The sequence below is a fragment of the Mobula hypostoma genome, chromosome 2 (genome assembly GCF_963921235.1).
Source record: "Mobula hypostoma chromosome 2, sMobHyp1.1, whole genome shotgun sequence".
Classification (NCBI taxonomy): domain Eukaryota; kingdom Metazoa; phylum Chordata; class Chondrichthyes; order Myliobatiformes; family Myliobatidae; genus Mobula; species Mobula hypostoma.
In genome coordinates this window covers 168,600,972-168,889,329 of record NC_086098.1, presented here as the reverse complement: position 1 = coordinate 168,889,329, position 288,358 = coordinate 168,600,972, and the positions used below count along the sequence as shown (strand labels likewise).

At 42.2% G+C, this 288,358-nt stretch overlaps 1 protein-coding gene across 2 annotated transcripts; it reads left to right on the top strand.

Annotated features, from left to right (window-relative positions):
• The first annotated feature begins 96,500 nt into the window (after nt 1–96,500).
• Nucleotides 96,501–284,560, top strand: unm_sa1614 (un-named sa1614). Of its 2 annotated transcripts, XM_063041043.1 has the most exons (28): nt 96,501–96,782; nt 150,274–150,346; nt 154,643–154,788; nt 166,209–166,280; nt 171,585–171,634; nt 179,589–179,718; nt 182,984–183,069; nt 193,107–193,182; nt 201,608–201,694; nt 210,835–210,935; nt 218,295–218,364; nt 228,864–228,951; nt 233,632–233,680; nt 238,471–238,634; nt 239,759–239,892; nt 241,405–241,496; nt 244,255–244,441; nt 245,257–245,342; nt 247,503–247,618; nt 252,921–252,988; nt 255,207–255,314; nt 256,013–256,229; nt 257,391–257,576; nt 260,457–260,517; nt 260,848–260,906; nt 264,677–264,858; nt 272,244–272,366; nt 280,933–284,560. In XM_063041043.1, exons 1-28 carry the CDS (start codon nt 96,657–96,659, stop codon nt 281,005–281,007), a joined length of 3,012 nt encoding a protein of 1,003 aa, XP_062897113.1. In that variant the 5' UTR covers nt 96,501–96,656; the 3' UTR covers nt 281,008–284,560. The 2 variants fall into 2 exon arrangements, with proteins under 2 accessions (XP_062897113.1, XP_062897114.1); XM_063041044.1 differs by lacking the exons at nt 150,274–150,346; nt 154,643–154,788.
• Nucleotides 284,561–288,358: the final 3,798 nt, after the last annotated feature.

Here is a 288,358-nt window from a genome sequence, read left to right as displayed (position 1 = left end):
GTCACATACCACATACAACCCTGAGATTCATTTTCCTGCAGGCATAATCAGCAAATCTATAGGACAATAACTATTACAGGATCAGTGAAAGATCAGCTGGAGTGCCGAAGACAACAAACTGTGCAAATACAAATATAAATGAATAGCACTAAATAATGAGAGGATGAAATAACAAGATAAAGAGTCCTTAAATGAAAACCATCAGTTGTAGGAATGCCAGAAATAGAAATAAGTGTAGTTATCCCCTTTTATTCGAGAGCCTGATGGTTGAGGGATAGTAACTGTTCTTGAACCTGGTGGTGCGAGTCCTGAGGCTCCTGTACTTTCTACCTAATGGTAACAGTGAGAAAAGTGCATGGCCTGGATGCTGGGGATCTTTGATGATGGATCCTCCTTTCCTACAACAGTGTTTCATGTATTTTTGCTCGATGTTTGGGAGGGCTTTACCCTGATATACTGGGCCAAATCCACCACCTTTTGTAAGATTTTCCATTCAAAGGCATTGGTGTTCCCAGACCAGGCTATGTTGCATCTACAGAAGTTTGTCAAAGTTTTTGAGGTCATGTCAACTCTCTGCAGACTCCGAAGGAAGTAGAGGTGCTGCCGTGCTTTCTTTGCAATTACACTTATATGAAACTCATCGAATATTGAAAGGACTAGATAGAAGTGGACGTGGAGATGATGCTTCCAATAGTGGGGAAATCTAAGGCCAGAGGGCACAGCCTCAGATCAGCCACTCGCAACCTTTTTAAACCAATGGACCCCTACCATTAACCCAAGGGATCTGTGGAGCCAGGTTGGGAACCCCTGGAATAGAGGGACATCCACTTAGATCTGGGATAAGGAGAAATTCCAAAAGCCAGAGGGTGGTGAACATCCCCTAAGCCGTAAGATTGCTGAACCCCCGCACCCCCGCCCCCCCCCCCGCCACCATCCAGGTCTCACCATGCATGAAGTGCCAATGATGTTATACAGTTTACTTTTTAACATGTGTCATAAATGCATCTTATTACAGTATTTGTTAAATTACTAGTGGTAATATTTCTGTATGTGTTTTGAGTGAGTTATATGTATTGTGTTGTGCACCTTGGTCTGGAGGAATATTGTTTCATTTGGCCATATACATGTGTACAGTTGAATAACTATAAACTGAACTTAAACTTGAACTTGATCAGTGGAATTCATTGCCACAAACAGCTGTGGAGGAGTGGTCTTTGGGTATATTTAAGGCAGAAGTTGATAGATTCTTGTTTAGCAAAATGTCAAAGGTTATGAGGAGAATTGGATTGAGAGGAATAGAAAATCAGCCATGCTAGCACAATGGTTAGCACGCACAATTACAGCTTGGGGTCTTCTGGAGTTGGGAGTTCATTTCCAGCGTCATCTGTAAGGAGTTTGTACATCCTCCCCGTGACCATGTGGGTTTCCTCCGGGTGCTCCGGTTTCTTTCCACATCCTAAGATGTACCGGTTAATGGGTTAATTGGTCATTAGAAAATGTTCAGTGATTAGGCTAGTGTTAAGTAGGTGAGTTGCTGGGAGGTGTGGCTCATTGGGCCAGAATGGCCTGCTCCACAATGTGTCTCTAAATAAAGTAAATAAATAAACACAAGGTATTCTACAGATGCTGGAAATCCAAAGCAACACACACAAAATGCTGGACGAACAACAGGTCAGGTGGCATCCTTGGAAATGAACAAAGAGTTGATGTTTTGGGCCAAGACCCTTTATCAGGACTGGAAAGGAAGGAGGCAGATGCCAAAATAAAAAAGTGGGGAGGGGAGAAAGAACACCATAAATAAAGAAATAATTGAATGGCAGGAACAGACTCGATGGGCTAATTCTACTCCAGTGTGTTACAGTTTTATGTTTTAAATTGTGGATAAGGAGGTGACAGATTATTGGAAAATACACGGAGGAAAGTTCTGTGATCGGGGGAGTCGAGGAAAGTGTGAATAATGCAAGGTGGTAACATTCACTGCGAGAGGCTGATGAGGGGTTTATATTATCTGAAATAATGAACCTGAGCATTATACTTTTCAAAATTATGAAGAGCTTTGTTAGGAGAAATAAGATGTTACCTCCATTGGCAGGAATATTGAATTCCACATGAAGGTATTATTTGAAATATGACGTAACATCCAACAGAAATGGTAAATGGGATATAATTTTGTAATATAAATGAATACATACAGAACAGTTCTTTCCATATGTGAATGATAGGGAAATTACTAATCATCTCCATTCTGGACAAAATGACACCCAGTGAGCATTATATTAGATATACCTGTACACCTGCTCGTTAATGCTGATCTAATCAGCCAATCACGAGGCAGCACTCAATGCATAAAAGCATGCAGACATAGTCAAGATGTTCAGTTGTTGTTCATACCAAACTCCAGAACTGGGGAGAAATGTGATCTAAGTGTCTTTGACTGTGGAATGGTTGTTGGTACCAGGCAGTGTGGTTTGTGTATCGCAGAAACTGCTGATCTCCTGGGATTTTCACACACAACAGTCTCTAGAGTTTACAGCGAACAGTACGAAAAACAAATAAACATCCAGTGGGCAGCAGTTTTGTGGGTGAAAACACCTTGTTAATGAGAGAGATCAGAGGAGGATGGCCAGAATGGTTCAAGCTGATGGGAAGGTGACAGTAACTAAATAACTACACTTTACAGGAGTGGTGTGCAGAAGAGCATCTTTGAACACACAAGTCCAAACTTGAAGTGGCTGGGTTACAGCAGCAGAAGACCACGAATATACACTAGGTGTACCTAATAAAGTGGTTACTGAGTGTAATTTTATTTATTTGTTTGTTTGTTTGTTTAGCGATACAATGCAGAGCAGGCCCTTCTAGCCCAATGATTCACGCCGCCCAGCAACCCACCTATTTAACCCTAGCTTAATCGCAAGACAATTTACAATGACCAATTAATCTACTAACTGGCTAACTGGTATGCCTTTGGACTGCAGGACGAAACCAGAAGGAAATCCCACACACTCACAGGGAGGAACGCGTAGACTCTTTACAGATGAATTGAACTCCAAAATCCAACACCCCGAACTGTAGTGCGTTCAGATCCTTGCTGAGGTAGGAGTTCATGTTAGTCATGACCAACCTCTCAAAGCATTTCATCACTGTAGATATGAATGCTACCAGGTGATAGTCATTAAGGCAGATCACATTATTCTTCTAGACACTGGTATAATTGTTGCCTTTTAGAAGCAAGTGGAAACTTCCGCCCGTAGCAGTGAGAAGTTGAAAATGTCCTAGAATACTTCCTCCAGTTGGTTAGCACAGGTTTTCAGAGCCTTACCAGGTATTCCAACAGGACCTTCCCCCTTGAGAAGGTTCACTGTCTTTAATGACAGTCTAACATCGGCCTCTGAGACAGAGGTCACAGGGTCATGAGGTGCTGCAGGGATCTTCACAACTGTAGTTGTGTTCTCCCTTTCAAAACGGGCATAGAAGACGTTGAGTTCATCTGGTAGTGAAGTATCGCTGCCATTCATGCTGTTTGATTTTGCTTTGTAGGAAGTAATGTCCACAAACCCTGCCAGAGTTTTCTTGCATCCGATGTCACCTCCAATCTCATTCGAAATTGTCTCTTCGCCCTTGAAATAGCCCTCCGCAAATCATACCTGGTTTTCTGGTACAGATCTAGCCTTCAGTAGATGACGTTCCTCCTGGTTCATCCACAACTTTTGGTTTGGGAATGTCCATTTTGGGCAAAAGAATATTCTTTCCATTTTTTATCTATCAGCAATGCCTTGGTGACTCAACAGGATATGACTTGGATGAGCAAGATTCACTGGGTTACCAGAACACAACCTCCGTCCACACAGGTGCACCACAGGGCTGTGTGCTTAGCCCCCTGCTCTTTAACTTTACACCAATGACTGTGTGGCTAAGTACAGCTCCAACACCATACTCAAGTTTGCTGATAGCACCACTGTTGTGGGCCATATCAAAGGTGGTGATGAATCAGCATACAGGAGGGAGATGGAAAATTTAATACCAGCAAGACCAAGGAAATGATTGTAAACTTCAGGGGAGGGAAACCAGAGGTCCATGAGCCAGTCCTCATTGGAGAATCAGAGGGGGAGAGAGTCTGTAACTTTAAATTTCTGGGTGTCACTATCTCAGAGGATCTGTCCTGGACCCACCATATAAATATAATTGCAAATAAAGCATGACGGCACCTCTACTTCCTCAGGAGTCTGCAGAGATTCAGCATGTCATCAAAAATCTTGGCAGACTTCTATAGCTGTGTGTTGGAAAGTATATTGACTGGCTGCATTACAGCCTGGTATGGAAAATCCTACAAAAGGTAGTGGATTTGGCTTAGTACATCACAGGTAAGCCTCCCAACCATTGAGCACATCGCCATGAAACATTGCCGTAGAAAAGCAGCATCCATCGTCAAAGATTCTCACCACCCAGGCCATGCTCTTTTCTGCTACTATCAGGTAGAAGGTACAGGAGCCTCAGGACTCAAACCACCAGGTTCAAGAACAGTTACTAGCCCTCAACCATCAGGCTCTTGAACAAAAGGGGATAACTACACTTATTCTATTTCGGGTGTTCCTGCAACTGATGGTCTCACTTTAAGGAGTCTTTATCTTGGGGAAGTGGGTCATCACTGGACTAGATCTAGGTCCATGGCGACCTGCAGATCCAGAGGGAAACTAGCTTCTTCCACACCCAGTGCCAGGGTGATGATAACAATGATGGTGCTGCCCTAGGCTAATGCCCAGACAGTGGGCAGTGAATCAGGCCGTGGAATCCCAGGGTTTGATCGGGTCTCGTTATTTATTGCTATTTATTTATATTTGAAATTGCAGTTTGTTGTTCATTGATCCTGTTTACAGTTACTATGCTATAGATTTGCTCAGCATGCCCACAGGAAAACGAATCTTAGGATTGTATTTCATGACATGTATATACTCTGATAATAAATTTTACTTTGAACTTTAGGTGAAATAATTAAGCTCATAGTAGTTTAGGCAGGTTGGTCCTTGCTGTGTCTTTAGAAGAACAGCAGCCTTTTCAAATGTTGTCCCTTGATTGTTGTCATCCCACCGAGCACAGCCGCAAGTCTCCAGCCAACTGTTGTAATGACTGACTTCAGACAGCTGGCTCAACTGCAAGACTGAACTCACTGGCCAATTAGCCTGGAACTTGTGTATGCGATAATCAAACAACCAGATGTTCGAGAAATCAGCAGGAACTTCCTTTACTCTTACGGAGCCTGAGAGAAGGAAAACACACATTTACAATGTATTACTTGGTAAAATGAAAGTTTGGTCAAAATAGGGATCTGAGTGGTGGACAAGCACTAATACACAGACAGAAAAGATTTGCAGATGCTGGAAACCCAGAGTAAATGCTGGAGGAACTCAACAGGTGAGGCAGCATCAATGGAGAGGAATAAACAGTTGACATTTCAGACTGTGACCCTTCATCAAGACTGGAAAGGAAGGGGGCAGAGGAGGGGGGAGGTGAAGGAGTACAGACTAGAAGGTGATAGCCGAATTCAGGTGGGTTGGGGAGGAGAGTGGGGATGAAGTAAGAAGCTGGTAGGTAACAGGTGAAAAAAGCAAAGGGCTTAATCTCACTATTTTGCCCTCTTTTAGCACAATTTACTTATTCATTCATTATATTTCTTATTGCAATTTTAAGAATTTATTTAGAGATACAGCACAGTAATGGGTTCTCCTGACCCAATGAGCCTGCGCCACCCAATTACACCCATGTAACCAATTAATATACTCACTCATAATTCCTTGGAAAGTAGGAGGAAACTGAAGCAACTGGAGGAAACCCACATGGGGAGAAACTCATTACAACGGCAGTGGGAAATGAATCTAGGTTGTTGGTGCTAGAATAACATTCCACATTTTAGATCTACCGTGTGGCCCCATTTTTTTTTTATATATTGCTACTGCAAACCAGCAAATTTCAGGGGAATATGTCAGTGATAATAGAGTTCAAAGTAAGTTTATTATCAAAGTTCATATATATCACCATATACTATGGTGAGTTTCATTTTCTTGTGGGCATTCACAGTATATAGAAAGAAACACAACAGGGTCTTCTGTTGGTTGGGGTTGGCCATGAATATGACCATTGTTGTCTATGTGATATGCAAGCCGGGGCAGTGTGATATGGAGAGCAAGCTGCTGCCTTTGCAGCAGGCTTTCCCTCCCCACGCAGCTGGTGAACCCAAAGAAATGGCAGAGACCGATACAGTTTGGTACCAGCAGTGTCACAGGAGTTGCCAGTCAGTGTTGAACTCAACACAGGACTGCAGAGGGCCTCCAGCTCTGGATGATTCCCTCAGGGTTAACTCCTGAAGCTTCCCCGTGAGTGGGTATAGCTGCAAGGCAGTGGAGTTTGAGATCAGAGTTTTCCATCTCCTGGATGAGCTGCCAACAACAGCTGATGAGCCCCATCTGCCAGAAAGAAAAAAAAACACGATAGAGTTAATGAAAACACACACACAACAGGGACAACAAGTAACCTGATTCCGAATCTGATTTGGCTTACTATAAAGCATTTTGTTGGAAGAAATAACATGTTATTTCTATCAGCAAAAACATAGAATTCCACATGAAAGCTATTATTTTATTTTATTTACATGAAAGCACATGAAAGCTGGAGCACATGACTTTTCTATGCAAAAATAGTCATTGTGCATAGTGATCTCTGCCTAGCCAAATGTTGCATAGATTAAAAGAAAGAATCATTTGTTTAATCACATGAAAATTCCCACCTTATCTGCAGCTGAAGATCAGGTAACAACGGGAAACAAGTAAATGCAATTACGAAGAAGGCAGGGCAGCACCTCTACTTCCTTCGAAGTTTGCGAAGATTTGGCATGACACCTAAAACTTCGACAAAGTTCTATAGATGTGTGGTAGAGAGTATATTGACTGGCTGCATCACAGGCTAGTATGGAAACACCAATACTCTTGAACATAAAATCATACAAAAAGTAGTGGATACAACCCTGTCCATCACAGATAAAGCCCTCCCCATCATTGAGCACATCTACATGGTGTGCTGTTGCAGGAAAGCATCAAGGACCCCCTCCACCTAAGACATCCTCCCTTCTCACTGCTCCCATTAGGAAAAAGGTATGGGAGCCTCAGGACTCAGGTCACCAGGTTCAGGAACAGTTATTACCCCTCAACCATCAGGCTCCTGAACCAGTGGGGATAACTTCACTTAAATTCTTTCACCCCAACACTGAACTGATTCCATAAGACCAAAAGATATAGGAGCAGAATTACGCCATTTGGCCCACTGAGTCTGCCCCGCCATTTCATCACGGCTGATCCAATTTTCCTCTCAGTCCCACAACATATGGATTCAGTTTCTGTCCTGATGCAGATTCAGATTCATTTACTGTCACACGTACATCAAAACATGCAGTGAAATGCATCATTTGTATTAACACCCAGCACAATCTAGTGATGAGCTGGGGGCAGCCGGCGAGGGTTGCCACACATTCCAGCTCCAACATAGCCTGCCCGCCAGTCTCAGCAGAACAACACAAGCAACAACAGCAAAATCTACCTCACCATTTTGATCTCCTTTTACCTGGGGGGATTGGTGCTTGCTGCCGCTTGCGCATGGGAAGGAGGGAGCTGGGGGCGACTTTGGGGTCTAACATTTAACTGCTGTTCATTCTTCGGGGCACTCCTCTGTTTTCATGGATGGTTGCAAAGAAAAAGCATTTTAGGATGCATATTGTATACATTTCTCTGACATTAAATGTACCTTTGAAACCTTCCTCCCACCCAGCCACCCACCTACCACCCCCCACACACACAGACAGTCCTCTAACCCCAGGATAGGCCACCTATAGACCTCCAATGACTCACAGTCATTGGGCCTTTGATTTCCCCAGTAGACTCGTATTGATTCGCTTCAGCCATGACTTTGAACCAAAGAAGTATCTCAGACACTTTATTGGCTTGGATGCTGCTAGACCCATTGAGTTCTTGAAGTGTTCTGCTTTTCTTCTAGATTCTCAGAATCTCAGTCTCTTTTGCCTTTACTTGCTCTATTTATTGTTGTGGGCCTGATGTCTGACTCCCTTTTGAAAGGAGACCACGAGGAAATACAAAATAACCTGCAAATGCTGGGGTCAAAGCAACACTCACAACACGCTGGAGGAACTCAGCAGGTTGGGCAGCATCCGTGGAAACGATCAGTCGACATTTCGGGCCGAAACCCTTCGTCAGGACTGCAGGGGGAAGGGGCAGAGGCCCTATAAAGAAGGTGGGGGGAGGGTGGGAAGGAGAAGGCTAGTAGGTTCCAGGTGAAAAACCAGTAAGGGGAAAGATAAAGGGGTGGGGGAAGGGAGGCAGGGAGGTGATAGGCAGGAAAGGTGAAGAATGAATAGGGGAAAACACAATGGGTAGTAGAAGGAGGCGGAACCATGAGGGAGGTGGTAGGCAGCTGAGGGAGGGGGCAGAGTGAAATAGGGATAGGGGAAGGGAGGGGGAGGGAATTACCGGAAGTTGGAGAAATCTATGTTCATACCAAGGGGCTGGAGACTACCTAGACTGTCTATGAGGTGTTGCTCCTCCAACCTGAGTTTAGCCTCATCATGGCAGTAGAGGAGGCCATGTATGGACATATCTGAATGGGAGTGGGAAGCAGAGTTGAAGTGGGTGGCTACTGGGAGATCCTGTCTGTTTTGGCGGACGGAGCGGAGGTGCTCGACGAAGCGGTCCCCCAATCTGCGTCGGGTTTCACCGATGTAGAGGAGGCTGCACCGGGAACACCGGATGCAATAGATGACCCCAACAGACTCACAAGTGAAGTGTTGCCTCACTTGGAAATACTGTTTGGGGCCCTGAATGGTGGCAAGAGAGGAGGTGTAGGGATAGGTGTAGCACTTGCGCTTATAGGGGTAAGTGCCAGGTGGGAGATCCGTGGGGAGGGACGTGTGGACCAGGGAGTCGCGGAGGGACTGATCCCTGAAGAAGGTGGAAGGGGGTGGAGAGGGAAAGATGTGCTTAGTGGTGGGGTCCTGTTGAAGGTGGCGGAAGTTGCGGAGGATAATGTGTTGGATCCGGAGGCTAGTGGGGTTGTAGGTGAGGACAAGGGGAACTCTGTCCCTGTTGTGGTGGTGGGAGGATGGGGTGAGAGCCAAAGTGCGGGAAATGGAGGAGATGCGGGTGAGGGCATCATTGATGACAGCAGAAGGGAAACCATGATCCTTAAAGAAAGAGGACATTTGAGATGTCCTGGAACGGAAAACCTCATCCTGGGAGCAGATGCGGTGGAGACGGAGGAACTGGGAATAGGGAATGGCATTTTTGCATGTGGCGGGGTGGGAAGAGGTACAGTTGAGGTAGTTATGAGAGTCAGTGGGCTTGTAGAAGATGTCAGTGGGCAGTCTGTCTCCAGAGATGGAGACCGAAAGATCGAGAAAGGGGAGAGAAGTGTCTGAGATAGACCAAGTGAATTTGAGGGCTGGTTGGAAGTTAGCGGTAAAGTCGATGAAATTAACGAGCTCAGCATGGGTGCAGGAAGCAGCACCAATGTAGTTGTCAATGTACCGAAGGAAAAGTTGGGGAGCGGACAGACCTCTAACTCACTGAGGCCAAATGGCAGCTCTCTGACACCTCCTCTTACTTACCCCTGGAATAGGACCCCAACAAAAAACATCAAACCATTGTCTCCCGCACCATCACCGCCCTTATCAACTCCGGAGACCTTCCATCCTCAGCCACCAAACTCATAATTCCCACACCCAGTACCGCTCGGTTTTACCTCCTCTCCAAGATTCACAAGTCTGACTGTCCCGGTAGACCCATAGTTTCCGCCTTTTCCTGTCCCACCGAACTCGTATCTGCCTACCTGGACTCCATTTTGTCACCCATAGTTCAATCTCTCCCCACCTACATCCGGGATACATCCCATGCCCTCCACCTCTTCAATAACTTCCAGTTCCCCGTCCCAAACGCTTCATTTTCACTATGGATGTCCAATCCCTATACATCTCCATTCCCCATGAAGAAGACCTCAAAACCCTTCACTACTTTCTGGATAATAGACCTCACCAGTTCCCCACCACCACTACCCTCGTCTGGTTGGCGGAACTGGTTCTCACACTCAATAATTTCTCTTTTGGCTCTTCCCACTTTTTTCAGACCAAGGGTGTAGCTATGGGAACTTGCATGGGCCCTAGCTATGCCTGCCTCTTTGTTGGTTATGTGGAACAGTCTGTGCTCCAAACCTATTCTGGTACTGCTCCCCAACTTTTCCTTCGGTACATTGACGACTACATTGGTGCTGCTTCCTGCACCCATGCTCAGCTCGTCAATTTCATCGACTTCACTTCTAACTTCCACCCAGCCCTCAAATTCACTTGGTCTATCTCGGACACTTCTCTCCCCTGTCTCGATCTCTCGGTCTCCATCTCTGGAGACAGACTGTCCACTGACATCTTCTACAAGCCCACTGACTCTCATAACTACCTCAACTATACCTCTTCCCACCCCACCACATGCAAAAATGCCATTCCCTATTCCCAGTTCCTCCGTCTCCGCCGCATCTGCTCCGAGGATGAGGTTTTCCGTTCCAGGACATCTCAAATGTCCTCTTTCTTTAAGGATCGTGGTTTCCCTTCTGCTGTCATCTATGATGCCCTCATCTGCATCTCCTCCACTTCCCGCACTTTGGCTCTCCCCATCCTCCCGCCAGCACAACAGGGACAGAGTTCCCCTTGTCCTCACCTACCACCCCACCAGCCTCCGGATCCAACACTTAATCCTCTGCAACTTCCGCCACCTTCAACAGGACCCCACCACTAAGCACATCTTTCCCTCTCCACCCCTCTCTGCCTTCCACAGGGATCGGTCCCTCCGCGACTCCCTGGCCCGCACGTCCCTCCCCACGGATCTCCCACCTGGCACTTATCCCTGTAAGCCAAGTGCTACACCTGTCCCTACACCTCCTCTCTTGCCACCATTCAGGACCCCAAACAGTACTTCCAAGTGAGGCAACACTTCACTTGTGAGTCTGTTGGGGTCATCTATTGCATCCGGTGCTCCCGGTGTGGCCTCCTCTACATCGGTGAAACCCGACGCAGATTGGGGGACCGCTTCGTTGAGCACCTCTGCTCCGTCCGCCAAAACAGACAGGATCTCCCAGTAGCCACCCACTTCAACTCTGCTTCCCACTCCCATTCAGATATGTCCATACATGGCCTCCTCTACTGCCATGATGAGGCTAAACTCAGGTTGGAGGAGCAACACCTCATATACCATCTAGGTAGTCTCCAGCCCCTTGGTATGAACATAGATTTCTCCAACTTCCGGTAATTCCCTCCCCCTCCCTTCCCCTTTCCCTATGTCACTATGCCCCCTCCCCCAGCTGCCTACCACCTCCTTCATGGTTCCGCCTCCTTCTACTACCCATTGTGTTTTCCCCTGTTCCTTCTTCATCTTTCCAGCCTATCCCCTCCCTGCTTCCCCTCCCCCACCCCTTTATCTTTCCCCTTACTGGTTTTTCACCTGGAACCTACCAGCCTTCTCCTTCCCACCCTCCCCCCACCTTCTTTATAGGGCCTCCGCCCCTTCCCCCTACAGTCCTGACGAAGGGTTCCGGCCCGAAACGTCAACTGATCATTTCCACGGATGCCGCCCGACCTGTTGAGTTCCTCCAGCGTGTTGTGACCAAGAGGAAATGGCTGATATTTAAAGGTCAAGTTCAACTTCAAGTTTATTGTCACCTGACTGTATATTTACCCAAACCAATGAAACAAAGTTCCTCAGGAACACAGGCAGCCACAAAACATATATCACACAAAGCACATAAAATAAAATATTACCATAAATAAATTAATAATATATAGTTAAACGTGCACATCACAGGTAAACAGTAAACTGCTCTCTGCGTTGGTATCGAAACTTTGGTGGCGGCAGAGCATCCATTCATTAGCTTCACAGTTTAAGAAGCTACGGTAGCATAACAGTTAGCATGGCTAACCATACGCCGCTACTACAACTCGGACACTCCAGAGTTCAGTTCTGGCGCTGAGGAGCCTCCACGTGGAATGCATGTGTTTTCTCGGGGTCCTCCAGTTTCTTCCCACAGTCCAAAGATGTATCGGGTAGGTTAAACGGTCGTTGTAAATTGTCCTGTGATTAAGTTAGGGTTAATCAGGGTTGTGGAGGGGGCAGCATGGCTCGAACAGCCCGAAGGGCCTACTTCACGCTGCATCACTAAATAAATAAATAGAAGTAAGTATTAGGGACGAAGCTGTCACCTAATCTGGCAATGCTAGTCCTGATGCTCCTGTACCTCCTTCCTGATGGTGGTGGGTCAAAGAGATTGTGGGATAGGTCCTTTCCTGATGCTTCTGTACCTTCTCCCTGACGGCCACGGGTCAAAGAGATTGTGGGATGGGTAGTAGGAACCCCAACAATACTTCGGGCCTTTTGTCTACCACGTTCCAGTTAAATGTCACAAATAGGAGGGAGGGAGACACCAGTGATCCTCTTAGCGGTTTTTACTAACTTTAATATCTATTTATGAGAAGGGAAACCTCTAATTTTAAACCTCCACTGTCTTGCGGCCATACCCATCCATGGGAAAGGCTTCCGGAATAAACCCTGAGGAAGAAATCCGGAGCCAGGGTCCCTGAGGCAGTTTGATGTTGTTCACAACTTCACTCTGGCAACCTCTGCTAGCACTTTATCCTAAAGATGGACCCTCCAACAGTTCATACTCCACCAGGAGAGTGTTAATATACTCTGAATCCACAGGTTTCAGATTCAAAGATATACACCTCTGACCCTGAGCTGGTGTGGATCACTTCCACTGCAGTCGAACGAGGGAGGCACATGCCTGAGACAAAATAATGCAGCTGATTTTGGACTGGTTGTTCTATGCCTTGGGTGGCAGGGTGGAAATAGAAGGTGTAGGGCATTCCTTCCCTCAGTTAGCCTGCAGATCACCCTTGAACAAGGTGTAGCAGCTGCTCAGCCCCCAATCAGGGTCACGGGAAGCCATGGGAGAAGTGGTGGATGGTCGGATGAGCAGCTGGTGCATATCACAAGTCCTGGTTATGTGACCAATGACGCCAGGCAGACAATCTCTGAAGAGTATTGATAATGGCTGGGGTCACCTGTCTTGTAAGGACACTGCCCAGAAGAAGGCAATGGCAAACCACTTCTGTAGAAAAAATTGCCAAGAACAATCATGGTCTTGGAAAGACTGTGATCTCCCACATCATAGGACAGGGCACATAACGATGACGATGATGATGATGATTTTCTATCCTGATATATTTCATGCCCTATATATGTACTCTGATATTAAACAGAATTTAACCCAATTGTAAGGGTCTGACTGCAGAACTAGCTTTCTCAATTACCATTGAGAGCTAGAGCTAGTGGGAGATCATTTTGCTGAACACCTACGCCCTGTCCGCCAGAGAAAGCAGGATCTCCCAGTGGCCACACATTTTAATTCCACATCCCATTCCCATTCTGATATGTCTATCCACGGCCTCATCTACTGTAAAGATGAAGCCACACTCAAGTTGGAGGAACAACACCTTATATTCCGTCTGGGTAGCCTCCAACCTGATGGCATGAACATCGACTTCTCTAACTTCCGCTAATGCCCCACCTCCCCCTTGTACCCCATCCGTTATTTATTTATATACACACATTCTTTCTCCCTCTCTCCTTTTTCTCCCTCTGCTCCTCTGACTTATACCCCTTGCCCATCCTCTGGGCTTTTTTCCCCCTCCCCCTTTTCCTTCTCCCTGGGCCTCCTGTCCCATGATCCTCCCATATCCCTTTCACCAATCACCTGTCCAGCTCTTGGCTCCATCCCTCCCCCTCCTGTCTTCTATCATTTTGGATCTCCCCCTCCCCCTCCCACTTTCACATTTCTTACTAGCTCTTCCTTCAGTTAGTCCTGACGAAGGGTCTCAGCCCGAAACGTCGACTGTACCTCTTCCCAGAGATGCTGCCTGGCCTTCTGCGTTCACCAGCAACTTTAATGTGCATTGCTTGACAGCACTCAAGGTGTTGTATCTAAATGCATGTAGTATAAGAAATAAGGTGGACGATCTTGTTGCAATATTACAGATTGCCAGGTACAATGTTGTGGCCATCACTGAATTATGGCTGAAGGACGATTGTAGTTGGGAGCTGAATGTCCAAGGTTATACGTTATATTCGAGGGATAGGAAGATAAGCAGAGGGGGTGGTGTGGCTCTACTGGTAAGGAATGGCATGAAATCAGCAGAAAGATGTGACATAGGATTGGAAGATGTTGAATCCTTGTGGGTTGAGTTAAGAAACTGCAAGGGTAAAAGGATGTTGATGGCAGTTATGTACAGGCCTCCCAACAGTGACTGGGAGGTGGACCACAGGTTACAACAGGAAATAGAAAAGACAAGTCAAAAGGGCAATGGTATTGTAGTCATGGGAGGTTTTAACATGCAGGTCGATTGGGGAAATCAGGTTGGTAATGGATCTCAAGAGAGTAAGTTTGTTGAACACCTAAGTGATAGATTTTTAGAGCAGTTTGTCGTTGAGCCTACTAGTGAATCAACTATACTGAATTGGGTATTATATAATGAATCGGAGACGATTAGGGAGCTTAAGGTAAAAGAAACCTTAGGAACCAGTGATCACAATATGATTGTGTTCAACTTGAAATTTGATAGAGAGAAGGTAAAGTCTGATGTAGCAGTATTTCAGTGGAGTAAGGGAAATTACAGTGGTATGAGAGAGGAGTTGGCCAAAGTAAATTGGAAGGAACTGCTGGCAGGGATATCAGCAGAGCAGCAATGGCGTGTATTTCTGGGAAAAATGAGGAAGGTGCAGGACATATGTATTCCTAAAATGAAGAAATACTCAAATGGTAAAATAGTACAACCACGGCTGACAAGGGAAGTCAAAGCTATTGTAAAAGCAAAAGAAAGGGCGTACAACAAAGCAAAGATTAGTGGGAAGATAGAGGATTGGGAAGTTTTTAAAAACCTACAGATCAACAAAAAAAGTCATTAGAAGGGAAAAGATGAAATACGAAAGCAAGCTAGCAATTAATAACACAGTGGATAGTAAAAGTTTTTTCAAGTATGTTAAAAATAAAAGAGAACTGAGAATGGATATGGGACCGCTGGAAAATGAGGCAGGAGAAATAATAACGGGGGACATGGAGATGGCTGATGAACTAAGTTAGTATTTTGCATCAGTCATCACTGTGGAAAATGCTAGCAGTATGCCTGATGTTGTAGTGTGTGAAGGAAGAGAAGTGGGTGCAGTTACTATTACAAGAGAGAAGGCGCTCAAAAAGCTGAAAGACCTAAGGGTACATAAGTCACCTGGACCAGAGGAACTGCACCCTAGGGTTCTGAAAGAGGTAGCGTTAGAGATTGTGTGACATTGGAAATGATTGGACTCTGGCATGGTGCCAGAGGACTGGAAAATTACAAATGTCACTCCACTCTTTAAGAAAAGAGGAAGGCAGCAGAAAGGAATTTATAGACCAGTTAGCCTGACCTCAGTGGTTGGGAAGATGTTGTAGTCAATTGTTAAGGATGAGGTGATGGAGTACTTGGTGACACAGGACAAGATAGTACAAAGTCAGCATGGATTCCTTCAGGGAAAATCCTGCCTGACGAACCTATTGGAATTCTTTGAGAAGATTACAAGTAGGATAGATAAAGGGATGCAGTGGATGTTGTATATTTGGACTTTCAGAAGGCCTTTGACAAAGTGCCACACATGAGGCTGCTTATCAAGTTAAGAGACCATTGTATTACAGGAAAGTTACTAACATGGTTATATCATTGGCTGATGGGTCCGAGGCAGCGAGTGGGAATAAAAGGATCCTTTTCTGGTTGACAGCCAGTGATTAGTGGTGTTCCGCAGGGGTTGGTGTTGGGACCACTTCTTTTTATGCTGTACATAAATGATTTAGATGATGGAATAGATGGCTTTGTTATCAAATTTGCAGATGATACGAAGATTGGTGGAGGGGCAGATAGTGTTGAGGAAACAGGTAGGAAGCAAAAGGACTTAGGCAGATTAGGAGAATGGGCAAGAGAGTGGCAAATGAAATACAATGTTGGCAAATGCACGGCCATGCACTTTGGAAATGGAAATGAATGTGTGGACTATTTTCTAAATGAGGAGAAAATCTGGGAATCTGAGAAGCAAAGGGACTTGGAAGTTCTTGTGCAGAACACCCCAAAGATTAACTTGCAAGTTAAGCTGGTGGTGAGGAAGGCAAATGCCATGTTAGCATTCATTTCAAAAGGTCTAGTTTTGGGCCCCTCATCTTAGAAAAGATGTAAACAACAGGAATTCTGCAGATGCTGGAAATTCAAGCAACACACATCAAAGTTGCTGGTGAACGCAGCAGGCCAGGCAGCATCTATAGGAAGAGGCGCAGTCGACGTTTCAGGCCGAGACCCTTCGTCAGGACTAACTGAAGGAAGAGTGAGTAAGGGATTTGAAAGCTGGAGGAGGAGGGGGATTTGCATCTCCCCCTCCCCCTCCAGCTTTCAAATCCCTTACTCACTCTTCCTTCAGTTAGTCCTGACGAAGGGTCTCGGCCTGAAACGTCGACTGCGCCTCTTCCTATAGATGCTGCCTGGCCTGCTGCGTTCACCAGCAACTTTGATGTGTGTTGTTAGAAAAGATGTGTTGGCATTGAAGAGGGTTCAGAGGAGATTCACAAGGATGATTCCAGGAATGAACGGGTTATCATACGAGAAATATTTGATGGCTCTGGGTTTGTACTCGCCGGAATTCAGAAGGAAGAGGGGTGATCTCTTTGAAACCTTTCGAATGTTGAAAGCCTAGACATAGTAGCTGTGGAAAGGATGTTTCCCATGGTGTGAAAGCCTAGAACAAGAGGACATAGCCTCAGGATAGAGGGGCACCCTTTCAAAACAGAGATGCGGAGAAATTTCTTTAGCCAAAGAGTGGTGAATTTGTGGAATTTGTTGCCACATGCAGCTGTGGAGTCCAGGTCATTGGGCATATTTAAGGCAGAGACTGATAGGTTCTTGATTGGACATAGCATCAAAGGTTATGGGGAGAAGGCCGGGATCTGGGGTTGAGGAGGAAATAGAAAAAAAGTATCAGCCATGATTGAATGGCTGAGCAGACTTGATGGACCAGATGGCCTAATTCTGCTCGTGTGTCTTATAGTCTTGTTATATTGTTTTGTTTTGTTGTTTGTGTTATTCTGCTGAATAATGTTGGCATGCCAAGTTGGCACCAGAATGTGTGGCGACACTTGCAGGTTGCCCCCGGCACATCTTTGAATGACATGGTTCTAAACACAAAGACCACATTTCACAGTGTTTTGATAAATATATCTGAATCTGAATGGTTTTCATTTCCACTGATTCATACGGTAATACGTTCCACTTTCTCACTGTTCTCTGAATGATTGCACTTCTGCTCAATTACTTATTTTATTGCTGACTGTTTTAATTGAACCTTCATTTATAAATGTGTCCCTGCTGTGCCTCCAGTGAAGTGCATGGCTTTATTCGGAATAAAGGTTATTCAAAATATAGTATAAAGTTCATTGTGGATGAACTGACATGTTTAAAGATTTTGTGGAGCCTGTGTTGATATTATTCTCAAAATCAGTTGTTGTATGCGCTGTGGCTCCCATCTCAGCCACTGAAGCTTGTAACTCCTCCAGAGTTGTCATAGCTCTCTGTGGCCTCCCTCACTCCTCCCCTCCTTGTACGCTCACTGTTTTTGAAGACTGCCTGCTCTAGGCAGATTTACAGCTGTGCCATAGTCTTTCCATATCTTGATGATTGACTTAACTGTACTCCAAGGGATACTCAGTGACTTGGAAATTTTCTTGTATCCATCTCCTGACTTGTGCTTTACAATAACCTTTTCACTGAGTTGCTTGAAGTGTTCTTTTGTCTTCATGGTGTAGTTTTTGCCAGGATACTGACTCACCAGTAGTTGGACCTTCCAGATACAGGTGTATTTTTACTATAATCAATTGAAACACCCTGACTGCACATGGTGATCTACATTTAACTAATTATGCAACTTCTAAAACCAATTGGCTGCCCCAATGATGATTTGGTGTGTCATATTAAGGGGGCTGAATACTTATGCAATTATTTTGTATTTTATATTTGTAATTAATTTAGATTCCTTAGTAGAGATCTGTTTTCACTTTGACATAATAGAGTCATTTTCTGTTGATCAGTATCAAAAAAAGCCAAATTAAGTCCACTGTGATTCAATGTTGTAAAACAATAAAACATGAAAACTTTCAAGGGGGTGAATACTTTTTATAGGCACTGTATATGGGTTCATTGCCTATTCAGAAATCTGTTGGTGGAAGGGAAGATGTTCCTAAATCATCGTGTGCATGCCTTCAGGCGCTTGTACTCATCCTTGGTGGTAGCAATGAGTAGAGGGCATGCCCTGCATGTTGGGGGCCTAAGGAAACTCTTATGAATGTATTAGGGTCCTTAGGGTTCTCATAGCCAGTGGAGTGGGGTAGGGGGAAGTAGTGAAGATAAAGCGCCCACTACATATTAAATGCTCCCAATGGCCAGTGTCTCAAATAACCTCTGACCACCAAGTCCAGCTTCTTGCCTTCATGTGTAGCTTAGCTACTAAGCCCAGTGGAACCGCTTCTACTGACAGGAGAAGGGATAAAAGTGTGTTACCTGCACCTTAAAACCAGTTGCTTTGGACAGATGGGGCTCGTCAGCCATAGTTGGCAGCTCATCTAGGTGAAGGAAAACTCTGATCTCAAACTTCAAACCTTGTGGCTCTACCCACTAATGGAGAAGGCTTCAGGAGTAAACCCCAAGGAAAAATCTAGAGCTGGAGTGCCTAAGGCAATCCTATGTTGAGTTCAAGCTGACTGGCAACCCCTGTGACATTGCTGGTGCCAAACTGTATCGGTGTCTGCCGTTCCTTTGGATTCATCAGCTGCGTGGAGAGTTCAGAGTAAATGTTGTTGTCAGAGTACAGATACGTTGCCACATTCAATCCTGAGATTCTTTTTCTTGCAGGCATGCTTAGCAAATCTATAGAATATTAACTATAACAGGATCAGTGAAAGATCAAGCAGAGCGCAGAAGACAACAAACTGTGGAAATGCAAATATAAATAAAATAGCAATAAATAATGAGATTAAGAAACAACAGGATAAAGAGTCCTTAAAGTGAGACCATTGGTTGTGGGAACATTTCAATAGATGAGTGTAGTTATCTCTTTTTGTTCAAGAGCCTGATGGTTGAGGGTATTAACCGTTCTTGAACCTGGTGGTACGAGTCCTGAGGCACTTGTACCTTCTACCTGATGGTGGCAGTGAGAATCGAGCATGGCCTGGGTGATGAGGATGTTTGACACTGGATGATGCTTTCCTACAACTACACTTCATATAGATGTGCAAATGGTTGGGAGGGCTTTACCTGTGAAGTACCGGGCTGAATCCGCCACCTTTGGTAGGATTTTTCACTCAAAGGCATTAGTGTTCCCATACCAGGCCATGTTTCAGCCAGTCAGCACACTTTCCACCACACATCTATAGGAGTCTGCCAAGGTTTTTGATGACATGCTGAATCTCTGTAGACTCCTAAGGAAGTGAAGACACTGTCGGGCTTTCTTTGCAATTACATTTATATGATGGGTCCAGGACAGGTCCTCTGAGATGGTGGCACTCAAGAATTTAAAGTTACTGACCCTCTCCACCTCAAATGAGGACTGACTCATTGACCTCTGGTTTCCCTCTCCTGGTCTACAATCAGTTCCTTGGTCTTGTTGACATTGAGTGAGAGGTTATTGTTATTACACCACTCAGCCAAATTTTCAATCCCTCTCCTGTATGCTGCTTCATCACCACCTTTGGGATGGCCCACAACAATGGTGTCACCGGCAAACTTGAACACGGTGTTGGAGCTGTAGTTAGTCACACAGTCATAGATGCAAACCGAGTAGAGCAGAGGGATAAGTACTCAGCCCTGTGGTGCACCTGTGCTGATGGAGATTGTGGAGGAGATATTCTTGCCAATTCAAACTGACTAGGGTCTGCAAGTGAGATAATTCAGGATCCAATTGCACAAGGAGTTGTTGAGGCCCAGATCTTGCAGTTTACTGATCAGTTTTGAGGGAATGATGGTGCTAAATGCGGAGCTGTAATTGATAAAGAGCATCCTGATGCTCTCTAGGTGTTCCAGGGTTGTGTGAAGAGCCAATGAGATGGCATCTGCTGTGGACCTGTTGCTTCAGTAGGCAAATTGGAGCAGATCCAACCGCCCCTCAGATAGGAGCAGATATGCTTCAACACCAGCCTCTGAAAACACTTCATCACTGTGGATGTAAGTGGATGTAAGTGCCACTGGGCGGCTGTCATTGAGGCAGGTTACCAGGCTCTTCTTAGGCACCAGCAGGAGGGTACCGACATGAGAGGCTGAAGATATCAATAGACTGCTAGGATGCAACACACACAGTTGACCCTGACCAGCTGAGGCCCTCTCTGAATTTACACAGCATCCGAATCTATATAATTTCCCCTCATTCCAATCTAGTATATTATATTTACTTCAAACAATTAGTGTTCAATATCTAGATAGTGACTTTTGGATGTTAGCCTGGTATAGGGTTATATAACATTCAAGATCAAAGATTCAAGTTTGTTTATCATCATTCTTCAGTATAGGAGTGTAAAGGAGAACAAAATGATTGTTACTCCGGATCTGATGCAGCATAAAAAAAACACAGTAACATAAAGAACACAATATAAAAACACACAATAAATATAAATATAAAAACAATTCTATAAAACACAATATACAAGTAACAGTTACATACATATTCTGATTCTTTGTACATGAAGTGACACTAGGTTATGTGTATGTGGTAGTGGTGGGTTGGGTTAATGGGCGGAGGTGTTGATCAGTCTAAGAGCTTGGCGAAGAAAGTTCAAAATAAATATATTGTCAAAGTACATATATGTCACCATATACAACCCTGAGATTCATTGTCTTGTGAACATTCATAATAAATTCAAAGAAAGGGTATGGAATCAATGAAAGTGTGCACTCAACAGGATGGACAAACAATTAATGTGCAAGAGACAATAAACTGTGCACATACAAAGAAAACAAAAGAAAAAAGAAATAATAATAATAAAAAATAAGCAATAAATATTGAGAAGATGAGATGAAGAGACTTTGAAACTGAGTTCATAGCTTGTGGGAATGATGGGGCAAGTGAAATTGTGTGAAGTTATCCAAGTTGGTTCAAGAGCTTGATGGTTGAGGGGATAATAACTGTTCCTGAACCTGGTGGTGTGGGTCCTGAGGCTTCTGTTTTTAGGCATCTGTTAGTCTCGTGAGACCATGGATTTGCGCCTTGGAAGGTTTCCAGTGCGCAAGCCTGGGCAAGGTTGTATGGAAGACCAGCAGTTGCCCATGCTGCAAGTCTCCCCTCTCCACGCCACAGATGTTGTCCAAGGGAAGGGCACTAGGCCGATACAGCTTGGCACCGGTGTCATCACAGAGCAATGTGTGGTTAAGTGCCTTTCTCAAGGACACAACACGTTGCCTCAGCTGAGGCTCAAACTAGCGACCTTCAGATCACTAGACCGACGCCTTAACCACTTGGTCACGCGCCAACACACATGGGTCCTGAGGCTTCTGTACCTTCCTCCTGATAGCAGCGGTGAGGACCTGGGTGGTAGGGGTCCTTAATGATGGATGCTGCTTTCCTGCGACAATGCTCCCTGTCAATGTGGTCAAAGGTGAGTAGTGCTTTACCTGTGATAGAATGGGCCTTATCCATTACTTTTTGTTGGACTTTCCATTCAAAGGCTTTGGTGTATCCACGACAGGTTGTGATGCAACCAGTCACTATGCTCTCCACCACAATTCTATAGAAGTTTGTTGAAGTATCAGATGACATAAGACTATAAGACCATAAGACATAGGAGAATGGCTGATTTATTATCCCTCTCAACCCCATTCTCCTGCTTTCTCCTGTAACCTTTGACACCTTGACTAATCAAAACCCTATCAACCTCCACTTTAAATATAAACTATGACTTGGTCTCCACAGATGTCTATATCAATGAATTACACTGATTCACCACCCTCTGGCTAAAGAAATTTCTCCTCATCTCTCTTATAAATGGACATCTCTCTAGTTTGAGGCTGTATCCTCTGGTCCTAGACTCCCTCACTATAGGAAACATCCTCTCCACATCCACTTTATTTAAGGTCATTCAATATTTGATAGGTTTCAGTGAGATTAACCCTCACTCTTCTAAACTCCAGCGAGTATAGGCCCAGAGCCATAAAACGCTCCTTATATGTTAACCCTTTCATTCCAAAATCATATACGGTCTGACTCATACCTTATAAACTCAGCATTACATCTTTACTCCTCTAACCTAGTCCACTCAACATGAATGCTAATGTTGCATTTGCCTTCCTTACCACTGACTCGATCTGCAAGTTAGCTTTTAGGGAATTCTGCACAAGGACTCCCAAGTCCCTTTGCACCTCAGAATTTTGAACTTCCTCTCAGTTTAGAAAATAGTACACGCCTTTAATACTTCTACAAAAGTGCATGACCAAATGTTGCCTGCACCTTATTCCATCTGCCACTTCCTTGCCCATTCTCCCAATCTATCTAAGTCCTCCTGCAGATTCCCTGCTTCCTTAACACTACCTGTTCCTCCACCTACCTTTGTATCGTCTGCAAACTTAGTCACAAAGCCATCCAAATCACTGACATATAGTGGTCCCAACACTGATCCCTGCGGAACACCACCAGTCGCCGGCAGAATATGCCAGACAGCCAGCCAGACATGCCAAATCTTCACAAACTTCAAAGGAAGTAGAGGTGCTGCTGTACTTACTCTGTAATGGCACATCCACAGGACAAATCCTCTGGAATGATGAGACTGAGGAATTTAAAGTTGTTGACTTACTCCATCTCTGATCTTCCGACGAGGACTGGCTCATGGATCTCCAGTTTCCTCCTGCTGAACTCCTTGGTTTTTCTGACACAGAGGGGGAGGTTATTGTTGTGACTCCACTCAGTCTAGCAAAGGGTGTTTTTGATTCTGATGCTCCTGGTGTAGCCTCCTCCCTGGTGGGAGTGGGAAAACAGCCCATTAGCAGGGTGGGTGCGATACTTCATGATTTTTTGGGCCTATTTCTGGCACCTTTCTGTATACACACAAGAAACTTCCGCAGATGCTGGAAAATCAGAGTAACACACACACAAAATGCTGGAGGAACTCAGCAGGTCGGGCAGCATCTGTGGAAATGAACAAACATTCGAGGTTTCAGGCTGAGACCTTTCTTCAGGACTGGAAAGGAAGGGGGAAGATACCAGAATAAGATAGGGGAAGACGAAGGAAGTTAGCTAGAAGGTGATTGTTGAAGCCAGGTGGGTGGGAAAGGTAAAGGGCTAGAGATGGCTGGAGCACCCTCCTGCTCCTGATATACTTATAGAATGGCTTGGGATTCTTCTGAGGAAATTCGTACACTCATAGGGATTAATAAAGACAAGAGAGCTTAAAATGAATCGATGTTTAGCTGATTTAAGCACTGAGCCAAATTAAAAACATTAAGGTGTTGAGGCTGAGGGCAAAGGACAAATGAGTGTTTGGCTCACTACTCTGTGAGGCTTTGCTTGCCTCAATGCTGAACTGCCTCTGTGGCTGTTGCCTGCATCATCGGGTTCCTGAACTGGTTGCGTGCCGAACTGGATATGTAGCTGTGGCCTGCATGATTGGGCTCCCGGACTGGCTGCAGTGTGGAACTGGATATGTGGCTGTGGCCTGCATCATTGGGTTCCTGGACTGGCTCTGTGGCTGTGGACTCACTCTCTGCAGTTCATGTACGGTGTGTTATTTGCTTACTTTTTTATTGTTCACACAATTTGTTCTTTCTTTTTACGCACATTGAATATTTGACTGTGTTTGTGGTGTGAAGCTTTTCGTGAATTCTAATTACGCTTATTTTCTGTCTGCCTGCAAGAAGGTAAGTTTCAAGGTTCTGTATTGTATACATACTTTGATAATAAATGTACTTTGAATTTTGAGATTCTGCAGATGCTGGAAATCCAGAGCAACAACACAAAATGCTGGAGGTGCTCAGCAGGCCAGACAGCACTTATAGACAGAAATAAACAATCAATGTTTCAGGCTGAGACACTTTATCATGATCCTGATGAATGCGCTCAGCCTAAACGTCAATTGTTTACTCCTCTCCATAGACGCTGCCTGAGCTGCTGAGCTCCTCCAGTAGATTGTATGTTAGGTGTAGGGAGAATGTGCAAATTCCATACAGACAACATTCAAAGTGAGTATTCAACCCAGTTCTCTGATGCTCAAGTCAGCATCTCAACTGACTACAGATTAGAACTTATTTTATTTGCTGTAATGTTTTTAAAAACTGTTCTGCATCTTCAATTGTATTATGTTTCGTTCAAGCCTGGAGTAGTGTTGATTGCCCAGAAATGGACAATCAAATTACAGAGCCAAATTCAGGATAATACCATCCTGAAGGCATTTAAAGTCTTATTTTGACAAATAGGTTGCAATGCTAACAGATCCTGAGTTTTAGTGCACTAAGTTATGCCTTTTAGAATCTTCATGCTCATCAACAAGGTGAGAAAGTGCATTGCAAGAGAACAAAATGTGTCTGGACTTGAGTAGGGAGTTAGTGTTCAGTACACCACGCCCAGCTGACAATGTCATCACCACCAGTGTTTCAACAGCATTCTATATTGTGCTCTACTGTGACATTTACAGCCAGTCGCATCATTTCTCTATGGGGCGTAATTCTCTTAATGGCACGTAATCCTCTTAATGGCAATCTCACTCCAATATACTGTCTATTTTATAATAAGACTAATAGCAGTACAAACTAAGCTACAGAAAATTACTTCAGCCAGAAGAAATTCAGAAACACACGAGATACTGCAGATGCTGGAAATCCAGAGCAACACACACAAAATGCTGGAGGAACTCAGTAGTTCAGACAGTATCTTCTTCTTCTTAAGCCAATCACACCTATTGGGACATAGACTGCCAACAGCAGTTTGGCAGAGTCCTCATTCCTGAGCCAGTCTTTCAAATTGTCTCCAGGCCTAGCCTATCTGCGATTTTCCTAAGCATATCCCTCCTACAGGGGCATAGGCAACCAGCAGTAGCTCACAAGAGATCTCAGACCTGAGTCAGTCTTTCAAGTTGTCCCCAGGTGTAGCCGATCTTTGAAGTTCCTTCCTCACCCAGGGATGAGGTCCTTGAAGCTTCTGTTGGTGTTCCTGTAGCTCTGGGTTTTTATGGAATGGGGTTGCTAGCCCCCATCCCCAATCCTTCTCCTTTTGCAACCATGCTTGTGACCATCCAAGGCAGATTTAGGCTGCATCTGAGGAGGGGAACAGTCAATGTTTCAGGCCAAGACCATAAGATATACATAGGAGTATGGGCTCCCAAACTTCTTTATGCCATGGACCCCTACTATTAACTAAGGGGTCCATGAACCCCAGGTTGGGTATGCTGCATAGAAGGAAATTAGGCTATTTGGCCCATTGAGTCTGATCTGGCATTCCATCATTCCTGATTTATTATCTCTTTTAACCCTATTCCCCTATCTTCTCACCATAACCTTTGATTCCCTTATTAATCAAGAATCTATCAGCCTTCATTTTCATCAATCCCAGCTATGGCTCAGTAGGTGACTCTCTGGCGGGTTCACGTTCCAGTACCGAGTTCCAACAGAAATATTGCCCGTCGCTGTAATAAGGGGTAGTTGCTCTGTTGGAGATGTCTTTGTGCAGCTGGAACAACCACACTCCCATGTAAAACTAAAGCTCCATGCTAAAGTGAAAATCAAGTGCTCTCCATTCCAGACAGATAGAAAATAAGTAAATACTGCAGTTGTATAATTTGACAAAATAAGAAGAATTATGCTCAAGTCAATAGTCCAGCACCTGGCTGCCTGGTGTGCCAACAACAATCTGGCCCTTAACACCCAGAAGACCAAGGAGATCATTGTGGACTTCAGGCATGTCAGGAGTCACACTCACGTCCCCATCTACATCAACGGAGCTGTAGTGGAGCGTGTATCAAGCTTCAAATTCCTTGGTGTCCACATTTCCGAGGATCTCACCTGATCCCTGAACTCCTCCATCCTGATCAAAAAGGCGCAACAGCACCTTTATTTCCTGCGGAGCATCAAGAAAACTCACCTCTGTCCCAGGATACTGACGGACTTTTACCACTGTACCATTGAAAGCATACTCACCAACTGCATCTCAGTGTGGTATGGCAATTATCCCGTATCGGACCGCAAAGCACTCCAGCGTGTAGTGAAAACTGCCCAGTGGATTATCCGCACCCAATTGCCCACCATTGAGAACATCTACCATAAACGCTGCCTGGACAGGGCGAAAAGCATTATCAGGGATGCATCTCACCCTAACCATGGACTTTTTACTCTCCTCCCATCCAGTAGGCGCTACAGGAGCCTCCGCTCCCACACCAGCAGGCACAGGAAGAGCTTCTTCCCTGAGGCTGTGACACTGCTGAACCTCTCATCACAGCACTAAGCAGTATTGCATCCATATTGTACTGTCTCAGTACTTTTATATTTGTGTGCTGTAGCACTATTTTTATTCACAGTTATTTTGTAAATAACACTATTCTTTGCATTTCCGGTCAGATGCTAAATGCATTTCATTGGCTTTGTATCTGTACTTAGCACAATGACAATAAAGTTGAATCTAATCTAATCTAAATCTAATAGTCCATCAGAGGAAATGCCCTCCCCATCATTGAGTACATCTACATGAAGCACCACTACAAGAAAGCAGCATTCATCATCGAGGACCCCAGTCGCCCAGGCCATGCTCTCTTCTCACTGGTGCCATCAGGAAGAGGGTACAGGGGCCTTAGGACCAGTTCAAGAACAGTTATTATGCTTCAACCAACAGGCTTCTGAACCAGTGTGAATAACTTCACTCACTTCAACACTGAACTGATTCCACAAACTACAGACCCACTTTCAAGGACTCTGCAATTCATGTTTGAGGTATTAGTTATTCAATGTATTTGCACAGTTTGTCTTTTTTGACACATTGGTTGTTTGTCAATTTTTATTTTTGTGCAGTTTTTCATTGAGTCTGTTATATTTCTTTATTCTATTGTGAACACCTGCAAGAAAATGAATCTCAGGATAGCATATGGTGACAATATGTACTTTGACAATAAATTTACATTGAACTTTGTACTGGACTAGCATTCATAAACCTCTAATAATATCTGGAAACCTGAGGTGGAATCTCACCAGAGAAACCTTTAAATCCTTCAAAAAATCTGTCTGGTCACTGATTGCCTCCAGGGAAAGAAATCTGCTAGCTTTACCTAATCTGACCTATATGTTTCTTCAGACCCACATGCAAAGTGGCTGACACAATACATGCCTCAGAAATGGTCTGGCAAACTCCACTGTTCATAGGATAATCAGGGATTGACTATAAATGCTGTCCTTGTCCATAAACAACATCCTTGTCCTGAGAAAACAACCCATTTAATTATAAATGTGGAAGCAGGGAGAAAGATTTCACTTAGAAATTTGATTAACTTTCCCCTGGTTTTAACTTTTAAAATGCTATAGAGAATTCTTTGAACATAATAACCTTTAGAAGAAAATCAATTTGAAGAATAATTTTTACCTTATCTTTGGAGTTATTTTTTCAAAAACACAGCGTTACATTCCCAAAAATATTTTCTCTTGTGGTTTATATTCCAAGTAGATTTGAAAGATGTGGGATTTACAAAACAAGTCTCATCCTGCATTGTCAAACAGAGACTGTCATTGAAACCGCACAGAGTGAACTATGTTGTTAATGCTGTTGAAGCTACTTAAACCTATTCATAATTTTAAAGATGTATATCCGGTGCCTTATTCATTTTGTTTAGAAAAGCCCCAGCTTACTCAAAGCTTCCTGACAGATGTTTCTTCTGAATTCTGTCAACATACTGGCAATGCATTTCTGAATCTTTTCTTGTGACGTGATCACCATTCAGACAGCGCGGTAACATACTAATACTACGTTGACTCAGGCCTAGGGGGCCGGCGTCAGGCAAGGCGGTAACGTAACTATTAGTGCAAAGCTTTGCAGCTTCAGCTGTGACATCAAAGTTCAATTTCCGCTACTGTCTGTAGAGTTTTATGTTCTCCTCATGACAACATAGGTTTCCTCCGGGTGCTCTAGTTTCCTCCCAATGATGTACAGTTTGGGTTACTAAGTAGTGGGCATGCTATGTTGGCACAGGAGGCGTAGCCACACTTGTAGGTTGCCCCCAGCACATCCGCGTTGCTTTGATTTGACGAAAACAATGTATTTCATTGTATGTTTTGATGTACATGTGACAAATAAAGGCAATCTTTAACCTCGTTCTCAGACAATACTCCCGCTTGAGAGGTCTCATCAAGATTCCATGCATAGTCCCCTCTGTTTGTTACCATAATGATAATCTTGAATACTTTTCGGCAAATATTGTGATGGCTTCTTCACAGGTATTGATTATTGGCATCAGCTTTCAAACTATGGTATGATACTTGTTCCAAAATGTATATTTGCTTTAAGGTAACACACAAGATGCTGAAAGAACTCAAACACTCTGCAGATGCTGGAAATCCTGAGTAACGCACACAAAATTCTGGAGGAACTCAGCAGGTCAGGCAGCATCAACGGAGGGGAATAAATCATTGACATTTCGGTCTGTTTATTCCCCCTCCATAGATGCTGCCTGACTTGTGTGGTTCCTCCAGCATTTTCTGCATGGTGCTGAAGAAATTCGGTAGGTCAGGTAACATTCTTGGTGCAAATGAACAGTCAGCATTTTGGGCTGAGACCCTTCATCTGCATTGAAAGATAGAGGAGGAGGTAGTATAGAAGAATGAAGTGAAGGGATTGAGGGAGAGTTGGCAAGTGAAATAAAGAGGAGAAAGACAATACAGGTATCCCCACTTTTCAAAAGTTCCCTTTATGCCACTTCATTTTTACAAAAGACCTACATTAGCACAGTACCCGTTTTTGCTAACCAAAAGAAATCCGAAGAGAATTTTCGCTTTTACGAAAAAGAGTGAAAAGCGAAAATAGCGTTCAGCGTTTGTTTTACAGCGAGCCGTTATAGAGGCAGCGCGCACCCTGAGCAGCGAGAGTGGTACCACCAAGCTCCTTCCCCGGGAACTACACTCAGCATCTCAGCATCAAGCTGCCATAGCATTGAACTGTGCCTGTGAGCATCTGTGCTTTATCTCGATTTATTTTGTGCATCCGTTAGCAAGATGTGTCCTAAGGTATCAGAAAAGCCTAAGAGAGCTCGTAAGGGTGTTACGCTTAGCGTAAAACTGGACGTAATTAAGCGCTTCAATCGTGGTGAACGAAATAAAGACATTGTGCATGCGTTGAACTTGCCTGAGTCCACCATTCGTACTATTTATATAGGCTGTGTATTTATCATATCATTCCTGCTTTTACTATATGTTAGTGTTATTTTAGGTTTTATGTGTTATTTGGTATGATTGGGTAGGTTAATTTTTGAGTCTGGGAACACTCAAAAATTTTTCCCATATAAGTTAATGGTAATTGCTTCTTCACTTTAAGCCATTTCAGCTAACGAAAGGTTTCATAGAAACACTCTACTTCGGATAGCGGGGGAAACCTATATAAAGAGATGGCAGGTGATAGGTGGATCCAAGTGAAGGGGAGGGGGTAGATAGGCATATAAGGGAGGGGGAGAAGGAGGGAGAGAAGGGTAAGAGAAGGGAGAGAGGGGATGGGAGTTAGAAGTTTGGACTTCTGAGTAGGAATGGAGGGGAGGGGGAGGATGGAGGGAGGAGGGATGTAGAAGAGGAAGAGGAGGAAGGAGGGAGGAGAGAGGGGATGAGAATGGGAATGGCATCAGAAGTTGGGAGCTAATAAGTAGAAAGGACAAATGTCATTAACACCCCTTCTGAGTAAGTGTACAGTGCGATAGTCTTTCTGTCAATAATATTATACTATCTGTTTAATATATAAAAATGACCTGAGGAAAGGTGTGTTGGGTGTTAATAGGAGTAATATCCAATAATATATAAAAATGACCTGAGGAAAGGTGTGTTGGGTGTTAATAGGAGTAATATCCAATGGTCCAGAAAATTTGCAAAACCGACAACACCACAGATGACAGATGCCAGATACCACAATAGTACACTGGACAACAGAGATTTTACTTCCTGAGTACTTTTGGATGTATCTTATGGATTTTGAGATGCTGATCATGACAATCACCACGAATTTTCCCTATCACACACCATTTGTTTAAAGTCAGCTATATTTGTTATTTCAATACATAGTTCAAGTCAGAATAACTGATGGCAAGATTAAGGAAGGTATTTTTGTTGGTCCACAAATCAAACAGGTCATCAATGACAGGCAATTCAAATAACTTCTAGTGGAACCAGAGAAAATGGCATGGAAGGCATTCAATGATGTTGTCGCAAATTTTCTTGGCAACTATAGAGCACCAAACTATGTGCAGCTGGTTAACAAGATAAAACCATGAAGTGCACCATGTCACTGAAGATTCATTTTCTGCATTCCCATTTAGACTTCTTGACTACAAATCTTGGTGCTATCAGTGACGAGCATGGGGAAAGATTCCCCAGGACATTTCGGTCATGGACAAAACGGTATGAGGGCAGCTGGAATCCATTAATGCTGGCTGATATTGTTGGACACTGAAGTGAGAAGCTTCAGACACTGAGTACAAATAAAAATCATCAACAAAACACTTTTAGCTTAGTTGAACTATTGCAAAACATTAGCAGCTTTATGCAATTTAAGGCTTTATATTCAATAAAAGTTAATTTCTTGTTTCTCCAAATTCTCACATGATACAAGTAGTCTGAAATTATATTTGTGTTCGGTCTCAAGCGGTCTATCATAAACAAAAAGAAAAATTCCGAGGAAGCAACACTTTCAAAAATATTTGTTGTCCAACATTATCAGAGTTCTATAGGATTTATTTATTTAGCGATAAAGTGTGGATTAGGCCCTTCGAGCCACACTGTCACAGCAACCCCCAACAACCCTAATCAACCCGAGCCTAATCACAGGACAACTTACAATGACCAATCAATCTACTGACCGGTACACCTTTGGACTGTGGGAGAAAATCAGAGCACCCGGAGGAAAACTCATGTGGTCACAGGGAGAATGTATAACCTCCTTGCAGAACAGAATCAGATTTAAACTCCAAACTCTGGAATGCCAAGAGCAGTAATCACCTCATGCTAACCAAGATGTTACTGTGTGGTCAATTTTAGGAATTATACTCAGGTGATTTATTTTATTCAGACACATCTTTTGCATCTTTTCCAAATCCTTACTTGAATTCATGTTTTTTGAGACTTTAAGCTTCCAGATTGACAATATAATGTTATATAACTGGTATACCTCATGCTTTTGCTGTCTAATAGAACCACAATATAAATACTATGGAATACAGGGAGAGTAGCATGTATGTGCTTAAAGTATAGTGGGGCCGCCTGCAGAAGGACAGGACAGAGGTGGCCTGTGGATAAGGCAGGGCACAGTAATAATGCAAATGACAGAATAGAGTGGCAGAGCAATATACGGCACATACGGGAGGGGTGAGGGGGGAGGGTAGGGCTGAGAAGGGGAAAGGAGACGGGGTGGTAGGGTTTCCTTTGCTTTTTGCTTGTTTACTACACATACATTCATTTGATGTTCATTATGTTGTTATAAGAAAGAATAGAAAAAAGAAGCATTGTACTTTAGGACATTGTCGCTTGTAGTTAAGCTGATGTTGCTTCACAATAAGAACATTTGAAACAGAAAACACAGAGGAAACTTCATGAACTTCAACAGCCCCTGATGACCCTGTGATTTCAGTCTCTGAGGCCGATGTGAGAGCATCCTTCAGGATGGTGAACCTATGGAGATCATCTGGCCAGATGGGTTGCCTGGTCAAGTACTAAAGACCAGTGCTGATCAACTAGCTGGGATGTTCACTGACATCTTTCACTCCAGCAGTCTGAGGTACTGACCTGCTTCAAGCAAGCTTCAATTATACTGGCGCCTAAGAACAACATGGTAACTTGCCTTAGCCGCACTTACATCTGAAACACCCTGGTTTCCTCAGCTGCATAAGACAATCTCTGGCCCTGACAAACATGTGAGATTGAGGTGTGAGCCCACCCCAAACTCCTTGTTCGTGTGGTTGCTGTGTAATTCAGTACCCTGTTACAAATGACTGCCAGAAATAACAGACAGTACACCGCATGCAATTAAATGACTTAGCTTTATAATTCTTAATTTGACTAAAGAAAAGAACAAAAAAAGAAAAGGAAATTTTAATGTAACAGTCTAATGTGCACAAGTTGGAGCTCACGGTTTCCCCAAGTCACTGATCCTCAATTGATCTCACCCCGGACTTTGTCAAATCATGGTTTCACTCCAGGTTGAATCCAAGACCGCTTCTCTCCAGCATCTTCTCTCTTCATCTCTTTCGAACCACACAAAAAAATCCCAACCTTAGTGTCCATCACGAGAAACCTCCCCTTCAATTTGACCATCCTAATTGGATGCCAGATATTTCTCCTCATCTCTTATCTTCAATGATAACCCAAACATAAGCTGAAAGCAAGCAGCTCACACAGAACAGCACACAATGAAATACATACTGCATAACAGTAAAAAAAAATGAACCAGAGCATTACATATCTAATGTGATGATGTGCTTGAGAGGTTAGTGATGAAACATATTAACTCCTGCCTGAATCTTCTTCAAAAAGTCCACACCAGATGACATTTCACTGTCTCTTCACTTAACCCTGGAACATCTGGACAGCAAAAATGCATACATCAGGATGCCCTTTATCGACTACAGCTCGGCTTTCAATACCATCATCTCCTCTAAAATAATCAATACGCTCCAAGACTTTGGCCTCAATACCTCTTTGTTCAATTGGATCCTCAATTTCCTCACTTCCAGACCTCAGTCAGTTTAGGATTGGCAACAATATCTCCACCACAATCTCCATCAGTGCAGGTGAACCACAAGGCTGTGTGCTTAGCCTCCTGCTCTACTCACATTATACTTATGTCTGTGAGGCTAAGCACAGCTCCAGTCCCATACTTAACTTTGCTGATGGCACTGCTGTCATCGGCCAAATCGAAGGTGATGATGAATCAGCATTTAGGAGGGAGATTGCAAACCTGGCCAAATGGTGCCACTACAACAACCTCACAATGTTGGCAACACCAGTGAGCAGATTATTGACTCCAGGAGGAAGAAACCGGAGGTCCATGAGCCAGTCCTCATCAGGACTCAAGAGATTGAGAGTGTCAGCAACTTTAAATTCTTTGGTGTTACAATTTCAGAGGCTACGTCCTGGGCCCAGCATGTAAGTGCAATTATGAAGAAAACACAGCAGCACCTCTGCTACTTGAGAAATTTGTGAAGATTTGGCATTATATCCAAAACTTTGATGAGCATCTATAGTTACGCGGTGGAGAGTATATTGATTGGTTGTATCACAGCCTGGAATAGAAGCACCAATGCCCTTAAATGGAAAATCTTGCAAAGAAGTAGTGGATATGGCCCAGTCCATCATGGGTAAAACCCTCCCCACCGTTGAGCACAGCTGCAAGGAGCATCCATCATCAAGGACCCCCACCACACAGGCTATGCTCTCTTCTTGCTGCTGTCATCAGGAAGGAGGTACAGGAGCATCAGGACCCACTTCTCCAGGTTCAGGAACAGTTATTACCCCTCAACCATTAGACTTTTGAACCAGAGGAGATAACTTCACTCACCCCAACACTAAACTGTTCCCACAACCTATGGACTCACTTTCAAGAACTCTTCATCTCATGTTCTCAATATTTATTGCTTGTTTATTTATTATGAATTTTTTCTCTCTTTTGTGTTTGCAGTTTGTTGTCTTTTGCACATTGGTTGTTTGTCCATCTTGTTGGATGTGGTTTTTCATTGATTCTATGGTGTCTCTTGGATTTACTGTGTATGCCTGCAAGGAAATGAATCTCAGTGTTGTATATGGAAACATAAACATACCTTAATAATAAATGTACTTTGAACTTTGAACCCAGCTCATCCCAATTTCCTGTGTTCAGCCAATGTCCCTCTAAGCCAGGGGTTCCCAGCCTGGGGTCCACTGGACCTCTGAGGGATACACAGCATAAAAAAAGGTCAGGAACTGCTGCTCTAAGACCTGCCTCTTCACAGACCTTTCCAAGTCCTTCTAAAATAATGCTATAGTACCCGCCCCAACCTCAGTCACTGCCACACCCCTCAATCAGCCATGGGTGTCTCGCCAGGTTACGCAACCACCTCCATTTTGTTTTAGCTGTGACTATTAATGAACTTCTTGTTTTTCTTTCAGATGTGAAAGGTTTAGGAACTCTGAGGGACTTGTTAAAATTAACACTGCACCAGTAATATTTACTTCCAAAACAAAAATACTTTTTCATCTATAACAAATGTTTTCTTTTTACTAATTACTTTTGGTTCTCTTTTAGGTAAAAGATGGCTGTATGCTGCAATGGCCATTTTTATCTTGCTGTGGTGAAGGTGGGGAAAGCACAAACTTCCCTTCTTGGATATTATTTTTGAATGACAACATTGATCAATCATCTCCATATAACAACCATATATCAATTATAGCATGGAAACAGGCCATCTCAGCCCTTCTAGTCCGTGCCGAACTCTTACTCTCACCTAGTCCCACCGACCTGCACTTAGCCCATAACCCTCCATTCCTTTCCTCCCATATAGCTATCCAATTTAACTTTAATGACAGCATCAAACCTGCCTCAACCACTTCTGCTGGAAGCTCATTCCACACAGCTACCACTCTCTGAATAAAGAAGTTCCCCCTCATGTAACCCCTAAACTTTTGCCCTTTAACTCTCAACTCATGTCCTCTTGTTTGAATCTCCCCCACTCTCAATGGAAAAACCCTATCCACGTCAACTCTATCTATCCCCCTCATAATTTTAAATACCTCTATCAAGTCCCCCCTCAACCTTCTACGCTCCAAAGAATAAAGACCCAACTTGTTCAACCTTTCTCTGTAACTTAGGAGATGAAACCCAGGCAGCATTTTAGTAAATCTCCTCTGTACTCTCTCAATTTTATTGAGATCTTTCCTATAACTCGGTGACCAAAACTGTACACAATACTCCAAATTTGGCCTCACCAATGCCTTATACAATTTCAACATTACATCCCAACTTCTATACTCAATGCTCTGATTTATAAAGCCAGCATATCAAAAGCTTTCTTTACCACCCTATCCACATGAGATTCCACCTTCAGGGAACTATGCACCATTATTCCCAGATCCCTCTGTTCTACTGCATTCTTCAATGCCCTACCACTTATCATGTATGTCCTATTTTGATTAGTCCTACCAAAATGTAGCACCTCACATTTATCAGCATTAAATTCCATCTGCCATCTTTCAGCCCACTCTTCTAACTGGCCTAAATCTCTCTGCAAGCTTTGAAAACCCACTATCCACAACGCCACCTATCTTAGTATCATCTGCATACTTACTCATTCAATTTACCACCCCATCATCCAGATCATTAATATATATGACAAACAACATTGGATCCAGTACAGATCCCTGAGGCACACCACTAGTCACCGGCCTCCAATCTGACAAACAGTTATCCACCACTACTCTCTGGCATCTCCCATCCAGACACTGCTGAATCCATTTTATCCTTCTCCCATCCTTTTGGCTCTTTACTGGCAAAAAATAATAGTTCCCAATCAGTGAAAGCCTTTTAAATAGAATTAAAACACCTGTGGCATATTATACACTCAATATCAGATAATACACTCAGTGGCCACTTTATTAGGTACACCTGTACACCTGTTTGTTAATGCAAATATCTAATCAACCAATCACATGGCAGCAACTCAATGCATAAAAACATGCAGACGTAGTCAAGAGATTCAGTTGTTGTTCAGACCAAATATCAGAATGGGGAAGAAATATGATCTAAGTGACTTTGACTGTGGAATGATTGTTGGTGTCAGACTGGGTAGTTTGAGTATCACAGAAACTGCTGATCTCCTGGGATTTTCAACCATTTTTATGCCATGGACCAATAACATTAAGCAAGGAGTCCGTGGACCCCAGGTTAGGAAATACCACTCTGTAGTTTACAGAAAATGGTGTGAGAAACAAAAAAATTCAGTAATCAGCAGTTCTGTGAGCAAAAAGACCTTGTTCATGAGAGAGGTCAGAGGAGACTGGCCAAATGTTTCAAACTGACAGAAAGGTGACAGTAATTCAAATAACCACATGTTACAACAGTGGTGTGCAGAAGAACATCTCTGAATACACAACACATCAAACCTTAAAGTGGGGAGGCTACAGCAACAGAAATCACGAGCGTATTCTCCATAAGACCATAAGACATAGGAGCAGAATTAGGCCAGCTGGCCCATCAAGTCTGCTCCACCTTTCAATCCTTTTTTTTAAATCTCCTCCTCAACCCCAGTTCCCAGCCTTCTCTCATGGTAACTTTTGATGCCACGTCCATTCAAGACCCTATCAATCTCTGCCTTAAATACACCCAACGACCTGGCCTCCACAGCTGCATATGGCAACAAATTCACCACCCTTTGGCTAAAAAAAATCCTCCGCATCTCTGTTTTGAAAGGGCGCCCCTCTATTCTGAGGCTGTGCCCTCTTGTCCTAGACTCTCCCACCATGGGAAACATCCTTTCCACATCTACTATGTCTAGGCCTTTCAACATTCAAAAGGTTTCAATGAGATCCCCTCTCATCCTTCCGAATTCCACCGAGTATAGACCCAGAGGCATCAAATATTCCTCGTATGATAACCCTTTCATTCCTGGAATCATCCTTGTGAACCTCCTCTGGACCCTCTCCAATGCCAGCACATCTTTTCGAAGATGAGAGGCCCAAAACTGTTCACAATTCTCAAGATGAGGCCTCACCAGTGCCTTATAAAGCCTCAGCATCGCATCCTTTTCAGTGAGTACCTCTAACATATCCTCTCAGTGAGTATATTTTTCAATTATATCTATTAATAATAATAATAAGCACAGTCTGTAGGAGCTGAATAATTCCCCTCTTGAAACAATTCTATGACTGCCAATGAATGAAAAAGCACAAAGACAGGGCGTTTATACCAGCAAATCCCTGCAGATTAGCAAACTCAGATTTCCACTGATCCCATTCCATTCTCACTGCACTTGCGTCCTCCCGGGGCAATTAGCCTACCAATCTGCACACATTTGGGATGTGGGAAGGAAAAGGAGCACCCAGAGGAAACCACTGTAGTCACAGGGGGAACGTGCAGGCATCTTATAGAAGACACATGATCTCACAATTGAATGAGAGTTACTGAAGCTCTAAGACAGCAGCTCCATGATGCCGTTCAAAAACACAAGAGATTCTGCTGAAGCTGGAAATTCAGATCTACACACATAAAATGTTGGAGGAACTCAGCAGGTCAGGCAGCATCTATGTAGAGGTGTAAAAAGCTAACTTTCTTGATGAAGAGTCTCAGCCTGAAACAGTCTCAGACTGTTAATCCTCTCATAGATGCTGCCTGAACTGCTGGGTTCCCCCAACATTTCGTGTGTGTTGCTCTCAGTTCATTATTAAAGAGACAGATTGTGTTAAAATCAAAGTTTCTGTCAATAACCATGTTTTCAAATGTAACAACAGCTTGCATCTTTAATAGAACAAAAATATCCCACTCAACTGACAAGAAAGTAGAAAATAAAAATCAAATTTATTATGCAGGATCTCAGCCCAAGATGTCGACTGTCTACTTTTTTCCACAGATGCTACCTAGCCTGTTGAGTTCCTCCAACATTTTGTGTGTGTTGCTTTTATTGTGATATGCACAAGTCTGTGTATGCACAGGTGCAATGAAAAACTTACTTGCAGCAGCATTACAGATGCATAGTATCAGATACAAAACATTCACACCCAATGCAATCTGCTTACTGCCAAAACTTATCTAAATCAAACGCCGTCTCCCAGGCCTTACACTCCTCTCTGAAGCATCTGGTCCGTCAGACTATTGCTTATGACTACAGCCAGACGATAAACTGAGTGAAATGTTAAGCCAAGAACCCAAAAATTGTGAGGCGAATATCAAGAGCACAAATGATTCTGCAGATGCTGAAAATCCAGAGCTACGCACACAACACATTAGAGGAACTCACCAGGTCAAGCAGCATTTATGAAGAGGTATAAAGAGCTGACATTCTTGATGAAGCATCTCAGCCCAAAATGTCAGCTTTTTATTTCTTTTCATAGATGCTGCCTAATCTGCTGAGTTCCTCCAACATCTTGTGTGTGTGTATTGCTCTGTGCTGCAACTGCAGTAATCTTATTTCTGATTAGTCGACAAAATTTAAAATATTTTCAACAATCAGCAGTTAAACCTGAAAACCCTGCACACCGAAAAGTCTCAATCAACTGAATTAAACTGAAACAGAGAGCACTGGATACTGTTAATCAGCAATTAAACTCAGGTGTACAGATTGTCAGTACAATTATAATGAAGAAAGTTTGCTAACTAAGGAAAATCATTATCCAATGCACTAAGTTAGAACATAGAAAAAAGTACAAAGTAAATTTATTATCAAACTTCATAGATGTCACCAAATACTACCCTGAGATTTATTTTCTTGCAGGCATTTGCAGTAAAGCAAATAAATACAATAGAATTAATGAAAAATTACACACAAAGACTGACAAGTGACCAATGTGCAACAATACAGCATGGTCTGGGCCCATCAGCCCACAATGTTGCACCTGTCATGTTTTGTAACTCCAAAAGATATAAAACTAATTGAAAAGAAAAAATGGAGCCGGTAGTAGTTCATGTACATTCTTAGTTTTACTTTTTAGTGAGACATGACATAGTGGTGTGGTAACATTTGCATTTACAGGTAACCTGCAATGCATTATGTAAACAACAAAGAATTGTTAATCAAACAATATATTTACAATATTACTCAAATATTAGTGAAATATTAAACACACAACAGTGCTGACCTTGTAATCTACTCTGAGATCAATCTAACCTTTCCCTCCCACATAGCCCTCCGTCCATTTTTATTTCACAGAATTGGGGTTTTGGATGGTATCTAGGCCTCAGTATAGCAGAAGCTGAGGACACCCCACAACACAACTGGCTGGCAAAGTTTGATAGCTCACTGCTAACAAAGGCATTTTCACTATTATCACATTGCCTGATAACTAAAACAGAAACTGAAACAGTTGTTCTTTATTTTACTTCATTTTCCATTTTGTTTGTCTCAATGTCTAGGGCCTTCGCTGCTGGGCAAATTTCTTTCCTTGCAAGACCCAACCCACCACTTGGGGTGCTATTCCACTGTGGTCTATCGCCGGAAGGGTTGTGACATCAAACCCAGCTTTGCAATAGCACCGACTGAAATTTTAAAAAAACATCTGTTTAATAACTCCATAATACTATGTACATCTACAATATCGGGCAGTGGGGTGGAGATACATCTCTACCAAAGGCGGTGTAAGGTGCTCCTTCCCTTTGCTACCATGCAGGTCACCCTTGGGCGAGGTGTAGCACCCACCCATGCCCCCCCCCACCCTGATCAGAGTCACGTGAAGCCATGGAAGCAGGAGGTGGATAATCGTACGAGCAGCTGGTGCATATCACAAGTCCTGGTTATGTGACCACTGATGCCAGGCTGACAGTCTCTGAAGAGTATTGACAATGGCTGGGGTCACCCATCTTGTAAGTACACTGCCCAGAAGAAGGCAATGGCAAACCCCTTCTGTAGAAAAATTTGCCAAGAACAACCCTGAGGTTCATTTTCTTGCAGGCATTTATAGGAAAATAAAGAAAGACAATAGAATTTATCGAAAAATGTATATAGAAACTGACAAACAACCAAAGTGCAAAACAAGACAAATTGTGCAAATAATAACTAAATAATACTGAGAACACAAGCTGTAGCGTCCTTGAAGCTGAGTCTGTAGGGCTGTGGAATCTGTTCAGAGGTTGTGGTGAGAGAAGTTATCCATGCTGGTTCAGGAGTTTGCTGGTTCTAGGATAATAATATTCATCATAAATTGGCAAACTGCTTTGTCAAGCACCTCTGCTCCATCTTCCAAAAGTGGAACTTCCTGGTGGCCAAACATTTTAATTCACATTCCCATCCCTGTTCTGACATGTTGATCTATGGCCTCCTCTTGTGCCAAGATGAGGCCACCTTCAAGGTGGAAGTGCAACACTTTTTTTTTCCATTTGGGTAACCTCCAACCTGATGGCATGAATATTGATTTCTCCTTCTGGTTAAAAAAAAATTCCCTCCCCCCATTTTCTTCTATTCCCCACTTTTACCTCTTCTTACCTGCCTATCACTTCCCCCAGATCCCCTTCCCCTTCCCTCTCTCCCATGGTCCATTCTCCTCTCCAACCATATTCCTTCTTCTCTAGCTCTTGACCTTTCCCACCTACTTAACTTCACCTATCATCTTTTAGCTAGCCTCCTTCTCCTCTCCACACCTTTTGATTCCATCACCTTCCAGTCTCAGCCAGAAACATCGACTTTTGTTCATTTCTATAGATATTACCCAACTTTCTGAGTTCCTCCAGCATTTTGTGTGTTGTCACTGGATTACCAGCATATGCAGAATTTCTTGTGTTCATTAAATTCTTGAACTTGGTGGTGTGGGTCCTAAAGCTCCTGTACCTCGTTCCTTATGGCAGTAGTGAGAAGACAGCATGGTCAGGATGCTGCTTTCCCCTCTGATCCTGTCCTCTCTATTTTGATGATGCCAGATATCCAGGTACCTCCTGCATTTTCTGTTCTTGTTCATGCAACAAGAATACACCTATGTTTCTTGTAAATGTTCTCAGTAGTGGGGAGGGCTTTGCATGGGACGGGGGGCGGGGGGGGGGGGTGTATCCACCACTTTCTGTAGACTTTTCTATTCCTGGGCATTGGTGTTTTCATACCAGCCTACGATGCAGCCAGTTAGGATACTTTCTAGTGTGCATCTATAGAAGTTCATCTACGGAGGTTATTCAAATAAAGATCAATGGATTTCAGGATATTAAGGGAATCAAAAGATATCTGGATAGTACAGGAAAATAGTGCTGAGGTCAACGTCACTGCTCAGGCCTACTTCTGTTCCTACTACTTGAGTTCTTCAAATAACCTGCTGGATTAAATGTGTCTCAAATGCAACTAGTTAGAAAATTAAATGTGAACCTTGTTTGGAATTGTAGGCCATTCAAGAATATTCAAGTGCTCAGAGATGCCCTTAAGTGTTGGGTAAGTCTTTTCATGGCAAAATCTTCTCTGGCAACTGCAGGCTTAGTACTGTGCTACAGGAAACCGTTTCTTGCTAAAGAGATGCTTCCTTTATAGTGTACTTAGAAAATACAAGATCTAACTTGCGCAATATCCTGCTTAAAGAAGTTTTGTTTTTAGGCTTATCAACTCCAAAATAGGACTCTTGTAGACCATTAACATTATCTTGCTTTAAATCTATCAATGCTCAATTCAGCTTTGTGTGTGTTCAACATTTTTCTTTTAAAGATCTTAACTCAGCCTGATGCAAAAAAAAATCACTTAACAGAGCATTAAGAACATAAGACATAACACATAGGAACAGAATTAGGCCATTCAGCCCAAGTATACATCACCATTCCACCATGGCTGATTTATTATCCATCTCGACCCTATTCCCCGTAACCTTTGACGCAATGATTAAACAAGAATCTATCAACATCCACCTTAAATATATTCAATGAGTTGGCCTGCACAGCCATCTATGGCAATGAATTTCACAGACTCTTCAACCTCTGGCTAAAGAAATTCTTCTTCATCTCTGTTCTAAATGGATGTCCCTCTATTCTGAGTTTTGTTCCGCTTACAAGGATAAGTGCCAGGAGGGAGATCAGTGGGGAGGGATGGGAGGGACGAATGGACAAGGGAGTCGTGTAGGAGACTAGATTCCCCACTAGGAATAGGGTTCCCCTGGTCCTCACCTACCACCCCACCAGCCTCCGGGTCCAACATATTATTCTCCGTAACTTCCGCCACCTCCAACAGGATCCCACCACTAAGCACATCTTTCCCTCCGCCCGCCCCCCCGCTTTCCGCAGGGATCCTTGTAAGTGGAACAAGTGCTACACATGCCCTTACACTTACTCCCTTACCACCATTCAGGGCCCCAAACAGTCCTTCCAGGTGAGGCGACACTTCACCTGTGAGTCGGCTGGGGTGATATACTGCGTCCGGTGCTCCCGATGTGGCCTTCTATATATTGGCGAGACCCGACGCAGACTGGGAGACCACTTTGCTGAACACCTACGCTCTGTCCGCCAGAGAAAGCAGGATCTCCCAGTGGCCACACATTTTAATTCCACATCTCATTCCCATTCTGACATGTCTATCCATGGCCTCCTCTACTGTAAGGATGAAGCCACACTCAGGTTGGAGGAACAACACCTTATATTCCGTCTGGGTAGCCTCCAACCTGATGGCATGAACATCGACTTCTCTAACTTCCGCTAATGCTCCACCTCCCCCTCGTACCCCATCTGTTATTTATTTTTATACACACATTCTTTCTCTCACTCTCCTTTTTCTCCCTCTGTCCCTCTGACTATACCCCTTGCCCATCCTCTGGGTTCCCCCCCGCCCTGTCTTTCTCCCCGGACCTCCTGTTCCATGATCCTCTCGTATCCCCTTTGCCAATCAACTGTGCAGGACTTGGCTCCATCCCTCCCCGTCCTGTCTTCTCCTATCATTTTGGATCTCCCCCTCCCCCTCCCACTTTCAAATCTCTTACTAACTCTTCCTTCAGTTAGTCCTGACGAAGGGTCTCGGCCTGAAACGTCGACTGTACCTCTTCCTAGAGATGCTGCCTGGCCTGCTGCGTTCACCAGCAACTTTGATGTGTGTTGGGTAGAAAAAGTCATTTTTTTTTTAAACACTGCTCGGGGAGAAGGATCTGCACTGCGCAGGCGCGTGACGTAGCGCGCCAAGGTTTAAAAAGCAGAACACCATATACAGCGGCCATCGTTGTAGCAGCCATCGTCGGAGTGGACTGAGTCAGAGTGGGACGGCTTTGACTCAAACAGGCTTCGGCGAGAACAGGCAGAGGCCAGGGTAGGTTCCGGTAAGTTTATTTGTTCAGATTGTTTAGTGCAGAGAGAATGCCAGGCAGGATGTTGGAATGCTCCTCTTGCAGGATGTGGGAAGTCAGGGAGCCCTCCGGTCCCTTACAACGACACCTGCAAGAAGTGCATCCAGTTGCAGCTCCTAACAAACCATATTAGGGAACTGGAGCAGGAGCTGGATGACCTGCGGATCATTCGGGAGAATGAGGAGATTATAGATAGTAGCTACAGGGAGGTAGTTACGCCAAAGGAGCAGAGCACAGGAAATTGGGTCACTGTCAGGCGAGGGAAGAGGAAAGGGCAGTTAGAGCAGGGTTCCCCTGTGGCCATTCCCCTCAACAATAAGTATACCGCATTGGATACTGTTGGGGGGGATGACTTACCTGGGACTAGCTGCAGTAGCCGGATCTCTGGCACTGGGTCTGGCTCTGCAGTGCAGAAGGGATGGTGGAAAAAGAGGAGAGCAGTAGTGATAGGGGACTCGATAGTTAGAGGTGCAGATAGGAGATTCTGTGGTGGTGACAGAGAATCCAGGATAGTTTGTTGCCTCCCGGGTGCCAGGGTCAAGGATGTCTCTGATCGCTTGCATGACATTCTGAAGTTGGAGGGTGACCAGCCAGATGTTGTGGTGCACATCGGTACCAATGACATAGCAAGGAAGAGTGAGAAGGTCCTGGAGAGTGAGTATAGAGAGCTTGGTAGGAAGTTGAAAAGCAGGACCTCAAGGGTGGTAATCTCAGGATTGCTACCTGTGCTACGTGCCAGTGAAGGTCGGAATAGGATGCTCTGGAGGATGAACAAGTGGCTGAGGAACTGGTGTAGGGGGCAGGTTTTCAGATTTCAGGATCATTGGGACTTCTGGGGCAGGTGGGACCTGTACAAGAGAGACGGGTTACACTTGAACCACAGGGGGACCAATATCCTTTCAGGGAGGTTTGTTAGTGCTATTGGGGGGGCTTTAAACTAGATTTGCAGGGGGATGGGAACCAGAGTGCCAGAGCTGACAGTGTGGCTGGGGTGAAAATAAGTGATGTTAAAAGTTCAAGCAAATCCGCTAATGGAAAGGTTGTGACTGGTGGTAAAAATCTTCTGAGGTGTATATATTTCAATGCTAGGAGTGTTGCGGGGAAGGCGGATGAGTTGAGGGTGTGGATTGACATGTGGAATTATGATGTTATAGCAATTAGTGAAACTTGGTTACAGGACGGGCAGGACTGGCAGCTTAATATTCCAGGGTTCCGATGTTTTAGATGTGATCGAGGCAGAGGAATGAAAGGTGGGGGAGTAGGATTGCTTGTTAGGGAAAATATTACAGTAGTGCTCAGGCAGGACAGACTAGAGGGCTTGTCTACTGAGTCCTTATGGGTGGAGCTGAGAAACAGGAAAGGTATGGCCACATTAGTGGGATTGTATTACAGACCACCCAATAGTCAACGAGACTTGGAAGAGCAAATCTGCAGAGAGATAGTAGGCAACTGCAGGAAACATAAATTTGTGGTGGTCGGGGATTTTAATTTTCCATATATTGATTGGGACTCCCATACTGTTAGGGGTCTAGGTGGTTTAGAGTTTGTAAAATGTGTTCAGGAAAGTTTTCTAAATCAATATATAGAGGGACCAACTAGAGGGGATGCAATATTGGATCTCCTGTTAGGAAACGAATTAGGACAAGTGACGGAAGTCTGTGTAGGGGAGCACTCTGGTTCCAGTGATCATAACACCATTAGTTTCAACTTGATCATGGACAAGGATAGATCTGGTCCTAGGGTTGAGGTTCTGAACTGGAAGAAGGCCAAATTTGAAGAAATGAGAAAGGATCTAAAAAGCGTGGATTGGGACAGGTTGTTCTCTGGCAAAGATGTGATTGGTAGGTGGGAAGCCTTCAAAGGAGAAATTTTGAGAGTGCAGAGTTTGTATGTTCTTGTCAGGATTAAAGGCAAAGTGAATAGGAATAAGGAACCTTGGTTCTCAAGGGATATTGCAACTCTGAAAAAGAAGAAGAGGGAGTTGTATGAAATGTATAGGAAACAGGGAGTAAATCAGGTGCTTGAGGAGTATAAGAAATGCAAGAAAATACTTAAGAAAGAAATCAGGAGGGCTAAAAGAAGACATGACAGTCAAAGTGAAGGATAATCCAAAGAGTTCTTACAGGTATATTAAGAGCAAAAGGATTGTAAGGGATAAAATTGGTCCTCTTGAAGATCAGAGTGGTCGGCTATGTGCGGAACCAAAGGAAATGGAGGAGATCTTAAATAGGTTTTTTGCGCCTGCATTTACTAAGGAAACTGGCATGAAGTCTATGGAATTAAGGGAATCAAGTCGTGAGATCATGGAAACTGTACAGAATGAAAAGGAGGAGGTGCTTGCTGTCTTGAGGAAAATTAAAGTGGATAAATCCCCGGGACCTGACAGGGTGTTCCCTCGGACCTTGAAGGAGACTAGTGTTGAAATTGTGGGGGCCCTGGTAGAAATATTTAAAATGTCGCTGTCTACGGGTGAGGTGCCGGAGGATTGGAGAGTGGCTCATGTTGTTCCGTTGTTTAAAAAAGGATCGAAAAGTAATCCGGGAAATTATAGGCCGGTAAATTTAATGTCGGTAGTAGGTAAGTTATTGGAGGGAGTACTAAGAGACAGAATCTACAAGCATTTGGATAGACAGGGACTTATTAGAGAGAGTCAACATGGCTTTGTGCGTGGTAGGTCATGTTTGACCAATCTATTGGAGTTTTTCGAGGAGGTTACCAGGAAAGTGGATGAAGGGAAGGCAGTGGATATTGTCTACATGGATTTCAGTAAGGCCTTTGACAAGGTTCCGCATGGGAAGTTAGTTAGGAAAATTCAGTCGCTAGGTATACATGGAGAGGTGGTAAATTGGATTAGACATTGGCTCAATGGAAGAAGCCAAAGAGTGGTGGTAGAGAATTGCTTCTCTGAGTGGAGGCCTGTGACTAGTGGTGTGCCACAGGGATCAGTGCTGGGTCCATTGTTATTTGTTATCTATATCAATGATCTGGATGATAATGTGGTAAATTGGATCAGCAAATTTGCTGATGATACAAAGATTGGAGGTGTAGTAGACAGTGAGGAAGGTTTTCAGAGCCTGCAGAGGGACTTGGACCAGCTGGAAAAATGGGCTGAAAAATGGCAGATGGAGTTTAATACTGCCAAGTGTGAGGTATTGCACGTTGGAAGGACAAACCAAGGTAGAACATACAGGGTTAATGGTAAGGCACTGAGAAGTGCAGTAGAACAGAGGGATCTGGGAATACAGATACAAATTTCCCTAAAAGTGGAGTCACAGGTAGATAGGGTCGTAAAGAGAGCTTTTGGTACATTGGCCTTTATTAATCAAAGTATTGAGTATAAGAGCTGGAGTGTTATGATGAGGTTGTATAAGGCATTGGTGAGGCCGAATCTGGAGTATTGTGTTCAGTTTTGGTCACCAAATTACAGGAAGGATATAAATAAGGTTGAAAGAGTGCAGAGAAGGTTTACAAGGATGTTGCCAGGATTTGAGAAACTCAGTTACAGAGAAAGGTTGAATAGGTTAGGACTTTATTCCCTGGAGCGTAGAAGAATGAGGGGAGATTTGATAGAGGTATATAAAATTATGATGGGTATAGATAGAGTGAATGCAAGCAGGCTTTTTCCACTGAGGCAAGGGGAGAAAAAAACCAGAGGACATAGGTTAAGGGTGAGGGGGGAAAAGTTTAAAGGGAACATTAGGGGAGGCTTCCTCACACGGAGAGTGGTGGGAGTATGGAATGAGCAGCCAGATGAGGTGGTAAATGCGGGTTCTTTTTTAACATTTAAGAATGAGTTGGACAGATATATGGATGGGAGGTGTATGGAGGGATATGGTCCGTGTGCAGGTCAGTGGGACTAGGCAGAAAATGGTTCGGCACAGCCAAGAAGGGCCAAAAGGCCTGTTTCTGTGTTGTAGTTTCTATGGTTCTATGGTTCTATCTGCAATTTTCCAATCCTCCGGAACCATTCCAGAATCTAATGATTCTTGAAAGATCATTACTAATGACTCCACAACCTTATCAGCTACCTCTTTCAGAACTCAGTGGTGTGGTCCATCTGGTCCAGATGACTTACTTACCTTCAGACTTTTCAGCTTCTCAAGCACGTTCTCCTTAATGATAGCAATGACACTCGCTTCTGCTCCCTGACACGCTCACATTTCTGGCATTCTGCTGGTGTCTTCCACAGAGAAGACTGACACAAAATATTCATTAAGTTTGTCCACCATTTCTTTGTCCCCCATTATTATCAGAATCAGAATCAGGTTTATTATCACCGGCATGTGATGTGAAATTTGTAAACTTAGCAGCAGCAGTTCAATGCAATACATAATCTCGCAGAGAGAAAAAATAATAATGATAAATAAAGTAAAAATAATAATAATAAATAAACAAGTAAATCAATTACGGTATACATATATGGAATAGATTTTAAAATGTGCAATAACTGAAATACTGTATATTAAAAAAAAATTAGGTAGTGCCAAAGATTCAATGTCCATTTAGGAATCAGATGGCAGAGGGGAAGAGGCTGTTCCTGAAATGTTGAGTGTGTGCCTTCAGGCTTCTGTACCTCCTACCTGATGGTAGCAGTGAGAAAAGGGCATGCTCTGAGTGCTGGAGGTCCTTAATAATGGACATTGCCTTTCTGAGACACCTCTCTTTGGAGATGTCCTGGGTACTTTGTAGGGTAGTACCCGAGATGGAGCTGACTAGATTTACAACCTTGTGCAGCTTCTTTCGGTCCTGTGCAGTAGCTCCTCCATACCTGATAGTGATGCAGCCTGTCAGAATGCTGTCCATGGTACAACTATAGAAGTTTTTGAGTGCCAGGTTGTTGCTGCGGCACCACTTCACTAGTTGGTATATTTCATCATCACCTGAGATTCTACCAACAACGGTTGTGTCATCAGCAAATTCACAGATGGTATTTGAGATATGCCTAGCCACACAGTCATGTGTATATAGAGATAGTAGAGCAGTGGGCTAAGCACACACCCCTGAGGTGCGCCAGTGTTGATCGTCAGTGAGGAGGATATGTTATCACCAATCCACACAGGTTGTGGTCTTCCGGTTAGGAGGTCGAGGATCCAATTGCAGAGGGAGGTACAGAGGCCCAGGTTCTGCAACTTCTTAATTTGGATTGTGGGAATGATGGTATTAAATGCTGAGCTATAGTCGATGAACAGCTTGCTGACGTAGGTGCTTGTGTTGTCCAGGTGGTATAAAGCCGTGTGGAGAGCCATTGAGGCTGTGTCTGCCATTGACCTTTTGTGGCAATAGGCAAATTGCAATGGGTCGGGACCATTTCAGAAAGCACAGAAAAGATACATCTGAAAGATGAAGAAGTACTCTGGAGGGAGGATGAAACAACCCTAGCTGACGAGGGAAGTCAAAGGCAGCATAAAAGCAAAGAATGGGCAAATAATAAAGCAACAATTAGTGGGAAGGTAGAGGACTGGGAAGCTTTTTAAAAGCAACAGAGGCAACTAAAAAAGCTGTAAGGAGGGAAAAAATGAAATATGAAGATAAGCTAGCCGATAATATCAAAGAAGATACAAAAAGATTTTTCAGATATATAAAGACAAAAAGAGAGACGTGAGTGGTTATCTGGAAATTGACACTGAAGAGGTAGCATTGTTGTTCTGCTGTCATCCCTGCTAGTGTCCCCTTCCAATCAACTTTGGCCATCTCCTGCAATTTCCTCTGTAATTCCTTTTACTCCACTGCAACAGTGATACATCCAATTTTAGCTTCTCCTTCTCAGGGTAAATTCTATCATATTATGATCACTGTCTCCTAAGGGTTCCTTTACCTTAAGCTCCCTAATCAAATCTAGGACATTACATATCACCCAATCCAGAATTATCATTCTCTTAGTGAGCTCAACCACAAGCTGCTCCAAAAAGCTATCTCATGGGCAATCTACAAATTCTCTCTCTTGGGATCAAGCACCAACCTGAGTTTCCAAATCTACCTGCATCAGTACAAAGAGAGAATCTGCAGATGCTGGAAATCCAAACAACACACACAAAATGCTGGAGGAACTCAGCAGGACAGGCAGCATCTATGGCAAAAAGTATAGTCAACATTTTGGAGCGAAAACCTTCTACTAGTATCAGAGGTGCAAACTTTCAAATGAATGAAACTAAGGTGTCAGTTGACTAAGTTCTAAATTTAGTCAGCTCCATCATTGGCACTGGCCTCCATATCATCCAGGACATCTTCAAAGAGTGATGCCTCAAAAAGACAGCATCCATCATTAAGTACCCCTATTACCTAGATCATGCCTTGTTCTCATTGCTACCATAAGGAAGGAGGTACGATAGCCTGAAGGCACACACTCAATGATTCAGGAACAGCTTCTTCCCCTCTGCCATCGGATTTCTGAATACACAATGAACCCATAAACACTCAGTAATTCTTCCCTTCTCTATTGTATTGTTTATTTGTTTTATTATATATATTTCTTATTATAATTTATAGTTTTTATTACTATATATTACAATCTATCACTGCCGTAAAACAACAAATTTCATGATGTAAGCCTGAGATATTAAACCTAATTCTGATTCCAACTGTGATAAGACTGCTGAACAGATCCTGACCCAGATCTGGGCCATACCCTCCAAATATCCGGACCTGCCTCTCGGTTTTTTTGCACTACCTTACTTCCCGTTTTTCTATTTTCTATTTATGATTTATAATTTAAATTTTTAATATTTACAAATTTTAACTATTTTAATATCTTTAATATTTAATATTTGTAATCCAGGGAGTGTGAAGCGCAGAATCAAATATCGTTGTGATGATTGTACATTCTAGTACCAATTGTTTGGCGACAATAAAGTATAAAGTATAAAGTATTTTATTATATAAATTGGTCACTGTCATAACACTGTCTATGGAAGCATACTGCTTGCAAATAGACTGTGACATAATTAACTTTAAACCAGTAGGAACTGTTCAAAAATTGGCCAGCAAGCAAGAATTGCAGAAGCCCATGCAGGTGGATTCTTTAGTAAGATTGACAAGGAACTTTGTGGAAAGAAATCACAGGCTATAATCTTATAGATATATAATAATAGTGTAGCAAAATACAGGCTCGAGAGACATTGTCCTTCATGGGCCCTTGTCATCCTTTGTGAATATATATCATTGCATAGGAGAGAACAAAGCTCAGTAGCACCATGATACTAAGCTTGACATTTTTGATTTCACATTTCCTTTTTTTTTGCTTTATTTGCTGGCATGAAAGTGAGTGAGAAGAAGACAAGTGTAGTCATGAGTAGCCGTACTATTAGACCTAAGCTTGAGGAATGTTTTTCAACTCGTCTTCCTCATTTCTCAAAAAAATCAGCTTTGTATTTAAGAATGTTTGATAAAGTCTTCAAAATAAGTTAAAAGCATGTAGTTTATAGGTCCGATTTCAGTCAGATCTCTTTTATTAGATACTATTTGTCATGTGTGACGTGATATAGTAGCTTAAATCAGCAATTACATTGACGGGTATGTGTTACAACTTCTACGTGTGTCAACTTATGTGTTGACAGATCAATGTGCATTATGTAGTCAAGGAAAAATTTGGTTCTAATCTGATGAAGGGTCTCAGCCCAAAATGTCAAGAAGGCAGGTCGCGCACCACGAAATGCGGTGAGTTCTTTCTCCTTGCGTGGGGGTTTTTCTTAAAAACAGAGGCCAGCGCGCAGGCACGGGAAGCGTTAGAGCCATCAGTGGCTTTGGAAGGCAGGAGAAGCACCAGCAGACGTGGTGAATTCTTCCTCCTTGCGTGGAGGTTTTTCTTATTTTTTAAACCATAAAAGAGAGATAGGGTCTAGCGGAGCAGCCATTGTTGGAGCGGCCATCGTCGGAGTGGGGACTAAAGTCACAGTGCGAACTTAGAGGCTTTGACAAAAAGAGGCTGAAGCCATAGAGACAGGTAAGAAGGGTAAGTTTTTCCTTTTGTTATTGCTGATTTGGTCTTGGTTGCCCATTGCACAGTACAGGCAGGATGGCAGGATGGCAGTGGAATGCTCCTCCTATAGGATGTAGGAATTCATGGAGCCTGATGGTCTCCCTGATGAATACACCTGCGGGTAGTGCAGGCAACTCCAGCTCCTGAAAGACTGCATTAAAGAGCTGGAGCCGGAGTTGGATGAACTAAGGATCATCCAGAAGGCAGTGCAATTGATAGATAAGACCGGTTACACCCAGAGTGCAGAATTCAGGGAGTAGATGGGTGAATTCCGAGAGAGGTTAAGGGAGAAGGAAGTCAGTGCAGGGTCCCCCTGTGGCCATTCCCCTCAACAACAGGTGTACCCCTTTGGACACTGGTGACCTATCTGGGCAAGGCAGCAGCAGCCAGACCAATAGCACTGTGGTCGGCTCTGAGTCTGAGAAGGGTAGGGTAAAGTCAGGCAGAGCAATACTCGATAGTTAGGGGAGGACAGATAGGAGATTCTACGGCAGCAAAAGAAACGCCAGGATAGTGTGTGTTTCTTCCTGGTGCTAAGGTCCAGGATGTCTCTGAGCTGTTGCATAATATTCTTGAAGGGGATGGTGAGCAGCCAGAGGTCATGTTTCATGCTGGTACCAATGATAATGATATAGACAGGAGAGGGGTAGAGGTCCTGTGCAGTATGTTTAGGGATTTAGGAAGGAGGCTGAAGACCAGGACCCCCAAGGAGGTAATCTCTGGATTACTCTCAGTGCAATGAGTTAGGGAAGGTCAGAACAGGAAGATAGCAGAGAAGAATGAGTGGCTGCAGAGATGGTGCAGGGGGCAGGCTTTCAAGTTCTTGGATCATTGGAACCTTTTCTGTGGAAGGTGTGACCTGTTCAAGTGGGACGGGTTACACCTGAACTGGAGGGGAACCAATATCATGGGAGGGGGGGGTTTGCTAATGCTATTGGGGAGGGTTTAAACTAGATTTGAACGTGGTGAGAACCAAAGTGAAGAGGCAGAGGATGGAGCAGTTGATGCACAAGTAGAGACAGCTTGTAGGGAGTTTGTGAGGAAGGATAGGCAGATGATAGAACAAAGATGCACTCAGCCAGATGATTTGAGATGTGTCTATTTTAATGCAAGGAGTATCATAAAAAAAGGCAGATGAACTTAGAGCGTGGATCAATACACGGAATTATGACATTGTGACCATTACAGGGACTTGGATGTCTCAGGGCAGGAATGGCTGCTGAGTGTGTCAGGCTTCAGATGTTTCAAAGAGGACAGAGAGGGAGGCAAAAAAGATCGGGGTGTGTCATTGCTAATCAGGGATAGTACCACAGCTGTAGAAAAGGAGGAAGTCATGGAGGCATTGTCTACTGAGTCAGTGTAGGTGGAAGTCAGAAACAGGACGGGGGCAATAACTCTACTAGATGTTTCTTATAGATCTCCTCAATAGTAACAGAGACATTGAGGAGCAGATAGGAAGGAGATTCTGAAATGGTGCATTAGCAATAGGGTTGTTGTGATGGGTGATTTTAACTTTCCTAATATTGACTGGCATCTCCTTAGAGCAAGGGCTTTGGTTAGAGTGGAGTTTGTTAGGTATGTTTAGGAAGGTTTCCTGATGCAATATGTAGATAAGCCAACTAGAGGAGAGGCTGTACTTGATTTGGTATTGGGAAATAAACCTGGTCAGGTATCAGATGGTGAGAGAGCATTTTGGAGGTAGTGATCACAAATCTGTCTCCTTTACCATAGCGCTGGAGAGGGATAGGAGCAGATAGTTTGGGAAAACTTTTAATTGGGTAGGGGGAAATATGATGCTATTAGGCGGAAAATTGGGAGCATTGACTGGGAGTAGATGTTCTCAGGGAAATTCACAACAGAAATGTGGTAAATGTTCAGGGAACATTTGCATAGCATGCAGCATAGATATCTTCCATTGAGGCAGGGAAAGGATGGTAGGGTAAAAGAACCATGGTGTACAAAGGATGTGGAAAATCTATTTAAGAAGAAAAGAAAGACTTACAAAAGTTTCAAGAAACTAGGTACTGTTAGAGCTCTAGAAAATTACAAGGTTGCCAGGAAGGAGCATAACAATAAAATTACGAGAGCTACCAGGGGCCATGCGAAGGCCTTGGTGAGCAAGATTAAGGAAAGCTTCAAAGCATTCTACAAGTATGTGAAGAGCAAGAGAATGAGTTGTGTGAGAATAGGACCAATCAGGTGTGATAGTGGAAATGGCGTGCATGGAGTTGGAGGAGGTAGCGGAGGTACTTAATGAATACTTTGCTTCAGTATTCACCAGGGAAAAGGTCAATTGTGAGAACTACTTACAGCGGACTGAAACGCTTGAGCATATAGACAATAAGAAAGAGGATGGGCTGGAGCATTTGAAAAGCATTACGAGGGGTGATTGATAAGTTCGTGGCCTAAAGCTGAAGGAGTCAATTTTTGAAAACCTAGCACATTTATTTTTCCTACATTTACACACATGGTCCAGCGGTCATGGAGCATATAGATTCCTTCTTGGTAGTAGTCGGCGTCTTGGACCTCCAGAAGAGGTCCACAGCAGGGATGATTGATAAGTTCATGGCCTAAAGTAGAAGGCGATGAGTTATTAACTTCAAACTTTCTGCATTTTCACTCAAAGAGTTGAACTGCATGTGCATGTAATGAGAGCTGTATAACTCATCTCCTTCTACCTTAGGCCACGAACTTATCAATCACGCCTGCTGTGGACCACTTCTACAAAGAAGGGATCCGTATGCTCCACGAATGCTGGACTAAGTGTGTACATGTAGGAGGGGACTACGTTGAAAAATAAATGTGCTAGATTTTCTAAAGTTGACTCCTTCTACCTTATAGGCATCCGTTAGTCTCATGAGACCATGGATTTGTGCCTTGGAAGGTTTCCAGGGCGCAGGCCTGGGCAAGGTTATATGGAAGACCGGCAGTTGCCCATGCTGCAAGTCTCCCCTCTTCACACCACCGATGTTGTCCAAGGGAAGGGCACTAGGGCCGATACAGCTTGACACTGGTGTCGACGCAGAGCAATGTGTGGTTAAGTGCCTTTGGCCACGAACTTATCAATCACCCCTCGTATGTTAGATAAGTCGCTGGATCCAGATGAGATATACTCCAGGCTGCCGTGGGAAGCAAGGGAGGAGATTACTGAGCCTCTGGTGATGATCTTTGCATCATCAATAGTGATGGGAGAAGTACCAGAGGATTGGAGGGTTGCAAATGTTGTTCCCTTTTTCAAGAAAGGGAGTAGGGATAACCCAAGAAGTTATAGACCAGTGAGTTTTACTTCAGTAGTTGGCAAGTTGTTGGAAAAGATTCTGAGAGGCAGGATTTATGAGCATTGGGAGAGACATAATCTGATTAGGGATAGTCAGCATGGCTTTGTCAACTGCAGGTTGTGCCTTACAAGCCAGATTGAATTCACTGAGGATGTAACAAAACACATTGTTGAAGGTAGAGCAGTGGATGTAGTGTATATGGATTTCAGTAAGGCATTTGATAAGGCTCCCCATGCAAGGCTGATTCAGAAAGTAAGGAGGCATGGGATCCGTGGAGACCTTGCTTTGTTGATCCAGAACTGGCTTGCCCACAGAAGGCAAATGATGGTTGTAGATGATTCGTATTCTGAATGGAGGTCAGTGACAATGGTGTTCTACAGAGATAAGTTTTGGGACCCCTCCTCTTTGTGATTTTTATAAATGATCTGGATGAAGGGTGAGTTGGTAAGTTTGCTGATGACACAAAAGTTGGGGGTGTTGTGGATAGTCTGGAGGGTGGTCAGAGGTTACAGCGGGACATTGATAGGATGAAGAACTGGACTGAGAAATGGCAGATGGAGTTCATCCCAGATAAGTGTGAAGTGGTTCATTTTGATAGATCAAATTCGAAGAAAGAATATAGTATTAATGGTAAGTCTCTTGGCAGAGTGAAGGATCAGAGAGATCTTGGGATCCATGTCCATAGGACTCTCAAAGCTGCTGCACAGGTTGACGATGTTGTAAAGAAGGCATTTGGTGTGTTGGCCTTCATGAACCATGGGACTGAGTTCAAGAGCCGTGAGGTAATTTTACAGCTATACAAGACCTTGGTTAAACTCCACTTGGAGTACTGTGTTCAGTTCTGGTCACCTCACTACAGGAAGGATGTGGATACTATAGAGAGAGTGCAGAGGAGTTTACAAGGATGTTGCTTGGATCGGAGAGCGTTCCTTATGAGAATAGGTTGAATGTACTTGGCCTTTTCTCCTTCGAGTGACAGAGGATGAGAGGTGACCGGATCAAGGTGTATAAGATGATGAGGGGCATTGATCATGTGGATAGCCAGAGGTTTTTTCTCAGGGCTGAAATGGCTAATACGAGGGGACACAGTTTTAAGGGGTGATGTCAGAAGTAAGTTTTCACAGAGAGTGGTGAGTGTGTGGAATGCACTGCCAGTGACTGTGGTAGAGCTGGATACAATAGGGTCTTTTTCGATAGGTTCATGGAGCTCAGAAAAACAGAGGTCTATGCAGTAGAGAAATTCGAGGCAGTTTCTAGAGTAGGTTACATGGTTGGCACAACATTGTGGGCCTAAGGCCAGTGATGTTGTGGGGATGGAACTGGACTTTCTGACAGTGGTGTCTGAAAAGAGGATGCTGTCCAAGTTGCATGCCATCTTGGACAATGTCTCCCATCCACTACATAATGGACTGGTTGGGCACAGGAGTACATTCAGCCAGAAACTCATTCCACCGAGATGCAACACAGAGTGTCAAAGGAAGTCATTCCTGTCTTTGGCCATCAAACTTTACAACTCCTCCCTTGGAGGGTCAGACACCCTGCGCCAATACGCTGGTCCTGGACTTATTTCCTGGCATTTACATATTACTATTTAATTATTTATGGTTTTATTACTATTTAACTATTTATGGTGCAACTGTAACGAAAACCAATTTCCCTTGGGATCAATAAAGTATGACTATGACTACAATGTACTGTAGATTTCCACGTTCTATACTCTATGTTCTACAGTATGTCAGCTCTTAATACATTTCCATAGATGCTGCCTGACCTTCTAAGTTCCTCCAGCATTTTGCATGTGCTTTGAAGAATTTTATTTGCGCAGCCATCTCAATATTTCCAAATTAACCTTAGCTGAAATGAATACATACATTAATCTCAAACAATAGGAATTCTGCAGATGCTGGAAATTCAAGCAACACACATAAACATTGCTGGTGAACACAGCAGGCCAGGCAGCATCTCTAGGAAGAGGTGCAGTCAACGTTTCAGGCCGAGACCCTTCGTCAGGACTCCTGACGAAGGGTCTCGGCCTGAAACATCGACTGCACCTCTTCCTAGAGATGCTGCCTGGCCTGCTGCGTTCACCAGCAACTTTTATGTGTGTTACATATATTAATCTACTGTCAGGCCATGCACTATTGAAAGAATGTATGACAATTTTGCCTCTCAAAGTCTAACCTTACGTCCCCATAGTGAGAGGTGGAAATGGGTAAGGCTGGCCAACAGGGATCTGGTGAAACTGTATAGTTCAAATACCCTGTACAGTGGATGCAATGGATTGCAGAAGCGTTGATGATCTCCAGCCATACCATTGACTTCAGAGGACAATGGGGACGGGGTAGGGTGGTGGGAGGGGGTCATCGATGGCTTATGCCACACTCAGTAGCTAAGGGCCATGTAAGTAAGTGTGACAACTTTGAAATGACAAGCAGTAAGAATGAATAACAGATTCTGAGAAAATATTTTGGCATGAATACTTGTGGCCAGTACTTCCTACAGTAAACTGATGGGTCGTATTTCCATGGCACCTTGCTCCAAGACTGTCATCCTGGGGCCACGGGGCAATGATCCTTTCAGTTATCATCTGTTGTATGTCGGGATAAGTATTTTCTAAGGACAAAATAATCCATTTTGAGGACACAGTTTCAACTGAAGAAATAAAGAGGAAATGTAGAAAAGACAAATGGAAGTAGGTAGAGCTGCACACATGGCATTAGGAAATAGTCATGATTTTAATGTTCGATGGAATATACTCAAGGCAATGAATGGCCAATTCCTGTCCCTATGAATGCTAACTGGAACAATCTTCCCGAGCATTATAAGCACCTGCATCTTACGATTACTGTCTTGGTAGATTTTCTCAATAAAATATTGTGAATTCTTAACCTCACTTAACATGAATAAAAAAGGAAGTGGTTACACTTACAAAGTCAGAAAGCACCTATGAAGAGGAATAAACAGTCAACATTTCAGGCCAGGACCCTTCATTAATCCCAGCTTTGGCTCAGTAGGTGACTCTCCGGTTTCTAAGTCAGCAAGTGATGGGTACAAGTTCCAGACCTGAGTTCCGACAAAAATAAGGCCATAAGACCATAAGACATAGGAGCAGAATTAGGTCATTCAGCCATCGAGTCTACTCCACTAGTCCATCACGGCTGATCCCGGATCCCACTCAACCCCATACACCTGCCTTCTCGCCATATCCTTTGATGCCCTGACCAATCAGGAAACTATCTACTTCTGCCTTAAATATACCCACGGACTTAGCCTCCACCACAGTGTACGGCAGAGTATTCCACGGATTTTCTACTCTCTCGCTAAAAAAATTTGTCCTTACCTCTGTTCTAAAGGGTCGCCCCTTAATTTTGAGGCTGTGCCCTAGTTCTGGATACCCCCACCACAGGAAACATCTTCTCGACATCCACCTTATCTAGTCCTTTCAACATTCGGTAGCTTTCAATGACATCCCCACGCATTCTTCTAAATTCCAGTGAGTACAGGCCCAAAGTGCCAAAAGCTCCTCATATGTTAACCCTTTTGTTCTTGGAATCATCCTCATGAACCACTCTGGACTCTCTCCAATGACAACATATCCTTTCTGAGAAATGCGTGCCCAAAACTGTTGAAAATACTCCAAGTGTGGCTTGACTCATGTCTTATAAAGGCTCAGCATTATCTCCTTGCTTTTATATTCTATTCCTTTTGAAATAAAAGCCAACATTGCATTTGCCTTCTTTACCACAGACTCAACCTGTAAATTAACCTCAGGGAGTCTTGCATGAGGACTCCTAAGTCCCTCTGCACCTCTGATGTTTGAACCTTCTCCCCACTTAAAAAATAGTCTGCACTATTGTTCCTTTTACCAAAATGCATTATCATACATTTCCCAGCAGTGTATTCCATTTGCAATTTTTTTTGCCCTTTCTTCCAATTTGTCTAAGTCCTGCTGCAATCACCTTGCTTCCTCAACACTACTTACCCCTTCACCTATCTTTGTATCATCCAAAAACTTTGCCACAAAGCCATCAATTCCATTATCTAAGTCACTGACAAACAATGTGAAAAGTAGTGGTCCCAATACTGACCCCTGAGGAACACCACTAGTCACTGGCAGCCAACCAGAAAAGGCCCCTTTTATTCCAACTCGCTGCCTCCTGGTTGTCAGCCATTCCTCTATCCATGCCAATATCTTTCCTGTAACGCCACAGGATTTTATCTTGTTAAGCAGCCTCTTGTGTGGCACCTTATCAAACGTCTTCTGAAAATCCAAGTAAATGACATCCACTGCCTCTCCTTTGTTACTTCCTCAAAGAATTATAACAGATTATAACAGATTTGTCAGGCAAGATTTCCCTTCACAAAAACTATTTTATCATTAGTCTCCAAACCTCATCCTTAATAATAGACTCCAACACTTTCCCAACCACTGAGGTTAGACTAAATGGCCTATAATTTCCTTCCCTTCTTGAAGAGTGGAGTGACATTTGCAAACTTCCAGTCCTCCGGGATCATGTCAGAATCAAGTGATTCTTGAAAGATCATGACTCATACACCTGTATACCTGCTTGCTAATGCAAATATCTAATTGGCCAATAAAGTCAATGCATAAACATGCAGACATGGTCAAGAGATTCAGGCCAATCATCAGAATAGGGAAGAAAATTGATCTAAGTGACTTTGATTGTGGAATTATTGTTGGTGCCAGAAGGGCTAGTTTGAGTATTTCAGAAACTGCTGATCTCCTGGAATTTTCATGCACAATAGTCTCTAGAGCTTAGAGAAAATGGTGCGAAAAACAAAAACATCCAGTGAGTGGCAGTTCAGTGTGTGAAAACGCCTTATTAATGACAGAGGTCAGACTGGTTCAAGTTGACAAGAAGGTGACAGCAGCTCAGATAACCTTGCTTTACAACAGCAGTGTACAGAAGAGCATCTCTGAACGTACATGTTGAACCCTGAACTGGATGAACTACAGCACCAGAAGACCACAAACACACACTCAGTGGCCACTTTATTAGGTACAGGAAGTATAGTAAAGTGCAGGATTCAAGCAGTATCTGTAATGGAGAAAGACAATTAATATTTCATGTCCATGATCTTTCATTGAAACCAACAACTGACAACCATGGTTAGATGTGTTTACTGAATGTAAAAGATGTGAAAATAAATGAGACAAATGAGACAAATTCCTCAAATTTCCACCAGGTTTCGTTCAAACAGTATAGGTGGATAAAGGCAGAGAAATCAGAGTGGGATTTGGGTGGACAATGACAATGATGCAATTATTGTACATAAATTCCCTTAGCATCTTATCTAATCTCTCCAGAGTTCCCTTTGTCCATTATCAGTTCAAATGTCTTTCCAATCTAAATTAAAATGCTGGGGAAGATATTCGTCAATGTCATAAAATATGGAATATAGATACAGTACAATGTTGTGCCAAACTAAATAAATGAGTAATTAGACATAATTATAGAAAGGTGCCTGAAAAAGGCCAGCAATATCATGAAGGACTCCACCACCCTGCTCATGCATTGTTTGTCCAACTCACGTCAGGGAAGAGGCTGCGCAGCATTTACTCTAGGAACACTATAGTTAATACAGTTGCTTCCCCCAAGCTGTCAAGCTGATTGACACCTCCACCCATTTACCCACACCACCATCACATTATGTAGTGTCACTTAACTTACATACAATCAATCTACATATATAACAGCAGGATTGTTTTTATATTAATGTTTATCGTGTTCTCTTTGCTTATTATGTTTCTTTATGCTGCACTGGATCTGGAGTAACACTAGTACAAGTATCATCAAACCAGTAGGGACCAAGCACAGCATTAGACACAAGAGATTCTGCAGATGCCAGAAATCCAGAGTAGCACACACAGAGTGCTGGAGGAACTCAGAACTCAGCTGGTCAGGCAGCACCTATGGAGACGAATAAATAGTCAATGTTTTGGGCCGAAACCCTTCATCAGGACTGAAGAGGAAGCACAGCTTACCCCTTACTCTGGGAGAACAGACTGCTGGCCATAACAAAATCACTGAAGACAAAACAAATGCTTTAATCCTCCTTTTCACACCCCACAACCATTCAAACCACAATGTCTTCTTGTGCACCAGCAGCAAACAGTGTAAGCAAACACATCTTATTATCCTTGCACCAAACTGTGCTGATGTACCAGAAGCTTTTAACCTGCCTCCTGTAGCTCCAGTGGCCATTCATGCCAGCCATGCATGCATTGCATACAAGCAATTCCAGTCAAACTGATATTCATGGAGTCTGGCCTACAGGCACTTTGAAGCTCAATTTCCAAACTTATTATTTTACTGTTTCAAACAGTTCCCCTTTTTGCTTATTAGTTCACTGCTAAAGTTGTTCCCTTTTCTTGTGGTTGCGATCTTTCAGTTCCTTTGCCATTATTCTGTTTTAACATCAAGTCAAAAAGGAAGCTGTATACAATATCCAAACCAGAGTAGGACTGACTTCCCAACTGGCAAGATGTATTGTTTGGAAAAATATCTTCACATTTCTAACCACTGTCATGCATTGATTTGATTTTATTGTTGTAATCCTTGTGAGAATGATTGCTCTAGTGGATTTGTATCTTCTGTGGACAAGAATCAATATAAAGTATCGACAAAGACTAACATTTGGAACTATTTATGGCAATGAAATTGATAGGGTGTAATGAGCACATACTGGATACTTAGGGGCCACAGTTTTAAACACAGGTGATTCCTCAGAGGCTGGAAATCCAGAATAACACACACAAAACGCTGGAGCAACAAAGCAGGTCAGGTCAGGCAGCATTTATGGAGGGGAATTCAGGGCCTTCACCATATTTGTGGATGCAGAAAAAAAACTTGAGCTGTCCTGGGATTGTTGCCCAAATGAAGTCTGATGAAGGGTTTGGACCCAAAACTGTTTACTCACAGATATTTTTGGGACATTGTCATTTCTACATATCTGTTCCCAGCTTCTTATACCATTGTCATTGCAATTCCCCCTCTCCCCTCCCCCCTCCTCTCCAGGCCTATCTACACGCCCGCTTCACTTTTATTCCATCTCTTTACTGTATATTGACTATCTCCCCTCTATTTCACCTGCCAGCTCTTCCTCCATCCCTACACTTCATCTTTCTATATGATCTCCTCCTCTATTTCTCAATACAGATGAAGGGTCTCAACCCAAAATGCTGACTGTTTATTTGTCCCCAAGGAGGTTACCTGGACCGCTGAGTTCTTTCAGCAACACGCATAAAGTGCTAGAGGAACTGTGCAAGTCAGGCAGCATCTATGGAGGATTGACATTTCAGGCTGAATCATCAACTCTGTATTCCTTTCTATAGATGCTGCTTGACCTGCTGAGTTCCTCCAGCATTTTATCCTTGTTGCTTTATTTAATATTATTCTGAACTCTTCAAAAGAAGCAAGGGAGGAATGCGTCCCCAGGCTGATTTCAAAATCAATCTGTTTCCGTCGAAATTTTTCCCGTTTTATTTGACACAACAAAAAAAAACAACCTCTCAGTGTTCTTGCATTCAATATAAAACTGCAGAGTTTGAGCATCATTTTCCAAACTTCTTCTTTGACTTTGGTGATGGAAGATAGGAAGACTGCTACTGTAGAGGGAAAGGACATTGAGCACCTACAAATCAGTCCTGACATCCGTGATATGCAACTTATTGGGGAAAAATGTGACATAATTAATTCAGCAATTTGAGGACAGTCAGCATGAATTTGTTCAACGGACTTGATCTCACCTTTTTGAAGCCTTCACAAGAGATGATGAGATTGGTATATTTGATGTATGCTGCATGGATCTGAGGAAGGTGCTTAACATGGCAAATATTACATAAGTAATAGATGAAATGTCAAGGCAGTAATAGCTTAAGGTGACAGAATGGATAAAAGTGTAAAATGCAAAGGGCAGCATTCAGAGACAGCTTTAATGGTTGGAGCAATATGTGTATAGTATTCTTTAGTTATGTTCCCTTGCTTTCCTGTGGTGGGGGAATCTAAGACCAGAGATCACAGCCTCAGAATAGAGAGACATCCATATACATACATAGAACATAGAAATTTACAACACATTGCAGGCCCTTCAGCCCACAATGTTGTGCCGACCATGTAACCTACTCTACAGACTGCCTAGGATTTCCCTAGCCCATAGCCCTCTATTTTTCTAAGCTCCATGTACCTACCTATGAGTCTCTAAAATGACCCTATTGTATCTGCATATAGAACAGAGATTAGGAGGAATTTCCTTTGCCAGAGAGTGGAGAATCTGTGGAATTTGTTGCAACAAGCAGCTGTGAAGACCAAGTCATTGGGTATATTTAAAGCAGAGGTTGATAAATTCTTGATTAGTCAGGGCATGAAGGCAGGAGATTGGGGCTGAGAGGGAAATGGACCAGCCACGATGAAATGGTGGAGCAGACTTGATGGACCAAATGGCCTCATTCTGCTCCTATATCTTATGGTCTTTTTGGGATAGATATTAATGCTTTGGAATCATACAGTCATAGAGCCAAATAACATGGTAATGGCTTTTCAGCCCAACTCATCCATACTGACCCAGATGTTCCATCTAAGCTAGACCCATTTGCCAGCCTTTGGCCCATAAAACTCCACTCTCCACGGAGCATACAGGTGCAATTCTACACCTCCATCATAGAAAGCACCCTCACATCAGCCATCACTGTCTGGTTTGGTGCAGCATCCTCTCACAGCACACAGCAAACTCTCAGGTCAGCAGAAAAAATCTACCATCACTGCAGGACTTTCTCTGGCAGCTCATTTACATATTTCAGAGATTGTGTATAAGAAACACCTAACCCTCAAGTTCATACTAAATTTTTCCCCCTTAGACTTGAAACCAGAAGTGGAGAGATGATGGAAAAAGTTGGTATGCAACAAGAAAATATCAGTGGATGGATGAGATAGGCACAGAAATTATTCAAATTTATCCAACACTGAGAAGTGTCAGGTAATGGGAGGAGCTATCAAGGCAAAAGAATATATAAAAGCTGTTTGGATGCTAAAAGGTATGGAGTAGTAGAGAGATCTCAGAGTACTGGTGCACTAATCTCTGAAGAAAGCAGGACAGGTATGGAACTAGTATTGCCTTTATCTAAAAGGCTCAGAACATATAGCATGCTAAGAGTGAATGAACATACTGAAAATATATTAATAAAACACAGTGGCTGATACACAACTGATCCATAAGAGATTGCAGATGCTGGACATGCAGGAGGAACTCAGGAGGTCTGGCAGTATTTATGGAGGAAAATGATGGTCATTCTCAGGCCAAGACCTTCCAGGACTAGAAAAGAAGAAGAATTAACCATAGCTAAACATAGGTGTATAATTTTAGTCTCAACAGTAGGACAAGTGTGTGGTGAACTGGAAAGGGCTCTGAGAAAATCTGAGGCTGAGATAATGAAAAGGAAAGACTAATTAGACTGTGATTGTTTTATTTCGAGCAATGGAGACATTAACTGAGATGTATAAAAGAAGCTGGAGAAGGTGAGCAAGTATTTCCTTTGGCACCAAGTTCATTTACGAGGATTCATAGATTTAAATTAATATGTAGAAGAACTTGGCAGACAATGACAAATTGTTTTTTCTTCTTGAACTGCTGAGTTCCTCCAGCATTTTATCTGTTAGTCAGCCATTAGGAAAAGGGTACTCTTAATTGGCTTCCACTAATCTTCTTCTTCTTCTTAGCCCATCATCACTACTGGGTCAAGGGCTGCCGACAGCAATTCGCCAGAGCCCTCTGTCCTAGGCCAAGCATTGATCAGCCCTGTGGCTTCCACTTTCACTGCACACTTTCACTGTACAATCTCATAAGTCTTCTAGGAAAGAGGTCCTTGAAGGTTCTGTTGGCGTTTCTGTAGCTCTGGGTTTTTACAGTATGGGGTTGCAAATCCCATGACTAGCTCTCCTCCTTTTGCAGCCAGGCTAAGGGATACACATGGCAGAGTTTTCTTCCAAGCAGCCATCCTCCAATAAGTGCTTTTGAGGGGTCAATAAATGAGCTATAAATATTACCATGGAAAATCGTTGTGATATTTCCATTAAATAAATTTGAAGAAAATTATTTCAGGAGATAACTGACCAACCTTAACGCTGAATATAATTTAGCTACTGTAACACCAAATCTCACTAGTTATATATCTCAGTGTCATTTTTGGGATATCCCTATCATATCTGCCTTCCTATTAATGGTGACTATATTTCAAAAATTAATCAGCTCTGAAGTACTTTGGAATATTCTGCAGGTTTGAAAAAATTATATAAATCAGAATTCCGTTTGTCTTCTGATAACTCCACCTTCTTGTAGGAACATATTTGTAATATTAACTGGTATTTAAATTATGATTGGATGGTAATTTGCCTCATCTCTGAATGCTTGGGGTTACCTTTGTAATATGCTAAAGAAGAATTGCTTAAACTGTTCGGCAATTCCCTTATCACAATGAATTACTTTGCTCTGTACAATATTAAGTTAATATATCTATTCATCTACTTCCATTTATGGGGTCTATTGTAAAGCAGAACAAATATTACATTCAGATTATATTTAAGTTATAGTTGAAATACTGTAGTTCAGTTTTTTTACACATATTGATTGACATATGCCAGAGATACTTATATTTTTTTAAAGATAAAGCGTAGTGCTATAGGCCTTTCCAGCCCTTTGGGCCCTGCTGCCCAGCAATCCCCCAATTTAACCTATTCACAGGACAATTTACAATGACCAATTAACCTACCGACCTACCAACTTTGGACTGTGGGAGGGAACTAGAGCACCCCGAGGAAACCCAAGTGGTCAAGGGAGAATGTAGAAACTCCATACAGGCAGTGATGGGAATTGAACCCAGGACACTGGTACTGTAAGCGTTGTGCTAACCTCTACACTACCATGCTGCCCTATTAAACCTGATTCTGATTCTGATTCCGAAAATTGTGCTATTTTCATTTCTTTAACCCTAATGCATTTCCAGGATTCACATCAAAATCTTAGAGGATAGGTTGAATGACTTAGAGCTTTTCTTGTTGGAGCGAAAGAGGATGAGAGTTGACTTGATACGGGTGTACAAGATAATAAGAGGCATAGGTCAAGTGGATAACTTTTTCCATGGCGGAAATGGCTAATACAAGGGGGCATCATTTCATGGTGACCGGTGTCGCTCGCTGCTGCTGGAGCAAGGTGCTTGCATTTAACTGGTCTCTTGCTTGCTCTTGCTCACTACTCCCGAAGGAAGGTGCCTGCGTTTGACCTGTCTCTGTCTCTCCCTCTTGCTTGATGCTGCCGGACGATGGTGCCAGAGTTTTGGGTCTCAGGCAAGGTATAATCAATGCAGTTTGTGGATTGGACTCTGTAGTTCATTCTATGATGTGTTTCTGGTTTCTGGTTACTCTTTATTTTATTGCTATTTGTGTGATTTTGATTGGGCAGACTGGCTCTGCAGCCTGCAGTCAAGAAACGACACAGCGCTGGATTGAACTGAACTGAACTGAACTAAACTGAGCACTCCTAGTCTGTTTCAATGACTTTGTGGTTTGATGTTTTATATTCTGTTTCTCTCGCCCACTTTTTGCCATTTGCATGATTTGTTCTTTTTTTGAGTGTTGGGTATTTGATGTTTTCTTTGAATGGGTTCTATAGCGTTGCATTGTTTCATGGCTGTTGGAAGCCGAATCTCATGGTTGTATATTGCATACATACTTTGATCATAAATATACTTTGAACCTTATGAATCATTGGAAAGTATAGGAGGATGCCAGAGGTAGATTTTTCTTTTGCAGAGAGTGGTTGGTGCATGGAACATGTAGCCAGGCATGGTGTAGAAGCAAATACATTCAGGTCTTTAAAAAAAACTCTTAGATAGCCAAATGAGTGATAGAAAAAATGAAGGGAAGGGTTAGATTGATCTCATAGTAGGGTAAAAGGTCGGCATGATATTGTGGGCTGAAGGGCCTGTACTGTGCTGTAGTGTTCTATGTTCATTAAGTGGTGGTGTAAGTGAACAAAAGACTTACTAAGGTTACATTTAATCAGGTCTTGTGTGAAAATGTACCACTGACAAGAAGTCAGCAATCCCTATGATTAATTAATGCCAAGTGCCACTTAAGAAATATGGTCACTTCCAAAAAGTGCCAGTAGCTTGAATGAATGTGTGCATTAAGGGCATAGCAGGTCCCTGGATGAGGAAAATAGCATTTGAATACAGATAAGGTTGTCTTTGCATCAATCAATGACATCTACATCCGCAGTACAAAACAAGTCATGGAAAGAATGATAAATGAAAGCCCAAACAAAGCATCGAAACTGAACACCATCTTCAATAAACAGGATTTTCTGGTGTCCAAACATTTTAATTCCAATCCTCTCTCCCATTCCAACATGTCAATTCACAGCTTCCTCTCCTTCCATGGCGAGGACGCTTTCAGGTTGGAGAAGCAACTCTCCATCTGGGTAGCTTCTAACCTGATGGCATCAACATTGATTTCTTTAGCCTCTGGTAATTTTTCCCCTCCATCTTCCCTCCTCTTCCATTCCCACTCCGGTTCCCATCTTAACTCTTCTCTTTTCCTTAGCTACCTATCCCCTCCCCCTGATGCCCCTCCTCCTTCCCACTCTCCTCTCCTAATAGATTCCTCCTTCCCCAGCCCTTTACCTGTTCCACCTATCACCTCCCAGCTTCTCACTTCATCCCTGCTCCGCCACTCACCTGGCTTCACTTATCACCTTCCAGCTTGTACTCCTTCCTTTCTCCTCTTCTTAATCTGGTATTTTCCCCCTTCCTTTCCAGTCCCAATGAGGTATTCACTCTTTATTCCTCTCCATAGAGGCTGCCTGACCTGACCTGCTGAGTTAAAAGATCCAAAGTACATTTGTTATCAAAGTATGTATACATTCTACTCTGAGATTTGTCCTCCCACAGGCAGCCACGAAATAAAGAACCCATTCAAAAAAACATCAACTACCCAACACGCGAGAAAAGAACGATTTGCGCAAACAGCAAAAAGCAAGCAGACAACACATAGAATATCAACCATCAAACCAGGAGTCCAGTAGTATTCAGTGTAATTTAGTTCAGCATCATACCACTAGCCTACTGCAGGCTGCAGGGCAAAGCATCCTTCGCAGAAGTGCCCCAGACCGTCCCAATCGAACCGCTCAAAAACAGCGAAAAAAGAAACCAGAATCCCCAACGTCCCACAAAATGAGTCCACAGCCTCTCTGATAAATCCTTGTAATGTGGATCTCAAGACTCCCGCACTTTCCTCCAACAGCAGATAGCGAGAGGGTGAGGAAGACTGGTTAAACACCAGCATTTTGTATGTGTTAAAAAAAATTCAGGTTCCAGATTCTAAAATTCCCCCACTATACCAAGTCTTAAGTCATCTGTCATAATATCTCCTGATGTGGCTCAGAAATAAATGTTGTTTGATAATGTTCCTGACAAATGCCTTTGGTAAATTGGTTTATTATTTTCACGTGTATTGAAGTCCAGTGAAAAACTTGTGTTGCATGCTATCCATACAGATCATTTCACTACAATAGTTCATTGAGGTAGTACAAAGGAAAACAATAATTTTTTATATTCTCCTTTATATTCTGTGTTTTCGCTCATTTTTTGTTGTAATTTGCATGATTTTTTTGCACGGGGGGGAGTTGATGTCTGATATTTTTCTTTGAACACGTTTGTTTCCATGGTTCTACTTTATTTCGTGACTGTCTGGGGAAGACAAATCTCAGGGTTGTATGCTGCAAACATATATTGATAGTAAATGTGCTTTGAACTTTTGATACAAACTGTCCTTTGGCCTGGTGGTACCCGCTTTTAGGCGTTTGTATTTTCAGCTGATGGCGGTGGGGGGGGGGGTGAGAAGAGAGAATGTGTATTGCTCTCTGACAAAAAAAAACAACTATTAACCATGGAAATGAATTGAAAGTATGAAATTTGGTTCTATTTTTCAATATCTTATATAAAAAGTAGTTGAATTGAGTAATAAACAAATAACCAGACAGTCTGGATAGGTTGTAAGGCTGGTTTGGTCTAAAATCTCTCATAAAATAAACCAGAATGACTACAATTGTACATACAGCTTTATCAGCACTTAGTCAATTTAAATATTGCTGTAGGTTAGTGTATACATAGAGGAAATGAAATCAAGTCCCTTCCAACAACTGCCACTCCCTGCTGAGCTCTGAGTAAAAAATTACCAAAATTGAACACATGCTAAGCTGCCTTCAGACTTGATTTAACAGAAAAAAAGTATTGAAAATCAGTTTGTGTTTTAAAGGCTAATATCTCATGTTCTTAAATCTTATTTGGCTATCATTTGAACTGGAAAATATTTTATTACTTTATTTGGGAATTAAAGCACTAGTTTAGAGTAGACTCCTAACTTCCTGCAATATGCAAGAGATGAGGAACTCTTCAGAAATGGATGACGTTTTACTTAAGGGTTATGCTCTACACATTCAGTTGTGGAATCACACATGCTACGTTGTTCAAAGCACTAATTAAGACAGTTTGCAGAAATATAAGGAGTAATTTTTTTTAATTCAACAAAACAATCGAGTTAAGTTTTACTGTTTTGACACTTAAAAAGTACATGGACCCTATACACCCTTTGTTTCGAGAAAATAGTTAAACTTAAAGTGTTTGGGAGAAAAAAACCTATTTTCTTGTGACAGCTGTAACAATGCTTTGTGGAAAAACAAAGTCATAAAGACTTAGACTTGTATAGCACAGAAACAGGCCCTTCAGCCCAATGTCTGCATGCTGCCCAATGTCCCATTTAGCTGCATTTCAGATTAATTTATGTATCACATGTGCAACAAAGCATACAGTGAAATACATGGCCCACGTCAACAACCAACACAACCTACGGATGCACTGGGGGGGCAACCTGTTAAGTGTTGTCGCACATTCTAGTGCCAACATAACATGCCTACAATGTTCACAGGTAACACAAGCAACAACCAAACAACGGCAACTACACAAAAGCAAAACAAGACCTGTTTTTTTCTCTCACCCACACACACACACACAGATAGTGGACTTGTGGTTTTGCAGACGTGAGGCCTTTCACTTCCCCAGTGGATTTGCAGGGCTTGAAGATGATCCATATTCTCTATACCAGGGGTTCCCAATCTGGGGTCAACGGACCCTCAGTTAATTATAGAGGCTCATGGCATAAAAAAGGGTTAGGAACGCCTGCTCTAATCCTTTCCTATCCATGAACCTATCCAAATGAGTTTTCAATTCTGTTGACATGATGTATTTAGATCTTGTAAGAACCTATAGAAAAATTAATAACCATTTTACATCATTGATGTTATGACAAAAAATGTTTCCAATACAATTATTTAACAGTAATCCTCCAAGGCACAAAATATATTTATATTACCTTAGTTACCCTTTTAATTTATATTAAAAACTAGTTTTAATATTATAGAAATAGTTTCTAATATAAATTAAAGGACTATTACAGCTCCCACCTAACTTGTATCTGCCGCCTGCTCCTGTCCCACCGAACTTGTATCTGCCTACCTGGACTCCATTTTCTCACCCATAGTTCAGTCTCTCCCCACCTACATCCGGGATACTTCCCATGCCCTCCACCTCTTCAATAACTTCCAGTTCCCCGGTCCCAACCACTTCATTTTCACTATGGATGTCCAATCCCTATACACCTCCATTCCCCATGAAGAAGGCCTCAAAGCCCTCCGCTACTTTCTGGATAATAGACCTCACCAGTTCCCCACCACCACTACCCTCCTCCGGTTGGCGGAACTGGTTCTCACACTCAATAATTTCTCTTTTGGCTCTTCTACACCAAGGGTGTAGCTATGGGAACTTGCATGGGCCCTAGCTATGCCTGCCTCTTCGTTGGTTATGTGGAACAGTCTGTGCTCCAAACCTATTCTGGTACTACTCCCCAACTTTTCCTTCAGTACATTGACAACTACATTGGTGCTGCTTCCTGCACCCATGCTCAGCTCGTCAATTTCGACTTTACTTTTAACTTCCACCCAGCCCTCAAATTCACTTGTTCTATCTCGGACACTTCTCTCCCCTTTCTCGATCTTTCGGTCTCCATCTCTGGAGACAGACTGTCCACTGATATCTTCTACAAGCCCAATGACTCTCATAACTACCTCAACTATACCTCTTCCCACCCCGCCACATGCAAAAATGCTATTCCCTATTCCCAGTTCCTCCGTCTCTGCCGCATCTGCTCCGAGGATGAGGTTTTCCGTTCCAGGACATCTCAAATGTCCTTTTTCTTTAAGAATCGTGGTTTCCCTTCTGCTGTCATCAATGATGCCCTCACCCGCATCTCCTCCATTTCCCGCACTTCGGTTTTCACCCCATCCTCCCACCAGCACAACAGGGACAGAGTTCCCCTTGTCCTCACCTACCACCCCACCAGTCTCCGGATCCAACACATTATCCTCCGCAACTTCCGCCACCTTCAACAGGACCCCACCACTAAGCACACCTTTCCCTCTCTACCCCTCTTCGCCTTCCGCAGGGATCGGTCCCTCCGCAACTCTCTGGTCCACACGTCCCTCCCCACGGATCTCCCACCTGGCACTTATCCCTGTAAGCGCAAGTGCTACACCTGTCCCTACACCTCCTCTCTTGCCACCATTCAGGGCCCCAAACAGTACTACCAAGTGAGGTAACACTTCACTTTTGAGTCTGTTGGGGTCATCTATTGCATCCGTTGCTCCCTGTGTGGCCTCCTCTACATCGGTGAAACCCGACGCAGATTGGGGGACCGCTTCGTCGAGCACCTCCGCTCCATCTGCCAAAACAGACAGGATCTCCCAGTAGCTACCCACTTCAACTCTGCTTCCCACTCCCATTCAGATATGTCCATACATGGCCTCCTCTACTGCCATGACGAGGCTAAACTCAGGTTGGAGGAGCAACACCTCATATACCGTCTAGGTAGTCTCCAGCCCCTTGGTATGAACATAGAATTCTCCAACTTCCGGTAATTCCCTCCCCCTCCCTTCCCCTATCCCTATATCACTCTGCCCCCTCCCCCAGCTGCCTACCACCTCCCTCATGGTTCTGCCTCCTTCTACTACCCATTGTGTTTTCCCCTATTCTTTCTTCACCTTTCCTGCCTATCACCTCCCAGCCTCCCTTCCCCCACCCTTTTATCTTTCCCCTTACTGGTTTTTCACCTGGAACCTACCAGCTTTCTCCTTCCCAACCTCACCCCACCTTCTTTATAGGGCCTCTGCCCCTTCCCCCTACAGTCCTGGCGAAGGGTTCCGGCCCGAAACGTCGACTGATCATTTCCACGGATGCTGCCTGACCTGCTAAGTTCCTCCAGCATGTTGTAAGTGTTACTATTACAGCTAGGGTGTCAGAGTTCGGCATTCAATCTCGGTGTCCTTTATAAAGAGTCCGTATGTCCTCCCCGCAGAACGTGTAGATTTTATTCATTGAGCCACGCCATCCAGCAATCCCTCTATTTAATCCTACCCTAATTACAGGACAATTTACAATGACCAATTAACCTACCAATTGGTATGTCTTTCGGCTGTGGGAGGTACTAGATCACCCTGGTCAGAGGGAGAGCATACACACTCCTGACAGGCAGCATCAGGAACTGAACCTGGGTCACCAGTGCCTGTAATGTGTTGTGCTAACTACCACACTACTGTTACACCCCAGTATTCTCCAGGTGCTCCAATTCCCTTCCACAGTCCAAAGACATACCAACTGGTCATTGTAAATTGTCACTTGATTAGGTTAGAGTTACTCAGGTTTGTCAGAGGTTGCTGGGGCACCATTGTTTGAAAGGCCAGAAGGGTCTATTCTGCACCATGTCGCTAAATAAATAAATAGATAAACAAAATCAGGAATTAGGTTTGAGAGCAGGTTTGGTTTTAACTTGGGGCACAGACTATATCTGTAGGATCATGAAATCTTGTGGACTTTTATAAGACCATAAGACATAGGAACAGAATTAGACCATTCAGCCCATCGAGTCTGCTCTGTCATTCCATCATGGCCGATCCTGGATCCCACTCAAGCGCATTCACCTGCCTTCTTGCCTTATTCTTTGATGCCCTGACTGATCAGGAATCTATCAACTCTGCCCTAAATATACCCACGGGCCTGGCCTCCACCACAGTCTGTGGCAGAGCATTCCACAGATTCACTACTCTTTGGCTAAAAACATTCCTTCTTACACCTGTTCTAAAAGGTGTCTGCTCAATTTTGAGGTTGTGCCCTCTAGTTCTGGATACCCTCACTATAGGAAACGTCCTCTGCACATCCACCCTATCTAGTCCTTTCAACAATCGGTAGGTTTCAATGAGATCCCCACGCATTTTTCTAAATTCCACTGAGTACAGGCCCAAAGCTGCCAAATGCTCCTCATATGTTCCCCCCTTCATTCCTGGAATCATCCTTGTGAACCTCCTCTGGACTCTCTCCAATGACAATGAATCTTTTCTGAAATACAGGGCCTAAAACTGTTGACAATACTCTAAGGGCGGCCTGACTAGTGTCTTATAAAAACTCAGCATGATCTCCTTGCTTTTATATTCTGTTCCCCATGAAATAAATGCCAACATTGCATTTACCATCTTTACCACAGACTCAACCTGTAAATGAACTTTCTGGGAGACTTGCACAGGGACTCCAGGTCCCTCTGCACCTCTGATGTTTGAACTTTCTCCCCATTTAGATAATAGTCTGCACTATTGTTCCTTTTACCAAAATGCATTATCATATATTTCCCAACACTGTATTCCATCTGCCACATTTTGCCGATACTTCCAATTTGTCTAAGTTCTGTTACAATCACATTGCTTCCTCAGAACTACCTACCCCTCCACCTATCTTTGTATCATCCACAAACTTTGCCACAAAGCCATCAATTCCATTATTCAAATCATTGACAAACAATGTGAAAAGTTGCAGTCTCAATACTGAACCCCGAGGAACACAGCTAGTCACTGGTAGCCAACCAGAGAAGGCCCCCTTTATTCCTACTCACTGATTCCTGCTTGTCAGCCATTCCTTTATCCATGCCGGTAACTTTCCTGTAATGCCATTGGATTTTATCTTGTTAAGCAGCTTCATGTGTGGCACCTTATCAAATGCCTTCTGAAAATCCAAGTAAATGACATCCACTGCCTCTTCTTTGTCCACCCTGTTTGTTACTTCCTCAAAGAACTCTTAACAAATTTGTCAAGCAAGATTTCCCTTTACAAAAACCATGCTGACTTTGACTTGCTTTACCATTAGTCTCCAAGTATCCCAAAACCTCATCCTTAATAATAGACTCCAACACTTTCAGATCCACTGAGTTTAGGGTAACTGACCTATAATTTCTTTTGCTTTCTTCCCTTCTTAAAGAGCAGAGTGGCATTTGCAATCTTCCAGTCATCTGGAACCAAGCCAGAATCAAGTGAGCTTGAAAGATCGTGACCAATGCATCCGATATCTCTTCAGCAACCTTCGTCAGGACTCTGGGCTATAGTCCATCTGGTCCAGGTGACTTTCTTAAGACCTTTGACTTTGCCTAGCACTTCTTCCTTTGTCATAGCAATGGCACTCACTTCTGCTCCCTGACACTCACAGACCTCTGGCACATTGTTTGTGTCTTTCACAGTGAAGACAGATGCAAAGTACCCATTAAGTTCATCTGCCATTTCTTTGTCCCCCATTACTACCTCACCAGCATCATTTTCCAGTAGTCCAATACCAATTCTCATCTCCCTTTTACTCTTTATATAACTGAAAAATCTTCTAATATCCTTCAAAACTATTGGCTAGTTTGCCCTATTTCATCTTTTCCCTTCTTACAGCTTCTTTTAGTTGCCCTTTGATGGATTTTAAAAGCTTCCCAATCATACAACTTCCCACTCACTTTTGCTACTTTTTATGCCCTTTCCTTGTCTTTTATGTGACCTTGTCATCCGCGGTTGCCCACCACTGCCATTTGGGAACTTTTTCTGTGGGGCATATTTGCCCTGCGCCTTGTGAACTATTCCCAGAAACTTCAGCCACCTCTGTTCCACCATCATCCCTGCCAATATCCTCCTCCTATCCACCTGGGCAAGCTCCTCTCTCATGCCTCTGTAATTCCCTTTATTCCATTGTGATACTGATACATATGACTTATGCTTCCCCCTCTCAAATTGCAGTATGAATTCAATCACATTATGATCACTGCTTCCTAAGGGTTCCTTTACATTAAGTTCCCTAATAAGATCTGGGTTATTGCACAACACTCAATCTAAGATAGCCTTTCCCCAAGCAGGCTCAAGCACAAGCTGCCCTAAAAAGCCATCTCATAGGCATTCAACAAATTCCCTCTTTTGCGATCCGACACCAACCTAATTTTCCCAATCCCATTGCATATTGAAATCCCCCATTACAACAGTGTCATTACCCTTATTACATGTCATTACCGTCATTACATGTCTTTTCCGGCTCCCTTTGAAATCTCAACCCCACATCTTGGCTTCAATTTGGAGGCCTATATATGACTCCCATAATAGAAACATAGAAACATGGAAAATAGGTGCAGGAGTAGGCCATTCAGCCCTTTGAGCCTGCACCGCCATTCAGTATGATCATGGCTGATCATCCAACTCAGAACCCTGTACCTGCCTTCTCTCCATACCCCCTGATCCCTTTAGCCACAAGGGCCATATCTAACTCCCTCTGAAATATAGCCAATGAACTGGCCTCAACTGTTTCCTGTGGCAGAGAATTCCACAGATTCACCACTTTCTGTGTGAAGAAGTTTTTCCTCATCTCGGTCCTAAAAGGCTTCCCCTTTATCCTTAAACTGTGACCCCTTGTTCTGGACTTCCCCAACATCAGGAACAATCTGCCTGCATCTGGCCTGTCCAATCCCTTTAGAATTTTATACGTTTCAATAAGATCCCCCCTCAATCTTCTAAATTCCAGCGAGTATAAGCTTAGTCGATCCAATCTTTCATCATATGAAAGTACTGCCATCCCAGGAATCAATCTGGTGAACCTTCTTTGTACTCCCTCTATGGCAAGAATGTCTTTCCTCAGATTAGGGGACCAAAACTGCACACAATACTCCAGGTGTGGTCTCACCAAGGCCTTGTACAACTGCAGTAGAACCTCCCTGCTCCTGTACTCGAATCCTCTTGCTATGAATGCCAGCATACCATTCGCCTTTTTCACCCCCTGCTGTACCTGCATGCCCACTTTCAACGACTGGTGTACAATGACACCCAGGTCTCATTGCACCTCCCATTTTCCTAACCGGCCACCATTCAGATAATAATCTGTTTTCCTGTTCTTGCCACCAAAGTGGATAACCTCACATTTATCCACATTAAATTGCATCTGCCATGAATTTGCCCACTCACTTAACCTAACCAAGTCACCCTGCATCCTCTTAGCGTCCTCCTCATAGCTAACACTGCCGCCCTGCTTCGTGCCATCTGCAACTTGGAGATGCTGCATTGAATTCCCTCGTCCAAGTCATTAATAAATATTGTAAACAACTGGGGTCCCAGCACTGAGCCTTGCGGTACCCCACTAGTCACTGCCTGCCATTCTGAAAAGGTCCTGTTTATTCCCACTCTTTGCTTCCTGTCAGCCAACCAATTCTCTATCCACATCAATACCATACCCCCAATACCATGTGCTTTATGTTTGCACACTAATCTCCTGTGTGGGACCTTGTCAAAAGCCTTTTGAAAATCCAAATATACCACATCCACTGGTTCTCCCCTATCCACTCTACTAGTTACATCCTCAAAAAATTCTATGAGATTCATCAGACATGATTTTCCTTTCACAAATCCATGCTGACTTTGTCCGATGATTTCACCGCTTTCCAAATGTGCTGTTGTCACATCTTTGATAACTGACTCTAGCATTTTCCCCACCACCGACGTTTTTTTACCCTTGCAGTTTCTTAACTTCACCCACAAAGATTCAACATTCTCTGACTCGATATCACCTCTTTTGAAACATGCAATTCCATCTACTAGCTACAGTGCCACCCCACTGTCTATGCCTTCCTGCCTGTCCTTTCAATGTAAAGCATATCCTTTGATGTTGAATTCCCAATTATGGCCTTCTTGCAGCCACGACTCTTACTGACCAGTATTTAATTGCGCCATGAGTTTGTCCACTTTATTCCGAATGCTACACACATTTAAATACAGCACCTTCAGTCCTGCATTCTTCGCCCTTATGAATTTTGCCCCTATGGTACAGTTTAACTCTTTGCTCTGTCTGAATTTGTAACCAATCATTGGCTTGTCCTTCCTTACATTCATGTTACATCTATCATCTACTTGTAAACCTGCTGCTCATTCTCAGCTCTATCATCCTGGTTCCCACCCCCCTGCATATTAGATTAAACCACTCCCAACAGCTCTAAAAAATCTGCCTGCAAGAATATTGGTCCCCCTCAGATTCAAGTGCAATTAGTTCCTTTCGTACAGGTCCAACCTGCCCCAGAAGATGTCCCATTATGCAAAAATCTGAATACCTGCCCCCCCTGCTCCTATTCTTCAGCCCAAAGCAGTAGGTTTGATCAGGAATTAAGGACAGAGTGTGGAAACCATTGAGAATGCTAGGAAATGGCCCTTGATTTTATTGACCATGGACATCACTTCAGAACAAAGATAAGGAGCAATTTCTTTAACCGGAGGGTGGTGAATATGTGAAATCCATCGCCACAGTTGGCTGTGGAGGCCAAGTCATTGGGTATACTTGAATTGGAGATTAATAGATCCTTGATTAGTAAAGGTGTCAAAGGTAATAGGGAAAAGGAAGGAGAAAGGGTTTGAGAGGGAAAATAAATTAGCCATGTTGGAATGCTGGCACAGACTTGCTGGGCCAAATGGCCTAATTCTGTTCCTATGTGTTATGATGTGTCTTTTTATTGTTTAGAAGTGAGGGAGGAGGTTCTAAATGGTAGGGGAGTCTGACAATTCTTTCTGTGATCTGAAGGAGAAGTTATATCCTCTTTGCTCCCAGGGAAACTTCTTTTACTTACCCTGGCCTCTTTTAGCCCTCTACTTCATGGTGCACTTGTCTGTAATTGTTATTCTGATGGATACAATTAATTGGACCATTGTCAACAATAGCAAGAAATGACTGCCACTTGCTTTTCACAGAATATCATCTGCTTTTGCTTGACCTGCTGAAATCCTTCAGCATTTTGTGTGTGTTGCTCTGGATTTCCAGCATCTGCAGAATCTCTTGTGTTTATGCTTTTCCATAGTTCTGTGAAAACTGAAATGTTTGAACCAATGTGTTTCCAGCTTTCAGAACTGCAAAATGTGTACAATGAGGTTACTAAATTTATATCAAAGGCAAATTATTACATTTTTACCATTGAAAGCAGACAGTGGTGTAACATAAACAACAGGAATTCTGCAGATGCTGGAATTCAAGCAACACACATCAAAGTTGCTGGTGAATGCAGCAGGCCAGGCAGCATCTGTAGGAAGAGGTGCAGTCGACGTTTCAGGCCGAGACCCTTCGTCAGGACTAACTGAAGGAAGAGTGAGTAAGGGATTTGAAAGTTGGAGCGGGAGGGGGAGATCCAAAATGATATGAGAAGACAGGAGGGGGAGGGATAGAGCCAAGAGCTGGACAGGTGATAGGCAAAAGGGGATACGAGAGGATCATGGGACAGGAGGTCCGGAAAGAAAGACAAGGGGTGGGGGGACCCAAAGGATGGGCAAGAGGTATATTCAGAGGGACAGAGGGAGAAAAAGGAGAGTGAGAGAAAGAACGTGTGCATAAAAATAAGTAACAGATGGGGTACGAGGGGGAGGTGGGGCCTTAGCGGAAGTTAGAGAAGTCGATGTTCATGCCATCAGGTTGGAGGCTACCCAGACGGAATATAAGGTGTTGTTCCTCCAACCTGAGTGTGACTTCATCTTTACAGTAGAGGAGGCCGTGGATAGACATGTCAGAATGGGAATGGGATGTGGAATTAAAATGTGTGGCCACTGGGAGATCCTGCTTTCTCTGGCGGACAGAGCGTAGATGTTCAGCAAAGCGGTCTCCCAGTCTGCGTCGGGTCTCGCCAATATATAGAAGGCCACATCGGGAGCACCGGACGCAGTATACTCGCCAGTATACTGCGTCCGGTGCTCCCGATGTGGCCTTTTATATATTGGCGAGTATACTGCGTCCGGTTCTCCCGATGTGGCCTTTTATATATTGGCGAGTATACTGCGTCCGGTGCTCCCGATGTGGCCTTCTATATATTGGCGAGACCCGACGCAGACTGGGAGACCACTTTGCTGAACATCTACGCTCTGTCCGCCAGAGAAAGCAGGATCTCCCAGTGGCCACACATTTTAATTCCATATCCCATTCCCATTCTGACATGTCTATCCACGGCCTCCTCTACTGTAAAGATGAAGCCACACTCAGGTTGGAGGAACAACACCTTATATTCCGTCTGGGTAGCCTCCAACCTGATGGTATGAACATCGACTTCTCTAACTTCCGCTAAGGCCCCACCTCCCCCTTGTACCCCATCTGTTACTTATTTTTATGCACACATTCTTTCTCTCACTCTCCTTTTTCTCCCTCTGTCCCTCTGAATATACCTCTTGCCCATCCTTTGGGTCCCCCCCCCCCGTCTTTCTTTCCGGACCTCCTGTCCCATGATCCTCTCGTATCCCCTTTTGCCTATCACCTGTCCAGCTCTTGGCTCTATCCCTCCCCCTCCTGTCTTTTCCTATCATTTTGGATCTCCCCTTCCCCCTCCAACTTTCAAATCCCTTACTCACTCTTCCTTCAGTTAGTCCTGACGAAGGGTCTCAGCCTGAAACGTCGACTGCACCTCCTCCTACAGCTGCTGCCTGGCCTGCTGCGTTCACCAGCAACTTTGAGTGGTGTAACATTGAGTGATTTTGCACTTGTATTGAACTTGGTGCCTCTGAATAAAAGGGAAAATAATAATATTTTTTCCCACTTTTTCTGCTTAGTAGGGTTTTTTTTTCACCAAAATTTTTCAATCTTTAAAATAATGTTTTTTTTTCTTGAGACATTGTAAGTGTTGCTTACTTTGATGTACTCATGTTATTTTTGAATTATATAATAATAAAAAGATTTGAAAAGAAAAGAAAATGATATGTAAAATATAATTCTCATGGAATAATTTTAAAAGTTCTTCAATTAAAAAATGACTTATCGTAATTCACAAAATTATGAGGGGTATAGATAAGGTAAATGCAAGCAGACTTTTTCCATTGATGACTGGAGGGACTGCAACCAGAGGTCATGGGTTAAGGATGAAAGGTGAAAAGTTTAAGGAGAATATGAGGGGAGACTTGTTCATTCAAAGGGTCATGAGAGTTGGGAATGAGCTGGCAGCGCAAGTGGTGCATGTAACCTCGATTTCAATGTTTAAAAGAAGTTTGGATAGGTCCATGGATGGTAGGAGTAAGAGCTATGGTCCCGGTGCAGGTAAATGGGAAAATGCAGATTAAATGGTTTGGCATGGACTAGAGTGTACATTTCTGTGCTGTACTTTTCTATGACTCTATAAATAATCACTATGATATATGATAGAGATTGCAGAAATATTATGCTACTGCTAAAATACAAATTTGTACTTCATATTCTGTGTTGGCGCATGGCCAAGTGGTTAAGGTGTTGGTCTACTGATCTGAAGGTCGCTAGTTCGAGCCTTGGCTGAGGCAGCGTGTTATGTCCTTGAGCAAGGCACTTAATCACACATTGCTCTGCGATGACACCGGTATCAAGCAGTGGCGTGGAGAGGAGAGACTTGCAGCAACTGCCGGTCTTCCATACAACCTGGAAACCTTCCAAGGCGCAAATCCATGGACTCACGAGACTAACGGATGCCTTAAAAACTTTAGATTCTTCTGGATTAACCAAAATATAGTCAACGATCTTTGAGGCCTATTTTTAATCTTCGGGAACTAATTATTGGAGTATTTGCCAGAAGGGTAAGTAATTTCAAATGTGAACTCTTTTCCAAGTCACTTCAAATGGTCTCTTATTTTAGCTCACTGTCTACAGGCAAAAAGGACAACACAGATATAGGGAAGCCCAGAGTTAGACCCTGGATTAAGAGGCAAAGTGGAACTGGATTACCACATGGCTATCTTCCTGGCTCAAAAACATAAACCTTTTGGTTTATCCCTTAAAATTGCAATAATTATATTTTTCATCTACAATGTTAAGTCATACTGTAAATTCAAGTTTGTCATTTGACTGTACATATATACAACCAAATGAAACAATGTTCCTCCAGACAATGATGCACAACAATGCATATATCACATACAGCACATAAAACAAAATATCACCACAAATAAGTTACATAATTCATAGAATTAAAAATGCACATAAAGAATGCAGACCAGGTAAAGAGTAAACAGCTCTCTCTCCTTGTGACAAGACCTCAGTGGTGGCAGGGTATTCATTAGTCTCACAGCCTCGGGGTAGTCCTAGTCCTGATACTTCTGTACCTTCCTTCTGATGGTAGTGGGTCAAAGAAATTGGTGTATGCGTGTAGGGATCCTCAACAAAGCTTTGGGCCTTTTGTCTTCAATGCTCCCGGTAAATGACACAAATAGGGGAGAAGAAGAGCCTGTGATCTTCTCGGCGATTAACAGCACAGGTAAACAGTAAACAGTACAGTAAACAGCTCGCTTTCCTAGTAACAAGACCTTGGTGGTAGCAGGGTATTCATCAGCCTGGCAGTCCTAATCCTGATGCTCCTGTACCTCCGCTCTGATGGTAGTAGGTCAAAAGGGATTGTGGGATGGGTGGTGGGGATTCTCAACAATGTTTTGGGCCCTTTGTATACAACAATAGCCTTGTGTGAGACATGGGGAAGATGATCAATCTAACCATGACCATAAGACCATAAAATATGAGCGGAATTAGGCCATTTGCCCCATTGAGGCTGCTCTGCCATTTCATCATGGCTGATCCAATTTTCCTCTCAGCCCCAATCTCCTGCCTTCTTCCCATATCGCTTCATGCCCAGACCAGTCAAGAATTTATCAACCTCTGCTTTAAAGACCTAGCCCCAGAGCTGGCTGTGGCAAAGAATGCCACGGATTCACCACTCTCTGTCTAAAGAAATTCCTCCTTATCTTTGTTCTAAAAGGATGCCTCTCTATTCCGAGACTGTGTCCTCTGGTCTTAGACTTTCCCACCATGGGAAACATCCTCTCCACATCCACTGTATCAAGGCCTTTCACCATTTGATAGGTTTCAATTAGGTCAACCCACATTCTTCTGAAATTCCAGTGAGTACAGGCCCAGAGCCATCAAACACTCTTCATATGACAAGCCTTTCAATCCTGGAATCATTTTTGTGAACTTCCTTTGAATTCTCTCTAGTTTCAGCACATCCTTTCTAAGATAAAGGGCCCAAAACTGTTCACAATACTCAAAGTGAGGCTTCACCAATGCTTTATAAAATCTCAACATTACATCCCTACTTTTATATTCTAGTTCTCTTGAACTGAAAGTGAACATTGCATTTGCTTTCCTCACCACAGACTCAACCTCCAAATTAACCTTTAGGGAATCCTGCACAAGAACTCCCAAGTCCTCTCGCACCTCAGTTTTTTGTACTTCCTCTCCATTTTGAAAATAGCTAACCCTTTTATTTCTTCTACCAAAGTGCACAACCATACACTTCGTGATTGTATTTCATCTGCCATTTCTTTGCCCATTCTCCTCATATGTCAGGAGGACTGTCTAAGTCCTTCTGTAACCTCTCTATTTCCTCACTTTGCAACAAAGCCATCAATTCCATCATCCAAATCATTGACACATAATGTAAAAAGAATTAGTCCCAACACAGACCCCTGTGGAACACCAGTATTCGCCAGCAGCAAGCTAGTAAAGGCTGCTTTTATTTCCACTCTTTGCCTCCTGCCAATCAGCCACTGCTTTATCCCTGCTAGAATCTTTCCTATAATACCACGGGCTCATAGCTTGTTAAGCAGCCTCATGTGTGGCACCTTGTCAAAGACCTTCCTAAAATCCAAATACACAACATCAACCGATTCTCCGTTGTCTATCCTGCTTGTTACTACTTCAAAGAATTCCAACAGATTTGTCAGGGAAGATTTTCCCTTGAGAAAACCATGCTGACTATGGCCTACTTTATCATGTACCTCCAAGTACCCTGAGATCTCATCCTTAATAATCAACTCCAACCTCTTCCCGACTACTGAGGTCAAACTAACTGGCCTATAGTTTCCTTTCTTCTGCCTCTCCCCCTTCTTGAAGAGTGGAGTGACATTTGCATTTTCCAGTCTTCCAGAACCATTCGAGAATCTAGTGATTCTTGAAAGATAATTACTAATTCCTCCATAATCTCTTCAACCATCTCTTTCAAAACTCTAGGGTGTGTACCATCTGTTCCAGGTGACTTATCCACCTTTAGACCTTTCATTTTCCCAAGAACCTTCTCTCTAGTTATGGTAACTTCACACACTTCATGCCCCCTGACACCGGGAACTTCCATCATACTGCTAGTGTCTTCCACAGTGAATAACAAATTATTAAGTCTACAAACTGCATTTCAACTATTCCTGACTTGCCAATGACAGCTTCAAATTGTTAAAATTGACCTTCAGTTTCTGCTACTGTCTAATGAATGTTTAGACAGATTCTTTACTACATTTGGCCCAGGACAAACAACTTTTCCAATTTTAATTCTCCTCATTGTGTTTGAATCATGGCAAAGTCTTGCCCCGCACTCTCTTTAATTTTCTACAACCTGTAACTCGCCAAGGTATTTGGATTTCTCCAAAGATTACCTCTTGTGCAATTACTGTATTTACTGCAAATACTGTATTTTACAGTATTTCATTATTTGTTGTTGTACCTTCAATTATCTCAGTTCTAAATTTTGTAACACAGACAAAATGCTGGAAAAACCTAGTAAGTCAGACAGCATTTATGGATAGGAATAAACAATTGACGTTTCAGGCCTAGATCCTTCATCAGGACTCATAAAAGGTCTTGGCCTGAAACGTTGTCTGTTTATTCTTCCTCACAGATGCTGCTTGACCTGCTGAGTTGCTCTTGCAACTTGTGTGTGTTCCTCTGGATTTTCAGCATCTGCAGAATCTCTTGTATCCTAAATTTTGTGACTTGTTGCTTTAACCTCTCCTTCTCTCTATTATCCTTTAAGATATAATTTTAACCAATACTGCTGACCAAGTAAGATATACCTTGAATAATATTCCTTTGTGGTTTGGCAACCAATTTTGTTTAATATTGCTTCTGTGTCAGAAGTTTTACTGTGTTAAGGTGCAATATAAATACAATTTGCTTTTGTTTAAGACTTGCGTGGGAATCAGACTTTATGCTCACTGCATAGTTTAGAACCCAGTGTTCAGTTAAAGGAACAGCAGTTCACAGCTGATGCAAGGAGGGTGTTTTGAATCTGTGGAATAGCTGTACTAATGGGTTCTGATTGCACAGTCACTGAACAAATCCAAATCAAAGATGCATGCTTCAAGGATAAACAGGGGTCATCAGAATAGGAAAGTTCAAAGTTCAAAGCCAATTTATTATCAAAGTACATTTTCATCAGCATATGCTCCCCTGAGATTCATTTTTCTTGTGGGCATTTGTGGTAGATACAAAGAAACACAATGGAATCAATGAAAAACTAGACCAAGAAAGTGGAGTTGAGGTAGAAAATTTTCAATGATCATTTTGAATATGGTGCAGGCAAAGGGGAAATGCGTTATTACTCTTGACTTTTTTTTATGAAGATAATAACACACTATTTTCTAGCGTCCTTTCATATTATTTTGTAATTAAAGCCAAATTATCAATCAATTAATGCATCTTTGTCTGCTAGTAGTTCAGCAAATGTAATATCATTGTTTCCAAAGGGCATAGAACATCGAACAATACAACACAGGAACAGTCCCTTCAGCCCCAATGAAATTAGTAGTCAAATGGCTAACTGAGCTAATCCTTTCTACCTACACAATGTTTTGATATCCCTCCATTTTGCTCACATTCAAGTGCCTATCTAAACGACTCTTAAAAGTCCCAAATGTACCTGCGTCTACCATCACCCCCAACAGCATATTCCCCCTCTCAACTTAAATGTATGCCCTCTGCATCATTGATCACATCTACATGGAGTGTTGTCACAAGAAAGCAGCATCCATCATCAAGAAACCCCCATCACCCAGCTCCCTTCTCGCTGCTGGCATCAGGAAGAACATATAGGAGCTTCAGGATTTACACCACCAGGTTCAGGAACAGTTATTACCCTTCAACCATCAGGCTCTTGGCCAGAGGGGATAACCTCACTCAACTGAACTGTCCCCTCAATCTTGGACTTACTTTCAAGGACGTTTCATCTCATGTTCTAGATATTTATTGCTTACTTATTTGTTATTATTATTTCTATTTTTTTCTATTATATTTGTACAGTTTCTTGCCTTTTACATACTGATTGTCTGCCCAGTTGGTGCAGTCTTTCATTGATTCAATTATGCTCATCGAATTTATTGCTTATGCCCACAACAAAATGAATCTTAATGTTCTATATGGTGACATATATGTACTGTACTTTGATAATAAATTTACTCTGGGCTTTGACCTTCCATGTTTTTCTTTTGTAGTTGCAGTTTGTTGTCTTTTGCACATGGGTTCTTCGTCCACCCTGTAGGGCGGGGTCTTTCATTGATTCTATTATGGTTATTGGATTTATTAAGTGTGCCCACAACAAAATGAATCTTAATTTTCTATATGGTGACATGTATATACTTTGATAATGAATTTCCTAACGGCATCTCTTTTATTTTCATCTTCAGAAACGGCTTTATTTCTATCTTTAACATCTCTTTTTTTCCCTTTCAAGGTTGTTTGGAAGACCTTGACCTGGAGTTATACACTGACACTGGTTCTTTGCGGAAATGGGACCCGCTTTTGGGGCCTCACAACTGGTCATTTTTCGATATGCCAAGGATGCGGCTTGGAAGACTAACACACCTTCAGGGTGCCGTATTTTCATTGCTCTGGAGGCAGGCAGATTCAAGGCCAGTGCTGCCGTCTGATGTGTCGTGGGAGATGGAAGATCATAAGCAGCAAGCTGGCTGCTGGCTGTGTGCCCAGAGACCCGAGTTCTTTGGGCACAGAGCTCAGAAAAAGCGATGCAACAGACTTTTAACGCCATAAATCAGTGAGTTGCTTTGTTATGTCTCCCCTCTCACTGTGAAATGGGGACATCTCTTTTTCTCTTATTAGGGAGAGAGAGAGAGAGCCTGTGGTTTGTCGAATTACTGGGTGAACGAGTAGTCTTTGGGGTACTGCAAGTCTGTCTTTATTGATGCTTTGCTGCATGTTTGAGTGCTCGGTTGGGGGTGCCGATGCTTTTTTGCTGGTGGGGGAGGGGAGGGTCATTGCCTTGCTGTTGCTTATGCATTGGGGGGGAGTGCGGGGGGCTTTGGGGTTCTAACATTTAGCTGTCATTCATCCTTTGAGGCACTCCTTTTTCGTGGATGCAAAGAAAAAGAATTTCAAGATGTATATTGTATATACTTATCTGACGTTAAATGTACCTATTGAACTTCAAACTTAAAACTCTATCAGATCTCCCCTCAGCCTCCGCCACTCCAGAGAAAACAACACAAGTTTGGACATCATAACAGAAAAAATAGTCATGTCCTAAAATATATTTGTAAGCTGGTGTATTGACGATCATACTATAGGGTGGGTTGTATTTACTTAATTTCACAGTTACTGCTATCAGAACCACTGGAAATATGTGTGGTCTGGAAGGATGCTGAATGGAGACGGAGTTCAAGGGATGTGAACACAAGGATTAGTATTTGGAATTTGAGATGCTAGGAATCTGGAACCAGTTTAGGTCAATAAACACAGGAATAACCGGTAAGTTGAATGTGGCAGAGAATTAAATTTTGAATGAGTTTAATTTTTTTTGGAGCACTGAGGAAACTTGGAGATTCTAATAAGTGACTACAAGGCACAATGCCTCATGGACAATACTACATATGTAAAACAGCAAATGCCTGCTTTGGACATAATCTTTTTCAGTATAATCGATAACACATTTCCAATTGGAAGCACTTTCAGGACCCTTTGTGTCATTCTGGTGCTTAGGGTGTCTATTTGCACCAGAAAAATGGTGCAGATGGGCTTAAGTTACAGACCAATAGAATCTGAGATGAGTTATTCATTAATAACTTTTCAGATAGAATTTTTGAAAAATTTTCAATATTTGGGAATTTTCTTTATTTAAGAACAACTAGTAGCATGGATCCTGGATCTGGTTAAGCACACTGATGTTGATTTTTGTTTACTAGAAGATTACTGTGTCGCCACAGTGCCTTTCAATATGTTCTGAATACAAATGTGTCACAAAGTCATGCAGTGATTTGGCATAGTGTTACCCTAAACAGTGCAGGCTTAATAAAAGCTGTGATAAATGACAGCAAATAGGAGATTCTTCACATGCTGGAAATCCAGAGCAACACACACTAAATACTGAAGGAACTCAGCAGGTCAGGCAGCAGCTATAGTGAGGAATAAACAGTCAACATTTTGGACCCTTCTCAGCCTGAAATGTGGACTGTTTATTTCTTTCCATGGATAAATGACAGAAATGTATGAATAGTAAGTAAGTAATCAAAGGAAGGATGGGGCTAATTAGGGAGCAAAAAGGTTTTTTTTATGGAGGCTGAGGTACCAAATGAATACTGTGTGTTGGACTTTACCAGAGAAGGCAATCCTATGCATTCACAGAGATAGTATGGGTTAAATATGAAAACAATACACTTAATGCAGTCAGTTCTCCAGCTTTGGATAACTTGTTATTTCTGTTTTTTTTTAAATTTGCTTTTGCTCTCTTCCCTTTTTTTCTTTTATTTGTTTATCCTGACTTGCTAAGCATGTCACAGTAGGCCAGATCACACAACATCAGCTAGATTTCTCAACGTTATTAAAATATTGCACAGACAAAGAAATTTACCCACCCATTTAATTGCTACATTATCTCACCCTACAGTAGGTATTCTTTTGTTCCATCCAATGCCAATCGCCATCTCCTCTGCCAGCTAAACTAATTTCTCTCTTCTTCAGTTCCAATGAAAAATTAACTCTTTCTCCTTCCACAGATATTTCCTGATCTGCTGAGGTTTCCCAACATTTTCTCTTTTTATTTCAGATTTCTAGCATTTGCAGGTTCATTTTAAGTGCTGATGAAGGATCTGGGCCCGAAATGTTGACTGTTTACTCTCTTCCATAGACGCTGCCTGACCTACTGAGTTCCTCCAGCATTTTGTGTGTGTTGCTTTGGATTTCCAGCATCTGCAGATTTTGTGATGTTTGAGTTTATTTTTATTTTCATTTACTTAAAACAGTTGACAGTCCTCAAAGTAAAGTCACTTGGTCCTAACGAGGTTACTGAGAGGACAGAAATTGTGGAGGCTCCAGTCACATTTTCAATTCTCTAAAGAATGTAGATGATTGCAAATATCACTTTTCTTGTTTTTATTTTAAAGAGAAGATTATGTCCAAAATCATCAACTAATCAGAACACCTTCAATGCGGGGAATTTTTGGGGAGAAAAATCAGACTAAAGAAAGGGATAAATTTGTTTAATAACATGTCTGATTAACTTTTTTCTTGACAACATAGGCGGAGGGGTTGCTGGTACAGGATTTTACAATAGTAAATAGTAATTAAAATAAAAAGGGTTGCAGGGCCTTCAATCTAAAACATTAAATTTGTCACTTATTTGGATGTGTGAATGTTTTGTGTTTGTTTGGAATGTTATAAAATTCTGGTAGTTTCCAAATCTGTACTTGTAACTGCATTATTTTTGATTCCAGAGAACATAGTCAGTGAAACTTGAATTCTCCGTTTGTTGAATGTCTAGACCTGCAGCAGGCCTTTGGATTATGAATCTAGTAACATCTACTTTCTACATTAAGATGCCATTTTATAGTGATTGGCGTTGTGGTTGTGGGTTTACAAACTGCATGAGGCAACGTGTTATGAGAGGGCTGATTAGAAAAAATAAAGCCCAGAGATTTAAAAGCACAATGGCAGCATGGCTACAGAAATGCATAAGGGATGGAAAGCATAGTGTTGAATGGCTAATTTTTAGGTCAAAATACAGTGATCTCCTGTAGGAATCAGTACAAGGAAAACAGCTCTTCCTCGCATATTAATGTCCTAGCAGAGACAAAGTTCAAAGTAAATTTTATTATCAAAGTACATATTTGTCACCATATACAACCCTGAGATTCATTTTCTTGTGGGCATACTCAGCAAATCTATAGAATAGTAACTATAACAGGCTCAGTGAAAGGTCGACCAGAGTGCAGAAGGCAACAAACTATGCAAATGCAAATATAAATAAATAGTAATAAATAACGACAGTGTGAGATAATGAGATAAAGAGCCCTTAAAGCGAGATATCAATGATGGGGCAAGTAAGTGTAGTTATTCCCTTTTTATACCCTGATGGTTGAAGGTATTAACTGTCCTTGAAACTGGTGGTATGAGTCCTGAGGGTTTTGTACATTCTTCCTGATGGCAGCAGTAAGAAGAGAGCATGGCCTGGGTGGTGGGGATCTCTGATGAAGGATGCAGCTTTCCTATGACAGAGTGACAGAGAAACTCGTGCCTCTAAGGAAGAAGGTTACAAGTTCAATCCCCACTTGAAAGGTGATCACAAACCCCAGACAGTTGCTCCAGTCTGGAGATGTCTTCCTTTGGTATTGGTTTATTACTGTCACATGTGAAAAGCCTTTGTGTGCCATCAGGTAGATTGTGCCATACTAAGTGCATTAGAATGATAAAAAGAAAAGGTAATATAAAATATAGTGTTGCAACTACAGAGAAAGCCCTGTAAAGGTAAACAAATAAGGTCAATGGCTACCTTGAGGTACATTAGGAGATCAAGAATTCACCTTTAGCATATGAGAAGTCCTTTCAGGATTCTGACAACATGATAAAGATGAACTCCTGATCTCTTAGGACAACGTTAGAACATCTCTCAAGAGGCTGAACTCTCACAAGGTGTCAGGCTCTGATGGTGTAGCTGGTAGGGCTCTGAAAACCTGTGCTAACCAACTGACAGGAGTATTGAAGGACATCTTCAATCTCTCATTGCTGCAGTCTGAGGATCCCACCTGCTTCAAAAGGGTGGCAATCATACCAGTGCCTAAGAAGAGCAGGGTGAGCTGCCTTAGGAACCATCACTCAGTGGCACTCCTGCCTACTGTGATGAAGTGCTTTGAGAGGTTCGGTCGTGGGCAGAATCAACTCCTGCCTACGCCCCTTTTTGCCTAACCCCACAATAGGTCTACAGCGGATGCAATCTCACTGACTCTCCACTTGGCCTTGGATCAGCTGGACAATAGTAATACTTACATATGTCAGGCTGCTGATTTTTTTTTATCTACAGCTCAGCATTCAACACAATCATACCCCCAGCTCTAATCAACAAGCTCCAAAACCTGAACTTCTAAACCTTCTTCTGTAACTGGATCCTGGACTTCCACACTGGTAGACTACAGTCTGTGTGGATTAGAATTAACAGCTTCTCACCAACATCAAAACTGGCGCACCTCAAGGATGTGTACTTAGTCCACTGCTCTACTCTCTCTAGACACATGATTGTGTGGCTTAGATACAGCTCAAATGCCATTTATAAAGTTGTTGGCGACACAACTATTGTTGGCGACACAACTATTGTTGGCAGAATTTCAGACGGCGACGAGGAGGTGAACAGAAGTGAGATAGATATGGTTGAGTGGTGTCGCAACAACAACATTGCACTCAATGTCCGTAAAACCAAGGAATTTAGTGTGGACTTCAGGAAGGGGAAGTCAAGGGGACACACACCAGTTCTCACCACAGTATCAAAAGTGGAAAGGGTGAGCAGTTTCAAGTTCCTGGGTGTTACCATCTCTGAGGATCTATTCTGGGCCCAACATACTGATGCAATTACCAAGAAGGCATGATAGTGGCTATATTTCATAAGGAATTTGAGGAGAATTGGTATGTCACCAAAGACACTCACAAACTTCTACAGCTGTACTGAGGAGAGTATTCTAACTGGATCAATCGCCATCTGGTATGGAGGGGCCACTGCACAGATCAAAATAAGCTGCATATTGGGCACTAACCTCCCCAGCACTGAGGACACTTTCAAAAGGTGATCCCTCAAAAAGATGGCATCCATTAGCAAGAACTCCCACAATACAGAACTTTCCCTCCTCTCATTGCTACTATCAAGGAGTTGTTCCAGGAGCCTGAAGACACAAACTCAATGTTTCAGGAACAGCTTTTTCCCCTCCACTATCAGATTTCTTAATGGACAATGAACCCATGAACGCTACCTCATTTTCCCCCTCTCTTTTTGCACTATTTGTTTAATTTTGTATATACAAATATACAGTACAGTGCAAAAGTCTTGGGCACATATATATAGCTAGGATGCCTAAGACTTTTGTACAGTACTGTATTTGTCAATGTGGAGTGGAGAGCGAATTTGTAAATCTGGAGGGAGCAAAGGATGTTGGGAATGATGAGGGTGGAGTGCCGTGGAAGGGTTGTGGGACAGGTGGCAGAGGAGTGCCAGGGATCGGGAGGGAGTGACGCAGATGCAGACACACCCAGCCCTGAGACACCAGGCAAAGTAATTTAATTTCAAATAATTTGTTTCATTAATCATTACAGAATGTCTCTCTGGTGTTTCCTGCTCCCTCCCCTCTCCTGCCCCCTTCCCACTCTCAGTTCACAATAGAGACCCATATCAGAATCAGGTTTATCATCACTCATACTTTATGACATGAAATCTGTTCTTTCGTGGCAACAGTACAGTGCAATACATAAAGTTACTACGTACTGTGCAAAAGTCTTAGGTACCCTAGCTATATACATGTGCCTAAAACATTTGCACAGGACTGTATGTATACACTTCTTATTGTAATTCATTATTTTTATTATTATGTATTGCAATGTACTGCTACATTGTTTTGTTTTGTTTTCATAGAAACAAAGGAACATAGAAACCTACAGCACAATACAGGCCCTTCGGCCCATAAAGCTGTGCCGAACATGTCCCTACCTTAGAACTACCTGGGCTTTACCCATAGCCCTCTATTTTTCTAAGCTCCATGTACCTGTCCAGGAGTCTCTTAAAAGACCCTTTTGTTTCCGCCTCCACCACTGCCGCCGGCAGCCCATTCCACGCACTCACCACTCTTTACGTAAAAAACTTACCCCTGACATCTCCTTTTGTGTTACCTCAGTGTAATTTATGGAATGATCTGTCTGGATGGTATACAATTTTTTTCACTGTAGCTTGGTACATATGACGATGATACGCTACTTACCAATTACCAACAGTGGAATATAAGCTGTCTTTGAGCCTGCTGATACACGCGTTCAGGGGTGGAGAAGAGAGAATGTCCATGGTGGATGGGGTCTTTGATTATTTTGGCTGCTTTCCCAGGCAGCAAGAAGTGTTGACTGAACAGTGGAGGGTAGGCTGGTTTCCATGCAGGACTGAGCTGTGTCCATATCTCTCTGTGGCTTTTTGTGGTCTTGGGCAGAGCAGTTGCTGTACCAAGCTGTGATGTATCTTGTTAGGATATTTTCTATGGTGCACCAATTTTTAAAAAATGGTGATGGTCATCAGGGATATTTCAAATTTCCTTAGCCTTCTGAGGAGGTAGAGGTGCTATTACGCCTGCTTATAATAACTGTATTTTTTCACAAAGTCCTGAGTGCTCACAACTTTATGCGAAAGTGGTCAGAGCAGTTGTCATACCAAGTTGTTATTAAAGATATCAAAATTGAAATCAAAAATCACAGGATAAGATGTTAATATCCCTCGTGCCAATGGGTCACGAGCACTTGCTTGATACTGTTCTGATTTTGGGAGTGGCATAGGGCTGACACGCAGGGGTTTTCAAATTGGCACCCTCCTTCCTCGATTAGCCCACTACATCTCCGGAGGGCTTGACGATGATTTCTGATATCCCAGGGTCACACCTCCCCCACCCCGTTGTGTCCTCCCACTCTTTTGATGATACCTTGGAGCCCAGGAGAAGTCTTTCTGCTGATCCAAAGCTATTGACTGCTTACTTCCGCTGCCTCTGATGTGGTTCTGATGGTTTGCTGTAGAGTCTGACCATGAATCCCTAGCTCCTTCAGTAACTTGATGGTGGATGTGGCTATAAATACCCTACAACCTGCTTCCACAGGTCAAACATTGGTTTTCCAGCCCCGTCGCTGAGCTTCAGCTGTTAGATCTGCATAGTGTAACCTCTTGCGCTCATATGCTTCACCCACTGAATCCTCCCACCAGACTGTGAGTTCCACAATGTAGATGATCTGTAATGAATTGGACCAGAGAACCAAGACTGCCCTAGGGTTGGTGGTAGCAATGTCCGGTGGAAAAGTGAGTTGTTTATTGACATCCACCAGCATTTTCCAATCACGGGCCATGTTCATCTGTCCTGTTTCTTCTTAGGAGGGAGATTAGTTGGTCTCTTCCCTCCCTCCCAGACAAATGCTGGTAGCATTAGAGTGTTAGTCGCTGTGGGGGTGGGGGGGGGGGAGGAGTTGGTTGCTATCCTCTTGATTTTGATTGCTGCTGCCAGACTCTTCAGGACCTGGTTAGGGCACCACATGCACCTGCCTTGTATGAGGCTGGTTTTGCAGCTTGCCAGGATATGCTTGAGGGTTGCCGGAATTGGGAATCGGGCACAGGGCACAAGTTGGGTTCTGGTGGAGGTTTTTTGTGAGAGAAGCACATAATATGTAGTTCTGATGAGAAAGCTAAATCTGTTTGCTTTCATCTCCCATATGTCCTTCCAGCTGATTTTCCTCCTCGTAGTGCTTTCTCACCACATCCATTGCCCCTGCTTAGCCAGGGAGATACTTCTGTCTGACTCTTTGTGTCACTGTACTTCCTCAACAACCATCTTCCTTCGCTCTGGAATTGTGGCCTTGTACCAGACCAAAGCCACCTCTGCCCTGTTAGACTTGTCCCACAATGTCTCTAAGCCTAAGGGCTGCTGTCGCTTGCTGCATTAGCGGGGTTCCATTTCCACCCAGTTGATAAGCGTTATTGATGGTCTTGTCACAAGAGTCTTTGAGTGTCATCTGTAGATGCACCCTAGAAGACTTGAATTCCTCTGAAAGGCCAAGGATTCCTTTACCATACAGACTGATGTTACTGATAAACCTTAGGACCCCGAGCTACTTCTTTACAAACGACATGATGGTTCACTTGAGCTTCTTCATGGTTGTTAGTAGGAGCTCATAGATAGTGAGTGGCTGCATCACCCGGCGTAGGAGTCCAAACTGTAAGCACCAGAACTTCAGTTTTCCAGGCAGCATGGTCTTGTCAATGAAATCCAGGCCATTGGCGATGTGTTGCTTTAGTTGCTACACCTGCTCTTTGTCCGTGAAGCTGACGTTGTACCATCTACCCAGGCTTTTGACAGGCTGTTCAAACTCTGTTGGAATTGGGTCATCACCAATGAAGAACTTCCTCTTTCAGCATTCCCTTGACTATGGAGATGCTTTGTGACTTGCTGGGTCTGATTTTCATTCTGGCCCACTTGATGTTTTCCTGCAGCTTTCCAAGTAGCCGCTTGGTGCATGCTACAGTAGTGGTCAGTGTTGTTATATCATCCATGTACAGCCTAATAGGGAGAAGTCGTCCAGCACTTGTCCTTTCACCACTACCACCCATCTTGAACCCCTGATAATGACCTCCATGGCCATTGTGAAGGCTAGGGGTGATATAGTGCAACCTGCCATAATGCCTACTTCCAGTCTCTGCCATGTTGTGGGAAAATCTGCTGTTGTGAAGCACAGTTGCAGGTCTTGAAAGTACAACTTCACCAGTGTTGTGATGGGCTCTGGTATCTGGAAGAAGTCAAATGCTTCCCAGAGGAGTGCACGGGGAATTGAGCTGAATGCATTGGTGAGGTGCAGGAAGCTCACATAAAAATTTCTGTTGTCCTTCCGAGCTGCTTGGATCTAGGACCATATCATGCTTGTATGTTCCAAACACCCGGGGAATCCTGGAATTTCTGCTTTCTGTACAGATGTATCAATGTACTTACTTTTTTTACAAGTAGCTGGCCAGCCTCTGCCATTACAGTGAAGAAAAATTTCCCCTTGATGTTCAGAAGGCAGATTGGTCGAAACTGACTGACGTTTTCTACATCCTTTTCTTTTGGAATCGGGTCACTGACAGCCCTTCACCACGCTTTGGATATTATTTGCCTCTGCCACACTACCCTCATGAGCCTCCAGAAAAACCGCAAGACGTTTGGTGCGTTCTTATAAAGCCTATATGGTGCCTCATTAGGCCTGGGAGCAGATGCCGCCCTTGCCCGTTTGACTGCCTTCTCTATTTCTCTCCATTTTGGAGAAATTGAAAATCAAAGTCTAGAATTCAAGGCTTGATAGCCAAAGGCCTGGGTCTGTAAATTCACTGGGGGAGTTGGAGGCTGAGCTCCATGAATCCAATGGAGGAAGCCTAGTTTGTTCTGGGGTTGGAAGTGTGTGTGTGTGTGTGTGTGTGTGTGTGTGTGTGTGGTATGTATGTGTATACACATGTGCATGGGTGGACGAAAAGGGGCTTGTTTTATTGCTGAGCATTGTAGGCATGCTATGTTAATAGAAGAATGTGTGGCAACACTTGTGGGCTGTCCCCAGCACATCCTTAGATTGAGTTGCTTGTTAACCCAAATGACATATTTCACTGTATGTTTCCAGGTGCACATGACAGATAAATGAATCTGTATCTGAAGCAATGATGTACCAGATATAGTGCATCTGTAAAAATGGTGAGGGTCTTTTGGACAGTGAGCTCCTTGTTTCTCCATTGGATGGACAACCAAGACACACACACACACACAGCAGGCCAGGCAGCATCTAGGAAAAGAGTACAGTCAACATTTCAGGCCAAGACCCTTAAGCAGGAATAGCATCGACTATTTTCTTTCCAGGTTAAAAAAAAACGTTTTTTCTCCAGTCCTGTCAAAGGGGTTCAGCCCAAAACATCAACTGTTTACTCGTTTCCTAGATGCTGCCTGGCCTGCTGAGTTCCTTCAGCATTTTGTGTGTGTTGCTCCGATTTCCAGCATCTGCAGATTTTCCCGTTTGCGATTGGACAACCAAAAGTTCTTGAAACTACAGGTTAACACAGTTTCCTCAAGAATAGAAAGCAACCCAACATCAGTGAAACTGTTGATGGGAAATGCGTGCAAGAAAATAAACCTCAGGGCGGTAATGTATATGGCGACATAAATATACTTTAATAGTACATTTACTTCGACTTTGATGAGGTCAATATTAGATGGCCGTTTCTGACAGCTAGTTAGTTTCTGCACTGCACGGAAGCAAAGTGATTTTAACAACAGAACTGCTCAGAAATGTCCCATTTTAAAGTTTGTAAAATATAATAAATACCGGATTACTGGTGGTCGAGTTACCGGTGAGACGGTCCACCTGGGTCCCGCCGATGAGGATGGGGAATATAGAGTGAGGGGGGCGCGCGGGCGGCGGGACGGTCACTCGCGAGGAGCGGGCGCGCGCTCCCTCCGTCGGGGATGGGGATATAGGGAGGGCGCGCGGACGGTCGGTGAGTCGCGAGGAGCGAGGCGCGCGGGTGGTGGGACGGCCTGTTAGTCACGAGGAGCGAGGCGCGCGGGCGGCGAGACGGCCCGTCCGTCGCCGGGAGCGCATTCCCGCCGTCGGGATAGCGATTATGGGGAGGGCGCGCGGGCGGCGGGACGCTCGGTCGCGAGGAGCGCGCTCCCGCCAGTATTTCCTTCCCTGTTGTCGGACCGCGCGCCCGCGTGTGAGGGCGGCAGTCTGCCAGTGCTCCTGCCTCGGGGAGGCTCCCTCTCTCTCCTCCTCTTCACGTTGTTACTATTATTTTAAAGTCAGCATCGCCCTATTGCAAAGGGGATACTTGATCCGGAAAGGGGGAAATAATAAAAATAGGAAGACATGCCGGAGGTCATCACGGTGCAGGAATTTATCAGCGAGACCTTGGAGGACCACAGCTCGCCGACGACCTCCTCGTTTACCACCAAAATGGGGAACTGCAGGAACGCGGTGACTGCCTTGGAGGAGGTAAAAGCCCGGGACACCCCGCTCTGCCCGTCAGCCACCTTCTGTCCCTCCCTGGTATCTCGCCTCTCCTCGTCACCTTGTCCATCTCCCCTCCCCAGGGTTCAGGAAGCACCAACTCCCCCTTTCTGCCTTCGTGGAGCTCAGCTACGACCCCAGAGACGGGATGGGGGGGGGTCGGAGGTGAGGTGTCGTCTGTCAGGGGCAGAGGACGCGGCTGCCCCTCGGTTGTACTTCAGAGGTGCAAAGCGCTCTCCAGAAACCCGATCTGTTGCGTTAAAAGTACAAATGCAGAAGTCCTGAAGATGGATTTTCTCCCGTTATACAGTAGGGAAGCATGCCCTTCGGTCCGTCTTCTCCATGCCGACCAAACATGACTAATATCTTCTAAAATCCCAACTATACCGTGAACCTGTCAAAATGTCTTAAATGTCCTAACTGTGCCTGACCCTACCACTTCCTCTGGTAGTTAGTTCCATAAATCTAGTATCCCCGTTGTGAAAATGTGGCCCGACAGGGCTCCTCTCTCAGTTTAAATCTATGCACTTTAGTTCCATACCTCCTCCTCCTCCCCCCCCCCCCCACTTACGCTGGGGAAAAGAAAGTGGCTGTTCACCTTATCTTTGCCCCTCATGGTTTAACATACCTCTTACAAGGTCATCCCTTCAGCCTCATCTGCGCCAGGGAAAACAGCCTCTCCTATTAACTCAAGCTACCCAGTCCTGTTAATGGTCTTGACAATCTTTCTGAAACCTTTCCAGTTTAATGACATCCTTCCTCTAGCCGGGTGACCAGACCAGGACACAATACTCTGACTAGCTACTTGTACAGTTGCAACATGATGTCATAACTTGTGTACTCAATGCCCTAACCAATGAAAGCAAGGGTCATTGTTGTCACCACTTTCAGGAAACTATGTACCTGAAAATGGCCACTTTATTTGGTACAAGAGTGGAACCCAATTCAACTTGTTGTGCATTCAGAATCGGGTTTATTATCATCACTAGCACGTGACGTGAAATTTATTAACTTAGCAGCAGCAGTTCAATGCAGTACGTAATCTAGCAGAGAGGAAAAAATAATAATAAATAAAATAATAAACAAGTAAATCAATTACATATATTGGACAGATTTTAAAACATGCAAAAACAGAAATACTGTATATTTTTTAAAAAGTGAGGTACTGTTCAAAGATTCAATGTCCATTTAGGAATTGGATGGCAGAGTGGAAGAAACTGTTCCTGAATTGCTGAGTGTGTGCCTTCAGGCTTCTGTACCTCCTACCTGATGGTAGCAGTGAGAAAAGGACATGCCCTGGGTGCTGGAGATTCTTAATAATGGATGCTGTCTTTCTGAGACACCACTTCCTAAAGATGTCCTGGGTACTTTGTAGGCTAGTGCCCAGGATGGAGTTGACTAGATTTACAAACTTCTGCAGCTTCTTTTGGTCCTGTGCAGTAGCCCCTCCATACCAGACAGTGATGCAGCCTGTCAGAATGCTCTCCACGGTACAACAAAAGAAGTTTTTGAGTGTATTTGTTGATGTGCCAAATCTCTTCAAACTCCTAATGAAGTATAGTCGCTGTCTTGCCTTCTTTATAACATCATCGATATGATGGGACCAGGTTAGATCCTCAGAGGTCTTGACACCCAGGAACTTGAAGCTGCTCACTCTCTCCACTTCTGATCCCACTATGAGGATTGGTATGCATTCCTTCGTCTTACCCTTCCTGAAGTCCACAATCAGCTCTTTTGTCTTACTGATGTTGAGTGCCAGGTTGTTGCTGTGGTACCACTCCACGAGTTGGCATATCTCACTCCTGCATGCCCTCTTGTCATCACCTGAGATTCTGCCAACAATGGTTGTATCAGCAGCAAATTTATAGATGGCATGTGAGCTATGCCTAGCCACACAGTCAGGTGTATATAGAGAGTAGAGCAGTGGGCTAAGCACACACCCCTGAGGTGCGCCAGTGTTGATCATCAGCGAGGAGGATATGTTATCACTAATCCGCACAGACTGTGGTCTTCAGGTTAGGAGGTCAAGGATCCACTTGCAGAGGGAGGTACAGAGGCCCAGGTTCTGCAACTTCTCAATCAGGTGAGAATGATGGTATTAAATGCTAAGCTATAGTCAATGAACAGCATCTTGACATAGGTGTTTGTGTTGTCCAGGTGGTCTAAAGTTGTGTGGAGAGCCATTGAGATTTCATCTGCCGTTGACCTATTGTGGCGATAGGCAAATTGCAATGGGTCCAGGACCCATTGCTGAGGCAGGAGTTCAGACTAGTCATGACCAACCTCTCAAAGCATTTCATTGTTGATGTGAGTACTACCGGCCGATGGGTCATTAAGGCAGCCCACATTATTCTTCTTAGGCACTGGTATAATTGTTGCCTTTTTGAAGCAAGTTGGAACTTCTGCCCATAGCAGTGAGAGTTTGAAAATGTCCTTGAATACTCCCGCCAGTTGGCTGGCACAGGTTTTCAGAGCCCTACCAGTTACTCCATCAGGACCTTCTGCCTTGTGAGGGTTCATTCTCTTTAAAGACAGCCTAACATCGGCCTCTGAGATGGACATCACAAGGTCATCAAATGCAGCAGGGATCTTCACAGCTGTAGTTGTGTTCTCCCTTTCAAAGCGGGCATAGAAGGCGTTGAGTTCATCTGGTAGTGAAGCATTGCTGTCAATTGTGCTATTGGGTTTCGCTTTGTAGGAAGTAATGTCTTGCAGACCCTGCCAGAGTTGCCATACATCCGATGTCGCCTCCAACCTCATTCGAAATTGTCTCTTCGCCCTTGAAATAGCCTCCTGCAAATCATACCTGATTTTCTGGTACAGTCCTAGGTCGCCAAACTTGAATGCCACAGATCTAGTCTTCAGCAGATGACATCCTCCTGGTTCATTCTCGGCTTTTGGTTTGGCAATGTACAGTAAGTATTTGTGGGCACACATTCATCTACACAGGTTTAAATAAAATGGGTAACAACTGCAGCATACTCATTCAGGTTCGAAGATGAACCCCTGAATACAGTCCAGTCCACTGATTCAAAGCAGTCCTGCAGGTGCGCCTCTGCTTCCCTTGTCCGTACCTTCTTGGTCCTCACTGCTGGTGCTGCAGTCTTCAGTCTCTGCCTATACTCAGGGAGTAGAAGTACAGCTAGGTGATCAGACTTCCCGAAGTGAGGGCGTGGAATAGCACGGTAGGCATTCTTGATGATGGTGTAGCAATGGTCCAGTGTGTTGTTTCCTCTGGTATTGCAAGTGATCTGTTGATGGTAGTTGCTTCGTGATTTTTTCCAGACATGCTCTTCTGCACATCACTGTTATAATGTGTGGTTATTTGAGTTACTGTTGCCTTCCTGTGCGCTTGAACCAACTTGGCCTTTCTCCTCTGATCTCTCATTAACCAGGCAATTTTGCCCACGGAACTGCTACATACTGAACATGTATTTTAGCAGTTTCTGAGGTGTTCAAACATCTTCTCTGGCACTAGCAATCATTCCAAGGTCAAAATCACTTTGATAACATTTCTTCCTCATTCAGATGTTTGGTCTGAACAACAAATGAACTTCTTGACCATGTCTCGCATGCTTTTATGGATTGAATTGCTGCCACATTGATTGGCTGACTAGATATTTGCATTAACGAGCAGATGTACAGTTGTACCTAATAAAGTGGCCACTGAACCAACTCTCCTGGACCCTACCATTTACCATGCAAGTCCTACCCTGGTTTAGCTGGTCAAAATGCACCACCTCACACTTTCCCAAGTTAAATTCCACGTGCCATTCCATTGTTCACTTCCCCAGTTGATCATGATGCTGTTCTGATGTTAGATAGCCTTCTTCGCTGTCCTGTGGGACATTACCCTTTGCAGCGTTTGCCATTACTAACAGGGTGAATTTTTGAACACCTATGGCATTTTAATGGAGAAGAGCATGGGTTTTGTTATATACTGCATATAGTAGCCATTGTGTTTAACTTATAATCCAGAAGCTTGTACAATTCATCTGGAAATGAAGTCTTACCACACTGGCTGGAGAATTAAAATACTGTAAATTTTAGCCGAATAGATGAAACCTATTATTGGTAGTCGTGAAATCGCTTGGTTGTAAAACCCCATCTGGTTCACTGATTAGCTTGAAAGCAAACATGTATCTGTTGCCCAGTCTGGTAGATTTGTAACTCCAGATGTACTGATATGATTGGCTCTGTAATGGGCCAGCTTAGGAGCAATTAGGTTTGGACAACAAATGCCAACCTTGCCATTAAAGTCAAGATCTCGGATTTATGACATTTCATGTTAATGATCTGTGATACTTAATATTTCTAGCATCTGCTGTATTTTGCTTTTTAGACACCAAAGGTGTCAAAGAAAATATGGGGATTGTGAGGAGATTGGAACTGGGTTTCCTAAGGTACAGAAGCAGGTGGAGGCTGTTAAGCTGTTTCTTGCTTGCAGTCACTTTCCTGCACTTTCCCCATATCCAAAGGCTTTTTAAGGCACTAGTTAGACTGTACGGAGTACTGTGAGCCGTTTTGGGCCCCTTATCTAAGAAATGATGTGCTGGCATTGGGGATGCATAGAGACTTGGGAGTTGTTGTGCTGGATTCCCTAAAGTTTAACTTGTAAATGGAGTCATTGGTGAGGCCCCTTGTCTCAGAAAGAATGTGCTGACATTAGAGAGGATTCAGAGGAGGTTCACAAGAATGATTCTAGGAATGAAAGGGTTAGCGTATGAAGTGTATTTAATGGCTCTGGGCCTGTACTTGCTGGATTTTAGAAGAAAGGGGGGAAGGATCTCATTAAAACCTATTGAATGCTGAAAGGGGCCTAGATGAAGTGGATGTGAATAGGATGTTTTCTATAATGGGGGGGGGGGTCTAGGACCAAAGAATTGAGCACAACCTCAGAATTGAGGGGTGACCCTTTAGAACAGTGATGAAAATGAATTTTTTTTTTAGCCAGAGGGTGGTGAATCTGTGGAATTCATTGCCGCAGGTATCTGGGGAGGCCAAGTCATTGGGTATATTTAAAGCAGAGGTTGATAAGTTCTTGGTTAGTAAGGATGTCAAAGATTACAGGGAGAAGGCGGGAGAATGGAGTTGAGAAGGATAATACATCAGCCATGATGGAATGGCAGAGCAGACTCAGTGGGCCAAATGGCCTAATTCTCATTTGTCTTATGGTCTGATATCCCTCAGTGCCCGTAATCAAAATAATACAAAACAGAAATAGGTCCTTTAGCAGACTGAGTCTGCACTGATCATTGAACACACATTTATATCCATTTCCCCAGACACTACCACTCATCTATGCTCCAGAGCAGGGGTTCCCAACCTGATGTACACAGACCCCTTAGTTAACGGTAAGGCTCCATGGCATAAAAAAGGCTGGGAATCCCTTCTCTAGAGGTAGTTTACAGTGGTCAATTAACTTGCTAACCTGAATATCTTTGGGATACAGGAGGAAGTCACAAGTCAATTGTGCAAGCTTCATGCAGACACTCTGGAATTCAGGATTGAACCCAGAGCATTAGAGCATAGAGGCAGCAGCTCCACAAACTGTAATTAATAATTAATGGCTTCATCTGTCTAAGTACACAATGGACACTCCCGCTTGGGGCGCAGACCTGGGCGATGAATATGGAGATCCTGGGCTGCCCAGACATCAAGATCTGCCCTCGGCCTCGCGGATGTGGTCCAAAGGAATGCGAAGTAGTACATTTGGCATCAGCTTGGCTGCAGGAGCTGCCGGGAGGTGACGTGATACGTCATCCAACGGCCTTTTGGGGGCTCCACTCCGGATTTGTGTAGGGTTTACTCCTTAGCTTTCTCTTCTCCCGAAGATACCCGCAAGGCAGTGGGATCCGTAACCCTGGGTAGGGGCCCATACTGGGTGCTGTCAGCTGGAGCCAGCTGAGCCTGGGACTCTGTAAGGCAGGGTCGTCACGCCCTGTAGTAGTAACATATGGAGCCACTACCCACCACCCAAACTGTAGCACCCTTATAATATCTACAAATCTTTGCCTGGATATATTCAGTTCCTGAGCCTTGTTGCATAGAGAAGGCACAGTTCGGTCTTCAACACCATACTTTCCAACAAGTTAACCATTAAACTACACAATCCGGAACTCAATACATCAATCTGCAACTGGATTCTGGGCTTTCGTACCAATCGCGCCCAGACAGTTATACTAGGCAAGTACATAACAACCTCTCAGACCCTGAACACCAGTTCACCCATGAGTATGCCCCTGCCAGTGCCACCAACTCCATCATCGTATTTGCAGGTGACATCACAGTATTTGGATTAATCACAAATAACAACAAAATAGAGAGCAGGTGCAGAAACTGAATAGTGCAATAATCGTAACCTTTCACTCAACATCAAAAATACAAAGAAATGATTATCAATTTCAGGGAATCAAGAAGGTATGGACAAGCTTCACTACTTATAAACAGTGAAACAATGGAAAGGGTTTCCAGCTCTAAGTTCTTTGGAGTGAACATCGCAGAGGAGCTTTCTTGGACCACCATCACCTCTTTGATATCCCTGGGAAGGCTCGGCAGCGCCTATACAATCTTAAGAGTTTATAAAGAGAAAATCTGCCCCAAAATCTGCTGGTAAACTTTTACTAATGTGGAATTGAGAGCATATTAACCTACTGCATCATAGTATTGTATATTAGCTGCAACAACATCGACCGGAAAGCACTTCAATGAATGATCAGGACTGCACAGAACAACATTATTGGGACACAACTACCTGATATGGAAACTATCAACAATTCACGCTGCCTACGATGGGCTCGCAGCAACGTGATGGACTCACCTCACCCCAGTATTCACCTGTTCAGCCTTCTACCATCTGGCAGGAGATACAGAAACATCTCTGCACAGACCCATAGTCCATAGGTAATACATAGACGTGCAATATTTGGGTTTAAATAGGGCAGCTACCTTCCTTTGATTTCAGAGCTTTTTTAAAAATCTCAGTTTTAATTCTTGAAGCTATTTTATATTTACCCATTGTAGTTTATAACTTGGGCATATGCAGTACTTGAATGGGGCAGCCACTGTTCCTTTTAATTTAAGAGTTGTTTGTTTTTAATTCAGTTGTAGCTGAGCTGTCATTCTAAATAACTCAGACATTATTTTAAACTTAGTCACTGTGTTTTTAGTAATTGAATTGTTAGAATGCTGTTTTGCACTAAATGGAGTAGCACTGCAATCTCATTTTCCTCACCAATGGTAATAAAGATCAAATAACTAAGTAAAGGTCAAAAATAAAAGTAAAAACTAAAATGTAAGCTGATTTTTGCTTTTTTAACTTTTTTTACTTTAACAAATTTAACATCACATACCAGTGATAATAAACCTGATTCTGATTCTTTTGTCTTTGCTCTTTGACTCCCATAAACCTGTTGCATAGAGAATTCCAATGTCTTACTCCTAATTCCATCTTCTAAGTGAAGAACTTTACTGTCATCAGTCCTGAATGCTTGACCCTTATTTTGTGTCTGTTGCTATAAGAATTTTCTATCAGAATTAGAATCAAGTTTAATATCACTGGCATACAGAATGTCATGAAATCTGTTGTTTTGCGACAGCTATGCAATGGAATGCATAATAAAAACTATAAATTACAATAAGAAATATAGATAAAAAATAAATAAGTAATACAAAAAGAGATAAAAATATATAGTGGGGTAGTGTTCATGGGTAAATTATCCATTCAGAAATCTGTTAAATTATCCATTCAGAAATTAGGCTGTTCCTAAAATGTCAGTGTGTATCTTCAGGCTTCTGTACTTCCTCGTTGATGGGAGCAATGAGAAGAGGCTATGTCCTGTGTGATGGGGGTCATTAGTGATGGATGTTGCCCTTTTGAAGATGTCCTTGAGGGTGGGGAGGCTATTGTCCATGGTGGAGCTGGCTGAGTTTGCAATGTTCTGCAGCTTTTTCCCAGTCCTGTGCAGTAGCTCCTGCATACCAGACAATGATGCAACCAGTTAGAAAGCTCTCCATGGTTCTGTGGAAAATTGCTAGAGTCTTTGGTGACATATCAAATCTCCTCAAACTGCTCATGAAATTTATTTCCATGAGGTTATAGGTCCAGTCTGCTTACTCTGTCCACATAGAGCAACTCTAGCTCCTGCCCGTCCCACCATCTCAGGCATCTGATAAGCTTCTGTTACTTTTCTACCTTATACATTATTCCAGGTGTGGTCCGAACAGAATTCAATTTAGTTGCATTGAGAAGTCTTTGCTCTTGAACACAAATCCTTTTGCTTTAAAGGCAAACATATTTGATGCTTAAGCCTGTCATCTCTATTGGAGCATTGGCTGCTGACAGCAGCTCGTCAGAATCCTCTATTCTGGGCCAGTCTTTCAAGTTGTCCCATGGTGTAGCCTATCTTCAGAGACCATTCCTCACCCAGGGATGAGGCCTTTGGAGATTCTGTTGACATCTTTGTAGCTCTGGGTTTTTATGGGGTGTGGTTGCGAGCACCATGCCCAAATCCTTCCTTTCACAGCTGGGCTTGGGACCATCCATGGCAGTTATATTTTATGTATCTGCACATTAGCTTTCATTAATCTATGTATAAGACCATCTAGGTCCCTCTGAATGGCAATGCATTTCAATCCCTTACCATTTATATACTCTGTGTGTGTGTGTGTGTGTGTATGTATATATATACTGCCTTTCTATTTTTTTACTGATGGATAACATCTGCTATGTCCTTTTTATTCATTTGACTTATTTATACCCCCTTTGCATCTTCATAGCTAAGACTACTACTTAGGTTTGTATTGTATTAGGTTTGTAAACTGGATGTGTCACACTGATCAGATTGTGAACAGCTGGGGCTTCAACACCAGTTCCTGTGGCACCCATAAATCATGGCCTCTGAAACCCAACAGTGACCTACTTCTTCCTGCTCTCTGTTTTCACTTCATTGCTCAACCCCTGCCCATCCATACCAGTTTGTTGTTCTCGGTTTCAGCACCTGTACTTCCTTCTTGATGATAGCAATGAGAAGAGGCCATGTCCTGGGTGATGGGTCGTCAGTGATAGATGCCACTTTTTTGAAGCACTGCCTTTTGAAATTGTCCTCAATGGTGGGGAAGTACAGATCACCTCTAATGCTCTGCCACAGACTGCAGTGGAAGCCAAGTCCGTGGGTATGTTTAAAGTGGAAGTTGATAGTTTCCTTGATTGGTCAGGGCATTAAAAAAACATGACGAGAAGGGAGATGTATGGGTTGAAGTGGGATCCGGGATCAGCCATGATGGAATAGTGTAGCAGACTCGATGGGCTGAATGACCTAATTCTTCTATGTCTAATGGGTTTAATGTATCTTAATGTCACTTATTGAAAACACAAATGCACAATATCTATTGGTTTCTCCTTATTTATTTTGTTAGAAATAAAAAAATATGAAATTTGTGAATCACCATTTTCCCTTTCATGGTCAATGTTGGCTCTGACCAATCCTATTATTTTCTTTAAGTGGCCTTCTACCATTTCCTTAGTAATAAATTTTTAGTATTTTCCTTGCTATTGATCTCAAGCTAACTGATGTGTAGTTTCCTATATTTTATTTCTTAGATAGCGTGATTATATTTGCTTCCTTTCAATTTGTGGAAGTTATTTTAGAATCTGGAATATAGAAGCCAGTGCCATTATCTTCCTCTTCATTGTTCAAATCCTTAGGAAGTCATCAGGTCCTAGAAGTTTATCTGCTTTTGATTGTGTTAATATCTCTATTATTTTTTCACTACTGCTGGTTTCTTTCTACTCTTCATTCAGTCTTGATCTGTTGCTCTCTGCCATATCCAGGAGTTTTACTTTGTTCTCTCCACGAATACAGTTGCTAGTTATTTGTTCTAATTCAAAGTACAAGGTAAATTTATTATCAAACTACGAATATGTCACTATGTACGGCCCTGAGATTCATTTTCTGGGGTAATTTTCTGCCACTTCCTTATTCCCCAAAATAGTTTCTTGTCACTGTAAGGAACGCGCATTTAGTTTTACTAACATTTTCTGTATCTATAGAAACTTTTGCAGTCTGTTGTTTCTCACTGGAGCACCTGTCTTCTGCTTCACTAGTCTTTATCAAATTCTTGGTTCTTTTGTTCAGTTTTGAAAATTTTCAAATTCTTATACTTAGGCTCTGTTTGGCAATATTGTTTAAACTTTTCCTTTGATCTATTACTATCTTTCAATTCTCTAGTTAAGCCATAACTATACCACTATTCCTGCTGGATATTTGAGGCTTAAAGGGATATATTTTCTTTAAGCTATGAATTATACTCAGTGGCCATGTTATTAGGTACACCTTTCCCACCCACCTGGCTTCAACTATCACATTCTAGCTTGTTCTTCTTCCCCTCCCCCACCTTCCTCCTTTTTCCTCCTCCTTTCTAGTCCTGATGGAGCGTTTGGCCTGAAACATCGACTGTTTATTCATTTTCATAGATGCTGCTTGAGTTCCTCCAGCATTTTGTGTATGTTCACCTGTACATCTGTTTGTTAATGCAAATATCTAATCAACCAGTCGTGTGGCCACAGCTCAATGCATCAAAGCATGCAGGCATGGTCAAGAGGTTCAGTTGTTGATCAGCTCAAACATCAGAATGGGAAAGAAATATGATCTAAGTAACTTGACCTTGGAATGATTGTTGGTGCCAGATGGGCGGGTATCTCAGAAACTGCTGATCTGGGATTTTCATGCACAACAGTCTCTAGAATTTATAGAGAATGGTGCTAAAAACAAAAAACATCCAGTGAGCGGCAGTTCTGTGGGTGAAAATGACGTCAGAGGGGAATGGCCAGACTGGTTCAAGCTGGTAGAGAGGCCACAGCAACTCAAATAACCACGTGTTACAACAGTGGTGGGCAAAAGAGCATCTCTGAACGCAGAACTCTCCGAACATTAAAGTGCATCAGCTATAATAGCAGTAGACCACAAACATGCACTCAGTGGCACTCTATTAAGTACTTATTGCCTGTTATGCTGCTGGCATTTAGGGCAATAATGAAGGTCTTCCATCTCTGGCTATACCATCACACACAGATATAGATGGATTCTTCATTGCTGTTTCCATAACACTTGTTAGGTCTAGGAAGTGCCTAATGAAGTGGCCACTGAGTGTATGTTGCCACAGTCTTTACAGTAATAGATAAATCTCATTAATACCAAACACTGCTGGAGGAGAACCAAATCGATCATGAGAAAATCACTATTGGGTAAAGTAATAGGACTAAAGGCTGATAAGTATCTTGTACTGGATGGCTTGTGTCCTAGGTTCCTAGAAAAAAATGACTACAGAGGGAGTGGCTGCATTGGTTATAATCTTTGAAAGATCTTTAACTTCTAGAGTGGAACGTGACATACATTTTCAAAAAAGGGTGGAGGCAACAAGCAAGCAAGTATGGGCTGATTAGCCTGACATCCATTGTCAGAAATACTGCATGTGAGAATCAATTATTAAGGAAGTAACAGCAGTACATTTGGGAAATCCTAATCTAATCAGAGTCACAAGGCTTCATGAAGGGACAAATCATGTCGGTCAAATTTATGACAACCTCAACATTGTAGATAATAGATGTATTATATTCAGAAGGCATTTGAAAAGATGTTTCACAAAAGGCATTGTGTCAAAGTTAATATCTAATATAATATTGGCTGCGGCACGGCAGCATAGTGGTTAGCGTAATGCTATTACAACACCACGGTTGAATTCCTCTCTGTAAGGAGTGTCTGCGTTCTCCCTGTGAAAATGTGTTTTCTCTGGGTGCTCCGCTTTCCTCCCACATTCCAAAGATGTGGGTTAGGTTAGGAGGTTAATTGGTCACATGGATGTAGTTGAGTGGCATTGGGTTTGAAGGGCCTGTTACTGTGTTGTAACTCTAAATACAATAAATAAATAAATAAATAAGATGTGGAGAGTAGGCATAAGGAGACAGTTTCAGGGTGGGAAATTGTCCAGTGAGATATCATAGTGATCAATGCATAGACCCTAAGTGTTCCTGACATGTGTTAATGACTCAGAAGAAGAAAGCAAATGTGCAATAGCCAAATTTTCAAATGATACAAAAATAATTTGGGAGACAAGTGCAAGGAGTTAACAAACAGCTTAGAGAGGGATATTGGTAGATGAGTGAGTGGCCATAAATTTGGCAAACAGAGTATAAAGTGAGAGGTTGTGCTGTTCATTTTGGAAAAGCACTATTTAAGTAGAGAGAATGTGCAGAAAGGAATTAGGGGTCTTTATGTATGAAAAATAAAATTAAAAAAAAAGAAAACTTACGTAAATGCAGCATTAAATAGGAAAGACTCAATGCTGGGCCTTTTTTAAAGTGGCTAGAATGTAAATGCAGGAAGGTTTTACTTCAATTAAAAATACACCAGTTCAAAATAAATTTATTTTCAAAGTACATTTATGTCACCATATACAACCTGTTTCTTGTGGGCATGATCAATAAATCCATTATAGAATAATAACCATAATAGAATTGATGAAAGACCACACCAACTGGGCATTCAACCAGTGTGCAAAAGAAAAACTGTGCAAATACAAAAAGAAAGAATGGATAATGATAGGTAAATAAGAAATAAATATTGAGAACATGTGATGCAGAGTTCTTGAAAGTGAGTCCATAGGTGGTAGGGACATTACAATGATGGAGCAAGTGGAGTTGAGTGAAGTTATCCCCTTTGATTCAAGAGCCTGATTGTTGAGGGGTAATAACTGTTCCTGAACTTGCTGGTGTGAGTCCTGAGGCTCCTGTATCACCTTCTTGATGGCAGCAGTGAGAAGAGAGCATGATCTGCGTGATGGGGGTCACTGATGATGGATGCTGCTTTCTTGTGACACACCTCACATGTATGTGCTCAATGTTGGGAAGGGCATTACCTGTGATGGACTGGGCTGTATCCACTACGTTTTGTTGGATTTTCCATTCAAGCGCACGGGTGTTTCTGTAGTAGGCTGTGATGCAGCCTGTCGATATACTTTCCTTTATATATCTATAGAAGTTTGTCAAATTTTTAGATATCCTTTGCAAACCACGTTTAGAGCACTTGAACAATTTTGTTCCTCTTATTTAAGGAATATTTTATTCCATTAGAGGTGATTCAGAGAAAGTTCCCTAGGACGATCAATGCTATAGAAGGGTTGTCCGATTAGGAAAGCTTACAGAAGTTGGGACTCTACTCATTGGCGTTTAAAAGATTAATAGGTGATCTTATTGAAATATAAGATTCTTAAGGGTCTTGACAGGGTAAATGCTGGTGTAGATGTTTCTTCTCATAGAAGAGTCCAGAACTAGAATCATGGTCTCACAATAAGGGGCCACTCACTCGGTACTGAGATGACAAAGAATTTCTCTCGGGTGGTTAAGAATCTTTGGAACTCCTTGCCATACAGAGCTGAGGGCAGAGTCCTTGAGTGCCTATCTTTAAGGCTAAGATAGGTAGATTTCTAATCAGTAAGAGGTTCAGTGGGAAGAGCACATGAGTTAACTTGGGGAATGACAGGTCACCCATGGCTTATTGAGTGATAGAGTGGCCACAGGGATCGGAATGACTTATACTTATTGCTACTTATGGCATTAATTCTTTAAAAGTTAGCCATTGCTTTATTTAACATCAAAACTTTTTAACATATCTCAATGTACTATAGCCAATTCATGTATGAATTGTAGTTTCTTTCAGTTTCAACTATATTATCAAGTTGCTTAATCCTCGTAACTACCAGGTTGTGAATTAATCTTTTCTATTTTTTTAGCAGTACTAAATCTATAATGACATGCTGATTGGACAGTCATTTATTTTGCACTCCATTAGATTTTTCTCAAGACTATTACAATTCATATGATTGGTCAGTCAGAGTCTAACAGCACAGAAACAGAAACAGACCCTCCGGCACAACTGGTCCATGGTAACCAGGATTCTCATCTAAAGATTGTCTCATTTGCCTGTGTTTTGCCCATATCCATCGAAGCCAGGAGTTCCCAACCCTTTTTTTCTGCCTTGGTGCCCTACTATTAGCCCAGGGATCAGTGGACCACAGGTTGGGGACCCCTGCTCTAAACCTTACCTTTTAATGTACAGTACCTGTCTATCCTGCTTGTTATTTCTTCAAATAATTTTAACAGATTTGTCAGGCAGGATTTTCCCTTGAGGAAACCATGCTGACTACGGCTTATTTTATCATGTGCCTCCAAGTATCCCAAAACCACATCCTTAACAATCATCTCCAACATCTTCACAACCACTGAGGTCAGACTAACTGGCCTATGATTTCCTTCTGCCTCTCCTTTCTTGGAGTGACATTTGTAATTTTTTGGTCTTCCAGAACCATTCCAGAATTTTGTGATTCTTGAAAGATCGTTACTAATGCCACCACAATCTCTTCAGTCACCTCTTTCAGAAGACACCATCTGGTCCAGGTCACTTACCTTTCAGTTTCTCAAGGATCTTCTTTCTAGTAGTGGACACTTCACACACTTCATGACTCCTGACACCTGGAACTTCCACCATACTGCTGGTGTCTTGTACAGTGAAAACTGGTGCAAAATACTTATTCAGTTTGTCCCTCATTACAAGCTCTCCAGCATCTTTTTCTAGTGGTCCGATAGCCACTCTTGCCTCTCTTTTACACTTTATGTATTTGAAGAACTTTCTGGTATTCTCATTATTGGCTGGCTTACATTCGTATTCCATCTTTACCTTCTTAATGACTTCTTAAGTTGCCTTCTGTTGATATTTAAAAGCTTCCATTCCTCTAACTTCCTGCTAATTTTTGCTCCATTATATGACCTCTCTTTGGCTTTTATGTTGGCTTTGACTTCCCTTGTTAGCCATGGTTGTGTCATCTTGCCTTAAGAATACTTCTTACTCTTTGGGATGTACATATCCTGTGCCTTCCGAATTGCTTCCAGAAATTCCACCTATTACTGCTCTGCCGTCATCCCTGCCAATCTTTTCCAATCAATTCTGGCCAGCTCCCTCTCATGACTCTGTAATTCCCTTCATTCCACTGTAATACTGATACATCTGACTTTAGCTTCTCCTTCTCAATTTTCAGGGTGAATTTGATAATATTGTGATCACTTTCCTCTAAGGGTTCCATTACCTTAAGGTCTCTAATCAATTCCGGTTCATTGCACGACACACAATCCAGAATAGTTTATCCCCTAGTGGGGTGAACCAGGAGTTGCTCTAAAAAGTCATCATCTAGGCATTCTAGAAACTCGCCCTCTTCAAATCCCACACCATTCTGATATTCCTAATGTACCTGCATATTGAAATCCCTATGACTATTGTAACATTGCTTTTTTGGCTTGCATTTGCTGTCTCCTATTGTATCTTGTAGACCCGACCACCAGAATGCACCCAGCACATCTTTAAGAAAAAAGTCGAAATAAACCACCTAATTAATTAGGTGCCACTTGGCACGTAAATGTTGGCCCAGATCAGAGGCGACACAATCCCTAGATTAGTTCCAATGGTTTAGACGGGGCAGAGCTTGTTAAGTGTGTCCAGGACAGATTCCTGTCACAGTATGTAGACAGGCCGACCAGGCGGAATGCCATACTAGATCTAGTATTAGGTAACGAACCAGGTCAGGTCACAGATCTCTCTGGCATGGGATCCAGGGAAGTTTGGCCAGGTGAATTCAGAATTGTCTTGCCTGCAGAAAGCAAAGTGTCGTGGTGGAGGGAATACATTCGGATTGGAGGGTTGTGACTAGTGTTGTCCCACAAGGATCTGTTCTGGGACCTCTAGTTTTCGTGATTTTTATTAATGACCTGGATGTTGGGGTAGAAGGGTGGGATAGCAAGTTTGCAGATGACACAAAGGCTGGTGGTGTTGTAGATAGTGTAGAGGATTGTTGAAGATTGCAGAGAGACATTGATAAGATGCAGAAGTGGGCTGAGAAGTGGCAGATGGATTTCAACCCGGAGAAGTGTGAGGTGGTACACTTTGGAAGGACAAACTCCAAGGCAGAGTACAAAGTAAATGGCAGGATACTTGGAAGTGTGGAGGAGCGGAGGGATGGGGGTACATGTCCACAGATCCCTGAAAGTTGCCTCACAGGTAGATAGGGTAGTTAAGAAAGCTTATGGAGTGTTAGCTTTCATAATAGAGTTTAGGAGTCGTGGGGTAATGATGCAGCTCTATAAAACTCTGGTTAGGCCACACTTGGAGTACTGTGTCCAGTTCTGGTCGCCTCACTATAGGAAGGATGTGGAAGCATTGGAAAGGGTACGGAGAAGATTTACCAGAATGCTGCCTGGTTTAGAGAGTATGGATTATGATCAGAGATTAAGGGAGCTAGGGTTTTACTCTTTGGAGAGAAGGGGGATGAGAGGAGACATGATAGAGGTGTACAAGATATTAAGAGGAATAGATAGAGTGGATAACCAGCGCCTCTTCCCCAGGGCACCACTGCTCAATACAAGAGGAGGTGGCTTTAAGATAAGGGATGGGAAATTCAAGGGGGATATTAGAGGAAGGTTTTTTTTACTCAGAGAGTGGTTGGTGCCTGGAATGCACTGCCTGAGTCAGTGGTGGAGGCAGATACACTAGTGAAATTTAAGAGACTACTGGACAGGTATATGGAGGAATTTAAGGTGGGGGGTTATATGGGAGGCAGGGTTTAAGGGTCGTCACAACATTGTGGGCGGAAGGGCCTGTACTGTGCTGTACTGTTCTATGTTCTATGATTATTTCAGTTTTTTTCTCAAAGATGTGCTGGGTGCGTTCCGGCTACTGCTGCACCGCTGCATGCTTCGCGGCAATGTATCGGTCCGTGGCCCGGAGGTTGGGGACCACTATTGTAGACCACATCATTACTACCACTTGGGAGTGTAAATCACATCACGGTCTTTTTACCCTTGCAGTTCCTTAGCTCTATCCACAACAATTCAACACCTTCTGACCTATTTCACTTCTATCTAATAATTTCATTTCATTTTTTACCAGCTGAGGCATGCCACCCCCTCTGCCTTCCTACCTATCCTTTTGATACAATGTGTATCCTTGGACATTAAGCTCCCAGCTATAATCTTTCAGCCATGATTCAGCAACATCCTTACCCCACTAAGGAGCACCAGGCCATTGTCTCCCACACCATCACCGACTTTAGCCGCTCAGGGGATCTCCCATCCACTGCTACCAACCTTATAGTTCCCACACCTCGCACTTCCCGTTTCTACCTCCTACCCAAGATCCACAAACCTGCCTGTCCTGGCAGACCTATTGTCTCAGCTTGCTCCTGCCCCACCGAACTCGTTTCTGCATACCTGGACACGGTTTTATCCCCCCTTGTTCAATCCCTTCCTACCTATGTTCGGGACACTTAACACGCTCTTAAACTTTTCGATGATTTTAAGTTCCCTAGCTCCCACCGCTTTATTTTCACCATGGATGTCCAGTCCCTATATACTTCCATCCCCCATCAGGAAGGTCTCAAAGCTCTCCGCTTCTTTTTGGATTCCAGACCTAACCAGTTCCCCTCTACCACCACTCTGCTCCGGCTAGCGGAATTAGTCCTTACTCTTAATAATTTCTCCCTTGGCTCCTCCCACTTCCTCCAAACTAAAGGTGTAGCTATGGGCACCCGCATGGGTCCGAGCTATGCCTGCCTTTTTGTTGGCTTTGTGGAACAATCTATGTTCCGTACCTATTCTGGTATCTGTCCCCCACTTTTCCTTCGCTACATCGACGACTGCATTGGCGCTGCTTCCTGCTCGCATGCTGAGCTCGTTGGCTTTATTAACTTTGCCTCCAACTTTCACCCTGCCCTCAAGTTTACCTGGTCCATTTCCGACACCTCCCTCCCCTTTCTAGATCTTTATGTCTCTGTCTCTGGAGACAGCTTATCCACTGATGTCTACTATAAGCCTACTGACTCTCACAGCTATCTGGACTATTCCTCTTCTCACCCTGCCTCTTGCAAAAATGCCATCCCCTTCTCGCAATTCCTCCTTCTCTGCCGCATCTGCTCTCAGGATGAGGCTTTTTATTCCAGGACGAGGGAGATGTCCTCCTTTTTTAAAGAAAGGGGCTTCCCTTCCTCCACTATCAACTCTGCTCTCAAACGCATCTCCCCTATTTCACGTACATCTGCTCTCACTCCATCCTCCACCACCCCACTAGGAATAGGGTTCCCCTAGTCCTCACCTACCACCCCATCAGCCTCCGGGTCCAACATATTATTCTCCGTAACTTCCGCCACCTCCAACGGGATCCCACCACTAAGCACACCTTTCCCTCCCCGACTCTCTGCTTTCCGCAGAGATCGCTCCCTACGCGACACCCTTGTCCATTCGTCCCCCCCATCCCTCCCCACTGATCTCCTTCCTCTCACGTATCCTTGTAAGTGGAACAAGTGCTACACATGCCCTTACACTTCCTCCCTTACCACCATTCAGGGCCCCAAACAGTCCTTCCAGGTGAGGCGACACTTCACTTGTGAGCCGGCTGGGGTGATATACTGTGTCCGGTGCTCCCGATGTGGCCTTTTATATATTGGCGAGACCCGACGCAGACTGGGAGACCGCTTTGCTGAACACCTACTCTCTGTCCGCCAGCGAAAGCAGGATCTCCCAGTGGTCACACATTTTAATTCCACATCCCATTCCCATTCTGACATGTCTATCCACGGCCTCCTCTACTGTAAAGATGAAGCCACACTGAGGTTGGAGGAACAACACCTTATATTCCGTCTGGGTAGCCTCCAACCTGATGGCATGAACATTGACTTCTCTAACTTCCGCTAATGCCCCACCTCCCCCTCGTACCCCATCCATTATTTATTTTTATACACACATTCTTTCTCTCACTCTCCTTTTTCTCCCTCTGTCCCTCTCACTATACCCCTTGCCCATCCCCTGGGTCCCCCCCCGCCCTTTTCCTTCTCCCTAGGCCTCCTGTCCCATGATCCTCTCGTATCCCCTTTGCCTATCACCTGTCCAGCTCTTGGCTCCATCCCTCCCCCTCCTGTCTTCTCCTATCATTTTGGATCTCTCCCTCCCCCTCCAACTTTCAAATCTCTTACTAACTCTTCCTTCAGTTAGTCCTGACGAAGGGTCTCGGCCTGAAACGTCGACTGCACCTCTTCCCAGAGATGCTGCCTGGCCTGCTGCGTTCACCAGCAACTTTGATGTGTGTTGTCAGCAACATCATACTTGCCAGTCTGTAACTGTGTTACAAGTTCATTGACCTTATTCTGTGTACTATGCGCTTTCAAATAAAAAACCGTCAGTCCTGTATTCACTCTTTTCAATTTTGATTGTATTAATCTTATGCCAATTGGCATATGCCTTGGGTTATAATCCAGAGTATATAAATATTTTAAAATTCAAAACTAAAACTGTAAATCTGAAATAAAAACAGAAATGCCAAGAAAGTCACAGGTACAGTGGACTCCCTGGAAAGATCAATATTTCACATATGGGGACCTTCGGGAAACTGTTAAATTTTCAGGTCTGGGACCCTTCATCAGAACTGAGTGGAAAGAGAAACAGTTGCCATTTCAAACTAGTTAACATTTTCCCAGTTCTGAAGAAGAGTCCCAGTAGTTTTGAATATGTTCAGCATATCGACAGCAAACAAGTAGAATTGGGGCTGTGTGAGAAGGGAGGCTGTTCAGCCATTACAATTATTGTCTTCTCAGCACACTTAAATTTGAAAGCTGAAATGTCAGCAGGATAGTAAGTAAAGTTTTTGTTGTGGTGCAGCTGAGATGGAAATGATGGATGTCCTTTAAAATTATAAGCTGTTGAATCCTTCTGAAGCTTCCGGAAGGAATAATGTGTTCTTTTTTTTATTTAGGGATACAACACAGTTACAGGGCCTTCTGGCCCAACAGTTTCTGTGCTGCCCAATTACATCCATGTGCACAATTAACTTACCAACACTTCTATTTTTGGATCTTGGGAGGAAACTGGAGCACTCAGAGGAAACCCATGTAGTCATGCAGAGATCGTACAAGCTCTGTACAGGCAGTGGCGGGTAGTGAACCCAGACTGCTAGCTCTGTAAAGCAATGTGCTAACCACTATGCTACTGTACCGCTCCCTAGGTAGGGTAGAAATGTAGGGTAGCACACACAAAATGCTGGAGGAACTCAGTAGGTCATGCAGCATCTGTGGAAGGGAGTAAAGAGTTGACATTTCAGGCTGAGTCCCTTCATCAGTACTCAATGGACCCAGAATCTCAGCCCAGAATGTCAACTCTTTATTTCTGTCAATAGGAGAGCTTATGAAAGATTCAAAAAATGAGGTAATGATAGAGATCTCGAAGATGATAAGGCTAGCAGGAAGGAGCTTAAGAATGAAATTAAGAGAGCCAGAAGGGGCCATGAGAGGGCCTTGGCGGACAGGATTAAGGAAGACCCCAAGACATTTTACAAATATGTGAAGAGCAAGAGGATAAGATGCAAGAGAATAGGACCAATCAAGTGTGACAGTGGAAAAGTGTGTATGGATCCGGAGGAGATACCAGAGGTACTTAATGAATACTTTGCTTCAGTATTCACTACGGAAAAGGATCTTGGTGATTATAGGGATGACTTGCAGCAGACTGAAATGCTTGAGCATGTGATATTAAGGAAGAGGATATGCTGGAGCTTTTGGAAAGCATCAAGTTGGATAAGTCACCGGGACTGGATGGGATGTACCCCAGGCTACTATGGGAGGTAAGGGAGGAGATTGATGAGCCTCTGGTGATGATCTTTGCATCATCAATGAGGATGGGAGAGGTTCCGGAGGATTGGAGGGTTGCGGATGTTGTTCCCTTATTCAAGAAGGGAAGTAGAGATAGCCTAGGAAATTATAGGCCAGTGAGTCTTACTTCAGTGGTTGGTAAGTTGATGGAGAAGATCCTGAGAGGCAAGATTTATGAATATTTGGAGAAGCATAATATGATCAGGAATAGTCAGCATGGCTTTGTCAAAGGCAGGTCGTGCCTTATGAGCCTGATTGAATTTTTTGAGGATGTGACTAAACACATTGATGAAGGTAGAACCATAGATGTAGGGTTTATGGATTTCAACAAGGCATTTGATAAGATACCCCGTTGCAAGGCTTATTGAGAAAGTAAGGAGGCATGGGATACAAGGGGACATCGCTTTATGGATCCAGAACTGGCTTGCCCACAGAAGACAAAGAGTGGTTATAGATGGGTCATATCCTGCATGGAGGTCAGTGACCAGTGGTGTGCCTCAGGGATCTGTTCTGGGATCCCTACTCTTCGTGATTTTTATAAATGACCTTGATGAGGAAGTGGAGGGATGGGTTAATAAATTTGTGATGACACAAAGTTTGGGGGTGTTGTTGAGAGTGTGGAGGGCTGTCAGAGGTTACAGCGGGACATTAATAGGATGCAAAACTGGGCTGAGAAGTAGCAGATGGAGTTCAACCCAGATAAGTGTGAGGTGGTTCATTTTGGTAGGTCAAATATGATGGCAGAATATAGCATTAATGGTAAGACTCTTGGCAGTGTGAAGGATCAGAGGGATCTTGGGGTCTGGGTCCATAGGACACTCAAAGCTGCTACGCAGGTTGACTCTGTGGTTAAGAAGGCATATGGTGCATGGCCTTCATCAATTGTGGGATTGAGTTTAAGAGCCGAGAGGTAATGTTGCAGCTATAAAGGACCCTGGTCAGACTCCACTTGAAGTACTGAGCTCAATTCTGGTCGCCTTATTATAGGAAGGACATGGAAACCATAGAAAGGGTGCAGAGATTTATAAGGATGTTGCCCAGATTGGGGAGCATGCCTTATGAGAATAGATTGGGTGAACTTGGCCTTTTCTCCTTTGAGCGATGGAGGATGAGAGGTGACCTGATAGAGGTGTACAAGATAATGAGAGGCATTGATCGTGTGGATACTCAGAGGCTTTTTTCCAGGGCTGAAATAGCTAGCATGAGAGAGCATCGTTTTAAGGTGCTTGGAAGTAGGTACAGAGGAGATGTCAGGGGTGAGTTTTTTATGCAGAGAGTGGTGAGTGCATGGAATGAGCTGCCGGAGGCAGAAACGATAGGGTCTTTTAGGAGGATCTTGGATAGGTACGTGGAGCTTAGAAAAATAGAGGGCTATGGGTAAGCCTAGGTAGTTCTAGGGTAAGGGCATATTTAGCACAGCTTTGTGGGCCAAAGGGCCTGTATTGTGCTGTAGGTTTTTTATGTTTCTATACTGTCTGACTTGCTGAGTTCCTCCAGTGTTTTGTATCTGTGTTTCTCAGCATTTCCAGTATCTGCAGAATCTTTTGTGTTCTAAAATGTAGGGTTGCTTTGCCCAATGGAATATGGTGGTAAGCAAGATAACTGTGTCAAGAACTATAGATATTTTGTTATAAATGATGCCACTTTTTCCTATTTTTTGATTATAACTTTGAAGAACTCTTTCTCTAAGACATTGCAGCGAAATTCAGTTTTGTGGCTTTTGAATTTCTCAGATGGCTGTGTTGGATATAATACTTGATGGGAACATCAGTGAGAACATCCTCTCATTATCTTCCTACAACCTCTCTCACTGCCCCCTTATTTTCGGAGTGGTTATATGACTACTATCATTGTATATCCATAGCAGCTCTGGTGAGAATTTAGATTTGACGTTACTGTATATGACTGGTGATTTCAGAAACATAAAAATAGTTTAAAATTTGGATCAGAATCTGTATTATATAGTTATTATTGGTATGTAAATAACTTATTTTGTTAAAAAAGTACTTTCTTAATTACAATATTCCTGAAATATCACTATTTATTGCTGAATTATGGACATAATGTCTCTACCAAAGAAAGTGTAAGATTCTGCTTCTCTCTGCTAGCCTGCAGGTCACCCTTGGGCAAGGTGTAGCACCTGCTTAGCCGTCCCCCCATCAATCAGGGCCACGTGAAGCCATGGGAACAGGTGGTAGATGGTCGGTTGGGCAGCTAGTGCAATTCACAAGTTCTGGTTATGCGACCACTGACATCAGGCAGACGATCTCTGAAGAGTACTGACAATGGCTGGGGTCACCTGCTTTGTAAAGACACCGCCCAGAAGTAGGCAAAGGCAAACCATTTCCATAAAAAAAAATTGCCAAGAACAGTCATGGTCATGGAAAGACTATGATCACCTATGTCATATGACGTGGCACATAATGATGAAAAGGGTAAATGGGAACAGTTAATGTCATGGAGAGATATAGCAGAGAAAAAAAACCTGGTGTCCACCATGTATCACACATAAAAGTTGTTGGTGAACACAGGCAGGCCAGGCAGCACCTCTTCCTGGAGATGCTGCCTGGCCTGCTGCATTCACCAGCAACTTTTATGTGTGTTGCTTGAATTTCCAGCATCCGCAGAATTCCTGTTGTCCACCATGTATGTTGGCCATCAAACTCTCACTTACATAAATCCTATTCATGTTCCACTCCATTCTCCCATTCATCGCCTCAAATCTCCTCATATTGTTTCTTACCTCCACACGAGAAGCAATTTGCAGCAACCAATTGACCGATCATACCATGCATATTTGGAATGCCATTTGAAACAGGAGAACTCGCGGAAACTCATCCTGTCACAGGGCAAAAGTGCAAATTGCATAGAAATAGCAGGATCGAACCTATGAGCTGTGCTACTTTGCTGAAAGTTTAAAATTAAACACAAAATTCTGAAATTTTGGCTTAGCGAAATTTTGGACCCTTTGGGCTCAGTGGCTTGTTTCTATATTGTATGACTATGAGTTGCACAATGAACTCATCAGAACTAGAAAATCTAAAGATTGCATAGAAATTTCATTGATTCTATTATGGTTTTTACTTATTATAGATTTATTGAGTGTATTCACAAGGATAGGGTTGTATCTGGTGATATGTATGTACTTTGATAACAAATTCATTTTGAACTTTGAAACGGAACGTAATATTAATAAAAATTGTGAAGTGTGTAGCTCTAGCATAGGTATTAAATCTGGAAGCACTTTTAATGTCATGTGATCTGCAGCTCCCAAAGTTTCTTTGTGTTGACCAGAGTGCTCTAGGCTGTTTCTCAGTTCCTGCTGGTGGCAATGCCCCTTTGATGTCTTTCTACCTTGCACAAAGTCCAGGTAGAAAGATTTCAAATCATTGAACTAAATACTATAATTACATAACAGTCCTATTTTGTTGTCATTGTTTGGTTTGTAATGTGAGCATCAATGCACGTACTAGTCCATTAGCCAGAAGGTGGTGAATCTGGAATTCATTGCCACAGGTAGCTGTGGAAACCAAGTCATTGGGTATGTTTAAATCTGAGGTTGATAGGCTCTTGATTAGTAACAGTGATGAAGGTTATGGGGAGAAGGCAGGAGAATGGTGTTGAAGGGCATAATAAATCAAGTCATGATGGCCTGACAGAGTAAATTCAATGGGCTGAATACCCTAATTCTGCTCTTACATCTTAATAGTCATACTGACATTGATAGCATAGTTCTATAGTTTTCCCTTCAATGATCAGATACTTCCTATCTTCTCATTCCCTCTTCTTTTGAAATATCTTGCATACTTGGAGAGTGGATTGTGGTAGAGAGGAAGGTTTAGCAAGTAAAGCCCTCACCACCATTGAGCACATCGACGTGAAATGCTGAAATAGGAAAGCAGCATCCATCATCAGGGACCCACACCACTCAGGACAAGCTCTCTTCTCGCTGCTGCCATCTGGAAGAAGGTACAGGAGCCTCAGGACTCACATCACCAGGTTCAGAAACAGTTATTACCCCTCAACCATCAGGCTCCTGAAGCAATGGGGATAACTTCACACCGTCACTGAACTGTTCCCACAATTTATGCTGTCACTTTCAAGGATTCTTCATCTTATGTTCTTGATATTTATTGCTTATTTATTATTATTATTATTTCTTCTTTTTTCTTTTGTCTTTGCACAGTTTGCTGTCTTGTTCACATTAATTGCTTGTCTGTCCTGTTGAATGTGTTCTTTCATTGATTCTATTGTGGTTCTTGGATTTACTGAATATGCCCACAAGAAAATGAATCTCAGGGTTGTATACAGTGACATATATGTACTTTGTTATTATATTTACTTTGCACTTTGTTCAGAAATATCTTTTCCCCATACTGACTCTGCTCTTTTACTAAGGAATGCCATATAAGCAGTAAGTACAAGTACTGTTTACATATCCTATCTTCTATGTGTGCTGTTAAGATGTAATTCAATGCAGTAGAATGAACGTTGTTTGCTTCAGTTGTGATTGCAGGTTGCTGTACCCTTTTAGCTACTGTTTCTTTTGTAATTAAATGTTATTGCTGCAGCCAAAACACAGTATTATCAGATCAGATATCTCAGTTTGGGCAGATTTGAATACTCTCTGCTTCCAGCAACTCCGCAGGGAGTCTACTCCATTGATTCATCAATTGCCTGGTAAAATTGTGTCCCCAATGACACACAATGAGGGCAAGGGTAAGTATGGATGTGAGGAAAATCCTCAGACTGTGGTACTCCTGTTGAATTTAGCATCAGGACTTCATCAAATACTGTATGTTGTGTTATTTCCTTCCCCCTCAATGATCAGATGGGCAGGCAGCCAGGAGGTAAAAACAGTGGTTAAAGATCATAAATGTAGGCAACTGGGGATGCTTCTCTGCAGATAAAAAATATAGCAGCTCAGTGTGTGTGTGTGTGTGTGTGTTGGGGGGGTGGTGGGTGGTGGAGTTTGCTTGTCACATGGAATTCAAGTAAGTTATGAAGCACAGAAGTAGTTTTGAAAACAGCACAGAGATCTGGATGTCAAACGTTACTGGAAAATTTGTGGCCAGCATCTTTATTACAATGTGTTACGATCACATATTGCATATTTTAATATTCTGTTGACTTTTTAATATGCACGTTGAAATCCAATGGTTTATTTTTATTTCAAGATGTAGTTAAGACCGTAACACATAGGAGCAGAATTAGGCCATTTGGCCCATAGAGTCTGCTCTGCCATTCAGTCTTAGCTGATCCTTTTTTCTCTTCTCAGCCCCACTCCCCCACTTTTTCTCCTTAACCTTTGATGTCATGTCCTATAAAGCTCTGCCTGAAATACACCCAATATCTTGGCCTTCACAGCTGCCTGTAGTAATAAATTTCAGAAATTCAGTACCCTCTGGCTAAAGAAATTTTTCCACATTTCTGTTTTAAATGGACACCTCTCTACCCTGAGGCTGTGCCTTCTTGTCCTTGACTCCCCCACCATGGGAAACTTCCTTCCATATCCACTCTATCCAGGCGTTCCAACACTCGAAAGGTTTCAATGAGATCCCCCCCCATCCTTCTAAATTCCAGCGAGTACAGACCCAGAGCTATCAAACATTCCTTGTATGATAACCTTTTCATTCCCAGAATCATCCTTGTGAACCTCCTCTAAACCCTCTCTAATGCCAGCACATCTTTTCTTAAATGAGGAGCCCAAAACCGTTCACAATACTCAAGGTGAGGCCTCACCAGTGCCTTTTAAAACCTCAGCATCACATCCCTGCTTTTGTATTCTAGACCTCTTGAAACGACTGCTAACATTGCATTTGCCTTCCTCACCACTGGTTCTACCTGCAAGTTAACCTTTAGGGTGTTCTGCACAAGGACTCCCAAGTCCCTTTGCATTTCAGATTTTTGGATTTTCTTCCCATTCAGAAAATAGTCTGCATGCACATTTATTTCTATTTCCAAAGTGCACGACCATGCATTTTCCAACATTATATTTCATTTGCCACTTTCTTGCCCATTCTCCCAATCTGTCAAAATCCTTCCGCATCCTACCTGTTTCCTCAACACTACCTGCCCCTCCACCAATCTTCATATTGGCTGATGTATCCTTAGCTGGGTGAATGGCTGAAAATCACAGTTTACACCAATAATGCAGACTCTTTTACACACTAATTGCCTTTTGCATGCCTATATTTATTGTAGTCCGTAAATTCTGCACTTTAAATAGCCTGTTCTTTATTCATCCAATAAGCAGTGCTTTTAAAAATATTGTAGGTACTGAAATATATAACCAATAACTGCCCTGAAAGCAAGTTGGGGATTGCAAAATATGTTAAATTTTTTAAAAAGCATTTCATTTTAAATGATTATCATTAGCATGTGGGAAGCTGGTCAAGTGAACAGGTAAAGTTGCCTTTTGGGACCAGGTGTTTGATTCCACAAGGCAAATAGCAACTAGAAGAATGTCAGCATTACTCTAATAGTGGCAAAAGTGGAAAACAGTAACATTTTCCATTTCATCACTGAAAAGCTGAAACATTAGGAGAAAGAAGACTTATATTTATGTCAGAATCAGGTTTAATATCACCAGCATATGTTATGAAGTTTGTTAACTTAGCGGCAGTAGTACAATGCAATTCATGATAATATAGGAAAACATAAATAAGTAAATCAATTGAGTATATATGTATATTAAATAGTTAAATTTAAAATAGTCCAAAAACAAAAATAAAAAAGTGAGTTAGTGTTCATGGATTCAATGTCCATTTAGGAATCGGATGGCAGAGGGGAAGAAACTGTTCCTGAATCACATGTTCGTATATATGTTGAAGTTTTTTAAAAGGAATTTTACTACACAAATATAGTCTCTTTTAACACCTTTCAAAAGCAATTTGTTATTTTTGATTAATTCTGATGTTTTTTCTGATGGTGATTCTACAAAACAATAGTTTCTTCTTGTAGGTGCTTCAAAATATCACAAAGCCATTCAGTACTTGTTCAAAGTCTATTCTGGCAGAGTCCATGTCTCTTTCTGTGTTGCATCAATGAGCACAATGACATTGCCTCCACAGCATGCATTTCCTTCATTTCTGGCAGATATGATCTGACTCCCGTACTGTACTGTACCCAGCCAGAACAACAATTGAGTTTCCTTGGTCCTCGTCTTTCAGCCACCATCCATCACATCCTTGCCATTACTACCAACTCCAATATGATCCCACTATCTGTTACATCTTCCCTTCCTCCTCTTCCTATTCCCCACTTGCTCACCTCAATCTTTTGGCTTTCCATTCTCTTTGGGACTTCTTGGTCAGATTATCTTTTCACCAGCAGTTTTACCTGAAACCAAAGGACATGTTCTTTCATCGCCGCCGTCACCATTCAGGTGAAGCAGAAGTCCATCTGCAACTCTTCCAAACTGTTCTATTGCTCAGTGCTCATAATGTCGCCTCCTGTATGTTGGTGAAATGAAGTGTACACTAAGCAGTGTTTTTTAAGAGGACCTTGAGCTTCCATTCATATGTCACTTTTAACTCTCCTTCCCACTCCCATGTTGATCTGACTGTCTTTATCCTTCTCCATTGTTATGGAGAAGCCAAACACAAAATCTCATATACCGCTTGGATAGCATGTATGAAGCCTAAACTTTCAAATTTCAGGTAACCCACACCCTCAGTACCCTTGTGCCATAAACACTCATCTATTTATCTACATTTCTTCTCCTTTGTTTACCTTTCCTATCCCCTGCCTCCACCCGGTTCCGTCTGCCCATTATCCCCTCCTTTTCTTGTTCCACTTACCATCTACCACTCTCTCTCCCAAACCCCTGTGTACTGCTGTAAACTGACAGTTTCCTGTTTCTTCTCAGCTCTGAAGCAAGGTCTCAACTGAAACATCATCTTACACCTTTTGCTCCACAGATACTGCCTGACCCACTGAGTTCTTCCAATATCTTATTTGTTGTTCCATAAAATATACAGACTGGATTTTTGAAGTGTGTGCTTTGTTGATTTTAATAGTGTTTTGGTGACAATATCCAAAGTCTGCAAAAGTCAGTCTTTCATTCCTAAGTGAAAGTATTGAGGCCCTCCGTTGGTCTGGGTCAACCATAGATGTTGCATCCCAGCTGTCTACATGATGCACAAGCCAGGGCAGTATGATATAAAGAGCAAGCTGTTGCCCATGGCTGGCAATTATCTCCAAAGTAGGAAAAAATGCAGTTGATTATTATTTCTGTTTTTGCATTTGCTGATGTTTAAAAAGGAAATTAAAAATAGTTTCTCCAGCTTCTCAATGACATATTTAAAACAAAAAGGAGAAGTACTTTCTGCTTTTGGTATATTTGCACCTCGCCCTTTATACAATATTATTTTGTTTCTAGTAATATATGTTGCATGATATCACTGTATTTGGTTATCAGAAATCAATATGAAATTTATATTTAAAATTGATGTAACATCATGCTTGTGTGCAGTTTTGGGCTTCTTATTTTAGAAAGGATATTCTGACATTGGAGAGGATTCAGAGAAGATTCACGAGAATGAATCCAGGCATGAAAAGGTTACTGTATGAGGCATGTCTGGCAGCTCTTGGGCTGTATTCCCTGGAGTTCAGGAGAATGAGCGGGGATCTTATAGAAACATTCAGAATGTTAAAAGGCCTGAACAGATTAGATATGGCAAAGTTATTTCCCATGGTAGGGGATTCTAGGACAAGAGGGCATGAAGGATGTCCTTTTAGAACTGAGATGCGAAGAAATTATTTTAGTCAGAGGGTGTTAAATCTGTGGAATTTGTTGCCGTTAGCGGCTGTGGAGGCCAAGGCCTTGAGCGCATTTAAGGCAGAGATAGATAGGTTCTTGATTAGCCAGGGCATCAGAGGGTATGGGGTGAAAGCAGGGGAGTGAGGATGACTGGATGAATTGGATCAGCCCATGATTGAATGGCCTACTTCTGTTCCTATATCTTATGGTCTAATGGTCTTGTGATCATTTGCTAAATTGGAATTTAGTTTAATGTATTTTTCTGTCCATTCTCTGAAGAAATGTTTGCTAATTCCACTCCAAAAAAGAAGGGAATTTTGTTTTTAGTTGGTGTAAAGTTTAGATATGTATATTAAATAGTTAAATTAAAAATAGTGCAGAACAGGTGGGTTTGCTAGAGAGGCTCCAGTGGATTTAAACTAGATACAAGGGGGGAGGGAAACCAGAGTGTAGGAACAGATGTAGGGGAGAAGGAAGAAAATGAAAATAGTAAAGTTGTTTGCACCGTTAATGATAAACAGAGAGTAAGAGGTGGAAAATTTCTTAAATGCATTTATTTTAACGCTAGGAGCATTATAAGGAAGGTGGATGCGCTTAAAGCATGAATTGATACCTGGAAGTATGCAGGAGGGGTGTGATTGGCAACTAAATAGTCCTGGATTTCGTTGCTTCAGGTGTGATAGAATCGGAGGGACAAGAGGTGGAGGTGTTGCATTGCTTGTTAGAGAAAATATTACAGCAGTGCTCTGGCAGGATAGATTAAGAGGGCTCATCTAGGGAGGCTATTTGGATGGAATTGAGGAATGGGAAAGGTGTAGTAACACTTATAGGGGTGTATTATAGATCATCTAATGGGGAACGAGAATTGGAGGAGCAAATTTGTACGGAGATAGCAGATATTTGTAGTAAGCACAAGGTTGTCATTGTGGAAGATTTTAATTTTCCACACATAGACTGGGAAGCCCATACTGTAAAAGGGCTGGATGGTTTGGAGTTTGTTAAATGAGTGCAGGATAGTTTTTTGCAGCAATATGTAGAGGTACCAACTAGAGAAGGGGCAGTGTTGGATCTCCTGTTAGGGAATGAGACGGGTCAGGTGACGGAGGTATGTGTTGGGGAGCACTTCAGGTCCAGTGATCACAATGCCATTAGTTACAATATAATTATGGAGAAGGATAGGTCTGGACCCAGGGTTGAAATTTTTGATTGGAGAAAGGCTAATTTTGAGGAGATGCAAAAGGATTTAGAAGGAGATGTAATAGAGAAATGGAGGTCATTTAAAGGTGAAATTTTGAGGGTACAGAATCTTTATGTTCCTGTTAGGTTGAAAGGAAAGGTTAAAAGTTTGAGAGAGCCATGGTTTTCAAGGGATATTGGAAACTTGGTTTGGAAAAAGAGATATCTACAATAAATATAGGCAGCATGGAGTAAATGAGGTGCTCGAGGAATATAAAGAATGTAAAAAGAATCTTAAGAAAGAAATTAGAAAAGCTAAAAGAAGATATGAGTTTGCTTTGGCAAGTAAGGTGAAAATAAATCCAAAGGGTTTCTACAGTTATATTAATAGCAAAAGGCTAGTGAGGGATAAAATTGGTCCCTTAGAGGATCAGAGTGGACAGCTATGTGTGGAACCAAAGGAGATGGGGGAGATTTTGACCGATTTCGTTTCTTCAGTATTCACTAAGGAGAAGGATATTGAATTGTGTAAGGTAAGGGAAACAGGTAGGGAACTTATGGAAACTATGATGATTAAAGAAGAGGAAGTACTGGTGCTTTTATGGAATATAAAAGTGGATAAGTCTCCGGGTCCTGACAGGATATTCCCTAGGACCTTGAGGGAAGTTAGTGTGGAAATAGCAGGGGCCCTGACAGAAATATTTCAAATGTCATTAGAAACGGGGATGGTGCCAGAGGATTGGCGTATAGCTCATGTTGTTCCATTGTTTAAAGAGGGTTCTAAGAGTAAACCTAGCAATTATCGGCCTGTGAATTTGACGTCAGTGGTGGAGAATTTGATGGAAAGTATTCTTAGAGATGGTATATATAATTATCTGGATAGACAGGGTCTGATTAGGAACAGTCAACATGGACTTGTGTGTGGAAGGTCATGTTTGACAAATCTTATTGAATTTTTTGAAGAGGTTACTGAGAAAGTTGATGAGGGTAAAGCGGTGGATGTTGTCTATATGGACTTCAGTAAGGCCTTTGACAAGGTTCCACACGGAAGGTTGGTTAGGAAGGTTCAGTCGTTAGGTATTAATATTGAGGTAGTAAAATGGATTCAGCAGTGGCTGCATGGGAGACGCCAGAGAGTGGTGGTGGACAACTGTTTGTCAGATTGGAGGCCGGTGACTAGTGGTGTGCCTCAGGGATCTGTACTGGGTCCAATGTTGTTTGTCATATACATTAATGATCTGGATGATGGGGTGGTAAATTGGATTAGTAAGTATGCAGATGATACTAAGGTAGGTGGCGGTGTGGATAATGAAGTAGGTTTTCAAAGGTTGCAGAGAGATTTAGGCCAGTTAGAATAGTGAGCTGAAAGATGGCAGATGGAGTTTAATGCTGATAAATGTGAGGTGCTACATTTTGATAGGACTAATCAAAATAGGACATACATGGTAAATGGTAGGGCATTGAAGAATGCAGTAGAACAGAGGGATCTAGGAATAATGGTGCATAGTTCCCTGAAGGTGGAATCTCATGTGGATAGGGTGGTGAAGAAAGCTTTTGGTGTGCTGGCCTTTATAAATCAGAGCATTGAGTATAGGAGTTGGGATGTAATGTTAAAATTGTACAAGGCATTTGTCAGCCCAAATTTGGAGTATTGTATCCAGTTCTGGTCTCCGAATTATAGGAAAGATGTCAACAAAATAGAGAGAGTACAGAGAGTGTACTAGAATGTTACCTGGGTTTCATCACCTAAGTTACAGAGAAAGGTTGAACAAGTTGGGTCTTTATTCTTTGGAGCATAGAAGGTTGAGGGGGGACTTGATAATTGTATTTAAAATTATGAGGGGGATAGATAGAGTTGACATGGATAGGCTTTTTCCACTGAGAGTAGGGGAGATTCAAACAAGAGGACATGAGTTGAGAGTTAGGGGGAAAAAGTTTCGGGGTAACATGAGGGGGAACATCTTTACTCAGAGAGTGGTAGCTGTGTGGAACAAGCTTCCAGCAGAAGTGGTTGAGGCAGGTTCGATAGTGTCATTTAAAGTAAAATTGGATAGCTATATGGACAGGAAGGGAATGGAGGGTTATGGGCTGAGTGCAGGTCGGTGGGACTAGGTGAGAGTAAGCGTTTGGTACGGACTAGAAGGGCCGAGATGGCCTGTTTCCGTGCTGTAATTGTTATGTGTTTATATAATAAAACTAAGGTAGTGTTCATGGGTTCAATGTCTATTTAGGATTTGGATGGCAGAGGGAAAGAAACTCTGCAAGGATGACTTGCAGCGGACTGAAAAGCTTCAGCATGTAGATATTATAGAAGAGGATGTACAAGATGCTTTTGGAAAGCATCAAGTTGGATAAGTCATCAGGACCACATGGGATGTACCCCAGGCTACTCTTGGAAGTGAGGGAGGAGATTGCTGAGCCTCTGGCGATGATCTTTGCATCATCAATGAGGATGGGAAAGGTTCTGGAGGATTGGAGGGTTGTAAATGTTGCTCCCATATTCAAGAAAGGGAATAGAAATAGCCCAGGAAATTATAGACCAGGGAGTCTTACTTCAGTGGTTGGTATGTTGATGGAGAAGATCCTGAGAGGCAAGATTTATGAACATTTGGAGAGGCATAATATGATCAGGAATAGTTAGCATGGCTTTGTCAAAGGCAGGTCCTGCCTTACAAGCCTGATTGAAGTTTTTGAGGATGTGAATAAACGCATTGATGAAGGTAGAGCCATAGATGGATTCCAGCAAGGCACTTGATAAGGTACCCCATGCAAGGCTTATTGAGAAAGTAAGAAGGCATGGGAATCAAGGGGAAATTGCTTTGTGGATCCAGAACTGGCTTGCCCACAGAAGGCAAAGAGCAGTTGTAGACAGGTCTTATTCTGCATGGAGGTCGGTGACCAGTGGAGTGTCTCAGGGATCTGTTCTGGGAGCCTTACTCTTCATGATTTTTATAAATGACCTTGATGAGGAAGTGGAGGGATGCGTTCGTAAATTTGCTGATGACACAAATTTTGGGGGTGTTGTGGATAGTGTGGAGGGCTGTCAGAGGTTACAGCGGGATATTGATAGGATGCAAAAGTGGACGAGATGTGGCAGATGGAATTCAACCCAGGTAAGTGTGAGGTGGTTTATTTTGGTCGGTCAAATATGATGGCAGAATATAGTATTAATGGTAAGACTCTTGGCAGTGTGGAGGATCAGAGGGATCTTAGGGTCCGAGTTCATAGGACACTCAAAGCTGCTGTGCAGGTTGACTCTGTGGTTAGGAAGGCATACGGTGCATTGGCCTTCATCAATTGTGGGATTGAGCTTAAGAGCCAAGAGGTAATGTTGCAGCTATACAGGACCATGGTCAGACCCCACTTGGAGCACTGTGCTCAGTTCTGGTCACCTCATTACAGGAAAGACGTGGAAATCATAGAAAGGGTACAGAGGAAATTTACAAGGATGTTGCCTGGATTGCAGAGCATGCCTTATGAGAATAGGTTGAGAGAACTCGGCCTTTTCTCCTTGGAGTGACGGGGGATGAGAGGTGCCCTGATAGAGGTGTATAAAATGATGAGCGGCACTGATCGTGTGGATAGTCAGAGGCTTTTCCCCAGGGCTGTAATGGCTAGCATGAGAGGGCATAGTTTTAAGGTGCTAGGGAGTAGATATAGAGGAGATGTCATGGGTAAGTTTTTTTACACAGAGAGTGGTGAGTGTGTGGAATGGGCTGCCGGCGGCAGAGGCGGAAACAATAGGGTCTTTTAAGAGATTCCTGGATAGGTACATGGAGCTTAGAAAAATAGAGGGTTGTGGGTAAGCCTAGATCATTTCTAAAGTCAGGACATGTTCTGCACAGCTTTGTGGGCCGAAAGGCCTGTATTGTGCTGTAGGTTTTCTATGTTTCTGTGTTTCTAAACTGTTCCTGAATCACATGTTCATATATATGTGGCATATTTCATAATCATAGTATATTTAGATATACTTTACAGCCCCTGAGACTGTTTGGAAATATAGCAAATAAAACGGGGCCTTACCTCACAGTTGAAGTTTTGAAATGGAATTTTTACTGCTCAAATACAATCTCTTTTAGCACCTTCCATCCTTTGCACAAATGTAACAAGGAAGAAGCAGAGTTTAATTAATGATAAAGATGACAGTGTTAACTGAGTAGGTTGTTTTATAGGACCTGCCGTCATTATGCAATGAGGTCAAGTCCTTCTAAAGTGTTTCCCCTCAGGTTAAAGTTCATTAGCACATTGGAGGAATGCTGTATATCACATCTTAATATACAAACCATTAATCGTAAGAGTTTTATTCTAAAAGAGTTTGCTATTGCAAGTGGTGCATGTGATTTTGATTTCAATGTTTAAGAGAAGGTTGGATAGGTACATGGATGGTAGGGATATGGAGGGCTTTGGTCTGGGTGCAGGTCGATGGGACTAGGCAGTTAGGAATGGACTAGATGGGCCAAAGGGCTTGTTTCCGTGCTGTAGTTTTCTATGACTCTAAATGTTTGGCCATTCATTTCTAATTTGTAAGATCCTTATCATTTTTTTCCCAATTTTAAGATGGCTGTCCTGCCTTCTGTTTGTTTTGTTGTCACTGTCACCTCTGCTCATCAATGTTTCTCCATTATTGACTGTTCTTCCTCATTATAGTGTTACTGATTGCACAACCAATGATTTCATATTGCTTTAGCCCTAACTGCTTGCTTAAACAGCACGAGGAAATCTGCAGATGCTGGAATTTCAAGCAACACACATAAAAGTTGTTGGTGAACGCAGCAGGCTAGGCAGCATCTCTAGGAAGAGGTACCGTCGACGTTTCGGTCCTGATGAAGGGTCTCGGTCCGAAACGTCGACTGTACCCCTTCCTAGCGATGCTGCGTGGCCTGCTGCGTTCACCAGCAACTTTTATGTGTGTTGCTTAAACAGCACCATCAATTCCCCCAGTCATGTGACCTGTTGAAGTAAGGGTTTATTGAAATTTACTCAGATCTGTTTGGTGTAATCATACCTATTGAATAGAAGTGAGATGCAACACGTGGGTCTTAAAGTGTAGTCCTGATGTTAATGAAGTTGGTAACTAAAATTAGGAGAAGATTGTCTGCTCATTTACATTTACAGTGCAAGGTAGTGCTTTGTAATCCTGATTATAAAGTAATCTGCCACAAATGGTCTTGCTTTTTAAGAGAATACAGTACTATGAAAAGCAGAGACAAAACAGTGTAACACACACAATATGTTGGAGGACCTCAGCAGGTCAGGCAACATCGATAGAAAGGAATAAAAAGTTGATGTTCTGGGCCAAGACCCTTCATTAATACTTAATCTTGGCCCGAAATAGCAACTTTTTATTCCTTTCCATAGATGCTGCCTGACCTGCTGAGTTCCTCCAGTATTTTGTATGTGTAACTCTGGATTTTATTTATTTATTGAGATACAATGTGAAATAGGCCCTTCTGGCTGAAAAAGCCTCACTGCCCAGCAACCCCAGTTTAACCCTAGCTTAATCACAGGGCAATTTACAATGACCAATTAACCTACTAACTAGTACATCTTTGGAAGCAGGAGGACTCTGAGGAAACCCATACAGTCACTGGGAAAATGTACAAACGTCTTATAGGCAGCGGCAAGAATTGAACCCATGTCCCTGGTACTGTAAAGCATTGTGCTAATCACTGCACAATCATGCTGCCCTGCATTTCTAGCATCTGCAGAGTCTCTTGTGTTCAAGAGAATAAGCAATCCCAGGGATGGGCAGAGGGTTTTGCACACAGTTTTAAGGTTGTAATTTAGGCTGAACTGAAGTCAGTGTCAGAGTTAAGAAATCTAATTTTGCTGAAGAATGGAGATCAGGAGAGAGAGGACGATGGATAACCAAACCTCATCCCTGAAGGGAGCTTGTTTTTCTTATTAGATACTTGATGCCAGAAAATTGCTGTGGACAATATTTGCTCGCTTTCAAAATTCTGTGTTGCATTTTACAAGAAAGATATATTTAAAAGGTGCTCTACTATTCCATGAGGGAATAAAGGTAAATGCCCAGATTGAGAATGAAACACCATCTAAGACCAGAGGTTCCCAACCTGGGGTCCACTGACCCCTTGGTTAATGGTATTGGTCCTTGGCATAAAAAAGGTTGGGAACCCCTGAACTAAGATCAATATCAGTATTTTATATAAAGATAGTCTGCTGTTTTGTGTCAACTGTTTTTGGAATTTTCTCTATTATCTCATGTTTGTTTTTAACAACAATAAATCTGCATACGGTAGAATTGAAGATGGACAACTTGTTCAAAATTATAACATTACGGAACAACAAAAGAGGCATCATCTTTGTGCGCTCTAATCTTTATGGATGATGCTACATTCATAGTTAACACACTTGATTAACTGCAGTGTATGATGGACAGATTCTCCTATCCATAGGTAATACTAGGATTGGCAATCAGTATAAGAAAAAATAATTGTCATTGTTAGATAGCATCATATCACATAAAATTTGTGTTGATAACAAAGTGGTCTACAAGATGACTTCTAATATCTCAGCTCATTTCTTATCTGGTCTCTTAGCCTGAATAACCATGTCGATGAGAAAGCCAGTGAAATCTTTAACACGATTACAGTAGAATAGCAGTTGGCGTAACATTTTACAGCACTCCAGATTTAAAATCAGGAATCAATTCTTGCCAATGTCTGTACGTTCTCCCTGTGACTCTGGCTCTCTTCTGGATGCTCTGGTTTTCACCCGCATTCCAAATGCATACAAGCAAGGTTTAGTAAGTTGTGAGCATGCTATATTGGTACTGGAAGCATGGCAACACTTGCAGGTTACTCCTAACACATCCCCAACATGTGACAAATAAAGCTCATGTTTTGAAAGTCTTTTTTTAAAAAGATTTGTGGTAAACTTGTCCTGCGCGTCTGGAAGAACACTCAGTTGACTTCAATACAGTATGATCTATCTATCAGGTTCATGTCCTCAATAATCTACTACATGAGTGTGTATTCTCAAACATTAGAGGAGAGAGTTGTATGTAGTCAATGCAGGCCATGGTAGATTTTCTAAGGCTCAATATGTGAAGTTATTATGTAGTTTTAGTTCATTTCTAGGTTGGAATTCTGGAATCTGAATGTGAGTCTGAGGCAGCATTTTCTGCATTCGGAGCTTCGAGTATTCTTACATATGCTATTAAATGTTTTGAAGGACTTGAAGTAAAATTTTATTTGATTAATAAACCTATTTGGTTAAGTTTTTAACTCTTCTATCCTTAAGGCATTAATTTAATGCTCTGATTCCACAGGGCGTTTATTGCAGATGGATTGTGAACTAAGTTTCTTTTGTTGGATGAAGAAATGGGAATGCTCCTTTCATATTTACATAGAAGTCTTTGGCTTGGCTTTAGGTGCACACCTAATCCACACCTAACCTAACCTAGATTGTGCGCTGATCCTAACTTGGCCCTAGATTCCTTACTGAGTGCTTATCATTGAATTTCAATTCCCAGTTACTGAGTGTTTTTAATAAAAAATGTACGCTAAGGAAATATGGGATGGAGATTGGGTGGATTTGATATCCAAGCGTTTGTTGCCAATTTTGAGATTCATACAGACCTTCAAGATTATGTCTCTCCTCTAATATCAGAACCATTGTATTTTTAATATAAAAGAAAGAGGGAATGAAAATGCAGAGGTCATTAGTTCCCCATGAAGAATATTCTACATTTAAGTTTCAATACTAGAACTTGTAACCAGCTTGTAAGCTAGCACTTAATTGTAGTTAGGAATACTGAAATTAATTTCCTTTCATTGTTATTGTGACTATTTAGAAAATTGTAGATCTGCAAGGGAAGTATTTTATTTCACTTTTATTATTTCCCTTAATATATCTTTGCACTTTCACCAGTTATTGCAGCTCAAGTGCGTAAATGCTGTTTATTACTGAATAATTTTTACCTGGCAATAAATAGAAATCTACACATCATGTGTTGAATTACAGACTCCCCCCCCCCACCCGTCCCACTTTACTTATCACACGTACATCAAAACATAGAGTGAAATGTGTCATTTGCATCAGATCAAATCGTGAGGTTTGTACTGATCAGCCTGCAAGTGTCATCATGCTTCTGAGACCAACGTAGCATGCTCACAACTTAAAGATTCAAGATTCAAAAAACTTTATTGTCATTCTAACCATACATCAGCTCTGCAGGGCAGAATGAGACAGCATTTCTCAGGGGCAGTGCAATCATAACATAACAAATGCAACACTAAATAATAAACATAACAATAAATAGTAAAACACAACAGCCACATGTCAGTTAAAATCACTTATAAGTGTCCAGTGCAAGTTAAAAGTGTCCAAGCAGAGTCAAGTGCAGCAGCTATTTAGCAGTCTGACTGCCTGTGGGAGGAAGCTGTTTAGTAGCCTTGTGGTTTTAGTTTTGATGCTCCTGTAACGTTTGCCTGATGGCAGAAGAACAAACAGTTCATGGAGAGGGTGTGAGGGGTCTTTAATGATGTACCGTGTCTTCTGGAGGCATCGACTCTGAAAGTGGTCTTGGACAGAAAGTAGGGAGACCCCAATAACCTTCTCTTCTCCCCTAACCACCCTCTGCAAGGCTTTTTTGTTGACAGCACTGCAGCTGGAGTACCAGGTTGTGATGTAAAAGGTCAGCACACTCTTAACCACGCCTCTGTAGAATGTAGTTAAGATGTTAGTGGGGAGTGATGCTTGTTTAAGCTTCCTCAGAAAGTGCAGTCTCTGCTGGGCCCATTTCACAATCCCAGTGATGTTCCTGGACCAGGTGAGATTGTTCGAGATCTGCACCCCGAGGAAATTGATGTTTTCTACTCTTTCCACTTACTAACTCTAACTGTATGTCTTTAGAATGTGAAGGAAACTGGAGCTCCCGGAAAAAATTCACACAGTCATGGGGAGAACATACAAACTTCTTACAGACAGAAGCAGGATTTGAACCCTGATTGGTGAATTGCTAGTGCTGTAAAGCGTTATGCTAAGCCCTATGCTACTTTGCTGATTCAACACACCTCATTAAACCTAACAAATAGAAGCTGGGATGAGTTAATATGCAATCCTTCAGTAATGTTTAACTCTTCTAACATTTAGTGTCAACTGCTCTACCTCCTGACCTTTGATCCCTTTACAGTCCAATATTCTATCCATTTGCTTCTTCAATATATCTACTTATCAGTATCCACACCTGTCTGGTGTAGCAAATTCCAAAGATTTACAAACTTCCAAGAAGAAATTTCTCCTTTAATTTTAGAATCCCTCAATTCCCACCAGACGAAACATTCATCTTGCCAAGCCCCCTGAGCATTGTGTATGTTTCAATAAGATAAATTTTCATTTTTCTAAACTCAAGTGCCCATGATGGAGCTGGCTGAGTTTGCAACTTTCTGCAGCTTTTTCCAATCTTGTGCAGTGGCCCCTTTGTACCACACAGTGATGCAACCAGTTAGAATGCTCTGCACGATACATCAGTAGAAATTTGCGAGTGTCTTTGGTGATATACCGAGTCTCCTTAAGCATCTAATGAAATATAGCCATTGTCATACTTCTTTGTAAATGCATCAATATGCTAGGCCCGGGAAAGGTTTTTGAAGATATTGCCACCCAGGAACTTGAAATTGCTCACCCTTCCCACTGCTGATCCCTTAATGAGGATTGATGTGTGTTCTCTTGACTTCCCCTTCCTGAAGTTCACACTCAGTTCCTTGGTCTTACTGAGGTTGAATGCAAGGTTGTTGTTGCAACACCACTCAACCAGCTGATCTGTCTTGCTCCTGTATGCCTCCTTGTCACCATCTGAAATTAGTCAGCAAATTTACAGATGGCGTTTGAACTATGCGTAGTCACACAGTTATGGGTGTAGAGAGAGAAGAACAGTGGGCTAAGCACACATCCTTGAGAGGTGCCAGTGTTGATTGTCAATGAGGAGGAGATGTTATTTCCAATCCACATGGACTATGGTCTCCTGGTGAGGAAGTCAAGGACCTAGTTACAGACGGATGTACAGAAGCCCAGGTTTTGGAGCTTTTTTTTAGTATTGAGGGTGTGAAGGTGTTGAATGTTGAGCTGTCATCAATAAACAGTAGCCTAACCAGGCATGACGTGTTTTGAATCCACCTTGTCAGTTAACCATTGTTCTTTATTAACTTCAATAAATTGAAACATTTATTTCCTCTATTATGTGGAATTAATAAATAATAATAATTATAATAATTACTTCATTGATCCCAAGTGGGAAATTCTTTCGTTAAACAGCAAGATTTAAAAACACACTTAGTGTGCAGACTTAACTCATAATACAGAATGGTAATATACACAATAATATATTTACCAATGTACAAATAATGTGCAATAATAATGTATGAAATAATACTTGTTAAACAGAAACTATTGTGTTATGATGTGTGTTCTCCTGTCGCACAGAGATGAACTATTAGAACATAGACATAGAATATAGAAATCTACAACATATTACAGGCCCTTGGGCCCACAATGTTGTGCCGACTATGTAACCTACTCTAAAAACTGCCTAGAATTTCCCTAGTGCATAGCACTCCATTTTCCTAAACTCCATGTACCTACCTAAGAGGGTCTTAAAAGACACTATTGTGTCAGCTTCCACCACCATTGCTGGCCGTGCATTCCACAAACCCACCACTCTCTGTGTGAAAAACTTACCCCTGACATTCCCTCGGTACCTATTTCCAAGCACTTTAAAACTATGCCCCCACGTGATAGCCATTTCAGCCCTGGGAAAAAGCCGCTGGCTATCCACACAATCAATGCCTCCCATCATCTTATACACTTCTATCAGGTCACCTCTCATCCTTTGTCGCTCCAAAGAGAGAAGGCCAAGTACATTCACCTATTCTCATAAGGTATGCCCTCCAATTCAGGCAACATCCTTGTAACTGTCCTCTGCACTCTCTTTATAGTATCCATATCCTTCTTGTAGTGAGGTGACCAGAACTGAACACAGTACTCCAAGTGGGGGTCTGACCAAGGTCTTGTATAGCTGTAAGATTACCACACGGCTCTTGAACTCAATCCCATGGTTGATGAATGCCAATATACCATGCGCCTTCTTAACAACACTGTCAACTTGCGCAGCAACTTTGAGTTTCCTATCGACACAGACCCCAAGATCGCTCAGATCCTCCACATTGCCAAGAGTCTTACCATTAATATTATATTCTGTCTTCAAATTTGACCTACCAAAAGGAACCACCACACTTATCTGGGTTGAAGTCTATCTGCCAGTTCTCAGCCCAGTTCTGCATTTTATCAATGTTTCGCTGTAACCTCTGACAACCCTCCAGACTATTCACAACACTCCCAACCTTTGTGTCATCAGCAAACTTACTAACCCATCATTCTACTTCTTCATCCAGGTCATTTATAAAAATCACTAAAAGGAGGGGTCTCAGAAGAGATCTCTGTGGAACACCACTGGTCACTGACCTCCATGCAGAATGCGAACCATCTACAACCACCCTTTGCCTTCTGTGGGCAAGCCAATTCTGGATCCAAAAAGCAAGGTCTCCTTGAATCCCATGCCTCCTTACTTTCTGAATGAGTGTTGCATGGGGAACCTTATCAAATGCCTTACTAAAATCCATATACACTTCATCCACTGTTCTACCTTCAACAATTTGTTTGTTCCATCATCAAAGAATTCAGTCAGGCTCATAAAGCATGATCTGCCCTTGACAAAGCCATGCTGACTATCCCTAATCAGACTGTATCTCTCCAAATGTTCATAAATCTTCCCTCTCAGGATCTTCTCCAACAACTTGCCCACCATTGAAGTCAGACTCACTAGTCTATAATTTCCTGGGTTATCTCTACTCCCTTTCTTGAAAAGTGAACAACATTTGCAACCCTCCAATCCTCCAGTACTTCTTCCATCCCTATTGATGATGCAAAGATCATCACAAGAGGCTCAGCAATCTCCTCCCTCACTTCCCACAGTAGCCTGAGGTATATCTTGTCCGGTCTTGGTGACTTATCTAACTTAATGCTTTTCAAAAGCTCCAGCACATCCTCTTTCTTAATGTCTATATGTTGAAGCATTTCAGTCCACTGTAAGTCATCCTCACAAATGTCAAGGTCTTTTTCCCTGGTGAATACTGAAGTAAAGTATTCATTAAGTACCTCCGCTACCATTTCCAACTCCATGCATATGTTTCCACTATCACACCTGATCGGTCCTATTCTCACATGGCTTATCCTCTTACTCTTCACATACTTGTAGAATGCCTTAGGGGTTTTCCTTAATCCTGCTCACCAAGCCTTATGGCCCCTTTTGGCTCTCCTAATTCCATTCTTAAACTCCTTCCTAGCAACCTTGTAATTTTCTCGAGCTCTGGCAATACCTAGTTTCTTGAACCTTTCGTAAGCTTTTCTTTTCTTCTTTACTAGATTTTCTACATCTTTTGTACACCATGGTTCTTTTACCTTACCATCGTTTCCCTGCCTCAATGGAACATACCTATGCAGAATTCCATGCAAATGTTCCCTGAACACTTGCCACATTTCTGACGTGCATTTCTGTGAGAGGATCTGTTCTCAATTTATGTTGCCAAGTTCCTGCCTAATAGCATCATATTTCCTTCTACCCCAATTAAATGTTTTCCCAAATTGTCTGCTCCTATCCCTCTCCAGCGCTATGGTGAAGGAGATAGTTGTGGTCATTACCTCCAAAATGCTCTCTTGGTGAGAGATCTGACACCTGACCAGGTTCATTTCCCAATACCAGATCAAGTACAGCCTCTTCTCTAGTTGGCTTATCTACATATTGTGTTTGGAAGCCTTCCTGAACACGCCTAACAAACTCCACCCCATCTAAACCCCTTGCACTAAGGAGATGCCAATCAACATTAGGAAAGTTAAAATCTCCCGTATTGCATATGCTTATTGCATTTGATAGAAAAGATTTTTTGTAATGATCCTTGTGACAGCAGAGCTGAATGAGTCTGTCTGAAAGGGTGCTTTACTGCTTATTCAGTAGGTCATGGAGAGGATGTTCCAGATTGTCCATAATGGATAACAGAATTATGTGATTTCTTTTATGTGTAATTTATCTGAATGCATTTTGCAAATGCATGCATATTCTATCCCCATTGTCTCATCATTTGTCCTGCTAGTTACATTCTCAAAGAGCCTCAAGTAAGTAAATCGAACACTATTGCCTTTGCATTAAGCCATGTGGACTCTGCCTAATCATACTATGATTTTCTCAGTTCCTAGTGTGTCTTCTGCAATAATGGATTCTATTATTTTCCTGTGACTGATGTCCTGTTAGGCTAACTTATTCTTAGGATAAATTTTTATAAAGAAGTTATGCATTTCAAATGAAGGAACTATGAATAATTTCTTCATCCATGAATAATAGTGTTGACTGTTTTCCATTCAACTGCTGTTTTTCCAAAATGTAGGGAGTTTTGACAGTGATGTATCTGTTATTTTCGCTGTCACTGCCTCAGATCCTTGCATAAAGGCCATTAGGTCTAGGAGACCATCCTTTACCTTGTAATGATGTTGATTATTTTAGGTTCCTTCCTCTAATTTGTTCTCTGTGCTTGTAGAATCTTCTGCTGTGAACACAGGAAATATAAGATTAATAAAAGTGATATATCTTTATTTCCCATTATTAATGCACTTGTCTCAACTTCTAAGAGATCAGCATCTGTTCTGGTATTCTTCTTACATACTCAAGGAAGCTCCTTCAATCCCATTTTAATCCTTGAAAGTTAATGTTAATTATTTTTTTCTCCTGTTTTTCAATTATTTAGTCAGAACTAAATTCTAAAATTTTCCCTATCCTGAGCCTACTCTTATTATTTGAAACGCTATAGGCCTTCTCTTTTGATTTAATGTCACCTCAATTTTTTTAGCTCACCATAGATGGGCACTTTTCTTTATTTCTGAATAAATTCTTTGCTGATAATTATTTATTTCTTTCATTGATTGTTTATTGTTATACCCGTTAATTCAGATTTCAAATGTATTTAGTGTACTTTCCCTCATATTTGTAAGATATTTAAATTTAAGTCTCTAGGTTTGTACTGAAATTTGTCACTTGAATTGAATATGTAAAATTAAAATATTGTAATCCCTTTTCTCCAGGTGATTTTTTTGTATGAGATTAGATATAATCCGATCTAAATGGCAACAGGAAATTATCTTAAATGTATTTCACTAATTGGCCCTTAAAACTACCTTCACAAATGTGCTCAGTCTCTGTGAAGATGAAAGATGCCCAGAATCGTTCCAATCTCTTTCTTGATTAATTGATGCTTTCGTGGGTGGTCAGAAGTCTGTCTCACATTTCTATGTAGTCTCTTGACACAATATTTTACTTTATATTATTTCTTGAAGTACGTGGCTTTATTTCCAATTTATAAGAGTTCCCTACGTTCATTAATAATTATTTTTGTCACATGTACAGTGAAAAACTTACCTTTCATATTGTCCGTACAGATCTATTTAATACTACAGTGCAATCAAGTAGTACAAGGGAAATTAATAACAGAGTGCAGAATAAAGTGTACAGTTAGAGAGAAAGTGCAGTACAGGCAGAAAATAAGGCACAAGGTCACATGAGGTAGATTTCATTGCATACGTCAGTAATAATAAGCCTGATTCTGATCCCGAGATTGTGAGGCGATATTATCATGCTAGGGAATCATTCAGTAGTCTTTTAATAGTGGGATTGAAGTTTTCCCTGAACCTTTCAGGCTTTTATGTCTTCTGCCCAATGGGAGTGTGAAGAAAAGGGAATGTGAGACATAGATGGGATCTTTGATTATGATGGCCACTTTACTGAGCCAACAAGAAGGTTTGGGAGACACCATGAGGGAGGTTAACAGATTTTCATGATGGACTGCCCTATGTCCACTATTCTCTGATTACCTGAGGTCATGGGCTGAGCAGATCAGTTGTCGTTCAAGTCTTGATGATATCTGGATAGGATGCTTTCTATGAAACATCATTCAAAATTGGTAAGAGTCAAAGAGGACATGCCAAATTTCTTTAGCCTGTTGAGGAAAAAGAGGCAGTGATGAGCTTTCTTGGCTGTGCTGTCAACGTCGTCAGACCAGTTCAGACGATTGGTAATGTTCACTTCTAGGAACTTATACCCTTTTGATGTCAGCACTGTTCATGTGAACAGGAATACGTGCACCACACCCCCCACTCCTCCTTCCTGTACTCTGACTCATCACTACTTGAGACATGGCCTATGACAATGGTATCATCTTCAGACATATAGTTGGAGTTACAGCACAGTGGCCACGTGGTCTGAGTGCATAGGGAGTAGAGTAGGTCAGAGCTTTGTGGAGCACCAGTGTTGAGAATAATTTTGGCAGAAATGTTGCTGCCTATCCCTACTAATTGTGGTCTGTTGGTCAGGAGGTCAAGGATCCAGTTGCAAAGGGAGGTTTGAGTCCTGGGTTTAGGAGTTTGGAGATGACTTTGCTCAGAATTATAGTTTTGAAGGTGGAGTCATTGTCCTTACTCCAGATGCACTAGAGATGAATATAGGGCTAGGGAGATGACATCTGCTATAGACCTGTTTCAGTGGTAGCCAGACTGCAGTGGGTCAAGATTGTCTTGGAAGCTGAAGTCAGTACAGGCCATGACCAGCTTCTCAAAGCACTTCATGATAGTGGATGTCAGAGCTACCAGGCAGTAGTCATTAAGGCACATTAAAAATCAGTGAATGGTATAGAATAGTCTTTCATAGTGGGAACTATGTCAAACATTACACTTCAGGATAGCATGTCCCAGATTTGGTTTTGAAAGGGGGAATTTTTAAAAAACTAATGAGCATACAATGCCTGCACGAAAACTGTATGAAGTAGTGTACAGTTGCAATTCTTGGTCTTATGGGATTTCTAAACCTATTTCAACAGCAGAGGGATATGGGCTGTATCCTTCCATATTTGGTGATAAAGACCATTTGGCAAAGAGCCAGCCACATCATTGAAGTTCCTGTCTGAGAAACTGAGAGTTCAAAATTAAGACTATCTTTATTCCTTGTTGAGTGTGCTCTAATAACTGTTTAGTGTTTCCGTGTATGCCATTTAACTTTAAATGGAACTAACTAATTTCCACAATTCATTTTCTCCAAGTGTCATGTGTGCCCGCCCTTTGAATTTTGATATAGACAGTCTAGATTCTTAAAAACATCTCACCCTAAAGTACCTGTGTTCATCTTATTGTTATCATTAACAGTGTTAATTTAGTTTGTCACAAAACTTGACTGGTGTGTAGAATGAACTCCTCATTTTTTTCCCTAATTTTTCACTTCAGGTTATTACAATATTATATTGATTGCTGATATGATAGATAACATTATCATGTGTAGTTTATAGTGTTAAGTAAACACCCACTTCTTTTAAACTCTGCCCTATCAATTCTAAGAAATTTATTGTTTCTTAAATTTTATTTTGGTTATTTATGACACTCAAAAAGGTTAAGCAATATCATCAATAAGTGCCTTTTCATACTCAGGTTAATTTTGGTCTGTATTCTTTAGTAGGCATGGTCTTTTCAATGAATATTGATTAGTATACATGTGCCGCGTACAACCTAATGTTGCATTTCATTTCAAAAGTTTGATGAAATGATCATTTTTGGAACTATCGGACTAGGTTAATGGACTCAAAAAGGTGAAGTCACAGATGAAAGGAATTTCTTACCCTAGTGATTGGTGAATTATTGGAATTCCATTTGGGGACTGTTTTCCCTGGATAAAAGAAGTCTGAGCAGTTTTATACATTCATTAACAAGAAAGTAAGCAAGAAGAGTTTGGATCACTCAAGAACAAAGGAGAGAATTTATGCCTGAGTCAAAGGAAGTGAGCGAGATACTAAATGAGTACTTCAGATTTGTAGGGCACAGGTGCCCTACAGGGCTGTGTACTCAGCCCCTTGCTGTACTCACTGTACACCCATGATTGTGTAGCCAAGTTTCCATCGAACTCAATATATAAGTTTGCTGATGACACAACAATTTAGGCCGTATCTCGGGTAATGATGGGTTTGAGTACAGAGAGAAAATTAAGAACCTGGTGGCATGGTGCAAAGACAATAACCTATCCCTCAACGTCAGCAAGACGAAGGAATTGGTTGTTGACTTCAGAAGGAGTAGCGGACCGCACGACCCCATTTATATCGGTGGTGCGCAAGTGGAACAGGTCAAAAGCTTTAAGTTCCTCGGGGTCAATGTCACAAATGACCTGACTTGGTCCAACCAAGCAGAGTCCACTGCCAAGAAGGCCCACCAGCGCCATTACTTCCTGAGAAAACGGAAGAAATTTGGCCTGTCCCCTAAAACCCTCACTAATTTTTAGAGATGCACCGTAGAAAGCATTCTTCTAGGGTGCATCACAACCTGGTATGGAAGTTGTCCTATCCAAGACCAAAAGAAACTACAGAAGATCGTGAACATGGCGCAGCACATCACACAAACCAATCTTCCGTCCTTGGACTCACTTTACACGGCACGCTGTCAGAGCAGTGCTGCCAGGATAATCAAGGACACAACCCACCCAGCCAACACACTTTTTTGTCCCTCTTCCCTCTGGGAGAAGGGTCAGGAGCTTGAAGACTCATATAGCCAGATTTGGGAATAGCTTCTTTCCAACTGTGATAGGACTGCTGAACGGATCCTGACCCGGATCTGGGCCGTACCCTCCAAATATCCGGACCTGCCTCTCGGTTTTTTTTTGCACTACCTTACTTTCCATTTTTCTATTTTCTATTTATGATTTATAATTTAAATTTTTGATGTTTACTATCGATTTGTGATCTAGGGAGTGGGAAGCGCAGAATCAAATATCACTGTGATGATTGTATGTTCTAGTATCAATTGTTTGGCGACAATAAAGTATGAAGTATTCACCATAGAGAGAGCGATGCTTTTGTTCTAAGATATATTAATATCAAGAAGGAAGAGATGTTGGTGCTCTTGAAAATATATTAAGGTGAATTGAATTGACTTTATCACTTGCATCCTTCAAATACATGAGGAGTAAAAATCTTTATGTTACATCTCTGTCTAAATAGGCAATGTGCAATTTATAGTAATTTATAATAAATAGTATGTATAGCAGGACAGTCAATATAACAGAGAAATACAATTGTATCAGCATGAATTAATCAGTCTGATGGCCTGGTGGAAGAAGCTGTCCCAGAGACTGTTGGTCCTGGCTTTTATACTGAGGTACTGTTTCCCAGATGGTAGCAGCTGGAACAGTTTGTGGTTGGGGTGACTCAGGCCCTTTTTACACACCTGTCTTTGTAAATATCCTGAATAGTGGGAAGTTCACACTTACAAATGTGCTGGGCTGTCTGCACCACTCTCTGCAGAGTCCTGCAATTGGGGGAATTACAGTTCCCATACCAGGCTGTGGTGCAGCCAGTCAGGATGCTCTCAATAGTGCCCCTGTAGAAAGTTCTTAGGATTTGGGGGTTCATACCAAACTTCTTCAACCGTCTGAGGTGAAAGAGGCACTGTTGTGCCTATTTCACCAAACAGCAGGTATGTACAGACCATGTGAGATCTTCGGTGATGTGTATGCTGAGGAACTTAAAACTGTTCACCCACTCAACCCCGGATCCATTGATGTCAATAGGGGTGAGCCTGTCTCCATTCCTCCTGTAGTCCACAAACAACTCCTTTGTTTTTGAGACATTGAGGGAGAGGTTGTTTTCTTGCCACCACTGTGTCAGGGTGATGACTTCTTCTCTGTAGGCTGCCTTGTTATTATTTGAGATTAGGCCAATCAATGTAGTATTGTCAGCAAATTTATTTAGCAGATTGGAGCTGTAGGTTGCGACACAGTCATTGGTATACAGAGAGTAAAGGAGGGGGCTTAGTACACAGCCCTGAGGGGCACCTGTGTTGAGGGTCAGAGGTGAGGGAGCCCACTCTTACCACCTGTCGGCGATCTGACAGGAAGTCCAGGAGCCAGCTACATAATGCAGGATGAAGGCCGAGATCTTTGAGCTTCTTGTCGAGTCTGGAGGGAGTTATGGTGTTGAATGCAGGACTGTAGTCCAAGAGCAACATTCTCACATAAGCATCCTTCTTCTCCAGATGTGTAAGGATGGTGTGTAGATCTGTGGCTATTGCATCATCTGACGATCGGTTGTGTCGGTAGGCAAATTGTAGGGGGTCCAGTGTGGGACTTCACAGAAATACTTGTCACAAACAAGAGAAAATCTGCAGATGTGGAAATCCGAGCAACACACACAAAATGCTGGCGGATCTCAGCAGGCCTGAAACGTTGGCCGTACTCTTTTCCTAGATGCTGCCTGGTCTGCTGAGTTCCGCCAGCATTTTGTGTGTGTTGCACAGAAATCCTTGTATTTTGGGAGGTCAAGTGTAATAGAAAAGTAGACAGAAAATTGAAAAGCTTTGAGGGGTGTAGATGTACAGAGGGTTCTTGGGTTGGAATCACTATTTGCTCAGGAAACTGGCAGAGTGTATATGGAAGGAAGGGAAACAAGCAGCAGTGTCATGGAACATATAGAGATTAAAGAGGAGGAGGTGCTTGCTGCCATACAGAGAATAAAGGTAGATAAATCCCCCGGGCCTGACAGGATATTTCCACGGACCTTTAGAGAGCCTAGTGTAGAAATTGCAGGTGCCCTGGCAGAAATATTTAAAATGTCCTTAGCCACGGGTGCAGTGCCGGAGGATTGGAGAGTAGCTCATGTTGTTCCGTTGTTTAAAAAAGGCTCCAATAGTAAACCAGGTAATTACAGGCCGGTGAGCCTGACATCAGTAGTAGGTAAATTATTGGAAGGTGTTCTGAGAGATCGGATATACAAGTATTTGGACGGCCAAGGGCTGATTAAGGATAGTCAGTATGGCTTTGTGCGTGGTAGATCGTATAGAGTTTTTCGAGGAGGTTACCAAGAAAGTAGATGAAGGAAAAGCTGTGGATGTTGTCTACATGGACTTTAGTAAGGCCTTTGACAAGGTCCCACATGGGAGGTTAGTTCAGAAGGTTCATACAATAGGTAGCCATGGAGAGGTTGTAAACTGGATTCGAAACTGGCTGTGTGGTAGTGGATGATTGCTTATCAGACTGGAGGCCTGTGACTAGTGGTGTGCCCCAAGGATCTGTGCTGGGACTATTGTTGTTTGTTGTCTATATCAATGATCTGGATGATAATGTGGTAAATTGGATCAGCAAGTTTGCTGATGACACTAAGGTTGGAAGCGTTGTGGACAGCGAGGAAGGCTTTCAAAGCTTGCAGAGGGATCTGGACCAACTGAAAAAATGGGCCAGAAAATGGCAGATGGAAATTAATGCAGACAAGTGTGAGGTGTTGCATTTTGGAAAGACAAATCAAGGTAGGACATACACAGTAAATGGTAGGGCACAGAGGAGTGCAGAGGAACAAAGGGATCTGGGAGTTCAGATACATAATTCCCTGAAAGTGGCGTCACAGGTAGACAGGGTTGTAAAGAAGGCTTTTGGCTTCCTGGGATTCATAAATCTAAGTATTGAGTGTCGGAGTTGGGATGTTATGGTGAGGTTGTATAAAACATTGGCGAGGTCAAATTTAGAGTATTGTGTGCAGTTCTGGTCACCTAACTATAGGAAGGATATCAGTAAGATTGAAGGAGTGCACAGAAGATTTACTCGGATGTTGCTGGGTCTTCAGGAGTTGAGTTACAGGGAAAGATTGAACAGGTTAGGACTTCATTCCTTGGAGCGTAGAAGAATGAGGGGAGATTTGATAGAGGTTTACAAGATTGTTTGGGGTATAGACAGAGTAAATGTGAGTAGGCTCTTTCCACTTAGATTAGGAGAGATAAATACTAGAGGACATGGCTTTGGGGTGAAAGGGGAAAGGTTTAGGGGGAACATTAGGGGGAATTTCTTTCCTCAGAGAGTGGTGGGAGTGTGGAACGAGCTGCCATCTGACATGGTAAATGCTCAGTCTTAAGATTTAAGAATAAGTTGGATAGATAAATGGATGGGAGAGGTCTGGAGGGTTATGGACTGGGCGCAGGACAATGGGACTAGTGGAATAAAGTTTCGACACAGACTAGAAGGGCCGAATGGCCTGTTTTCTGTGCTGTAGTGTTCTATGGAATCTATAACTTCCCAGGAATGGAAACACGAGCAGATAGGGTGGTGAAGAACGCATGTGACAGACTTGCCTTCATCAATCAGGGTGTTGAGTATAAAAATTAAGGTGTCTGTTGTGGTCCTGGCTGTATTAAACTTTGTTTCAGCTTAATTTGGAGTATGGTACATAGTTCTTGTTGACACAATACAAAAAGGATGTGAAGACTTTTGAGAGGATGCAGAAGTTGTTCACCTAGATGTAACCTAGATTAGAGAATATTAGAAATAATGAGAGGTTGGACAAACTTGGATTGTTTTCTCTAGAATGTTGGATGCTCAGGGGCAACTTGATAGAAGTATATAAAATTATAAGAGGCATAGATAGGGTGGATAAAGTTTTTTTTTCCTAGGGTAGCTTTAAGGTGACAGGAGAAAAGTTAAATAGGGATTTGTGAGGCAAGTTTTTAATTTAATTTAGAGATACAGCACGATAACAGGCCTTTCCATCCCAACGAACCTATGCCACCCAGTTGTACCCATGTGACCAATTAAAACCTAGTAACTTGTATGTGGGAGGAAACTGGAGCACCCAGAGGAAATCAACACTGTCACAGCAAGAATTTACCGACTCCTTACAGACAGTGATGGGAATTGAACGCAGATCGCTGGCGATGTACTAGCACCATTACACAGAAAGTAGTAGGTTCCTGGAATGCACTGCAGGGAAATTGTTTGAAGGAGATATAAGAGCAATATTTGGGAGGTACTTAGACTGGCACATCAATAGCCAGGAAGTGAATGGATTTAGACTATATGCTGGAAAATGGGATTATTTAGATTGTACATTCTGGTTAGAAAACATGCTCACAATCATTGAATTTTTGAGTTTACATTTTATGGCTGGAGTTATGGAAAACTATAATCAAGAGGTATACAAAATTATGCGGTTAAAGATGAAAGGCAAATATTGAAGGGGAACAGGAGGGGAAACTTTTTCACTCAGAGAGTGGTGAGAGTGGGGAAGCTGCCAGAGGAAGTGGTGGAAGTGGGTTTGATTGCAACATTTAAGAAAAGTTTGGATAAGTACATGGATAGGAGGGGTATTGAGGGCTATGGGCCATGTGTGGGCCAGTGGGACCAGGCAGAATAATAGTTTGGCGTGGGCCGGCTGGTGGTGGCGTGGCATCAGTTCTGGACTTCAAAGCAGGTGGTCCTGAGTTCACACCCAGCCGGGTCCCAACCTGGGCAGCAGCAATATCTGTGTGTAAGAAAGGCCTGGCTATCTGTTTCTGTAACTTTGTCATGAAAATGTGGACCGAAGGATCTTTTTCTCTCCTCTAGTCCTCTATGGCTCCATGAATTGTAAATCCACTTAAAGGTTCAGTCAGACCATACTTACAGTAATGTATTCAGATTTAGTCTGCAGTAAACAAGAATGATTTTGAGGCACCTGCACCTGTTGGCACAGGCCAGATTTGCAAGTGAATACCACATGCCCAATAAAACCTACATTCAAAGGGAGCTTTGGAAATATGGAGTAGATATTTATTTGATACAAATTATAGCATGTCTTCAAGTGATTGCAAATTCTCAAGAGTTTTGGTCACTTTTATTCACTAAATGTACTTTAAAGGGCATCTGATGTGTCAACAGACTGATGTTTTATTTTCTTTCTTTAGACTTTAGACAAGGACAGGTCTGTACTCCAGAAAATGAAGAAGGCAGTCAAAATGAGATATACCTCAGGTCAAGGTAAAGAGCAAAGCACATCTTTAAATATGATGACATATAAAAATGCATTCAAGGATTGTTATTTTGTTATACAGTGAATATGGATATTTGGATCTAATGGTTTTGCTTCAGTTAGAGAGCTTACCTTCAATTGAATTCAAAATTAAATTACTGACTTGTGTCTTTGCATTAAGACATGTAACAGAGTTTTTGTGGAGTTCATATCCTCAATTTTTTCCTGTTTTTCCTGATTTTCTATTATTTTTAAATTTTATTTAGAGATTCAGGACAGTCACAGGCTATTTTGGCCCAGTTAGCTGGCACCACCCAACTACATGCATGTGACCAATTAACCTATTAACCTGTATGTTTTTGGAATGTAGGAGGAAACCCACATGGTCATGGGAAGATCGTACAAACTCCTTAAATACAGTGGCAAGATTTTAACTGGGTTTGCTGGCGCTGTAATATAATTGCACTAACATCTTAGACATCTCTAGACTCAATTATTTCACAATGTTCTGGGATGTCCTTTCATCTTGTGTCCTCCATAAACTTTAAGTTACATATAACTCTGCTACTTCTTTTCTGACATACCAAATCCTGCTTGCCCATCACTCCTGTGCTTCTGAGCTACAATGCTTCTTGGTTAGTACCTGAATTTAAAAAAAATCTTACTCTTGTCTTCAAACCACTCCATGTTCTCAGTCTTCAGTAGTTCTGTGATCTCCTCCTGTCATGAAACTTCCAAGATAAAGTAAGTTCTGGGAACACTAAGCTGCAACAGTGGGTGAGAAACAGTCTGCAAAAGGGTACTTAGGTGATGAGACATTCCACTCTAGTGCTCTTAAGATGTCTTTTTCTTGCGACTCCCCCTCCACCATCATTGATATGGTACTCAGCATATTTCCGCAAATCCCTGTACCGTACTTCTGTTCTCATTCCATCTCCTCCCAGGCAGAACAAGAATATACTTCTATTGCAGCACCAGCCTCACTAGCCTACACATTCAATGGATTAACATCTGTAACTTCTAACACCTGCAACAGGATTTCACAACCAGACTCTTTACCTTTCCTAGCATTCTGAAGGGACTGTTTCCTTCATTATTTCCTGGTCCACTCCTCCACCTTCACCATCTACTCCAGTTCTTATGGCACTTTTCCATACAACTATTGGAGATCTATCACATGACTTCGCTAAACACAGGCATCGGCTTTGCACTTTGTCAACCTATCAATCTTTAGACCATACCACCCAGGGACTTCTGCTAATATTATTTTGTGACTGTTTGTACTGGATCATAATCATATGTGCTATGTGCAACTATTTGGCCCCAGAGAAATAATGTTTTGTTTAGCTGCATACAATACATGTGGTTGGTTGAATGACAATAAACTTGAACTAGAACCACTAAGTCAGTCCAATTGAAATAAGAATTCACTTGCACTCCTGCTTACCTAATGCATTGCATTTTGTGCTCACAATGTAATCACCTCCATGTGGAAGGGAACAAATTCTGATCGGGTAATTGCTTTGCAGTACACCTCAATTCGGTCTGCAAGAGCATCCACTCACCTGTCACTTTCACTGTCCATCTGGCCTCCACTCTAGCTTTTATGTCCTTTGCTTCCTACGTTGCTCCAATATACACTCAGTGGCCACTTTATTATGTATCTTCGATACCTAGTAAAGCGGCCATTGAGTAAACATTCATGGTCTTCTGCTGCTGTAGACCATCCACTTCAATTGTTGCCAGTTCAGAGATGCTTTTCTGCACATCATTGTTGTAACATATAGTTATTTGAGTTACTATTGTCTTCCTGTCAGCTTGAACCAGTCTGGCCACTCTCGTCTGACCTCTCTCTTTAACAAGATACTTGCATTAACGGGCAGGTGTACAGGTGTACCTAGTAAAGTGGCCACTGAGTGTATATGTTCGGCAATTGGCACCTCATCCTCTATCTAGGTACAGTAACACTTAATACTGAATTTCACAATTTCTGGTAACTATTCTTTTTATTGTCCCTGCAGTATGCATGTATATCTATGCTTTGATTCTTTTTCTTTACTGTCACAGATGTTCCCTCTGCTTTCTGCTGTTTAAAGCATGGTTGTTTTCTCACTTTCCCGGTTCTGATGAAATGGCCCAAAATATCTACTCTATTTTTGATGAATGTTTTCTGCATTTCTGTTTTTTGTTTTGCATTTTCAACATCTGCAGTTTTTTCCCTCGAATTTTGGCTTCCTGAACAGTCCTATTTTAAAACACTCTACCATTCAGAATCAGGTTTATTTTTTAAAATAATTTTATTGAGATACATCACAGAGAAGGCCCTTTCGTAACTTTAAGCCACGCCACTCAGCAACCCCCGATTTAGCCCCAGCCTAATCACGGGACAATTTACAATGACTAATTAACCTACTAACCGTTCCGCCCTTGGACTGTGGGAAGAAACCAGAGCACCCAGAGGAAACCCACACATGTATGATCTCCTTACAGGCAGCAACAGGAAATGAACCTGGGTCACTGGTACTACAAAGCATTGTGCTAACCATTACATTATTGTGGTGCCCTCACTGGCATATGTCATGAAATAGGTTGTTTTGCAGCAGCAGTACAGAACAATACATTTTTTAAAGAACTATATGATACAATAATAAATGTGTAGTTCAAAAAGTGAGCAAACTGGTAGAATCTGACACCATTGACACTTCTACATTTCAGCTATCAAGGCATTTAAGGTGACACTCTTGTGAAGCCCCTTGTTAAATTTGTTGCACAAATACAGAATGTTGGCGTTGATTCATTTATTTTTATGGAGCTTGGTATACAAGGCACCACTCTGTGTTTGCTGTGTGACTCTTCTAAATATTAGGTGTATGATAATTATAGTAGACCACAATTTGTTATTTGGAATTTATGCTGTAGGATTCAGTTACATCTTTGCATAACAATCTGAATTACCAGATCAGAATCTGAATTAGTTACCGCAATTAAAATGAATACTGCCATCAAGTTTGTGTCAAAAATAAAGCTACAATGAACATATGCTGCTAGATTTAAAATGATATATGTGTAAAAGTAATTGAGGATTTTTGTGACTTGTCCTGAATTTTTGAAGCCATCTCAAATGCCGCAGTAAATTTGATATTGCTGATTCATCACCGGATTTTCTTACTCAATTATGAAGGCATGCTTCCTTTAATTGCCTGCAGCCATTAAAGCAATTTTAGAACTTCAGAGTTCAATTATAGAGGAATGCACTTTTAAGTCTCTCTGTTTATTTTACAAATCTTTCCACATTCCATTTCACAAGAGTTACTGAAAATGACACATATTCAAAGCATCTGTATCATTAGGAATTAATTAATTGATCTTGTAATGATGCATGGGGCTCAATAGTACTTGAAGTATAAGAGTGCTGCTTTACTGATATGTAATTCTTCAAGAATGCAACTGAATTGAATTTCAATTTTTCTATAAATTACAGGAAGTTTACACCACATTAAATCTCTGCTATGATGACTTGCATTATAATAGCACCCAACATCTGTTGAAAACACAAAGTAATGTATCACCACAGAAGTCACTGTGTTTTGTAGATTCTATTAACAAATACAAAGTGCTGTTTAAATGTTTCAAAAATTCTGATCTTGTTTCTGAGTTCCAAAATAAAAGCTTCAATTTATCCATTATTGTTGTTTAGAGATATAAAACACTACCACACAGAAATTGACCCTTTGGTCCATCTAGTCTGTGCCAAAATATTATTATGCCTAGTCCCATTGACCTGCACCCAGACCGTAGTCCTCTATTCCCCTCCCATCTACATTTCTCTTAAATGCTAAAGTCAAATCTGCATCCACCACTTGTGTTGACAGCTTTTTCCTCACACTTGCCACCCTCTGAGTTTAGTTTAATATATTCTTGTATTTCTCCCCTACCTCATTCTAGAGCAGGGGTTCCCAACTTCGAGTCCACGTACCCCTCGGTTAATGGTAGGGGTCCGTGGCATTAAAAAGGTTGGGAACCTGGTTGTAGAGGAAGGAATATTGTTCTATGTCTTGCAGAAATGATAGATGATCCTTGTGAATGATCAGTTCCGGTAACTAGAGCTCGTCTTTTTATCTTTGTAGGTTGATTACCAGAGAATAAAAGCTTTGAAATGTTAAAAGATAAACCAATTTGTTTTACATCAATGGAAATCAATGCAGAATCATCAATGAAATTTGCCAACATTGGACTAGCAATAAACAACATGTATATGTACATTTTTTTCTGGAAACTAACTGCTAGACTTTTTACATTTACAGAAGGCCTTTCCTTTCAAGAAACATTTGTTAATGAGCTGGACAAACTTGTAGCTAATTTCCAAAGTAATGAGGAGTTGGTCCTGGCTGAAGCTTTCAGTAAATTTGCAGAGTACTCTCGAGAGCTGCTGACACCGATGAGGAACCTGGTAAGGGCAGTGGTGAATGTGAAAAATTGAACTCTGAAGAAGTCATCAAGGCATGGTTAAACAAATGCGATTCATCTCAGAGCAGGGGTTCCCAACTTGAGGTCCACAGACCTCTAAGTAAATTGTAGGGGTCATGCTATAAAAAAGGTTGGGAACCCCTGTTTCAGAGAATTTGTTTTTATGCTGCATTTCTTGAATAAGTTTGTTTCAAAAGCTTATTTATATACTTCTGTTTCCTTGGAATGTACAAAACACAAATGTCAGATTTATTATACATGAGATGGACAGAAATAGAGTTGTCACAGAGCCCTCTAACTATTTTTTATACATACACAAAATGTCGGAAAAACTCAGCACATCAGGCAGCATCTATGAAAAATAGTAAACAGTTGACATTGTGGGCTGAGACACAGAAGGAAGGGGAAAGATGCCAGAATAAAAAGGCGGGGTGAAGGGCAAGAGGCTAGCTGGAAAATGATAGATGAAGCCAGGTGGGTGGGAAAGGTCAAGCGCTGAAGAAGAAAGAATCTGATAGGAGAAGAAAGTAGACAATAAGGGAAGGAAGGGGGACCCAGGGGGAAGTAATAGGCAGGTGAGAAGAAGTGTAAGGTCAGAGTGGGGAAAAGGAGTGGGGGGGGGGGAGGAACTTGTTCACCTGAAAGAGAAACTGATATTCATGCCATTTGGTTGGAGGCTACCCAGATGGAATATAAGTTGTTGCTCCTCCACCCTAAGGGAGGCCTCATCTTGGCACAAGAGGAGGCCATGGATCGAAATGTCGGAATGGGAATCGAATTAAAATGTTTGGCCACTGGGAAATCCCACTTGTGGCGGATGGTGCAATGGTGCTTGACAAAGCAGTCCCATAATTTACAATGGGTCTCTCCAACGTAGAGTAGACTGCATCGGGAGCACTGGACACAATAGACAACGCCACCTGATTTGCAGGTGAGGTGTTGCCTCACCTGGAAGAACTGTTTGCAACCCTGAACAGAGGTGAGGGAGGAGATGCATGGGTAGGTGTAGGACTTGGGCAGTTTTTAATATATATATTAGGCGCTTTTTAATATATGTGGATATAATTTTCAATTTAGTGCATAATTTTGTAATATTTTGCAAAAAACTGGTATTAATGTTTTAAAATAGTATTGGTTAATTAGTTGTAGTTGTATCAATGGAAAATGATAATAAAATGCAGCATTTAACAAAATGCATAGGATAGATTTGGAGGGATATGGGACAAATGTGAGTAAATGCGTCTAATATTAGTTATGTCCAGTATTGACCTGTGGACACAAGCCAGGGCCGACAACCCTGGCTGGGTCGCCTGAGCAAGGGTGTCTGACATTGAAAACTTGAAATACTCAATGATCCCAAGTTACATCACTGATGATGTGTCACAGTGCATCCTCAAGTGTACCTCAGCATCATGTCCAGTATTGGTTAATTAGCTTTAATTGTGTAAATTTAAAATTATTATAAAATGAAACTTTTTAACAAACTGTTTTAGATAGGAAAAATTTGGAGGGATATGGGCTAAATGCGGGCAAATAGGTTTAGCTCAGATTCTATGACTATAGTGTTACGTACCCCGTAACTGGGTTGCCAAACCAGCAGAAATGGATCACTCAGTTGGAGTCTGGAGTACTAGAACTAAGAAAGTTTTATTAAAGAAACAAGCAACACAGTAATCGAAAGGATAATAAATGCAACAGTTCAGTGATGATAAACACACATGTGCACAGAATTAAGATAACAGCATCAATCAAGCTCTATCGTTGTCTAGGGGTAAATGACCAATTTCAAAATGACTCAAAGTTCAGTCCAGTTTAGTAGTTCAGTTCGCAGTAATCGTTGCCATGGCGGTGGACAACGTGGGGGAAGAGAGAGATAGAATAGGAACAACTCATCATTCAGAACGGCTTCACTCACAGACCAGCAAGATGGCTCACAAACAGCTTTTGGGCGGGTCCTTGGTGATGTCACCTGAGGTCACCGACTGTGACCCCTCCTCCAGATGCGGTCGATCCTCTGCAGTGAACCCGGCACCCAGGCAAGGGCGGACACACACCGGGTTCCCGCTGATCGTACCTTTCCACCCTTGTCGTTGTCCGGTACTTCTCACCCACTCGTTAGAAGCGCACCGCTTCCAGGGTCTCGTTACCTCGGGTGGCGTGTGTGTCTGTCTTAGCGAACCTGTCCCTTTTTATCCCCCTGCTGGGGTATCGCCTGTCCATCACTTCAAACAGTTCAGGCTTCAAAGGGGGAGCCGCTCCAGACAGCTCTTCCTCCCACATCCCTTCATTACACATCTCCAGATGCTGCTCCATTGTTCCTTATCTCTCCTTCCCCTGAGGGCAGGTGGCAGACCAACTGCTGATGCCACTGATGCTAGCCCAGGCCAGCAAACATCTTAATTTTATGTGTATTCTCGTAACAATAGAAACTGAATAGAGTGCAAACATTTAAGAGAAAACTAAAATGAAATAAAACCTAAGTGTTTATATGAAAGAGTTCTAAAGACATCAATATATTCAAATCTAATAGGAAAAGATGTTGATAAGCACGAGTAATGTGGCACCAACCTTGAGAACTTGACTGTGGTGTGGAATAGTCAGAGAGAGCCATGACTGGTGTCTTGGCTGATATACTATACAAGCTCAATATCAAAATCAGGTTTAATATCATTGGCATATGTTGTGAAATTTGTTGTTATGTGGCAGCAGTACATTGGAATACATAATAAAAACTGGAAATTACCATAAGAAGTATGTGGTAAATTAAATAATTAGTGCAAAAAAGTAGTGAGGTAGTGTTCATCTGTTCAATGTCCATACAGAAATCTGATGGCAGAGGGGAAGAAGCTGTTACTGAGTCATTGAGTGTATACCTTCAGACTTCTGTACCTCCTTCCTGATGGTAGCAATGAGAAGAGGGCATGTGCTGAGTGATGGGGGTCCTTAATTTTTGAGGCATCAATCCTTAGAGATGTACTAGATACTGAGGAGGCTAATGCCCATGATGGCGCTGAACTTACAACTTTCTGCAGTTTATTTTAATCCTGTGCCATAGCCCCCACCTCCCCACCCGATACCAGACAGTGATGCAGCCAGTTAGAATGCTCTCCATGGTACGTCGGTACATCTGTAGACATTTGCAAGTGCATTTAATAACATACCAAATCTCCTCAAACTCCAAATAAAATACAGCTGCTTGTAATTCTGTAGTTCAAACAGTGTAATGGCTCTAAAGTACCTACTCCTATTTGAATTTATTGTTGATAGGAACTAAAATTGAGTACTCAGCAGTTTAGGTAAATCTGATCAATAAAGCTAAGGTTAAAACTGGAAGTTAAGTAGTACTGATTCAGACTTAAGATCAATCATACTCAGTATGAGCCAATATGACCAACCTGCTGCTGTCATCTGAAATAGCCTATTAATCAGTTTTTGCAGCATGACAGCTCCAGACGAGGTATCATAACCCAAATATAAAACTTAGTTCACTTTTAGTTAGTAGCTGTTTTTGGAGAATATTTTAAAACATTAGTCCAGATTATATAATGTTAGAAAACCTACTCGTTGTTCTGTATATTTAGTCAGCTTCAGCTCATTATTTTTATTTAAAAATAAATTTGTACAATGGAGACTTTGATATTATGGTTCTAACTTAGAATTTTGTTGCTTGTGAGCCATTTTGAATTAATAATTTTGCAAGTACTAAATTATTTTTTAAAGATTTCCAGTATTTGGAAAATTATTAATTCAAAGCAGCTTACAAGTATCAAAATTATAAGTTAGAACCACAATAAAATCAAAATCTTGTAGCGGTGTGCTACACACAGCGCTAGAATAACCACACGGAGTCGGTGAGTTGGAGTTGTGAAGAAAGCGATTTATTCAAACTTTGCGGCCTGCTTTAAAGCCTTCCCGTTCCCACCCTCCCTGGGCGGGACTACTGTGGGGAATGCATATTCCTAGACCCTTTCCGCGCGCGGGATTTTCCCCCTGCTGATGAAGATGGCGTGGCACCCTATTTGGGGCCGGCCCTCTGCCTGCGCGCGCTGTTGTGAGCCGGTTCATGTGTGCTAGAAAGCGGGTCGCCACATAACCCCGCACCCCAGAGCCGGCGATACCTCCCCCAATGTCCACAGTTTGGATCGGCCTCTGTTTGGGAGGTCTGCCCCTGCGCTGCGGTGCCTGAGCCTGGACCGGCTGCGCCAAGTCCACATGGGCCGGTTTGAGTCGGTCCACCGTGAAAACCTCCTCTCTCCCCCCAATGTCCAGCACGAACGTGGACCCGTTGTTCCTGATCACCTTAAATGGCCCCTCATAGGGCCGCTGTAGCGGTGCCCAGTGTCCACCCCTTCGTACAAAAAGAAACTTACAGTTCTGCAGGTCTTTGGGTACGCAGGTCAGGCTCTGTCCGTGCTGTGAAGTGGGTATGGGGGCCAGGTTACCGAGCCTCTCACGTAGTCTGTCCAGGACTGCTGTGGGTTCTTCCTCTTGCCCCCTTTGGGCTGGTATGAACTCTCCTGGGACTACTAGGGGTGCGCCGTACACCAACTCAGCCGACGAGGTGTGCAGATCTTCCTTGAGCGCCGTGCGGATTCCGAGCAGGACCCAGGGAAGCTCGCCCACCCAGTTAGGCCCCTCCAGGCGGGCCATGAGAGCCGACTTCAGGTGTCGGTGGAAACGCTCCACTGGTCCATTTGACTGTGGGTGGTAGGCAGTTCTGTGGTGTAACTGCGATCCTAAAAGGTTGGCCATAGCCGACCACAGGCTGGAGGTGAACTGGGCGCCCCTGTCGGAGGTAATGTGGGCCGGTACCCCGAAGTGGGCTGCCCAGGTTGCAATCAGTGCTCGGGCGCAGGATTCGGAGGTGGTGTCGGTGAGCGGGACTGCCTCTGGCCATCTGGTGAACCGGTCCATCATAGTTAGGAGGTACCACGCTCCTCGCGACACTGGCAGGGGCCCCATGATATCCACATGAATGTGGTCGAACCTCCGGCGGGTGGGTTCAAACTGCTGCGGCGGAGCCTTGCTGTGCCGCTGCACCTTGGCCGTATGGCACTGCATGCACGTTTTGGCCCATTCACTGACCTATTTATGAAGCCCATGCCACACGAATCTGTTGGAGACCAGCCGGATGGTTGTCCTGATGGAGGGGTGCGCTAAGTTGTGAATGGATTCGAAAACCCACTGGCACCAGGCTGCTGGGACGACGGGGCGGGGTTGGCCGGTAGCTACGTCACATAGTAGGGTTCTCTCACCTGGACCTACGGGGAGGTCTTGGAGCTGTAAACCGGAGACTGCAGTCCTGTAACTGGGGATCTGAGTGTCTGCCTGCTGTGCCTCTGCCAGCGCTGCATAGTCCACCCCCTGGGACAGGTCCTGTATGGTAGGTCTGGATAGTGCGTCCGCCACGACGTTGTCCTTTCCAGAGACATGCCGGATGTCCGTCGTGTACTCGGAGATGTAGGACAGATGTCGCTGCTGGCGGGATGACCAGGGGTCGGACACCTTCATGAATGCAAAGGTAAGCAGTTTGTGGTCTGTGAACGCAGTGAAGGGCCTACCTTCCAAGAAGTACCTGAAATGCCGGATTGCCAGGTATAGTGCCAATAGCTCCCAGTCGAAAGCACTGTATTTGAGTTCAGGTGGTTGTAGGTGTTTGCGGAAGAACGCCAGACGTTGCCAGCGACCCTCGATGAGTTGTTCCAGCACTCCACTGACTGCTGTGTTGGATGCGTCCACAGTGAGGGCAGTAGGAACGTCCGTTCTGGGGTGCACTAGCATCGCGACGTTTGCCAAGGCTTCTTCGCTTTTAACGAAAGCGGCTGTGGCCTCTTCGTCCCAGGTAATGTCCTTGCCCTTACCCGACATTAGAGTGAACAGGGGGCGCATGGTTCGGGCTGCTGAGGGGAGGAAACGGTGGTAAAAATTCACCATACCCACGAATTCCTGCAGGCCTTTGATTGTGTTGGGTCGGGGGAAGTTGCAGACCGCGTCTACCTTGGCGGGCAGTGGGGTTGCCCCGTCTTTAGTAATCCTGTGGCCCAGGAAGTCGATGGTATCGAGTCCAAACTGGCATTTGGCTGTGATAATTGTAAGGCCGAATTCGCTCAGGCGGGAGTAGAGCTGGCGGAGGTGGGACAGATGCTCCTGCCGACTACTGCTGGCTATGAGGATGTCGTCCAAATAGATGAATGCAAAGTCCGGGTCGCGTCCCACCGCGTCCATTAGCCGCTGGAAAGTCTGTGCGGCGTTCTTTAGACCAAATGGCATTCGGAGGAATTCGAAAAGTCAGAACGGGGTGATGAGTGCTGTTTTGGGGATGTCGTCCGGATGTACCGGGATTTGATGGTATCCCCGGATGAGGTCTACCTTGGAAAAGATCCTTGCGCCATGTAGGTTTGCTGCGAAGTCTTGAATGTGCGGCACAGGGTAGCGGTCTGGCGTTGTAGCCTCGTTCAGTCTGCGGTAGTCACCACATGGTCTCCAGCCCCCCGTTACCTTGGGCACCATGTGCAGGGGGAGGCCCATGGGCTGTCAGACCGTCATATGATACCCAATTCCTCCATCTTCTTGAACTCCTCCTTCGCCAGTCGGAGCTTGTCCGGGGGAAGCCTTTGAGCACGGGCGTGGAGGGGTGGTCCCTGGGTCGGGATGTGGTGCTGTACTCCGTGTCTGGGCATGGCTGCCGTGAACTGCGGTGTCAGTACTGATGGGAAATCCGCCAGGACCCTGGTGAATTTGTCGTCGGACAGCGTGATGGAGTCCAGGTGTGGGGCTGGCAATTTCGCTTCACCCAGGGAGAACGTTTGAAAAGTCTTGGCGTGGACTAATCGCTTCCCTTGCAGGTTGACCAACAGGCTGTGGGCTTGCAGAAAATCCGCCCCCAGGAGTGGTTGGGCCACAGCGGCCAGTGTGAAGTCCCACGTGAACCGGCTGGAGCTGAACTGTAGCCGCACCATGCGGGTGCCGTAGGTTCGTATTGTGCTGCCATTTGCGGCCCTCAGGGTGGGTCCGGGTTCTCTGTTGCGGGTGTCGTAACTCATTGGAGGTAAAACGCTGATCTCCGCTCCGGTGTCGACCAAAAATCAGCGTCCCGACTGCTTGTCCCAGACGTACAGGATTTTATTTATGATATACAAAGCAACACATGCTGGAGGATGGAGGAACTCAGCGGGTCAGGCAGCATGTCTGGAAAAAAATAAACAGTCAATGTTTTGGGCCAAGACACATCCTCAGGACTGAAGGGGGAAGGTGCCAGAATAAAAAGGTGGGTGGAGGGGAAAGAGGCTAGCTGGAAGGTGATAGGTGAAGCCTGGTATGTGGAAAAGGTCAAGGGCAAGATGTACAATGTTGTAAACTGTTTTCCATTACTTCAAAAAATCATTACAAGTACGATTCCTCAAGGCTTGATCCACAAACATCGTATACAGTATCACAAAGTTGCTGGTCCATTGCGGTTGGTCCTTTTCAATGGTCCAGTGCTATTTTAAATCAGAGATTATCTATCTAAGTATCAGATTACCACTTCACTAAAGGAGAGCAGTGCACAGAGCACAATTGAATTGAATTGAAATATCAGATTACCACTCCACTGTAGGAGAACAGTCACAATTGAATTGAAATATCAGATTACCACTCCAGTGAGGGAGAACAGTGCACAGTGCACAATTGAATTGAAATATCAGATTACAACTCCACTGTGGGAGAACAGTGCACGATGCCAGTTGGAAAAACATGAATGTTTATGGTACGGAAAGCATAAGAGTCAGCTTCAGTGCAGGTCTAAACCTACAATTGAACTCTAAGCAGGTAGCTTTATGTGATCACTGTCTGCTTTTTTTTGTTTTGGAGACCTAATTGGACTACCTTATTATTCTCTGTTCTTCATTGTACTTATTAGAAAATAAGTAATTTATAAAGCAGTTGGGCTTTAGAGCATATTTCTAGATTGTATTTATTAAGTTTGTGGTTTATGAGGTTGTATACATTTTAATACTATTAAAAACTGATGTTTTATACTGATAGCAGGATTTCAGATCCAATTTTTGGTATGTCTATGCTTTCACTCTCAGAATTATGGGGGTGGCCACAGCAAAAAATCTACCAGAATACAGTGTAGCCGTGGGAACTTCAAATCAGAAAACAGGAAATCTACCATATCAGCAGTGCTTTGAAATGTAAAAGTCAAATCATTTACAAAAATGAGCATTCATTTTATTTACTGATAGCGTCAGAACAGGGAGTGAATGCCATTTAGTAATAAAAATTGGTTTGAGTAATATATTTAAAAGGACATCATTTCTTTCAGAACTGTTACAGTAGAGGTTGGTCTTTATAGCCATTTGAAAGGTAAGAGGTTAGAGGAGGAACCTTGGTCCTTGGCAAAAGCCAACAGATTCCCCTTCAAAAGCAAGAAAGCAGGTTTCATAAGATTTGGAAAATCCTGCTTTTGAATAAATGATCCACACTATCCAGAGACTACACGAGCATAGCCCAAAATCATGATAATTATGACACATTTCTGGGCAGTTCCATGCATAAATGAGACCCAGAATTGTCACAATCTTTGTAAATAAATAAATAAATAAATATTTCCCTGATTTTTATTCATGGTCGCCTTTTATTTTAAGTATATAGAGTAGCACACATAAATATTGCATTATCAATATAATAAAGTTTTCTTGAATTCTCTTGTCCTTCATCATGAGCCTAGAATTCCATAGGAAAAGGAAAGTGTATTTAATGTAGTTGAATTAAAAAGTTCCAATTTATTTAAACCAGCCCCTAACATGAGGGATTTAATAAAAAGCTAATACAATATACAAAACTGCTCAGTTGAAGAAACAAAATGTTAATGGTAATTAATCTATCAGTTTTTGAGGGCAGGCGAATATAATTAAAGTGAGAATACACAGCTGGTGGACAAATTGGGATGTGGGAGGAATGGAGATGAAAGTTATGTTTCTGGCTTCATACTTTTGCGGTGGAGGTTGAAAACTGTGATTCCAGCTTTTCCATTGTAGGGAGGTGTCACATTTTAAATTTGTCTGTTGCTTTTGGTCTGCAAAAGGGTTTAAAATTGTATGCCCCAAAACACATGAACAATGTTTGCACCATTCTTCATCAAATTAAAATATTTCTGATTCTCAATCTAGATAGGATCGGTAACTATCTGTGCATAATATTATGATATCACAGTGATTAACTGAGTGGTGATACAAGTTTAAATAGGTGCTTGCGAGTTTTAATTTAAGTAATGAAATAGATCTGGAATTTTTAAAAAATGTTCTGAGTAAAAATCTCATTTAAAACTGTCTGGTTCTCTCTGATGCCCAACAGGGTAGTAAATGTAGAGCAACACACAATCTGCTGGAGGAATCCTGTGGGTCGAGCAGCATCTGTGAGAGAAAGGAATTGTCGATGTTTCAGGGCAAAAACCTACATCATGACTGATGGCCAGGTTGGACCCAAAACATTGGCAATTCCTTTCCCTATTAGATACTGCTCAATCCACTGAGTTCAATCAGTATTCCTCTACATTCCAATATCTGCAATCTCGTGTGTCTCCAGGGAAGGAACTACTGTTTTTGATCAATGTGGCCTTGTGATTCCATGCAACTAATGATAAATAACTCCTCCTTTCGAGGGTGATTAAGGATGGACAGTAAATGACAGCATTTCCTGTGTCATCGATATCACATGAATGAATATTTATTATTTATCTTACACATCCATTAATGTTAATCAGTTAATTTTCACATTCCTGGCTTTGGTGAAAGATCTTAAATCTGATTCTGTTCTCAAGTGTGATTCTGTTCATATTAATTTTTACAGCTGTTAATATGTCCCTGATCTAAATATGTAGGTAGTTTGAAAGGACGAGAAATAAAAGCAAGGCTATAATGCTGAGGCTTTATAAGGCATTGACCACAACACATTATGTTGAGAAATTTTGGGCTCCTGATGTACTAGCATTGGAGAGAGTCCAAAGGAGGTGCACGGGAATGATCCTGGAAATGAAGGGGTTAACATACGAGGAGCATTTGAAGCCTCTGGGCCTGTACTCGGTGGAATTTAGAAGAATGCTGGGGGGGGAAATCTCATTGAAGCCAGTCAGATATAGAAAAGCCTAGACAAAGTGGACAGGGAGAGAATGTTTCTTATGATGGAGTCTAGGTCCAGAGGACTTAGCCTCAGAATACAAGGTCACTCCAATAGAACAGAGATGAGGAGGAACTTCTTTAGACAGAGAGTAGTAAATCTGTGGAATTCATTGCCACAGATGGCTGTGAAAGCCAAGTCATTGGGTATATTTAAAATGGAGGTTGATAGGTTCTTGATTAATAAGGGTGTCAGAGGCAGGAGAGGGATACTAAATGGAATGGTGGAGCAGACCCAATGGGCTGAATAGCCTTATTCTGCTCTGTCTTATGGTCTTATGTAACAGGGTCATTTTATAAGTATTATTTAAAATGAAATTGCTCCTTGAAAGTGTCAGTATATTGCATGATGTGTCTATTTAGTTGATCAACAGGATTTCACAGCTCTACCAGTTATTCTGATTGTAACTCTTAATTGATTTCTAAATTGATTCGTTTTTTTTAAAAAATTACTTATTCAAAAAATTGACCAAGACCAGCTTTTAATTTGAATTTCTTAGAGACTAGCCAGAAACAATACGAAGAAAATAATTAATTTTTAACTAACTCTGCCACAAAGTCATTTGCAATGTTTGACCTTGATCAATTTATCTTCAGTCACATTTGTACCATAACTTATTTAAGTGTATGGGTCAAAAGTAGAAACATAAGAACAGGATTTGGTATTCCCTCCTTGTTTTGACATTCAATTACAACATGACTAATCTGGATCATTATTACATGACGATGCTCCATATCCTTTGATAACTTTACCCAACAAAAATCTAGCGTTTTCATTGAATTAAATAGAACACAGATTTTATTTCAAACAACATAGCGTAGATCAATCTCCATGATTAATCTTTTCTGAAACAAAACAAAACACAGTAAATCTTTGTAAGGTTTAGCAATGAGGGCTTGCAGATAATTTGATTGTAAAAGGTATTATCATGCCCAGTCTTGTTCTAACCTGACATCCAAATAAACACACCTGCAGACTTGGCGGCAGAGGTGCAGCTTTCCTTGCTGATTCTCCCATTCAGGTGACACATGCTACTCAGATTATTCAAAACTGAAGATTAAAGCTGGATCCATCTATTTGTTCGCCTGCTTGCTAAGCTCACTGGCCCTTTAAACAAGAAAATTATTTATCATTAAGCTCATATTACTTAGTTTTACACTTATTGTCTACTGTATGGTTTCCCTTTCACACACATTCTCATTCAGTTCTTTCATAATCCTGACTGTATGTTTTCTGCTTCAGTTGCAGAGTGCGAATCATATTGTATTTTTCCTGAACTCTCTACTGAGAGGAGAACTGAAAGGAGTCAAAGGGGTAAGGAAGTATTGACTATGATTTTATAAAAATCCTTTGGCAATATAGAACAATTAATGATGAATAAATCCTCTGATTTTTATGCTTCTTTGGAGTATCAGATGCAGCTTGTTACTAACATAAATACAACTACTTTTTTAAAAAAAAGCAATTGCAGAACTCAGGACAAATTAACTACTATGTGCTGAGTTTGATGCCCAGCTTCCTCTTAGGTAACTAAACTAAGTGAAGTACTCCCGAAAAGTGTTCATTAACACTTTCCTATCCCAATCCATCGACCACAGTCAGCAGTTGAAAATAAAATTAGATTTGAATCAATTTGTTATCAGTATGCATCTTGACTGGCTGTGTCACCGCCTGGTACAGGAACTGTACTACCCTCAATTGCAGGGCACTGCAGAGAGTGGTGCGGACACCCAGCGCATCTGTGAATGTGAACTTTCCTCTATTCAGGACATATACAGCAGCAGGTGCATAAAACGGGCCCAGAAGATCATCAGGGACTCCAGCCACCCCAACAACAAACTGTTTCAGCTGCTACTGTCTGGCAAAAGGCATCAAGGCCAGGAATAACAGGCTATCAGATTTATCAATAGACATTGATCTCACTGTACATAGTATCTGACTGTACATACATGTATTCAAAACAAATATGTATACAATCTTATCACAAACAAGAGAAAATCTGCAGATGCTGGAAATCCAAGCAACACACACAAAATGCTGGAGGAACTTAGCAGGCCAGGCAGCATCTATGGAAAAGAGTACAGCTGACGTTTCAGGCCTAGACCCTTCAATTGTACTCTTTTCCATACATGCTACCTGGCTGCTAAGTTCCTCCAGCATTTTGTGTGAGTTGCATGTGTACAATCTTAGTGTTTGGGTAATAGCTTCCCTCATTTCTCCTCTTAGTTGCTTGTACATTGCAACGGAGACGCAACATAAAGATTTTTACTCCTTAGATGTAAGAAATTAATAAATGATCAATTATCAATTTGAATTGACTAAAGCCAACACATTACCTCAGCTTTTACCAAGAATGCAAGCATGGACATGAAGTTGTTGGAGGATTCTCTGATGTTATGACTGAAAGAAGGAAGTATACAGAATGAGAATCAGGTTTATTATCGCCGGCATGTGTCATGAAATTTGTTACCTTAGCAGCAGCAGTTTAATGCAATACGTAATATAGAAGAAGAAAAATAAATAAGTAAATACTATAGGAAGGATGTGGAAGCATTGGAAAGAGTACAGAGGAGATTTACCAGGATGCTGCCTGGTTTAGAGAGTATGCATTATGATCAGAGATTAAGGGAACTAGGGCTTTACTCTTTGGAGAGGAGGATGAGAGGAGACATGATAGAGGTGTACTAGATAATAAGAGGAATAAATAGAGTGGATAGCCAGTGCCTCTTCCCCAGGGCACCACTGCTCAATACAAGAGGACATGGCTTTAAGGTAAGGGGTGGGAAATTCACGGGGGATATTAGAGGAAGGTTTTTTACTCAGAGAGTGGTTGGTGCATGGAATGCATTGCCTGAGTCAGTGGTGGAGGCAGATACGCTCGTGAAGTTTAAGAGACTACTAGACAGATATATGGAGCAATTTAAGGTGGGGGCTTATATGGGAGGCAGGGTTTGAGGGTCGGCACAATATTGTGGGCTGAAGGGCCTGTACTGTGCTGTACTATTCTATGTTCTATGTAAATCAATTACAGTATGCATATATTGAAGATTAAAAATCATGCAAAAAGCAGAAATAATAACCGTATAACCATATAACAATTATAGCACGGAAACAGGCCATCTCGGCCCTTCTAGTCTGTGCCGAACTCTTACTCTCACCTAGTCCCACCGACCTACACTCAGCCCATAACCCTCCATTCCTTTCCTGTTTCCAATTTAACTTTAAACAACACTGATCCCGCCTCAACCACTTCTGCTGGAAGCTCGTTCCACACAGCTACCACTCTCTGGGTAAAGAAGTTCCCCCTCATGTTACCCCTAAACTTTTGCCCTTTAACTCTCAACTCATGTCCTCTTGTTTGAATCTCCCCCACTCTCAATGGAAAAAGCCTATCCACATCAACTCTATGTATCCCCCTCATAATTTTAAATACCTCTATCAAGTCCCCCCTCAACCTTCTACGTTCCAAAGAATAAATCCCAACTTGTTCAACCTTTCTCTGTAACTTAGGTGATGAAACCCAGGTAACATTCTGTAAATCTTCTCTGTACTCTCTCTATTTTGTTGGCATCTTTCCTATAATTCGGTGACCAAAACTGTACACAATACTCCAAATTTGGCCTCACCAATGCCAGGTACAAATTCAACATTACATCCCAATTCCTATACTGAATGCTCTGATTTATAAAGGCCAGCATACCAAAAGCTTTCTTCACCATCCTATCCACATGAGATTCCACCTTCAGGGAACTATGCACCATTATTCCTAGATCCCTCTGTTCTACTGCATTCTTCAATGCCCTACCATTTACCATGTATGTTCTATTTTGATTAGTCCTACCAAAATGTAGCACCTCACATTTATCAGCATTAAATTCCATCTGCCATCTTTCAGCCCACTCTTCTAACTGGCCTAAATCTCTCTGCAACCTTTGAAAACCTACTTCATTATCCACAACTCCACCTATCTTAGTATCATCTGCATACTTACTAATCCAATTTACCACCCTATCATCCGGATCATTAATGTATATGACAAACAACATTGGACCCAGTACAGATCCCTGAGGCACACCACTAGTCACCGGCCTCCAATCTGACCAAAACAGTTATCCACCACCACTCTCTGGCGTCTCCCATCCAGCCACTGCTGAATCTATTTTACTACTTCAATATTAATACCTGATGATTGAACCTTCCTAACCAACCTTCCGTGTGGAACCTTGTCAAAGGCCTTACTGAAGTCCATATAGAAAGCATCCACCACCTTATCCTCGTCAACTTTCCTAGTAACCTCTTCAAAAAATTCAATAAGATTTGTCGAACATGACCTTCCACGCACAAATCCATGTTGACTGTTCTTAATCAGACCCTGTCTATCCAGATAATTATATATACCATCTCTAAGAATACTTTCCATCAATTTACCCACCACTGACGTCAAACTCACAGGCCGACAATTGCTAGGTTTACTCTTAAAACCCTTTTTAAACAATGGAACAACATGAGCAATACGCCAGTCCTCTGGCACCATCCCTGTTTCTAATGACATTTGAAATATTTCTGTCAGAGCTCCTGCTATTTTCACACTAACTTCCTTCAAGGACCTAGGGGATATCCTGTCAGGACCCGGAGACTTATCCACTCTTATATTCCTTCAAGACTCTAGTACTTCCTCTTCTTTAATCATCATAGTTTCGATAAGTTCCCTACCTGTTTCCCTTATCTTACACACTTCAATATCCTTCTGTCTATTCCCCTTCCCTCTCCTGACAGTCACCCAGCTACCTGTCTCCTGACTCTTAGGGGTGACTATCTCCCTGTAACTCCTCTCTATTTCTGTCTCTGCCTCCCGAATGATCCGAAGTTCATCCAGCTCCAGCTCCAGTTCCCTAACTTGGTTTGTCAGGAGCTGCAGCTAGATGCACCTTTCGCAGGTGTAGTTATCAGGGACGATTGTGCTCGCCCTGACTTCCCACATCCTGCAAACGGAGCACTCAACTGCCCTAACTGCTGCCTCCATTACCTACTCTTAAGGTAATTAGATTTATTAAAGGAACTGACCCAACCTTACCTCACTTGGAGTGAAGCTCTTCCTCAGCCTCTGCTCGTCGAAGCCTCAGGAGCCAAAGCCTTCCTACTCTGTCTCCCTCTACTCCGTCACCCGCTACAACTAATATAGTATATTAAAATATGTATTTTTAATATATATTAAAAAACTGAGGTAGTGTTCACGGGTTCAATGTCCATTTAGGAATCTGATGGCAGAGGGGAAGAAGATGTTCCTGAATCGCTGAGTGTGTGCCTTCAGGCTTCTGTGCCTCCTACTTGATTGTAACAGTGAGAAAAGGGCATGCCCTAGGTGCTGGAGGTCCTTAATAATGGATGCTGTCTTTCTGAGATACCGTTCCTTGAACATGTCCTAGGTACTTTGTAGGCTGGTACTCAAGATGGAACCGACTAAATTTACAACCCTTTGCAGCTTCTTTCGGTCCTGTGCAGTAGCCCCCCCCCCCCCCCGCCTCCCCAATACGAGACAGTGATGGAGCCTGTCAGAATGCACTCCTCGGTACAGCTATAGAAGTTTTTGAGTGTATTTGTTGACACATCAAATCTCTTCAAACTCATAATTCAGTATAGTTGCTGTCTTGCCTTCTTTATAGCTGCATCGATATGTTGGGACCAGGTTAGGTCCTCAGAGAACTTGACACCTAGGAACTTGAAACAGCTCACTCTCTCCAATTCTGATCCCACTAAGGATTGGTATGTGTTCCTTCATCTTACCCTTCCTGAAATCCACAATAGTTTTTCCGTCTTACTGATGTTGAGTGCAAGGTTGTTGATGCAACACCACTCCACTAGTTGCTGAGCCTAATTTGGTTTGGGAACCAATCTTTTATTGAGCCTAATTTATTCACAGATTTTGAGATGCATGAAAAATTCGTATTTCACCCCGGAGATAGTGGGATATGCAGTTACAGTAAGAAAAGCTGAAAATATAAATATAAAATAGGAAGCATAACCACAAGAGATTTTCTAGATGCTGGAGATCCTGCATGACACACATGCAATGCAGGAACCATTTAGCAGATCAGGTGGCATCAAGAGCACTGACATGTCTTCAATCTGAAACATGAATTCTGTTTCTCTTTCCACAGACTGCCTGACCTATTGAATGTTTATGGTTGTTTCTGTTTTTATTTCAGATATCCATCATATGTAGTTTTATTTTTATATGCATTTGCAGGTGTGATTCGGTCACAGAAATGTGTTGACTAAAAAGCAGTATGCAATATTCATAACTCATTGTAATGTGGCTTCTAAGCAGCTGAATTTGAAACGTGAAATGTACTAACACAAGGAATTCAGCTAATAGAATTACATTTATACTATTGATCTGTCCACCACCCAAGCCATGATGTCTTCTCACTGTTGCCATCAGGAAGAAGGTACAGGAGCCTCTGGAACCACCAGGTTCATGAACAGTTATTACCTCTCAACCATTAAGCTCTTGAACCAATGGGGATAATCATCATTGAAATGTTCCCAAAACCTTCGGACTTTGTTTAGTACCAGTCCGGGTTACTGATTCTCTTTACTTTTTATATTTTGTTGCAGGATATAAAGAAACCCTTTGACAAAGCTTGGAAAGATTATGAAGGCAAATTGTGAGTTAAAATATATGTCTTTTGATGCACCGTGAGTCCAGTTATATATATATATATTTTGCTTTGTGATATCTATTATCAGAAGGTCACAGAATTTCACACGACAAAAGAAATCTTCATACTCTGCCTAGAGATGCCGATTCAAAGAGCTATACTAGTCTCACTCACCTTATTCTTTCATATAGCTGCATAAAATTTTGCTTTTCCAATTAATTAATCCAGTTACCGAATTTGAGGCAGTATATTGGAAATCATGTTTTTGAAAGAAAACCATTAATTAACTAAACAATAATAACATTTAAATAAACATTCACAAAATGCTGGAGGAACTCAGCAGGCCAGGCAGCATCTATGGAAAAGAGAACAGTTGATGTTTTGGGCTGAGACCCTTCATCAGGACTGGAGAAAAAAGAAAGATTTAGATAAACTTTGCCTTGAATTCAGTTTTGAAGAAACTGCTACTCATACACTGGACTTGCCTGATTTCCAACCTACTCCCACCCATTCCATTTGCTGTCCCCTACCTGACGCCCTCCTCCCCTACAGAAACCAGTGAGCAAAGCATATTAACTGAAGATTTTTAAGCAAGTATTTCCGCTTATGATGACTGAAAAAGGTGGGCTTATGTTTATGTCTAGACTTTCTGATATGAAAAAGTAATTAATCCTTTGCATCAATCCGCCCAGTTGTGTTATTACCAAAACGTCTATATAATGTTGTTAGTAATGCATTTTAAATAGTATCATATTGAGGTATTGCGGGATTATGAATCAGAAATATGACTCAAAATTGTAAGGTACTTGTTTGGATTGGGTGGTGGAGTGGAGATACAGTATGTCTCTAACAAAGGAGGTGTAATGCACAAGCAAGAGAAAATCTGCAGATGCTGGAAATCCGAGCAACACACACAAAATGCTGGAGGAATTCAGCAGGTCAGGCAGCATCTATGGAAAAAAAATACAGTCGATGTTTCGGACCGAAACCCTTCGGCAAGACTGGAGAAAAAAAGCTGAGGATTAGATTTAAAAGATGGGGAGAGTGGGGAGAGAACCACAAGATGATAACTGAGACCTAGAGGGGGAGGGATGAAGGAAAGAGCTGGGAAGTTGATTGGTGAAAGAGACAGAAGGCCATGGAAGAAAGAAAAAGGGGTAAGAAGCACCAGAGGGAGGTGATGGGTGGGCAAGGAGATGAGGTGAGAGAGGGAAAAGGGGATGTGAAATGGAGAGTAGGGGTGGTTGGAGGGTATTACCAGAAGTTTGAGAAATCGATGTTCATGCCATCAGTTTGGAGGCTTCCCAAACAGAATATAAGGTGCTGTTCCTCCAACCTAAGTGTGGTCTCATCAGGACAGTGATGGACGTATTGGAATACGAATGGGGAAGTGGAATTAAAATGGGTAGCCATTGGGAGATTCAGCTTGTTCTGGCAGGTGGAGTGTAGATGCTCGTTGAAGCGGTCTCTCAATCTACATTGGACTTACCGATGTACAGGAGGCCAACTCGGGAGAACTGAACACAGTACATGACCCTAACAGATTCACAGGTGAAGTGTCGCGTCACCTGGAAGGACTGTTCAGGCTCTGGATGATAGTGAGGGAAGGGGTGTAGGGGTAGGCATAACACTTGTTCAGCTTGCAAGGATAAGTGCCAGGAAGGAGGTCAGTGGGTAGAGATGAGTGGACAGGGGAGTCATGTCGAAAGTGATCCCTGTGGAAAGCAGAAAGTTGGCGGGGGGGTGGAGTGAAAGATGTGTTTGATGGTAGGATCCCATTGGAAGTGGTGGAAGTTTTGGAGAATTATGAGCTGGATGCAGAGGCTGATGGGGTGGTAGGTGAAGACAGGAGAAACCCTATCCCTGGTAGGGTGATGGGAGGATGGGGTAAGAGAAGACGTGCATGAAATGGAAGAGACGCGGTTGAGGGCAACATTGATGGTGGAGGAAGGGAAGCCCCTTTCTTTGAAAAAGGACATCTCCTTCATCCTAGATGGCATTTTTACAAGAAGTAGGCTGGGACAAGTCACAGTCTAGGTGGCTGTGAGAGTCCGTGGGTTTGTAATAGACTTTGGTGGATACGCTGTCTCCAGAGATAGAGACAGTGAGATCGAGAAAGGGATGAGAGGTGTCAGAAATGGACCAGGTGAATTTAAGCGGGGTGGAAGTTGATGAAGTCAACAAGTTCAGCATGAGTGCAGGAAGCAGCACCAATGTAGTGTAGGAAAAGTGGGGGTTCCAGTGTAGCCTTGGAACATAGACTGTTCCACGTAGCCGACTAACAGGCAGGAATAGCTGGGACCTGTGCAAGTGCACGTGGCTACCCCTTTTGTTTGAAGGAAGTGGGGGGAGCCAAAGGAAACATTATCGAGAGTGAGGACAAGTTCCGCTAGGCAGAGGACAGTGGTGGAGGGGAACGGGTTAGGTGTAATGCACTCTTCCCTCCGCTAGCCTGCAAGTCACTCTTGGGCAAGGTGTAGCACCTGCTTAGCCCTCCAATCAGGGTCACGTGAAGCCATGGGAGCAGGTGGTGGATGGTTGTACGAGCAGCTGGTGTATATCACAAGTCCTGGTTATGTGACCACTGATGCCAGCCAGACAATCTCTGAAGGGTACTGATAAAGGTTGGGGTCACCTGTCTTATAAAGACACCACCCAGAAGAAGGCAATAGCAAACCACTTCTGTAGAAAAATTTGCCAATAATCATGGAAAGACCATGCCATCCATGTCATTCATTTCATTATTGAGGTAGTACAAGGGTCAAGCAATAACATAATGTGTTTTAGTTACAGAGGAAATGCAGCTGAGGCAGAGAATAAAGTATAAGACATGGCAAGGAAGATTGTGAGCCACCACTGAGTTCCTTCAGCAGTTTGTTTTTTGCTGCAGATTCAAGCATCTGCAGTCTTCACTGTTGGTTTGTCAGATCTGAGCTTCTCAGCTCTGTCTACGATGACCCCCATCTAAATCACACAGCTGCAGAGTAGGCAGTAGTATGAAAACCTGTTTCAATGTTGAGTGCCTAGCAACCAACAACTTACATCAACTTGACCTAATTTCACAATGTAACATCATTTCATTTGTAACAACATCATTATGTCTCCATCCCACGCATAAAATTGCTCATCTGACTAAGTTTGATTCATGACGCAAAGTGCCAGTTTAGATTTCTATAGATGCTACCTGGAAAATAATATAATCATATTGTACTTAATAGACATCCATTTTCATACTTATGGTGCTGCAGAAATGGAATTTTGGAATTTCGAGACACAAAACTGAATGCTGTACTCCAGGAGCATTTTATTTTATAAAACCCTACAATTATTTGACACTGGCTAATTACATCTCATCAGTCTACCCACGATAATCAGTAAAATCGTGGAAGATTTAAACATTAGCTTTATTTTTCACACGTACATCAAAATATAAAGTAAAATGCGTAATTTTGCATCAAATCAAATTAGCGAGGATTGTGTTTGGCCATGTTTCCCGTGCCAATATAGCATGCACACAACTCACTAACCTGACCTTGTGTCTGGAACTTGGGAGGAAACAGGAACCTGGAGAAAGCATACAACACCTTGTAGACAGAGGTGGGAATCGAATCCCGATCTTACAGCTGGTGCTGTAAAGGATTGTGCTAATTGCCATGCCATCCTTTTAAGTGATTAATGATTTTTAATGTTAATTCGCCCTTGAAGATTATGGAATTGAAAAACTTACTGATTTAATCAATGACATTTATGAGACTGGAATAATACCAGAAGAGATGAAGAAATCAGTATTTATCACTCTTCCTAAGAAACGCGGAGCAAGAGAATGTGAATTACATAGGACCATAAATTTAATGAGTCATATCACCAGGATATTTCTAAGAATTTTGATGATGAGCTACAAGCTGAAATAGGTAGAGAACAATGCGGTTTTGTGAAAGACAAAGGTACAAGAAACGCAATACAGGTGTCCCCCGCTTTTCGAACGTTCGCTTTACGAAACCTCACTGTTAGGAAAGACCTACATTAGTTACCTGTTTTCGCTAACAGAAGGTGTTTTCACTGTTATGAAAAAAGGCAGCGTGCGCCCTGAGCAGGCGCTCCTCCCCCAGATTCAGAACGGCATTCTAGCCGGCATTGCTTAATCACGTGCCTGTGAGCAGCCATTTGCAAGATGAGTTCTAAGGTATTGGAAAAGCCTAAAAGAGCTTGTAAGGGTGTTACACTTAGCGTAAAACTAGACATAATTAAGCGTTTTGATTGTGGTGAACGAAGTGAGGACAAAGTGAGTTTGGCTTATGGAAGTTGAAGAGGTTTTGGCATCCCATGACCAAGAACTGATAGATGAAGAGCTGATGCAATTGAAAGAGGAAAGGATAACGATCGAAACTGAATGCAGTAGCGAATGGACTGAAAGTGAAGTTGTCCAGGAACTGAACCTGAAGCAACTGCGTGAGATTTTCGCTGCAATTATTGCAGAAAAGTACAACTTTAATTTTGAAAGGGTACGTCGGTTTAGGGCATATTTGCAAGATGGTTTGAGTGCTTACAGAGAACTGTATGATAGAAAAATGCGCGAGGCTAGCAGTCAAGCATACTGTCGTTAATCAAGCCTTCCACATCAGCCACAGCAGACGACGACCTCGACCTTCGACATCGAGGCAGGCAGACATAGAAGAAGATGACCTGCCTGCTCTGATGGAAACAGACGACACCTCAGTGTCCCACCACCCCAACCCCCGGGCTGCGGACTGATACCGATTCGCGGAGAATGCAGTGGTAGCCAGGACGCACTCAGCACATCTTTAAGAAAAAAGCCGAAATAAGCAAGCTAATTAATTAGGTGCCGCCTGGCACATAATTGTCAGCCCAGATCAGAGGTGACGCAATCAGCATTCGCCTCTGATGTGGGCCGACATTTATGTGCCGGGCGGCACCTAATTAATTAGCTTGTTTATTTCGGCTTTTTTCTTAAAAATGTGCTGGGTGCGTCCTGGCCACCGCTGTACCCCTGCGTGCTTCGCAGATCGGTATTGGTTCGTTGCCTGGAGGTTGGGACCACTGCACCACCCCACCCTCCAACGACTCAGCCTAAGACACCACCACCAGTGTGCTCGGCGCTGTCTTCCCAATTCCAGTAAGTGATACTATGCTGTACATACATTATTTCTACTTTATATAAGCTGTGTATTTTTATGCGTTATTTGGTATGATTTGGCAGCTTCATAGCTTGAAGGTTACTGGAGAGAGTGTTTCTGCTGAGAGCGCTTGCGTGAGATTTTCGCGACGGAGAACAGTGCGGCAATGATTGTAGAGAAGTATTTCTACTTTATATAGGCTGTGTATTTATCATATCATTCCTGCTTTTACTATATGTTACTGTTATTTTAGTTTTTATGTGTTATTTGGATGATTCGGTAGGTTATTTTTGGGTCTGCGAACGCTCACAAATTTTTCCCATATAAATAAATGGGAATTGCTTCTTCGCTTTACGACATTCTGGCTTACGAACCATTTCATAGGAACGCTCTACCTTCGGATGGCAGGGGAAACCTGTATTTTTCCAGCATCTTCAGAATTCCTGTTGTTGATGTTAAGGGTACTATCAGAACGAGCTATTCAAGTGCAAAAAGATTTGTTGGTTTGTTTTATCGACTACACAAGAGCATTTGATAAAGTGAAGCACAATAAATTATTTGAAATATTACAGGAAACTCTAGATCTAGATTCGAAAGACCTCCGCTTAATCAGAAATCTGTACTGGGAACATACTGCCGCTGTAAGAATAGATGGAGAAGTGAGTCAGTTTATGAAAATCAAGAGAGGCGTTAGACAAGGGTGTGTTTTCTCCCCGATTTATTTAATGTGTACAGTGAAACAACATTACAAAAAAAAAAGACATCTTGGGAATCAAAGTTGGCGGTGAAAACATCAATAATTTCAGATATGTGGTTGACACTGTATTAGTTGCAAGTATGGAGGAAGAACTACAAAACTTAATTGATATAGTTGTTGAAGAAAGCGCAAAAATGCGTCTATCTATCAATTGCAAAAAGACAATGTATGGTGATATCCAGAAAGAAGGAGAATCCTATATGCAGGCTGAGAATAAACAGGGAAGACATAAAACAAGTACAGAACTTTTGCTACTTAGGAAGCTGGGTGACATCAGATGGCAGGTGTGACATGGATATCAAAAGAAGAATAGGGATGGCAAAAGACACCTTTACAAGAATGAAGAGTATGCTGACCAATACTGAACTCGGCATGACAACCGGCCTCAGAGTACTGAAATGTTACGTTTATCCAGTTATGTTAGATGGCTCAGAATGTTGGACAATATCTAATAACATGAGGAAACAAATTGAAGCAGCAAAGATGTGGTTTTTGAGGAGGATGCAAAGAATATCACAAACGAAATGAATATCTAATGATGTCATGAACAGAGCAAACACAAAAAGAGAAATAATGTATGAGATCATGAAAAGGCAACGTAACTTCATTGGATATGTGATTAGGAAAGAAGAGTTAGAATGCACGGAAATTATGAGAAAGATTGAAGGGAAGAAAGCAAGAGGAAGATAAAGACAAATGATGATGGAGACAGCAGCCAGAGAACTGGAAATGAATACCAATGAATTGATCCACTTGACCGGAAACAGGAGTGTGTGGGCCATGGCAGTCAAACCTCAAACTGGACATGGCACCTGATAGAACCATAGAACATTACAGTACAGAAACAGGCCTTTTGGCCCTTCTTGGCCGTGCCGAACCATTCTTCTGCCTAGTCCCACTGACCTGCACCTGGACCATATCCCTCCATACACCTCTCATCCATGTACCTGTCCAAGTTTTTCTTAAATGTTAAAAGTAAGCCCGTATTTACCACTTCATCTGGCAGCTCATTCCACACTCCCACCACTCTATGTGTGAAGAAGCTTCCCCCCCCCATGTTCACTTTAAACTTTTCCCCCTTCACCCTTAACCCGTGTTCTTTCGTTTTTTTCTCCCCTAGCCTCAGTGGAAAAAGCCTGCTTGCATTCGCTCTATACCCATCATAATTTTATATACCTCTATCGAATCTCCCGTCATTCTTCTACGCTCCAGGGAATAAAGTCCTAACCTATTCAACCTTTCTCTGTAACTCAGTTTCTCAAGTCCTGGCAATATCCTTGTAAACCTTCTCTTCACTCTTTCAACCTTATTAATATCTTTCCTGTAATTTGGTGACCAAAACTGCACACAATACAATGCCTTATACAACCTCACCATAACATTCCAACTCTTATACTCGATGATGATGATGAATGTTAATTATTTCAATGACAGAACTAGCAAGAGACACCTTCTTTTCAAAAAAGCTTCCTACCGATTTTCATTTTGGATCTCAGTAGGACCATTCAGATTCCTCATTGCAGCCTTTATCCAAATGTACACAAAGGAAGTGAAATCCAGAAATGTGAGAGCATCTACTCCCAATGTCAAGGCAGGGTATGATGGGAATCCATAGAAAATCATAGCTTGCATAAATAGTTGTCATACAGCAAATGCAGTAATGCAGTGTGTGCTGTCTCCAAAATGGGGCAGCACAATAGTGTAGTTGTTATCATAATGATATTATACTGCCACCAACTCGGTTTCAAAAGCTTGTAGGGTCTCACTATGGCTATGTGGTTTTCCTCCATGTGCTCTGGTTTCCTCACACTTTCTAAAGATGTACAGGTTAAAAGGTTAATTGGTCACACTGACATAATTGAATGGCATGGGCTCATTGGCAGGCTGTAACCGTGCTGTATCTCTAAATAAATAAAATTACACTGAAGTTATTCACCAATACTACTCTGCCAGCACCTTTTCAACTCTTGACCTTCACCAGTAAAATGACCAAGATCTAATGTCATTTGGGAGTGAACTTTTAAAAAGATAAGCTTGGTATGTGAATGCATTTCTCTTTTTTTGACAGTACTAAAATTGAAAAAGAGAAGAGAGAACTTGCAAAGCAGTATGGAATGGTACGAGTTGAAGTAACTGGAGGTGAAATAGCAGAGGAAATGGAAAAAGAGCGGAGGATGTTTCAGCTACAGATGTGTGAGGTTAGTTAGAATTTCTGATGCAGCTGCTTTTCATAGTCTTTAAGTACTTTGCTCATTAGTTTTAGAAAAAGGTAATTAATTTATCATTTGTAATCACCAATGTAAAGGACTCAAGTTCTGGGAATTTGAACACTCCAGTTTTTCCCACTAGTGTTCATTAAGCATTCTTGGCTCTACCATACCAATGGGCAAGCAAAATGCTTTCACAGCTGTCTGATATAACAGCTGTCAATGTGAGTTTCCTCTGCACCAATGTTACCATTCTCTGGTTATAGTTATGGTATGGTTATCAGCTGGGATTTCACTCAACAACTACACATACATTGTCTCCAAAAAGTAGTGACGTTTGATAACAGAAGAAGAAGCAAAGGAGTAATGAGAAATCATGATGAACTGGCGTCACTTGGTACAAAATTGCAAAATGATAACTCTGAAATTGGCAATGTGCTTTTGGTAATTTCACACTTGAGCATTGGCTTAATCTAAACAGCAGGTAGGTTTTTATTAGGTATGTTGGTTGTGTCCAAAGGAAAAAAGTGCTTGGAATCACTTAGCACTTTAGTTCAAGGGTCTTTATTAGGTATGTCAAAAATCAAATTTACAAAAATTTGCAAAAATACTGAAAAGATAACTGCCAATATTTATTAAAAAAATTATCTACCAGAAAACACAATAATAGCTCCATGCTATACTTTCAGCGTGAGTTCCTGGCAGCCCTGATCTCTCTCCCACTGGGAGCAAAGAGTCCCGTTTATTAGCCACTAGGACATACCATCTTTAATTACTCACAAAGTTAACTTAAGAATTAGAATATGATACACCCTGCGATTTAGTTACAATTATATTACAAAATAAACAGAAGTATCTACCTGAAAATAGGTATGTATACAACATATACACATTTACACATCCCCATTACTAAAGAAATGGAATATTGCACTGTACGTGGTGGGAAAGGTACTATAAAACCCACCCAAGTGCATCAGTTTGGTTTAGGACTGTATATGGGAATATACTAGGGAAGGCACTAAAGTGTGCGTACACTCAGTGCAATAATAGCAGAATGACAAGGCAATGCTTGTATGTGTGGTATGTGTATAAATGTGTTTGTGGAAGGAGTGCATTTATCAAGTGCTGTCCACCACAGTTTTCCATTTCAATGTCATTTTCTCTGAACTGTAGGCAGCAACTAAAGATATCTCAGTTATTCACATTCCCCAATTTAGTGTCCTCTTATTTATTCTAATTCTTCTTATCAAATACTAAAATTGTGGGCTTCATCTCCCTGCTAACTTAAATTAGGTCACTAAGTATTTTGGGATCACATCATGAAAACCACTATTGGACAAAATTCTACTCTTACTAAATATTTTTTCCCATTTTGGACATGCTTATGCAACAGAGAACTGTAATCCAGCTCAACAGGCACATGGTGCAATCTCCCATTCCAGAAAACTTTCAGATATTGTGTTGATACAATATCACCTTGTCTTTGAAGCTTGATACTAGCATCCACATCAATATTTTCTTGTTTATATATTCTGCTCCTTGCATTACCTGTGATTTACAATTTGCCTTGCTCAGCCTGTATTACTAATCCCTCCATGCCACTAACAAGCTTATGTGCAAGAAATCTAATTATTTTTAGTGATGGTGAACAATAGCTGTTTTAATGAGTGCAGTTTGACCACGACTGGTGCAGGTGTTTTTGGAGCCAGTTAAATATTCTGCCTTGTGTCCAGTAGGACCACATGTATCTGTAGACAAGGGAAATTATTTGAGGATTAAATTGCACCTTTTTGAATCTTCATGTAATAATAAACATTTTGCATAATCATGTCAGATACTGTACTTACTATTCTTCACAGATTCTTGGAAGATCATTTCTGTTTCCAGATGCTTTGTATAGGCAGATGTTGGATTTTTCTTCCTTGGATAATTTTTTTTACAAGTTCAATTGTCTTCTGATAACAAATTTTCCTGTACAATTTCATTGTTATTTAAGATTTTCCAGACATCTTAGTGTGACAAATATAACTTTTCACTGCCACATTTACTTTCCTGCCTGAAGATTTAATGTTTCAGTGATTTGACCACTTTTTCCTGTCAACACAAGGCATTTCCATCTACATGCATAATTCTTATCAAATTGTTTATGATTTGTGTTGTATTTTCTAACCACACTGCTGCAAAGGATACCTGGTATTTTTGTTGACAATCAAATTTTCTGGTCTTTTATAATGTACAAATGTGATGTAGATGTGCTGCATTGTAATTTGGACTTCTTAGTTATGGTAACAGAGTGAGACACGGTTCCTAAAAATCAAAATTTTGCTACTTGATCTGCCTCATCAATTGAATTTAGTGAAAGAATGCTACAGATTTTGTTGAGTTCCTCAGATATATCCAGCTTGTAAGAACTGCAAAACAGCCATCAAACACATCATTAATTTATTGACAAGAGAAAATCTGCAGATGCTGGAAATCCAGACAGCACACATAAAATAATGGAGGAACTCAGCAGGCCAGGCAGCATCTATGGAAAAAGTACAGTTGACGTTTAGGGCCAAGACCCTTCAGCAGGACTGGAGAAAGAAAGATGAGGGGTCAGAGTTAGAAGGGAGGGAGGAGGAAACACAAGGTAGGTGAAATCCGGAAAGGGGGGAGTGAAGTAAAGGATTGGTGAGAGAGATACAAGGCTGCGGAAGGGGAAATCTAATAGGATAGAAGGCCATGGAAGAAAGAAAAAGGAGGAGGAGCACCAGAGGGAGGCAATGGGCAGGCAAGGAAGTAAGGTGAAAGAGGGAAAAGGGGATGGAGAATGGTGAAGGGCGGAGGTAATTACTGAAAGGTTGAGAAATCAATGTTCATGCCATCAGGTCGGAGGCTATCCAGACAGAATATAAGATGTTACTCCTCTAGCCTGAGTGTGGCCTCATCCCGACAGTAGAGGAGGCTAAGAATGGACATGTTGGAATGGGAATGGGAAGTGGAATTAAAATGGGTGGCCACTGGGAGATCCCAATTTTTCCGGCAGACAGAGTGTAGTTCCTCAGTAAGTCTCATCGATATACAAGAGGCCATACCGGGAGCAGCAGATACAATAGATGACCCCAACAGACTCACAGGTGAAGTGTTGCCTCACCTAGAAGGACTGTCTGGGGCACACCAGGAGCACCAGATACAATAGATAACCCCAATAGATTCTGGTGGGGGTGAAGGACACATAATTGATGAATTGTTTTTGTTTTTGGTTTATCTTCAGTATCTAATAAAAGTGAATGAGATAAAGACGAAGAAAGGCGTGGACTTACTGCAGAACTTCACCAACTATTGCCATGCACAGTTCATGTAAGATTCATCTGTTTTTTATTTTCATGAATTTATCTTTTTCATTGGTGCATTTTAATTGCAAATTTAGGCTACTGCTGCAATTGTATTGTCTAGAGAGATAGAGACGTGTGTGGGTCAGAAATGAGACAAATCTGAGTTTCTGATGGGTATTAACTAGCGTATTTCTATTATAGTTATCCTTGTTATCAAGGTAGGCCCAAGGATGGTTAGTTCAGAAAAAGAAAATTTGAGGCGGCAGGTAGCAATGAACATAACGCTGTTACAGTGTCAGCGACCCGAGTTCAATTCCCACCGCTGTCTGTAAGGAACTTTTACATTGTATCCATGACCATGTGGGTTTCCTCCCACAGTCCAAAGACATGCAGGTTAGTAGGTTAATTGGTCACATGGGTGTAATTGGCCAATGCAGACTCTTTGGGCCAGGAGAGCCTGTCACCATGCTGTATCTCTAAATAAAATAAATAAAATAATTGAACAGCATTTTGTAGGTTTGGTAGAGTTCACGGCTGCTTCTTCGGGGCTGAGAATTGAGGCACAATGCGGCAAACCTTGCAATAGGAAAATTCATGCTGACATAATATCCTACCTCCCTGTCAGACTACCTGGACAATACAAAAGCCAGTGTCAGGATGCTGTTCATTGACTATGGCTCTGCGTTTAATGCCATCATTCCTGCAATCCTGATCGATAAGTTACAGAGCCTGGGCCTCTGTAGCTCCCTTGGCAATTGGATCCACGACTTCCTAACTGGAAGACCATAATCTAATATGTAAATTGTGTATAAGATGATGAGAAGCATTGATCATGTGGATAGCCAGAGGCTTTTTCCCAGTGCTGAAATGGCTAACACAAGGGGGCATAATTTTTAGGTGCTTGGAAGTAGGTACAAGGGGAATGTCAGAGGTAAGCTTTTTCACAGAGAGTGGTGGGTGTGTGGAATGTGCTGCCAGTGACAGAAGTAGAGGCGGATACAATAGGGTCTTTTAAGAGACTCTTAGATAGGTACATGGAACTTAAAAAAACATAGAGGGCTATGTGGTAGGGTAATTCTAGGCAGTTTCTAGAGCAGGTTACATGGTTGGCACAACATTGTGGGATGAAGGGCCTGTAATGTAATGTAGATTTCTATGATTCTATGAATCTGCAGATTGACGATAATCTCTCCTCCTCGCTGATGATCAACATTGTCGATCCTCGGGTGTGTGCGTAGCCCACTGCTCTACTCTCTCTATACCCATCATTGTGGGCATAGCTCGAATATCATCTATAAATTTGTTGATGATACAACCATTGATAGTAGAATCTCAGATGGAGATGAGAGGGTATACAAGAGTGAGACATGCCAGCTAGTTGAGTGGTGTCACAGCAACAACCTTGCACTCAATGTCCTCATTGAGGGATCAGAACTGAAGAGGGTGAGCAATTTCAAGTTTCGGGGTGTCAACCTGGTCCCAACATGTCGATACAGCTATAAAGAAGGCAAGACAGCGGCTATATTTCATTAGGAGTTGGAAGAGATTTTTCAACTAAACACTTGAAAACCTATAGATGTACTATGGAGAGCATTCTGACAGAGTGCATCACTGTCTGGTATTTGGGGTGGGGAGGGGTGCTACTGCACAGGACCAAAACAAGCTGCAGAAAGTTGTAAAATTAGTCAGCTCCATCTTGGGTACTAGCCTCCGTAGTACCCAAGACATTTTCAAGGAGTGGTACTTCAGAAAGGCGACGTCCATTATAAAAGACCCCCATCACCCAGGGCATGCCTTCTTCTCATTGTTACCCTCAGGAAGGAGGTACAGAACAGGAGGAACACTTTCTTCCCCTCTGCCAAATGATTCCTAAATGGACATTGAACTCATGAATACTACCCACCTTTTTAAATATATTTTACTGTTTTTGCACTATTTTTTCTATTTAAGGTACATATATATGTAAGACTCGCTTTGCCTAGTGGCATGATCTCTGACCAAACTTTAGCACTCTTGCTTGGGTGGATGCTGCGTGTTGTGTCCCCTGTGTAACACCAGTACCCCGAAATAATATTCAGTCCACAATGTGCGGTTAAACGATTAAGATTTTATATTTAAGTATGGGGTTAGTAGAGAAACAAAAGAAAAGGAAAACAAATAAAAGGCGTCAATAATCTCATCAACACGTCCAGTGCACAAACGTTGGAGCTCACAGATTCCCTTTCGCTGATCCTCCTCCGCTCGTTGTCGACCCCTGGGTTCCTGCTCCGAGCCCAGGCCCAGTGGGTCCAGCAACTGTCTCCTCAAGCTACGTCTCCTCTCTTCATCCTCTTCGCGCCTTCTCCCCCAAGCCTGCGTAAACTAACAGCTTTCACACAGAGAGAAAGAATAATATCTATCCCAATTGGTTAGCAAATGAATACAAGTCCCGTATCACTAATTATAACCCAAACATGCTACTACAGAGAACATTACCTCATCAGTTAACATTACAGAGAAGCCATTTCATTACTAGCCTTAGCAAATAACATGAAAGAAGAAACCCTTACACTATCCCCACCAAATTTAGTCATGTCCTCATGACTTCTACATAACTGGCCAACCTTTCCTGCAGACACAAAAACCCAATCCAGGTACAAACAGTGATATTGCTGCCCAAACAGTAGACCTTATGCCCTGTTCCCCAGGCGCTACATAGTCCAACCTGTCTGGGAGTTTCCTACACTACTGAGGATACCTCGGGTCTGCTTGCCAAATCCTCTCTTAATCTTTCACTCATGTGCCCACTGCAACTCAGAGCCTCCTGTCCTGTGTGCAGGCACCCCTGTCTCTACTTCAGGGTCCTGCAGTAACCCAGGTTGCCCACAGCTAGCCGCCCCCCCCCCCAACCTGACTCAGTGGGAGAAGGGCCATGAGTCTCTTCATCCAACAAGGGGAAGTTAGCGAAAGGCAGCATGTACCACACCTCCATCTCATCATCCGTCAAATCCGTATTCTTCCCCTTTTCCTCGATTTGTAGCTGCTGGTTGGTTCTCTCCACACTGGAGCACTTGGCATGGACTGCTTCTGCAGCGTCTTCAGCCTCCAGTAATCGAGACGACGGCTTCTTCTTGGAGTCCTCCAACTCTTGCCACAGTCTCAGCAGTTCTGACTCGCGCCTCTTGGCCATCTCAATCGGGGACGCAGTTACGCCACCAGCTTCTTCCACCCCAACCTGAAAAGCAGCAGTTAAAGAATGTTCGGCCTCCAGTTTAGTGGTCACTGAACTTATCTCCAGCTTTTTTTGCCTAATGACTTCTTCCAGGTCAACTTTCAGTTTTTCTACTTCATTTAAACTGTCGATGGTCATCTTCAGGTTCCCTTCAAGCTTCGCTTCCCTCTTCCAAGATCTGTCCGCAATTGCTTCACCTCCTCGGAAGTATAGTTAAACCCCCCTCTCTGGGCCCTCGGTTTTCTGTTGGCCTTAGTCAGACAGCTGTCTTTGTCTTCCCCAACTTGCAAGTCTTCCAACTGGTTCTGGATCACTTTCTCCATTCTCTGCTGGGAATTCTGTCTTTCTGTCTCCACTTCAAACTTGATCCCGTAGAGACAGTCACTCACGAGCTGCAACCTTCGCCAGACCTGGCACGTGTCCAGAGAAAGCTTTAACTCTTTAGTTCTCAGCCGCTCCTGCAACAGCCTAGCTTCGTGTTCTTCTGAGGCAGATCCAAATACTAGGAGATCATCCAAATACACCAAAACTCCAAACAATTCCACATCCCCCACCGTCTTCCTCATGCCCCGCTGGCAAGTTGCAAGGGCTCCAGATATGCCCTGGGGCATCTTTTCGGACTGGAAGACTCCCAGGGGACTTATAACGGCCGTCTTCTCCTTGTCAGCCTCATTCATCGGGATCTGGCAACATCCACTCCTCAGATCCCACACATTAAACCACTTTGCACCACTCAGACAGACCAATGTGATTTCAACCCTTGGGACTGCATACTAGTCAGGGACTGTGTGTCTGTTCAGGGTCCTATAACCCACACACACGCTGCCTGCGTCCTCCAGGTCTACAGGGCCCGTCGCCGCAACCTCTCTCTCACTGAGGTGTCTTCAGCGGTCAATTCCCCCGCCCCCCGTGTTTCGTCAGAGCATTCACTAAGAGGGTCTCACCCTGGGCCGAACCACCATCGGCTCTTGTTCAAATCTGGTACCGACCCAAAGCTGCTACGTACGTCCTCACAAGCGGCTCGAAATACTGGGTGCACAGACAGTGCCCCCAAACAGCTCTCACCCGCCTCCTCCTGGCAGGCCCCCATGCACCTCCTCACCAGCGGGGTGTTGGTCCCCTCAAGAATCGAAATGCTGCTCATCTCAACATTGTCTGGACACATCAGCACTAATGATTCACGAACTTCAGACACCCCCACCTTGGCCTCCGAGAACTCCAGTTTCACTGACCAATAATCATCCTCTGGATAATTCCCAGCACTGATATTCCGAATTTCCAGTGCCCAGGGTGGTTTCAAGGGTAAATGCTTCAAATACCGGTTGTAAAACGAACTGTACAACAACTTGACCTGCGCCCCGGTGTCGAGGATAGCCTTAGCATAGCTTCCCTCCATCCGTAATAACACACTGAAGCATAGTCCCACTAAGCCCTCAGAAATAGGGTCTTTTCCTCCCTGGAGTTCCTTGGTACATTGCTGGGAATGTGTTCCCCCAGAGACCCCAAGCCGTTCCCCCATTGGGACTCCATTAAGTTTCCCGACACCTCTCTGATCAGCTGAACAACTGAGGGAGGGGCTGATCCCCTTAAATGATCCCCCTGGCACTGCAAGCAATTTAGCTGCAGCCCCCCCCAGCCAGAGAAGATACACTGAAAGCTTTCCCCCAATGTCCTGACACAAGTATGGAAAGCCCCCCAGGTGCTGTATGTTACTTCCAGTCGAATCAAATGCATTTTCCCACACTTTCAGATAACTGGCAGCTGTCACTACGGGGTAATTGAACCTTACAGTTCTAACACCATCAGCAGCCCACCTACTCAAACTTACAACCAATCCCTGTTGTTTTCCCTCAACCCAGCACTGCCATTCATCTAACAAATGAGGGATCTGTTCCGCCCACACCTCGTATGCCTCCACCCCTTCAGGGGTGGGCATTATTCCAAAGGAAAAGCCGAGTCGGCCATAATGGGAACATCTATTCACCAGAGAAACAAAGGCGGACACTACCCCAGAATTCTCACTCTCCACTGGGGGACGAGGGCTGATTAAACATTCCAACTCCACACACTCTTCTTCCTCCCTCCTGACAGTATGGACAGCCCCTGGCCCCGCCTCGCCTGGGGCACCAGTAGACACTGGCAATCCCACCTGCGTGCTGTCAGCGCTAGCCCATGCTAAAGCAAGGTCTGAGCCCCCCATTTTATCAACTATTTGTGCTACGATCTCAAACTCGCCATCAGCTTTAACCATACTCAAAAATCGAATTAACAATTCATCCCTGGTACGAATATCCACTCCACTCAGCCTGTTACTAACCCCAATCCCACAGAGGCACACATGTCTAACCGCAGTCCCACAGAGGCACACCAGCACTGATTTAAACGGGATAAACACACAGCACCCTATGAAAATCCATATCCCGGATGAGCCCCCACATTGTAAGACTCGCTTTGCCCAGTGGCATGATTTCGGGGGTGGCGCTTCCTCCCCGACCAAACTTTAGCACTCTCATTTGGGTGGATGCAGCGGGTTGTGTCCCCTGTGTAACATCAGTACCTCGAAATAACACTCAGTCCACAATGTGCGATTAAACGATTAAGATTTTATATTTAAGTATGGGGTTAGTAGAGAAACAAAAGAAAAGAAAAACAAATAAAAGGTGCCAATAATCTCATCGACATGTCCAGTGCACGACGTTGGAGCTCATGGATTTCCTTTCGCTGATCCTCCTTTGCTTGTCGTCAACCCCTGGGCTCCCGCCCCAAGCCCAGGCCCAGCGGGTCCAGCAACCGTCTCCTCAAGCCATGTCTCTTCTCTTCATCCTCTTCATGCCTTCTCCCTCAAGCCCATGCAAACCAACAGCTTTCACACAGACAGAAAATAATATCTATCCCAATTGGTTAGCAAATGAATACAAGTCCCGTTATCACTAATTATAACCCAAACATGCTGCTACAGAGAACATTACCTCATCAGTTAACATTACAGAGAAGCCATTTCATTATTAGCCTTAGCAAGTAATATGAAAGAAGAAACCCTTTTTAAAATATATATATATATATATATATATATATATAAATAAATAAAAACTCTAATTGATTTCCTTTTTTTTGTCTTTCTATATTATCATGTGTTGCATTGAACTGCTGCTGCTAAGTTAACAAATTTCAGGACACATGTTGGTGATAATAAACCTGTTTCTGATTCTGTCTGATTTGGTGGAGTTAAATAAATGTCACTGCCAACAAAGCAAATGATTCAAAATTGTTCGATAAGAAGTAGGTGAGGTAACTTAGGAGATGCGAAATGATTTAAATTATTCAAATAAGGCTGATAACGTTCATTGATGTGAAAGTTTACATACAAGTTGAATGTCACATTTTCTCTTCCCATTTAAAATAAATGGTATACTACTACACAAGCAAACCTATAATCATTTCGGAGAGTAATCAGATAACTCTTGTGTCAGCTGTAGTGGTTCTGGTAAAGCTATATGACATTGCAAAGTTACCTCTTGGTCAAAGACTTGGATAAGAGCTAGAAGGGGTTATTTATTGCTTTATTTATTTATTTATTGACATAGAGTGCAGAAAAGGTCTTCTGGACCTTCGAGCCACACCACCTAACTACCCTTCAAGTTAATCCTAGCCTAATCACAGGACAATTTATAATGAGCGACTAACTCACCAACCAGTACGTCTTTGGACTGTGGGAGGAAACCAGAGCACCTTGAGGAAGCCCACGCGGTCATGGAGAGAATGTACAAACTTCTTACAGACAGCAGTGGGAATTGAACCTGGGTCGCCTGTACTTGATTTCATTAGCTGAAGTAGTTCAGCACAATATCATGCACTATAGGCCTTAAGCTCACGAGAAGTGTTCTTTTACACTTAGGACGTAGAACAGCACAGCACAGCTCACAACAGTCCTGTGTTTTACTGTTCTGTGTTCTTCATGCTGGAGGCAACATTGATCTACCATTAACAGTGTAATATGAGATCATTTAGGTTTGCCAGCCCAGCCAAGAGTGCTGACCCTAATCAAATGGAATAATAGACCATTTTTGTATCATCTGAAAGCTAGAAATACCTGTTGGTACTCTCAGAAATTTTAATTAAATGTTTTATAGTTAAATGATTTCAACGGGTTAAAATACAATATTGATTAGTCTGTGACTTGCCTGGTTAACACTTCACCTTACTCTCCCAAGTAATGTCTGCGAGGCAGAATGCTCAAAGGCCTGCTGCCAAAGCGGAATCTCATTAGATATGAGTGATTGAGAGCTGGGTCTATAATATTGTCAACCTGAATCTGTGCCAGAGTATTATACATACTAATCTGCAGCTGGAGGCTGCTGAAAGGCATGTAAGACGGAGAAATCTATGTTTCATTGTCTATTCCATTGACACTTTCTTGCTACTATGAATGCTGCTGATATTAGAGTATCCATTAAATTTTACTGTTGAAAGCGAGCAGACTGTCGCATTAATACTGGGGTTGGGATTGTTCAGCTCCATCAATATTCCTCGAAACCAAATTTCAACGTTTCTCTTGTGCTATGTAAGCAGTGTACTTAGTCTCATTGCCATTTTTTAAAATTTAGAGATGCAGTGTACTAACAAGCCCTTCCGGCCCAATGACTCTATGTCAGCCAATTATATCTATGTAACCATTTAATCTACTAAACCCGTAAGCCTTTGTAACGTGATAGGAAACTGAGGCACCCAGAGAAAACCCACATGATCAGGGGGAGGATATGCAAACTTCATAAAGGAGAGCAACAGAAATTGAACCTGGGTTGCTGGCACTATAATGACATTACATTACACTACCATGCCACCCCAAAATCATAGGTCACTAAAAATTACATTTCTTTCAGAAATTGTTATTGAGGTTTCCTCCCTTTAATTGTTAAAGTGAAAGCCGACACAATTATGCAGGCATTTGTATCTCATCTTCAGCCAGATGGGGCTCGTCAGCTGTGGTTGGCAGCTCATCTAGGAGAAGGAAAGCTCTGATCTCAAACCTCCTCTGCCCTGCGGGTTATACTCATTCATGGGGAAGGCTTTGGGATTAAACTCCAAGGAAAAATCTGGAGATGGAGTTCCTAAGGCAGTCCTATGTAGAATTCAACAATTCCTGCAATGCCACTGGTGCCAAACTGTATTGATCTCTGCCGTTCCTTTGGATTATCAACTGCATGGAGAGGGGAATCCTGCTGTATAAACAGCACCTTGCTCTCCATATCGTACTACACTGGCTTGTGTATCATATATTCAGTTAGAACACAACATCCATAGTCGACCACGACCATCGGAGGATTTCAAAATGTACCTCATCTCTGTGTGGACTGAGAAATTGAATAATGCTATTTAGTTACTGTGTCCAGAGCAACCTCTGGTTGAAGTAAAGTAGTGGAATTGGGGTACGGGGGGGTGGTGGGGTTGAAATTTGCAGAGAGCACTAACAGCAATAGACAGTGATGGTTAAAGCCTGATTTATACTTCTGCGTCAACTCGATGCCGTAACCTACGCAAGTGACCAATGAGCGTTGTGAGCATTTATGCTTGTGTGTTGGTGTGTCTGTGTTGCTCTGCAATTCGGGCACGTTGCGCATGCACACACCCCTGCCCGCGCAAGGCTTCATGGTCAAGGTAGTCTTTCTTGGGGTAAACAAGTTTAAAGCGAGCATCATTTTTCATAAAAGCGAAATGTGTCCTCCATAATTTTGGAGGTCTGTAAAGCTTTATGGAAAGCATTGCAGCCAGAGTTCCTTCCCTGCCCTTCAGTCGGCCAGTGGGAAGCTATTGCAGTGTAAGAGGAAATGCAATGCTACCAAGCGGACCAATCACAGTCGTTGCGGTCTGCGTTGCTGCGACATGCAGTTACATTTTGGGAGAGGTGCGTGTCAGGCTCTGGCGTAGGGATCCGCCTCGGCTCTGCGTAGGGGTTGCGGTGAAGCAGTACTTACGGCGTCAAGTTGACACAGAAGTATAAATCAGGCTTTAATCCCTCCTCAAGTTAATCTGCATTACAGATAACACAGCCACTGTCATGGTAGCATAAAAGCCTCAGATTAAGGCATAGTACAGATGGTTTGAACTGTTCTCAGAGCTATTGGTGTTAAACATTTTTATACATTAAAATGACTGGTCAGGATTTAGAAAACATAAACTATGTTCCAGTGACACACTTTAGATCATTCATGATTTAGTATGAGATGTTCCTTGGTTTAGTATAAAATATAAATGTATAGTTATTAATTATGGGACTGTGTTCCAATTATTATTGTTAGGTAATTGACTAGTGTCATGTACATTGATGATATTATTATGTCTACGTTATCTATTAAATATGCTGAAACATACCAGGTAAGTTTAAAATAGGCATATGGACATAATGAAGCTAATTGATAAAATATAAACTATTAACTATAAACATAATAAAGTAGTAACATGTCCCCAGTCGTGTGCTAAACATGTTCAGTGGTCTGTTCATATTGAACACACTTTGAAAATTTAGTTTTATTGACTTCCTGTGTAGTTGTAATCATATCAGCGCACACAAAATGCTGGAGGACCGTGATCCCTGTTGCTGACCTCAACGGCTCTAACAATCTAGAAGAGACAGAGTTCCTCCAACATTTTGTATGTGTTGTTTGGATTTCCAGCATCTGCAGATTTTCTCCTGGTTGTAGTCATATGTTCAGCGTGTGCATCTGAAGACAGAATTCTACCCTGGAAGTCTGCTGCTGTTGGAAATTGAACAGATGTATGTAATATTGGAAAGCTTAATGAGCTGGGTCTAAACTGCAAAAATAATGATGGAATTTTACTATAATTCATTGCAGTTTCTTTCAAGAAGGCTTGAAAACAGCTGAAAAGATCAGGCATTACATTGAATTGATTGCCGCAGATTTACAGAATGTAAGTACAACACAAATTTTTCTGAGCCCTTATAATGTGGTCAGCCAGCTTTTATTTTTTGCAAGATATTCTACCTTTAAATTGATCCTGTTTAATTAAAGATGTTATTTTTGGCTTCCATGGAATGGACAGAACAGTATGCTAAGCGAAATCAGGAAAAATACAACCATCTTTTATGAAGTTTTATGAACCCCCCCCCATCCCCTTGGAAGTTTACATTCTTTATTGTTTTACAACATTGAATTGCAATGGATTTAATTTGGATTTTTTGACACTGATCAACAGAAAAAGACTCTTATTGTGTCAAAGTGAAAACTGGTCTCTACCAAGTAATCTAAATAAATTACAGATATAAAAAAACAAAATAATTGATTGCATAAGTATTCACCTCCTTTAATATGACACAGCAAATCATCACCAGTACAGCCAATTGGTTTTAGAGGTCAGCCAATTAGTTAAATAAAGATCTGTTTTTGGAGACCTGGGTGCAGTCAAGGTGTTTGAATTGATTGTAGTAAAAATACACCTGTATCTGGAAGGTCCAACTGGCTGATAAGTCAGTACTCTGTCAAAAACTAAACAAAGCATCTCTGCAAAATGGTTATGGAAAAGCACAAGTCAAGAGATGGATACAAGAAAATTTCCAAGTCGCTGAATATCCCTTGGACTACAGAAATGGAAAGAATATGGTACAGCTGTAAATCTGCCTAGACCAGGCCGTCCTCAAAAACTAAGTGACCGTGCAAGAGGAGACTAGTAATGGGAGGCCACCAAAAGACCTATGACAAATCTGGAGGAGCTAGAAGCTTCAGTGGCTGAGATGAGAGAGACTGCGTATACAACAACTGTCCCCCGAGTGCTTCACCAGTCACAGTCTTATGGAAGAGTGACAAAGAGAAAGCCACTTTTGTAAAACCTCATATGAAATCTCAGCTAGAGTTTTCCAGAAGGCACATGGGAGACTCTGAAGTCAGCTGGAAGAAGTTTCGCTGGTCTGATGAAACCAAAATTGAGCTTTTTGGTCATCAGACTAAGTGCTATGTTTGGTGTACGCCAGACACTACACATAATCAAAAACACACCGTCCCTACTGTGAAGCATGGTGTTGGCTGTGGCTGTATCATGCTGTGGGGATGCAGTGGAAGGCTTGTTAAGGTAGAGGGTAAAACGAATGGAGCAAAATACAGGGAAATCCTGAAGGAAACTGATGCAGTCTGCAAGAGAACTGTGACTTGGGAGAAGATTTGTTTTCCAGCAAGACAATGACTCCAAGCATAAAGCCAAAGCTACCCTGGAATGGCTTAAAACAACAAAGTTAATGTCCTGGAGTGGCCAAGTCAGAGTCTAAACCTCGATTCAATTGAGTATTTGTAGCTGGATTTGAACAGGGTTGTTCACTCAAAATCCCCATGCAATCTGAGCAGTTTTCTAAACAAAAATGAGGAAAGATTGCAGTGTCCAAATGTGCAAAGCTGATGGAGACCTATTCACACAGACTCATGGCTGTAATTGCTGCCAAAAGTGCATCTACTAAATACTGACTTGAAGGGGATGAATACTTATACAATCAATTATTTTGTGTTTTATATTTGTAATTAATTTAGATCATTTTGCAGAGATCTGTTTTTACTTTGACATGAAAGAGTCTTTTCCTGTTGATCAGTGTCAAAATAACCAAATTAAGTCTACTGTGATTCAGTTTTGTAGAACAATAAAATGTGAAAACTTCCAAGGGGGGGGGGGTTGAATACATTTTATAGGCACTGTATATAGGCCAAACACTTTAATTTCGCTTCCCATTCCAATGTGTCCATCCGTGGCCTCCTCTGCCAAGATGCAGCCATCCTCAGGGTGGAGGAGCAATACCTTGTATCCCATCTGGGTACCCTCCAACCTGATGGCATGAATATCGATTTCTCCTTCCAATAAACAAATCCCCTCCCACCACCCCTTCCCCCATTCCCCATTCATCTTTTACTTTTCTCGCCTGCCAATTACTTTCCCCTGGGTCTCATCCTTCTTCTCTTTCTCCAATGGTCTACTCTCCTCTCCTATCAGATTCTATCTTCTCCAGCTCCTGAACTATTTCACCTACCTGGCTTCATCCATCATCTTCTAGCTATCTTGCTTGCCCTCCCCTCACCTTTTTATTCTGCCATCTTCCCCCTTCCATTTCAGTTCTGAAGAAAGGGCTTGGGTCGTAATGTCAATTGTTTATTTCTTTCTGTAGGTGCTATCTGACCTGCTACGTTTTTCCAGTATTTTTCATATGTTGCTTTGATATATAGTACAGGTTCTTGTGAAGGGAGTTAGAATAAACACTTTGGTTTGAAGTTCCCAAATCATATAACTGTTGTTGTAAATAGAACTTACCATCAGGATCTATGTTGAAAAAGCTGACAAAATCAGCGTTCTATCTTTAAGAGCTGTATTCTTACCTTGTGCACATGGCAAGTACTACAAAAATAGCCAAAATGGTCCCAGAATGTTCACTCTCCAGACGGTGGAGTCAAACTGTGGATACAGGCTGTGGACTCATTTTTCATGGGTCCCATGGGCCACATTAAGGGCAGACACAGAGAACAATAGGCAGCAGTGTTTCCTTGTTCGATACTATCTCATTCATCTGTCCTCTTCTTCCACTCCAAGGAAAGGAAAACTTATCTCTCAAGTTTTTCCTCATAACTGAAATGCTCCATCCCAAGCAACATCCTGGTAAATCTCCTTCCAACCTCTCCAGCATGATCATTTCTTTCCTACAGTATGGGGATAGAGACTGCATGCAGTCTCCAGTTGAGGTCTAGCCAATGATCTATCAAGTTGGAGCATCATCTCCCTGGTAATGAAGGCCAGTTTCCCATATGCCTTCTTAACCATGTTTTCAGCCTACACAGTCATCTTCAAGGATCTCGGACTTGTGCACCAAGGTTTCTCTGGACCCTACCATTAGTAGTGTATGTCCTAGCCTTAACAGTACTCCCATATCTCTCCTTTATCTGGCATTCGGATAGGTACTTCAATTAGAGTGCAATAGAGGAATATAGGCATCATGAGGGCACATAGGATTAACAGATTTAGGCACCATGTTTGGATGGGCCAGAAGACGCTGTACATTTCTGTGATTCTGTGACAAATTCCATCTGCCATTTCTTAGCCCATTCCACCGGCAGATTGATACCACTTTGTAGGCAGAGGGATTTAGGAGTCCTCGAGCAAGACTCCCAGAAGGTTAATTTACAGGTTGAATCTGTGGTAAAGAAGGCAAATTCTATGTGGGCATTTATTTCAAGGGGAACAGAATATAAAAGCAATGAGGTAATGCTGAGGATTTATAAGACACTGGTCAGGCCACACTTGGAGTATTGTCAACAGTTTTGGGCCCCATATCTCATTGGAGAGAGTCCAGAGGAGGTTCACAGCGATGATCTGGGAATGAAGGGGTTAACATTTGAGAAACGTTTGGCAGCTTTGAGCCCATACTCACTGGAATTTAGAAGAATGTGGGGGTATCTCATTGAAACCTACTGAATGTTGAAAGGACTAGATAGGGTCGAAGTTTCCTATGGTGGGGGTATCAAGAACTAGAGGGCACAGCCTCAGGGTGATCTTTTAGAACAGAGGTAGAGGATTTTTTTTTTTTAGTCAGAGAGTAGTGAATCTATGGAATGCTCTGTCACAGACTACGGTGGAGGCCAAGTCTGTTGGTATATTTAAGGCAGAAGTTGATAGTTTTTTGATCAGTCAGGGCATCAAAGGATATTGTGAGCAAGTGTATGGGGGTTGAATAGGATCTGGGATCAGTGATAATGGAATGGCGGAGCAGACTCGATGGTCTGAATGGCCTAATTCTGATCCTATGTTTTAAGGTCTTAAAGACTACCCTCCACGCTACAAACAAGTTGACTGATCGTTGTGCCATCTGCATTATGCACACATTGCCACTCTTGTGCTCTATTCTCTCTGTTTTTTCTGTTTTCTTTTTCCTTTACCATTTACCTGAATCCTGTCCATCAGAGATATTTTGTAATTCCACTTGTTCTTACTAATTTCCTTTTTAAGCACTTCTCTACACCTTCCAGTTCTCTCGACCTCTTTACATATTCCTGGATGCCGCTGGACATACTGAGTTCCCGGTGCTTGTTATCCCTGGCCTTTACCTTGATGGGAACATGTTGGCCCTGAATTCTTGGTATTACATCTTTGCATGTTCCCCATTGTGCTAACGTAGACTTGCCTTCAGATAGGTGTTCTAGTTTTATCTTTTGCTAAGTCCTGTCTTATTTTAATGACTTTCCCCATTGTTTTTCCAAACGACTTTGAAATATAAAGAATTAGAAACATAGAAAATATAGAAAACCTACAGCACAATAAAGGCCCTTTGGCCCACAAAGCTGTGCCGAACATGTCCTGACCTTAGAAATTACCTAGGGTTACCCATAGCCCTCTATTTTTTTAAGCTGCATATACCTATCCAGGAGTCTCTTAAAAGACCCTATCGTATTCGCCTCCACCACGGTCGCCTGTAGCCCATTCTGCACCCTCACCACTCTCGACGTAAAAATACTTACCCCTGACATCTCCTCTATATCTACTTCCAAACACCTTAAAACTGTGCCCTCTCGTGCAAGCAATTTCAGCCCTGGGGAAAAGCCTCTGACTATCCACATGATCAATGCCTCTCATCATCTTATACACCACTATCAGGTCACCTCTCATCCTCTGTCGCTCAAAAGAGAAAAGGCCAAGTTCTCTCAACCTATTCTCATAAGACACGCTCCCCAATCCAGGCAACATCCTTGTAAATCTCCTCTGTGCCCTTTCTATGGTTTCCACATCCTTCCTTCTGGTGAGGCAACCAGAACTAAGCACAGTACTCCAAGTGGTTGCTGACCAGGGTCCTATATAACTGCAACATTACCTCTCGGCTCTTAAACTCAATCCCACGATTGATGAAGGTCAATGCACCATATGCCTTCTTAACCACAGAGTCAACCTGTGAAGCAGCTTTGAGTGTCGTATGGACTCAGACCCCAAGATCCCTCTGATCCTCCACACTGCCAAGAGGCTTACCATTAATACTATATTCTGCCATCATATTTGACCTACCAAAATGAACCGCCTCATATTTATCTGGGTTGAACTCCATCTGCCACTTCTCAGCCCAGTTTTACATCCTATCAATGTCCCACTGTAACCTCTGACAGCCCTCCACACTATCCACAACACCCCCAACCTTTGTGTCATCAGCAAATTTACTAACCCATTCCTCCACTTCCTCATCCAGGTCATTTATAAAAATCACAAAGAATAGGGGTCCCGGAACAGATCCCTGAGGCACACCACTAGTCAGCGACCTCCATGCAGAATATGACCCATCTACAACCACTCTTTGCCTTCTGTGGGCAAGCCAGTTCTGGATCCACAAAGTAATGTCTCCTTGCATCCCATGCCTCCTTACATCTACTGCTCTACCTTCATCAATCTGTTTAGTCACATCCTCAAATAATTCAATCAGACTTGTAAGGCACAACCTGCCTTTGACAAAGCCATGCTGACTATTCCGAATCATATTATGCCTCTCCAAATGTTCATAAATCCTGCCTCTCAGGATCTTCTCCATCAACTTACCAACCACTGAAGTAAGACTCACTGGTCTATAATTTCCCGGGCTATCTCTACTCCCTTTCTTGAATAAGGGAACAACATCCGCAACCCTCCAATCCTCCGGAACCTCTCCCGTCCCCATTGATGATGCAAAGATCATCACCAGAGGCTCGGCAATCTCCTCCCTCGCCTCCCACAGTAGCCTGAGGTACATCTCGTCTGGTCCTGGTGACTTATCCAAATTGAAGCTTTCGAAAAGCTCCAGCACATCCTCTTCCTTAACGTCTATATGCTCAAGCTTTTCATTTTGCTGTAAGTCATTCATACAGTTGCCAAGATCATTTTCCACAGTGAATACTAAAGCAAAGTATTTATTAAATACCTCATTAATTCATTCATTAGGGTCACAATCTCCAAAATGCTCTCCCACTGACACACTGTCACTTGACTGGCTACATTCCTCAAGGTAAAGTCAGGTGCTGCTCCTTCCCTTCTTGGCCGGTCTCAAAAATTCTGCCACTGATGAGTTATTTACATTAAGGCACCCTCAGTAGTGTTTGGGAAAATGAAATCCTCTAGTACTGCAACCCTGTTTTTATTTTATCTTTCTTCTATTTGCTGTCATACCTGTCCCTTCTATGAACATTTGATATGCCTTAATGTACAATAACTTGGCCCAAGATTTGGAAAATTGAGTTTATCCAAAATAGTTTTTTTTTGAATGGCATGAATACGATGGACTGAATAGCTTCTGTGCCATATATTTCTATGGTTATTGTAATATTGGGTGGCAGGTGACGTCTCCACCAAAGGAGGTGTAAAGCGCTCCTTCCCTCCACTAGCCTGCAGATCACTCTTGGGCAAGGTGTAGCACCTGCTTCGCCCCCTGATCCCGGGTCACATGAAGCCATGGGAGTAAATAGTGGATGGTCTTTGGAGAAGCTGATGCATATCACAAGCCCTGGTTATGCAACCATTGACGCCAGGCAGGCAATCTCTGAAGTGTATTGATAATGGCTAGGGTGACCCGTCTTGTAAAGACACTGCCCAGAAGTCAATGGCAAACCACTTCTGTAGAAAAACTTGGCAAGGACTATCATGGTCATGGATAAGACAGCGTCACCCATGTCATATGACACTACGCATAATGTTGATGAATGTAATATATCCGTAAGAACTATACATAACTTACAAATTGCCCTCTTGAGATGAAAAATTTTGATAGCCAGAATCATTAACTTGGTTAGTCCCAAGCATGTGCTCAATGTTTGGTATACCCACATCTATCTTTTTACAGCTTTATTTGTGATATTTGACGCAACTGTGCTTTCAGTTTAAGTAGGGCAAAATGTATAAGCATATCTTGAGCACATAATCCAATCTGATACTTGTCAGCACAGTGCTAAGGAATTGTCAAATTGTCAGAATAGTTATTTTATCAGAAAAGTCATTTAACTGAGGCTCCACTTGTTCAGATGAGTCTAAAAGAAGAGCTCTCCCTCAATTAATATTAACAAAATAATATTATATGGTTATTCATGTAATTATTCTTAATGGCATCTTGCTTTGCCCTAATTACATTCCTAGCAGTGAACCTATTGTTTCCATAATTAAGAAGAATGTGAAGACTTGGAAAAAGGGCGCATAAGAGAGTTACTAAAATATTACTGGAATGACTAACTTCAATGAGACTGGAGTTATTGCCCTTTGAGTGTGAGAGAGTAAGAGGAAACTCCACGGAGATGTTTAAAATCATCCATAACTTTGACAGAGGAAGGAAGTAAAATTCTAGCAAAACTGAGCTTGGTAAACAGATGATGCAGTTTTCTGATGATTGAAATGATTATGATTATAAGAACACGCAGTCCCCTTTTATTGTCATTTAGTAATGCATGCATTAAGAAATGATAAAAATGTTTTTCCAGAATGATATCACGAAAACACATGACAAATCGGCTTAAAAACTAACAAAAACCACATAATTATAACATATAGTTACAACAGTGCAAAGCAATACCATAATTTGATAAGAACAGACCATGGCACAGTAAAAGTCTCAGAGTCACTTGAAAGTCCCATCTCACGCAGACGGTAAACCTCCAGCGCCGCCAACTTGCCGATGCAGCATCCTGGAAGCACCCGACCACAGTCCGACTCCGAGTCCGTCCGAAAACTCCGAGCCTCCGACCAGCTCTCCGACACCGTTGCACCGAGCACCATCTCTGCCGAGCGTTTTGACCCCAGCCCCGGCAAAAGGCGATACGCAAAGCCGAGGATTTGGGGCCTTCGTCTCCGGAGACTCTGGATCGCACAGTAGCAGCGGCAGCGAAGCAGGCATTTCAGAAGATTCACCAGATGTTCCTCTGCACTTTCTCACGGCTGTCCCCATCAAATCCGGATTGATGCACGCCCCCCAGTTATATATATCGATATTCATTTGGAATGGCCGCACGCGCTGCGTCGCGTCGCCATCTTCTCCTCCCTCCTTCAGGTAGTGCATTCCAAATGTACACAACATTTGGAATGCACTACCTGAAAAGATGGAGAAATTGCTTAAGGGATCTGAGATCAGTATTTGCAGTTTCTAGCAAGCTAGGAACTGAAACAATGATTAGGCGTAAAGCACAACAAACACAAGGAAGCCCTGGTTTTATTAAGCTATCTTATCTTAGTCTAAGCCATTTAGTGTTGCCAAAGGATAAGCTTTGTTCATGGAGGAGGTGCATGGAATTATTTATAAAGAGTGTGGGATGAGAAGAGCAATTTGCTGATATGCAGTTTCAGTTAAAATATCTGCCTGTCGTGCCTGTCGTTGAACCAGATTAAACAGAACCAGGAAGAGGAAAAGAAGCAGCTGTGTAGTCTTCGAGATCAGCTCAAGCCGTCTCTGCAGTTAGACCAGAAGGAGGTGAGTCAAATTTGTTCTGGGTATTAAATTGTCATGATAATGATTCATTCAGATGCAGTGTACTTGCAGTCTACTTTCTAAATTAAATATAAAGCTTATAAGACATTGAAATGTGCTGTTCACCATAGAAACATAGAAAACCTACAGCACAATACAGGCCCTTCAGCCCACAAAGTTGTGCCGAACATGTCCCTACCTTAGAAATTACTAGGCTTACCCATAGCCCTCTATTTTCCTAAGCTCCATGTACCTATCCAAAAGTCTCTTAAAAGACCCTATTGTATCCACCTCCATCACCGTTGCCGGTAGCCCATTCCACGCATGCACCACTCTGCGTAAAAAACTTACTGCTGGCATCTCCTCTATACCTACTCCCCAGCACCTTAAACCTGTGTCCTCTTGTGGCAACCATTTCAGCCCTGGGAAAAAACCTCTGACTATCCACATGATCAATGCCTCTCATATCTTCTACACCTCTATCAGGTCACCTCTCATCCTCCGTCGCTCCAAGGAAAAAAAGCCAAGTTAATTCAACCTGTTTTCATAAGGCATGCTCCCCAATCCAGGCAACATCCTTGTAAATCTCCTCTGCACCCTTTCGATGGCTTCCACATCCTTCCTGTAGTGAGGCAACCAGGACTCAGCACAGTATCCCAAGTGAAGTCTGACCAGTGTCCTATATAGCTGCAACATTACCTCTCGGCTCCTAAATTCAATTCCACGATTAATGAAGGCCAATACACCGTATACCTTCTTGACCACAGAGTCAACCTGCGTAGCTGCTTTGAGCATCCTATGGACTCGGATCCAAGATCCCTCTGATCGTCCACACTGCCAGGAGTCTTACCATTAATACTATATTCTGCCATCATATTTGACCTACCAAAATGAACCACCTCACACTTATCTGGGTTGAACTCCATCTGCCACTTCTCAGCCCAGTTTTGCATCCTATCAATGTCCCGCTGTAACCTCTGACAGCCCTCCACACTATCTGCAACACCTCCAACCTTTGTGTCATCATCAAACTTACTAACCCATCCCTTCACTTCCTCATCCAGGTCATTTACAAAAATCACAAAGAGTAAGGGTCCCAGAACAGATCACTGAGGCACACCACTGGTCACCGACTTCCATGCAGAATATGACCCGTCTACAACCACTCTTTGCCTTCTGTGGGCAAGCGAGTTCTGGATCCACAAAGCAATGTCCCCTTGGATCCCATGCCTCCTTACTTTCTCAATAAGCCTTGCATGGGGTACCTTATCAAATGCTTTGCTGAAATCCATATACACTACATCTACTGCTCTTCCTTTATCAATGTGTTTAGTCACATCCTCAAAAAATTAAATCAGTCTCATAAGGCACAACCTGCCCTTGACAAAGCCATGCTGACTATTCCTAATCATATTATACCTCTCCAAATGTTCATAAATCGTGCCTCTCAAGATCTTCTCCATCAACTTACCAACCACTGAGGTAAAACTCACTGGTCTATAATTTCCTGGGCTACCTCTACTCCCTTTCATGAATAAAGGAACAACATCTGCAACCCTCCAATCCTCCGGAACCTCTCCTGTCCCCATTGATGATTCAAAGATCATCGCCAGAGGCTCAGCTATCTCCTCCCTTGCCTCCCACAGTAGCCTGAGGTACATCTCATCCGGTCCTGGCGACTTATCCAGCTTGATGCTTTCCAAAAGCTCCAGCACATCCTCTTTCTTATTATCTACATGTTGAAGCTTTTCAGTCTGCTGCAAGTCAGCACTACAGTTACCAAGATCCTTTTCCATAGTGAATACTGAAGTAAAGTATTCATTAAGGTGCTCTGCTATTTCCTCTGGTTCCATACACGCTTTCCCACTGTCAGACTTGATAGGTCCTATTCTTTCACGTCTTATCTTCTTGCTCTTCACATAACAGGTGTCCACCGCTTTTCGAACGTTCGCTTTACGAAACCTCACTGTTATGAAAGACCTACATTAGTACCCTGTTTTCGCTTTCAGAAGGTGTTTTCACTGTTACAAAAAAAAAATTCTGCGGGCGAGAAAATCAGCGCGCAATAAAAGGCAGCGCGCCCCGAGCAGCCGCTCTCCCCCGGATTCGGAACTGCTCTGCTTTAACACGTGTCTGTGAGCAGCCGTTTGCAAGATGAGTTCTATGGTATCGGAAAAGCCTGAAAGAGCTCGTAAGGGTGTTCACTTACGGTAAAACTAGACATAATTAAGCGTTTTGATCGTGGTGAACGAAGTAAGGACAACGTGAGTTTGGCTTGTGGAAGCTGACGAACATGATGTTGAAGAGGTTTTGGCATCCCATCACCAAGAACTGACAGATGAAGAGCTGATGCAATTGGAAGAAAAAAGGATAACAATCGAAACCAAATGAGTAATGATAAAGTACGACTTTAATTTTGAAAGGGTTCGTTGGTTTAGGGGATATTTGCAGGATGGTTTGAGTCCTTATTAAAGAACTGTGTGGTAGAAAAATGTGCGAGGCTCAGCAGTCAAGCAAGCCTTCTACATCAGTCACAGCAGATGACGAACCTCAACCTTCGACATCGAGGCGGGCAGAGATAGAAGAAGATGAGCTGCCTGCTGTAATGGAAACAGGCGATGAGATGACACCACAGTGTTCCACCACCCCAACCCCCAGGCCACGGACAGATACCGATCGCGGAGAATGCAAAGCTAGCCCGGAGGCACATAGCACATCTTTAAGAAAAAATGCTAATTAATTAAGTGCCGCCGACACATAATTGTCGGCCCAGATCAGAGACGATGCAATCGGAAATCGGCACTAATCTGGGCCGACAATTACGGGTGGCACCTGATTAATTAGCATGTTTGTTTCGCTTTTTTCTTAAAGATGTGCTGTGTACCTCCCGGCTACCGCTGGACCCCTGCGTTCTTTGCGGCAATATATCGCTTAGCGGCCCGGAGGGTAGGGGCCACTGCACCACCCAAACTCTGACAAGTCTAACACACCATTGTGTGCTCGGCGCTGTCTTCCCGATTCCTGTAAGTGATACTACACTGTACATACATTATTTCTACTTTATAGGCTGTGTATTTTTACATGTTATTAGGTATGATTTGGCAGCTTCATAGCTTAAAGATTACTGGAGGGCACTTGCGCGTGTTTCTGCCGAGAGCGCTTGCGTGAGATTTTCTGCTGACGGCGCTTGCGTGCGATTTTCACTACGGAAAGCAGTGCAGTAATGATTGTGGAAAAGTATTTCTAGTTTACATAGGCTGTGTATTTATCATATCATTTCTGCTTTTACTATGTGTTACTGTTATTTTAGGTTTTATGTGTTGTTTGGCATGATTTGGTAGGTTATTTTTGGGTCTGCGAACGCTCACAAAATTTTCCCATATAAATAAATGGTAACTACGTCTTCGCTTTACGATATTTCGGCTTACGAACCGTTTCATAGGAACGCTGTACCTTCGGATGGCGGGGGAAACCTGTACTTGTAGAATGCCTTGGGGTTTTACTTAAACTTGCCTGCCAAGGCCTTCTCATGGCCCCTTCTGGCTCTCCTAATTTCCTTGTTAAGCTTCTTCCTGGTAGCCTTATAATCTTCTAGATCAACGGTCCCCAACCACCGGGCCACGGACCGTTACCGGGCTGCAAAGCATGTGCTACCGGGCTGCAAGGAAATGATATGTGTCAACTGCACCTTTCCTCATTCCCTGTCACACACTGTTGAGTTTGAACATAGGGTTGCCAACTGTCCTGTATTTGCTGGGACATCCCGTATATTGGGCAAAATTGGTTTCTCCCATACGGGACTGCCCTTGTCCCGTATTTCCCCTGCTAAAGTAGAGCGTTCCTATGAAACCTTTTGTGCCAAAATGGCATAAAGCGAAGAAGTAATTACCATTAATTTATATGGGAAAAATTTTTGAGTGTTCCCAGACCCAAAAAAAACCTACCAAATCATACCAAATAACACATAAAACCTAAAATAACGCTAATATAGAGTAAAAGCAGGAATGATATGATAAGTACATAGCCTATATAAAGTAGAAATAATCTATGTACAGTATAGTCGGGAAGATTAAGCCAAAGCTGATTTGTGGGGGGAAAAATCGGCACATATGCGCATGCGCACAGAGGTGCCCGCGCCAGACATCATGGTCATGGTAGTCTTTCTTGGAGTAAACCCAAGTGTCCCGTATTTGACTGCTACTTTTGTCCCTTATTTGGGAGTAAGAAAGTTGGCAACCCTAACTGTAAAAGACATGTTGAGCTGAGTTTAACCCAACTTGAACACCCCCCCAACCCCCGGTCGGCCAGTCCGCAAGAATATTGTCAATATTAAACCGGTCCGCTGTGCAAAAAAGGTTGGGGACCCCTGTTCTAGATCTCTAACATTACCTAGCTCTCTGAACCTTTTGTAAGCTTTTTTTTTCTTGACCAGATTTATTACAGCCTTTGTACACCACGGTTTCTGTACCCTACCATAACTTCCCTGTCTCACTGGAATGTACCTATGCAGAACTCCACACAAATATCCCCTGAACCTTTGCATCATTTCTTCCGTACTTTTCCCTGAGAACATCTGTTCCCAATTTAAGCTTCCAATTTCCTGCTTGATAACCTCATAGTTCCCCTCACTCCAATTAAACGCTTTTCTAACTTGTCAGTTTCTATCTCTCTCCAATGCTATTGTAATGGAGATACCGATATAATATGGGGAAAAATGATAGATTTCCACTAGCCATGCTAGTGTACAAGTGCTCTTTATGTCAGAATATGTTAAGCCCATCATCCCTACTGGGGCCTGTGCCACCAACAGCAACTGACCAGAGACCTCTGTCCTGGACCAGTCTTTCAACTGGATGATAGAAGGTTGATCGGCCCTGTGGCATCTGCAGACTTGCAGCTTTCACCAAATGGCTTAATACGTCTTTTAGGCGAAGATTCTTCCTCTCCCAGCGATGAGGTCTTTGAAGTTTCTGTTGGCATTTCTGTAGCTCTGGACTTTTACAGGATGGGGTTGCTAGTCCCATGCTCAACCCTCCTCCTTTCACAGTCGGTCTTGGGACTGTCCATGGTGAAGTTTATGTCAGAATATCCTGTAGACTTACAACATCTGTGTTATGTGCAATGCTTCTTATCTGCAATTATGTTACTTAAAATATGAATATTAATATAAAAATTCCAGAGATCCTGCTGCTCAGATCAGGAACCCCTGAAGCAGCTACGTTCCTAACAAAACAGATGAATAGTTTAAATGAGAATTTACTCTCAACATCATGAAGTATATCATGTAGATGTGTGACAATGGGCTGAATTAATTAATTTTGGATTGAAAGCTAAAATGACAGAGGCATAACTTGCCCCATCGGTCAAAAGTAGAGTACCTTCCACTTTGGCAGTACATTGATTTCAGAAATATCTGTCTAGTTCTCAGCTGTCTAGTTAAGGGAAGGACACTAATGAGTACTTTACACTGCATCTCTCTTACCTGGAAATGACAGACATAGAAACATAGAAAACCTACAGCACAATGCAGGCCCTTCGGCCCACAGTGCTGTGTTGAACATGTACTTACTTTAGAAATTACCTTGGGTGACCCATAGCTCTCTATTTTTCTGAACTCCATGTACCTATCCTGGAGCCACTTAAAAGACCCTATTGTATCTGCCTCCACCACCATCACCGGCAGCCCATTCCACACAGTCACCACTCTCCTTGTAAAAAAAACTTGCCCCTGACATCTCCTCTCTACCTACTTCCAAGCACCTTAAAACTGTGCTCTCTCGTGTTAGCCATGATGCTACACACGTATGTATGTGATTCTCTGACTGAGTTAGCGTATGGAAAAACTTGAAGATTCACCCATGGGAGGGAATAGTTTGTAGCTTTTGGAAAATAAATTGAAAGAATTCTATCTTTATTTTTAGAGTCATCAGCAGTAAACGGATCTCAAATTGCTTTTCATGGCATCCTTTCCTGGTGGTTCACTTCTCTCAGACAGACGTATTTTTTTTTAAAGTCAGGAAAGTACAACACAGAAACAGGCTCTACAGCTACAGCTAGGCTGTACTGAACCAAATAAACTGCCTATTGTTTTCATTCTAAGAATGAATACAATATCAAAGATTAGTATCTCTGGTTTGAATGGCCTTTTTATTTAATTGCCCATGTGATGTGGACATTGCCAGCAACAGCCACATTCATTGTTCATAAACTCAAGAGATTCCACAGATGCTAGAAATCCAGAGTAACACACACAAAATGTTGGAGGAACTCAGTAGATCAGGCAGCATCTATGGAGAGGAATAAACAGTTGGTGTTTCCGGCCAGTACTTTCATCAGTACTGGAAAGGAAGGTGGAAGAAGCCAGAATAAGAAACCTCACCTAATTTCACCTAACACCTGCCAGCTTGTAGCCTTTCCCCTCCCCCCGGCTTCTTATTCTGGCTTCTTTCCTTTACCTTTCCTGTTCTTCCCAGCAATTTGCATCTGTAGTACATCCCTTTTTGGAACTGGGGATGCAGCTGAATGTCAAGTACATTGGTTATCTGGCATCACTAGATAAGTACAGCAGATACTTGCCTGAAGGATGTATTGTGAGCCAGCTGAGTTTTTATAGAAATTCAGTAGTTTTGTGCTTACTATTACTAGGGATGGCTTTTCCCTTTACTTCCTGTAGGTGAGTAGTACATTGTGGGGCAAATTGCACTTACCTGCTGCTGCTCCCTAGCAATACTTATGACTTGAGTGAATTTCCTCAACCTAACTACTTTCCTTCTCTTTATCTTCTTGCCCATTTTGGCTACTGCACTGCTCTCTATTTCCCTCATTTTTCCATTATTTCATTCTTCTGCCTCTTTTCCCAATTTTCCCTGCATTGGCACTGCTTCCTGCATGCATGCTGAGCTCGTTGACTTCATTAACTTTGCCTCCAACTTTCACTCTGCCCTCAAGTTTACCTGGTCCATTTCCGACACCTCCCTCCCCGCCCTTTCTAGATCTTTCTGTTTCTATCTCTGGAGACAGCTTATCTACTGATGTCTATTATAAGCCTACTGACTCTCACAGCTACCTGGACTATTCGTCTTCTCACCCTGCCTCTTGCAAAAATGCCATCCCCTTCTCGCAGTTCCTCCGTCTCCGCTGCATCTGCTCTCAAGATAAGGCTTTTCATTGCAGGACGAGGGAGATGTCCTCCTTTTTTAAAGAAAGGGGCTTCCCTTCCTCCAGCATCAACTCTGCTCTCAAACGCATCTCCTCCATTTCACGCACATCTGCTCTCACTCCATCCTCCCGTCACCCCACTAGGAATAGGGTTCCCCTGGTCCTCACCTACCACCCCACCAGCCTCCGGGTCCAACATATTATTCTCCGTAACTTCCGCCACCTCCAATGGGATCCCACCACTAAGCACATCTTTCCCTACCCCGCCCCTCTGCTTTCTGCAGGGATCGCTCCCTATGCGACTCCCTTGTCCATTCATCCCCCCCCCATCCCTCCCCACCGATCTCCCTCCTGGCACTTATCCTTCTAAGCGGAACAAGTACTACACATGCCCTTACACTAACTCCCTTACCACCATTCAGGGCCCCAGACAGTCCTTCCAGGTGAGGCAACACTTCACCTGTGAGTCGGCTGGGGTGATATACTGCGTCCGGTGCTCCCAATGTGGCCTTCTATATATTGGCGAGACCCGACATAGACTGGGAGAACGTTTTGCTGAACACCTATGCTCTGTCCGCCAGAGAAAGCAGGATCTCCCAGTGGCCACACATTTTAATTCCACATCCCATTCCCATTCTGACATGTCTATCCACGGCCTCCTCTACTGTAAAGATGAAGCCACACTCAGGTTGGAGGAACAACACCTTATATTCCATCTGGGTAGCCTCCAACCTGATGGCATGGACATCCACTTCTCTAACTTAGGCTAATGCCCCACCTCCCCCTCGTACCCTATCCATTATTTATTTATATACACATATTCTTTCTCTCTCTCTCTCTCTCTCTCCTTTTTCTCCCTCTGTCCCTCTGACTATACCCCTTGCCCATCCTCTGGATTTTTCCCCTCCTCCTCCTTTTCCTTCTCCCTGGGCCTCCTGTCCCATGATCCTCTCATATCCCTTTTGCCAATCAACTGTCCAGCTCTTGGCTCCATCCCTCCCCCTCCTGTCTTCTCCTATCATTTTGGATCTCCCCCTCCCCCTCCCACTTTCAAATCTGTTACTAGCTCTTCTTTCAGTTAGTCCTGACGAAGGGTCTTGGCCTGAAACGTCGACTGTACCTCTTCCTAGAGATGCTGCCTGGCCTGCTGCATTCACCGGCAACTTTGATGTGTGTTGCTTGAATTTCCAGCATCTGCAGAATTCCTCATGTTTACGTTCCCTCTAACTTCGTTGTTTCCTCTACGTTTTCCCTCCAACTTTTCCTGTCTATCTTCTCTATTGCCTTTTTAAATTCCCACACCACCAGATTCAGGAACAGTTATTACCCTACAACCATCAGGTTTCCGAACTGGCATGGATAACTTTACCCACCTCTACTCTGAACCGATTCCACCACCTACAGACTCACTTTAAAAGATTCTACAACTCAGTATGATTTATTTATGTTTTTATTCTTGCACAATGTATCTTTTTTGCACATTGGTGGTTTGTCAGTCTTTGTTTATGTATAGTTTTTCATAAATTCTCTTGTATGTCTTTATTTTCCTTTAAAGACCTGCAAGGCAATGAATCTCAAAGTGGTATATGGCAACATATACGTACTTTGACGTACTTTATTTAGACTTTGAGTTTGACTTTGTCTTTGAAAACTTTGAGTTAAAGTAGTATTCTGGCAGTCGGCTTCTTGTCACTATGGACAAATTTTCATACATAAACATTCCAAGAACAATTTTACGGTTCTTCAGTATACTTCTGCAAACTGTGCATTTACTGGAATTAAATTTTGAATTGCTTAAAGGGTCACTCATCTGTTCTGCAAGAGGGCTGAGCAGCCATTCGCATCATTCTCATACCACTGTACCACAAGAACATTTTCAACAATAACGATACTCCATTTATTTATCAAGTTCTCGAAGTTTTGAACTCTATGGCCAAGGGAATTTCACTGATGTTATTGTTTCTTTATATTTTCTTTTCCTGCAGGATTCTGTGAACCGCCAGTCTGTTTATAGTATGCACCAACTTCAGGGCAATAAGCAATTCGGTACCGAAAAAGTAGGAATCCTGTACAAGAAAAGTGATGGGTTAGTATGATTGTAAACTCATTGCCCTGGAAATTATTGGTCTTCAGAGTATTTGATTCCAGTCAGATAAGCCTTCATTATAGTCCTATTTCTTTTGTGGCTTACTTTCTTTTTTGCAAAATAGAAATGAAGATATCAAATTGCTCAATTATAACTGTAAGGAGGACTCACTTTCTTTACTGCACTAATCAAGCTGCCTGAGGACATTGACTAAATTGCAAAGATCCAGACAAGTTGACCTCGTTTACTTTATAGTCTTTTATGTCTATTGTTGTGATATTAATATCCTTGAAAAAATATTGACTTTGTTGAAATAAAGTGAATGCTTTAATTGATATGAACACTTCATAAAACTCAAACTCTGAAAAAGGTTTGTTCAGAATAATCCAAGAAACACCAAGTATAATGCTTAAATTTTCTCTCTCGCCTCCCTCTCCTAAAAAGCAATTCATATGCTGATGAGTATTTTGCAGCAAGTAATCCTCCTAAAGCCACGTAAAAGCATGTCTCTCTTCTCCATTCTCAACGATATTTAGAAATAAGCATGAAACTCTAGCTTTGCTGGTAATGCCTACATCCCATAAACTGATAATAATTGTAAAAACAATCCCCATTCCACCATATTTTCATCTTCTCTCCACTCTATTGCTGATCACCTTAATATCTGCTTGACCAAACCTGATAGGCATGATTAAATCACATTTATGCATCTAAACACGATGAAAATGCAGAGAAATAGTGTCACCACCCATATTCTTAATGCCTGCCTTCTGCATGCCTTTGCCTGACCCTTCACTGTGCCTCTCCAGTGATTGTAAAAGGCTACTGAATTATAGCCACAGATGGATTTAGAGAAGAAACAATTATGGACCAGTTCTGATCTCACTGAGGGAGACAGTCTAGACTGGTTGGGGAACAAGCAACAGGAAGGATACTGGTCACGTATCAGGGGATTGGAAATTATGAACACCATCATTCAGAGAGAGGGCACTCACTTGTCTGTCATAGAACCACTGCCTCTTGCCAAAGCTGCAGCAGAGTAATCCTAGCCATCTGTTGGAAGACAGTCTGCAAGTGGAATAGTCTGAGCTCTCAGATCATATATCTGCAATTCCACCTCAGCACACACATATCCAATGGACTATGCTTATGCTGCAGGAGGAGCGGAAATATTGGCAGTGAGTTTTGGGTCTATGAGTTGAGGTGGATCAGGAAGTTGAAATAGACACTACCTATGCTCAGAAAAAATTTGGCTTCATGCTCCAAGCAAAGACATAGAAACATAGAAAACCTACAGCACAATACAGGCCCTTCGGCCCACAATGCTGGCCGAACATGTACTTACTTAGAAATTATCTAGGGTTACCCATAGCCCTCCATTTTTCTAAGCTCCCTGTACCTATCCAGGAGACTCTGAAACTGCATTTTGGAGATAGTGATCACAACTCTATTTCTTTTACCATAGCATTGGATAGGGATAGGAACAGACAAGTTAGGAAAGTGTTTAATTGGAGTAAGGGGAAACATGAGGCCTTCAGGCAGGAGCTTGGAAGCATAAATTGGGAACAGATGCTCTCAGGGAAATGTACGGAATAAATGTGGCAAATGTTCAGGGGATATTTGTGTGGGGTTCTGCATAGGTACGTTCCAATGAGACAGGGAAAAGATGGTAGAGTACATGAACCGTGGTGTACAAAGGCTGTTGTAAATCTAGTCAAGAAAAAAGAATAGCTTACGAAAGGTTCAAAAAGCTAGGTAATGATAGAGATCTCGAAGATTATAAGGCTAGCAGAAAGGAGCTTAAGAAAGAAATTAGGAGAGCCAGAAAGGGCCATGAGAAGGCCTTGGCGGACAGGATTAAGAAAAACCCCAAGGCTTTCTACAAATATGTGAAGAGCAAGAGGAAAAGACATGAGAGAATAGGACCAATCAAGTGTGATAGTGGAAAAGTGTGTATGGAACTGGAGGATATAACAGAGGTACTTAATGAGTACTTTGCTTCAGTATTCACTATGGAAAAAGATCTTGGCAATTATAGGAAAGACTTACAGTGGACTGAAAAGCTTGAGCATGCAGATATTAAGAAAGACGATGTGCTGGAGCTTTTGGAAAGCATCAAATTGGATAAGTCACCAGGACCAGCCGAGATAGAAACATAGAAAACCTACAGCACAATACAGGCCCTTCAGCCCACAAAGTTGGGCCGAACATGTCCCTACCTTAGAAATTACTAGGCTTACCCATAGCCCTCTATTTTTCGAACCTCCATGTGCCTATCCAAAAGTCTCTTAAAAGACCCTATCGTATCCACCTCCACCACAATTGCCAGCAGACCATTCCACGCACTCACACTCTCTGCGTTTAAAAAAAAAACTTACCCCTGACATCTCCTCTGTACCTACTCCTCAGCACCTTAAACCTGTGTCCTCTTGTGGCAACCATTTCAGCCCTGGGAAAAAGCCTCTGACTATCCCACGATCAATGCCTCTCATCTTCTTCTACACCTCTATCAGGTCACCTCTCATCCTCCATCGCTCCAAGGAGAAAAGGCCGAGTTCACTCAACCTGGTTTCATAAGGCATGCTCCCCAATCCAGGCAACATCCTTGTAAATCTCCTCTGCACCCTTTCTATGGTTTCCACATCCTTCCTGTAGTGAGGCAACCAGAATTGAGCACAGTACTCCAAGTGAGGTCTGACCAGGGTCCTATATAGCTGCAACATTACCTCTTGGCTCCTAAACTCAATTCCACGATTGATGAAGGCCAATACACTGTATGCCTTCTTAACCACAGAGTCAATCTGCGCAGCTGCTTTGAGCGTCCTATTGACTCGGACTCCAAGATCCCTCTGATCCTCCACACTGCCAAGACATGTACCCAGGCTACTGTGGGAGGCGAGGGAAGAGATTTCTGAGCCTCTGGCGATGATCTTTGCGTCATCAATGGGGATTGGAGGGTTGTGGATGCTGTTCCATTATTCAAGAGAGGAAGTAGAGATAGCCCAAGAAATTATAGACCAGTGAGTCTTACTTCATTCGGTGGTAAGTTGATGGAGAATATCCTGAGAGACAGGATTTATATGAACACTTGGAGAGGCATCATATGATTAGGAATAGTCAGCATGGCTTTGTCAAAGGCTGGTTGTGCCTTACGAGCCTGATTGAATTTTTTGAGGATGTGACTAAACATGTTGATGAAGGTAGAGCGGTAGATGTAGTGTATATGGATTTCAGCAAGGCATTTGACAAGGTACCCCATGCAGGGCTTATTGAGAAAGTAAGGAGGCATGGGATCCAAGGGGACATTGCTTTGTGGATCCAGAACTGGCTTGCCCACAGAAGGCAAAGAGTGGTTGTAGACGGGTCATATTCTGCTTGGAGGTCAGTCACCAGTGGTGTGCCTCAGGGATCTGTTCTGGGACCCCTACTCTTTATGATTTATATAAATGAAGCAAGGAGCAGTTGAAGATGTCAGCAAACACTCCAGCTAGCTCGCTTGCACAGGCCCTGAGAACCCATCCTGGGGCGCCATCTGGGCCCATCGCCTTCCTTGGATTTATCTTCAGGAAGGCCCTTCTAACATCCTCCTCGGTGACGATGAATCTCGATGCCACCAGGTCCGGTTCATCCAGAGGGAGCGGGACGCTCCTCTTCTGTTCGAATCTTGCATAGAATACGTTAAGTTCATCAGGAAGAGAAGCGCCACAGTTATTGATATTCCCAGCCTTTTCTTTGCGCCCAGTGATCTCATTTAGACCCTGCCATAGTCTACTGGCATCCCTTTGGTTAGCCTGGGCTTCCAACTTGGCTCGATATTGGCTCTTGGCGCCCTTAATGGCTTTCCAGAGCTCACGCCTGGATTCCGTGTAGCAAGTGGTATCCCCGGACCTAAAAGCCACAGCCCTAGCCGTTAAAAGGGACTTGACCTCATAATTCATTCAAGGTTTCTGGTTAGGGAATACCCGGATCGTCTTGCGAGACACACAGTCCTCCGTGCATTTCCAAGTAAAGTCTGTGACAGCTGAGGCATACTCATCGAGGTTAGCTGCCGAGTCCTTGAATACTAACCAGTCCACCCATTCAAAGCAGTCACGGAGAACCTCATCCGTTTCCTCCGTCCAACGCAACACTACTTTTGACACCGTGATCTCCCGCTTCAGTTTCTGTTTGTAAGCCGGGAGGAGGAATGCAGCGTGATGGTCTGATTTTCCGAAGTGAGGTCATGGGACGGAACGGTAGGCATCCTTGACTGCTGTGTAGCAGTGGTCAAGTATATTCGGACCTCTAGTGGGGCAGGAGACATGTTGGTATAACTTTGGCAGCACCTTTCTGAGGTTGGCCTGGTTAAAGTCCCTGGCTGTAATGAGCAAAGCCTCCGGATACCTGGTCTCAAGTTCACTGATGTTGGCATACGGTATGTTCAGAGCACACTCCACGTCCGCCTGGGGGGGAATGTAGACCGCTGTCAGTATGACCGAGGTGAATTCCCGTGGCAGATAGTAGGGACGACACTTCACCTACAGGTGTTCCAGGTCCGGGCTGCAGGAGCTTGTCAGTGCCACTGTGTCCGAGCACCACGCAGTGTTGATCAGTAGGCAGACACCACCTCCCCTCGTCTTGCCGGAAGATGCCGTGCGGTCCAACCGATGGATTGAAAATCCCTCCGGTCGGATGGCACAGTCAGGGGTGGCAGGGGAGAGCCAGGTTTCGTTGAAACAGAATATACAACAGTTCTGCATCTTCCTGCAGTAGGTGAGTCTCCCTTTAAGATCATCCACCTTGTTCTCTATGGCTTGCACATTAGCTAGTAGGATGGTGGGCATAGGGACCCTGAAGCCCCTCAGCTTCAATCTGACCAGCAGCCCAGCTCTTTTCCCACACTTCTTCGGTAAGTAGTGCATCTTTCCAGGTTTCCATCAATGCAGTGTATTGTTGTCAGTTCTTTGAGGTAGGTGGACGTGTCCCGCGGGAATCGATCGGCGGGTCGCGTCGTTGTGCACTCTGGGTCGGGCCGAGTAACAGGGGAGGCTCCGCTGCCACTTCCAGCTGCTGGGGGCCCGGGCTGTCGATTGGGTCGGGCCCCGAAGCCGACACTTAATCCCAGATGGCCGAGCTCCTGGCTGAAACAAGTCCTTAAGCCGAGTCATGGTTGCGGAAGCCTCCGCTCCAGCTGAGCCTTGGGCTCGATTTCCAAGGTTGGCGGCGGAGGCCTCACTTCCGGCAGCTGTGGATTGCCACCAATGGGGCTTTACGGTGGTCGCTTCGGGGAAGCGCCTGGGGCACCTTGAGGTCTCTAACGTCACTTCTGTGTGGTCATCTGCTCTGGATAGGTGCTGGTCAGAATGGGCTGTGTCTCCAAGTGCTCCGGCACAGTAGCAGACCACAGGTCTCTGGGAACGTGGTGGGCCTCACTGGTCGGGTCCAGGTGCGGTCCGGAGTTTAAGAAGCAGTTCTGGCGCGGTGGTCTCCAGCTGGGTCAGTAGCTTCGCCAGGGTGTTGTTGATCTTGATCTTGCTAAATTGGAGGTTTAGAAGGGTTAAGAAAGCGTACGGTGCATTGGCCTTCGTCAATTGTGGGACAGAGTTTTGGAGCCGAGAGGAAATGTTGCAGCTATATAGGACCCTGGTCAGACCCCACTTGGAGTACAGTATTTAGTTCCGGTTGCCTCACTACAGGAAGGATGTGGAAGCCATAGAAAGGGTGCAGAGGAGATTTACAAGGATGTTGCCTGGATTGGGGAGCATGCCTTATGAGAATAGGTTGAGTGAACTCAGCCTTTTCTCCTAGGAGCAACGGAGGATGAGTGGTGACCTGATAGAGGTGTAGGAGATTGGTGAGAGGCATTGATTGTGTGGATAGTCAGAGGCTTTTTCCCAGGGCTGAAATGGCTAGCATGAGAGGACATAGTTTTAAGGTGCTTGGAAGTAGGTACAGAGAAGATGTCAGGGGTAAGTTTTTTACGTAGAGAGTGGTGAGTGCGTGGAATGGGCTGCCGGCGACGGTGGTGGAGGCGGATATGATGGGTTTTTTAAGAGACTCCTGGACAGATATATGGAGCTCAGAAAAATAGAGGGCTGTTGGTAGCCCTAGGTAATTTCTCAGGTAAGGACATGTTCGGCACAACTTTGTGAGCTGAAGGGCCTGTATTGTGCTGTAGGGTTTCTATGTTTCCAGCTAACTCCCATCAACAAGTTCAGGCACAAAACACCCACTCTTCAAGAGTTGCATTGCAGAAATGCAATTTTAATCCTGGTTTTTGGCACCTGGATAGTACCTCATCTGAATATTCCAGTAGATTCTGTTTTAAACTCAGATTTCTAATTTGGTGTATTGTCCGCAGTTCTGGTCACCTACCTGTAGGAAAGATATCAGTAAGGTTGAAAGAGTGCAAAGAAAATTTACTGGGATGTTACTGGGACTTCACCTTAGTTCATTAGCTATGTTTAAAAGGAAGTTAGATATGGCCCTTGTGGCTACAGGGGTCAGGGGGTATGGAGGGAAGGCTGGGTTCTGAGTTGGATGATCAGCCATGATCATAATAAATGGCGGTGCAGGCTCGAAGGGCCGAATGGCCTACTCCTGCACCTATTTTCTATGTTTCTATGTTTCTATGTTTCTATGTTAGAACCTTATTCCCTTTTTCTAAGAAGAAAGAGGGGAGATTTGATAAACGTCTACAAAATTATGAGGGGTATAGATAGGATAAATGCAAGCAGCCTTTTCCACTGAAGTTGGATGGGACCACAACTATTAAGAGTGAAAGGTGAAATATTTAAGGGGAACCTGATGAAGACCTTCACTCAGAGGGTGCAGAATGTGCTGCCAACGCAAGTGCTGGTTGCAACATTTAAGTTTGGATAAGTACATGGTTGAGAGGGTATGGAGTGCTATGGTAAAGGTCAATGGGATGAGGCAGAGTAATAGTTTGGCAAGGATAAGATATGCTGAAGCACCTGTTTCTATCCTGTGGTACTCTATGACCATTTTCAGTGTCTGCCATTGCAGTTTACTTTCCCCTTTAAGACATCCAGGCATAGTTTAAATTGGCATTGGCTAACTTAATCTGGTTATGGCCACTCACTAAATTGGCACTGTTTTGTCCTCTCCCAAGATAGTAAATAGCAGTGTTAGTTTGGAATTGGTAGCATTATGTAATGAAGTCCCAGCATGAATGTTTTGTGTGTGCTACCCTTACAAAAGGCGCATGGGTTAATTACACATCACAATCACAGCACTCATTTTCAGTGTGTATTTTTGACCCCATTATTACATATATGTATTTATATATTAAATGTATTTATAGATTAAAATATATTTGAAATGCAGCAATATTATTAATAAAAATGTTTTCTCATTCAGGCTAAGAAAAGTTTGGCAGAAGAGGAAATGCATCATCAAGAACTGTTACCTCACCATATCGCATGGAACAGTGAGTGTCGTGTGGGAAAGAGACTGACACATCTGGTGTTGATTTTAGCTGGCAGCAAATATCCTGCAGTTTATAATCACCTGGTGACTGAATAACTCTCCTTTGTCTTTCATACAGCCTTATCTTTCACACTAAATAATTTCCCAAGAGCATGAAAACCATAATTAGGGTCATGTGTGGAAAGTAGTAAGGAATTTTGAGAGGAATCGCCATAATGATAAAGGATACAACACACCTGAGTACACTAGTGCAGATGTTAGTTTGGAGCGGATTAATTTCTAATGTGGCAGACCCAGCAGCAGGCCACGGCGTCTCTGACAAGAATCATTTGAAATGTTCATTCACCACTGGCAACAAATGTGAAGGTGGTGCAGAGTGGCTGCTTGGCTATGCATTAGCTTCAAACTGAGATGGCTGCGATAGGATATGGTCAGGGGAAGAATCAAAGAATTAAAGGAGTGGAGTTTAGGACAGAGTGGCACCCAAGTTTCTTTTGAGACTCACTTCATCTCTTCCTTTCCCCATATCGTCAAGTTTATACCCAACTGAAGGATGCTTTCTATATTTCCATACAGCTGCTCTTTTTTTTAACCAAATAGGAAAGCTGAGGTGGCTAAATACTTGGGCCACAGTAATGCATATAGTGTTCTATTAGCAAAATCGGGTTGTAATTTTCACCAGTTTTCAAGGTTGCTGTTTACTCCAGGGAAATGCTTCTGTTATCTGCTAAATTCTGCCTCTTAATATTCAGATTATCCAATAAATGAGTTGGTAAATTTAATTAGAAACATAGAAAACCTACAGCACAATACAGGCCCTTCGGCCCACAATGCTGTGCTAAACATGCACTTACTTTAGAAATTAGCTAGGGTTACACATAGCCCTCTATTTTTCTAAGCTCCATGTACCTATCCAGGAACCTCTTAAAAGGCCCTATTGTATCCGCCGCCACCACAGTCGCTGGAAGCCCTCACCACTCTCTGCGTAAAAAGCTTACCCCTGACATCCCCTCTGTACCTACTTCAAAGCACCTTAAAATTGTGTCCTCTCGTTTCAGCCATTTAAGGCTGGGATAAGGGGAACGTCGACTCAGAACATGAGAGGTCTGCGTCGGGCATTTTCATGCCTTACAAGGCGCAGTTTGGAAGTCTGTGTGGGGCACCACTCCTCGCACAGGATAAAGCCTCTGACTATCCACACGATCAATGCCCCTCATTGTCTTATATACCTCTGTCAGGTCACTTCTCATCCTCAGTCGCTCCAAGGAGATAAGGTCAAGTTCACTCAACCTATTCTCATTAGGCATGCTCTCCAATCCAGGCAACATCCTTGTAAATCTCCTCTGCACCCTTTCTATAGCTTCCACATCCTTCCTGTGGTGAGGTGACCAGAACTGAGCACAGTACTCCAAGTGGGGTCTGACCAGGGTCCTATATAGCTGCAACATTACCTCTCGGCTCCTAAACTCAATCCCACGATTGATGAAGGCCAATGTACTGTATGCTTTTTTAACCACAAAGTCAACCTGTGCAGTAGCTTTGAGTGTCCAATGGACTCAGACCCCAAGATCCCTCTGATCCTCCGCACTGCCAAGAGTCTTACCATTAATACTATATTTTGCCATCATATTTGACCTATCAAAATGAACCACCTCACACTTATCTGGGTTGAACTCCATCTGCCACTTCTCAGCCCAATTTTACATCCTATCAATGTCCCGCTGTAACCTCTGACAGCCCTCCACACTATGCACAACACCCCCAACCTTTATGTCATTAGCAAAGATGCTAACTCATCCCTCAACTTCCTCATCCAGATCATTTATAAAAATCACAAAGAGAAAGTGTCCCAGAACAGATCCCTGAAGCACGCTACTGGTCACCAACCTCCATGCAGAATATGACCCATCTACAAACACTCTTTGCCTTCTGTGGGCAAGCCAATTCTGGATCCACAAAACAAGGTTCCCTTGGATCCCATGCCTCCTTGCTTTCTCAATAACCCTTGCATGGCATACCTTATCAAATGGGTAGGCATACCTCAAAGAGACCTCGCAGCAGAGTAGCAAATCGTAAACACAAAATAATCTGCAGATGCTGGGATCAAAGCAACACTCACAACACGCTGGAGGAACTCAGCAAGTCGAGCAGCACCTGTGGAAACGATGAGTCGACGTTTCGGGCCGGAACCCTTCGTTAGGACTGAAAAGGGAAGGAGCAGAGGCCCTATAAAGAAGGTGGGGGAGGGTTGGAAGGAGAAGGCTGGTAGGTTCAGTTGAAAAGCCAGTAATTTGAAAGACAAGGGGGTGGGGGAGGGGAAGCAGGGAGGTGATAGGCAGGAAAACAGAAGGAGGCGGAACCATGAGGGAGGTGATAGGCAGCTGGGGGAGGGGGCAGAGTGAAATAGGGATAGAGGAAGGGAGGGGGAGGGAATTACTGGAAGTTGGAGAATTCTGTGTTCATACCAAGGGGCTGGAGACTACCTAGACGGTATATGAGGTGTTGCTCCTCCAACCTGAGTTTAGCCTCATCATGGCAGTAGAGAAGGCCATGTATGGACATATCTGAATGGGAATGGGAAGCAGAGTTTAAGTGGGTGGCTACCGGGAGATCCTGTCTGTTGTGGCGGATGGAGGGGAGGTGCTCGACGAAGCGGTCCCCCAATCTGCGTCGGGTGTCACCGATGTAGAGGAGGCCACACCTGGAGCACCGGATGCAATAGATGACCCCAACAGACGCACAAGTGAAGTGTTGCCTCACCTGGAAGGACTGTTTGGGGCCCTGAATGGTGGCAAGAGAGGAGGTGTAGGGACAGGTGTAGCACTTAAGCTTACAGGGATAAGTGCCGGGTGGGAGATCCGTGGGGAGGGACGTGTGGATAAGGGAGTCACAGAGGGACCGATCCCTACGAAAGCGGAGACGGGTGGAGAGGGAAAGATGTGCTTAGTAGTGGGGTCCTGTTGAAGGTGGCGGAAGTTGCGGAGGATAATGTGCTGGATCCGGAGGCTGGTGGGGTGGTAGGTGAGGACAAAAGGAACTGTGTCCCTGTTGTGGTGGCGGGAGGACGGGGTGAGGGCCGAAGTGCGGGAAATGGAGGAGATGCGGGTGAGCACATCATTGATGACGGTAGAAGGGAAACCACAATCCTTAAAGAGGAGATTTGAGATGTCCTGGAATGGAAAGCCTCATCCTGGGAGCAGATGCGGCGGAGACGGAGGAACTGGGAATAGGGAATGACATTTTTGCATGTGGTGGGGTGGGAAGAGGTATAGTCGAAGTAGTTATGAGAGTCAATAGGCTTAGAGAAGATGTCAGTGGACAGTCTGTCTCCAGAGATGGAGACCGAGACATCGAGAAAGGGGAGAGAAGTGTCCGAGATAGACCAAGTGAATTTGAGGGCTGGGTGGAAGTTTGAATTAAAGTCGATGAAATTGACGAGCTCAGCATGGGTGCTGGAAGCAGCACCAATGTAGTCGTCAATGTACCGAAGGAAAAGTTGGGGAGCAGTACCAGGATAGGTTTGGAGCACAGACTGTTCCACATAACCAACGAAGAGGCAGGCATAGCTGGGGCCCATGCAAGTTCTCAAAGCTACACCCTTTGTCTGAAGATAGTGGGAAGAGCCAAAAGAGAAGTTATTAAGTGTGAGAACCAGTTCCGCCAACCGGAGTAAGGTAGTGGTGGTGGGGAACTGGTGAGGTCTATTATCCAGGAAGTAGCGGAGAGCTTTGAGGCCTTCTTAATGGGGAATGGAGGTGTATAAGGATTGGACATCCACAGTAAAAATGAAGTGGTTGGGACCGGGGAACTGTAAGTTATTGAAGAGGTGGAGGGTATGGGATGTATCCCAGATGTAAGTGGGGAGGGATTGAACTATGGGTGACAAAATGGAGTCCAGGTAGGCAGATACAAGTTCGGTGGGACAGGAGCAGGCAGAAACTATGGGTCTACCGGTACAGTCAGGCTTGTGTATCTTAGGGAGGAGGTAAAACCGAGCGGTACGGGGTGTGGGAATAATGAGTTTAGTGGCTGAGGATGGAAGGTCTCCGGAGTTCATAAGGGCGGTGATGGTGCAGGAGACAATGGTTTGATGTTTTTTGGTGGGGTCCTGTTCCAGGGGTAAGTAAGAGGAGGTGTCAGAGAGCTGCCGTTTGGCCTCAGTGAGGTAGAGGTCCATCCAGCAGACTACTACGGCACCACCTTTGTCAGCAGGTTTGATGGTGAGGTTGGGATTAGCACGGAGAGAGTGGAGGGCTCAGCAATCTCCTCTGTTGCCGCCCACAGTAGCTTGGGGTATAGCTTGTCCGGTCCCCGTGACTTATCCAACTCGATGCTTTCCAAAAGCTCCAGCACATCCTCTTTCTTAACGTCTATATGCTCAAGCTTTTCAGTCTGCTGTAAGTCATCCCTACAATCACCAAGATCCTTTTCCATCATGAATACTGAAGCAAAGTATTCATTAAGTCTGCTATTTTGTCCAGTTCCATACACACTTTTCCACTGTCACATTTGATTGGCCCTATTCTCTCACGTCTATCCTCTTGCTCTTCACATACTTGTAGAATACCTTGGGGTATTCCTTAATCCTACTCGCCAAGGCCTTCTTATGGCCCCTTCTGGCTCTCCTAATTTCATTCTTAAACTCCTTTCTGCTAGTTTTAAAATTTTCTACATCTCTACCATTACGTAGTTTTTTGAACCTTTCGTAAGCTTTTCTTCTTGACTAGATTTTCAACAGCTTTCGTACACCATGGTTCCTGTACCCTACCATCCTTTCCTTATCTCATTGGAATGTACCTATGCAGAACACCACACAAATATCCCTTGAGCATTTGCCACATTTCTGCTGTACATTTCCCTGAGAACATCTGTTTCCAATTTATGCTTCCAAGTTCCTGCCTGATAGCTTCATATTTCTCCCTACTCCAATTAAGTGCTTTCCTAACTTGTCTGTTCTTATCCCTCTTCAATGCTATGGTAAAGGAGATAGAACTGTGATCACTATCTCCAAAATACTCTCCCACTGAGCAACCTGACACCTGACCAGGTTCATTTCCGAATACCAGATCAAGTACAGCCTCTCCTCTTGTAGGCTTATCTACAGATTGTGTTAGGAAACCTTCCTGAACACACCTAACAAACTCCTCCCCATCTAAATCCCTTGCTCCAGGGAGATGCCAATCAATATTGGAGAAATTAAAAGCTCCCACCAAGTCAACCCTGTTATTATTGCATCTTTCCAGAATTTGTCTCCCTCTCTGCTCCTTGATGTCCCTGTTACTAATGGGTGATCTATAAAAAAACACCCGGTAGTGTTATTGACCTCTCCATGACTTCCTCCTTTTCTGCAGCCATGACTCTATCTTTCATCAGCAGTGCCACGCCCCCACCTCTTTTGCCTCCCTCCCTGTCCTTTCTGAACCATCTAAAGCCTGGCATTCTTAGGAGCCATTCCTGCCCCTGAGCCATCCACGTTTCTGTAATGGCCACAAGAAACTCCATTAGCTCCAAGTACTAATCCATGCTCTAAGCTTAGACGATAAGACAAAGGAGCAGAAGTCGTTCATTCGGCCCATCGAGTCTGCTCTGACATTTTATATTGAGCTGATCCATTCTCCCATTTAGTCCCACTCCCCCACCTTCTCATCATAACCTTTGATGCCCTGGCTACTCAGATGCCTATCAATCTCTGCCTTAAATATACCCAATGACTTGGCCTCCACTGCCACCTGTGGCAACAAGTTCCAAGAATTCACCACCCTCTGGCAAAAAGAAATGTTTTCGCATCTCTGTTCTGAATGGGCGCCCTTCAATCCTTAAGTCATGCCCTCTTGTACTAGACTTCCCCACCATGGGAAACAATTTTGCCACATCCACTCTGTCCATGCCTTTCAATATTCAAAATGTTTCTGAGGTCCCCCCTCATTCTTCTAAACTCCAAGGAATACAGTCCAAGAGCAGACAAACGTTCTTCATATGTTAACCCTCTCATGCCCAGAATCATTCAAGTGAATCTTCTCTGTACCCTCTCCAACGTCAGCACATCCTTTCTTAAATAAGGAGCCCAAAACTGCCCACAGTACTCCAAGTAAGGTCTTACCAGCGCCTTATAGAGCCTCAACATTACATCCCTGCTGCTATACTCTATTCCTCAAAAAATGAATGCCAACATTGCATTCGTCTTCACCACCGACTCAACCTGGAGATTAACCTTAAGTCCCGTTGCATCTCAGAACTTTGAATTCTCTCCCCATTTAAATAATAGTCTGCCCGTTTATTTCTTCTGCCAAAGTGCATAACCATACGCTTTCCAACATTGTAATTCATTTGCCACTTCTTTGCCCATTCTCCCAATCTATCCAAGTCTCTCTGCAGACTCTCTGTTTCCTCAACACTACCGGCCCCTCCACCTATCTTTGTATCATCAGCAAATTTAGCCACAAAGCCACTTATTCCATAATCCAAATCGTTGATGTACACGTAAAAAGAAGTGGCCCCAACACGGACCCCTGTGGAACACCACTGGTAACTGGCAGCCAACCAGAATAGGGTCCCTTTATTCCCACTCTCTGTTTCCTGCCAATCAGCCAACGCTGTATTCACGTATGTAACTTTCCCGTAATTCCATGGACTCTTATTAAGCAGCCTCATCTGTGGCACCTTGTCAAAGGCCTTCTGAAAATCCAAATATACAACATCCACTGCATCTCCCTTGTCTAGCCTACTGGTAATTTCCTCAAAAAATTATAATAGGTTTGTCAGGCAGGATTTTCCTTTAAGGAAACCATGCTGAGTTCTGCCTATCTTGTCATATGCCTCCAGGTACTTCGTAACCTCATCCTTGACAATCGACTCCAACAACTTCCCAACTACCGATGTCAAGCTAACAGGTCTATAATTTCCTTTTTGCTTCCTTGCCCCCTTCTTAAATAGCAGAGTGACATTTGCAATCTTCCGGTCCTCCGGAACCATGCCAGACTCTATTGACTTTTAAAAGATCATTGCTAATGCCTCCACAATCTCCACAGCTACTTCTTTCGGAACACGCGGGTGCATTCCATCTGGTCCAGGAGATTTATCTACCTTTAGACTATTCAGCTTCCTGAGTATTTTCTCTGTCGTAATTGTGACTGCGCACACTTCTCTTCCCTGCCACCCTTGAGTGTCCAGTATATTGCTGATGTCTTCCTCAGTGAAGACTGATGCAAAATACTCGTTCAGTTCCTCTGCCATCTCCTTATATCCCATTACAATTTCTCCAGCATCATTTTCTATCGGTCCTATATCTACTCTCACCTGTCTTTTACTCTTTATATACTTGAAAAAGCTTTTAGTATCCTCTTTGATATTATTTGCTAGCTTCCTTTCATAGTTAATCTTTTCCCTCTTAATGACCTTCTTAGTTTCCTTTTGTAAGCTTTTAAAATCTTCCCAGTCCTCTGTCTTCCCACTAATTTTTGCTTCCTTGTATGCCCTCTCCTTTGTTTTATCTTTGGCTTTGACTTCTCTTGTTGGCCACGGTTGCATCCTTTTTCCATGTGAAAATTTCTTCTTTTTTGGAATATATCTGTCTTGCACCTTCCTCACTTCTCGCATAAACTCCAGCCACTGCTGCTCTGCTGTCCTTCCTGCTAATGTCCCTTTCCAGTCAACTCTGGCTAGTTCCTGTCTCATGCCACTGTAAATTCCTTTATTCCTCTGAAATACCGACACATCAGATTTCGGCTTCTCTTTCTCAAACTTCAGAGTGAACTCAATTATGTTATGATCACTGCCCCCCAAGGGTTCCTTCACCTCAATCTCTCTAATGACCTCTGGTTCATTACACAACACCCAATCCAGTACAGCTGATCCCCTAGTGGGCTCAACAACAAGCTGTTCTGAAAAGCCATCTCGCAGACATTCTACAAATTCTCTCTCTTGAGATCCAGTGCTGACCTGATTTTCCCAATCGACTCGTTTGTTAAAATCCCCCACAATTATAACACTGCCCTTCTGACAAGCCTTTTATATTTCCTGTGTAATTTGTATTCCACATCACTGCGGCTGTTTGGAGGCCTGTATATAACTGCCATCAGGGTCCTTTTACCCCTGCGATTTCTTAGCTCAACCCATAAAGATTCTGCACCTTCCAATCCTATGTCACCTCTTTCTAATGATTTAATATCATTTCTTACCAATAAATCCACACCACCCCCTCTGCCTACCTCCCTATCCTTTCGATACACCGTGTATCCTTGGACGTTCAGCTCCCAGAGACATGCATCCTTTAGCCTCGTCTCAGTGATGGCCGCCTGGCAATCTGTAGCTGTACGACAAGATCGTCCACCTTATTTCTTATGCTGTGTGCATTTAAGTATAACACCTTAAGACCAGTATTTGGTACTTTTTGCTTTGATTGCACTGCAACTTTATTGCACTGCAACGCTTCCCAATGGCTGCAAATTTGCCCCATCACCTGCCTGTCCTTCCTGACATCTTTACTGATCACTATCTTAGATTTATTTCTGTTTTCCCCCTCCTTCGCTCTATCATTCCAGTTCCCATCCCCCTGCCAAATTATTTTAAACCCTCCCTAACAGCTCTATTAAACCTTCCCACCAGGATACTGATCCCCTTCAGGTTCAGGTGTAACCCGTCCTTTTTGAACAGGTCATACTTCCCCCAGAAGAGATCCCAATGTTCCAAGAATCTGAAGCCCTACCCTCTGCACCAGTCTCTCAGTAATTCATTCATCTGCCTGATCCTACTGTTCTTGCCCTCGCTAGCACATGGCACAGGTAGCAATCCCAAGATTACGACCCTGGAGGTCCTGCTTCTCAGCTTCCTTCCTAACTCCCGGAAATCTCTCTTCAGAACCTCCTCCCTTTTCCTCTCTATGTCAAAGCTTATCTGCTTTGCTCTTGCATTAAAATAGACAGATCTCAAACCATCAGTCTGAGCGTAACCCTTATCTATCATCTGCGTATCCTCCCTCTCACACTGTCTACAAGCTTTCTCGATTTGTGAGCCAATCGCCCCTTCCTCCGTCTCTTCAGTTCGGTTCCCAACCCCTGCGATTCTGGTTTAAATTCATAGATACGTGAGTAAATTAGTATTTTCATTACTCCAATTTCCAGTACACATGTAAAACTAAAACTGTCCCTATAGTCATGTGAATTTAGTTGAAGTAGATCAGTGTCTTACTGTGAAGTCGCTGTTGATAATTATGAATAATTATTCTTTACTCTCTTCTGTCAAAAACTGTTTGGATGATAACATTTGGTTTGGGGCAAAATCACAGTAAATACATAACCATTAAAACTAGAAATGTAGGGTAGATAAGAGTAGCTTTGTTCTTTAACCTCACGTATCTATTGTATAACCCTAACCAAATCAAATTAAGAATACTTTACTCAACCCTAACTATAATTCTTCAACTTGCGATGACAACAGGTCTATAGTACTGTGCAAAAGTCTTCGGCACATATATATAGCTAGTGTATATTGGTTAAATATGAATGTGGTTGGTAGAAAGGAATAAGAGTACATTAGCTTTTTATTAGCTCAATAGTATTGAGTGTTATTTGCTAACTGGAAAGCCATAATATACAGTATTGTGCAAAAGTCTTAGGTACTTTAGCTATATAGATGTGCCCAAGACTTTTGCACAGTAATGTATATCTTATTGTACATCCTACATCCTTGGTGTACAATAATGCATAGCTTTTGAACTAGCAAATATATATTGTGATTATACTTTTATAATTTATATTTTGTTTTTTATAATTTATTTTATTATTACATTCAGTGGCCACCATATGAAGTACAGGAAGTAGGTTTGTGATCTTCTGCTGCTGTAACCCATCCACTTCAAGGTTCGATGTGTCGTGCATTCAGAAATGCTCTTCTGCACACCACTGTTGTAACATGTGGTTATTTGAGTTAGTGTCACCTTTCTGTCAGCCTGAATCTGTCAGGCTATTCTCCTCTGGCCTCTCTCAGCAAGAGAGTTTTCACCCACAGAACTGCCGCTCACTGAATGTTATTTTTAATTCTCCTACCATTCTCTGTAAACTCTAGAGACTGTTATGCATGAAAATCCTTGAAGGTCAGGAGTTTTGAGATCCTCAAACCACCCCATTTAGCACCAGCAATCATTCCACAATCAAAGTCGCTTAGATCACATTTCTTAAGCATTCTGATGTTTGGGCTGAACAACACCTGAACCTTTTGACCATGTCTGTATGATTTTATGCATTGAGCTACTGCCACATGATTGGCTGATTAGATATTTGCATTAACAGGCAGGTGAACCTAATAAAGTGGCCACTGAATTCATATTTGTTGATAATTTTGATTTTATTTTTTATAAGTTATATGCAAGTTATAATTTTATGATCCATGTTGTGTTCAGTAATAAGCAACTGGTTAAAATGTTTTCTCTGGTTTTGTATTTTGCTAATGAAAGAGAAGAATGCATCATCTTAAACTCCTTTCATTAATTTCTCTTTCACCCAGCCAAATCGACAGCCAGCGAAGCTCAACCTCCTGACATGTCAAGTGAAGCCGAGTTTAGAAGATAAAAAATGTTTTGACCTCATTTCACGTATGATTGATTATTTCAATTTTTTGTCCCTTGTTGAATGTTTGATTATTCTGTCATCATCACTATGAATTATGTTGATTAATATAACTTATTTGTGATTAGCAGCTGGTTTATAGTTTACAGTACTGGGGTTTCTACATACAGGAGTACTCTATAATGATACCCTTCTGGAGTAGTGTTCTGAGCCGTGTATCCTGTCATTATTTTTCTTGTTGGATTCACTGCCCAGAGTTAAAATCAAATAACTTGTTTGCCACAATAATCAGGGAGCCATCCATATCTGTGAACATGAGATACTTGATTCTGCATACTAATTTCAAGAAGCATGTTTACTAGGTGTCATTAATGCCATTGTTTGTAAAAATAAAGGATTTCTCCTTTTTTTTTAAAAAAGGCAGGTGGTCATATGAAATACTCAGTTGTAAATGCAAAAGCAAGGATGTAATGTTGGAACATTATAAAACACTGGAGAGCATTCAGTTGAAGTGTTGTGAACAGTTTTGGTCCACTTATAGAAGAAAGGATATGCTGAGATTGGAGTGTGTTCAAAGAAGGGTCATGAAAATGATTCTGGGATTGAAAGGCTTATCATATGAAGAGCATTTGATGGCTCTGGGCCTGTACTCACTGGAATTCACAAGAATGAGGGGTGACCTCAATGAAACTAATCAAATGTTGAAAGGCCTCAATAGAGTGGATGTGGAGAGGATGTTTGTTATGGTGGGGGGCTCTAAGACCAGAGAACACAGCCTCAGAATAGAGGGGCATCCTTTTAGAATGGAGATGAGAAAGAATTTATTTAGCCAGACAGTGGGGAATCTGGATTTTGTTGCCACAGGCAGCTGTGGAGGTCAAGTCATTGGGTATATTTAAGGCAGAGGTTGATAGGTTCTTGATTAGTTGGGGAATGAAGGGATATGGGGAGAAAGCATAGATTGGGGCTAAGACAAAAATTGGATCAGCCATGATGAAATGGCGGAGCAGACTCAATGGGCCAAATGGCCTTATTCTGCTCCTATATCTTATGGTCTAAATGGACATTCAGTAATTTAACATAGAGCACATCATTTTCAAAGAGAGATAACTTAACTTTGAAATATAGTGGTGTGGTAATTTGGCACATTTTTTCCATTCTCAAGATTCAAAATTGTTTAATGTAATTTCCTGTCACAGGTTTAAGGAGAATAAAATAATTGTTTTTCTGGATCTGATGCAGCACAATTAAAGATAAAGAACACAGTAGTACTAATAAAAATGCACACAATAAATATAAATTCAGAACATAAGATAGCTTATATACATTGATTGTATATCCATAAAGTAATGCTATGCTGTATATAAAGTGACTGACGGGAAATATTAAAGTAGTGGTGGAGTTCATGGGTGGTGTTGATCAGTCTTACTGCTTGGGGAAAGTAACTATTTTTGAGTCTGGTGGTCCTGACATGGATGCCTCTTAACCTCCTCTCTGATGGGAGTGGGGCAAACAGTCCATGAGCAGGGTGTATGGGATCCTTCATTATGTTACTGGCCCTGTCCTGGCACCTTTCTGTATATATGTCCTTGATAGCAGGTAGGCTGGTGCCAGTGATACTTTGGGCAGTTTTGAGCTTTCCTTGTTACGGCAGTGCAGTTTCTGTACCAAGCAGTGATGCAAATTTTTTAGGATACTCGCTTTTAAGCATCTGTAGAATGAGATGAGTATGGATGTTTAAAGTCCAGCTGTCTCCAGTCTCCTCAGAAAGTAGAAGCATTGGTGACCTTTCTTGACTGTGTAGGATATGTTCTGGAACCATGACAGGTTGTGTGTGACGTGCACTCCCAGGAGTTTGAAACTGCTTGCAGTTTCCACTGCTATATCACCAATGTAAAGGTCGGTGTGAGTGATATGAGTTCTGCTCAAGTTGATAACCATCTTCTTTATCTTGTTAACGTTACAGAAGAGGTTATTTGCCTGGCGCCAGGCATCAAGCTCTTCCATCTCCTGTCTGCAGGCCAGTTTTGGTAGTGAGCCCCACCATTGTCATGTCTTCAGCAAACTTAACAATGTAACTATTGATAGCTCAGGTGTCTGGCCATGCATTCATGTGTGAGCAGAGCAATGGGCTCAGCATACAGACCTGGGGGATATCCATGTTGAGGATGATGGGGAGGCAGATGCAGTTGTACATCCTGACTATCTGAGCTCAGTTGGTTAGGAAGGCCAACACCCAGTTGTGCAGTGGTGTATTTAGATCGGGGAGGAGGGGTTCGGTCACCAAGGTCTGTAGGACAATGGTGTTGAGTGCCAAATTGAAATCTAGAAACAGAATTTTGACATAAACAACCACTCTGCTGGAAAAATAAGATAGGTTGGGTGGAAGAGTGCAAAATTCAAGTTTCTTGTGTGTAAACATCACCAATAGCTTGTTCTGGTGCATCCACGTAGATACTATAGATAAGAAAGCACGCCAGCGCCTTTACTTCCTTAGAAGGTTAAGGAAATACGGTGCATTGGCCGTCATCAACCGTGCGATTGAGTTCAAGAACCGAGAGGTAATGTTACAGCTATATAGGACCCTGGTCAGACCCTATTTGGAGTACTGTGCTCAGTTCTGGTCACCTCACTACAGGAAGGATGTGGAAGCTATAGAAATGGTGCAGAGGAGATTTACAAAGATGTTGCCTGGATTGGTGAGCGTGCCTTATGAGAATAGGTTGAGTGAACTTGGCCTTTTCTCCTTGGAGCATCGGAGGATGAGAGGTGACCTGACAGAGGTGTATAAGATGATGAGAGGCATTGAATGTGTGGATAGTCGGAGGCTTTTTTCCAAGGCTGAAATGACTAACATGAGAAGGCACAGTTTTAAGGTATTTGGAATTAGGTACAGAGGAGATGTCAGCTGTAAGTTTCTTATGCAGAGAGTGGTGAGTGTGTGGAATGGGCTGCCAGCGACGGTGGTGGAGGCGGATACAATAGGATCTTTTAAGAGACTTCTGGATAGGTACATAGCGTTTCAAAAAATAGAGAACTATAGGTAACGGAAGGTAATTTCTAAAGTAAGTACATGTTTGGTCCAGCATTGTGGGCCGAAGGGCCTGTATTGTGTTGTAGGTTTTCTGTGTTTCTATGAAATTTAACATGTGGTTAAGCTCAATTTAATTGAACCCCACTGATTTTTGTAGATGCATCTTTGAAAGCATCCTATCTGGATCCATCACAGCTTGATATCGTAGCTGTTCTGTTCAAGACCACAAGAAATTCCAGAGTTGTGAACTCAGCCCAGTCAATCACAAAAACAAACTTCCCCTCCGTGGACTCTGTCTACACTTCTCAATGCCTCAGTAAAGCAGTCATCATAATCTCACCCCACATCTGCACACTCTTTGCCAAGCTCAAGGACAGTTTCTATCCCACTGTTATAATACTCTTAAATGAGTCTCTTGTACGTTGAACTCTTGACATCACAATCTACCTCATTACGGCCATTGCACTTTATAGTCTACTTGTACTGTACTTTCTCAAGAACTGTAACCATACCACTATATTCTGCATTCTTTTACTGCTTTCCCCATGTACTTCCTTAAAGTACATGTGTTTTATTTTAAATGATCTGTATGGATGGCACACAAATCTATTGTTTTCACTGTATCTCAGTGCATGTGACAATATACTAATGCTAATCCTTCCCAGTGAATATCTTCTGAATCCTCTCAATGCAATCCATCCTACACTGTGAATTTGAATTGAATTGAATTGAATTGACTTTATTTCTTACATCCTTCATATACATGAGGAGTAAAAAATCTTTCCATTACGTCTCCGTCTAAATGTGTAATGTGCAAACATAGTAATTTATAATAAATAGAACAGTCAATGTAACATAGAATACACTTAAATCAGCATGAGTTAATTAGTCTGATGGCCTGGTGGAAGAAACTATCCTGGAGCCTGTTGTCCTGGCTTTTATGCTACGGTACCGTTTCCCGAATGGTAGCTGCCGGAATAGATTGTAGTTGGGGTGACTCGAGTCCCCAATGATCGTACAAGCCCTTTTAACACACCTGTCTTTGTAAATGTCCTGAATAGTGGGAAGTTCACATCTACAGATGCGCTGGGCTGTCCGTACCACTCTCTGCAGAGTCCTGCGATTAAGGGAGGTACAGTACCCACACCAGCCAATCAGGATGCTCTCAATTGTGCCCCTGTAGAAAGTTGTGGTGAATGGAACTGTAGCCTATCGAATGTTTTATAATGTTGCATCTTAACCTCCCTGCACCTACGTGCATTCCTGCATGTTAAAGTAAAGGTTCTGTGCAGATACAAGCCATTGAAATAAGCAAATCTGTTGTAGAGAGTACTGAACCCATTTTCTCACTTGTGTCCCCCAACCTAGTGAATAGCAAATCATTATTATGCAACACTTGAGTCCTGCTGAAGGGTCTCAGCCCGAAATGTTGATATTTTATTACTTACCATAAATGCTACCTGACCTGCTGAGTTTCTCCATCATTTTGTGTGTGTTACTCTGGATTTCCAGCATCTGCAGAATTTCTGGTGTCTATCATTATAATGCAAGTTGGAATTATGTGTTCTTGATTTTATTCTGCTTGAGATCTAATATATGGCTATAGATTTGAAGGAGAATGAATTCCATGATATAATTGTTATATCTTACTCAGTTTTCCTTTTGCTTTTAGATAACCGCACTTATCATTTCCTGACAGATGATGAGCTGGACTGTATGGCGTAAGTAGAGAGCTGAGCAGTTATGCATTAACAGATGCGGATAACAAATTGTTGAGAGTGTTAGAAAGTTCTCAGTCTGAAGAGACAAATGATTTCATAATCTGAGAGTCTGGCTAAACATATCTTTATAAACTGATCTGTAGTTCATAAAAATTTAACATTTGGTACTGCTTGCACAGTGTTTAAATGACCCATAACAATTCAGCTTGTAGTCATTGTTGCTGCCAACATGTTCATGGAGGAAGGAATGGTAATTGCAGCCCTGCAGAAGGTTAAGGAACAGCTTTGTCTTTTTGAGTTAGTTGTAACTTATCCAGAGGGCACAGCATCGGAATAGATGGACATCCATTTAGAACAGAGATGAGGATGAATTTCTTTAGTCAGAGGGTGGTGAATCTGAGGAATTCGTTGTCAAGTGAAATGGCAACTGTGAAGGCCAAATCATTGGTTGTATTTAAAGCAGAGGTTGATAGGTTCACGATTAGTAAAGACATCAAAGGTTATGGGAAAAAGGCAGGAGAATGGGTTTGAAAAGGAAAATAAATCAGCCATGATCAAATGGCGAAGAAGAATTTGTGGGCCAAATAGCCTATTTCTTTTCCTATTTCTTATGGTCTTACATAGAATGGGCTCATAAACGGGACAGTTTGTCCGTAGAAGAGCTAGAGAGCATTACATGGATGAGAGTCTGCAGCCAACAGTGAAACGCAGCGGAGGTTCCCTGCAAGTTTGGGGCTGCATTTCTGCAAATGGAGTTGGTGATCTGGTCAGAATTAATGAAATCCTCAATGCTGAGAAGTACAGCAGATTCTCATCCATCATGCAAGGCGTCTGATTGGTCCCAACTGCATTCTGCAGCAGGACAAAGACTCCATACAGATCGCCAAGATCATAAAGAACTGTTTTCAGCGAAAATAAGAACAAGGATTTCTGCAACAGATGGTATGGGCTCCACAGAGCCCTGACCTCAACATCATCAAGGCTGGAGAGACAGAAGTAAGCGAGATAGCCAAAGTCTGCAGAAGAAATATAGCAAGCTCTCCAAGATGCTTACAACAACCTACCAGCCGAATTACTTATAAAGCTGTGCAACAGTGTGTCTAAAATGCACTTTTAAAGGCAAGGGGTGGTCACACCAAATATGATATGATTTAGATTTTTACTGTTTACTGCTCGTTATAGTTTTTTTTATATTTACAGGCTTCTCATTTCATTATTTTTGAAAGCATCTTCGGTTAACAGCATTCTTTTATATGTGCCTAAGACTTTTGCATAGTACTGTATATTGGGGAAATCATTAATCATTCAGCTTGAGCAAAGTCATCAACCAAAGTCATATTATGGGTCTGTGATAACTGATCTTAGTTAGCTTGGATAACTTCACTCACCACAACTCTGAACTGGTTTCACAACCTATGGACTCACTTTCAAGGATTCTACAACTCGTTCTCAATTTTATTTATTTATTATTTGCTTTTTATAATAAATTTTGTGTGCAGTTTTTCATTAATTCTATGCAGTTCTCTGCTGCACTGTGAATGCCTGCAAGACAATGAATCTCAAGGTAGTATATGGTTACATATACACTCAGTGGCCACTTTATTAGGTACACCTGTACACCTGCATGTTAATGCAACATCTGATCAGCCAATCATGTGGCAGCAGCTCGATGCTTAAAAGCATCCAGAGATGGTCAAGATGTTCAGATGTTGTTCAGACCAAACATCATAATGGGGAAGAAATGTGATGGAAGTGACTTTGGCCATGGAATGATTATTGGTGACAGGCGGGATGGTTTGAGTATCTCAGAAACTGCTGATCTTCTAGGATTTTTACACACAACAGTCTCTAGAGTTCACACAGAATGGTGTGAAAAACAAAAGAACATCCAGTGACCAACAGTTCTATGGGCAAAAATACATTGATAATGAGAGAAGTCAGAGGAGAATGATCAGACTGGTTCAAGCTGGCAGGCGACAGTAACTCAAATAACCATAAGTTACAATAGTGGTCCCGCTTGGTGGCACAATAATATCAGCGCCGGACTCCGGACCGAAGGTTCCCAAGTTCAAATCCAAGTCGGGTTGGCGTCGAGCTAGCAACTCGGCCTCGTAAAAAAAAACAAGAATAGCTTGCTATGGAAACACCGTCATGACGGTGCCCTGATAACTCCACTGCTGAGTTAAGGGCTATTCTTCTTCTACAATAGTTGTGTGCAGAAAAGCATCTCTAAATGCACAACCTGTTGAACCTTGAAGTCAACGGGTTACAGCAGGAAAAGACCACGAAAATATGCTCAGTGGTCACTTTATTAGAAACCTCCTGTACCTGTCAGGGCATCAAAAATTATGGGGAAAAGGCAGAAGATAGGGTTGAATGGATAATAAATGACGGAGTGGCAGAGCAGACTTCATGGGCTGAATGGCCTAATTCTGCCCCTATGTCTAATGTTCTTATGCCATGCTCAATTAAATATGATCTTCATAATTAGAATAGCTACTTTACTCTCTCCTCTGATATTCTTCTCTTGTATGTATCTGGATCAAAGCTGAAGGAATTGAATCAAATGGGTTTTGCTAATGAGCACTGGTGAGAGTTTTATTAGTGAGTGTCAGTAACACATGTACTTCCAGTGTCACTTCCCCGTCTTTTAGCTGTCACACTCAGTCTTAACTACATATAGTAATGATCATCATCTCCTGTTTTGATGCAGCAAGAAAGCTGCTGCTTGCAAATTAGCAAGCTTTTATACTCCAGTATAAAAGTATAACTGATAACACTGTCAATAGGAAAGAAACTCAACCAGAGTTATGACACTGTCATTTGTCTCACACATAGAATTCTCCAAATTTGCAATCAGATACTACCATCTGTAAGTATGTTATTAAAATTTGATCTCTCATCTTACATCTCCTAGATCTACGTATACTTTTTTTTAAACTTTATAATTATTATATATATGGTATTGTACAGCGTAGTGTGGGCTGGACAGTAGTGTAGCATTTAGTGTAACACTTTACAGTGCCTGTGATTAGCAATCAGGGTTCAATTCATGTTGCTGTTTGTAAAGAATTTGTATGTTCCCCATGACCGCGTGGGTTTCCACAGGTTTCCTCCCACATCCTAAAGATGGGTTAGCGTTAGTAAGTTGTGGGCTTACTATGTTGGCATAGGAAGCATGGTGACACTTGTGGACTGCCTCAAGCATCTCCTCAGACTATGTTGATCAATGACACAAAGAACACGTTTCTCTGTATGTTTTGATGTGCATGTGACAAATAAAGCTAATCTCTTTAACCTGTATCATTATGTAATAACTTTTATCAGGATCAAATTCCTTCTGCTTTTTCTCTGCCCACCTTTTAATTGATCAGCAGGGAAGTTAAGCAGGGCAGTGGCAGATTACTTTAATTCTCTGAGCTGAAGCATTTTGAGAGATCTAATAAGGGTAGATAGGCTCAATAATCACTTTATTAGGTTCAGGAGTGGAACCTGGTGTGGTCTTCTGCTGCTGTTGCCCATCCACGCGCACCACTATTGTAACGCGTGGTTATTTGAGTTACTATCACCTTCCTGTCAATTTAAATCAGCCTGGCCAATCTCCTTTACCTCTCTCATTAACAAGGCATTTTCACCCACAGAACTTACACTCACTGGATTTTTTTTTTGTTTTTCACACCATTCTCTGTAAACTCTAGAGACTGTTGTACGTCAAAATCCCAGGAGATCAGCAATTTCTAAGATATTTAAACCACCCTGTCTGGCACCAACTATCATTCCATGATCAAAGTCATTTGCATCACATTTCTTCCCCATTCTGATGTTTGGTCTGAACAACAACTGAACCTCTTGACCATATCTGCATGCTGGTGTCACATACCCCGTGACGGGAATAAAGAGCCAGCAGAGATGGAAAACACTTTGGAGTCCAGTATTGCTATTAACTAATAATATTCATTAGTAAATACTCAATACAGTAATATAAATGTAGATAAATCAAACAGGTTAGCAATGACTATATATATAAGTAAGTATATCAGTAAGTATAGAAATATATGTATGAAAAACCAAGCTTCTTTAAGCCTAGGGGTAAAAAGATACAGTCTTATGATGATGAGTAAAGTTCAGTTCAGTTCAGTTCGTGGTATTTAGTTGAGTAGAGATGGAGAGAGAGCGAGAGGGAGAGATTTGAGTCTTCAGGTGAGCTGACGCCGTCGATCTTCTCGTTGTCCTTCGAAATCCTTTAAAAGTCACCGACTGTGACTTCAACAATGGGGACCGGTTTTCTGTGGTGGAGCTATCACCCAGGCGAGGGTGGACACATGGACAACTCCCCACCAGTCAACCCCTTTCCTTTTCACTACAAGAGCGACTGATCAATCTGCATGATCAATCCTCCAAAAACCCACTTTTTCTGCGGACAAACCAAGCTCATTCAGTATCCAAAACATGTGCCTGAGGTCTATCATCTGACCTCCTATTTTATCTTCCCGTGCTGAGCATCAACTGTCACTCAAATAACTCCTCCTTCCTCTCTCTGTGTAAGAAATGCACAAGCAGGCGATTGTCCTTGAGAAGTATCAGCACCCTGTGAACAGTCTTCATCTCTCCCTCTCTTTAAAGCACAGTTCATAGGGGTAATTCAGGATCCCGTCATATTGGTTAGATATTTGCATTAATGAGCAGATATACATGTGTTACCTAATAAAGTGGCCGCTGAAAGTATCTGCTGTGCGTGATAGGGCTCTAGAAATGAACTTAATATATTATTACTCTTCATTTTAATCAAGGTGGATTTCTGTTTTAACGAACTGCAAGCAAGAAGCTCTAAATATGGCTTTCCATGAAGAGCACAATAGTGCGGAGAGTAGTATTGAAGACCTAACCAAAGCCATCATTGAAGATATCCAGCATATGCCTGGGAATAGCGAGTGCTGTGATTGTGGAGCACTAGGTAAGACAATAGGGTGAATGAAATGGCTCCAAATTAAGAACGTAAAGTGACAGATATTCAGCAGGTCAAGCACCGTTTTTGGAGAGAAAACCAGTTAATGTTTCAGGCTGGTGAACTTTCATCAGAACTCACAAACTGTGCTTTAGAAATAATGGCATAATATGAGGAAGTCCTAAATTTAATGGATGTTTACCAACCTTTCACCTCGTGTTCTCCTCCAGGTCAAAACAGTGTAACTCATGCCTAGAGCTTTTGGGATTATTTTGGGCCGCAGTATTCCAGTAAATTTCGCTCACCCCTGTTGAATTTAGGGAAGTAGTGAACTTGCCAATGGTACACCATCTTGTGCATTACTGAAATAAAACCTGCTTAATTCAGCCCTGTGTTTTTATAGAAATGTTAAGTACTTTAAAAAATTGTCTTAGAACAGGCATTCCCAACTTTTTTTATGCCATGGACCAATACCATAAAACAAGAGGTCTGTGGATCCCTGGTTGGCAATCCCTGTCTTAGAAGATGCACAACAGTGTTTATTCAACAAAATTAGACTACATTGATTGGTAAGTAACATACCAGCAAGGAGTGAAAATTAATCAATTAAAAACAATCCCAATTTAACAAGTTGTGAAACTCATATTAGAATTACTGTGGTAGTACTCCTTCTTGGTACAAGAAGCACCTCAAATTCAGGCATTTGGAATTCATACCTGGTTGAAGAGCAAACAGAATGAAACAACCATCTGTGATATTATGACTGGACACTTATTAAAACCATTCAACTGAGAGAAATATAAAGTCTTAAGTGCGCTTTAGCATTCTTGGAAATAAGCAAAATAATTTATTCAAATTCATTTCAAAAATTAACTTCACTGCTCAAAATTAATGCATTGGGAGTTTACCAATTGCTAAAATGTGCAATTAAATAAAGGTGGGCACATTATTTGGAACTCGATAGGATTTTCTTTTGGCTTGACCATATGAAAGCATTATTAATGTAAATGCTGACTGTTTTGCAGCCTCTCTCACAGCACATTGTGATTCACTTATGTCATTTGAATTTTATTATGCTTTAGTGAGCATTTCTGATAGTTAAATATATTTATTTTCTGCTAATGTCCTCGCAGATCCAACTTGGCTTTCTACCAATCTCGGAATCCTGATTTGTATAGAATGTTCTGGAATTCATCGGGAGATGGGTGTGCATTACTCTCGAATACAATCTCTCTCACTGGACAAGCTAGGAACCTCGGAACTCCTGGTGAGATTCTTCCTGTTTTTTTATTTAATACCCTCTTTTAGAATTCTTTTGTTAAAAGGGAAAGGTGTTCTTTTAAACAACCACCATGCCCCTGATATTTATAGGGACGAACACAGAAGTAAAGGTAAGTTGTTGGCTGTTTGAGCCTATTCTGCTCTTCACTGATCTGTGACCTAACTCTGTGCATTTGATTTTTCATTGAGTACCTTTACAACTCAATTTCAAACGTTAGAAAGACAAATGAGTAGGTAACACAACCCACCGTGACTCCATCATTCATTTAGATCACAACAGATCTTTTACCTCAACAACTTTCAATTCTCTGGTTTTGACTGCCTCATTTTCACCATGTGTGTCCAGTCCCTATTCACTTCTATCCCCAACGAGAAGATCTTAAAGCTGTCTGTTCTTTTCTCAATAAAAGACCATCCAGTTCCCCTCCACCACCATGCTCCTCTGTCAGTAGGCCTGGTCTCAACAATTTCTCCTTCAGCTCCTCCCCCTTTCAAAACTCAAGGACTAGCCGTGGGTACTCACATGGGCCTCAGCTATGCCTGCCTTTTCATTGGTTACATGAAACAGTCCATGATCTACACCTTCTCAGTAAGTACTCCCTAAATTTTTCTGTGCCACATTGATATTTCATGCACCCAAGCTGAGCTCGTCAATTTCATCAACTTTGTCTCCAACTTCCACCCTGCTTTTAAGTTCACCTGGTCCATTTCTGTTACCTCTCTCTTCTTTCTTGATCTCCTTGTCTCCCTTCTGGAGACAAACTGTCTACCAATATCTTTTACAAATCTACCAATTCCCATGGCTATCTTAACTATACCTCTTCCCACTGTCTCTGATAAAAATGCTATTCCCTTTTCTCAGTTCCTTGTTTCTGCCACATTTGTTCCCAGAACGTGGCTTTCCCTTTTAGGATATTAGAGATGTCCTCCTCTTCAAAGAACGGGGTTTTCCTTCCTTCACCATTGATGTTGCCCTCACCCGCATCTCCTCCAATTCCCCAACATCTACGCTCACCTCATCTTCCTGCTGTCTTAACAAGGATAGAATTCCTTTTGTCCTCATCCATTCCTCTGTTCTCATGTGTTGGCGTGTGGCCAAGTGGTTAAGGCATCGGTCTAGTGATCTGAAGGTCGCTAGTTCGAGCCTCAGCTGAGGCAGTGTGTTGCCTTGCCTTAAGTACAGAAATTGAGTTAAGAAATAAAGTACAGAATATGCAAGAAATTTTCAGTCAGTAATGGTGAGCTTCAAATTATGTGAGCTCACTAATTAAGACAATTCAGTGTTTTTTTTAGTCAATTCAGTTTTACCAAATTAAAAACACAGACAGTAATCTTGAATACTAAATAACATATTATTTCTGAAATTTACTAGGCAGATTAATAATTGGCACGGACAAGATGGGCCAAAGCACTGTTTCTGTGTTGTAGTGTTTTATGACTCTATGGTTGTGTTGGAAGAATTCTGTAAAAAATAAGTCTTGATGTGTTTATGTTGCAGTTGGCCAAGAATGTCGGAAATACAAAGTTTAATGAACTTTTGGAGGCCAGTCTTCCAAGTTTATCACTAAAGCCAAGTACAGACGGTCCCATGTGAGTCAAAAGCAAAAGGAAATTTGAGATATTTAAAAAGCTGTGGATGTTAATTGGTGAAGGCTAGTATGTAACTAAATGCATTTTTTTCACGGTTCATTCTTGTGTTAGCACTGTGCCTGCTTCATGTAATTGCTAATTTATCTTAAAAGTCCTTTCCTTGGCCATTGATATTTAAAATGGCAGAACACCATAGAATTATTCTGAGTATCCTGACTATTTGCCTGCTATAGAAACATGAATGCCTTTGAATGGAAAAGCCTACATAGTGTGTCCAGTCCATCGTCGGAAAAGCCCTCCCACTATTGAGCACATCTACAAGGAGCACTGCCACAAGAAAGCAGCATTTGTTATCAAGAACCCCCATCATCTTCTCACTGTTGCTATCAGGAAGGAGGTACAACAGTGTTAGGTCCATCAGGTTCAGGAACAGTTATTACTGATCAATCATCAGGCTTCTGAACCAGAGTGGATAACGTCACTCACCTCAACACTGAATAGATTCCACAACCTACAGACTTAATTTCGAGGTCTCTAAGGAATTATTTTTTTTCTTTATTTGCACAGTTTGTCTTCTTTTGCACATCGGTTGTTTGTCAGCCTGTAGCTTTTTTTTAAATTCTATTGCATTTCTCTGTTCAACTGTAAATGCCTGCAAGAAAATTAATCTCAAGGTAGAATATGGAAGTACTAAATTTACTTTGAATTGGAGTTGTTGTTTGCCAGCAAGGTGGTAACAACAGAACATGAGAGATTTGCAAGTTGAACTAGCAGAACAAGTTATGCATTTGAAATCTTTTCCTTTAGTATTTGTACAGAGAAATTTTAGTAATTGTCATTAAAATCCAAATTTACATATATAAAATACCGGAGTAACTCAGCAGGTCAGGCAGCATCAATGGAAAGGAACACACATTCGACATTTCAGGCTGAGACCCATCATCAGGACTATATTGGAATATATTAAAATCTTTTATAGCATTTATAACTTTTCAAAGTTCAAAGTAAATTTATTATCAAAGTACATGTATAGCACCATAAACACAAGATTCTGCAGATGCTGAAACGTCAGAGCAACACACACAGTATGCTGGAGGAAATCAACAGGTCACGCAGCACCTATGGAAATGAATAAATAACCGACATTTCAGCCCAGGCCCTTCTTCCTGAAGGGTTTCAGCCGAAATGTCGATTATTTATTCATTTCCAAAGATGTTGACTGACCTGCTGAGTTCCTCCAGCATTTTGTGTGTGCTTCTGGATGTATCACCATATACAACCCTGAGATTCATTTTCTTGCAGGCATACTCAGTAACTCCAATAACCATAACAGAATCAATAAAAGACTGCACCCAACTGTCCAAATATAAAATAAAGGAAAAAAGAAATAATAAATAAATAATATTGAGAACATGAGATGAAGAATCCCTGAAGTGAGTTTATTGGTTGTGGAAACAGTTCAATGATGGGTTGAGTGAAGATGAGTGAAGTTATACCCTCTGGTTCAAGGGCCTGATGGTTGTAGGATAATAACTGTTCCTGAACCTTGTGGTGTGGGTCCTGAGGCACTTATGCTTTCTTCCTGATGGCAGCAGTGAGAAGAGTGTATCCACTATTTTTTTGTGGGATATTCCATTAAGGGCATTCAGTCCATATCAGGTCATGATGCAACCAATAAATGTTCCACCACACATCTGTAGAAGTTTGTCAAAGTTCTTGTTGTCATGCCGAATCTTTGCAAACTTCTAAGGAAGTAGAGGCAGACAGCAAACTGCTTCAGTAATTTAAAATGCTAGAAATCAAACTCAAAAACAGAAATTGCATTCAGCACCAGGCAAGTTATGCAGCATTAATAGGTAAAGAAACACTGCTACTTCAATAGTATAGGGGTGTATAATTTTAAAGGCAATTGGAGGAACATATACGGAGGATGTCAGAGGTAGGGTTTTACACAGAGATTGGTCATTGCATGGAATGCACTGCCAGGGATGATGGTAGAGGTAGATACATTATAGACATTTTAAAGACTCTTAGAAAGGTAAATGGATGATAAATAAATGGGGACCAATCTGGGAGGGAAGGGTTAGATAGATCTCAGAGTGGCAGACATCCCACCCTGCAAAAACTCATTTCAGGGAGGTAGCACCATCAATTTGCGGGAGACTCCAGGGAGAGGTGGGATGTCTGCAATAGAGTAGCTCCTTAGCAGCTGGCCAGCTAGTTTAAATAACATTAGCTATGCTAATGAATGAATGACACCTGTTAAACTCACCTCAACACGTCTTTTACAGTCTTAACCCACCATGGGCAATAGAAAAGTCACTGTTGCAAACAGTGCAGCGAGCAACACTGTCATTATTTTTGACCCCTATTAGTCAGGGGTACACTTTAGTCTAGTCTGGGGTGACGTACATTTTATATTTTTTTTGGAACACTCTGCCATGGCGTGCTCTCGCTCGCGCTCTCTCTCTCTCTCTCATGGTCGCTCGAGCGCTCTCGCTTGCTTGCTCTCGCTCTCTCTCACGTGCTCTCTCTCGTGGTCGTTCTTGCGCTCTCTCTTGCTTTCTCGCGCTTGCTCTCAAAAAAATTGATTTCCATGATATTGTATGTAATTTGCGGGCATCAGGGAGCCACTATTAATATGCGGGAGACTCCCGGAACTTCCGGGAGAGGTGGGATGTCTGGTAAGGTCTCTACTGTGCTGTGTAGTTCCATGTTCTAAAATCTAATCTAATTGAGATGTTCTGCTATTTTAAAGGACAATACGAAAAGATTACATTGTTTCAAAGTATGTAGAGCGTCAATATGTGAAACAGAGCACTGGCACCCCTGTGACAAAGCTGAATAATTTGTACGTTGCTGTGAAAGGCAAGGATATATTTGCACTGATACAGGCCTATGCAGAAAAAGTCAACCTCAGTGAATCACTGCCATTGTTTGATCAGGTAAGAGTGACAGTGCACAGGAATTATTAACAACTACAGAACAATTTACTGATGGAAAAGTAATATCCATTTATATCATGACTTGTTAAGTTGTAGAGAAACTTCCTCAAGCACAATTAGTTTTTTGATTATTAAGCAGAGAATGTTGCAACAATGCTTTTTTTTCTTTTCGTATTTACACAGTTTGTTCTCTTTTGCACATTGGTGGTTTGTCCACCCTATTGGGTGTAGTCTTTATTGTGTTTCTTTATATTTATTGTAAATGCCCGCAAGAAAATGCCTCTCAGCGTTGTATATGGTGACATATATATACTTCAGCATAAATTTACTTTGTACTTTGCTAAATGGCATGATGTTGGTAGTGGTGGCCTGAAATATTCCTGGTTGACATTAATTTGGTTCCACCCATAAATGCCTATAATTTGCTCAAAGAAATAAATCATAATTCAGCTTGAGTGGGAAAGAAAAAAACAGGATGATTTTATCTTAGTATTTGATACTAAAATATGCCATAAGTTCAAGTGCTTCCCAGATATAATATCCTTCACTATGAGAATTCACTAGATATTATGTATAAGTGAATGAGGTTAAAGGTTAAAATAAATAAAGATAATTAGTAATTGCAGCAGTATTGACTACAGCAGCATATTATTATAAATTTACTGGCATAATTTATATATTACTATTTAACTATTTATGGTTCTATTACTATTTATTATTTATGGTGCAACTGTAACAAAAACCAATTTCCCCCTGGGATCAATAAAGTATGACTATGACTAAACGTTCTTCCTGTATCTACATTTGATGTGCAGGAACCTGGAGAGACCGCCCTTCATCTCGCTATACTGCATGCGGATCGCACCTCCCTGCATATTGTGGACTTTCTTATTCAAAACTGGTAAGTTGGAAGTTTCACATTTAGATACATACTATTAAGCGACAGAAGACACGTTTGGTATGGTAATATCTGTTGCTTGCAACATGAGAAATGCACTTTGCCTTTTTAAAACTTGCCTGCTCTCCTTTTCCCTTTTCAGGATGTTGTGACATTATAATTATCCACCAAGCAGACCTCATCTCAGTAGTTGTTGTCATGGGAAATAAATATTTCCAACAGTTGTGCCAGTTTATTTCTTTTCCACCATGACATCATTGAGGAATGTCCTTTTCTGTAATTCTGTATTTTATTTTCCTTTCTCCAAAGAAGGTAGGTGTGGAGAAGGACTTAAAAAAGGATCTCTGAGGCAGCGAGAAGTGTACACAGAGTCCATAGCTTTTGTGATGTGCTGAGCTGTGTTCACAGTTCTCTGCAGTTGACTTGTGTTAATGTTGAGAACCTCCAAACTATAACATCAGGAACACATATCCTCCCGGGCCAAGGTGCAGAACACAGTACATGCAGTCACACATGCAGTTGAGGGGCGTCCACTTAGAACAGAGCTGAGGAAAAGTTCTTTAGCCAGAGGCTAGTGAATCTATACAATCCATAGCCACAGATGGCAGTGCAGCACAAGTCATTGAGTATATTTAAGGCAGAGGCTGATAGGTTCTTAATTATTCAGGGTGTCAAAGGTTTAGGAGAGAAGGCAGGAGATTTGGTTTGAGAGGTATAATGGAATGGTGGAGCGATGGGCTGAATGGCCTAATTCTGGTCCTATGTCTTATGGTCTTGTGGCCTACACACAGCTCAGAGCACAGGTAGTTACAATATATTCATAAAAATTAACATTAGCACAAGTCCCTGAATGGCATAGCTTGAAAGTTAATGGCGCATGAAATGTTACCCTGGAGCTAGGTTTCTGCAGGAGCAAGTATGCAGGAGTTCCTTATCTTGTACTGGTTCAGCCAAAAATGAAGGCAAACGAGCCTTTCATACGTGGCCCCTATTTGCTTCATCCAGAACAACCTGACTAACAGGAGAACTAAGCCTCAGCTTGAGGCCCTCACTATGAAGAGGAGAAACTATGGATAGCAGTGCCAGAAAATTGCACAGCTTTGTGGGCCGAAGAGCCTTTCTTGTGCTATAGGTTTTCTAAAATACGGATCTGGGGAGACTGCTTATGAGAGGAGTTCACTCTGATGGATTCTCTTAAGCATATTCTCAATATGTATTTATTATTTATTGTTATTATTATTGGTTGTAATTGCACAGTTTGACTATTTATGCACATTGATTATTTGTTCATCTTTGTGTGTTGTTCTTTATTGATTCTATTGTGTTTCTTTGTACCTACTGTGAATGCCTATAAGAAAATGAATCTCAGGGTAGTAATGGTAGGATATGGTAATTATTAACTTCAGGAGAAGGAAACTGGAGGTCTATGATCCAGTCCTCATTGGGGGATCAGAGGTGGAGAGGATCAGCAACATTAAGTTCCTCGGTGTTATCACTTAGGAGGATCTGCCCTGGGCCCAGCACATAAGTGCAATTATGAAGAAAGCACGGCAACACCTTTATTTCCTTAAAAGTTTGCAAAGATTTGGCACAATGGTTGTTTGCCCGTCTTGTTGCGTGCAGTCTTTCATAGAGCATAGAAAACCTACAGCACAATACAGGCCGTTTGGCCCACAAAGCTGTGTCGAACATGTCCTTACCTTAGAACTACCTAAGCTTACCCATAGCTCTCTATTTTTCCAAGCTCCATGTATCCATCCAGGAGTCTCTTAAAAGACCCTATCATTTCCGCCTCCACCACGGCCGCCGGCAGCCCATTCCACGCACTCGCCACTCTCTGTTTAAAAAAAAATGATTCTGTTATGGTTCTTGGGTTTACTGAGTATGCCCACAAGAAAACGGATCACAGGCTATATATGGTGACATAGTATATGTACTTTAATAATAAATTTACTTTGAACACACTGCTTTACAGGTACCATACCTGCTCTTGCATCTACCAATGTGGAACTAAGGAGAAATGCTCACAGTAACCTCAAAATATGTTTATTTACTATAATAAATTTATTTTATTATTCCTCACATGCTATCCAGAGTCTGTAATCTGGAGAATGGATGACCTATCCTGATATATCCCATTTGTGTAACATTTCTTTATCCCAGTGGGAACCTCAGCAAGCAGACGGTGAAAGGAAATACAGCCATTCATTATTCCTGCCAACTCAATAAAACAGAATGCCTCAAACTCCTTCTGAAAGCCAAGGCCAACACCACTATTTGTAAGTACTGCATCATTCAGTTCATTGATTTATGTTTTAACTATCTTGCATGTCAGATATTACTTTTGAGTTGATTATATATTAACCACCTAATTAATTCAGACATCTTTTCATCAATTTCAAATTATCTTCCTAGTAAATCACATTATTCTTACTGTTAGATTAATTCTAGAACAGGGGTTTCCAACCTTTTTTACAGCATGAACCAATACCATTAAGCAAGGGGTCCAGGAACCCCAGGTTGTGAACTCCTGTTCTAGCATTAGTGAATGCAAAAAAAAGTGTATTTGAGTATTTTTAACTTCTTTCTTTATTTAAAAAGACATGAAATCTGTTAGAAGAGCATTTTTCTTGTTTTTTTTCATGTCTTAGCCATCTCTCCACCATATTTCAGTTGATATTATTTGTCCAAGTATGGCAATGTTCTTCATTAGACCATGGGGCAGTTATTTGGAAGACTTTCTTTCTGAGCTAATCTTAAAACTCTTTTGCAGGGCATAAATGAATGTGATAGGGTAGGTATTTGTCCGTAGTCTATGATAATGTAATTCAGTATTCATTATTGTGGGTATGCTATGTTGGTGCCAGAATGTGTAGCGACACTTGCGAAATCTTGAGTCTCTTGCAGTACCCTGCTTCCAAACTTCAATTCCATTAACTTTAATTATATTTAATTTCAGGGTCAGACTAAAACTCAGACTTAGTCCACAATTTATAGTCAGCATTGAAGAAATGTTGAAGTCCACCAGTGGCTTTACAAAATATTCCTGATTGAGATTCATTGTTAATTGGTAGCTGCTTCCCCTTCTCTGACATCTGTTGCCCCCAAGTATGAGAGTCCCTGGCATCCTGGCATTCAACCAGGATGAAAGAACCAAGCTGGTTGAGAAAATTTCACACAAGCAACATTCAAAGAAGCAAAATTCACAATGTATGCTAAACAAAGATTTAATGTGTTTAAAATAAAAATTTGATTAAGGCAGTCGAAAATACCATAAGAAAATGTTTTAAAGTAGAGTTAATTATGTTTCAAAAATCCTTAAATTTTTTAGAATACTTATCTAAAAACTTGCAAAGACCAATAAGAAATACTGCATGTAAAGGTGTGATATATCGCTGAAAGGAACTTCAGTTTCCCTGTTTAAACTGCTTATGTATGGAAATCCCTAACTAACTGGCAGTTTTGTAATTTAATATAATCAGTAAATTTGCTGGCAACCCTCAGGCAATTATTAATAGTAGTTTCAATGCTTATTTGGTGCAACTCTTGAAGAGCAAAAACTAATCACAAAAAATGAAGGGATTCCCTTCATTTATTTGAGATACTATACCGCTTAATTGGGACAGGAGACTGTTTCTAACTAGCATCAGTCGCATGCACTCGTGTAGCCGTTAACACTACACCGAGCATAGAGTGAACAGTTTTTAAATAACATGAATTGCATGTTCTTGAGTTCAAAAAGCAGTGATTTTTGTCACTGATAGTTGGCGAGAAATAAACATTAAGACAATTTAGAACCGTTTTGCTCACTATGGTTTCAAGCATTCAGTCTTGGAGATGCTGGAAACGGCCAGGAGTGAAAATCAAATGATTTCACTACTTCAACAAGTTAGGGATGATGAAAAGTTTGGAAGTATCAACAGTTATCTTGAATGTGACAATGAAAATGAAGATTTGGAGCATGCAATCGTCCAAAGCATGGTATGAAGGCATTCCATTATCTGCATTAGGTATTAGAATATGGCAACATATTCCTCTGGCGATAACTACTAGCAAGTACAGTTTTGTAGTACTGTAGTAATATTGTTAGTGTTCTAATTTGTTCTGTATTTCATTTAATTACATAATTTGTTTCTCAGTTAAGTGGTAGTTTGTATTTTTAAAATGTTTTTAACTATTTCCATGAAACTTTGACTAATTGGGGCAGCTGGTTAATTTGGCCAAAATGTACTGATCCCATTGTGTCCCAATTAACTGGGATCAACTTTGTTTTCAATATGTTGCGTGCAATATCCCTGTTATATTCTACGCCTGTTTTGGAAGGGGAACATAACGAAGAGAGAGTAGTTTCTGGCTATTAATTTTTTAAAGGAAGCTGGTTCATGCACTGAACACTTCATTCATCCCTGCAGATAGTTTCCAGCAAGTAAATATTAAGTAATTAGTTCACATTGGTGAACGGATGTACAAGCTAATTGACTTCAATTTCCCAGATCAACAGGAAAAGGAGCATCTTTTATCAGGATATACAAAATGCTTTCATTCAAAGTGTACAGAAAATCAAATTAGGTAATTGAAAAATTCACAAAAATAAAGTAAGACATTGAAAATGAATCCAAGCTAATGTGCTCACTGTGGATCAAATGAAATCAAACAGCCAATGAGTCAGCTACCTTGAGAAAATCCAACAAATGTGTATTGATTAAATATTAAAGAAACATGAAATTCATAAGCAAAACCCTATTGATGCTAGAAATCTGAAATATAAATATAGTGTAGCATGGTAGCATAGCAGTTAGCGCGATGCTATTATAGCCCTAGGTATCAGAGTTCAATTCCAGTGCTGTCTGAAAGGAGCCTGTACGTTTTCCCTGTGAATGTATAGGTTCCCTCTGATCTGGATGCTCTGGTTTCCTCCCACAGACCAAAGACGTACCGAAGGTTAATTGCTCATTGAAAATTGTCCTGTGATTAGGCTAGGGTTACACAGGTGGGTTGCTGGCGATGCAGCTGTTTGGGTCAGAAGGGCCTGTTCTCTACTGCATCTCAAAATATTTTAAAAAAGCACAAAATGAAGCAAATACTTAACAGATCAGGCAGTATTTGTCAGATCAAACATCGTCATAAACACTGTCCATAAATTTGCCGATGACATCACTGTGGTCGGCAGAATCTCAGATGGTGATGAGGAGACGTACAGGAGTGAGGTGGAACAGCTGGTTGAGTGGTATCGCAACAACAACAACCTTGTAGTCAGTGTCAACAAAATGAAAGAAATGATTGTGCACTTCAGGAAGGAGAGGTTGATGAGAGAACACACACCAGTCATCATCAAGGTGTCAACAGTGGAAAGAGTGAGCAATTTCAAGTTTCTGGGTGTTAACATCTCTGAGGATCTGCTTGGACTTAATGTATTGATGTGATAATGAAGAAGGCACACCAATAGCTACCTTCATTAGGAGTTTCAGGGGATTTGGTATAATACTAAAGACTATAGCAAATTTCTATAGCTGTACCATTGAAAGCATTCTTACTGGTTGCATCACCATCTGGTATGGAGGTTCCAAAGCACAGGATCGGAAAAATCTGCAGAGTGTTATACACTCAGCCAGTTTCATAATGGGTACAACCTTCGTCAACATTGAGGATATCTCAAAAGGTGATGCCTCAAGAAAATAGCATTCATTACTATCAGCCTTCATCACCCAGGACATGCCCTCATCTCATTACTACCATTAGGGAGGAGGTACTGGAGCCTGAAGACTCACATTCAATGTTTCAGGAACAGCTTGTTCCTTGCTGTCAGCAGATTTCTGAATGGTCCATGAAGCAATGAATACCACCTCACTATTCCTCTATTGCAATATTAATTTATGTAACTTTTTTTTTTCTAACTTAGTAATTTTCTATGTATTGAACTGTACTGCTGCTACTGAACAACAAATTTCATGACATGTCAGTGATAATAAACCTGATTCTGATCTATTATTTCATCGGAACCGATTTTATTAAATGAAAACAGTTTCATTTGGTATAGTGGGAGATCATATGTAGGAATTAATATGTCCTGCAAATATTAGCAAGTTTAAAGGAATTAACATGACTCTGATGTTAAAATTTCTATCAATCACAACAGTTTAGTCACTACGCTAACACGAGGAAATCTGCAGATGCTGGAATTTCAAGCAACACACATAAAAGTTGCTGGTGAATGCAGCAGGCCAGGCAGCATCTCTAGGAAGAGGTACAGTTGATGTTTCGGGCTGGGACCCGTCGTCAGGACTATTTGTCCAGGAATAATGGATGTAACATTAGTTGGTTTCCATTTCATGAGACAAAAACAATCCTTTGTAAAAGGAATGATTCTGAAGTTTTGGAAAACAATGACTGATGCCTTCATTACTGCCACCTACAATGTAGGGATCAATACATGTGGAATATATGCAGAAATGTGGCACAGACATAGAAAAAAAATATGATCTTATTGTCTGGCAGAGCAGACGCACCCTCCTGTTTCTCATCCCATGGCTATTCAGTAACAAAACTTCCAATATTTCTGTCTATAATTGTTCATATAAAATGATATTATTGCAAATCCTTAACGTGTGACATAAACTGAAATACAAATTTAACCTTAGAAAATTACAGCACATTTTAATCCATGTCGTTCTATACCAGAAGGACCTGATGAATAAATGGTACTGTAACTCATTTTCAAGATTCTAGATTGTTTGTCATTCTTCAGTACACACGTAAAGGTGAACTAAATGATTGTCACTCGGCACCCGATGTAGCATAAGAAAAAAGAAACACAATGAACATAAAAAACACAATAAATATAAATGCATGCAATTAGTTTATGTACATAGGCTTTATGTACATAAAGTGATGCCAGGTACAGGGGATTTATTGATAACAAAAGAGATAGTGTAGAATCTCTTGAAGAATATTAAGGTGGACAAGTCCCCAAGTTATTAAGAGAGGCAAAACATAAGGCTGCTAGGGCTTTGATCCCTTCATGTCCCTTTTAACTGCAGGCAAGGACTGGAGGACTGGCAAGTAATTAATGTTCCTTTGTTCAAGAAGGGAAATAAGAATAATCCTGGAAATTATAGACCAATGATTCTTACATCAGTGATAGGGAAGCTCTTGGGGAGGATTCTTAGGGATAAGATTACAAGCATTTGGACGCAGCATGGTAGTGTGATGGTTAGCACAACGCTTTACAGTACCAGTGACGTGGATTCAATTCCCGCCACTGCCTGTAAGGAGTTTGTACGTTCTTCCCGTGACTGCATGGGTTTCCTCCGGGTGCTCCCATTTCCTCCCACAGTCCAAAGATGTAACAGTTTGTAGGTTACTTGGTCATTGTAAATTGTACTATGATTAGGCAAGGTTTAACTCAGGGGTTACTGGGCAGTGCAGATAGAAGGGCCTGTAGGGCCTGTTCCATAATGTATCTCAATAAAATGAAATAAAAATAATTAGGGACAATCAACATGGCTTTGTGTGAGGGGAGATCATATCTTACTACTTGTTTGATCAATCTGTTCCTGAAGTTTGTGTTTAATTCTCAAACAGCAAATGAAAATGGAGACACTGCAATGGACATTGCTCGAAGACTGAAGCACCAACACTGTGAAGAGTTGGTATGAAATTAACATATTCATACAAAAATAAACTTAACTTCCCTGTTAACACGTGATAGCTCTCTTCAATAGTTTATCAACTATTTATCTTGGTTGAAACACTTCTCAGAATCTTCTTTACTATGTTGTCAACGATAAGATGAGCCAAACGTTAATCAGTCATTTTGAACTGGTAACACAGGGTGGCATGGAAGCACAATGGTTAGCACGGTGCTTTACAGTACCAGCGAATGGGGTTCAATTCCCTCTGCTACATGTAAGGAGTTTGTACATTCTCCCCCTGACCATGTAAGTTTCTTTCAAGTGCTCCAGTTTCCTTCCACTGTCCAAAGCTGTACCCTTTAGTAGGTTAATTGGTCAGTGGAAAACTGTCCTGTGATTAGGCTGTGGTTAAACCAGGGGTTACTGGGCAGCGTGGCTCAAAGGGCCAGCTGGGCCTACTTTGTGCTGTATCTCAATAAAAAATTTTTAAAAGTTGCTTTTAATCAATGTTGAATAACTGGGGAAACCAGTTCCAAGTCTGATCAACAGATTTTGTTTTTCAATGGATATTGATTTGAATTTCTGACTTAATATACACATTAAGTTAGTAATAGCCAGAATTAATCAATATTTCAATTAGATGATTGGATCTATAGACCTCAAATGAACGAATTCCAATTCTCCTGATTGAAGTTAGTTATTGAAACTACATAAAATAAATAGTAGTAATATTTTAGTATTAGTGATGAAGCATCTTAAAGTACTTTGTACGGTGAATTTATTTTTGAAGTACACCAATGCCTTTGAGCGTAAAATCCTACAAAAGGTAGTGGATTCGGCCCAGTACATCATGGATAAAGCCCTCGCGACCATTGATCACATCTACATGAAACTTTGCAGTAGAAAAGCAGCATCCATCATCAAAGATCTTCACCACACAGGCCATGTTCTTTTCTTGCTGCTACTATCAGGTAGAAGGTACAAGTGCCTCAGAACTCACACCATCAGGTTCAGGTACAGTTACTACCCCTCAACCATCAGGCTGTTGAACAAAAGGGGGTAACTATACTCCTCCTATTTCTGGTGTTCCCACAACAGAAGATCTCACTTTAAGGATTCTTTATCTTGTTATTTAATGTTCTCATTATTTATTGCTATTTATTCATAGTTGCATATGCATGGTTCCTGTTTACATCATTGATCCTGTTTACATTTACTGACTACAGATTTGCTAAGTATGACCACAGGAAAGAGTCACAGGGTTGTATGTGGTGACACGTGTGCACTCTGATAATAAATTTTACTTTGACTTTACTTTAATTCTGATTCTCAAGGTGATGAGGTAGGTGGAAAGTTGAAGAGCGAGAGAGAAAGAAAGCAAAAGTCACAATTTAGCTTCGCAAAAAAGGGTTAGTTAATATGCGTAATAAGGATACACAATCATCAGAAAGAAATTAACTAATCAAGTCCAGTCTTTTAGTTTGTTTAGGGATAAAGATTGATCAAGTTGCCAAATGGAATGCCAATTTTCTTTGAAGTTTTGCTGTGGGATCATTTACATTCAGAATCAGGTTTATTGTCACCGACATATGTAATGAAATTTGTTCTTTTGTAGCAGTAGTATAGTGCAAAAAGAGTAAAAGTGAGGTCATATTCATGGGTTCATTTTCCATACATAAATCTGAGGGCGGAGTGAATGAAACTGTTCCTGAAACGTTGAATGTGCATCTTCAGGCTCCTGTACCTCCTCCCTGGTAGTGGTAATGAGAAGAGAGCATGTCCTGGGTGGTGAGGGTCCTTCATCATGGATACCGCCTTCTTGAGGCGTCACCTTTTGAAGATATTCTTGATAAGGTTAATGCCCTTGATGGATCTGGAAAAGCACAGAATAAATTACACAGCATTCAATATCATCCACTGACACTGTAGCATTTCTGATATAGGTCACCAACCATTATAGTCAAAAATTCCAATAGTAATATCTGTTTAGTTACATTTGTGAAGGAAAATCTTGGGAAACTTAGTAAATTTATTGAATTTACTAAGTAAATTTATTGAATCCAAACATACGACTAGGCAAAATAACAGTTCAGCATGGGCTAAGTAGGCCGAAGGACTTTCTTCTGTACTGTAGTGCTCTATGACTCAATGAATATTGATTGTGTTCAAGTGAATATTAATGTTTGAAAATTATTGAATGTCTAAATATCATAATATTTGCCTTTTTGTTTAAAAGTTGACACAGGCAAAATTAAACCAATTTAATCTCCATACTAACGTGGAATATGAGTGGCGACTGGGAGCGGAAGATATATTTGAGAGTGATGACGATCTAGATGAAAAGGTGAGTATACTAATTTACAACCCTATCAACTTGTATTGCCATTTTCAGGGAGCTATGGACTCGTACCAGAAGATCCCTCTAACATGATTGGATTCTCGTCATTCTCATTCTCTCCCTGCTTGTCTAGTTTGTTCTGATCCACAGTGGCTGCCTTCCCTCTCGAACAATTCTATTATTTACAAAGTTCTATTTTTTATACAAGAAATGAGGAGTGTTTGATGGCTGTGGGCCTATACTCGCTGGAGATTAAGAGAATGATGGTGGGGGAAGGGGTGCTGTTGATCTCATTGAAACCTATTGAATATTGAGAAGACTAAATGGAGTAGATCTGGAGAGGATGTTTCCTATATTGGGTGATCTATGACCAGAAGGCACAGTCTCAGAATAGGGGGACATCCCTTTAGAACAGAAATTAGGAGGAATTTCTTTAGCCAGGGGTACTGAATCTGTGGAATTCATTGCCACAGATGGCTGTGGAGGCCAAGATATTGAGTATATTTAAAGTGGAGGTTCATAGGTTCTTAATTAGTCAGGATGTTGATTACACAAAGAAGGCAGGAGAATGGGTTTGAGAGGGATATTAAATCACCCATAACGAAATGGTGGAGCAGACTTGATCGGCTGAATAGCCTAATTTTGCTCCTATGTCTTATGGAACCTTAATGTTACGTAAGGCTTCTGTTCCTCTTTACTTACAGCAGGGACCTTTTAAGAAAGAACGCACTCCTAGGCCATATAGCTGTTTCCAGCCTGCCAGCACTTCCCCTCGGAGCCTGGAAAAGCCTAATATGGCGGCCACCAGTCGGGACTCAACCTACCTGCCACGAAGGACCAGTCAGCCGCGCACTATGGAATTGCAGCTTCCCTCTCCTTCATCAGAGTGTCCACCTATTCCTCCCAGAATCCCCATCAGAGGTTTGGAATGAATGAGTAATAAATCTGTTAGCTAATATGTATTATGTTGCATGATTAATATTGAAATTGTTAAATGTGTACAAGGATCTTTGATTTTAAATCCATACACTGCTGGATATGTGTGCCTGATTTGTCATTTTGATCATTTAACTAACACTTCCTTAAGCTGTAGAATTCCTTCACTGGACATTTACTAAGCCTTTCCTCCCTTAAGGCAGCTCTTGAAAGACAAGTCTACCAAAGTTTTAGGAATTTACCTACGTCAAATTTCATTTTATAATGCTCATCTGAAATGCCTTGAGAACATTTTCTGCTCAAATCTCTGTAATCTTAGGTGTTGTTACTATTGTTGGTTTCTTGAAATTACTTAGGACAGTTTTTGAATTCATTCATTGGATGTTGGTTCATCATCCACCCTTAATTACCTACTCCTGAACTATATCTTTTCAGAATCAGAATCGGGTACTGCCATGATTAAGTTAAATTAAATAAGTAGTGCCAAAAGAGAGCAAAAAATAGTAATTAGGTAGTGTTCATGGGTTTGTTCATTGTCCATTCAGAAATCTGATGAAGAAGCTGTTCCTAAAATGTTGAGTGTGTGTTTTCAGACTCCTGTACCTCCTTTCCTTTTTTTTAACCTTTTTTGTTACAGTTACGGATTTTTGGATCCCACAACCCAAATTAACTTTATAGACACACATATACTTCTTGCTGTAATTTACGGTTTTTATTATTCTGTACTGCAATGATTCGGATTGTGATTCCTAGAATTGCATCTTGGAGCATGTAAGGATAGCAGATCAGTGAGTCAGATAGGATTTTAAAACAGTGTTATAGGTCTATATACAGTGCCGATATAAAATAATTTATTATGGTTTTGCTTTTTAATTATTTGCATTTAAATTGGTTATTTGGCATGATGGAAATTAAACATGTTCTTGGATCATTACTTCAACCCTTTGGCTGCTGGTCCAATGAACTAGCCACAGTTGCTGTGACCATCCTGTACTTGAATCTTAAAGCTTCTGCTATCAAAATGTCAAATTCATTATCTTAAAAGTTTGTAATGAATGATACATTACAATGCAATTCAGTTTTTTTAATGGTCAACATATATGAAAACTATTAATTCAGAGTAATGTGAAACTTGTTGTTTGGTAGCTCCAAGTGTTCCACCGCCTCCACCCCCACCGTTTGCTCCTGCAACAGCAGCTTTTATCTCTGAAAGACCATCAATGAAGAAGCGGCCACCCCTACCTCCACTTGTAATGAAGCATAAACGCACCCTATCCGAACCTACACCAGCTATGCCTCCTAGCCCACGAAGTCGCAAGCAGCCCTTATCTGGTATGTTTTGTAAACAGATGATTCCCATTTTTACATTTTCTAAAGAAATTATTCTCATTTTCATTTATACTGGGAAACTTAAAGAAGAGTGTATAAATTTAAATGTTACTCAGTGGTCACTTTATTAGGAACACCTGTACATCTGTTCATTAATGCGAATATCTAATCAGCCAATATATGGCAGCAACTCAATGCATAAAAGCACGCAGACATGGACAAGAGGTTCAGTTGTTGTTCTGACCAAACTTTAGGATGGAGAAATATATATGATCTAAGTGACTGACTGGGGAATGATCGTTGGTGCCAAATGGGGTAGCTTGAGTATCTCAGAAACTGCTGGTCTCCTGGGATTTTCACGTACACAGTCTCTAGAGTTTATAGAGTATGGTGCGAAAAACAAAAAGGTTCCAGTGAGTGGTAGTTCTCTGAGCGAAAATGCCTTGTTAATGAGAGAGGTCAGAGTGGTTCAAGCTGACAGGAAGCCGACAATAACTCGTATAACACCACGTTACAACAGTGGTGAGCAGAAGATGCATACTGAACACACAACACATTGGACCTTGAAGTGGATGGGCTACATTAGCATAAGAATATACCGACATATACTCAGTGACCAGCTTATTAGGTCCACACACACAAAATGCTGGGGGAACACAGCAGGTCAGGCTGCATCTATGGAAAAGAGTAAACAGTTGATGTTTTGGGCCAAGACCCTTCTTCGGGACTCAGCCCGAAATATCAACAGTTTACTCTTTTCCATACATGCAGCCTGACCTGCAGAGTTCCTCCAGCATTTTGTGTGTGTGTTGTTCAGGATTTCTAGCATCTGCAGATTTTCTCATGTTTGTGATTTGCACCTTATTATGTACCTCCTGGTCCTAATAAAGTGGCCCCTAAGGTCACTTAAGTTTAGTGGTGCCATATTTTGTCATCTGGGCCAAAGTCAAAGTTTATTCATAACCTTTCTTCTTCTTGGTAATCGAAGCAATTGAGAGTGGTATTTTCAAAGTGTGTTTTTATTCGTGTAAAATACTAAGGATTCTTGTTCAGCATCTGTAAAAGTAGAAATGAGATACTTGCTATTTCTTTCCATTTTGAATCAAGAAGGCTAAATGTTCTTGGACTTGCAAGAAATTAGTGTTTCTATGCACTTTAAAGTGGAATCTAATATTGAGGTGTATTAGTGCACTAGGTGTATTGTGGCACTCAGCGTGACTCTTTACAGCACTAGTGATTCAGGTTCAATTCCCACTGCTGTCTGTAAGGAGTTTGTACAGTCTTTCTGTGATCACTTATTTTTCGTCCTGGTTCTCCAGTTTCCACCCACAGTACAGGACCTACGGTTTAGTGTGAATAGGAGCCTCGATAGAGTGGATGTGGAGAGGATGTTTCTTATGGTAAGACTAGAGGACATCACTTTAGAATAAAGGGGCATCCTTTTAGAACAGAGATGAGGAGAAATTTCTTTAGTCAGAGAGTGGTGAATGTGTGGAATTCATTGCAACAGGCAGCTGTGGAGGCCAAGTCACTGTGTATATTTAAGGCAGAGGTTGATAGATTCTTGATTAATCAGGGCATGAAGGGATGTGGGTGGATTGCAGGAGATTGGGGCTGAGAAAGAAAATGGGCTAGCCACGATGAAGTGGCAGAGCAGACTTGATAGGCTAAATGACCTAATTCTATTCCTATAACTTATGGTCTTTTGGGTTAGTAAGTTAATTAGTTACATCGTTATAATTGGCCAGTGCAGACTCATTGGACTGAAAGGGCCAGTTACAGTGCTATATCTCATTTAAAAAAAATAAGAGACCTTATTCAGCTCAATGTCAGCATACATATAATGAGAGAAACTCAGTAGTGTGCAATCACAAACAAGAGAAAATCTGCAAATGCTGGAAATTCGAGCAACACAGTAAAGCTGCTGAAGGAACTCAATAGGCCAGGCAGCATCGATGGAAAAGAGTATAGTCGATGTTTCAGGCCGAGACCCTTCATCAGGGCTGGAGAAAAAGATGCAGAATCAGAGTGAGAAGGTGGGGGGAGGGGTGGAAGAAGCACAATGTGATAGGTGAAGCTAGGAGGGGAGGAGGGATGAAGTACTAGTGCTCAGTCTGCCAGAAAAAAGTGGGATCTCTCAGTAGCCACCCATTTTAATTCCACTTCCTATTCCCATTCCGACATTTCAGTCCATATGCCTCTTCTACTGTCATGATGAAGCCACACTCAGGTTGGAGGAGCAACATCTCATATTCTCTCTGGGTAACCTCCAACCTGATGACATGAACATCGATTTCTCCAACTTTAGGTATGCCCCCCCCCTTCACCATTCCCCATTAAGGATAAGATCTCCTTAGCTGCCCATCACCTCCCTTTCGTGCTCCTCCCCCTTTTCTTTCTTCCATGGCTCTTTCTGTCCTCTCCTATCAGATTCCCCCTTCTCCAGTTCTGTATCTCTTCCACCAATCAACTTCCCAGCTCTTTACTTTACCCCTCCCCCCCCGGGTTTCACCTGTTACCTTGTTTTTCTTCCTCCCCTCCCCTAACTTCTAACTCTGACTCCTTGTGTTTTTTTCTCCAGTCCTGATGAAGGGTCTTGGCCCTAAACGTTGACTGTTTACTCTTTTCCATAGAAGTTGCCTTTCCTGCTGAGTTCCTCCAGCATTTTATATGTGTTGCAGTAGAGTACAATGAATATTTCACTGGACACCTTATATAGAAGACAAACCTTATTTAACTGAGTTTGGGCATTTTGAATAATATAGTCTGTACATGTAAGAGTTTGGCTGCAGAAATGTTTAAAAAATCATTGTCAATGTATTATCAATGCAACTTAAACCCTTAGGCTCCTTCACATATTTTCTGTTATTTCTTAATGTTTAGATTCTACTCCGCCACCTAGTCCATCTGCTACTATGGTGGATAGATTTTCACCAAAATCAAGGTCGGATATTAAGTTTTTTGTTTTACTGTCTTGCTTGTCCTTAAATTTAATTTTGTTATATCACAAAATACTGTATATACTCACACAGTGTTTGATCTCAAAATGTCTGCTTTGATTTTATTTTGCATTCAGGAGAAAGTACTCATTTAGCTTGAAGGAGTACAAAAGTTACATATATAGTTTACCACAGATTTCTTGCATAGACTTTACTTTTGAATGTGTTAGTGTAAATAATTGAAGTTTTTTTTATTGAGTCTACAACCCCAGTACAATGTGGCTAAAATTGTCTAAATCTATGTTGTGTTCTCTTTTATTCCCTTCCATTTTCAGTATTGGTTCTCCAAAACTCTCACCTGGTCTTCATTCTCTCCCAGAGTTACCAGAGACAGGTAAGTTGGTTTTTTCTTGTTACATGTACAGAGGTACAATGAAAAACTTTATTTTGCATGCCACCATACGTATCATTTCATCACATTAGTATATTGAGGTAGTACAAAGGAAAAGTAGTAACAAAATGTAGAATAAAATGTTAACAGTCATAGAGAAAATACAGTGCAGGTAGACAATCATTTCTCTGGGGCCAAGGTGCAAAATATGTATATATAGTCATACACAGCACAAATGGATCGTAACCATATCTGCTATCTGTGACTATATGTACTGTGTTTTGCACCTCGGCCCTAGAGAAACAATGATTTCTTTAGCTGTATACATGGTTGAATGACAATAAACTTAAACTTGAAGGTAACAAGCTAGATTGTGAGGAAAATAATCCATCTTATCAGAATCGGGTTTAATATTACTGGCATATGTTGTGAAATTTGTTGTCTTTGCAGCAGCAGTACAATGCAACACATAATAATAGAGAAAAAATGTGAATTACAGTAAAAAATATATAAGTTAAATTAAATAAGTTGTGCCAAAATAAAAATTTTTGATAATGGTGAGGTAGTGTCCATCGATGTCCATTCAGAAATAGGATGCCAGAGGCAAAGGAGCTGTTCCTGAATTGTTAGTGTGTGCCTTTAGGCTTCTATACCTCCTTCATGATGGTAGCAATGAGGATATGACATGTCTGCATGTTGGGGGTCCATTCTGTAGTCTTATAGCACTAGGATAATAGTTGTCCTTGAGCGTGATGATACTTGCCAGGTAAAGACTGCACGTTAACTGTAAACAGGAAGCTTTGCTCCAATACCTTTGCATATCATACATTCAGTAAGTTACAGGTTATATTCCACTGGGCATTTGCTTCTTAAGTCTGGAGTACTTGCAACTTGGACTTCCTTTAAAAGAAGGAATTGTATTATAAATAGAGAACTAAAAAGTGAAAGAAAAATACTTAGAGATTTTGTTGAATTTCAAATATTTCAAATGTCATTAGAAACGGGGATGGTGCAGAAGGATTGGTGTATTGCTCATGTTGTTCCATTGTTTAAAAAGGGTTCTAAGAGTAAACCTAGCAATTATCGGCCTGTGAGTTTGACGTCAGTGGTGGGTAAATTGATGGAAAGTACTCTTAGAGATGATATATATAATTATCTGGATAGACAGGGTCTGATTAGGAACAGTCAACATGGATTTGTGCGTGGAAGGTCATGTTTGACAAATCTTAGTGAATCTTTTGAAGAGGTTACTAGGAAATTTGACAAGGGTAAAGCGGTGGATGTTGTCTATATGGACTTCAGTAAGGTCTTTGACAAGGTTCCACACGGAAGGTTGGTTAGGAAGGTTCAATCGTTAGGTATTAATATTGAAGTAGTAAAATAGATTCAGCAGTGGCTGGAGGGGAGACGCCAGAGAGTGGTGATGGATAACTGTTTGTCAGATTGGAGGCCGGTGACTAGTGGTGTGCCTCAGGGATCTGTACTGGGTTCAATATTGCTCGTCATATACATTAATGATCTGGATGATGGGGTGGTAAATTGGATAAGTAAGTATGCAGATGATACTAAGATAGGTTGAGTTGTGGATAATGAAGTAGGTTTTCAAAGCTTGTAGAGATTTAGGCCAGTTAGAAGAGTGAGCTGAACGATGGCAGATGGAGTTTAATGCTGATAAATGTGAGGTGCTACATTTTGGTAGGACTAATCAAAATAGGACGTACATGGTAAATGGTGGGGCATTGAAGAATGCAGTAGAACAGAGGGATCTAGCAATAATGGTGTATAATTCCCTGAAGGTGGAATCTCATGTGGATAGGGTGGTGAAAAAAGCTTTTGATATGCTGGCCTTTATAAATCAGAGCATTGAGTATAGGAGTTGGGATGTAATGTTGAAATTGTATAAGGCATTGGTGAGGCCAAATTTGGAGTATTGTGTACAGTTTTGTTCACCAAATTATAGGAAAGATGTCAACAAAATAGAGAGAGTACAGAGAAGATTTACTAGAATGTTACCTGGGTTTCATCACCTAAGTTACAGAGAAAGGTTGAACAGGTTGGGTCTTTATTCTTTGGAACGTAGAAGGTTGAGGGGGGACTTGATAGAGGTATTTAAGATTATGAGGGGGATAGATGGGGTTGACGTGAATAGGCTTTTTCCATTGAGAGTGGGGGAGATTCAAACAAGAAGACATGAGTTGAGAGTTAAAGGGCAAAATTTTAGGGGTAACATGAGGGGAAACTTGTTTATTCAGAGAGTGGTAGCTGTGTGGAACGAGCTTCCAGCAGAAGTGGTTGAGGCAGGTTTGATGTTGTCGTTTAAAGTTAAATTGGACAGCTATATGGACAGGAAAGGAATGGAGAGTTATGGGCTGAGTGCAGGTCGGTGGGACTAGGTGAGAGTAAGAGTTCGGCATGGACTCGAAGGGCTGAGATCGCCTGTTTCTGTGCTGTAATTGTTATATGGTTATATGAATTTTATTCGTTCATAGTTATATGCCATGTCATATGACATGGGCGATCATGGCCTTTCCAAGACCGTGATGGTTCTTGGTAAATTTTTCTACAGAAGTGGTTTGCCATTGCCTTTTCTGGGCAGTGTCTTTACAAGACGGGTGACCCCAGCCATTATCAGTACTCTTCAGAGATTGTGTGGTGTCAGTGGTTGCATAACCAGGACTTGTTATATACACCAACTGTTCATACGACCAGCCACCACCTGCTCCCATGACTCCACGTGATCCAGATCGGGGAAGCTGAGCAGGTACTACACCTTGCCGAAGGGTGACCTCAGGCTGCTGCGAGGAAGGAGCACCTTGCACCTCCTTTGGTAGAGGTGTATCTTCACCCTGCCACGTATCAAGCATGAATGCAGAATGTTTGCATATTTGTCAAAGACATCAACAGTCTTCTAGTAGTTCAGCTGACTGATTTCCCTTTCTGTACAAGCCTGGACAATAAGCATGACAAAACGGTTTTGTATTGTAATCTGGTTTCCCAAGGCATCCTTTTAGACACCAAATAAGAATGAGAACATGGACAACATATTGATTCTAAGGCTTTACTTACTTGGGCCGTAGCTCCCAGTGGAGCATAGGCCATCAAAGAACTCCCATCTCCATTGTCCAAAGTCGATAGTATGTTTGGAGTTCATCAATGTTTCTGTAATCCATTGTATCCATTGTACTGGGGATGGGCTTATACAGCTTCACCAGAGCCCTGTTGCCCAGCCTTATCCGTTTCCACCTCTTATAATGTAAGGTTGGACTTTGAGAAACTTTGCTGCTATAACTTTCCTCTTTAGTTCAGAAATGGAGGTCAGTTTTGGCAACTGGTCATCCAACTCAGTACAGATGAGGTCTTGAGCCAAAAGTCCACAACATAACGTGCATATTAACAGTATCATTTACAAATCACTTGTATACGTAGGTGAAGGAGTGGGGGTTGGAGGGGTATGGGTCAGAGATAGGAAATTGGGACTAGCTTTGTGAGCACCATGGTTAGCATGGACTCTTTGGGCTGAATGGCCTGTACTTATGTTGTATGATTCTCTCATTCGGAACCACAATAGGTGGTACATGTAACCATTAAGTCACATCTGCAGCCTTAATGGGCAATCATAAATACAGCTGTTTTCCAGTGTGGACAGATTAGAATACTTTGCATTTTGATATTTTTACTTGTGTGTTCCAAGTTATCTGCATTAAAAATCAGAAAGCATTGTACAAATATAGAATGTTCTAATTTGTGACTTCATTAAATGCCTTATTTCCTAGCTGTTCCAAAGACATCAGAACAAATCTACTCCATACCCAAAAAATCCACAAATACTTCAGACGTCAGTCAGAAGTCACCATGGTCCACTGGTTCACCATTAAGACCTCCACTCGCAGAACAAAACAATGATACTTACGCCGTGCCAGGAAACCCAGTACCACTCCCTCGTAAAGCAAATGTGGTAAGAAATTTAATCAGTCTTTGTGAAATAGTAAAGAATTAATTGAATTAGCAATGTGGTTGCATTACTACTCTGTTACGTCCTGAAGAGTTGAATTGACTTTAATTCTCACATCCTTCACATACATGAGGAGTAAAATTCTTTACTCTGCGTCTCTGTCTAAATGTGCAATGTGCAATCATAGTAATTTGTAATAATTTATAATAAATAGAACAGTCAATGTAACATAGAAATACACTCAAATCAGTGGTGAATTAATCAGTTTGATGGCCTACTGGAAGAAGCTGTCCCAGAGCCTGTTGGTCCTAGCTTTTATTCTGCGGTATCGTTTCCTGTATGGTAGCAGCTGGAATAGATTGTGGTTTGGGTGATTCAGGTCCCCAATGATCCTTCAGGCCCTTTTCTTCACACGTCTTTGTAAATATCCTGAATCGTGGGAAGCTCACAACTACAGATGCACAGGGCTGTCCGCACCACTCTCTGCAGAATCCTGCGATTAAGGGAGGTATAGTTCCCATCCCAGGCAGTGATGCAGCCAGTCAGGATGCTCTCAATTGTGTCGCTGTAGAAAGTTCTTAGGATTTGGGGGCACATACCAAACTGAGGGCAATATATCTAGCTGAGAGAATTGCTGCCTCATACCTGGTTTGCAACTTGTTTTCTATCCTAACCCTTGGTGCTGCCTATGCGAAGTTTACAATGCTCTTTGTAACAATGTGATTTGTTCCCACAGTCCTGGATATACTGCAGAGGAGATTCACCAAGAAAAAAATCATTGAAATTCCACATATTCAAGCCCTTTGAGTCATTTGGTGTGGCAAATATCAACTATCCATGTACACAAATCCTGGGTGAAAGAGAAATGGAGGGCTATGTGGGAGGGAAAGGTTAGATTAAAGGGCCAGCACAACATTGTGGGCCAAAGGGCCTGTATTAGGCTGTACTGTTCTATGATCTACATTAATTCCATCGTTTATACTTCCCTTATTTCTAACATTTCCCACTCATCTACAGACTAGGGGCAAGTTACAGTGGCCAATTAGTCTACCTACAAGCAAGTCTTTAGGATGTGGAAAAAAACTGGACTCGGCAGTGGAAATCTTAGCAGTTGCAGGGAGAATGTGCAAACTCCTTACAGGCAGCACCCAGTCAGGATCAAACCCAGGACTATGGCACTGTGGGTAGAATCTTTACCAGCAAACCAAACTAAAAAATATTAAAAATATTTCCAGGATTTCAGCGGCTTCACTGCAATGCTTGAACTCCACCGCGTCAGACTCACATCACTGTTGTCAAAGGGGGTTGTAATACTGTTAGACACAGGAGCAGAATTAGGCCATTTAGCCCATTGGGTCTACTCTGCATTTCATCATAAACAGGAGAAAATCTGTGGATGTTGGAAAGCCAAGCAACACACGCAAAATGCTAGAGGAACTCAGCAGGCTAGCCAGCATCAATGGAATCAGAATCAGAATCAGGTTTATTATCACCGGCATGTGACTTGAAATTTGTTAACTTAGCAGCAGCAGTTCAATGCAATACATAATATAGCAGAGAGAGGAAAAAAATAATAATAAATAAAATAAAACATAATAAATAAACAAGTAAATCAATTACATATACTGAATAGATTTTTTTAAATTGTGCAAAAACAAAAATATTGTATATTTTTAAAAAAAGTGAGGTAGTGTCCAAGGGTTCAATGTCCATTTAGGAATCGGATGGTAGAGGGGAAGAAGCTGTTCCTGAATCGCTGAGTGTGTGCCTTCAGGCTTCTGTATCTCCTACCTGACGGTAATAGTGAGAAAAGGGCATGCCCTAGGTGCTGGAGGTCCTTAATAATGGACACTACCTTTCTGAGACACTGCTCCCAAAAGATGTCCTGGGTACTTTGTAGGCTGGTGCCCAAGATGGAGCTGACTAGATTTACAACCTCTGCAGCTTCTTTCGGTCCTGTGCGGTAGCACCTCCATGCCAGACAGTGATGCAGCCTGTCAGAATGCTCTCCACAGTACAACTATAGAAGTTTTTGAGTGTATTTGTTGACATACCAAATCTCTTCAAACTCCTAATAAAGTATAGCCACTGTCTTGCCTTCTTTATGACTACATCAGTATGTGGGGACCAGGTTAGATCCTCAGAGATCTTGACGCCCAGGAACTTGAAACTGCTCACTCTCTCCACTTCTGATCCATCTATGAGGATTGGTATGTGGTCCTTCGTCTTACCCTTCCTGAAGTCCACAATCAGCGCTTTTATCTTACTGACATTGAGTGCCAGGTTGTTGCTGCGGCACCACTCCACTAGTTGGCATATCTCACTCCTGTATGCCCTCACAGTTGATATTTCGGCCAAGACCCTTCAGCAGGACTTTTTTTGAGCCGGAAATGTCGTCTGTCCTTTATTCCATGGATGCTGCCTGGCCTGCTGCATTTCATCCTGCCTGATATATTACCCCCTCAACACCATTCTCCTGCCTTCTCTCCATAATGTTTTTGACGTCCTTACTGATCAAAAACCTATCAACTTCCGCTTTAAATATAACCCAACAACTTGGCCTCCACAGCTGTCTGTGACAATGAATTCCACAGATTCACTACACTGTGGCTGAAAAAGTTCCTCCTCATCTCTCTTCTTGTATTCTGAGGCTGGGGCCTCTCATCCCAGATTCTCACACTACTGGAAACAGCCTCTCCACGTCCACTCTATCTCGGCCTTTTAATATTTGATAGGTTAAAGCAGACACAAGTTTATGATTTCCCAGGGATTCTGTGTATTCACTGACAGAGACAAAGACATTGGAGCAATTGTTTATCCTATCTTCTTCCAGTGTTTACCTGTGATAAGTGAAGGCTTTAAATTTTCCTATCAACTTGCAAGTTTTGTGCCTGACCAGTCCGGTGGCAAAATCACTCAGCAACGAACTAGAATGATGGGAGAACCATTGCTGGAACTCTGGAGAGCTTGAGCAATTAGGTGGTGGGAAGATAGCATTGAAGGAGATCACCTAGGTTACAGGAAGACAGGACAATTGATTTTTTCAGAAACTCCTGGTTTTCATTGCATTCATTTCAAATGAACAATGATCAGGGAGGTTTAGTGTCTGGCAATACATCTGCTGCACTTATGCTCAGTAGCCACTATATTAGGACCTCCTGTACCATATAAAGTGGCCACTGAGTGTGTGTTTGTCGTCTTCTGCTGCTGTAGCCCAATCACTTCAAGGTTTAACATGTTGTGCATTCAGAGTTGTTAAACCAGCCTGGCCATTCTCCACTGACCTCTCTCAATAACAAGGCATTTGAGCTCACAAAACTGCCACTCACTGGATGTTTTTTTCATTTTTCACATCATTCTCAGTTACCTCTAGAGACTTGTGTGTGAAAATCTCAGGGGATCAGCAGTTTCTGAGATATCCAAACCACCCCATCTTGCTCCAACAATCATTCCACAGTCAAAGTCACTTAGATAATTTTTCTTCCCCATTCTGATGTTTGGTCTGAACAACTGAACCTCTGGCCATGTCTGCATGCTTTTATTCAGAGTTGCTGCCACATGATGGGCTGATTAGCTATTTGCATTAATGAGCAGGTGTATCTAATAAAGTAGCCACTGATAATAGTACCACTCAGATTAAAAGATTAAATTAAAGATTAGCTTTATTTTTCACATATACCTCAAGACATCTAAATGTTCAGTGAAATGCATCAATGCACACAAAATGCTGGAGGATCTCAGCAGGTCAGGAGATGGATTCACGGCAATGAATTCCACAGGTCTGCTACTCTCTGCCTAAAGAAGTTAGAGCATAGGCTATAAGACATAGGAGCAGAATTAGGCTCTTCAGTACATTGAGCCTACTCCGCTGTGGCTGATTCATTTTTCCTCTCACCCCATTCTCTTGCCTTCTCAAAACCCTTGACGCTCTGACTAATCAAGAACCTATCAACCACTGCCTTAAATACACCCAGTGACCTAGCCTCCACAGCCAACAATGGCAATGAACTCCACAACTTCACCACACTCTGGCTAAAGAAACTCCTCCTCATCTCCTTTCTAAATTCTCATTCTTTTATTCTGAGGCTGTGCCCCTGGTCCTAGACTCCTCCACCATAGGAAACATCCTCTCCACATCCATTCTAATCCATTCTATGTAGGCCTTTCAACATTCAATAAGTTTCAGTAGGATACCACCCCTCCCCATTCTTCTAAATTCTAGCAAGTACACGCCTTGAGCCATCGAATGTACCTCATACGATAATTCTTTCATTCTAGGAATCATTCTCATAAACCTCCTCTGAACCCTCTCCAGTTTCAGCATATCCTTTCTTAAGGCCCAAAACTGCTCACATCATGCCTAGTGAGTCCTCAGCAGAGCCTTATAAAGCCTCAACATTATATCCTTGCTTTTATATTCCAGTCCTCTAAAATTAAATGCTAACGTTGCATTTGGTTTCCACACTACAGACTCAACCTGCAAATTAACCTAAAGGGAATCCTGCACGAGGACTCCCAAGTCTGTTTGCACCTCAGATTTTTCTCCCCATTTAGAAAATAGTCTATTGCTTTTATTTCTTCTACCAAATTGCATGACCGTTCACTTCCTGACACTGTATTCCATCTGCCACTTCTTTTCTCATTCTCTTAATCTGTCCAAGTCCTTCTGCAGACTCACTACCTCAAAACTACCTGCCCCCCCCACCTTTCTTCATATCATCCACAAACTTTACAACAAAGCCATCAATTCCATCATCCAAATCGTTGACACACAACGTAAAAAGAAACGGTCCCGACATAGACCCCTGCGGAACACCACTAGTCACCAGCAGCCAACCAGAAAAGGCTCTCTTTATTCCCACTCTTTTCCTCCTGCCAATCAGTCAATGCTCTATCCATGCTAGTATCTTTCCTGTAATACCATGGACTCTTGTTAAGCAGCTTCATGTGTGGCATCTTGTTAAAGGCATTCTGAAAATCCAAGTATATCACATCTTCAGATTTTCCTTTGTCTATCCGCCTTGTTATTTCCTCAGAGAATTCTGTCAGATTTGTCAGATAAGATTTTTACTTGAGGAAATAGGCTGACTTTGGCCTATTTTATCATGTGTCTTCAAGTACACTGAGACCTTATCCTTAACAATTGACTCCAACATCTTCACAGTCACTGAGGTCAGGCTAATTGGCCTATAATTTCCTTCCATAAACACGGGAAAATCTGCAGATACTGGAAATCCAGGGCAATACACACAAAATGCCGGAGGAACTCAGCAGGTCAGGCAGTATCTGTGGAATGAATAAACAGAAGGGCCTTAGCCTGAATCACTGACTGTTTATTCATTTACATAAATGCTGCATGATCTGCTGAGTTCCTCCAGCATTTTGTGTGTGTTGCTTCATAATATCCTTTCTCTGCCTCCTCTTTTCTTGAAGAGTGGAGTGACATTTGCGATTTTCCAGAATCTAGTGTTTCTTAGAAGGTCATTACTAATGCCTCCACAATCTTCAGCTTCCTCTGTCTGGTCCAGGTGACTTATCTACTTTCAGACTATTCTGCTTCCCAAGCACCTTCTTTTTGGTAATAGCAATTGCACTCACTTCTGCCCCCCTGACACTCTTGAATCTCCAGCATTCTGCTCATGTCTTCCTCAGTGGAGACTGATGCAAAATACTTATTCAGTTCATCCGCCATTTCTTTGTCCCCTATTACCACCTCTTCAGTGTCATTTTCCAGCAGTCCGATATCTATTCCCACCTCTCTTTTACTCTTTATATATCTGTAAAAGCTGTGGTATTCTCTTTGATATTATTGGCTAGTTTACCTTCATATTTCATCTTTTCCTTCCTTATGACTTTTTTAGTTGGCCACTCTTGGCTTTTAAAAGCTACCCAATCCTCTAGCTTCCCTCTAATTTTTGCTCTATTACATGCCCTTTCTTTTGCTTTTATGTTGCCCTGACTTCTCTTGTTAACCACAGTTGCATCATCCTGCTTTTAAAGTATTACTTCTTTGGAATGTATCTATCCATCCAAAATGCTCACAAAAGCTCCAGCCATTGTTGTTTCGCTGTCATCCCTGCTAGTGTTCTTTTCCAATCAAATTTAGCCGGCTTCTTTCCCATGACTCAATAATTCCTTTTGCTCCACTGTAATACTGATACATCTGACTTTAGCTTCTCCCTCTCAAATTTCAGGGTGAATTTTATCGTATTATAATCTAAGTGACTTTGACAGTGGAATGATTATTGGTGCCAGACAGGGTGGTTTGAGTATCTCAGAAACTGCTGATCCCCTGGGATTTCATGCACAACAGAGTTCACAGAGGATGGTGCGAAAAACAAAAAAGCATCCAGTAGAGAGCAGTTCTGTGGATGAAAACACCTTGTTAATGAGAGAGATCAGAGGAGAATGGCCAGATTGGTTCAAGGTGACAGTAACTCAAATAACCATGTGTTACAACAGTGGTGTGCAGAGGAGCATCTCCGAATTCACAGCGTGTCGAACACTTGAAGTGGATGAGCTGCAGTAGCAGAAGACCCACAGAGTTCCACTTGTGTACCAATAAAGTAGCCACTGAATGTATGTTTAAATAGATTGATTAAGACTTTTGTTGAGAGAACTGAGGTGCAAATTAACTGAAATAGTTAAGGAGAAAAGCTTTTACTTTCAGCACTCAGCTATGACTTGGAATGCAGTACCTCGCAGGTAGTAGAGTTTTAAAAAGGGAACTTGTTAGTATTTATTTATTTAGAGATCCAGTGCGAAACAGGCCCTTCCTTCCATCCCACCAAGCTGTGCCATCCAGCAGTTCCCTACTTAACCCTAACCTAATTTACAATGACTAATTAACCCCTTAACCAGTGTGCTTAGACTGAGGGAGGAAACTGCAGAACTCAGAGAAAACCCACACACTTCACGGAAACTTTCTTACAGAGGATGCCGGAATTGAACTCTGAACTCTGACGCCTCAAGCTGTAATAGCGTTGCAGTAATCGCTATGCGACTATGGCGTCCATATCTGAAGGAAGAGGAAATGCACACTATAGAGAAAAGGCCAGAGAATGGGTCTAACTAGATTGGTCTTACCAGGAACCTGGAACAAATTATCTTTATCCTTAGTAGCTTTATAATGTTTAAATACAGACACCAAGCTGAAACATAAATGAAAATAAGTAAATTTAAGTGTTTATAATTGCCATTTCGTTCTTGCATCAATGTCTGTGTTTCCTTCTGTTTTAGCAGAAGTTCATAGTGCTGAATGGGATTCCCATTCCTCCAGCCAGCAAGCTCGCTGCATGCACTGCTGAAGAGGGAAAGCAATTGTGTAGGAAGTTAATGTGAAAAAGAGCCAGTTAAAATCAAGCTACATATAATTATTTGTTTCACAGACAAAACCTAGAATCCGTAAAGGAAAAGCCATTTACAACTGCACAGCTGATCATGCTGACGAACTTACATTCGAGGAGGGAGAGGTGATTGTAGTTACTGCAGAGGAAGATAAGGAGTGGTGGGTATGTATCTAACTTATGTTGTCAAAGAAGGATCATCTACCAACCTCAAGCAGGTTGGTGCTGATGCTTTATCGAACATAGAACATTAAGGCACAGGAACAGGCCTTTTGGCCCACAGTGTCTGCACTAAACACAATGCTGAATTAAACTGATTTTCTTCAGCCTGCACATGATACATATCCCTCCGTTCCCTGCAATTTCATGTGTCTATTTAACATCTTCTTAAATGCCTCTATTGTATCTGCTTCCACCAACTCTCTGTGTAAAAAGGTTTGCCCGGCACATCTTCTTTAAACTTTCCCCCCTTACCTGAAATACATATCCTCTAGTATATGACTTCTGCCCTTGGAAAGAGATTGTTACTGTGTAAGAATATTCTCACTTGGATCCCCTGCATTCCTTATGTATGCTCGTCATTATCTTCTGTTTCATAATACTATGTCATTATCTTTGTTATGCTTCTTTCTATGTGGGAATGCAAACTAACTCTTTCATCCTCTGCATTGTTCTACACTGTTACAATCAGAGGCAGCTGTTCAGCTGAGTTCAGAATAGGCAGTTCCACAGCATCTCCAAGCCTTTAAAACATACTTGTTTTGTGCATTGTTTCATAAATATCCATTATTTAATTCTCAGTTCTTGGTACATGATGTCTGCAACAGTAAGGTGTTTCCAAGGTGGCAAATGTTGTAATTGTTATGTTTTGTAGCTCCAAAAATAATTGAAAGGAAAACATGGAAGCCCGGGAATAAACAAGTCTACTTTGTTCTTTTTGAGATGCACACTTACCATGTGGATGCGTGATGACATATGCCATTCACGTATATTTACATATAACCCGCAATGAATTATTTAAACAACAAAGAATGCTTAATCAAACAATAAATCTACAAGGCAGTGCCCACAAAAAGCTGCTTTTCTCGTGTTTGTGATGTTACTACTTTGGCAAAGTGTCTTTGACGGATGCCTACCCTGAAGAAGTTTAAAAGCCAGCATTTTGTGTGTAATGCTTTGGATTAATAGCATCTTCAGACTTTCTTATGTTTTTAATCTGCTTACAATATTACTCAAATATTACTGAAGTATTAAATACACAACAGTAATCCCAAAAATATAGTCGTAATATTGGTATGATAGTGATATAATGCACGTGGATTTATGATGATATCTCTGTAAATGTCAGTTGTAAAATTTTCCATATTAAAAGAACACCCTCTTTCTTTCCATTGCCAGGAACAAATTTTAACTAAATCTTAAATCCAAGAGATGCTGGAAATCCAGAGAAACACACACAAAATGCTGGAGGAAAACAGCAGGTCAGGCAGCACCTATGGAGAGGAATAAAGAGCTGATACTTTGGGCCGTGACTCTTCATCGGGACTGGAAAGGAAGGGGGAGGAAACCAGAGTAAGGAGGTTGGGGGAGAGGAAATCAGAGTAAGGAGGTTGGGGGTGTGGAATAAATACAAGGGGGAGGAAACCAGAGTAAGGAGGTTGGGGGAGAGGAAACCAGAGTAAGGTTGGGGGAGAGGAAACCAGAGTAAGGAGGTTGGGGGAGTGGAATAAATACAAGGGAGACTGGAAACCAGAGTAAGGAGGTTGGGGGAGAGGAATAAATACAAGGGGGAGGAAACCAGAGTAAGGAGGTTGGGGGAGAGGAATAAATACAAGGGAGACTGGAAACCAGAGTAAGGAGGTTGGGGGAGAGGAAACCAGAGTAAGGAGGTTGGGGGAGAGGAAACCAGAGTAAGGAGGTTGGGGGAGAGGAATAAATACAAGGGGGAGGAAACCAGAGTAAGGAGGTTGAGGGAGAGGAATAAGTACAAGGGAGACTGGAAACCAGAGTAAGGAGGTTGGGGGAGAGGAATAAATACAAGGGAGACTGGAAACCAGAGTAAGGAGGTTGGGGGAGAGGACTAAGTACAAGGGAGACTGGAAACCAGAGTAAGGAGGTTGGGGGAGAGGAAACCAGAGTAAGGTTGGGGGAGAGGAAACCAGAGTAAGGAGGTTGGGGGAGTGGAATAAATACAAGGGAGACTGGAAACCAGAGTAAGGAGGTTGGGGGAGAGGAATAAATACAAGGGGGAGGAAACCAGAGTAAGGAGGTTGGGGGAGAGGAATAAATACAAGGGAGACTGGAAACCAGAGTAAGGAGGTTGGGGGAGAGGAATAAATACAAGCCAGAAGGTGATAGGTGAGACCATGTGAGGGAAAAGGTGGATGGATGGGGGAGGGGGTATGAAGTGAGAAGCTGGGAGGTGATAGGTGGAAAAGTAAAGGGCTAAAGAAGGAGGCATCTGATAGGAGAGGAGAGTGGACCATGAGAGAAAGGAAAGAAAAAGGGGCACCAGAGGGAGGAGATGGGCAGGTGAAGAGAAGGGAAGGGGTAAAGCGGAGCCAGAATGGGAAAAGAGAGGAGGGAGAGGGGGAAAGTATTACCGGAAGTTAGAGAAATCCACGTTCATGCTGTCAGGTTAGACACTTAATTACAGCTTGTTACATCACTGGCGTTTAGGGCAGCAATGAAGGTCCTCCATCAATGGCGGTGTTCAGGGCTTCCTTCATCTTGTCAGCTTCCTTTCATTTTTCATTACTGTCAGTCATGCAAGTCCTAAGTGGAGACCCAGGAATACCATCGCACTCAGATGTAGAAGAATTTTTCATTGCTGTTTCCGTAACAATTTTGTTTTACCAGTCAGGGTTGTTAGCCCTGAGCTGAACCCCCGAAGCTGAAGGACCGGTGGACCACTCTTAGTCAGGCCTCTTCCCTTTGACCTGTTTGGCATGGGTGACCTTACCAAAACATAAAACCCTAACTCCAACCAACATAGCTCTCCATGTCGTTGAGGCATGCAAACCTCCAAACTATGACAAGGTTGTGGTCCTCTTGGAGGAGTTAGACACTACCTGAGAGTAGCCCCATCATGGCAGTTGAGAAGGCCGGGGATATCTTAACTAAATCTTAACTGTGCTCTATGCTCAAGATTATTATGAGAGGCATTTGGCAGGAGAAGTTGAGCTTTATGTCTGCATAACAAATACAGTTACAGCTGAGCTAGAAAAACTGCCTTTTCACTTATATTGAAAATTGCCCTCCAGTAATTACTTGTAATACATATTATGAGTTACAAGTATTCTGAGTCCTGATGAAAGGTTTTGGCCTGATACATTAACTGTTTGTTCCTCTCAGTAGATGCTGCCTGACCTGATGAGTTTCTCCATCATTTTGTGTGTATTGCTTTGGATTTCCAGCATCTGCAGAACCTCTTGTGTGTTATACATATTACTGGACTTGATCATTAAGAATACAAATTAGTGTTCGTTATAATTGTCACATTATTAAGGCATATTTCATAACTACATTGAATCACAAATGACACAACAGGAGTAAAGTACATAATCAGGGCAAGTAATGAATAGTACGGAGAAAATCCTACATTGTCTATTCAATCAGGTAAAATGAATTTGAGAATTTGAGGTGTTGAGTTCAAGAGTCAGTGAGTCATATTGCAGCTTTATAAAACTCTGGTTATGCTGCATCTGGAGTACTGCATTCAATTCTAGTCACCCCGTTATAGGAACAACATGGAGGCCTTTGAGAGGATGCAGAAGAGATTTATCAAGATGCTGCCCTAGACAAGAGGGCAATGTGCTATAAGGAGAGGCTGGACAAGAACATAAGACGTAGACCCATCAAGTCTGTTTTGCCATTTCATCATGGCTGATCCATTTCCCTCTCAACCCCAACCCCATTCTCCTGCCTTCTCCCCATAACCTGACTAATCAAGAACCTATCAATCTCCACCTTACTTGATTTTTCTGTAGCGACAAAGACAAAGGGGAGATCTGATAGAAGTTTATAAAATGATTAGAGGCCTGGATAATCAGCCAGTATATTTTTCCCAGTGCTGGTATGTCTAATACTGGAGGACATGCATTTAAGGTGAGAGGGGGCAAGTTCAAAGGAGCTGTGTGGGTCAAATCTCTTTACACAGAGAGTGGTAGGTACCTTGAGTGTAGTGCCTGAAGTGGCAGCGGAGGCCGATACAATAGAGGCTTTAAAGCAGGGGTTCCTAACCTTTTTTATACCATGGACCAATACCATTAAGCAAATGGTCTGTGGATCCCAGTTAGGGTATCCCTGCTTTAAGGGCTCTTAGGTACTCGTGATAGAAAATGGAGAGATATAAGAAGGAATTAGTTTAGTTGGGTATTTACTTACAAGTTTAATTAGTGTAGCACAACCAAATGAGCCGAATGGCCTGTTCCTGTTCTGTACAGTTCTACATAATACCCAGGAATTCTTAGTATATTGGTCAATGTCTCTCCCAGCCACTTGATGAAACAAAGGTTAACTGTTATTCTTCACTTTGTTTATGTGATGTTGCAAGACGTGAGTGGCTGTCTTGTGTCCGAAATTCTGACATAACGTGGGAAGTTTCAAATCTACAAATACCACACAATAAATCAGTAGAATTTAATTACAACGAAGTAATTCCAGTTGGAATTTTTTTGGATTAGTGCCACAGAAGGTTTTGTGCTGTATTTGATTACTTGGCTCAAGGAATTAAATCTATGATTAATTCTGAGTCTTGAAACCTGTCCAATGTAGATTACAGAGAATGAATAGTGAGCAGAGAAGTAAGGCAGATGTTAGGTAGATACTCAGGAGGAGAATTTAAAAGATGAAGATGTAGAGGGACGTGTAGAGTGGTGTAATCGGTCAGAGAGGATTGAAATGTCTAAAGCAGGGGTTCCCAACCATTTTTTGTCATGGACCAAGACCATGAAGCAAGGGGTCAATGGACCCCAGGTTGTGAACCCCAGATCTAAAGTAATAAGAACAATTGGAATTTTGTACTGGAACTAGAAAGACATTGGCTTACGTATATAGAACAGTTCTTGCCCCAAAGCGCTTCACACACAACTAATTCTTGAAATCTAATCACAGCAACTGAAGTGCAAATCTGTAATAAAACAAATATCCATATTTATCAGAAAACATGACGAGAGTACTCTGATTTTTTTTTCCTGGACAATGGCTGTGAAATGTTTGTTTTTGCATGCAACAGATCAGACGAAGCTTTTGATATATGGATCAATATATTAAAAAATACAATATCAAAGTTCAAAGTTTATTTATTATCAAAATACATATAGTGTACTGTGCAAAAGTCTTACGCACCTATATATAACTAGGGTCAATGTGAGAGGAGAGCAAGTTTGTAAATCTGATGGGGGCAAAGAATGTTGGGAATGGTGAGAATGGCATGCGCAGGAGGGGTGTGGAACAGGTGGCAGAGAAGGAGTACCAGGAGCAGCAGGGTGTTGCGGGTGCAGACACAGCCATCTCAGAGACAGCAGACAAGGTTATTTGATTCCATGCAATTAGTTTATTGATCATTACAGACTGTCTCTCTGATGTTTCCTGCTCTCCCCTTTCCCTGCCTCCTTTCCACGCTCAGTTCACAATAGAGACCCATAGCAGAATCAGGTTTATCATCACTCACATATGTCATGAAATTTACTTTCTTTTCAGCAGCAGTACATAAAATTACTACAGTACTGTGCAAAATTCTTAAGCACCCTAGTTATGTTTATGTGCCTAAGACTTTTGCACAGTACTGTATGTCACCATATACTACTCTGAGATTCATTTTCTTTTGGACATTCACTGTAGATACAAATGAAAGCCCTTTTTATCGGGCATCTCTAGAGATGTGGCTTATTAGCCCCTCTCTAACAGCCACTGGACTCAGCAGTGAGAAAACCACCTTTCTTAAACTCCATATGTCTAGGGTCGGTATTACCTGGGTCCCACCAAAACCAGGACGTTGGTATGTCTGAACCACCCAAACTCCGATCTGTGCGAATACTGTGTAAATACTGCTCCCATGGCAATTAGCTGTTGGCAAGAAATAACAGATCATACACTGCATACAATTATAAAGAAAGTGTATTTGCAAATTTCAGCTTTATCAAGCAGTTAGGAGGAAAAAGAAAATCTTAAAAAAGGGCCCATTACAGTTAACCCAGTCCAAATGTGCATATAAGTTGGAGCTCATCTTGAAATTGTCTTTAACTCACTCACTGGACCTACAATCTACATGAAAGCACACACCTTCTGAATGTCACTCGAAATCCATCTGAAACAAACAGGTCCCCCACGGGAGTATTGGTAAAGCAGCTTGTGCAACAGGGACGACATCCTCAGCCATCTTCCCTCCTGTCTTCTCCCAGCTCCCGCCAAAAAGACCTCGACCCACGCCAGCGTCCATCACAGAAACCTCTCCACCCAGCGTTCTCTGGAACCTTCTCCGAATTCCACCATCTTGACTGGCTGACACAACATTCCTAAGGTGAACAACATAGCCCCTTACCTTTAGCTCAAACCCAAATATGCTGAAGTCAAAACAGACTGCTCTCATAGAACTGCTAAAATGAAATATCTACAGCGTAGCAGTAAAAATCTTAACCAGGGGATTTCACAAAGAAACACAATAGAATCAATGAAAAACTACATACATACAAACAAAGACAAACAAACAACCAATGTGTAAAAGAAGACAAAATGTGAAAATGCTAAAAACAAGTAATAATAAATAAATATGTATATAAATAAATATTGAGAACATGAGTTGTAGTGTCCTTGAAAGTGAGTCCATTGGTTGAGAAATCAGTTCAAAGTTGAGGTGAGTGAAGTTATCCATGCTGGTTCAGGACCCTATTGCTTGTAGGATAACAACTGTTCCTGAACCTGCTGGTATAGGACCTAAGACTCCTGTACCTCTTTCCCAATGGCAACAATGAGAAGAGAGCATGATCTGGATGGTGGGGGGAGGGGGGGGTCCTTGTTTTCTTGTGACAGTATTCCTTGTAGAAGTGCTCAATAGTTGGGAGGGCTTTTACTGTGATGGACTGGGCAGTATTCACTTTTATCTGTAGACTGTAGGCTGTTTCTGGGTATTGGTGCTTCCATACCAGGCCGTGATGCAACCAGTCAAGAATTTCCCTTGTGCATCTATAGAAGTTGGTCAGGGTTTTAGATGACATGCCAACTCTGCACAAACTTCTAAGAAAGTAGAAGTGCTGCTGTACCTTTGTTGTAATGACACATATGTGCTGGTCCCAGGACAGATCATTTGAAATGAACTTTTACACCATATCCTAAAATATTCTAAAAGTTTCTACTTGAATCCAAGTGATAAGATGCAAATATCTATTTGGAATTCTGGCACAACTTGCCGTGAAAGGCAAAAATCAACTGGCTTCAGTATCACAAGCAGGTCAGTGCTGCTGGAAGGATCTGATCAGTGGTGGGATTCAAGATATCAAATGCCCTATACTAATTTTACTCTTCCAGACCCCTCCCATCCTGTGGTATGGGCATAGCCGAGCACAGTCATTTATCAATTGCTAGGAACTTTTGGATATTCTAGAAGTGTTTAGTATTGTGGCCTTCTGGAGATTTACATAAATATTACTGTGTATGCCTTATTGTTTAATACTACCATGTAATGCCTTTGGGATGGTACGAGTTGTAGATATTACTATTGGGGCAATGTACATATATCCCTTTATGTTCCATAGTCTTTCAATTTTCTCTTTTCATTGAGCATATTTCTGGTGTTTTTTACTTATTAATTTCTGGAGGTTATGTGTATTTAGAATGGTTATACAGTATTTAAGATGTAAGTTGTTCTTGTTTATCCTGTAATACTATATCTGGACAGTTATTATGCATTGTACTATCTGTAATAATGGATCATTTATAATGTAATTTGTGGGGTGTTTTTTATGAGTTTATACTTTAAACAAGATTTTGGTGAATGACAATTGCCATTTGATTGTGCCTCTATAAGTAATCAGATAAAGTTAAACCGCTACAGGATCCTGTAATGGTTTGGATTGTTTCTGGTTTCTCAGAATCAGTATCAGACATTTTCTGTATTTATCATCTTGAATTTGTTGGTATTTTATTAAGTAGTTTGATAGTTTTTTATGTTAGCCACCTGGTCCTATATTGCCATAAGGAACCGCTCTGTTTCTGGGAAGAGATCTCCACCTCTGAGCCAAGCATTCAATGCTTCCTTGTCAACATCCAGTCTGCTCAGATCATGGGGATGTCTTCCATGGAGCGTCATGCTCCTCCATTGGTTAACCTTTTCTTCAATAGTGATAATTCCTTCATTTTCAGGGTTGTGCTTTCATTTAAGTTTAATGGTGTGTACTTCTTATCAGCATTGTTTATGCTCACGTGGAGTGCTGTATCTTGTTTTTGTTGATGAAAATATTTCCTTAAAAGTTTTATCTGACTGTTGTATAAGTTTTAATGTCTGTTATTCCTCTTCCTCCTCCTGTCCTAAGCGCATTCGAGTGTGCATAGTGTTTTCTAAAATTTGTCATTTCAATTCTTATTTTTCTCTGTAAATTTTTCAGATCTGTTTCACATCAAGACAATATGCCAAAAGAAAGCATTAATATGGGTAGAGCAAAAGTGTTTATTGCCTTTGCTATATTTTTACTATTGAGCTCTGATTTTAAAACTATTTTTCTCCTTGTTCTAGCATGGATACATAGATGGACAGCCACACAGGAGAGGTCTCTTCCCAGCATCTTTTATCCAGTTGCAAGCCAGCTAACAACTACCATCCCTCAGACAGGGATGTTAAAGATGTGTGATAAGGTCAATGTTATTCGCTTCTCCCAAAGTATTTTCTCCTTGAGAATTTGAAGCGTTTATCGATTTAATGGAACAGCATTCTTCGCCTGGAAACCGTCTTTTGACACCATGAAGTGTGAGCCAGCAGCCCTTCCTGTGGGAAAAAGTTATAATGGTTTATTGGGCAGTTTGCTGAAAGCTTAACATGTGGGTCACCTTCAGGAAAGATCCAATTTGCTGCTTTAAGGCAGGTGCTTGTTTACTTAGTGTGACAAGAAATGTGCGTCTTACTGTAACTTGCTATTACTTGTTGATATACTGTATGAAAAATATTGTTTCAAACCAGTGAAGTAATTCAGTAATGTGTTTGAGGATTCAGAATAGTCATCAAACAGCATTATTGTAAATTAGCCAAATATATATGGGAAGAAGCCTATTCTTGTTAGAAATGATTGTGTGAAAAAGTGGTCAAAGACTGACGGGTGTCACGACAACAGGAGCAACTCTTATCCTGTCACTAATCCCCATTTTGGAATGTCACTTATAAGCAAACAATTGTGACAATCTATACTGGCAAGAAGCCACTTGTGTGGCAGGGAACAAAGAATGTGAGGAAAACTATTAAAAAGTATGTGGAATTTCAGTTTTTTTAATATTAGAAAGTACTTTTTTATAAGTTTCATGTACATGTTAAATATTTTAACAAGAAAATCAATTCTTAAGGCATTCTTTAAAAATATGGTAGACTTTAAATTATCAAAGCCTGATTAAGCTTGTGTTAATGTGCAATAAGTGTGCATGTATGAATGACTGAAGTTCATGATATGGATTAGGATTGAAATTAAAAAATATATTTCATTGTAATCTCTGCCCATCCAACTAAATGGTACCAAGAAGGAGAAAGGGGTAGGAGTGGATATCCAATCTAATCCTAGTCTAAAACAAGGAAATGCTGCCCAGATTTTTCTGGGTGGATTTGTGTAAGTGACCTTTCTTGGTGGGGTATGAATTACTTTTCCATCTGAAATAGGTATTTGAATCTCTTGAAGAGATATCAGAAATTGTATACAAAAGTTATGAGGGCTATAGATGGGGTAGATTCAAGCAGGCATTTTCCACTGAGGTTAAGTGGACTACAACAGAAGTCATGGGTTAGGGGTGAAAGGTGAAATGTTTAAGGAGAACCTGAGGGGGAACATCTTGGCTCAGAGGACGATGAGAGTGTGGAACAAGCTGCCAGCAGAAGTCATGGATACGGGTTCAATTTCAACATGTAAGAGACATTTGGATAAGTACATGGATAGGAAGGGCATAGAGGGTTATGATCCAGGTGCAGGTTCATGGGACTAGCAGATTAATATTTCAGCATGGACAAGGTGGGCTGAAGGGCCTGTTTCTGCCTTGTACTGCTCTATGGTTCTATGTCTCTAAATTCAGCAACACCATCTAGAACTCCAGCAAAGCAGTTGTAACAGCTACTCAGGCAAGCTAATACTACTTAGAAACTTAGCAAGGAGGAGGGGGGAGAAGGTCGATCCTGTGTGATGCGCTCTCTAATCCAATAACAAATCAACACCACTTAGAGACTAAGCAAGACGAGCGGGGGGAGGAGTTGATCCTGAATGACACGATGTCCAATCCAATAACAAGGTTACAAAGTCGAAGAATACATTCAATCTTTTATTAAAAAACCAGCAAAACAATGTTGAAGCGATTAAAAGCTAATGAAATTAAAATTAGCAATATAACCAAATAAACAGTCTTGGCATATTACAAGTACTTAAACTATTCTCAACATAATAGAGCGAAACTTAAGCAGTCAACAAAACATGAACTTAAACTATTCTCAACATAATAGAGCAAACTTAAGCAGTCAACAAAAAAGGTATTACACCCTAACTAGATGGATCCCCAAAGACAAAACATGAATACGTAACTAAGCTCTTTGCTTCTACCGCATCCCAACCCACGTGACAAACTGCTCATAATAAAAGTGTGAGACAAACTATAACACAGATAGAAAATAGATACATGGCTCCTACAGCAACGATGAGAGTGATTTGTACATTATTTCACTTGTGTAAAACACACTACTGTGTGTGTAGTTGGACAGTGAATGGATATTTATAAAGTGAACATCCCACACCTTATTGGCTCTTTATTAGACTTCTGAATGAAAATAGGAACTTGAGTTAGGATTTGTTGTGGTAGTTAATGAGTTTAATCCTATGCCACTCAATTGGCCACGCCCACATGGGAGGAATTCACATAATGTACAAGCAGAGTTATCAGTAAAGTTTGGTTGGATACCCTGCATGCTGCCATACTGGTGTGCTCTGCGCTCCCCCTCATACTGGAGCAGTACCAAATGCCCTGGAGCAATCTAGAACTATGAAACTGTTGTGTTTTTTTTTGGTTTTTTTATTCCGTTTTGATGAATCCAGGTGCTCCAAAAGATTCTGATTGCTATCTCTGCGAAGTCTATTGAATACTTTCTTATCTGTTTTTCAGACCATATGATAATAAAACACAGGAGTAGAATTAGGCCGTTTGGCCCATCAAGTCTGCTCCGCCACTCCATCATGGTTGTTTTTCCTTTCAACCCCATTCGCCTGCCTTCTCTCCATAACCTTTGATGCCCTGCCTAACCAAGAACCTATCAATCTCTGCTTTAAATATACACAATGATTTGCCTTCCACAGCAGTCTGTGGCAATGAATTCCACAGTTTCACCACTTTCTGGTTAAAGAAATTCCTCCTCATCTCTGTTCTAAAAGGATGTCCTTCCACTCTGTAGTTATGTCCTGTGGGCCTAGACTCCCCTACTATTGGAAACATACTCTCCACATCGACTCTATCTAGGCCTTACAATATTCAATGGGCTTCATTATTTTAAACTCCAGCAAATACAGGCATAGTTCCATCAAACACTCCTCATATATTGACCCTTTAATTTCCGAGATTAAATCCTAGTATTTTAAAGGTGATCCCACCTTAGTTATCATTATCAGTAAATTGAAAGCTCACTGAATGACTTGATCATTGCATCCAGCTTTCCAGTCTTGTTATTCTTCAGCTTCCCAGGGTTGCACGTTAAGGGTGCACTCCTCTGGAAACAAGCACCATGTTACCAACTGGGGCATGAATGGAATTAATTTACAAGGTTTAGGAGTTTGAGATTCAGCATAGTAATAGGTCCTTCTGGCCTAACAAGTCAGCGCTGCCCAATTCCACCCGTGTGTCTAATTAACCTACGTGTTGGATTGTGGGAGGTAACCAGAATGGTATTTATTGTTGTTAATAAATTGGTATAAGAAGGGTAAAGCACATTGCTTCAGCCTCTTCTTTGCCTTTGCTTTCTTTTACCACTCGGCTCTCCTTTCCTAATCCCTTTGGAGATCTGCGTGGCCACAGAGAATGCACAGCCTCCGTACAGACAGTGACAAAAATTGGTCCAGGATCACTGGCGCTCTAATAGTGTTACACTAACCATGCCAGCCCCAAAGTGCTTTACACAAACCCCAAAACAAAATAAAAACACACAGTAATATGCACTGCTGGAGGAACTGGTCAGCTCAGGAAGCATCTTCTTGTTTCTGTACCCTTCCTTTCCAGTCCTGATGAAGACTCTCAGCCCAAAACAACAACTGCTTATTCTTTTCCATAGATGCTACCTGGCCTGCTGAGTTCTTACAGCATTTTGTGTGTTGCACTGGATTTCCAGCATCTGCAGAATCTTGTGTTTATAAAACGTTGGTTGACTTGCGTACTACTTTCATTTGTTTTGCAAAATAAATATGATAGTGTTCACAATCTATGTTTCATTCAGAGTATCTTAGCTGGAATCCCACTTTAAGCAATTGGTAAAAGCAGACATTTTTAATCTAACTCCTGCTCAATGAGAACAGAATCCTCCTCTGTTTCCAGGTTCAGTCTCTTTTCTCCATGTCACCTCTCATGACCATATACCCATGAGGGGTGATTGTGATTGGATTGTGATGTTTTTGATCTGAGGTTCTTTGGCAGTCAAGAATGAGGCTTAAAACATGTTGCTTATGATCGTTTATTAAGCATTAAGAGAACAAAGGGATTAGGAAAGGAGAGCCGAGTGGTAAAAGAAAGCAAAGGCAAAGAAGAGGCTGAGGCAATGTGCTTTACCCTTCTTATACCAATTTATTAACAACAATAAATACCATTCAAATTCCATAGATAAATGTTAAACAATCAGATACAAATAATGCATAATTGCAACTGAAACCACTACAAAATACATTGAACAATTACATGTATTTCGTTCATTTTGTGCCATGCCGTATGACGTGGGCGATCATGGTCTTTCCATGACCATAACTGTCCTTGGCAAATTTTTCTACAGAAGCGGTTTGCTATTGCCACCTTCTGGGCAGTGTCTTTACAAGATCGGTGACCCCAGCTATTATCAATAATCTTCAGAGATCATCTGCCTGGCGTCAGTAGCCGCATAACCAGGACTTGTGATATGCACCAGCTGCTCGTACAACCATCTACCACCTGCTGCCATGGCTTCACGTAACCCTGATCAGGAGGGAGGAGAGGCTAAGCAGGTGCTACACCTTGTCCAAGGGTGATCTGCAGGCTGGTGGAGGGAAGGAGTGCCCTACACATCCTTTGGGAGAGACATTATCTCCACTCTGCCACCAAACATGTATATAGGTAACTATACAAATATACAAACAAGCATAACTCAGCAGGCCAGGCAGCATCTATGGAAAAGAGTAAACAGTCGACATCTCAGTCAAAACCCTTCATCAGCCATGACCCTGATGAAGGGACTCGGCCCGAAATGTCATCTGTGTACTCTTTTCCACAGATGCTGCCTGGCCTGCTGAGTTCCTCCAGCATTTTGTGTATTATACAGTCTAATCCAACATGGATATTAACCCTGAAATAGAGGAGTGCTCTGGGACTCAGGGAGAGGAAACAATTTTTGCACCTCCCGTTGGTGCCTTCCCCCACCTCACCCTAATTTCTTGCAGCTGTTTCTGCAGGACTTATTCCCTCAGCCACAAACTAGTCAACATTGATAGACTGTTGAGTCAATAATATTCCAAAATACAATCACCTTCAGGCAGTCCAGAAATTTCAGCCTGCCTTCTAAATGTAGCACTTCACATTTGTCAGAGTGATAGAAAACTGCAGCACAGAAACAGACCTTTCACCCTATCCAGTCTGTGCCAAACAATTTAAACTGCCTAGTCCCATCAACCTGCACCCAGATCATAATCCTCCCACCAACGTATTTGTACAAATAATCTCTTAAATGGAATCTGTATCCACCACTCTCACGGGCAGCTTGTTCTGCACTCACACCACCCTGAGAGTGAAGCTTTGTCTGTCTTCACCAAGTCCAATTTCTCCATCATATGTCATCTTGCAAATGTACATTCTGCTGCATTCACTAGCAACTTTTCAGTCCTAAAACCCTGACATCTCAAATGTAGATACGTACGTGCCCATCCACTGCTTCCGTGACTAATCACCTTATCCTCTCTATTATCTCCACTGACAAGATCTTCAGCCTAAATGCTGTACTCCAGAATTCCTTGCTAAACCTTTTTCCCCACTGGTTGTTAAGCATCTTATAAAATTTAGTTTGTCATCTTAATTAAATCCTTACCACTGGCTTACCGTTTTAGTCAAAAACCTTTTTTTTAAACTTAGAGATACAGCACGGAACAGGATCTTCTGGTGCAATGAGCCACGCCACCCAGCATCCCACCTATTTAACTCTAGCCTAATCGCAGGATAATTTTGACCAATTAAGCTACTAACCCGTATGTTTGGACTGTGGAAGGAAACCCATGTGGTCATGGGAAGAATCTACAAACACTTTACAGATGGCAACACACACAAAATGCTGGAGGAACTTAACAGGCCAGGTAGCATCTATGGAAAAAAGTACAGACGATGTTTCAATCTGAAGCCCTTCAGCAATAGGCCGGTGGTGTACTGGCATCAGCACTGGACTTTCAAGCAGATGGTCCTGAGTTTGAATCTGGCCAGGTCCCAACATAAGGAAGAAAAGCTTGGCAATCTACTTCCTTATCTTGCCACGAAAACCCTATGGAGATCTACACTATCCACAGGGTCGCCATGAGTCAAGGATGACTCAATGCCACTCAACAACAACAGCAAACAACCACTATGTCACTGTGGCACCCCAATATTTTGTTCCCCCCAATCAATATTCTCTCTTTTTTTTAACATCTGCACAGACCAACCATTCCTCTGAGCAGGAAATTTTTACACAGCTTGAAAACTATTCAGCACTTTTAATGTTATTTTTGTAATATACATACTGTGAATATTTAGACTGAAAATTGTATAGACTATAATGAAAAACAACATCTTTCACATTTTGTAAACTTCTGGCTACATCCAATTCCTGCTGTGCAGCAACAAAAGCTATGTGCACAGGGCATTTCAATTACTGTGCAGTCATGCACCTGCACAGGTTCAAAGGGAAAAGTGTCCCAATATTTCTGTTCTCTAAAGGTGGACCAGATGTAACGTTTCGCCCAGAATTTGAAGCATGATACCACTTTCAGGGATCTTCCAGACAGAGGGGGATAATAAATCAACCATGATAAATCCATAAGATAGAAACATAGGAAACCTACAGCATAATACAGGCCCTTCGGCCCACAACGCTGTGCCGAACATTTACTTACTTTAGAAATTACCTAGGGTTACCCATAGCCCTCAATTTTTCTAAGCTGCATGTACCTATCCAGGAGTCTCTTAAAAGACCCTATTATATCTGCCTCCACCACCATCACCGGCAGCCCATTCCACACACTCACCACTCTCTGTGTAAAAAACTTACCCCTGACATTTCCTCTGTACCTACTTCCAAGCACCTTAGAACTATGCCCTCTCGTGTTAGCCATTTGAGCCCTGGGAAAAAGCCTCTGACTATCCACGTGATCAATGCTTATCATCAGGTCACCACTAAATTTGCCGATGATACAAAGATAGGTGGAGGAAACAGAGAGAAACAGATAGTTTAGGGGAATGGGCAAAGAAGTGGCAAATGAAATACAATGTTGGAAAGTGTATGGTCATGCACTTTGGAGGAAGAAATAAACGGGCAGACTATTATTTAGATGGGGAGAGAATTCAAAATGCAGAGATGCAAAGGGACTTAGGAGTCCTTGTGCAAGATACCCTGTGATTCAGAAGGCGAATGCAATGTTGGCATTCATTTCTAGATGTATAGTATATAAGAGCAGGGATATAATATTGAGGCTCTATAAGGCACTTATGAGACCACACTTGGCATATTGTATGTA

Coding starts and splice junctions, on each gene's coding strand:
- unm_sa1614 (XM_063041043.1), top strand. CDS start 96,657: ATGCCGGAGGTCATCACGGTGCAGGAATTTATCAGCGAGACCTTGGAG. Junction 171,635..179,588: donor AAAGATTATGAAGGCAAATT/GTGAGTTAAAAT, acceptor TTTTTTTGACAG/TACTAAAATTGAAAAAGAGA. Junction 201,695..210,834: donor TGCAGTTAGACCAGAAGGAG/GTGAGTCAAATT, acceptor CTTTTCCTGCAG/GATTCTGTGAACCGCCAGTC.